This window comes from Monomorium pharaonis, chromosome 5 (genome assembly GCF_013373865.1).
Source record: "Monomorium pharaonis isolate MP-MQ-018 chromosome 5, ASM1337386v2, whole genome shotgun sequence".
Lineage (NCBI taxonomy): Eukaryota > Metazoa > Arthropoda > Insecta > Hymenoptera > Formicidae > Monomorium > Monomorium pharaonis.
The window spans coordinates 6,486,257-6,735,343 of NC_050471.1; the positions used below are offsets into that span (position 1 = coordinate 6,486,257).

General features: G+C 35.8%; 12 protein-coding genes and 1 long non-coding RNA gene across 33 annotated transcripts; 6 read left to right on the top strand and 7 right to left on the bottom strand.

Annotated features, from left to right (window-relative positions):
* Nucleotides 1-5,197: 5,197 nt before the first annotated feature.
* On the top strand, nucleotides 5,198-9,812 carry LOC105838451. Its single transcript, XM_012684022.3, has 3 exons — nucleotides 5,198-6,030; nucleotides 6,649-6,834; nucleotides 7,618-9,812. Exons 1-3 carry the CDS (start codon nucleotides 5,886-5,888, stop codon nucleotides 7,833-7,835), a joined length of 549 nt encoding a protein of 182 aa, XP_012539476.1. The 5' UTR covers nucleotides 5,198-5,885; the 3' UTR covers nucleotides 7,836-9,812.
* Nucleotides 9,813-10,636: 824 nt separating this feature from the next.
* LOC118645471 (TD and POZ domain-containing protein 1-like) lies at nucleotides 10,637-16,671 on the bottom strand. Its single transcript, XM_036286544.1, has 2 exons — nucleotides 14,139-16,671; nucleotides 10,637-13,704 (listed from the first exon to the last, which is right to left on the bottom strand). The coding sequence occupies exons 1-2, from the start codon at nucleotides 14,151-14,153 to the stop codon at nucleotides 12,586-12,588; spliced, it is 1,134 nt and encodes a 377-aa protein (XP_036142437.1). The 5' UTR covers nucleotides 14,154-16,671; the 3' UTR covers nucleotides 10,637-12,585.
* Nucleotides 16,672-17,359: 688 nt separating this feature from the next.
* On the bottom strand, nucleotides 17,360-20,015 carry LOC105834972 (BTB/POZ and MATH domain-containing protein 5). The gene is made up of 2 exons (XM_028192720.2): nucleotides 19,493-20,015; nucleotides 17,360-18,604 (listed from the first exon to the last, which is right to left on the bottom strand). The coding sequence occupies exons 1-2, from the start codon at nucleotides 19,505-19,507 to the stop codon at nucleotides 17,495-17,497; spliced, it is 1,125 nt and encodes a 374-aa protein (XP_028048521.2). The 5' UTR covers nucleotides 19,508-20,015; the 3' UTR covers nucleotides 17,360-17,494.
* Nucleotides 20,016-20,677: 662 nt separating this feature from the next.
* LOC105835093 (ATPase family AAA domain-containing protein 1) lies at nucleotides 20,678-24,508 on the top strand. Of its 3 annotated transcripts, none has more exons than XM_012678071.3 (7): nucleotides 20,678-20,822; nucleotides 21,115-21,314; nucleotides 21,416-21,658; nucleotides 21,724-21,925; nucleotides 22,200-22,396; nucleotides 22,470-22,642; nucleotides 22,769-22,934. In XM_012678071.3, exons 2-7 carry the CDS (start codon nucleotides 21,159-21,161, stop codon nucleotides 22,932-22,934), a joined length of 1,137 nt encoding a protein of 378 aa, XP_012533525.1. In that variant the 5' UTR covers nucleotides 20,678-20,822; nucleotides 21,115-21,158. The 3 variants fall into 3 exon arrangements, with proteins under 3 accessions (XP_012533525.1, XP_012533533.1, XP_028048520.1); XM_012678079.3 differs by having other exon boundaries at nucleotides 20,695-20,822; nucleotides 21,100-21,314; XM_028192719.2 differs by lacking the exon at nucleotides 20,678-20,822 and having other exon boundaries at nucleotides 21,159-21,314; nucleotides 22,769-24,508.
* A 902-nt stretch (nucleotides 24,509-25,410) lies between these two features.
* On the top strand, nucleotides 25,411-45,813 carry LOC105835031 (phosphatidylinositol 3,4,5-trisphosphate 3-phosphatase and dual-specificity protein phosphatase PTEN). Of its 6 annotated transcripts, none has more exons than XM_012678027.3 (10): nucleotides 25,427-25,849; nucleotides 26,800-27,328; nucleotides 27,452-27,668; nucleotides 27,876-28,005; nucleotides 28,093-28,371; nucleotides 28,453-28,598; nucleotides 28,784-28,947; nucleotides 29,043-29,324; nucleotides 29,550-29,727; nucleotides 42,347-45,813. In XM_012678027.3, exons 2-10 carry the CDS (start codon nucleotides 27,152-27,154, stop codon nucleotides 42,364-42,366), a joined length of 1,593 nt encoding a protein of 530 aa, XP_012533481.1. In that variant the 5' UTR covers nucleotides 25,427-25,849; nucleotides 26,800-27,151; the 3' UTR covers nucleotides 42,367-45,813. The 6 variants fall into 6 exon arrangements, with proteins under 6 accessions (XP_012533422.1, XP_012533438.1, XP_012533481.1 ...); XM_012678010.3 differs by lacking the exon at nucleotides 42,347-45,813 and adding an exon at nucleotides 35,795-41,058 and having other exon boundaries at nucleotides 25,431-25,849; XM_012677968.3 differs by lacking the exon at nucleotides 42,347-45,813 and having other exon boundaries at nucleotides 25,411-25,849; nucleotides 29,550-41,056.
* Nucleotides 45,814-46,188: 375 nt separating this feature from the next.
* LOC105835104 (N6-adenosine-methyltransferase non-catalytic subunit) lies at nucleotides 46,189-49,383 on the bottom strand. The gene is made up of 5 exons (XM_012678092.3): nucleotides 48,473-49,383; nucleotides 48,193-48,369; nucleotides 47,797-48,114; nucleotides 46,928-47,310; nucleotides 46,189-46,517 (listed from the first exon to the last, which is right to left on the bottom strand). The coding sequence occupies exons 1-5, from the start codon at nucleotides 48,536-48,538 to the stop codon at nucleotides 46,280-46,282; spliced, it is 1,182 nt and encodes a 393-aa protein (XP_012533546.1). The 5' UTR covers nucleotides 48,539-49,383; the 3' UTR covers nucleotides 46,189-46,279.
* Nucleotides 49,384-49,501: 118 nt separating this feature from the next.
* LOC105834981 (protein bicaudal C homolog 1-B) lies at nucleotides 49,502-86,350 on the top strand. 5 transcript variants are annotated; one of them, XM_036286545.1, is made up of 15 exons: nucleotides 49,502-50,915; nucleotides 52,472-54,450; nucleotides 56,430-56,464; nucleotides 67,853-67,922; nucleotides 73,618-73,697; nucleotides 77,844-78,059; nucleotides 79,184-79,423; nucleotides 79,658-79,876; nucleotides 80,258-80,558; nucleotides 80,899-81,276; nucleotides 81,820-81,921; nucleotides 82,006-82,250; nucleotides 82,460-82,691; nucleotides 82,827-82,946; nucleotides 83,277-86,350. In XM_036286545.1, the coding sequence occupies exons 2-15, from the start codon at nucleotides 54,225-54,227 to the stop codon at nucleotides 83,390-83,392; spliced, it is 2,580 nt and encodes an 859-aa protein (XP_036142438.1). In that variant the 5' UTR covers nucleotides 49,502-50,915; nucleotides 52,472-54,224; the 3' UTR covers nucleotides 83,393-86,350. The 5 variants fall into 5 exon arrangements, with proteins under 5 accessions (XP_036142438.1, XP_036142439.1, XP_036142440.1 ...); XM_036286546.1 differs by lacking the exon at nucleotides 49,502-50,915 and having other exon boundaries at nucleotides 50,928-52,638; nucleotides 54,164-54,450; XM_036286547.1 differs by lacking the exons at nucleotides 49,502-50,915; nucleotides 82,827-82,946 and having other exon boundaries at nucleotides 50,928-54,450.
* Nucleotides 54,394-92,733, bottom strand: LOC105834999 (peroxisome biogenesis factor 2). 5 transcript variants are annotated; one of them, XM_012677922.3, is made up of 3 exons: nucleotides 91,567-92,638; nucleotides 89,782-90,712; nucleotides 54,394-54,525 (listed from the first exon to the last, which is right to left on the bottom strand). In XM_012677922.3, the coding sequence occupies exons 1-2, from the start codon at nucleotides 91,615-91,617 to the stop codon at nucleotides 89,789-89,791; spliced, it is 975 nt and encodes a 324-aa protein (XP_012533376.1). In that variant the 5' UTR covers nucleotides 91,618-92,638; the 3' UTR covers nucleotides 54,394-54,525; nucleotides 89,782-89,788. The 5 variants fall into 5 exon arrangements, with proteins under 5 accessions (XP_012533376.1, XP_012533409.1, XP_012533368.1 ...); XM_012677955.3 differs by lacking the exon at nucleotides 54,394-54,525 and having other exon boundaries at nucleotides 89,342-90,712; nucleotides 92,524-92,733; XM_012677914.3 differs by lacking the exon at nucleotides 54,394-54,525 and having other exon boundaries at nucleotides 89,342-90,712.
* Nucleotides 92,734-92,789: 56 nt separating this feature from the next.
* On the top strand, nucleotides 92,790-243,269 carry LOC105837890. 6 transcript variants are annotated; one of them, XR_004963160.1, is made up of 7 exons: nucleotides 93,107-93,319; nucleotides 109,484-109,536; nucleotides 109,930-110,026; nucleotides 141,823-141,895; nucleotides 171,505-171,577; nucleotides 183,279-183,319; nucleotides 243,194-243,244. XR_004963160.1 is itself a non-coding variant. In XM_036286555.1 (6 exons), the coding sequence occupies exons 1-4, from the start codon at nucleotides 93,183-93,185 to the stop codon at nucleotides 141,890-141,892; spliced, it is 357 nt and encodes a 118-aa protein (XP_036142448.1). In that variant the 5' UTR covers nucleotides 93,107-93,182; the 3' UTR covers nucleotides 141,893-141,895; nucleotides 183,279-183,319; nucleotides 243,194-243,269. The 6 variants fall into 6 exon arrangements, 2 of the variants coding, with proteins under 2 accessions (XP_036142448.1, XP_036142449.1); XM_036286555.1 differs by lacking the exon at nucleotides 171,505-171,577 and having other exon boundaries at nucleotides 243,194-243,269; XM_036286556.1 differs by lacking the exons at nucleotides 171,505-171,577; nucleotides 183,279-183,319; nucleotides 243,194-243,244 and having other exon boundaries at nucleotides 141,823-145,848.
* On the bottom strand, nucleotides 112,178-119,094 carry LOC118645476. Its single transcript, XR_004963163.1, has 2 exons — nucleotides 113,156-119,094; nucleotides 112,178-112,694 (listed from the first exon to the last, which is right to left on the bottom strand). It is a non-coding gene; the product is annotated as an uncharacterized LOC118645476 (long non-coding RNA).
* Nucleotides 148,642-150,881, bottom strand: LOC105837891. Its single transcript, XM_012683053.3, has 2 exons — nucleotides 150,397-150,881; nucleotides 148,642-150,017 (listed from the first exon to the last, which is right to left on the bottom strand). Exons 1-2 carry the CDS (start codon nucleotides 150,406-150,408, stop codon nucleotides 149,730-149,732), a joined length of 300 nt encoding a protein of 99 aa, XP_012538507.1. The 5' UTR covers nucleotides 150,409-150,881; the 3' UTR covers nucleotides 148,642-149,729.
* Nucleotides 157,570-158,821, bottom strand: LOC118645474. The gene is made up of 2 exons (XM_036286557.1): nucleotides 158,239-158,821; nucleotides 157,570-158,167 (listed from the first exon to the last, which is right to left on the bottom strand). The coding sequence occupies exons 1-2, from the start codon at nucleotides 158,356-158,358 to the stop codon at nucleotides 157,955-157,957; spliced, it is 333 nt and encodes a 110-aa protein (XP_036142450.1). The 5' UTR covers nucleotides 158,359-158,821; the 3' UTR covers nucleotides 157,570-157,954.
* On the top strand, nucleotides 171,584-172,844 carry LOC118645473. Its single transcript, XM_036286554.1, has 2 exons — nucleotides 171,584-172,032; nucleotides 172,123-172,844. Exons 1-2 carry the CDS (start codon nucleotides 171,986-171,988, stop codon nucleotides 172,703-172,705), a joined length of 630 nt encoding a protein of 209 aa, XP_036142447.1. The 5' UTR covers nucleotides 171,584-171,985; the 3' UTR covers nucleotides 172,706-172,844.
* Nucleotides 243,270-249,087: the final 5,818 nt, after the last annotated feature.

Genomic DNA, 249,087 nt, shown 5'->3' on the forward strand with positions numbered 1-249,087 from the left:
ACACTTAACAAATTATTTAATTACATTAATTAAACGATGCAACTTACAATATTTATTTTTACAAATTGAATTTGATTTAATGTATACATTTTATCATGATACATTTCTTCTTTTATTAATTGTAATATATTACTAAAAACGCTTACTAAAATCTGTGGATATAACTATATCGAATGTAACTCGAAGAAGAAATCATGCTAATATTAGCGTAAACCTTCTAAAGCACCCTTTTATTTCTCGGAAATTAATATTAAAATTACGCTGTATTAATATAAAAATATGATCCATACTAGATAATCTAAAAGCCACTTCGATAATTAAAAAGAAATAAAAAATTAAAATCTACATGTACTTTATGCATTCATGGCTCTTTTTTATATAAAATGTACTGCAAATGAATCTAATCTAATCTTTACATTTTGCGTCTTGTGGAACAGCATAGATATTTGTATGAGCAACAGAAAATGTTTTACGTCAAAAAGAAACGCTTTTAGGAATCGTCATATACATTAACTTGTAAAATTTACGTGATTCATATTAAAGAAAAAAAAAAGAGAATATAGTTGTGACACCTTTCAGGGTCCAGCTTCTCAGACGTTTATTTTTGATAATCTTGCGAAAACATGAATTACAAAATATGAAAGTGTTATAAAAATTGCATTTTCTAATTTGCATTTACAACATTTTATTTTTAGCTTTTATTTAAGAAATATTATCCAAAAACAAAGTAGTATGCTAGTATTGGTGATCATTTTCTATATGTTTTGTCATTTTTCTCAAACGCAGACATTCGGCCGCAACAAAAGGGCCTGTGCCCTTTGACATCACGTATGCTATGGGCTTAAAGGTGAACGGCAACGAGGTACGCTTAGATAGAGGAATGGGTTGGAAACACCGCGGTTCTCTCCCGGTGGTGGCTACCCTATGAAATATTCAACGCGCCCACGGGCCACGTCGTCATTGCTTTTGTAGGAACGCAACCGTCGCCGTCGCCGCCGCCGTCTCGTCGCGACGAGCCGGCGTCGTTGTCCGCGTTCGTCGGTCGGATGCGTTATTTTTCTTCATTTCCTCGACTATCACGTTCCCGTCTGTCCGCACGTTTAGCTCGAGACCTTAGGTGCCGATAGCACAGATACATGGACCATCGCATTTTACACGTTTGCAATTTTCATCCCCCTTTTGCATCTGAATAGCCGTTGCACGGTAAAAGAAGCGCAATGCTTGTTCCTTTGGTGAGTTTCAGAACATGGAAAAATCGTGGTCTCGTATATTTTCTGAATGTATTTCTAAAACTCGTCGGTAAAGGACTGCCACATATAGACTTTTGGTCCATGATCGAGTATATATTAGTGGAACTCCCAAATTGACTGAACCACTACGCTTAGCCAATTTGATTTTTATTTGAATATAGATTAGAAAACAGGTAATAACCAGATTTAATGAAATATTCTTAATCTGGAAAAAATTGGGATATATATATTTAAAAATACATATTTAATAATAATAATTCTTTATCTTTTGCACAAAACACTTGTAGGAAATTGTTAACAGTTACAGAGCTGATGAGTTTAGACATAAACGATTGGCACGTTAATTATTTATTATTATTATTACTATTAAAATAGTTTAATTTTTTAATATTCTAAATTACTGTAACACATGAGGATGATTTGAGAAGAAAACTTTGTGTTATTAATCAAATAACTTTATCTTAATTTATTCTTTTAACTTACTACATAATTGAGAACGATACCGAATACTTTGTGTGCAGCTCTTGTTTGCACAAGACGCCCAATGGCAGTGCTGAAAAGCTGCTTTACGTCGCGAATTAATTCGCTAAATCGGGAAAATGCACATTTTCTGACGAAGCGAGCAGACAAGAAGAACTCTCACTTGTCTGGGGTACAAAGTGATTTTTTTTTTGCTCTTAAATCGGTAGGAGCTGCATGCACTCCAGACGTCTGAGCACTCTGTCGCCAATCTGACATCGTTTTAATGAGATCGTGAGTAAGTGAGAGAGAAAAAGACAGGGGGGCAAGCCAGAAGAAAGAGAGAGAGAAAAGAGAACGACGATAAGGAAGCATTATGGAAGCACAACGAGTTCGGCCGAATTAGCAGCGGGCTAATGACAAAAAGTCGAATTAAAATAACAATTGCGCCAGGACGAGAGGACGACGCGAGGGGATTTAAATCCCTCCAATTCTCGTCCTCTTCCTTCTCCTCCTCTTCCCATCGGGCGTTCCCTTTTTCACTGGAATATTTTGAAATTGCAAATTTGCGTCGCGTTCCGTTCCTCTCTCTCTCTCATCCTCTCTCTGTCGCGTGAATTTAAATAAAATACGCACCCCATCGATTTGCAGTTTTGCTGGCGGTGGCGGGGGTGCATGCAGAGGCTCCTCTTTATCGTTTTCCGATGGCATCGTATTTGGTAGAATGTTACAACGTGGATCGATGTGTTCCTCGCGTGAACGCAATCGTCACGCATAATATTTGCGTCATATTCATTCGCGAATAAGTGGATGCTGCACGGACGGTTCGGCAAGCGGTAAAACTATACGAAACGAACGGCGAATTGAGTTACGAAGATAATTAAACCGTGGTTTCTAAATTTACTTCATTTGGGCGTGAAACAAATTTAATTTAGTAAAAGTTAGACGTGTCATGAGCACGAGTGCATCCTGGTCATAATATTCCATTCTATTCTGTTTTAAAAATATCTATGAGACTCTTTATGTGTTCAATTTCTTTAATGTATGTCTCTTGTTAAACCGTGCCTTATATAATCTAATTTACTTTATTATCTAATTTTTTATCTATCTATCTCGCATTGTAATAAAAACAAAACGACCGAATGCACTTGTGCAAATCGGTGAGGGAGGAGGGGAGAGGTAAGGACACATTCACGAGATGGAGCCAATACTTGTTGGCATTTAATGCGTGCATCGCGATGTGAGTTGCTCCATACAATATTATCAGCGAAAACACTCGACTGCGGAACGACATCCAGGGCGAATGGCAACCGGTGCAGCAGTTTTGAAGCGGAAAAGAATTTAACGCAGCACGCACGAGATACGTTTTTTTTTTCACCCTACGAAGGCATGCTCCAGGACGATCCGGAATGCGAATATATGACGGTGTGTTATCGAGCTCCGCCTTCACTTTGCCAATTTTCCTTTTGCTGCGCGTACACAATGTAGTCATTTTACAAAAGCGTTTTGCAGCTTTGTCGGTGATGAAAGAGAACACTGGCTCATTGTCAATCATTCTGAATGCGGTAATACATCCACTATATGTTATAACATTATTTAATACATTTGATATTAATATTATATTTGTGTTAACACACGTAGGTGGAGAATATCTACTACATTCTTTCTTTAATATAATTATCATTTTATCATAAAATTAATGGCATTATATTGAACAAATTTTACAATAAAATAATGGTATTATTAGTGAGAATTAATATGTTCTTTAAAATATGTAATAATATTATTAGCACTTTGCGATATTACAATTTTGTAATATAATAAGGGTATTTAACGGTGTTTTACAATAAAATATAATATTTACATATAAATATAATATCTACATAGAATAATACTAACGTAATAACATTAGTATTACTTGTTAGTATTATTTATTGTTATATTAATAATCTGTTCTTTATCTAAAACTTAGAACGTAAAAAAATCTGAGGTTGCGGGGAAATTATAGATTGGATCAGAGTAAATGTGTTCATGTTGGTGAAATCAATACGTTGGCGATTATCGGGAACAGCTAGCCGGCTTACTATGTACACTCGCGAAAGACTCACACGTTATCGGACTTATTGAATTCCGGGTCGTCTTTGTAAGCTCGTCGTCCGGAGACGTTGGATGGGATAAATGCGGTGGCGGCTGTCAGAAAAGTCGGAATACCCCGGGGATGGTGCGCGCGGTTGAGAAGAAGAGGCGAGCGGGGTGGAGATGGACGGAGAGGAAACCGAGAGAACAGGGCGATGAGGGGACGGAGAATCGGTAAGATCCAGAAGGAGGAAGAAGAGACGAGACCGACAAGAGTGAGGGGATGAGAAGGGGTGAGTTTTGCGGTACAAACGGACAGGCCAGTCGGTGGAGTGAGTGAGAGAAGGAGGAAGCAAGCAGGGAGGATGGATTGCCGGTGCCGGGCTTAGGGACGCCTCCATAGATCATAGAGGGTACGTTTTGAATAATTTACTGTGACTATCTGTTTTACGCGGCGAAGTGAAGGGCGCCAAAGAAGGTGTCAAGGTTGCGATGGGATCGAGTTTACTTCCAATCACGGGAAAATTCCGCTCAGCGACTCGGAACGCATCTTTTCGCAATAGGGGTGCAGATTGGCAGTGAGATTGAGAAGAAATGATCTGTGGAGTTTCCTATGCGATTAAAGATACCGAGACTTCCTGGAAATACGTTCGAGGGGCGATACGTAATCTTGATTGGAAGCAGAGAAATCAATTTATCGAGAATTATTTTCTAGTATTGCCTCGAGCAACCTCTATTGCATAAGTTCTTAGAAAAATGATGAGTAAAGTGTAAAGCTACGGAAATTAAATCTTGAAAATGTGTAAATAAAACACTTTAATACGTCTGAATGTTTTATTGATAATAATTTGTACCACGCAATGCTTATTAAAATTTATTATATAACATTAAATTTATAGATATGCACATCTATATTATTATCGATTATAAATATTAAAATTTCTATAACCAAGAATATATTATATTTTTTAATATATAATTTATATTAAAAACGCTTTATATATTCAATTTTATTCTGTAAAAATTTACCTTTAAAAATTCAACATCCGACGCAAATAAAAAAGTAACGTACACTATACATATTCACATTTATAGTTAAAAAAATTATTTACATACTTTGTGCTTTTATGATAATTTTATATAAAAGGAAAAAGTGTTGCTTCAAAGTTCGGAAGGTGAGAGAGGGGAATATATTATTTTAAATTGGAAAATGTAACTTTTTATGTTTTTTAAAATATTATATTATATTTTTATTTTTATTTAAAATTTTAAAGTTCTCCCTCTTTTTCAGATGGTCTTAAAAATTAAAATTTTTTCTTATCCATTACATGTCCGTCTCTTTTTTAGATTATTAATTTCAATTTATTCATGTCGTAATACATTATTAGCGTGATACCTCGCGAACAAATTGAAATGTTTTGAGATCTAATGCGAGGCAGATAAGAGAGACACGCTGTAGAGCACTCTCTTGAGGCAATAATTTTTGTTCACGATTTTGCAGCGATCTACAGTGATATCATGTACATCTTTTGTCGCTCTTATTGTCGTTTTAACTGTGTTCTTGTTCAGAGAGGAGAGAATCGAGAAGAGAATACAGGACAACGGTTCCCCGGCCTCCACGAAGAAGCCGCGAAGCTCTCGGCGCTCTTATCTTAATTCGAAAACTTTGGCCTAGCGAATGGCGACATTGCTGGCTCGCCGTTTAACGAGCTTCGTTAGTTGCGATCTTCCATAAAATATCTCTCTCTTATACCGCATTTTCTTTTTTATTAAGGGCGAAAGATACCTTTCCCGTTGCTTCATTACATATTTCATCGCGATTGATTCAATTTATAAGTGACAAAATTGGGATTTGTAAGATCGGAAATAACTGGGAAGGAAGTTGTAAATCTCGTATTAATCGGAGTTGAACTTCTCCTGTTGTTAAGAGCCTCTTGAAACTTTGGAGATTACGCTCTAGAAAGGGCGCTGCGAATTATGTCGCGCCCAGGGCCTTCGTGCATCACGAGCCACCGTTGGCAGAAGGAGTCCAAAGGGGGAAATCCATGGTTCGTGAGAGGGGGGACCGTCGGCTTACTTCATAGCAGTTACGCCCAATGAATGACGTCAGGTGCGTACGTGCAGTGCGGCGGAACACGCGCGTCATTCACTCGCTCCGAAAAGAAAAACCGAGAGAGCGGCGTAACGATGAGGCGCAACGATATCACGATTGTGTTGTGTGGACTGCTGTTGTTCGCCACCACAGGTGAGACTTTCCAAGCGAAGATCCAGGGAATATATCGAAAGAAAAACGTGTTTAAAAGTACCTCGGTAAATGTACCTGCGATCGCCATTTTGGAAACAAACCTGTGATCTGTGCTTAGTTGTTTACGGATGGGCGTGAAAATTTTTCAACGACTATTAGGCTCCTTTAATTATTTTAATCGTCCTTACGTCTTGTCTGAAAATATTTAGAGATATCACACTTTTTAGAGAATATAAAAATGTAATAAATAATACACGAAGAGAGAGACATAAATAAATGTAAATATATATATATATTTCTGATAAAAATATATTTTATAACAGTTATTGTTAAAAGTAGAAACAAAGCAACGACAGAGAAAATTTAGCATTTCTCTGTACTTTGGAAACTCATTAAAAACGCGGTATATAAATACTTTCTCTACCTTAATAATTTTTAGGTTAGAATTTGAGGTTTCCATCAATTACTCCAATTATAATACTTCAAATATGATTCATTTACTGTCTACTAATTCTTTAAATTAGTCACAAGGTTCTGCTTCATTGCTATAATTGGGTATTTTAGGTCGACTCAGACATGTGATGATTAATACTGTTACGTTTATTTTGGAATGTGCAGGTACTAAAGCGATACGCTGTTACCAGTGTAGCTCTGATACTGATCCGGACAAGGAGGACCTTTGTGGCGCTTATACGAAATTTGACAGAGAGAGGAATGTGCCTATCGAATGCAACAGCGAGGAGTCGCACATGCCTGGCACATTTTGTGTTAAATATACGGAGCAAAGTCCACGTGGCTTCATCTGTAAGTATATTTATTTAAAAATATTATTTTTCTATTATTATATGACAAGAAATATATGACAAGAATAAGAATACACTTTAAAGAAATAATTTTAATAGTTAACGTGATTCTTTTTTTCTGTAAAATAATTACAGAAAATAATTAGAATTACTTTTCTCTGAATTAATTGCATTTGTTATTGTTCGAAATTAATAAAAGTTTCATTAAATTAAAGAAACGTTAAAGAATTAAAGAAACATTATGACTTATGTTTTCGATGTGATTAAGTTGTATATTTAAAATTTGTAATTATTAAGTATAAATTGAGTTCTTCAAAACTTAATTGTGTTAATTGAAGAAACTTATATCTGTAAAAAGTTAAAAATACTTTAAAATAGACATAAAAATATTTTTCTAAACACAATTTATGCAGAAGTTACAGTATATGTATATAAGAAAAGTATATTTTATACTAAATTTTATACATATCATATTTGATAAAAGCAAACTGCAATACAATGACAAAAATGATCATTTTATCTTGAGTAATAGGTCGAGGAATTGGATTTACTATATCCACAAATTTATTTTTGACTTCAGAGAGATCTTGTATTAGAAACATAGTTTTTAATTAAAAATCTTCTGTGATAAAAAAGTAAAAAGCATTTTGTAAAAAGTCATGATCAATCGCAGCACATATTAGCTGATATGTATACGTGTTACGCGTATCTACAGCGTTTAATTCCGAGCTGCATATATTCCGTGAGGAGCACGTAATTAATTAATTAATCGGCAATGTTCAAGGGGATGGTAGGTGGCGACAGGTGATCCGGCGATGCGCTTCTGTTGCCAGTACCGGGGTCACAGGGGTTTGCAACTGGGGCGTTCATGAGAACGGCGTTTACTGGCAGGAGTGTTATTGCTCCGAGGAAGCCTGCAACGCAGCATCCAGCCTGATGTCTCTTACTACGCTGCTCCTCACGGCGTGCGTTACCATCGTTACGCTATCTTGTTTCAAGTGAAAAGTTTTCTTAGAATTTTCGCGAGACGAAAATGGTAAGATAAAATCGAACCAGAAAGATATCAATATTAGAACTTTCATTGTAGGCAATGAGAAGTTTAGATTATAGCTAACATGAACGCAGAAAGAATGGCACAGACGTTTCTTTGAAAAATTTTGGAGTTGGTTTTCTTCTTAGAAAAATTTTTATTTAGAAGCCATTGTAAATATTTATCATATCTCTTTGCTTATTTTGTCTTCAAATTTTATGAAATTAATTAAAATGAAAAACTGAGAACTTTTATACTATGTATTTTTAAAGAGTTTTGCTTTCTAGATTATCTATTCAACATGCTGTTATATTAATATCTGTTACTGTATTTACTGTATGCAATTTTATATAGATAAAGTCAAATTGTTGTTAGAAAAAAATCAATTCCGAAATTTCTGAAGTGACTCTAGTTTCATTTTAATGAGTCATCAACTTGTAAATATGACAAATTATACCGTCCATTATTTCTATTACTGCTATAAAAAGCAGATCTCCGGATTTTTCGGTTTTTGTAAATAGTCTAACAAAAGATATACTCGTATATATATCTATCCGTCCACTTAACGTCGTTAAGAAATATTGCGAAGTATTATTCAGTGAAATTCTACTTGAGCTACAGTACAGGTCAATATTATATCACCTTTAGGTTTTTTAAGCATAACTTGTTTTAAAGTGCACGGATTTTTACTATATCATAGTTTTGATGACAAGTATACCTTACTGAAGAAATAACTTTTCATCAAATAATAAAAAGAATAACTTGCGGAAAATTAATTTTATTTGAAATCTCTGAAATAATAAACTTTGATCACATCATAACAAGTACATACAAATGCTTTAAAAATAAACAACAAATCCATAATTTATATTGTACAACTCTAGTACTTTGTAGCAAAACCTTTGGCATCGATTACAGCTTGGCAGCGTAACATGAAAAACAAAGATAGCACAAGTGCGGTTTTCAGAAAATTAATCAAAAATTTTTAAATTATAGTGCATTTTGTCAAATCTCATTACACTTTATGCACAAGATGCACTTGCTACTAAGTCTACTATAAAATTTTTAGAATATTTGATGCATTTTGACAAAAGTTATACTTAAACAATTCATATCACCTAAAATAATTCTGGCCGGTACTGTATAAGTTAATGAACTAAATATGAATTTAATCTTGAAAACTCTAATCAGAAATTAATTAAATTTTAAGACCATAAATATTTGTTTACTATATCTCGAGATAAGTATGAAATAAGTTAAAAATGTTCAGGACAATAATGAGACAAACCTGTTGCTTTTAGTACTGCCTTGGCTAGATGACATATATTTTTATTTCCAAGAAATTTAAAAGTAACTGTTTTCTATTAAAATGAATTTATTAAAATAAATTATATTAAAAGTGCCTTTTTCATATACAAAGATAGTGTGTTCAATTGCTTTCAATAATCTATTTAGAATAGTACATCAATTATATAGAATGGATTTAAGATAATGATGAGTTAAGTGGCATATATTTTACGAAATATATTAGTATTATAGAAAAGTATCTTTTAATTTTAAAAAATCTGCAATTTCAATTGTAAGATCAAAATGGTGCAATTTTGGAATGTGCAATTGAATTAACTTATTTATCTGTTAAATAAATGACGAATCTCATGCGATCTCGGTTTTTTACATGTTGCTTAACACATCATTAAGCTTTAAATCTTCTAGTTTGTTAATCTTTAAATTTTTAAGACATTTTATATTTTTCTATATATAAGAATGTATTGCGCAATTAAAGAGGAACAGATCTGTTATTTAATTTAATTGTACACATTTTTCTTAAGTATAAATAAATAAGTAAATAAAAAGAAACACATATAAATGAATTTATATATTAAAAATATATATTATAATGAAACTCATTAAGTGAGAAACGACGTCGGTAAATAAAAGGGAGTACATCCAAGTCTCAGTTTATTCAAAACATACTACTTGGTTAACAAGAAAACTAAGTCATATATTTTTGTAACTAAACGCGCTTGGAGCTGTACGTTTTATTTCGTTCTTTTTTCTCCCCTGGTAGATCCTTTTCGCGGCTTTTTATACGGTCGTGAATCTTTGAGAAGCCATTAGGTGTGCTTGCCCACGTCGCACTCGGTAACATTAACGGGGCGGAAAAACGTGGCGAAAATGAAACCTACTTTTGTCTCTCGACTTGACTGACTTTTTGCGGCGGGTCCGAGAAGAAAACACGCCTTGCAACCCAGGGAGATTAATGTTTTCCGCGGAGGTGCTGATCGCATCTGCGCGAAATTCTCATTTGCTAACTGTTTACGCCTGCTTAAGTGCAACTTACGCTGTTTCAGCCACGTTTAACGCCACAACTGATTAAAGTATCCCTTCTTATCTAGATTTATGGCGTATGCTTATCTGATGCTTATATTTTTATACGCTTTTATTTTACTCGATTCATAGCATTATTAATTAATAAAGAATATTTTTAACCCCAAAATATTTAAAAATTAATAAAGAAATCAAATAATTAATGAATTTTATAATATGCAATGATTATATTTTTTTTAAAGCAAAAGAAATAAAGAAATAGAAATTACTTTGTTTCTATGACGTGAAATTAATAATATCATTAATAAAAAGTAAATTATGATTTATTTGTTAATTTGTATGAATTATTTTCTACATCATCGTATTTAACTCTTGTTACCTCTATTTCCATTAATATTAGAAGAAAGTTTATCAGAAATGTTTAATGTAGCAGCAGAAAAATTAATTTTTTTTTTATTCAAAAAGATGATTGATATATTCAATAGCTGAAGAAGAGATTTTCTCTCGTAATATCCGAGTAACGCGCATATGAGTAACGCACCATACATCGTACATACATCTTATCCATCACACGTCACCGACACGCGCGTTAAGCGCGCATTGTGCGTATATAATCAACGGTTCCCGAGCCGAACTTTTGCGAGAAAGGGTTGCGCCCGTCTGAATCTTCAGGCTTAACGCGGATATGCCGCCGCGACCCACTTCCGGTATCAAGCATAAGCCTGACGACATCCTTCTGAACGTACGTCACCCCGTAATACCGGAAATTCGTCGGCCGCGAGTTAATTACGTCACGCGAGACTATTAATGCCTCAACAGATCCGATGTACGCGTTGTATGTACAACAATGGTCTCGGCTATTTAGGCCCTTCTCGTACATTACGTCACCACGTGCCAACCCTCGTTACTCGGGGCGCCGTGTGATAATTAAGATCGTCGCCGTCGGAGCGTTAAAGCAGCGTTGCAGGTAGTTGATACTTTAGAAAGGTCTTATCACACATTGATTCTCTTTTCCAGTCCCGATACAACACCGGAAAGTTTTCATAAAGGTTTACACCGAAGAACAATGTTATTCGCCTTCCGAAATGGATTCAGATTTATTCATATTTTATCGGATATCTTACAAATAATTTACGGATGCGGCAGTGATAAGATTTTTTGCGAATAAAATTTTAAAAGTGACTACTAATAGTACTTTGTTTCTATATCAAATAGATTGTGTTTAAATGAATTTTTAAGTTGAGTTTAATTTTTAAGGTTTTTTATAAGGTTTTAAAAATTAAAAAATTGCAATAAATAAGATTTCCGTAATATTCTGAAATTTTTAGTGCGGAATTCTTTGTATGCAGAAATCTAATTTTATGATAGGGATCTTATTAAATTTAAAATATCAGGGTTTTTCAAAAATATTTACCTTCCTCTGTATTAAAGATGTAAGTTTGTAGAGAGAGATTAGAAAGTAAACATTAGAAAAGTGCAATATATTCAATTTTCACGATCGAGCACTTTATTTTCCACAGCATGGATGGTTATTATTACATCAAGGCGTGCATAATTGGCCGCCAAGGGTGGAAAATGCGCGACCTTAGCAATCTCTCTAGTGACACTTCTTATTTTCACGTTTGCCATCTTACATAAAGGAAGAAATATAATTTTTAAAAAGTCTAATTAAGTTGCATGTAATTTTTTTTACTCACAAATGATCAGGGACTGTATATGTGCTTTTATTAAATCGAATATTTTTAAAAGTACTTTGAAAAGCATCATATGTTTCAATTAGAAATAGGAACACATGAACTGTAGTAGGAAAATAAATTAGGATATGTATTATAGATAAAAAATTTATTTACTTTTTATTTATTTAATAATATTTAAATTAAATTATAATTATATTTACTTTATTTTGATTTAAATGTACTTTATTAATATAATTACAATAATCACAATAAAATAATTATAATTATCACAAAACTTATAATTGTAATAAACATGGAGAAACAATCAATTTTAAATCACAAGCATCTTAGCATATATTACAAATGGAAATAGCAAACACTATTTATTTATTTAACAAAAGAGTTAAAATTATAAAATAAGGTATAAATATATTTTCTTTTATTTTTTAACTTTTGAATCTAAGAAACGTTTAGCTAAACTACGTCAAACATAATTAATAAGTTTTATTTATATATATAAAGTAAAAAAAAATTACGAATTATTTTCAATATATATTAATTAACACACATAAGTATTGTATAATTATAAAATATGTAACAATTAAAAATTAGAATATACTTTTAAAAGGAAAAAATATGTTTACTAATTGAATGAGAGAAATAGCTTTATTATGTTTTATTTATTTCGAATATTAATTAATGTAAATTTCTTATTTATTTAATTAGGCGGCGACGACTCAAAATGAGTCACAATATCACACATTTCACTTTTCTTATTTTTTTTAATTAATTCTATAATCTTATTTGCATCTTCTTCAGGTAAATTTTGAAATTCTTCAGTATTAATTATTTTTTTATAAAACTGAATAAAATTTATTAAATGTGTTTCTAAAAGTGGTGTTTTAAATACAAATGCAAGCTGTATAAGTTTTATAGCATTTTCAATTGTAATATATTCTAGTAAATAATGTTCACATATTAATTTTAAAGTAAGTACATCATATTTGTCAACTATTTTTAACAATGTTATAAGTTTGTCATAGTTATATGATTCTATTGATTGTGAGCCAGTTATAATAAATGATAAAATTTGTTTAAAAGCTTCTATTTCCTCATTTGTTTTTAATTCATTTGTCATATTTTTTTCTTTTGCTTCATGTGTAAGACAGATATTCTTAAAATAGTTACTGTTGGTAGTCCATAACAATTTTTTTGATATAATGTACCTCTCTGTTCCTAGTATAAATGTAATTGATTTATCACCTTTAGACTTATCTTCAAAAGTTGAGTCTTCAAGAGATTTTATGTCTTTTGATATTGTTGAGGATGGTAGTAAGTTACATATATGTCTAGCATTATTCTCCAGATGACGAAAAATTTCAAATTTACAACGTACTAGGAATGAATCTATATCATGTTTGAATGTTAAATTCAGACATGTATATAACTCTGTCATATTTGATATATAACCCGAAATTGATTTTTCACAAAATTTTTGATCCGAATACCTCGTAACAGTAGTACATATACCAACAAATGGTTTAGTAGTAAGTAAATATAATTTTAAAGTATAGCAATAAGGTCCTCCCAAGGACATACGTGTAGGTTTATGTGTAAAATTTAGATATATATTCATATATTGATCATTTTCTGGAAACGCTGGGGATTTTAATGTATCTAGGACATGAAAAAGATGATTAAATTTGTTAATTCTCCATCTATAATCAATTGTAGTCGACTCAAGGCTTGTTTCAGAATAACTCTTGATATACGAAGGTAACAAAAGTGAAGATATTGTTTGCTCCTTTTGTGGTAAAATCTCTTTATCGTCAGATATCTGGAAAAAATTTACTTATATATGAATGATGAAAATGATAAACATCACAATATCTTAAAAATTCCTACTTCTTTTTTAAGACGTATTGATCTTAGGGGTATCTATAACAGGTGAATTTGGGGGATTAAATCCTCCCGAAGTTTTTTATTCATTTTTTCATTTTTAAAAATGTAAAATAAAGCTTTGTTCTTGATTCTTATAAGGGAACCTCGCGAACTCGAAAATTCAGATTTTAATGAAACTTGGCATAAATGTAGAAGGGGTGAATACATGAATTTAGAAATTTTTAGTTGGTGCCTAAAAACGATTTAGAGGGCTAAAACCACCCTTCAAAGTTGAGACGATTTTTGCGGTTTTTCGATATATCTCGTAAATTAAACAAAATATAAAAAAATGTTTCATACGAAGTTTAGAAAAGAAATATTTATACTTACTTCTTTCCCTGCCATTACAGGTGCTTGGATTTCCGTTAATATCTTGACTGATAACTTAAACTTAAGATTTTTTAAGTTCTTTTCAAGATGCTTCAATGAGATATTCTGCAATCTCTAGATGACGGTTAGCATAATACAGTACAGTTGTGGCAATTAATTTCCTCTTATCACGTTCACGAACTAATAACTCTTCAGCGTAACGTAATATAACGTTAAGATATCGAGGCAGCGATCGCAGATTTCGACCCCGGTAGCATATGGCGTACGGGGAAGGGATAAAGAACTAAGAGCAAGAACCAATCATATACTGGCACTTATTTATTCTTTAATATGATTGGCCCTTGCCCTTAGTCTTCATCCTCTCCCCATGCGACCGTATGTATGCTACCGGGTCCGTAATCTACGAACGCTGTTGATCGAGGTTGCGGCCTTGCCTTAGCGATCACGTATAAATAAACAGTTGTTACCAATGCTTTCTTTTGTCACATATAGTATTCAAAAACGATCGTCACAGACGTTATTGACTTGTTTATCTGAAAACGCTCTAGGATGTATTCTGAAAACATTTCAATGATTCTGAAATATACCAACAGTAATTAAGAACTTACTTCGTCATTGATTGGTTTCAATGATTTCGGGAGGTTTGCAGTTATTATACACATATTCCGTATAAAAATTGCTTATAGTTTTTTTTCTTTTTTATATTCTTTATAGACAAATATACATATATACTTGTTGCATTTTGAATACAGTATGACATGGAAGAATTATATCTTGCATCATTCATTGGTCCGTTTCAAAACTCGTTTATAACGCTTATCTCTTTATTATTCATTATACATAAAACAAAAATAAAAATAACTTAATAGCATGCTAACATGGTCATAATTTAAACTATTTTGAATACGGAGCGTCTCTTGATTTTTATTTCTATCAATATGGATTAACTTAAATTATCTTAGTTTAACGCTTTATCTTTCTTCTAAGAAAAAGATAAAAAAGCTTAATTAAACTGAAATTAAAGTTAACTTTGTTAGTAATGAACATAAGGATGGTTTTTATCGAATACCGATTAACTTAATCAGTGATTAAATTTATTAATATGTCTTTGATCTACTCTCATTGACACATAAAAAGAATATTTAATCTTCTGTTGTTTAATAAAAAAATTAGATTAGGGACGGATTATGCCTGGAAAATATGCAACAAGCAATTATGCTGGTTGAACTAATTAGAGTTAATCGAGTTTGGTCGAAGTCACCCTGTAAATAAAGAACTTTTAAAGTGATGATTGTATAGATGATCACATATGTCTATGAATTAAAAATACAGATAAATAAACTGATAAGGAAATAAATATCAAAATGTATTTATTTCATTATTTACTTAGGGTTAAAACTACACAAAAAATGCTTAAGCGATAAGAAAATCGGTAGTTAAGATTTACTCGTTAAAAAGAAAATTGAAAATTCTCGAGGATTTTATTTTCCATAGTTGCTCGGTTATTGATAATTTTTACATTGCAATACATACACAGAATGATGTAAAAAGAATTAAAAAATTTTAATTAAACGTAATACCCATAAAAATAAAGGAAACATTTAGAATTAACGCAGATTCGCAAGAATTCTTTTATTTCTTTTTGTTGTACATTAACCTGCAGACTTGAGAAAAATTATACCTAAAATTGTATATGATTAATAATTCTATTTGTAAATATATAATTATAAATCAAGCATTATTGGTAACTTACTATATACTAATACAATTACATAATAATAATAATAGTAATAATTGATCTCAATATCTACTTATTTTCATCTTTATATCTAAAAATTAACGTTTATGATGTATTTGGGGAAAAGAAGAAAATATATTTACTAATTAAAAAATAAAAATTTGCCATGTTCTGTGCATTAATTTATATATAAGTCTGCAATATTAAATGAGTTGTTAACCAGATAAGTTTTTTATTAATTATAAGAAATAACAAAAAGTATTGACAAGTACTGATTTCAAGTACTTTATTTTTCTTCATTGTTTAACAATGTTATTATCTTGTTTATATTTTTTCGTGGTAGATTTTGAAATTCTTTAGCATTCACAATTTCATTTATATGAAACTTAATAAAAGTTATCGAATGTGTTTTTAAAAATTGTGCATTACATGAAAATGCAAGCTGCATAAGTTTCATTGCATTTTTAATCGTAATGCGGTTACGATTATTATAGCAATTAGAACATTATAGCAAATAATGTTCACACGTTAATTTTAAAGCTACTATATCATATTTATCAGCTGTTTTTAACAATTTTTTAAGTATCTCATCATCATGTTGTTCTACTGACCCAGTTGTAATAAATAAAATCTGTTTAAAAGCTTCTAATTCATCGTTCATTGTTAATTCATTTGTCATATCTTTTTCTTTTCCCATATGTGTAAGACAGATATGTGTAAGACAGATAATAGAAAATAACTGCTTTAATTCTCTCTATTAGATTTAAGACTCATTTATAATTTTATATATTATGTATTTTAATATATTTCAATACATGTGCATAATGTAATTTTATTATAATTTTATTATAAAAGTATAATTAAAAAAAATTTTTTTAATATAAAACATGTGTGAAATCAGATAATAAATAAATATTTCGAGATAATAAATCTGGTAGAAAAATAAATAATAAAATATATATAACTTTATTTATTTTTTATCTATTTATAATTATAAAGTAATTATAAATTTTATCTTATTTAAATACAAAAATAATTACAACATAAAGAAACATATAATTGTGGTAAACAAAGAAACAAAAATCATCTTTATATTGATCAAAAATATCTTGCCGCTAAATTGTTGAAAAATGCAGTTATTACACTTGCTACAGATTCTAACACTACATAATATGCACACAGGATGGTCTAAAAAAACAATTGGAAAATTTTAATTTTATATATTATTGATAGAAAGAAAAACATTTAACATAAGATAGTTATAAGATTATGAAATAAAATAAGTTTGTAGTACTTTCCTTTATTTCCCTTTGTTTTAGACCAATATAAACTTAAGAAAATTAGGGTTAAAGTTGTCAAACATAATTAATAAATTTTACTTCTAAATAGCTCAAATAATTTTTTTTACTTTGTATTATTTTTACTTTGTATTAATACTTATTTGCATATAAAAACTTACACATGAAAATAAAATATTACACTTGTAAAAAGAAAAAAAAATGTTTGCTATTTATGTATATAAAAAAAATAATGAATAAGAAAAATATTTTATCACATTCTGTTTTAACATCTTAGACTGCAATATCATATAAATCAAATATTAGTTAAATAAATTTCTTTATTTGGGTGAAATAATCGGATTAGTACTGATTATTTCAGATATTTTAATCTTCTCAATCAATTCACATATCTTAATATTATTTGAATCTTTTTGTATATTTTGAAAATCTGCAGTGTCCATTATTTCTTTTATATGAAACTTAATAAAAGTTGCCACATGAGTTTCTAAAAATGTTGCTTCAGACAAAAACGCTAATTGTATAAGTTCTACGGCATTTTCAATTGTAATCCGGCGTAACAAATAATGTTCACACATCCATTTTAAGGCTAACACATCATATTTATAAGCTGCTATCAATAATGTTGTTGGATAGGAATAATACCTTGATTCTATTAACTTTCGTCCTAATTCTATGCCATTTATAATAAATAATAAAATATCTTGAAAAATAGATTTTTCTCTAGATGTACTTAATTCATTTGTCATGTCCTTTTCTTTTGCCTCATATGTAAGACAGATATTCTTAAAGTACTTACTGTTGGTGGCAAGCAACAATTTTCTTGTTATAACATAATGGTTTTTTTCATCTACTATAAATTTGATTGATTTCCCATACTTAGACTCAATCTCGTCAAGGTTTGAATAATTTAAAAAATTTAGATATTCTGATTGTAATGAAGATGGTAATTTCATATGTATAGTACTATCTATTATATTACGATAAATTTCAATCTTACAATGTATTTTAATTGAATCAAAAAAGTAATCTGAAATTTTAGTTAACAATGTCTTATCTGATATGCGGCGTGAAATAAAATCACTTGACAAATATCCATCATCATTCCTTAGTGTGGTAGTACATGAACCAATAAAACTTTCAGAATTAAGTATACGTAATGTTACAGTAATTTCATCATTACATAAATCTGCTTGAATCGCATATTGACCTGTTTTGGGGAACGATGGAGAACGTAATTCAAGGTTATTGTAACAATTACGAAAACGTTGAAGTTGATTGATTCTCCATGTATACTCGAATGTAGTCCAGTCAAGACTTGTTATAGACTCACTCTTGGTATATAGAGGTAAAAATGGTGACGATACTATCTCTTCCTTTTCTGGGGAAATTTCAGTGGAGATATTCCCCACTTCTTTTTTGTCAGAAATCTAAAAATAATTTACTTACTTATAAATAATGAAAATAATGAACATCAGACTGCTCTAAAAATACATTTTTCCGTAAAATAATGTAAATTGAACTAAAAAACTGGACATTTTTTTTATTATACATACATGCATACGACATGAAAATGTGCAAACATATATGTATTACTTAAAATATGATTTCATTGAAAATACATATAGTATAGATAATTCAGAAATATTAAAAAATTTTATCAAAAATTGTTACGTTAAATTTTAAAATTTATCAATAAACTGCTTTCTTGAATACAAATTTTTGATCTATAATTTTCAGAAGAGAGATTTGAAGAAAAAAACTTTCCATATATACTTTAATTATAAACTACTCTTCTATCATCATATTACACCATATTAATTAATTTTTAAATAAATCTCCCCTATTTATCAACCATTAATTTTAACTCAATTTATTTCTTTTAATCTAAGTACGATTCGTGTACACTTACTTCATTACTTTTTTCACTTATTATTACCTTTGTGTAAATATTAATATATATGTAATTTGTTTTATATAAATAATATTTTAAATATTTTTGTATTACACAGCATGAGATAATAAATCAAGTTATGTTTTGAATTTTGATGTAAATTAATCTTAAATAGATATTTTACAAGCATAATTTTTAATGTAATTTCAAGTTACACAAAGCAATAAAAAGCAGATTTGTAACAGAGTATACATATATTAAGTTTTCTTTATGATAGAACATTTTTAATTGTTACTGTATGAAATATCACAAACATTAATTTATTTACACAAAATGTTATGCATTTTCTAATGTTTCAATCATGGTGTAAGGATACCAATAAAAGCACATTCAATAAAATTGAAAAGTGATATTAAGAACTTACTTCTTTCTCTGCCATTATACGTATTTTGCGCAAATATCTTGATTAATTGAACTTAAGACTTTAAGTTCTTTTCAAAATATGCTGTGATGATACTTTGCACTATCAAGATGATATTAAGCTGACAAGTATATGTGACAACTGTGGCAACTGATCAGAATCGATTTCCCAATTCCTTTTGTGAGATCAAGTTCACAAGCTAATATGAACACAACGTACGTTAAGTTGCCGATGTTGGATGATGGCTGTCAATGTTTTCTTTTGTCACCTTCTTTTATCACGTGTTTATAGAAAACGCGCTATCAGCGGTACTGCGGCTCTGCGTGGACTGCGTATGCCCGTGTACGTAAACATCATTTGTTCTTTGTGATCGCCAAGGGAAAATATATGTAATGAGACCTTGTATTATACTGATTTTTAGTATGTTATTGTTTGATATTTTTGTTTTCTAGTAAGAATGCCTTTAACTTGGAATTATATATGAAGTTAATTGGTTTCAGTAATTTCGGGAGGTTTGCAGTTATTATTATTCATATATTCTATATAAAAATTGCTTGTAATTTTGTTTTCTTTTTTTATTCTCGATAGCAAATGTACATCTTTTGCGTCACCCATTGGTCTGTTTCAAAACGCGCTTATCTTATGTCTCATCTTATCATTCATATTATAGCGCGCTAACATGTTCATAATTTGAACTGTTTTGAATACGGAGCGTCTCTTGATGTTCATTTCTATTGATGTTGATTAATTTAAATTTATCAGTCTTGGTTTAACTCTTTATCTTTCCTTATTACTAAGAAAAAGATAAAAGAGCTGCTTAATTTATAAACTGAGATTAAAGTTAATCCACATTATTTAGTAATGGACATAAGAACACGATTTGATCAAATACCAATTAACTTAATCGGCAATTAAATTTATTAATCTGTGCCTTTGATCTATTCTCATTGACACATAAATAGAATACTTAATCTTCTGTCATTTAATTAAAAAATTAGATTAAAAACGACGGATTATATCTGGAAAATGCAGCAAGTAATTATGCCACTTGAACTAATTAAAATTAATCGAGTAGGTTCATCCTATCGGTTTTATTTGCCCTCCTGCGAACGCTCTACATTTCGTCCCGGATCACCGTGTTCCGGATACTCAAACATTTTGCGTGCAATGTACCGCGCATGTTTCCTGCTTTCTCGCGTTTCGCTCTAACCTATAAGCCTCTGCTACTGCCACTTTCTTCGCTCGGAGGAATCGCGAATATCCTGGATAGGTTAAGTCGCCTCGGAGTACGGAGCGGAGTTGCCTTCGACGCGTCGCAAACCAGCACGAATCGGTAATGATTGCGGGTAAACCTCGGCTGTTGCATCAGCCTTAGATTTTCGCGGTCTCAAACGACAAGCGACGATATATTCGCTGATGAATAATCACTGAATAAAGCTTCATCCTTTCTTCTTTCGGACTTTCAACTTGTTTCTTTTCAAATTAATTTCTTAAAACTGCTTATTTATTTAATTATTCGTTCTGCTAAATGTGTTACTTCTTACTTTTTACTTAATAATATTGTGTATTATTTCCTGGATTTATGTGTGCTCTTTTACCAAGTGTAACAGTGTTGTATGTTTCAGCATAACTAGTGTTGAGTTTAGCAAGTAGAGTGTCCTAGTGAACAATGAACATGGCAGCAAGCGCTGGTCTCACACGGCAGGAGGTGGTGATGCTGATAGCAAGACTAACATGTGTTGCAGCGATTGGTTTTTTCAGCATGAGATGGCTTATCAGTCAACTTGATCCTACCAGAAGTACCAAGCAAAGGGCTAAAAAGAAGGTACAAAGTTATTTTATATATCTTTAAAAAAATGTCAGTCACAAATTGTTTTTATTTTGCATATAAAGCTTTCTAATCTGATTCATATAATTTGTTTCAAGGCTCGGGAGCAGTTACGTAAATTGGCAGAGAGCGACAGATATGCACGATCTTTTGATATGGACCAGTTGACAGATTACGAAATGATAATAGCCAATCATTTAGTAGATCCAAACGATATCAAGGTATCATGGAGCAGCATTGCAGGTCTGGACAGTGTTATCCAGGAACTCAAGGAGACAGTCATTCTGCCTATACAGAGGAAGGAGTTATTTGAAGATTCACAGCTGACTCAAGCACCTAAGGTACCAGACATGTTCCTTGGTGAGAAATCAATATTTTAGATGTGCTTTGTGCTTGTCATTTTTAGGGAGTATTGCTATATGGTCCGCCAGGTTGTGGCAAGACCATGATCGCTAAGGCTACTGCCCGGGAGGCAAAGACGCGTTTCATAAATCTAGACGTGAGCATCTTAACTGACAAGTGGTATGGAGAAAGTCAGAAGCTGGCTGCTGCTGTTTTCTCGTTGGCAGTAAAACTGCAGCCCTGCATTATTTTCATTGATGAGATTGGTATGTCATCGAGAATAATGTACGTTTTTCTTTGCATTCAGATTTATTTCATAATTATTATTAATATCCCAGAAACACAATAACCTTTATCTTTTTTATTCTTTTGAAACAAATCATCTATAATTTAATATATTTCTTATGTTTATATTATTCTTATGTCAATAATTTGTTTTAATATAATTTATTGTAGATATACTGTTAATGTATGTAGTTTAATATGATAGATCTATTTGTGATAAAGAAAATTTCTTAACATATTTTTTTACTTTAACAGATTCGTTTTTGAGGTCGCGCAATTCACAGGATCATGAGGCTACGGCAATGATGAAGGCACAATTTATGTCACTGTGGGATGGTTTGATAACCGATCCCGATTGTACTGTGATTATAATGGGAGCCACTAACAGGCCACAGGATTTAGATAAGGCAATTCTGCGTCGCATGCCAGCCACTTTCCATATTGGATTACCGGTAAGTATATTTATGCGATTGTATATAATTATTAGCCATAACAATATGTATTATAATGGCATATCTCTTCCAGAATGAGCAACAGCGATTAAAAGTTTTGCAACTAATACTGAAAAACGAACCAACCGCAGACAACGTAGAAATCGCAACATTGGCGAAGCACACGGAAGGCTTTTCTGGATCTGATTTACAAGAACTCTGTCGGAACGCGTCTATATATCGTATTAGAGATTACTTATATTCGCAGTACGTATTTGAATGCTTCATAGTAAGAAAATCGAATATATTGCGTTGTTGTATACTTGTGTAGTTCAGAATAGTAAGAGTTCTAATTGAAGTTGTATTGGTTTCTAATGTCGATTTAATTTATAGCGACGGTCTCAAATACGAGAACAACACAGATGACGAATATGACGAAGAATTTCACGATACCGTGCGCCCTATCACGATGGAGGATTTACTCAAATCATTTAGGAAAATGAGAACATCAAAACTACACACGGGAACACTCAGCACGAGACAACTGGATCTAGATTAAGAATAGAAATTTATCCTGTGTTAATCACTGTGTGATTCTCTTGACAGTTCTTCATGTGTTAGATGTTACGACAACGATGACAGTGTTATTCTGTTTCACCATGAAACTATGATCTTCAATACTGTTGGAAGTGGTTTCTTTGTCGTGAACGTTAAAAATTTTTATGAAAGCATTACATTGTTGAAATAACGCAAATAGAATCATTGTGAGCGAAGTGTTTATAATTCCATAGTAAAATACATAGGAAAAAAATTTATAATAAAGTGAAATAGAGTTTCTCTCTGGATAGGTTGTATCAAGTTATTAGAGTAACAACGAATGACAAGGACGTCATTCAATTCTATTATATCAAAATTATTACTTGAACTCATTCAATTGTTTTTACAAAAAATATAATATTTTGCAAGTTTATTTGGCGAATAATAATTTAGTTTTTTTTTCAAAATTAACAAATAAACTTTGAAATAAATTTTGTTTTTATAATAACAAAAATATGAAGCAACAGAGCTAGTAGACATACATGTCCCAAATTTGTGTATCTGATTATATGTATAACAAATTAAGTGAAAAAGTGAAAAAGGACAATTTTTGATTGTTAATTGTCAATAACGGTGCAAAAGTGATATTAATTTAGAAATGTTTTAATAAATTCCAAACTGTACCTTAATTGCTATACAAAATTTTCACATACAATACATTTTTACATACATTCTATATTACGCCCTTTAAATGGCACATACAAATATGCATTTCTATATATTTTATTATGTAATTAATTCAATTTTGAGTCCTATTATCAAGCATTTCTTTATGTAAGTGAAACTGTAAAATGTAAAAAAGCACCATAATTTTACGAATTACGCATATTAAATTATATTAAATTATTACTTATGTTTATAACATTTAGTTACTTGAATCTAGGTTGATTTTTCATAGAATATTAAGAAAAAATTTAGAAATTTTTACGATTTGTATCTGTATGTTGCGTGTGCGCGTGTGTGTATACACATACAGATACAAATTTATACTGACAAAAGTTATACTGACAAGAACAAAAATTCCAATAGTATTATAATTTTATGATAGATTTTATGATTTTATGTTTCAGTATGTGTATACACACACACACACACACACACCAAATCTCAAATTGAAATTAATAGTAATCTTTAACAAACGATTATAAAAGCTAAATTCTAATATACAATATTTGGCAATACTTATGTGCTATTTAATTTCACACTTGTAAATATATGTAAAGAAAAAAAATATATATATAATAGATTGCACAATGTAATATATGTAGATGTTGATAAGATATGAAAATTTCAGATTTAACTCGATCGATATCTAATGCTAATATATTGCTTTCTTCTCTTCAGAATAGAGTTGTTTTATTTCAGAGAGATTATAAAAAATATGTAAGAAAGAAACACTGAAAAGAAATAATATATAAATTCAAGGAACATTCACACTTTTGCAACAATCTGAAACCATCTACAACTAAATCAGATTGCGCACAAAAATGTAACGCATGTATGTTATACTAAGAAATAAATTTGATTTAAAGAAAACGTTTCATCTATTTTCAGACAAACTTTTCGAGAACTGGATCAAAATGATTAAATCTGCACAAATTTAAGCAACAAAATGTACATGGTAAAAATTTAACTTAAACTCACTGAATATTTTTCCAGATTTAAATCGATCACGCCATATATAAATATTTCATAAAAGCGTAATATTCGTTATACGTATATTTATTAAGGATAGAACTGTAAGCAAAAGCATACAAATCGATTATGAAAGATTCTCAATAAGAGGAACTTCATTCTTTCATAAATACTTACTTATTTCCATTTTCATCAATGTAAATTCAACTTTTTAACACAGTGTTTACAAAATTTGGAGAACGCATTTCTAATATGGTCTTGTGAGTATAAATAATATAAAAATTAAATTGCTCCGAAATTTTTAATATAATATATAAGATCACTATTGTTCTGCATCAGAGACAATAAAGAATAAGATTTGTTAGAGAAAAATATATAACACCTTGTAATTTAATATAAAACTGAGATAATAAATTATGAAGTTTATGTGCATATAAACTGTAGTGCTTGGCAACTACAAAATATTTAGATAAAGATTTTTGTATTATTTTTTAATTACGGATTATTACGGACACACCAAACAAAATTTACAATTATATATCCTTGTGAATGGCACAACTTGAATTTTTCATGGCGAAAATATCCAATATTTTTCCAATTCTTTCTGTTAATAACAAAATTCTTTTTGCTGAAAGATCCCGCGATGACGCGACCGGAGCGCGCACACCGAGCGAGAAACGCGAGAACGGGCCGCGGCTGCGTGGTCTGCGGCAGCGAGTCGAGCGAACCGTACAATACCAGTACAATACCTACCAACACACACACACACACACACACACACACACACACACACACACACACACACACAACCATACATACGTATATACACACATGCACCTGCGTCCATGCGTCCATACGTGCGTGCGCCACGGAACTAAACGAAACGGAACGGAACGAAACGGGAGAGGAGGTCGTGGCCGCCCGCGGGGGTCGAGAGGCGAGAAAGCGGAGAAAAGGCGCACACACGTATACGTTCAAACACACGCACACATACACGCGCACGCGCGCGCGCGCATACACTCGCTGTCATGGCGTTAACGTTAACGACGCGTGTCGAGCGTACTACGTGCCGTCGGCGACGCTGCCGCGAAGCGAGGTGCCGGTAATACACCGCCGTTCCGCCGCGGTGCAGCCCTCGGGTAACGTACTCGAGAACGACGGCGATCGTCATCGTCGTCGTTGTCCATCGACGACCATCTGCACGGGGGAGAGAAAGAGTAGGTGAGCGAGCGAGTGAATGAGGTAGGTAGGGGGAAGGGATAGAGAGAAAGAGGGAGAGAAAGAGAGAGAGAGAACAAGAGTGAGAGCGCAGCGCGAGCGTTGTCAGCCGTTCGTTCGGCTTCGATTCGGCGCTGAGTCCGTCGTCGTCGTCGTCGTCGAGTCCTTCGTTCTCCCTCGTCCGTGGCAGAGGTAACATACGACACGTCATCCGCGAGACCCCGGTGCACGAGGTCGCGGCCGACGACTCCACGCTATGAAACTTCTCGTCCTCCGTCAATCGCCGAGAAACGAACGCGCCGCCGCCGCCGCCGAGCGCGCGCAAGAGGAAGCGAGAGGACCGTTCCTCTCTCCACCTCTCTCTCTTTCGTAAAGAGTGCGAGCGCGCTTAACCTCTAAAAGCCTGCCTCGTCGTTCGTCTCTCGTTTCCGTCTCTCCTGCCGCGGTTCCCCGCGGACCCCCGTCGTCGTCGTCCGGCCCGTCGGTAAGCGCGGCACGGCGAAGCGAACGCGGGAAGCGCGTGAACGCGGACGTCTTCGTCACCGCATCCCATCGCGGCATCGGTAATCGGCATCGCATCGATCGACTCGATCGCGAGGGTGACGGGCAAACCCATCGTGGAGAGACCACCGAGTCGCGAACGCGAGACTCCGTATCACCCTCGTCGCCGTTGCCTTATCGCGCACGATACAGCTAGTCTCCTGCCTTCGCCGCCGCTTCCTCGCGCGACTCCAGTGTCCGTAAACGCACCGCGCGAATGTAGGTTGTGATATGCAAACAACCGAACGTTCCATTCCACGGTGCCCCCGTGATTTTTCCTGTTCCCGATTGCCGAGTCTTTCGATTTCCTTTTAGACAAAGGTAGAACTCTATTGTAAAACGTCTCTCTCTCTCTTCCTCTTTTCTCTGCTGCTACTACTGGCTGGTTAGCGAGCTAACAGTGACGATTGTGATCTTTGTGATTTTTAAAACAGGAATGTCTGTCTGAGCGGGCTAGAAATAAAGAAGTCCGCGGTGGACAATGCAGCAACCCAGAGGTCAGTGTCTTTAGTGGTAGCCGTGCAGTTACGAAGCCTGTGAAAGAGTGTATGGTGCATTCCTTGTATTCCGTGTCCTCTGCCATCGCGACCGCGTGGACAGCTTCTCCTCGAGAGCCGTACCGTCGCTTTCTACCATTGTGTGTTCCTTGATATTGCACCGGACTAATGGTGACAGTGATAATATGTCATCATAGGATGGTCTACGTTCGACTAAGAGCTAATGCCGAGCTTCACGGTGGAGAAATAGGACATGCTCGATGAAAACAATGCCTAAGTAGAGGAACACATGTTCTGGGAATTGATGGGTATATGCTTTTCCTGCAGGAGACCCACCAGCGGCAGGTTGAACAGTAAAATATCTGAGCATATCTCGGCCTCCGTAACACCTCTCCATGTTTGTCTGGAGGAACAAAGAAGACCAGAACTGGGCTCATGTGACGCCTCACAAGCTCACAAGCCTCAGGTGAGCTCCCATTTATGTTTTACTAGTTTAGAAGTATGTTATTAAGATGAATTAAAATTGAATTTGTGTGTGTGTGTGTGTGTGTATAATTTATTGTTTTTTAATTTGTAATCTTGGTAACAGGTTAAAAGAACCTTTGAAAATCAAAAAACAGAAGAAGAGATTCCCGAGGAGGTGGCGGAGAGTGATTCGATCGAAATCGAGACAGGAGAGTTAAGACAAAGCCAGCCGAGCATGGCCAATACTATCAGCAACATGAAGATGACTAATCCCATAAAAGGACTTGTTAGCAAACGCCGCAAACGTTTCACTGAAGATGGTTTTAATCTTGATCTCACATGTATCCTTATCTGATTATTTTTCGTGTGCACACATTCAAGAATTAGAAGCAATTCGATATTAGAACATTATATATTGAGCATACTTGATATTTACATTATATAATAATACAAAATATATACAATGGATATTGTTCTAGCATAATATAATATTTTAATGACATTTAACTGATACTGAATAAATTCCTTAACGAGTGTTATGACATTAGATATAAAAGCGAATCTAATAGCTATGGGTTTTCCTGCTGAGAAGCTGGAAGGAGTGTACAGAAATCACATCGATGACGTTGTTAAGCTGCTTGAATCGAAACATAAAGACCATTACAAGATTTACAATCTGTAAGTTCCCTTGAAGGGTTAACTGACATCAAAATATTTCTTTAGCAATAAATTGATTTCACATGGCATGTTACTATGATGTTACAGGTGTTCTGAAAGATCGTACGACTGTAAAAAGTTTAAGCAAAGGGTGGCCACTTACGCATTTGAAGATCACAATCCACCAAAACTTGAACAGATTAAGCCTTTTTGCGAGGACGTGCAGTCATGGCTATCCCAAGATAAAGACAATGTTGCAGCAGTTCACTGCAAGGCGGGCAAAGGTCGAACGGGTGTGATGGTATGTTGCTATCTACTTCACAGCAAACAGTTTCCCACTGCCACGGAAGCCCTTAATTATTATGGAACTAAACGGACTCACGATAGGTAAGTAAGCTACAAAACAATTGAGGATTTAGCACGTAACGATGTCGATGAGAATTATCTATGGTTTTATTGTAAATCCAGGAAAGGCGTAACAATACCATCGCAGAGAAGATATGTAGACTATTATGCAACTCTCCTTCAAGAAGGTGTCAGTTATAAACCAGTGACATTATTACTACGTAAAATACAACTGGATCCAGCCCCTATTTTCAACGGAGGTCAAGGCTGTAAGTAATTCTTACAAAAGGATTATCATGGTTAACATTCACTATTTATATTAATGCAAGAAATATAATGCGTTTTTGTTTGTAATATTTTTCTCTGGGACTTTGGATTGTTCGACATTATAAGGCTTTTGATCGTTCATATTACAGTTTATGTAATTTTCGTTCTCCACGTATTGTGTTTTCAGGTTTGCATTTTGTTATATCGGAATCCAACAAAAGGATATTTTCTGATGATTACGAGGTTCGGAAAGGTACATCCACTATATGCATACCATTACAGCACACTGTCGCTCTGACGGGAGATATACGGGTGGAATTCTACAACTATAGGCCAAAAATGAAACGAAAGGTACATATCTGTTAGATATTTGTGTCAATTTATTTGGACTAACAGATTAATAAACCGTATTTTACTGCAATTTCTCTCTTTCTCTCTCTCTCCAGGAGAAGATGTTTCATTTTTGGTTTAACACATTTTTCGTCCGTGAGAAAGCGAATTCCGACTGCGACAATGGCGAATTACACGTTGAAAGGTCGGCGAGGGCATTTAGCTGCGACGGTACGGCCATGGAGTTACCCATGGTTATGTCGCATGTGAAACCTAGAACTGGATCATTGGCAAGCCTCGGTCCCATGCCGCCCACTCTTGTTTTACGGATAGACAAGTCGGGATTGGACAATGCACACAAGGATAAAAATCACAAACTATACAGTCCAGATTTTAAAGTTAGTTTTTTTCATGTTTGCACATAAAGTATAATAGAGAAAAAGGAAAGAAGCGTACAGTGTTTAGCATTAAGTATTTTACTAGCTAGAAGCAAAATTCTAGAAGTTAACATACAGCATCAATGTTTTAATTTCGAATAATTAAATGTCTCGTTTAATCCAATAAATTTGAGTAATAAATTATTAAGACAGTGTTCGATGATTCGTGATCTCTTTTAATTGCAGGTGAGTCTATTTATGCATAGCGTGAGCGGAAACATATCGCCAGCTGTGCCAGCGACGACGAATAGAGGTGGCGATAGTGTGCAGCTGGGAATGGGCGGGCAGGAGACACCGAGCGAGTCAAGCGAGGCGGACAGCAGTGAATGTGACACCACCGGCGACGAAGACGGTTGGGAATCCGGTGAGTCCTCTGCATCCCTGGTGGTGAACCACCAACACCATCCTCTTACACACAGCAGTAGCCGTACACACGTTAGCAGTCTCCGTCCGCGATGCAGTCTCAAGGAGACCGCCAAGGGTCTGCTGTCGCGCGGCGACAAGAATCGGAACAGTAACAGGCAGGGCGTCTCCGGTGCGAACGCGAAACGTTCCTCCGCTCCGTTCGCGCGCTCGGCCACTCTCGACACGTAGTAGCTTAACAAACGCTTTCGGTACTTAAGAACGGTCGGCGATGCTTCGCACCGTAACGTGTTTCGCGCTCTCACGAAATCGCGCGTCCTGCTTTTCTTACCTGTTTTTTTTTTTCTTTACGGGCGCGTATTGGACGGCTTAGTATGTGCAAAGCGACGATTAGAATTCGGAGTAATCCGCTGTAAGATATTTTTGCAGTAATCTCCGCCCGTTACGTTGCTCTTTTTCTTTTTGCACGGTCGTTCCGTTTTTTCCTCTTTCTCATTTTCTCTCTCCTCTTTCACTTTCTCTCTTTTTCTCTCTTTCTCTTTCTCTCTCTTTCTCTTTCTCTCTCTCTCTCTCTCTCTCTCTCTCTCTCTCTCTCTCTCTCTCTCTTTTACTTTTTATATCGTGGGACCATAAACTTTTTTTTTCCGCATTGATGATTCAGATGTCTTATGATTACAGTGCTGTTAACTGTTAGGTTGTTCTTCACGCCAATAACGCTCGACAATGCCAAATTGTTATCGTAATTATGCACCAATAATTTCAAGTAAATTGTTTGAGCAAATTAATTGATACGCCACGTAGAGGCCGAATAGTAACATCAGTGTAATGTGGTTTTAATAAGAGGAAATGCACACTTTGGAAACGTCTGTGTGAGAGCAAACCAATCTTTATTATTTTAACATGATAAAATTCTAACGCGATCTATAGTGAGGAAGCATATTCTGTTTTCGTTACGATTCATGTCATTTTTTTCGAAGTTTTTCGTGTTATTAGATATGAGTGCAAATGGGATAAGCATTTACCTGTTAAATAACTTTTAAAACTTTTAAACACTTAAGATAATTAGCATGAGGAAAAAAAACCGAGGCGAATTAATATCGACAATTTATAATCCAAATACCGTTGTAGGTCATTCAATAGAAAATACTTTGTACTGTGGAAACTGATGGTAGATATTTTTCTTTCAATGTTTTTTTCAAACAAAATTACTTTAACTCGCATATTAGCTCAAATATCAAAAATAAGGAAAATTTATACAGAATCACGCATAAATTAAATTCTAATAACATTCTGCAATTTAAAATATGTTTACATGTGAAAGTTATGCTGTTTAAACAAAGCAAGTTTTTTTAACAATTCATGTATTTTATTGGAATCGTGCGTATATTTGCGCACAATTGATTTCTCCGTCCAATTAGACTTTCGGATAAATCAGCAATGTCGCAAAATGTCCAATAATAGTGCCTATAACGTAATAATTTTTAAGAAATAAAAAAATAATTTTATTTTTAACGCGTGAAATCACGAAGCAGCGTAGCACTTGCACTCATTACATTTTCTTTTGTTCCTTTCTTTAATATTTATTTACTATATCTACATTTTAAATAAGAACGGAAATATCTATATAATTTAGCGGATTTAATTGATAGCGTTCTTTTTCTGTTCAGCTAAGACTTCATTTTAATTTCTTTAAATATTTTATATTTCTCTTTAGCAGTAAGCCGAATGTAAAAAAAGAAAATTAGAAATGTAAAGTAGATAAAATTAAAAATAATTCCGTGGGCATGTTGCTTACGGTTGAGTTGCTTAAAGTAGAATTGCATAGAGAACAATCGCGAGCTTTCCCCAAAATGTGTAAATCACACATAGAGTAGACATAAAAAGGGAGAGAAGGATAACAGAATACGCGGTCAGGCTGCGAGCTATCTTAAATTTTTTGGTATTTGTACCGTGGAAACTGATGGTAGATCTTTTTCTTTCAATGTTTCTTTCAAACAAAATTACTTCACTCGCATATTAGCATAGGAATACACGCGCGCACGAACAATTTTCAGCTCGCGTACACATTTCATTCGCGTCAAAGCGTTCTAATTTGCATTCTAATGATATTGTATTCGCGTTTTGTGATTTTATAACTACATAATACATATACACATACATGTATCTATACACAATGTACATATACGAACACATATACATACACACATACATATAGAAATGTATCATGCATGCATATATACATACACATATGCATGTGTATGTCTGCATATATGTATGTATATACATATATGTACGAAGAAGTATACATATATGAAAATATCGAGAGATTGTTACAGAAAGATTTGCAAATGCAATTAATGTAATTGCAATAGATGCGTTTAATGTAATAGAAATGCGTCGAGTTTATGTACAATCTGAAAAACAGCTATCAAAATAATCATAGTACAACTCCGGTCAACAATTTATTTGCTGTTATATTTATAAACGCGGGATTAAAAGCAGAGGCAAGAAAGAACGACGGTAAAATACAGTTTTAAGAAGCGGTGTTAAAACTGATATTTTACTGAGAGTTTCCGGGCGAGTTTTCTTCGACACGCGAGTAAACCTTCGTTTATTCGTTTATCGACGACGTGGAAGTACAAATACGTAGAAATTAATATTTATATACGTCGTGGAATTAAAGTAAGCCGCGAATGCTGCTGATTACTTGATAGTGATGTTTTGTACTCGACTTGTAATAATATGACTTTCTCGAACGATAACTCGGACTTTAGATGTGAGTCCGAGACAAAGACAAATACGGGATTGCAGAGGCAGCATGAAAGAAAAGGAGAGAAAAAAGGCAAAATTTGAGTATAGATTTTAAAATCGCGAATGTTTTTCTATCGGTTATTTCTGTTTACTGCATCGAGGGAGAGTTACGCGATTTTAGATTAAGATACGTGACTATCGTTGCGTAGAATATATGTATAAAATATGAAGAAAAAAAAACGTATATTATTAGACGATTGAATACATACATACACACATATACATACACAAACATACAACATATTAGCTTCGGAATCGAACGTTTGTAGTTATTACATAATTAACTGTCGAGATATACGATTCTTCTTTCGTTATAATATCACTAGACAGATTAATTGTATATATTAGTAATTGTGTAATTCGATCAGCGATAATACACTACAGCATTGTTAGTATTACGTTAGTAGATTTTTTTTTACAAAGCTAAGACTTGTGAGGTACGGTATGATAACAGCGCGTTTACCTTTCGCACGGAGTCAGACTTTAATGATACTTGGAATATCAAAGGAAAAGAAAGAAAAAAAGTGAGAAAAAAGAGTGAGAAGGGCTTAACACGTTTCTTCATGATTTTAATAAGGCGATTATTTCTAACGGTTAGTAAAAAAAGAAATGGACCACGTTTCGTGGATACGCGTTTTGCTGTCTCTAATATATAATAAATAGAATTATATTTATTACATAATATTACGTATAAAATTGTTAGTTAAAAAAAAGATAAATGATAAAGATTTTCACGGGTGTTTTCTGTGTCCGTGTTCGTAAAAAAAAAATAGGCGAATTAGCTTGTGAAACGGCCAGGAATTCGCGAGGTTCGCGAAAAAATTTTTCGGAAAGGTGTAACCCTTCCCCCCTCCCCTCCCATACACACTCCCGAAGCTAGAATTAAGTGTTTATTGCACAATTGTGTAAATACGTAGTCGATTAATTATATCGATGTATTCTCGTAAGAACTATAATTTTGATTAATTCGATGTAACATATTGGGTGTGCTAGACTCGGCAAGTTTATTTCCTATGGTTTCTTATGGCGTCATTAATTCGGAATCGATTTTTCCTTATAAAAAAACAGAGATCCTCTCGGGAATCAAATTTCAAAGGCTTAAATAAATTGTAAAACTTTATTTATTATTTATTTTTAAGTAGACTTTACGCATCAGATTTGTAAGTTTTGGGGACCAGTTACAAATATATTTAATATTGGAAATTGAAAACTCACGTGACAAATAATGATCTCGCTTTTTAAAAAATCTTGGCGAGGAAAAATTGATTTCAAATAGTTTGAAGAATCCATAGGTAAATGTTAAGCTAGGTCCGGAACATTTTTACGAGGTCTATAGACGCGGCAACAGCTTTGACGAGTCCCTCTTTGATTTCTCTCAACACTTTTGTAGTCGTAGCATTGAGATTTGTATTTGGACTTTCCGATAAGCATGGATGTCGAATGTATTATGACGTTGACGAAGAAACAATTTATTTCTTTTTTATATTTTCTTTTGATATCGCGAACGAATAAACTAATATCGAAGCCCCGTTACGTTTTCTCCCCTCTGTCCCATTCTTTCTTTTTTATTTTATTTTAAACTCTGTTTTCTCGTATCATTTTCGTTGCATGTAAATAATTTATACAATTGCGACTACTTGAAAATATTGTTACAATGTTTGAGACATGTGTAAGATCTGTATAAGCAAGATACGTCTGTTTTAATTGTATAATAATTATTTTGTGATACTATTCGTATACTTATATATATATATTATCATTATTAGTATCGTTGTTATATCATTATTATTAGTACTATTAATATGTTATATTAGAACGCTACTGCTACACACACACACACACACACACACACACACACACACACACACACACACACACACACACAAAATACATATGTCGCTATTTTCTCCAATCAACCACGATTCGCGAGAACGTCTTTACAATTATTACTTAACATAATTGAGATGTTAACAATTTTTCATAGTCCTGCTATGTTTACGAATGTACTACTACGTTTACGAATGTACTTCTGTAATTCGATACTTTTAAGGATAAGATTATATATATGCATATATATACATTATATACGAGTACGTGGTACTATACATTTTGTAACATTTTCTATTTGCAGCGCCTATTTCTGTAGAGAAACATACATGTTACTTTTTTCAATTCTCTCCAATGTTTTTTCTTTACATTTTCAACCATTTCTCTTTTCTCTTTCTTTTTCCTCTTCGAAAGGTTTGTTTGCGACATCCTTAATTGCAATGATATTCTCAATGCTTGATGCCCTCCAACTCCTCGAGAAGATCGAAGTGTATTATAATATACATTCAAAGTCGGATACACTAGATTAATTCTATAAAGGCTTGCGTTTTATCTATTGCACTGAATGTTCATCCGCTTTTACATCTAGTAGAAATATTACATCTTGATTCACATATCACAATCTTGAAAAATGACTGGCGAACAAAACTCAATTTTTAAATTTTGCTTGCAAAATTTTTATTTTCTGCAGATTAATATAATTTAAAAGTTTTTACATTGAATTGAAAGTTTGACTTGACAAGAGATTACATTGTGCTAGTTTATAAATTCTCTCTAATACTCTATTCTTTAATTCTCTATATAATCTAACATTTAAAATCGCGACATTCTTCTTTCAAGTGCTCTTTACGTATTCACTCATTCTTATATTTACGTTACCCATTAGAACACTATCACATTGTACAAACGATATTGTTTTGTAAAACAGGAAATATTTTGTGTCTCTACACTGCACTGTTCTCGATTTAATGCATCGTTATTGTTTCTGCATTAATATGTTTATTGCATGTCTCGTCGGAATGTATACTGTTACAGGTCGCTATCATCAATTTTTGTTACGTAATATCAGTGTATCGTGTTGTTCGATTTTTTAAGAACATTATAATGTTTCTCAAAGTGAAGGTGAGGGTAGGAGTGACTAATCGATTTGATAGACATAATTTTTCTTTGTCAATCCGCACATAATTCATAGAATTATCGCATCGTTCGGTTGTATTCATTTGTACTCTTGTATACATGAGAGATAAATCTCGAGTTTTTAATAACAGTGAATTTCGATAAGTTTTGCAATCTGAGCGAAAAAATTTGATGAAATCAGAGCGGAAGAAGCACTTTGCCCTCCACCGTCTCGTTCTTTATATGTAAAAACCGTTAACCCATTGTGACCATTGACTGACCGATTGTGTCTCTCTGTATCTGTTCACCCTTAGTGGACTTGGACCAGCGCGTCGGCCGGTATCGTCTTCTGTCGGATGGAGGGATGATAGATCTTTTGTGAGCCCATCGCCAATCACCCTTAATCATCCTTCGACTTCATTAATATTTAATAAATTTTCAGACACACACATATATACACACACACACGACACGACATATACATTGACACACGGACGCGGACGTTGTGCTGCATGTCACGAAACATCTTACCGCGTCGAAAAAACTCCACATTTACGTTTAAGCTTTTGTACTTGAGTTAGTATCCTTTTTAGGACCCGAGAGAACAAGCCAATGTGATTTTTTTCTATATAAAGAAGGAAAAGAAAAAAAGATATATCGAGACTAATCGCTTTCTTGCCGTTACGATTCGACGTTGATGATGATTTTACACGATTTACACACGCGACAGAGAAGCGTAGAGATTAGGCTTGCGAATGATTATTGTTAAGAATGAATGTGGGATATGAGAAAGAGACAGAGAGAGAGAGAGAGAGAGAGAAGAATGAGCGCGAGAAGAGGACCGAGTGATTGGGATGAAAGTATTTATTATCCGTAAGAACCTAATCAAAATTAACGTATTTACAGATTTACTAACGATGTACGGTTTATATTAAGCACATTTTACTTTGGCTCTTTTCTTCTCTTTTTGTTTTTCTGTAAGCGATACCGTTCAACTCACATCATTCTGCATGGCATACATTTTTTTTTTCATATGGCAAACACATAGACAATTTTTGTCATGTTCGAACAAGAATCCATTTTCATTTATTCCGAACGTTTCTGAGAAAAAGAATAGTTTGTTGGAAAATATTCTACAATTATACGAAACGTTTCACGCGTAAGAGGAACAGCGAATTATGCTATCTTATGCACATTGTTATTTTAAATACTTATTATAAAAATATGCATACAGATTTTTAATCGAATTTGTGTCGAAAATTGTCTATGCATGCAAAAGCTTAGGGAATTGGCGAAATTTCTCTAAATGGAATTTTCAATGCTAAACATTTGTCATAAGTGAGCTTGTAAATTCTTGAATACTAAATTCGATGACGGGCCCGTTTTCGTAACTATTTTTGTCTAAATGAGAAATGAAAAAAAGATTACTATAGACTTCTCTAAGCATTCAAATATTCGAAGGCATTACTTCATGAATCTGTGCTACTTTGTGTACTACTTGTTGAACGAAGCAAAAAAATGCGAGAATACAGAACTTCCAAGCTCAATATATTAACTTTGTACGTACTTTGTAGTTTATCTTTCTTTTTCTTTTTGCTTGCGAACCTGTGATTAATAATGATTTTCCTGAGTTAAAAAAAAGAACAAGTATACAGCCAAATTTCAAAATGACGACAAATATAGAAACATTGTGTCCGTTAGGTAGAGGAAGTACGGTCGAAAACAAATAAACGGGCTATATATACATATATGGCGTAGCGGAAGTGCATGTTTATATGAACTATATATATATGGACTGAGATGGAAGAAAAGAAAATGAGAAAATAATGCTGTAAAAAAACGAATATTTTCATAAGAATAAATATCGTAAGTCAATAATAATAACGTCTAGAGAGAATATTGTATGGAATGCAATCGCCATCGTGATTTCTTCGCAGAGAGATTCTCATCCGTATATATCCTTGCGAGTCTCTCGCGATTCGTACGCTTGCAACAATCGAGCAAGATTCGCAGGGGATTTGTTGTGCTGATAGAGCTCAATATTGACTGGTGTATAACGCGCGTTTAAGAGATCGAAAATCTTTGATTTTCATTAACGCAGGATGCTCCAAATTCATCGCACTTCATTTGTGATTGCTCCGGCGAATTTAGGCTCGATCTTTACTCAGAAAAAAGTTTAAGAGTAAGTAAAATAATGTTTCTTTAAAATCAGCTTAGAAATAATTTTATCGTTCATTCTTCTCTCGAGGATTAATTTGTCGCAATTACTTTTTAATAATTATATATTTTTTTAAATTCGTATTAAACAAGACATTCTAAATTTGGGAACTTGTAGTTGAGAGAATCGTGATATTTTAAAGATATTCTGTACATTTTCATGAAATAAAAAAATAGAAAAGCACATTATTTTACTTAACATCTTTCGATTGTTATAGAAGGGTAAAAGGTGATCGATTTCTCGAATTCTCTCCTCATTTTGTGTGCGATATCCTTTTGACGTAAATTTACAGCACGGATTTGTCGTGCGCAAAAAGTGTACAAAGAGAAAAAAAAAAATATATATATATTCATTATCCTTCAAATATTCTTTCCACTTAATATTCAGCACTAATTCAGCATACGAAAGTGCTTAATAAGTATGTAGATATGTGCAAAGATTTCCCATCGTTGGATTCTTCGTGGATGTCTTTGCGCGTATAATAAGTTCATACAGAAAGCTTACGCCGCCATCCTGAACTTCTTTCCGGTGCGATCCTTGGTTCGTTGCATTATTTTGTGTTGCATCGATAGATGCAATTCTAATAACGCGCGTACAGTTAGGACTATATTCTAACATACTATGAAACACACTGCGAAACCACCTGCCATGTCTCAGAAAAAAATGTTACTACACCCCTTTACGAATGCTGACTTTAATAAAGTCTTCTTCTGAGAATTATGTGTACGTGTGCGTGTATGTGAGGTATATATCTGGCATCTTTCACATCTTTTATATATATTATATTAAGTAAAACAAAATACATATATTTTACACATACAAATACACACACACACACACATCTGTCCAGATTCGTGGTATACATTTAAAAACCGCGACTCGTTGCATAATCTCCGAAGGACATCGTTCGCGGGCGAACGCAATCGGCAAACGCTCGACAATATAGTTGACTTTTTCGATTAATAAAATGTACAGACCAATCTCTCTCTTACGACCATTGTCAGGGAAAATGTTGTTTGCACGGTTATTTACTGTAAGTACGTAAGTACTGTAAGTACAGTAAACGGTAATTCATTGTAAGTTTTTCACATGACATGTTTTATATTCTTCTTCTTTTACAAATATGTGAATTTATAGAAAGGTGATTACGGCAGAGTTAATGTAATTTAATTTTTGTTCTTGAACTGTTTAATTTATAACGATTGATCGATTATTTTCTAAATTATTTTCAGCGATATTTAAGATAACCAATGTTATCATGCAACTTGGACATGTTCTTCAAACATAATATATTTGTTCTCTTGCAACAATGACATTGATTATTTTGATTCCAATGTCGATGAATATATTAATTATTAATTAGTATTTGTGACAAAATGTTATTGAATTTTAAAGATGTTAATAATCATATAATATTCAGTTAATTATCAGTAAATTTCCACTGATATAGATCTTTCGCTAATTTCGAAGGTTCTCGGATTTTTCCTTGGAGCAGCCTTTCGTAAAACGATGACGCCAATGTTCCTACACGTAGCATAAAACAAAACTGTAAATCAAAAGCTGCGATTTAATCGAGTCGTTACGATTCTAACAGGGTGGTCCATTAGAAATGTAATATACCCGTAAACATAATATAATATACTTTATATATAAACACAATATACTTTGGATTTGAAGACACAAATGGAAATGTCCAGGACAAAGAGCCTTCCGCGCTACCATTTCTTCAAAATAAAAATTAATATTTGCGACAATAATAAAATACATTGTCGTAAAAGTTTTTTTATTACTGCTTTATAAACGTCTAGATTTCTCATTTAAGCTCACGTCCATATTTCTGATATCATTCGGATGAAAAAATTGCGAAAAGTTTTCTTGTATTCTAAACTCCTTAGATTTTATCTTCGACATTCTTTCGGTGCATTTTCGAATGGAAGTACCTAGATATAGTTTTTCTAAGGGACCACTCACGTCAGTCAATCATCATTATTTATTAATCGAAAAACGAAACACATTTGAAAGAATTCATTTTCATTGCGAAACACAAGGAGGGAATAAATGAGAATTGAAATATCTCCCGTTTGTGCCATTGATAGCGAAGCCGACGAGGAGAGAATCAACGAAGCCATTTTTTTTCAACATAACAAACCAATTTCGTTGTACAAAAGTGCGTGTGAGAAAAACAGGGCGTTCCGATTACCTTGCTATATACCTGCGTACCAGTGATTGTTGCGTTTAAATAAATCTAAAGAGCGAACTCTCAATACTCGTGCAAAGCGAGGAAAACCCAAGTTTTCCCTTCCGTTGATCGGCATACACATGCGAGTCGCGATAAAAGCGGCGCGAGAAACTTATTTTTAACACTGGCGAACGATTTAGGACCGATATTAAATCTAAAACAGCATGTGAATTTTATACGCGGTATATTAACAATCGATTTTTATTATTTCTACTGTTGCACGTATGATGAACTTTATGACGATTGCCACAAAATTAACATTATTGTCGATTTATGACCTAGATTAAAAGGCGGTCCAGAAAAAGAATAACATAATAGTGATGTAATTTTTGAATTAATCAGAATTTGAAGCTAGAAATTTCTTATTGTATCTCGTATAGTGGAGATTAAATTATTATATATGAATTTTATAAAGAAAAATTTTTTACATTTTATTAATCAAAAGATGTTAGAACTTGCTGTCTACTTAAAATTTTATATATAATACATTAAACACTCTAATTTACGCACATATACTTTTAAAAAATTGTATAAAAGCCATTAATGTTAAGTTACAATTTTCTATATTTTTTTATGAGACAATTTGCTTACCTACATTTAAATTAAAATAGTCGCTTTATTTTCAAAGAGTACATTTCTTTTCCTAATCTCCAATTTTTTTGGATCGCCTTGTATAACAATTCATAAACGCGACGGACAAATTTTTTTTTATTTCGTTACACGAATGTGTCTACTCGACACTCGATCTTTTTTCATCTACACGAAAAAAAATGTATTTTTGTACTTTTTCCTTATTGTTAAATTGGATGCAGGTATGTATGCCGTACCTCTCGATGCGTATAAGTATATAGGATCTCATATTATATTATATATGAATATTAATTAACGATTACGCGCGATTACTCATCACTTATCATTTAGAGTGAAACAAAATATGGATTAGAGATCGATTTAGAGCGCGCGGAGCGATCCGATAATAAGGTATGTTTAATTCGCCGATTTTTTATATCGCACCAGTCTCGGTGTCGACGAGAGTAAAAATTTTGTCATAAAATTGTGAATATATACATACGTTAGTTACTGACAAATAAATGTTACACGATGCAGTTTGTGTAAGAATATCTCTGTTCGTGTTCTTTCGATACAAGCCGCATCTTTCTTCCGATTTTTACTTTCTCCGATAAGTAAATATTGTACATTACGAAGGAATACTAATCGAAAGCTGCAAATTTATACCGTTGATCATTTCCAGAATTTATAAAGAAATTAAAGCGCGCGCACAAAACTAGAGTTATATTTTATCATGTTTATGGATATATATATATATATATATATATATATATATATATATATATATGTCTGCGTCTGTATAAGCCTGTCCTTTGTCCGAGAAAACATGTTCGATATAACTTGTATTGATATTCCTGCCTTAACAACCCCATTGCGACCGCAAGCATTGACACTAATATCTATTAGTTGTCGGATCGAACTCTGCAATGAATGTAATAAAGGCATATGATTAAATCTCTTATCATTCTTGCGAAATAAAATAATTGTATAATTCACTTCAAGAGCGAGTCTCGAACTTACGAATCTAAGAATGAATAATGTAAGATCTTATTACTTTTTTTTGCAATCAGCTTCATTGCCAGGGTAAGTTCAAGCGCAGAGAAGAATTTTTCCATCGAAAGTTCATATTTTATGCAGATAAAATGCATAATAAAGTCTTACTCTTTTGTGTAATTTTCCTCGAACTCGACGCATTTTATTATGTTTATGCCTTGATTAAGAAAGACTTGTTAAAGTCGTCATTCTATAGGTTATATATATATATTTGTTGTCTTAAATATATAATTTTTATTAAATTAACCAAGTATAATTTAACCAAACTTTACACTTTTTACTAGCTTTTTATACTCACTTATTTGTTAAATTTAGACATTATATTTGTCTATAAAAAAGAAGTATAATATAGTCTGTATTGAGTGCGCACTACATTGCTACTTGTGGTTCCTATATAGATAGGAACAATCCGATAAAACTCTGATTCTTGGATATTTTTACGTTAAAAGTTACCGATCTTAACAACGAAATACCATTGCAATTTAAATATTTCTTAAGCGTAAAAAGTGTAAAGAAATTAGAAAAAATGTGTTGAGATCTGAGGAACGGAGGAATAATGTGAGCTTTTTACATCCTCGAACATAAATGTGCGTGTAGAAAGATCCGTTTGTCTTTTTTTCTCTTTTTTTTTTTGCTTGTCCTCGCTTCTTCATAAATGGCATTAGTTCGCCCGGTCCCTCCTATCCACTCGCCCATGAGTATCCGTAACTGTTGATTGACCCAGAAATTTTACGATATCTCGACATCCGCGACTTTTTCCACGACTGACGATAGGTCTGCTTGCAGGGGAGTCGACATATTTGTGACTGTTGAGACTTGACTGATGATGGCGGGGCCGATTGGGGCTAAACCCTGTGACGATCAACCTGACCGCTGAAAACCTCGCACCGCTTGATTACCGAATCGAATTGTGTGTGCGAATAGATGAAACGACCACCATCGCCATCCCGTGCCTGCCACACCACGCATGCATACACACCCTGCCCGCCATCCCCCGCCCTACAAAAAACTCTTCTTAGTATACACACGCTGATGCTTCACGAAAGAAAAGAGTAGTTACGTTATCATTTAGAATTAATTAATTTAACATATTGTCGTGTGTCGCATCGTGCGCATCATCAGTACACGCTTTTATATAAAAGAAATAAAGCGCCAGTTGTTTTTTTTTTTTTAATTCCGATTGTCAGGAGAATTTACTTGTCGAGTAGATGAATGGCGACGATCTATTAAATAGCGAATAAATAATTTTGTATAAACGCAAATGTATTTATGAAATAATGTATTATCACCAAGTCGCGACAGGGTATTATTCGGATCGAAGTCGAGCTCCAGGCCCAGTGGTCGCTGCGTCAAGTAGACTAATCCTTGATTGCACCAAGTAGATAGAGACTCTTTTACGAAAATTATAAGACATTGTTCGCTCAAAGTTTTTTATTTAGTGAAAACAAAATTACGATGAAGTAGCAAAACAAGGATTGCGGAAAAACAATTTTAAAAGAAGTAGCTTTTAGGAGCATGCTTTGAATTTACTACACGGAGAGGCGCTTGGTTTCTTCTGTGTAAAAGCTGTTCACATTAATGCTAGTTAGAAATCTTTTTATTAAAAAAAGAAAACGAATATTCAGGAAAAAACATTTTCGTTTCGGTCAAACGCGCGTTTTGCTGTTCGGAAATGGATCGATTTCGTGTACAAGTCGAGTGAGAGCTCCGAGTATAAAGTACTCTCACAAAGTACACACTCGAGAACGAAGAATCCTTAAAACACGCTGTGACGCGCATAAATGAGATGTAAATTGAGAGTTTCTCTTTTTTTTTTTATTTATTTATTCATTCTCCGAGGAGAGCAATAACGATATTCGCGTCTCTTACGCGAATAACTTATTTATTATCTTTTTCCGACATGTTTTATTCGTATATAATATACGTATGCAAGCGTTTTTTTTTTCTTTTCTAGTGTCTCTTTGACGCGATGGACGATTCATTTCGACGACGTAGATATCCGATTTGTCGTAAACATTGTGTATTCGCGCGCTGATATTACTACTCTAAGTTCGCTTTATATATATATATATATGTATTTTTTTTTTCGTTATCAAAATCGAAATTCATTAGTTTAATATGTACTTTTGTTCTTTTTTTTTATTACCGATTTAAAGCAGGATATCAGTTATTAATATGATATATCAACAATTATTCGATAAAAATGCAGTTAATTTGTTCAATTGTCTATAGTGGTCATCTACTATTTTTAATTTAATCGCGTGATGATTAAAGTGATGAGAAGAGGGGCAAGAAAACATGATGACTGATTGTTGACGTATGCGATTGGTGTTTAGCATCGAAATACAATCGTTTCTAAGAAAAAATAGACTTTGTTATCTATTATTATTATTATTATTATTATTATTATTATTATTATTATTATTATTATTATTATTATTATATCAATTGGATCGTTTATGTATTTTATTTATGATCATGTTGTACCAAGGTTTTTAATACTCTATTCCGATTTTTTTTTGTATTATGCCATCGTTTAGGAGGAGGATTAACAACGAGAAAGTTAGAGAATTAAAGCGTTGCGTTTAAAACCGCATTACGAGAGAATTGGTATGTAAGATCCAAGCTATAGCTGAAGTTACGAATAGACGATTTTTACGTTTAGATTGATAAGGCTAAGCAATAAACAAGTAAATATCGTTTGATTTACTTTTGCGCGCGTTTAGTATTTAATTAAACAAAAAAAAAGGAAAAATGGAAAAGAAAAAGAAAAAAGCGATACCTTCTGTTGTAGTAGAATAAATCGATATCTCGCATGTATTCCGCAATAGGAGCTTAAGTTTTGTCGCTAACGATATACAGATATTCTGGCATGCAGATACGATCTCTGTGAACATCATCAATACAGTCCGCTCTTCATAAATTAAAAAACGAACCATATATGTGTGTATTCATTATACACACGCTTTACGTAAAAAGAATATTCGAACGGACTTTGCGAAACTTTTTGCCTCCTCAGATAGATTTCATTTTTCACTTACCGGAAGCTTTACTGGGACCAATAAAACTACCTTGTAAGTTGCGTATTTCTTTCTTCTTTGCCGATGGCGATCTTAATTTTAAGAGTTCTATATATTTATGGTATATATTATAAATTAATTACTCGACTCAGCCTATAGAGTACAAAATGCGTGACTTGATCTCAGATTTAAATAGAAAATTAATTATTTTTCTCTGCCTTTCTAAACGCGAGCGCAGCGTTAATTTTTTGATAAACTACTATCATTGAAAGTACTTGAAGAATCATGTTAACAAAGGACAGGTTTTACATTAAAAAAAAAAAAAAAAAAAAAAAGAAACTAGAAATTAATCGCACATCTATTTATCAATTATTGATTTTTATTAAATATACGCGATAGTGACACTTGAAAATTTTCGTCATCATCTGTGTGGGTAATAGCGATTCGTAACTTTGAATAAATCGTATCCAATATTAAGGCTGCGTCACCCGAGTGCTCTTGAGTATCATTTTATCCTTGTCTCACATTCAACGAACAACAGTGATAGAATGATACTCGAGAGCACTCAGGTGATGTTTTCAAACGCAGCCCAAGTGTTGCTTTATGCGGAAAGCATTTATTTTACCCGGACTACGACAGAAGAATTAAAACATTTTAAACAGATAAAAATACATGAGAATAAAACCTTCGAAAGCATGCCATAATAAGTACGAACGTCATAATATTCATTTCTTTCTCAAGAATTTTTCTATTTTTGTAACGCGTAACTCGGTGATATTTTGAACTAATGAGAACTAATGAGTGCGCGTCTTTCTTTATTCTCTCGAGGACATATTCTTTGCTATTAAATAATTCATTAATCTACTTTACGCGTAAGACCCAATTACAATTTTTCGCTTCCGCAACACAACGAAATGTTTTATTTTTTATATATGTATGTATATTTGTTCCTAGTGCGATTTATAACGCAATTAGATGCGACCTAGTTAAAATTTCATCGAATTTGGATTTTACGTGATCTTTTTAGCGTTTTATTTTAACAGCCTTCCCTCTCCCTTTAAGCTGCGACTCTGGCAGTCCAATTTATCGTTAATAATTTAAAGATAGAGGCAATACTATATACTATCCGCAGATAGTTAAGTTACATATAATAATGCGTTCAAATGACAAATTGCGTTTTTTACAATGTACCTTGCAATAACAGTAAGTTTGATATTAAAACAATATGCTTTTTATTCTTATTTTTTTATCCCTTTCCTTGAAAACACACGCAGATATCAAGGATTTGTACGAAAATTCTGAGAGAACATTCTAACTTTTAATTACGTTTAACTTCAATGTAATTTAATTAAAAATTTAAATTTTTTGGCAAGTCAAATGTTTAAAATATAAATAAGATATATTCTAGAATAAATAGAAAGTGCTTTGTGAATGATTTTAAATAGCATGCAAGAAACTTATTTTTTCAGGCGAAAAATAACGCGATATTTTATATTGAAATAAACAAATTCAGTAATTATCGAGTTTATCACAGTGAATTATTTCGAATTATTTATGAAAGAATATTGTGAATATTCCTCGAAGCAAAAAGGGGAAACATCTCATGAGTGCCTTCCGTAATTATATATGTGTATTTATTCAAATTTCTTACATCTATTGCAATAATGTTCGAAAGACATAATACAAGAGTCTGATTTATCTATCTCCCTCTACCTCTGCCACGATTAAAGCCTCCTCTTCCTCGGCCAGATGCTTTTCCTTTTGGCGGCGGCGATTTCGGTCTGAGTGCTTCTATTCTTTCAGTACAGCCGGTAGTGATCTGGCCATTGGCAAAGTAACTTTGATAAAGGTCTGCATTGAAATTAGTATTTGTTAATTCTGGACCTACTGTCAACCAACCAGGTCTGATAGTACTATCACGACCAAAAAGATGCAATCTGTGAATGAAAATAAAATAGATATTAAAAAAAAAATGAACACTAGAAAAAGAATTCAAAGTCATAACTATAAGTTCCACATTCTTATGAAAAATTATGACGTTCTTTATGAAATCCTTGTAATTTCTTATGTCAATTAATTTTTAGTATCTAATAACAAATTTTATTTTTCATTATTCATTACATATATTTTCAACAAAAAGATTTAATCATATTTGTTAATATTATTTCAAAATTTGCATGACAACTTAGTTTCTATATATATATAAAAATATAAATAATTTATTGTAATATATTATTATAGTATAAATAATTATAATTATATTAAAAAATTCCACATAGCAAAATAATTTGATTTGTGTATTCCTAAAATTGCTGTAGCTTAATTTTGTATTTATACTATTTGTTACCTTCTTCGACCGAGGCAGAAATGTTCGATGATGTGAAAAATCTCTACAGGTTTCTCAATGGATCCATAATCAGGCTCTTCGGATATAATGAGATCAATATCGACATTAGCATGAATAAAATCACCGTCAGTAGAACGTCGCACTGTTCCCTTGATACCCATTAGACAATGTTCCTTCGTTCTTTGCAGCACTGCTTTACTATCTAGGTTCTTGCTGTGACCAGGATTGTTGATATTTGTACGGATCCAACAGATATCCTCACAACGGCGGAAGCCCCATTTGCGCAGACAAAATCGTCCCATGTCCAATCCGTCGCTACTGCCGCACCACAAAAATACAAAACTGCGATTGGCGGCCACCTCACCGATATCCAACTCCATTATCTGAATAAGCGAGAATTAATTATATCAATAACAATTATTAATCTTATCTAGAACTAAAAATGGGAAAGTAGAAATTGTGAAAATAATTCCATATTGAGATTTAAAGAAGAGTGTTTTAAAAAGCTTGTTTTTGCTATACTTGGGGAAAGTAAAATAACATATTTTTTTATAATTCTTGAAATAAGCAATTCAATGATGCTAATTAAAATTACGTCACATGAAAAAATTAAGTTCAAATTGGAAACGTGTCGCAATTCACTTTCTCTGAGCACAACAAAAGCAGATTTTTGTAACATCTTTCTTAGCATTTGTAATCTGTTGAATAAAAATTACCACGAGTGAAATTTATGATTTTGTGATAAATGGATAAACTGAAAAGTATATTTTCCAACACTACATTTTTTCTTAAAGAAATTTCTTTTAAATAAAAATTTTAAATAACTTAAAGGCGATCAAGAGTGCGACGCGTAAAGTTGCAAGACTAACTTGGTCCCAGTTCCAAAGTTGCACATTGGTTGCGCCGCATGTTCTCTGATACTCTTCCAGAGGTGGCTCTATAAGAATGACATCAAATTTACAATTGAGCTCTTTCAGGTTATACGACAGCAGGTCTGTTTTTAGATACATTGGTGGAGTTGCGGTCTCCGCGATTAGATCGTCCTTCAACTTGATCAGCTCGCGCAATTTCGGATATTCTTCGAATCTGTCTGCCAGACCCACATCTCTGATGAAATTCTGCGGCCGTTGGCCAGTGTCGATAAAATGTTGACAATAATCATTGTGCGGATTCGACGATTGTGTTCCCTGTACACACAAGATTTTATTTATGGATATACAATGCCTTAACACAACGATGTATAAAGTACCACTTCAGAGAGATACCTTCAAAAACGTCGAGGAATCCTTATATACAATCTCGTCCGTTGGAGCAACGTCGTCTTTCAAATCCTTGACCGCGTTATCGGACTTGTCGTTGGACAGCCTACCTCTCTTCTTCTGAGTGTCTTCCACATCCGTTCCCAGAATCTGCCGGAGTTCGTCCACGCTTGAAACTCCCAGCTGCAAATGAAAGAGCCAATGAGTATCGCTAGAATATTGACACGTTGCTTTAAAAACTATGATGATCGTCGCTTCTCTTCCGGAGGTAAGTTTCGATACTCACCGTTTGAGCCAGGAGTTTCTTGCGTTTCTGAGAGCGTTCCCAACGAGCCTGTAGCATTGTTTGCATTCTCCCGTTCACGTTACGAATGCGAGCAGCATGTTCAGGGAGTTCTCGCGTCTCGTCTTGTCTCGCACAGTTACATCATCGGCACCAAGAAGCGGAGCTGGTGGACAAAACGGAAATTCCGCGGTGGACAAAACGATAATAGCCTATCTTGACGTAAATTAGACTAATTGTTATTTAGACGCGACCACGTCTAGGAGTCGTCAACGAGAGAAATCTCATTCTCATTTTGACTTCTTTTCTTCCAATTGTTTTTTTTTTTTTCCTGAACACGGCAACACCTCTTTTTCTTTTTACTCTCCCTTTCCTATAATATTTTGCTCAATTTTAGAAACTCAAAGAAATCGCCAATATCAGGAACAATGGTCTAACCTAACGCCCCATCAGACGTCGACATGACGCGCGACATATGTGAATATATCAGCAATTGACAAGGCTCGCCCGAATCGCCCGATCGGCCCGACGCCAGACGATGTAACCGGGACTAAGTCATCTGTGGCCGATCGCATCGGTAATGACGCTCGCTGCATCTACCACGCGACATTCGAGGTGAATGGCAAAGTTGCAAATCATGAATAAACTTAATTATCTACAAAGTATAAGATAAGACATAGAAAAAAAAAACAGGAAACAAATTTAACGAGATACGAATTTCATAAAAATAATTCTGCAATTTGTCGAAAAATTATTCGGGATAGAATCGTCTAATGATATGATCGTCATAACAAATCGAATAACAAATATTATTTAATACATTGTGTAGAATTATCAAATTATGAATTACGATTTAAGGGAAGAATTCTTATAGATCGTACACACGAAAAAAAATAAAAATAATAAAAAATAACAAAATGTTTTCGTTCAAATTTTTGTAAAAAAATTTCTTGATTTTTCGAGAATTTTATCAAAAATTCTTAGGTACGATTAGATCATTTTTAACAAAGTTTTGTGCGTAATATAAATTTATCTTATTACATTTTTTAATGTTCCTTAATTCGTACAAAGAAATGAAAAGCCCACTTGAATTTTGAATATTAAATTTAGAAAGTACTAAAAAGGAACAATATGAACAATATGAATAAAATATGGCATATAATGATCTATCCGCAACGTGCGGATTGAAAGTATAGAATTCGAAAAATAATTAAACGCATAATGTCAATTTAAAATGATATATTATCTTTTGTCACTAACTTTTTCAATAGACACTCGCGAGTCATGAGAGAACGTGTATGTTACAGATTCAATTGATTTTTTTTTGCATTATCAAGAAAAAATGACTAAAGAAATAATTTTATGACAAAAAATAGAATTTAAATTTAAAAGTTGTTTACCCAAAATTTTCCCGATTATCAGTAAAATCAGATAAAAATCCATAAGTTTTAAACATGAAAAATAATTTCCCCGATAAATTCCAGGTTTTCCGGTTTTTCCCGATAGTAAACATCATGTTATAGCAACCTCATCAAACTTCACTAGTCATTCCCTAATTACCTATCATTATCTTAAGTGCTGCAAATTATTAAGACAAAAAGACTCATTATTTCTTCATTTTGCTAGTTATAAACCATTTGCTTTTAGGAGACATTATATCGCTTTGTTACACATAAATAATAATATTATCATATAATAAATACACGTTGTATATATACCGCACTACGTGGCTTGATAAATATTTAAAAAATAAATGCATCGTCTTGATTGCTAAAACATATCGTAATGCAGTCAGAAGGAAAGAAAGAATAAAAAGATGGAAAAAAAGTATGAGAGAGAGAGAGAGAGAGAGAATGAAAAAAAGGCTTGGACTAAACAGAGGAAACGCTCGCATAGTGGATAAAAAACGCCAACAATCGTTGCAATGGTTAGTAAAAAAGAAACGCGGAAATAAACGAAAGGACCAATGCGACATGCGATGGAAAAAGAAGATACAATTAAGTTAAAAAAAAAAACTTAAACACGTAATGGGAAAAATAACTGACATAACTAGAAAGATAAAAATTGGAAAAAAGTCGTTACATAAAGAGATAAACAAGTGATGCCAATACATCACCAGAGGTGGAAGAAAGAAAGTAAAAAGAAGAAATTCAAGAAGCTAGCGGTCAGTGGAAAAAGGGGCTGTGGTCAGCCGGAGGAATCGGCGGCGCGTAGTGGAGGAGGATCGCATTGACCGGACGGCGTCACCGACGAAATAGTGACGGACACACATGTCACGTGCGTCCTCCAGGAGAACGAGCGAGAATCGCACGTCATCGCCGCAGTGTGCATGCGTGCATCGATCCGCTTTCAAATTGGCACGCGATCGGGGTACACGCGACTCTCTTCCATCGACAGCTGATCGGTGCATATGGAACACGCCGGAGACAGGACAAAAAAGAGAAAGGTATGCATGTATCAAATTCCGACGTGTTATTATTACATATTATTGTGTATATTTCGTTCAATTTACAGTGACTTAATCTTGGAATGCTATTTGCTTTCTTACATCAACACATACGCTACTCTGAATGAAAATTTACTCACATAATTAAGATTTTCTTTTTTACTCTTTTTTAAATGTCTACTTTATCTACTACAAATATATCGATAGATTGCAAGGTGTTAAAATATTATAATTAAGCTAACGCTACTTTGATGTGAAAAAAATTGCATTGAATGTTAAAAATGAATTTTAATTTATCAAATTTTTTATAACAGTTGTACTAAACTTGAATTAGCACTTGGATGAAATCATAGTGTTGAGGAATAAATTGAGTTCAAAATTATGTCGTGTAAAGTTAAATGAAGTGTCAAAATTTTGTTTAACCCGTAGACATTCGCATGAGAGTCAAATTGATCCATACGCAAACTAATTATCTATCTGAATGTAGATTTATCTTAATGACATATTTTGAAAAATACAAATATTTTTTAATTCTAATATGTTTAAAAATAAAAATTCTATCTTGAAAACATGTGTCTCAGTTTACAATTTCTTATCAAGAAAAATAAAAACACGTTAAAGTGTCACGCGCACACTTGCCTATGGGTTAAACTCTCGTTGAAGAAATTTAACTTTATTTTTTCATTATCACAAAAAAACTATTAATATGTAGTTGTCGAAAAATTTTAAGAATCTACGTTTATAATATTTTGTTCTGAAAAGTATAATATTTGCGATCATGCGATGTGCAAGATTGTCAGACATAAAGTTTTATCCTCAATTTTGGAATTAGCCAGGAAGAGAATAAATATCTCGTCAAAAAGAAACGAATTGTTATTCTTCCTTCGTGATCAAGAAATTTATACGTTTTATACATTTTATCACGGAAAATATAAAATTTACACAATTCTTATTGTACATCGATATTTTCTTTTCGCGTTTTTCTCCATACTCCGAACTGTCGATAGGCCCCTGCGGAATTCCATCCGCACGCTTTCCCTCTATTATCACCGCAATTCCGCCCCTGGTTCTCCAATCGTCCTAAGCGCGAAGATGTTTCGAAAATGAGTTCGACGCGCCGGACGTGTAATACACGCCGTCTTCGTGTCCATGAAAACAATTTTTTGCCGGCGTTCTCTCGCCGGCAAAGGTCTTCGCTACGCGCGTACATCTATATATAATACATCATACACTGACGCTCTGGTGTCGGGGCGGTGAGGAGCGTTTTCCCCAAGAGCCGAGGATAGCACGTCGACAAAAACCGGGTGAATCGGTGCCGAATGCCACGCGCCGCGATTGGCCGTCGCCCCTGGTGGGGCATGCCTTACCCCGAAAATCAGCCCGGATTCCGGGAAACGGAATGCCGGGGCCCTCGCGTCCCGCAACCCCCTCCGGGGTAACTCCCCTTTTACTTGTTACCACCGCCATATTTTGTTTACACCGCGCACACCGCGCCGCACACCGTCGGTTGATCGCTCGATCGCCCGCTCGCTCACTCGCGCCGATTACAACGACAGGTTACAGCGCTGCCGCCGATCGAGTTGGACGGCAGCAGCGGCGAGGACGAGGACCAGACCCGGGACGAAGAGACAGAGACCCACCGGCGGGACCAGGCCCCGCGGTCATCACACCACCGCCTCGTTCAACTTGATAGATCGGCACAGTGCCATCGTTATTGCAGCAGGTCAGTTCGCATCTCCTCGGGCAATAGTGTGATGTGAAGTGTATCGGATTATCGTCAATTATGTCCCTTTCCTACGTATCTAGATTCTGCATCCCCGACCATGTGTCCGGAAGACACCTGCGTCTTCGCTAGTCTTCAGCTACGAGCATCACTGTCTATTTCTATTCGTTTCGGAATAATTTGTGTGTCTGCTTTTAGGTATCCGTTTTAAGATTACTCTTCCCCTTCGGTATTTCAAATTCGTCAGTTCCGCGCGACGAGGTGATGTTATTGAAGAGTCACCAGCACTCGCCACCGTTTACCCCGTTTGACCTAACGCCGGATAAGTTTATATTTGACAATACGAAGTGTCGCCGAGATTAACGTTTGCCAAAATTAACGCGGGAACCCAGCGTCTATTTGAAAATAAAATGCCTTCTACATCACTGTCTTTAAATGTGATATGCATATTTAATTGAGTGCATTACCCTCGACGAATAAAAGATTGATTCCCTCCTAATCTCCTGGGGCCGGAGACTCTCCCCTCGGAAGAGCCGAAAGTTAAACACAATAATTAAACCATTTGTTAAGTAACTCATCGATTGTTCGAATTCAAAGATGTTATCTTCTTTTCTCAACTCCGGAACTTGAAAAAAAAAATAGGGGGAACATAACTTCTCGCGCTAACAAATTATTATTTAAATATTACGTTATTATTATACATCTGTACAATTAAAGTTTAATTGGATATATTAGTTCTAATGGTCGTCGAACTCGCCGAGCTGACTCTCCGTAGAGTACAAGATTACGTCTACGTGACTCCTCGTGGATTGGTATTGCCTACGTGATGTTTACCTTTTTTTTTCGTGTAGACTATATGAAACATGCAGAAGCAAACAAGCCGTTTCTTGCCCGGAATAATGAAGGAATTTCGGCGAATTTGCTGCATACGGAAGAGAACGTTAAATTTTCTACATGAGCGAACGCGAGCTTACAAACAACAACAATTCGAAATTTGGTTCGCGCACCTCGAACAGAGTCGTCGTCTACTCGGTCAGATAGGAGTTATTGTATCCGACATACAAGAGAAGTAAATTATGCGCTGGTGGCAAAGTCGGTTCACGATTATCGTTAATATTCACGTGATTAAGCCGTCGTGGCTTGCACGTGTATGACACCCGGTGATCTGCTGATCCCGCTACGTGATCGCATTTTTTCGCGGGCCATCGCGAACAACGAGGATCGCTTCAAAAATGAGAATTACGCGGGAATGGATTCAAACGAACGCGTGCTGGTATTAAATTCGTATTTAAACGTACAGAAGACGAATTCAAAATCTCCGCGTCCTTCAAATGCCATCCTGCGCGAGAGTAACCTCCAGAGGAGAACGCGCGATAGTTTCGTTGGGATGGAATGTGCCTGCCTCTCCCCCTCGCCTTACTAGCTTTTGTCGATCGGATTTTTTTATACTTTCCGGAAGTATCGCGTAACAAATAAACAATGTCTAATTTCTATGTTGAGTTGAGCTTCTATTTCGTGTTGGCAGCGTCGCGACGTGGTGAAGTAGGCGGAGGTCGCGGCGGATACGTCGCTCGTCGGACGACAGGATGAGACCCGACGAGATGGTGGTGAACAGCAGCGAACCACGGCGAGCGGCAGAGACGATGTCGGAAACGTCGGAGGGCACCGCGACCACCAGCGTGTCCGGCAAGTCCGGCTTCGAGAGCCGCGAGGAGCTCCGTGAACTCGCGGCCGAGCTCGACATCGACCCCGAGGATCTGCATCAGGAACGCTTCCGCGTGGATCGCCGTAAGCTGGAGCAGATGCTTCTTGGTGAGTAGACGAGAGGCCCTGGCATGTGCCGCTTAGGAATTAGCGAATGCCCTGATACAGTCGCACGCGCCAAATCTAGAATCATTTTTATTTTTAATAAGAGATTAGGAGGAATTTAGAATAATGAAATAAAAGAAAAAAAATTGTGTACTGTATCGATTTTATTTATAATTCTATATTAGAGGAGGGGGGGGAGATGTTCTATATCTTGTGTTACCACACCAATTTTATTATCGCTTTTTGATAAAGTATATTACAGATATACCACATACATATTTATTTGTAACACTTAAATAGTAATAAATTTTTGTAAAATCATCATTACTAATCGTTTCTTTTAGTATTAATTTATTAATAACGCTTTTACTGATTCATAATTAAAGTCAAAATCTAATGTCGATTCTTAAACTGTAAATGTTGTAAATTTGGATCTTTAAATTAGATTAGTAGATTATGTTTCTCTATTTAAGAAAATCTTTTGAATCTATTTTTATAAACTTTGAAATATAAAAATTAAGTTTGGTCTCAAGATAGTGGAACGAGAAATTGATTATGTTTACAAACTAGTATGTAACATTAATAGAAAGCAGAACTGAATTGAAAAGATAGTTGCAAAGAACTTAACTGATTTGAATGACAAGTATATCAAGGACCGATCCAATCTGTCGCGACGCGACGTGACAAAGTCTTCTTGACTGTCGCACTTTCTCCCAACCATCAATATCAGATTCCGAGAGTAAGCGGTTATCAAAGAAAGTCAAGATACTCATGATCAGCAACTATAATGATCGAATAAAACAACTCGTTTCTAAACTGTTAGAAAATTTCTCAACTGCTGGACGATTTTTACGCTAATTAAGAAGCAATAAAATCATTTCACGGATAATATGATGAAATGTTATCGTTTGGAAGAGGAGAGGGAGGGGAGGAACAAGTCTCAAGTTTACAAATTCAGCGCATACACTCGCCTTAATTTAAGCGTTAAATGCCACTAGTAGTTATGTTTCCGACTTCTAGTTTTCTGACGAAAGTCCGCCACCTCGCGCGATCATCGCCACGTATTCAGCGTTAAATCATGCGTCAAGAACGGGCCGCGACAATAACTTGGTCGTTATGTATTTCGCGCTTAATCCCCTCCTTATTCTTTCACTCTCGATATAGATACAGTCACACTAAACACTCGATCCGGTGTCCTTTATCGCTTTCATTGCTTCTGGAGTGTCTATAACGCTCGAGGAACGAAACGAGTCACTGCGGTGTCTACTTTCGCTTTCCCGTCGAACGTAGACTCGATTCCTTTTCGCTGTCTTTCCGCAGTGGCGAAAGCATTTGCGGTTTGCGATTTTTTTTCCTTTATCAACTGAGCCAAACAATAAAATACATTTCTACTTAAAAATAAAGAATTTTGTACTAAAAAAATTAATTATTATTTTACAATTATTTATTATATCATTATACAGAACGTCTTTTGCGTTGCTTTTTAATCGTTATTTTTAATGCGATTTGATTCTTTATTTGAATATCAAGTCTATCAACGATCACATTGATCGAGGATATGTAGTTTCTAGTTTGTTTTGCTATTTGCATTCACGAACGGTATACTTGGAACTACGATTTAAATAGACGGTTCTTGTTTGTAAACGGAATTATAGCGGCTGTCAGTGTTTTTTAGCGCCATGTAATATTGTTCAGCTGATTGCGATTTAACGGCGTATAAATCTATTTTATTTATGCGTATTTACGTCGATTTTCGTGATTTTATATCGATACGCGGAACGGAAGTACACGATTATGTACATTAATTTAACTTATCGCGAAAGCAAGACAAGAATTACATCATGCGCGGGGATACAGTAAAGTCAAGATAAATAAATAGATAAGGCAGGAAGAGAGAGAGAGAGAGAGAGAGAGAGAGGAGAGAGGTAGTCGTTGCGCTTGGAAGATCTTTCTATGTTTTAATTTTATTTTTGTATTTGCAGGTGATACCAAATCGGCGGAAACCTTCTTCAAAGCCGTGAGTTTTTTTAAATATTTTATGCGATCGATTAACTCGATAAGTTATAAATGCTGCAAATGCATGACGAAGACAACCAAAATATTTAATATGATTAATACATTTTATAAGATTTGATATTTTTTAAAATTAATTATTCAGACCATTTTCGATCTTTTTCAATTTTTATATAACAAACATAATTTTCTTTAAAAATTCAAATAAACAAAGAGGAAGGTTGAACAAAAAGATTACGAAACAAGAAAAATTAATTAATTCCTCTTAGTATTGTACGTGTTTAGAGTATTATTTATTCAACACTATATTTATTATATTGAAATATTAGCCATGAATATTGACATCTTGTTTATTTTGTGTTTGCTTGCTTATAAATCTCAGTACCAAAGATGAAGTCTCATTGCGAAGATTTTATTGATCGATTAGTAAGAACTTTCTATTCAACGATTGCTGACAAGCGACACGTAAGATAGATCATGATATCTCATGATGCAACTCCTTTCTCTCGACCACAAAAGATCTTTCTTAGTGCAAGATCAGTAAAAGTTCCTGTTATTGTGCTAGCTTATTTTTATTCAATTAAAGTGATTTCTTAAAACATTTGTGAATTAATTAAGTAGTTAAATCAAAATAATAATTATTACAATATTTTCTTTGGAGACTTTTTACAACGTTCTATTGAATTTAGTAAAACAGTGCTTAAAATGACATGTCAGACAATAGATTTCTTTTATGGAAATTAATTGGAATCGCTACAAATTATTGCAATAAATATGTAATAAGTAGAGAGTGCGAAGGTATTTTTGATGCCAAATTGAATTGAATTTTATTTGTTTGTTCAAATCCGAATAGAATCGAATTAAATTAAATTAAAAAATTCATTGAAATGAAATTAACAATACAATTATTGAATTTTAATATATAAAATATAAATATATATTAAATATTAAAAAAAATTGATGTAAAAAATACTGATTATATGATAAAAATCATCTTAAATATGATTATAAGGATTCATCAATACATTCGTATCGTGATTCGTATTCGAAACTTTTAGATTCGAAATTTTCGAATAGTTTGAATTCGAATCATAGGGATTCAAGTCGAATCCAATCGAACATTCGTATTCAAACATTTCTAGTTCGCATATCTCTAGCTATATACAATTGTCTTTAAAATAAATAAATAACATTATTGTTCTATTATAGAGTGAGACTTTTGAAATGATAAAAAATCAATTTTATACATGTATATATACATTCGTATAGAATTTCTGTAGCTTTCACTTTGCAGGAAAAGACAAATGCACAATTATAAGCTTCTTCATTTAATTGCCATAATAACCATTTTCGACACAAAGTCGGATTTCATGCCGGTTACCAGACAACAAAATTAAATTTCTCCTTTTTTTATGTCATGTTTACACGAGAGGACAACTACGTGTAATTTCTCCGGTAAAAGAAGAAAGGAGTGGAATACATGAAATATAAGTAAGATTATTTATAGAGAGACTAATGTGAGTAGGCGTATATCCGTACGGTATTATTGCGTTATTGTAATATAATTTTATAAAATTCATAAGAGACACGGATTTATTTTCGGTATATCAAAAGGGGTCAATAGAAATAGTGGTTTGATTGACTTGGCCAACTTCGGTCTTAGAGAATTACATAGGCGAGTCGTCTCCTTGTTGAAGCAGCACCGAACTGACCTTGTGATTATGCGAAAGCGAAAGAGGCTATTTTTATGTATTTTTGCCTCCTGCACCGCAACCTCCTCTCTCTCCTTTTTATGATAACTCGCGTTACGTCGAGCGAACTGCGACTGTTCGCGCAATACGATTTCTTCACTGATAACGATGACGATACGTGAGCTTCTCCCTTGTCTTTCGAGATTTTTCACCAACTTAATTGCATCGTTGAACAATTTGTATATATATAGAGTATCTTATAATAAAAACTATTTGATTTTATATAATTTTATTTATAAATTATTCTATTTTCTTTATTTTTTTTCGAAAATGATTATGAGAAGAAATGATAGGAAAAGGCAGATTTTATGTAGATATGATATATATAAATTAAAAAAGATATGAAATATTTTAGAAAACGTAAAGAGCTGCAAGTTACACACTGCCAAGAGAAAGATTTTAGAATTAAATCAAATTAAGTCTGTAAAATCACAATCGATGGCGCCGAATTATCGCTTGATACTTCAGTCAAAATATCGGAACGGTCATCAAAATAAGCAACTGCGTGTTTTTGTGGGAGAATCGATAGCAAAACGATTTCTCGAACGTCGATGACGATGACGACGATGTTGACGTAAAAAAATCTGGATTACGGCGCGGAGAAATCCAAACAAGCGCGCAAAAGAAACTCGTTCTCTTTCCTTCGTCTTCCTTCTCGTTGTGATAACGTAACGCTAAATTATAATCGTAGAGCGAAATGAGCCCGCAGCAGGAAGCTCATGATTCGGACGTAACACTGCATACTTTCTCCGTCCTCTCTTCCCGTCCCTATTGCTCGCCCGGCAACTCGAGAAAACCGATCGACGAATTACGACCGCGGCGGGATCGCGGCGATTCTCGCAGCGATGAGAGGATAATTGAGGAGGCGCATAGTCGGATAACGCGAACCGGGAAACACCAAGCACGTGCTGCTTCTCTCTCGTTAAATTCGGCTCGAGTAAAATTTGAGAGAAGAGAACTTCGAGCTAAAGTAATAATGGCGAAATCGTGATATTTAGATATCGCGATGATGTGCAATAATTCAATCACAATTGCCGTAAATCTGACATTACTTGGATGAGATTATAAATTTATATTGATACTACTTCAAATTTTACAAATCTCTAAAAACAATAATTTTTTTTTTTTTGGTTTCTTCACAAAACATATGTTTAACTTTTTCAATAATTCGATAACTTACGAACACAGTGTAGAGTGCTTTTTTATACTAATTTCAGGAAGTTTAATAATCACTTATCAATTTAAATAAGAAAGTTAATCAGCAAAATTCCACTTAAATAAAATTTCTTAGATGAATGAGGTGTGTGTGTGTATGTGAATTAAAAAGATGAATTAAAACATCTCGAAGAGATCGCACCGATAAGCGGACCACATGTGGCCCATGAGGGCCTTATAAGAGCCTTATAAGAGCCGTTGACCAAGTAAATTCGAAGGTAACATTCATCGCTTATCCTTATCGCAACATTGCGTAAACGAGAAGGAGGGAGGGGGGTTCTGGAAATACACCGACCGATTATTTATAGAGCAACTTTAATGGCATCACGTTCTCCTCTTCCCCTCCTCTTCTCCACGTTTTCTCCCCCCCCCCCCTCCCTTTCAAACGATTCCACAACGTGCGTACCCGGTATTATCATCAATGTATGAAAAATTTTGCCAAACTCGGGCTGTGAAGCATAGTACACTTCAAATACATCGGTCTCTCTCTTTCGTTTTCTATCGAAGACGATATTGTTACGTTAATTATGGCGCCACGGCGTAATCCTTGACCGCTGTTGGTTCTCCGATAACAACGAGTGAGATATCGCGTGCTGGTAGTCGGCACTTCATTAATTAATGTTCGCGTGCGCATTACCGTATTCAATGAGGTATATTGATTTTGGAGATAACTTTGAAATCTTAAATTAGCATGAATAGTGTTGCAGTTGTTGAGATAGTTTCGTCACAATCAATTCGATCGTTTTTAATTCAAATTTCTTATCTCAAATGAAGGATTTGAAAAGAATAATCGACGCTTCGTTATCTGACAAATTAAATTACGATAACGGTATTTTTTGCATATAATTTTGTATATTAATAAACATATAATAATTTAATATTGCACTGAGATATCAATTTCACTTAACAATATATTTATATGTATATATGTAAGGGGAAGGGGGGGGGGAGAGAGAGAGAGAGAGAGAGAGAAGGAAAACTATATTAAATATTTTCATTTCTTTTAATCAACATACATTTTTTAAATCGCATTTAAATGCATCGTTATACTGTTAAATGGATTAATTTGTTGTAATTTCTTATAGTTATCAATAATTATTTTGTTCGTTTTACTTTAACCTCAATTAATTAGAAAAGAAGCTTCTTTTGTGACCCGATATTTTATACGATCACGTTTCTTCTTCACGGTTATCTTTTAATCCACCCAAAGAAATCTCATGTTACGTAAATATTATTCTACTTTTGGTACAAGACGTAGCTCTGTGTCACGTTTTAGAAATGTCGCATTTTAATTTCTTCTTCAAAAATTCGTAACTGCTCCTTCAGCATCGACTTACAATTAAACGTTAACAATAATGTTTTAAAATCATTTTTTATTTCCAATATTAACATAATTTAAAAAATAAACTTGGTAATAATATATATACGTAACAATATATATAAATACAGATATAATAATAGTAATATAACATTTAACAATATATTCTATTATTATAATTTGGCATAGGAACTATTTATCACATAGGAACTATTAGTAGTAGATTTTTTATTTTGAATTTCATGGGAAAAATTAGAGTCGATTTTTTCCCTTTTTTTTTACTTCAATCACAATGTTCAAGCTGATATTAATATCATTTCAGCATTCTTGCTCGAAATCAGGCATAATTTTTCGCAAATTTCAAGGATACTTGAACAGTATCTTTCATGACAATAATATTTCTTAAACTCAACTGGCAAAGAGGTTGTTTTCCTGTGCTCGAGTTTTTTCTCTTTTCGATTTACATACGATTTGCATGTCGAATCGATGAGAACTGCAATTATATGTAACAACATATATAACTGTGCATATTCATGATTGTATTGTTACTCATCTTTTGATTATCATAGTTCCATATTGATTAACTAATATGCTCAATGGGAAATTTTTGTTGAATTATTGATTAAAAAAAAAATATCGTAATGTTGAACGATAAAACAAATTATATGTAAAATCTTATAAGAGACAAGAAAAATTGTCTGAGAAGATTCTAAATTCTAGTAGTTTCTTTGTTTCTTGGTTTCTGACATTTAATTATAAAGTCTAGCGCTTGAATGTGCGATGTGAAAAAATCTCATTTATCATATTATATTAGGTAACATAATTATACATAGGTAAAACGGATTCAGCTTAAGAAAGATATTAAAATAAATTAATAAGTATAAAATAATAAGTAAATTTTTATAGAAAGGAGAATTTGTACTTATTATTTGTACTTATTATTTATGCATCTAAACGAATGTGCGAAGCACATAAAAATCGCTATCTCTACATATCCATGAGAATGTTGATGATACAGTTTACGATTTGTTTATTAATTTTCATATAGCTTATTTTTTCAAGTCGTTATAACTCAAACAAGCATATTTTCATATCTTTACAAAGTTTGGTCTAGCGCATGTGTTTGTATACGTAAACGGACAAATACATTGCATAATGCATATTCTTCGCTCAAACACAGGCATATCCGTTGCTGATTCGTCGAATTAGATTCGCGATTCGTTGAAATTGCATACGTAATTTATCGCGCGATATACGGTCGAAATGATTTAGAATGACGAATATGCATGTATAATAATAACCAGTAATAATAATAGGCAATGCTTTCAGTATTTCAAGTCAAAGATAAATTTTAATCGCAATTGGGTTGCGCATCGAGGCTTTGATTAATTATAATATATTCATATGTATCAATATATTTACACATTTATTAATTAGTTCAAAATTTCTATTGGATTGTAGTTTTATGTCCAAATAGGTTGAAAAAGAAAATTTAAAAAAACACGCATGTTATGAAAAATTGTATAATTTTTTCTAAAGTTCCTATTTGTATAGATATAATGTATTACTTTATTTTATAATTATTACACAAGAATAAACATATATACGTATTTTAATCTCTGGAATTTACTCAAGAGTCAATCAAATTGGTAAAAGTTTATATGATCAAGCTTTTTTATGCGAATTTTTGAAATTGATATGTGATAAGTCAGCACTTTGCGCAGCAATAACATACCACTTTATGTACATATCGCTTCGATAGATTAAATTTTTATCAATTAAGTAATAACTCTTCGGATTGTTTGTTGCAAATGTAAATCAGTTATTGCGGAATAAACTTGAAAATAGAAAAATAAAAAATTCCGCGAACTTTTACTTTTCTAAGATTTTTTTTTGCGTTTACGAAATATTATTAAATCAAAACCACTGTCAAACACTCGTTAAAGTATGACTAATATAGTTGAGTATAAAAAAGTTGAATAAAGTTATCAAGTATGTCACGATATTTTAAACGTCCGCAATTTTCTTTGTCCACTCGTTGCGCAATTGATACATACGATTGAAAGTATTTTCATATCAAGTCGGCCCTCACATATATTTATCTGGTTCCTATATCAGCTACTCGTGCATGTTGAAGATAAAGACCTGCATGTATTTGCGATAACTTCGTTTGTTGCTCGATGCACGATTTTTTCAACTTCACCAATTTTATTTAAAGTAACACACACTTGCACAATTTCACTATCCATCACTTTAATTCGCGAACAAAACATCCTCATGATGCAGTGTAGATATAATATCAATAAATAAATCATAACGTCTGCGTATTTTAAATAAAACTATTTTTTCAATTTTAATGTTTTCTTTCTGATATTTGAAATAAAGTATTTTGTAAAGAATTTGCAAAATTACACAAAATGAAAGATAATGGCAAATAAAAAGGTTAAAATATTTAAAAAATATCATACTTTCGTAAAATATTCATAATTATAAAGTTATTTTGGCATTAAGACAATACTATATTTGTACATTTTTCAATTTCAATTTCAATTTTAAAAAAATTTGATATTTGATTTAAGATTCTTATAATTTCGACATAATTATTTTTTTAGATATTTAATTTTGAGAATGTGACACTATTGCAGAAATAATTGTATATTTGCATTATTATATTGAAATTCTTAATAATCGATGAGTGAAAGTAGAGACAAAAAATAGCTAAATTTTTGTTTATGGAAAATAATTGATCAAAAAATAAATAATGTAGTCTTTAGCATTTATATATGCATAGTCGTTATAAACTTTCTTGCTCGAATGTGGAGAATTGAAAGAATTGTTTTGCATGTATTTGATTTTGTGCAAAAACATTTCTTTCGTGCACAATTTTGATTTCTTCTATTATATTAAGAAAACTTTTATATTTTAAAATATTGGTATTGTAAGTAAAATCACAGAAAAAAGGCTTTCAGATTCATGAGAATAAATCCTTTATTGTAGAAAATGTTGAATAAAGAATAGACGTTCATCTAAAATAATTTACCAAAACATGAATAGTAAATACATTTGAAAATAAGTATTGTATTCTTTCATCAAGAAATCTTAGGTATTGTATATTGTAAATTTGGGCATATATATAGTTGTCGTAAATTATTGGTTATACCTGAACGTGGAGAAAGGAAAATCTGTCTGTGTTTCATGAGGTTTTCTATTATCGTAAGAAAGTTTTATGACTGAAGGTATTATAACTAAAAAATAAAACGAAAACGCGCGGTTTAGGTTCACGAAAATATCTCCAGAAATTCTTCAGAAAATTTTATTTTATATTAAAAGAAAATATATATTGCATAAATATCGTTATTGCTTTAACGATGATTTGATAATGATCGATTTGTAACAAAAGAACTAAATGTTTGTGCAATTAGTGCGGTGATTCGACTGATTGCCCGCAAGTGTTTACTCGCACGAGCGGGCAATAGCCGATCCGCACATATTGTACACAATATTTTTTTGTTACCTGTGCGTCGAAATGTTGGTTCTTGAGTGTGAAATGACAAGTGGGAAAAGGACCTGCATTTTCGGTGCACAGGTAGCGAAAGAAAATTCGTTATATTTTGATTGTATATTTCTTAAAACATTTTTCACAAGAGACTTTTATGAGAAAAAAAGAAAGCTCTATTTTGAAAATCAATTTTTATTTTTATCATTTTAAGCAAAATTTCTTATCTTCTGAGTTTCTTTGATTTATGAAGAATTTTCAATTCGTCAGCTTTTAAAAGAACGTTTTTTAAAAATCCAAACAATGAAAAACGACCTACAAAAGTCGGAATGCATTTGAGTTTCTAACTGACTTACAGACCAGCATTTATTTTAGTATCGATAAGATCAAAGATAGATCATGTAACGTTTATTTTATATGTGGCGGAAAAAAATACGTGCAAATCACAGTAACAAGATCATTTCATACTTCTTCATTGATTATATTACGGAAATAAAATGTGCTGTCATTATAAGATCTTTTTTCATAAAGATCGAGTATACAAGTCGATATAATCACAGATATCTGTGATGATATCTATAGTGATATTGTTTGTATTACATTATCTTCAACGTGTAACTCATACTTTTATTAAAGAGGAAGAGTTGGAACATTCTGATATCTATAACATTATCATTTATAGATAATCCTACGAGACTATTTTTATTTTATAAACATGACAATTCAAAATTCGATAAATTTGATATTTAAATTTTAATATTTAATATTTTTAATATTTAAATCTAGTAATTTAAGATGAATACAAAGTACTTTGGACGATCCATATTATTATTACACCAGAGTCTAAAGGTTGTCACATATCATTAAATATGAATGTGTGACATGCATACCTCAATAGAATAAGAGGTATGATTCACTCTGTTATTTTAGAATACTGGGATATTCGATAGTCGAGAAATATGTCTAGAATGCAATTATATCAAATTTGTGTAAAATGGCAGATAAAAAAATTGTAACACATTTCGACGAAATATTGCGAAAAAATCGATTTTTAATAGTTTCTTTGCAAGTTTTTAACCTTGAACGATCGAAATTGATCAAAACTTCGAGTTTGTTCGGTGAAAATGTGGTTAAATATCCGGTTCTCCTTTCGAATTCTTTTTAAAATATTCTAAACGATCCTGAGTCCTAACAAAAGAAACAATAGGAAAGATTTGAAATGCCTGTCAGGTCGGAACTGCAGATTCCTTAATCGCCTCAGTTTTAATTTGTCTTTGTAACGGAGACGACGGAGGCTTGCGAGACACCCAGGTGAGGAAGTGAAGAAAAGGGGATTTGCGGAGGCAGGGTCGCGATGACGAGAGGCCAACGTGGTGCGCAGTGAAGTGAAGTCACGTCTAGTGGCGGGAGTTGGAGTGTGGCGTAGTGGGAGGCGATTCGACCGGACCGACCCGTTATATTATCTTGCGTTAGTCAGTTAGTCAGTTTCCTTTCGTGCCAGTGATCCCACAGTGATCCTGTAATTCGACGAGAACTCGCTGAAAAAATTTCTGGCTCAAAATTATACGCACTTGGCGGGCGAATTCTGTACCGGCTTGTGAACAAATTCGAATGAGAAAGATTTGCACTGAGGGACTAAAATATATTTTCAAAGTGATCCACGTGTACCGAACCGCACAGCGAAGTGAAATGATATAAAAATAGGCCGCTTGATGGCTATAATTGGGATCGGAAATCGATAATCGAGTGGTTTTTGACGCAAAGCAGTTAAAAGACAGTGCGCGACGTCGTCGCTCATTAACGAAGATCCAGCGAATCTTTAACGAGATCGATTGCGAAGTCGACAGATCCTTGGAGACAGTCGCTTACGTCGGTGAGGTGGAACCTCGAAGTTTAATTAGCAACCACGTGATCTTCCGGGATGTTTTACCGCGATCGATGGTGGCTGCAGTGAAAGTAAATCCGGCGTCTCAATTCATTCGCAGTATGATTAGCGCTTTAGTGCCCACGAATCCAGCCGAGTGACCTGTTATCGTTATCGTGAAAGTGATCCATTCACCTCCCACTCTCTCGAGATTGCTCTATGTTATTAACAGGAAAGAATTAATAAGTGGTAACTGTGAAACGCGCCCGTTCTGGGAATTTCTTTTTGATTGATCTGGGATGTTTTTGTGATTTTTCATTTTTCGTTTTCACTGCGAAGAAGGTTCGAGGGCTTTTCACAGTTGGATTTTGACAATTGAGGAACTCGTATTCAACGAAAATGACTGTGGTAATGATAAATGTAATTTTTGAATAAAAATTTTTTACAGCTCACAATGTGCTCGTTTCGATTTTGAATTTTATTTCTCTCATGTGAGGATTGCAGCATTTTCTCAAATTGAAAATAGCATTGTTCGAATGTTTATGGTCTAGAAAATTAATATTCAATTCTAATTAAAATTAATAATAATATTAGATTTTGATTTTTCCAGTTCAACATTTGTATCCAAGTTGAAGAAATTATTTTAAATTCTATGGTTTTAGTATAATTTATAGTTTAAGACAGTCGAGTTTCTCTTCGAAGCCAAGAACTACGTGTAGAAGTTCACATCTAAAAATAGTTATCTTTGCCTAAACTTAGAAATTACATTACATATAGACGTTTAATTATTCAAAGAATTGAGGACTTATCTAAAGATAAAATGAGTAGAACAAAAATGTGATATTCTTTCATGTTACACGAAATTTTTGACAATTTTAGAACAAATTTCTTTTCTACGAAAATTAAATCGCATATTACTTTTCGTAACTTTCTTATAAGTTTAATATTGACTACAATAATCATTAAGTATAGTGCGATTACAATTGAAATAAAGAATTTCTTGAGAAAAAAATTATTCCATTAGATTCCATAATTTTAAAAGTTCTTAGTTAATTAAATTTAATAGATCTTAAGTCTATACAAATCCTAAATTTATCCACATATTACAGATTAAAAAATATACTAATAGCTTTTCTTTATATGGTATTATACAATACTATATTTATGATTGTTTTTTCGTGATAAACGCGTTAAGTAAAGATAGCATCATTAATCTAAAACTGTTTATGCCTGCATAATAAATTAAACTTGAACATTGTAAGAAATACAGTAGCTAGAAAATTGATAAAAATCTAGAAGCGATAAGAATGATTGTTTCAGAAAGTGAATAACAATCAATGTATAACTTTGATAAGTAAAAGCTACGTGTCGAGGAGATTAAATATTCACGAAGGTCATGTGGAAAGCGAGATAATCTTAAAAAATTGATAAGAAGTTTTAAACAATGAATCATTAAAATTTTAATCATCAGACAAATATTACTCAGAAAAACCTTTAAGAAAACATTACAGTTCATACCGTTCATTTATAATTAATAAATAATTTATATATTTAAATGTTTATGTAGAAGTTCAGTAATTGTCTGAAAGTGCAGAAAAAAATGACAGATGAAAATATTCGAATACTTTGTAATACTCTTTAGTAGTGTTTGTTATGTGTTTGCATCACTAAATATCTTGAGAGAAATCTCCATTTGAAAAGTGAGGATCGTGACGATGCATAACAATACTGATTTTGCATTGTTGCAGGTTATGGACAGAACAAATACTTTGGTTACGTGGCCATCGAGATTGAAGATCGGAGCAAAGTCGAAGAAAGGTAAGCAGCCAATTGGCTAAATCATTTTAAAAATAGACTGTTATCTGGATTGCTTACTTTAGAAAAAGGTCGTCTAGTAAAAGTCTTGTAATAAATAGATAATAATATAGATACAATAGATATAATAGAATTCACATGGACGCGCAAGGAAGATATTATTTGAACTATTTATACTACAACAGCGACATGACATGATAATGCTCTTAATTATATTAATATTATATTTCAGCTTTATAATATTAATCAAAATTTATTTGTTTTTTGATAAATAAAAATTTGGGAGCAACGTTCTTTCTAAATTAACTGATACAGTTTCAATATTTAATACATTTGATATGATATCATTGTCAACGTATGGCCTGACATTGACAAAATCCATTAACAAGTGCAAACGCACGCACAAAATATGATTATACGGTGACTATAGAGTGACGGTGATTATACCTTGTTTTTCATTTAGTCCGGAGATAAGGTGAATAAAAATTCCATGCGCGATTTGTACTTTTTAATTAAAAATAAATCAATTATTTTTAAAATTAATATCACGCGCGAGAAAAGCAATAATATGTTTCTGAAAAATAACTTTTTACTTTGTCAAAATTAATAATTTATCTAAAAATGTATATTTCATGAATCTGAAGGTGTGTCTTTTTCGTGACAATGTGCAAAATAAATGAGCAAACGGAAGCTATCGATATACGTTCGAGGGCCAAGTGGAATTTGGTGTGTCCTTGGAAAATTATACTCGTAGGAAACGCAAAAATCGTCTTTCACAATCTTCCGCACGTTCCCCGCATTCGGACTCGCGCGTAGTCGTGCGAATACGCGTTGTTCACAGATTGCGTCAACCGAGTGGTCGGTCGTGCCTCTTCGTCAGCTGACGTCTTGCGCGATGTTGTTTTATGATCGCTATTTAAAGTTTCATCGCTGGCGCTAAAGAATTATGCACGAAAAAAAAAAAAATTTGCATACCTCGCGAAAATCTTTGGATCGACTTTGGATCGTCCTAACTGACGCCGAAATTTACGGGAAAATTCCGAAAGAAATTTTTTATTTGATTAAGATTGTAGATTTAATGTAAATTTTAATGAAAATCTTTTTGTAAAATTCTAATATAGATATAAAGAAACGAGTATAATTAATGAAGAGTACAGTTAAAAAAACGTAGTTAATTTTTAAATATAATTTGTAATATTCGACAATGAAATATTCATTTGACAGTCTACCAAGTTTTACAAATTTAAAAAATTTGTGATTCAATAGGTGAAATAAGAATTTTCAAAAAGGTCGAAAGTATACAATAAAAATACTAGGATTCTAGATAGATTACAATTGATTACTCATCCACGCTCTCACAACTTTTTATGTCGATTGCAAGATTATTGCACCTATTTCTCAATAAATAAATTACAACGCGTAGGTCGATTCAATGCTCGCTCGTTCACTTGAAGTCGCACGTCGTCTTGTACGGTCGGACCTTGTGGAAATTTTTCGGTGATTCATCCCTTCCTCGTGACCTAAACAGCTGTTGCATCTGTCTCCTCTCTCCCTCTCTTTCTCTGTCGCTTTCTTTTTCTTTATTTTGCGAAACTAATCGCGCGTGATAGCCTGTATAATATCTGATATAAATAAATTCATGTATCTTATTGCTCGTTGTGATGCCAGATTATCATTGGACGGTATAAGTTATCTCACATATACAAATAGCCAGAAACAAAAACGCTTGCAGCTGCATGATACGGATTATTGCGAGCCATTCATTTATAGTCATTCTAATAATTTCTTGTATGTAATCGCGGAAATGTTGATGACTACCGAACGTTAACGCAAGAGTCTGTCGCAAGATTAAATTCCATAGATATTCCTTTGCGAAATATTAGGTGGATTTGCGTTTGATACATATGAAGTATGTCATGCTTAAATATGTCAACATACGTTGTTTAAATTACACGGAATACTCTCGAATAATTGCTACTGTATGTAAAGGCTTCAGTTGATTCAAAGTAAATTTTTTCAATACGATATACATTAAATGAAATAATTATATTATTTAATATATATTTATATTTTCCGAATAAATTAGACAAAGAAAAATTAAGGTATTTTTTTTTAGAATTAGAAGAATAAGAGTGTTTTTATGAATCACGCGTCACACGTGCCAGTATATATATAAAAACTGTTTTCATTATTTTGTTCCTTTATTTTAAGTTGTCTCAAGTGAATTTTATTGTAATAAAATTTTAATTAATAATCGAAATAATATGATTTTAATATTTAATAAAATACAAATTATTTTCGAACAATTCCATAAGTTGATCAAACGATCTTTGATTGAAAAAAATATTAATAGATATTAAAAGATACATGTTTTAATATTTTTTGTAGTTTATAAAAAAATAGCGACTGAATGACAATAAATACTCTTGCATAAATGTAATATTCAAAATGGAATTTGCATTCCGGAGCCAGCGAATAGGACAAATTGACTCACATCATGCGCTCTTCAGGGTTAATAGATATTATCAAGTTATCTCCCCCGTGTCGCGATAGGATATCACCTTGCGATTTGACCTGCTCTTGAAGCCGCCGTTATGAATTTTGCGCAGCGAGATCAGCGGGGTTCTAGTCCAGCCTAACCAGCGAGATAATTGTCTGTGATCGAATTAAGTGTCAATCAGTATCATGCAACCGCTCTAATTCTTTGCCGCGTGAAAATGTCGATGTGCCGCGAGTCACGTAAGCCACACTGCTCTTCGAATGTGATAAGACACGTAACTTTTTTTCTCTTATAAATATTTGTAATTATATACGAGGAAGAGAGAGGACTATGATAATCGTCCCTTATAAATACAATATTTGTGCACTGGGCATTGAAATGTGATAATAATCAATTTATAAATATGACAATGCAATCTGTACAACGTGTAATCAATAAAATATATGTGTATTTCACGAATCCAAGAAAAAGAGAATTAAAATAGAAATCAGAAGTTTGAATTTAATTAAATTAAAAGAATTTCTAATTAAACTAAATTATATAGTAAATTTTACATTTACTAAATTTTAGAATAAATTTTACACCAAAAAATCTAAAATAAATAAAATAAGTGAATGATAAAAATTAAGTTTAGATTTATTTAACATAGTTGGAGTATAATTTTATTTCTCTAAATTCTCTTTAAATTCCCAATTTTCTATTTGTCCGTCACATTACAATTATATCAAGTCAACAGATATTGAGCGTGCATGCGTGTTTGTGAAGTAAACAAGAAAATTCAAAAACCAGATATTGCGTGACTGCAACACTGCTGTTTCATCAAATTATCTAACTGATTTTATTTCCGAGATCGAGGAAAATATGATTATCGTAAGATCGCGAGAAAGTTTTGTTTAAATTTATTACTTTATAGAGCATATAGTAGATTCCGTTTAGAATATGCTAAAACAAATAAATCATATAACCTTTAAAGAATATAATAGTATAAAAGGAAAAATTTTTTAATTATTTATTTAAAAAGTAAATTTTTAAATTAAATATTATTAAAAAGATAACTAAAAAGTTACTTAAGAAAATAACTAAAATGGTTTTAAAACACGATTATATGAAATTATATGAAATTTCAGTGCATCCAGATACACAAAAATATTATATTTTTAAGTGGCAGTCATTATAGCTTTTTCGTACGTGTCACTATTATCGCAGTTTGTTCTTGTATATTTCATCGTTATCATTGTTTCTTATATGCATTTCTCCCCCTATGTAAAATTATCGCGAAGCATAGTGGTATATACGTTTTATTAAGGAACGCCTTGTATCATTCAGATAATCAGCCAAGCCTCCGACACCTGCCTCTCTCTTATTTAACCGTAACAACGGCAGCCGACACTCCTTATCGCTTTGCGCAAACAGGATTCATCTACTTTCTATGTTCGGCGCGGCTAAAGAGGTCAGGTCAGGCCTTAAAGTCTTGCACCGAAGAGTCCGCAGACTGCGTCCATTCCAAAAATAATCGCGGATTGTGCCTGATAGACAATCGCACTAACACGACATATATATATATCCCATCTAACAAAAAGTGTTTATGATCGTGGGAGATTTTGATTGGACTCCGATTCTCAAAAGCACATTATTTGATATCGCGTTATTTTCCACGATATCTCTTACATAATTGGGCGGGAGAGATAAGAAGTACGAACTTCACGACACAGACGATATGGTATCGTTGTTTTGATTGCCAAGTGTTGAAAGCGTGTTTTTCTTACTTTGCGCAGAGAATTCTTTGTTCAGGAATGGAATTCGACGGTGCTAAAAGCTCAAAATAATTCTCAATTCTGTTACATGGAAAATAACGATGATATCTTAATAATTGAATACTCGGATCAAATTTTTGCAAAATTAATTGAGATCTTTTTACCCATTTGAGCGTACCAAAACTTTTTAATATTTAAAGAAAAAAAAAAATAAAAAGAAGTTACGAGCGAACTTTTCATCGAGGGAATGTCGATGCCATTAAAACTCACATTTTATACATTTCCTACATTTTTTAAGAGTATTGGTGAATTATCGTTTCCTACTTTGTGCACATTATCTAATTTATGTTTGATGATTGATTCATAATTCTTATTATCATCATAAATAGATAAATTATTGATCTCCTCTATGCGTGACGAGGTCCGAGTGGCAAGCGAAACACGCACGTGCGATCATTATGCAGCGTCAGTGACGCGACATCGCACTCGACTTTGGAACACGTTATACAGTCGAAGGCCTCGCATTCAGGAAGGAGCAAGCGTGCGCTTCGCGAATACTAAGACTGACTTCAAAATAACTAACGATTGACACTGGGTTTTCTGCAGTCGCCAGTTCTCGTCAGCGGTGTCCTTCTACTTTAGGGCGCCCTGTGCGCGCTGTAATTTCCTTCGGGTTCACATTAGAATCATCGACAAACCCTCTTCGCCGATATCAGAGAATGTTCTCGTCGACGCGAGATATTGGCTTCGCCGATATCAGAGACCGGCTAATCAAATAAATATTCGTCAACAGACATCACACGAACGTTTCGTGTATTACAATGTGTCTCCAATATTTTTATTGAATCGATATAAGTTATTTTGCCATACAAATCGGTGGTGCCTTTGTTAAATGCGTCTAAAAGCGCGGGTGGGTTCGTCGACCTTTACAAGGAAACGATTTCATCCATTTTTGTTTTTCAAATCATAACAAACCAATAATAATTTCTGACGCTACACAAAAGTCGATGAATGTTTACGTTGGTGGACACATTTGGTATCGATGTCAAACTAGGTATCGATGAAGTAGCGTCGGTGAAAGCTTTGTCGACGAAATCTTTGTCGACGGTTTCAACGTAACCCAATTTGCCTGAGGTTTCTGCTGTTTAGTCAATCCAAAAAAAAAAAGGGGGGGGGGTATATGTGGAAAATATCTAAAAATATCCTACATAATAATAGAGGAAGACTGTAGACATTTGTTAACTAAAAAGAAAACTATTATTTAATCATTATTTTGCCAAGCACGGAACGAAGTTTAGTCGCGTAACGTGTAATTAACGAGGTCAATTATAATTGATTGCTCGATGTAATAAAGGCGCGACTCGCTGCCGCCTTATTTTATGCGCCCTTATACTTCCCACGCACGTTCGTCAATGTAATTCAGTTTTCTATCTTCTTTTCGCAGATCCGCACATAAAAGTCGCAGGTCGACTAGATGATGTACGATCAGCGAAGGAGAAGATAATGGAAATTTTGGACACACGGGTAAGTACATTGTCATTATATACAGAGTGTTATCAAATCACCCATATCTTTTAAAGTGAAAAAACATACTTTTTATTACTATTTCGAATTACACACATGCACAAAAAGAAACTTTCGTCTCAAACATTTCATTAAAAAAATACCTCCATTAATTTTTTTCAAGATTTTTCTCATACTTTCAAGATATTTTTAAGGTTAACAGAGGAAGATATTTTCAGAAAAAATGTTTGAGACAAAAGTTTCTTATTTTTTTTTACATGTAATTCGAATCTACGATAAATCTATGAAAAAAAATATTATGTTACATTAAAAATGTTCAACATTCAGTCCGTGTAGACCATTTAAAAGTATGTACATTTCCACTCAATATATTGATAAGATCTAGTTTGCGTCAAAGATACCGTTTCGCAATTAGTCCTGTAAGATGACAGATATATGTGTATACAAAGTAGAGAATAAAAATATTACTGAAATAGGGAATGCAATTTTTAAGAATATAGTATTTGTAGATGAATAGAATTAAGCACGATAAATGATTTTGCACGAAATATATCGGTAATATTGAGGAACACAGGCGAATGCAAGTGAATGAATAATGTTCTTTTTTTTATGGAGAAAGGAGAGGCGACAATCGTTTTGTCAATACCAAATTTCCCACGAAGAAGTATGTCAGTACGTAACGGGAATCTATCGAATAATTTAAACTGTAAATATCGGACGAGCCTAGAGGTTTTCGTACTATACTGCAATATTACCTCAGTGGCGCAATTATCATTCATCTTGCAATAAGGGGAACGATGTCGGACGCGGAACGAGTAAATGCAAGGACACACGAGCCTATTAGTATCAGTTATCACTAAATGCGATATGGACGATTACCAAATTCGATTACGTGACATGGGAGAGCAGCCATATGTTCCTCCTTTTTCAAATGTTACATCACGGGCGATAAAAATTAATAATACCGTTGAATTCATATTCGAATCGAAGATGTTATCAATTATCATATTAAATATTGTATAATTTACATAGGCACTCACAGATACACACAGATGAAAATACAGTCACAAATATCGAAACAAAATGCAGGGAATCGGTAAATGTAGGGCGATTGTCAAAATGTAGGGAATAGGGAAAGCACGACGAGTTGTTTTTATAAATTTTTTTTTTCGAAAGTTTAAAGTATAAATTGTATTATCAATAATAGATAAATATTTAAATATCGACATTTTAATTCGATGGCTTCTGGTTATCGGGTCATTAGACCTCTTCCAGACAGGCTCCTTCAGCTTAGGCGATATCTTTTTATCCGGCTCGTGCATGTTTCTACATAATTAACAGACTTGCGTCGCAAGTAAGGAAGGTCGGGAGAAATAGGCGGCGAGGAAGGAGACGAAAGATCATGCGGAAAGAACGTATTTTATTTATATCGCCGTTCACAGTCGTGAATTCCCATGCGAGAAAGCGACTTGTTTAAGTGAGCAGCCGAATTGCATTGCAGAGAGAAAGAGAGACTGAGGGAGAAAAGATAAAAATTATCGCACGATATATACATGAATACAAGTATTTTAATCAATTAGACAAGTTCGCTCGCTTTCTAAAAGAAAAAGACGATTTTTCCTTCTGAAAAAGAAGAAAATTTAAGATTAAATCAACTACAGATAGCTTTATATTGATAAATAATTAATTGAAAAAATTAAATTAAATTTTGATCAAACATTTTCGTGATTTTTTAAGATTTACTTTTTAACGTTCTCTTGGAAAAGCAACTCATATGATTGGAACATCGAATCTTTCGTATTTTCGCATTGACGTGAACATCCCCTAGCTAAAAAAAAAAAGTCACGACGATACGGCGAAATGTCGGCCGGTCCAGTTACCGTTAAATCGCGAGACGGCAGGCGAGACTTGTCGGACTTGTCGCTTTATGCCATGCTATACTGGGCGTACCGATCGATTCCTGTTACTTTGTCGAACATTCCGACGTGCGCGCCGTTTCAGAGACGCGAATATACCGAGACAGAAGGACGCGGGGCGAAGAAGGACGTGTGAAAGGAACATGTATACTCCTGCCTCCCTCTTCTTGCCAAGAGAAACGTGGATAAAATGCTACGCTCGGTTTTGCTCGGGCGAGAATTCGCACGAGAATTCGTCGTCCTCCTCTCCGCCTTCTTCTCATTTTCGTCATTCGCTCGTGATCTACTCTCGCAATTGCCATCGCGGCAAGTGCACGGGCACTTGAAAATAGACGTCATGCTTTGCGTCAGGCATGCAAAAGTGGCGCGGCAGCGCGACACTTGTATATATAGCGCTAATTACGGACCGCGAATGGCGCGTAAATAGCGCAAAGGTATTTATAGACTCACAGTCGGACACGTGCGTGGATATCCAATATCTTTTCGAGTCGACCGCCGACGCCAGGATGTCGACGTCCTGACTTTCGCAATCGCAGCCGCGTCCGTCTCGTTATGTTTTCGAAATCATGCTGCATATCTAAATTGACATTATAAGATAAACGGAGCATTGCGGTTCTTTCTTCTGCCACTTGATTTCAATATCGAACTTTGATATCATTCATTATCATTATATTTACATTTTTTTTTAGCTGTGAATATTTTTACATTCACCTGTGAGACCTGTGTACATTATAACTGAATTTTGTTCGTAAAAATTAATTATGAGTATTATAAGTGAGGGCAAAAATTTGAGTTTCTTTTGGAAAAAGTTATTCCTGTCAACACTGGCAAAAACCATGGCGAATTATTATATATTGTTAAAAAAGTAACTTCAAGAGTCCAAGAGTCGTCTATAAAAAAGGTTGATGTAACTTGAATTATTTAAAGTGTTATTTTGTATAAGCACAGATGAGAAAAAAAAAGAATATTTGCATGCTTTTGCAGCTACCATTTTTCTTCCTTTCCGAAAAACATTATAATCACTCATAAATATTCTTTTTTTTACAAATATATTTTTGCTGACACAAGATAACACTGCGAAATAACTCAAATGGAACCAATATTATAAATAACTCATGCAACGTCACCTTTTCAATATATAATTTTACGTAATATTTGTCAATGTGTTGACGCATTTTAATGAGAAAAATGCTAAAAAGGACTAAGACTTTTGTTCAATATAAGAATTGTAATTTCGTCGAATTTATTAGCATCGTGTCGTTTTTTCATAGATTCTGCAAAGAGTTTGTTTAGTGTTTAATTTTTAAAAATTATGTTTACAATAATCCCGATTTCACTTTGCTTATTTATAAAGTGAGTATTTTTGAGACTGTACGGCCTCGTTCGCGACAACGACGACGACTCGTTGTACTCGGTCAGGAAGAAATTCCTGAAGTCGCACGACAGCAAATCGTGCAACGTTATCGCGTGACTTTATATAACGTTCAGCCACGCGATATCTCAAGTTGCGCGCACGAGTCGTACCGCGACGGATCGGCGATATGGTTCAAGAAGCTCATGTACGTAAAGCCGATGATCTCGATGTGGAAATGTGGAGTGTAAAGCAAACAAATGTAAATTACCGGGAAAGATTACGTTCGTGCGAATGTAATGCGAACGTAAATACATGTTGGAAAAATAAAAATGTAGGAGATACTATCGGAAGATTTCCACTTTCTCCCAACATCCGGTTACTCGTGATAATATAGAATTGATCTTTTATATGTAAAGATTTTATATATCTCTGCTATAATATATATTTTAAGATTTCTTATTAATTTTTATTCAATATTGATAAAACTGTAATTTCAATTTTGACCAAAATGAATCTTGTCTAGATTATCTTTAGCAATAATTTCAACAGATATCATTATTGTCATTTTAATTTTCGATATTTCTCAATTGATACCAAATTTAGAATTAATTTTTTTAATGCGGAGTTAGGTTTTGTTTTTAGTTAGTAAATATATAATTAGGGACGATAGTTTCATTTTCTGAGATTATTATCTTAATTTATCAGGATATAAATTGTGTTTTTAAATAATAAATGTCTAATTGTTAGAGTAAAGAAACCGAGAATTGTTAGAAATTGCTCAACACGTAACTGACTGTATGGCGATAAAGATTAGATTAGAGTTGGAAACATGACATATCGATTTACAAATAGTCAATTTCGTAATTTGATTTTCAGCAAAATAATAGAGTGACCATGAAGCTGGACGTTAGTTACACCGACCATTCGCACATCATCGGCAAAGGCGGCCTGACGATTAAACGAGTAATGGAGGAAACTGGCTGTCACATTCATTTTCCAGACAGCAACCGCAGCAATCACCAGGACAAGAGCAATCAGGTCTCTATCGCTGGCGAGATGGAAAGCGTCGAACGCGCTCGTGCTCGTGTTAGGGTAAGAATTTTTGCAAGTATGTTTGGGATATTTCAAAAGACAGAAGTACAGTTTTAATGTTCGCTAATCACTTTGAGTGAACATACCGAATACTAGCGATTGAGCTATTAAAAACTAGTAAAAACAATATTACTCTTTGGATGTTTATGATATTTGTATTCAGTGCCTACAGAAAGATATCAATTCTGTTAAGTTACTCAATTTTTTTAAAAATAAATATCAATTTTCTTTAACCAAGAATTGTTTTCCTCTCTTGACAAATTATCTTAAAATGTACTCATCACTAATTTTAGAAAAACTCATTATCATATACTAAATGAAAAAGATCTATATTTCGAAGAATATTATTATATAAAATTGTATCGAAAAAAAATCAGAATATTAATAAGCAAATCGAGTTTTTGTTTTAACTTAATATCTTGATGGAGTATTAAATTATGAGGATATATTTTTATGAATAATTTTGATACTAATAATGAATGAGGTGATAGATTTATAGATATATAAATATGTCCACATATAAAATATTTGAAATAAGTAGTACTATATTTACTTAATTCAAGTAATTTATAGTATATATATTATATACATATATAAGATATATAAGAAAATATTTTTGGTAAACAATTTAAAAAGTATTTAAAAAAAGAAAATCAAAAATTGAGTAATCGCTTTTCTTAGTACGAGAATGATATTGTTTTGTGTGTGCGATCGGAAATTGCAGGATGGTTACAGTACATGTCGAGAGAAGATAAAATCATATTTCTCAATTAATTGCATTACGTCACGTTGATTGAGAAATTTTTATTTCAGGCTTGGATACTAAAAATTTAATACCGTGTTAAATATTATGTGTTATGTGCGATAGAATAAAAATTTCTGGTCGAGAGTAAAAAAAGTAGTGGGCGATTTTTTGTAAGATTTTATATAAAGGTGGTTTCAGGAACGAACAAATAAACAAATAGCGAATGCTAACAAATGTTTTACTTACATGGTAACGTGATTTGAATTTTTATTAGTAAAAATTTACATTCGCTGTTTATTCATTGTTGAGTCGTTCATGCATATCCATTTCTAAGACAAAATGTTCGAGAAACATCGACTTATTTCCATATCTTTTTTAGAATTTGACACCCTTGATTTTCTCCTTCGAGCTACCTATAATGAGCGCTTCGCAGACCATACCAGATTGTACCTCACCGTGCGTGGTGAAGATACAAGAGAAATACAATGTACAAGTGATGTTTCGCACTAGACCGAAGCTGCATGCTACCCTGGTGGTTGTCAAGGGATGCGAATGGGAGGTTAACCAAGTCAAACATGCGACGCGTATGCTGATCCAATATATGTGCAAAAATCTAGCTGTGAGTAAAAAAAAATAACCGAAAAATTGATTTATTCTTTCAAGAGCTTGATAAAATTAATCTTAAAACTCTGAAAAAAAATTCAATCTGAATTTTTCTGTTTTTTTTTAAATAAAATCTTGTTTGATCGTTTTCTTCGCACAAATACTTGTTTTAAAATATTTTTCGAAAAAATTTCTGCTCTCTCTTTTATTCTCAGAAACTTATATTCTTTTCGCGCATTTCTTCTCGCAGAGTCAAATCCAAGTACAAATGTCAATGGAGATCTCACCTCAACATCATAGCATCGTGCTAGGCAAACAGAGTAGCAATCTAAAGATGATTATGCAACGTACCTCTACGCAAATCATGTTCCCCGATGCTGGCGATCCGAATATACCGAGCCTTAAAAAAAGCAACGTCACTATTACTGGCGAAATAAACAACGTTTACTTAGCCAGACAACAGTTAGTGGTAAGTCAATATTCATGAAGCTTTCTATAATTAATTCCAAATTTTATCTTTTCTATTTCTAAACTGTGTATTACCATTATACATTTTCTTATCTTTTCCCATATATAAACATTTTTCATTTTTTCTCTACTTAAAATTCCTTTTCACGTTATTGTTTCAATTTTTATAACTTTTTTCAATTTATCAATTTTTATGATGTTACCATAATTTTCAATCGTTATGTTTCATAAATATATAATACAATTGGGATTTAGTTTTAAATATACTTATTTTATGCTTAATTGTAAAAAAATTGTGTGTACATTATGTGTTCTCTTTCCACAATGTGGTTTTCGATAAATATTATTCATTAATAACTATCGTAACGATAATTGTGTTTAGGGCTCATTGCCATTGGTACTTATGTTCGATCTGCCAGAAGACTCTGTGAGTGCTTCCGTGGATACTGAAAAGATCTCTCAACTCATGCAATCTCTGGACGTGTTTATCAATGTTCGCCACAAGCCGAAACAGAGTACACTTTCCGTGATTATCAAAGGAATCGAGAGGAAGGCCAGTAATATTTACAAGGCGCGGAAGCAGTTGCTAGGATTGGATGAGCCCACGGTTATTGCCGATATACCAGTTACTTATTACATTCCGAATGCTGGCAATGTTTTCCAAAGCAATTCCAATAACGATAGTGAGTATTGTTCGTTGAATTCGAAAAAAATGCGACATCGTCGATAGTAGATTAATGTGATAATCACAAACTACATCGTCTTACATAGATCATAGATTTTTCTATAATTTTCAGTAATTCATTAACTTTTTATATGTAAATCTTTTAGCAAATTTACAATTTTTGTAAAATTTAGCGAAATATCGAATTTTATTTATTTCGAATTAATAATTAAAGAATAATTTTAGAAATGACAAAATGTGATTCTACTACATATATTCATCCTTTTACATTGTGTATAAGTTTTTTAATTATTATTTTGTTGTTAAATGCAAATATAAAGTCTTTAATATTTAATTAGGTCCCAACAATCTGGTCAGCGGCGTCCCGGACAACTTTTCAAGTATGTTAAATGTAAACACGCAGAACTCGCCGTATTGCGTATCGCCGATGTCGCACTCGCCGAATTCTCTGGGACTGTCGTCACACTGGGGCCTCGCTCATCATTATATTCCGTCGATGTGTCCGTATCCATACTCTCATTTGAACCACCTGCTGACGACACAACACATGCTGCACAACAACATGATGGGAGCTTCCCACGGGCCCCCTGGATTATCGAATCACGTGATGCCTCCTGGTATCGGAGCGTTTCATCCTAACAACGTACCGACCAATTTTTCTGGCATCCATGGTCTGAACGCCAATTCATTGATGGATAACAAAGATGGTAACAGTGGTGAGTGATCCCCCAATTATTCCACGCGATTTATTTCTACGTTCCAATTTTCTTACAAATGATTACTCTTTGATTGCCACGGTTTTTACCCAAAGTAGAAAAGAATTTGAAATGAAAAGATCAATGGCGTATACTTGCGTATAGGATTTCTATTGCGAATAGGATTTTATGACTATTGAAAGTCAAAGTATTAACACTATAAAAGAACAGAAAAAGACTTAGAAAAGATTGAAGATAACTACAGATTTCTTATTGAAAACACATTAAATTTGAGAAAAAATGTCATTAATTTAGTCATTCAGCTGCATATTTTGTACATTGAATATTTTGTTAGAGGGATATTTTTTACATAAAAGTTGTTAATCTGAAAAATAGAAATGGTCAGAAATGACGTTTGGTACTTCTAATGTTAATATGTACTGTGACTTATCAGTTATTATCAGTATTTTAGATTTCCCAATGTTTTAAATGCTGCCAAAATTTCCCAATATTTTAAGATATATAGAAATTGATTTAATTCTTAAACGACGAATTTTTTTGCAGCATATTCTTCGCTAAGTAGCGTTTCTAGCTCTTTATCTAGTCCTGCCATCAGTCCTCGTAACATTTCACCGGTCAATCCTACGGATGCTAATACCAATTTACGTAAGTCAAACATTGAGAAATTAACAATCTGTTGTTAATCATCGGTTATTGTTATTTACAAATAAATATACGTTTTTCTTTTAGCGGATCTATCGAGCATGTTGTCCGACTTACCGGTCACCGATCGACGCGCACCTGGTTGCGAGAAGAAATCGCTTGAGATGGCTGCGCAGCAGAATTTTGCGTCTTTCGATTATGAGCAGAAGAAGCTGCTGGCCACAAAGGCTATGCAAAATAAGTCGAACAGCAATGATTTTCGCGTACCAACATCTGCTTGGTCTGGTTGTGGCCTTAGCCAAAGCATTCCACTCACGAGTGATTTAAGCAAGGTAACTACATTGACTGTATAATAAAAATAATCGAGATTCTGATATCATCGAAATTTACGAGGTCAAAATCTATCAAGGAATAACTTCTTGCAATTTGTATATTGATGAAAATGAACATAACATTTCCTTGAAGTAAATGACTACTCTGACGAAATAATTCTGATCGAATTAACAGAAATTATAATTTCTTTAAAATAAAAATTTTGTAGGAGCTAACGTCACATCCTTCAGATTTGTGGAAAGAACCGACCACGCCGGTGTTCAGTACCGAGATTGATTTCAGTAGTATTATCTCGAGCAAGGATCGCGCCGGACAGATCGGGATGGCCTCGAATTATCTGGACCACACGCCGACCTCCTATTTAAACAAAATTACATCGTCCCATCGTTTCGATGATCTGAACAGCATGTTGACTAGCATCGGTTTGGAGAAATATATACGTGAGTATAGGCGCGCGAGCTGTCTAGTACGTCTTCTATTGAATGCTATTGCTTTGCTTTTACTTATATTTTCTGCTTTTGCTTGAGAAAACCGAAACGCACCACCGCTTTTTTTTATTTCTTTTCGTTCGCTAGGTCTGTTCACGTCTAACGAGGTGGACATGACCACATTTCCTTCCCTGACAGAAAAGGACCTTTGTGAAATTGGAATTACCGCATGGGGTGCGAGGCGCAAAATAATGCTATTAATATATGGTACGTAAGATTTTGTACGGGCAGCTGAATTAACTGCGCAGCCTAGTTAAACGAATTTTCAATAATCTAGCGAAACCAAGATTTTGAGAAAGTCTATCTCTCTGCATTTTATTAAGTATTACTTATGAGATTGACAAAATTTCTATTTATATTTCTCTATACTTTTATAAAACTTTCTTGAAATCTCTGTGAAGCTATCTGACTATGCATGTGATGATTTAAAGTTATACATCGAAAAAAAAAGGACAAAGTTATTTCTTCCTTTGAGAATCCGACCCTATTTTCTTTCTGATGCCTTTGCTAATCCGGATAAATTTGTTTCTCTTTCAGAAATGAACAAACGAACTAGTCCGTTCTCTGGAAGCGCTGCGCCCGGCGCTGAACGGAAGGCATCTTCGTCGTCGGCGCCAACGTCGTCGATGGGCAAATGCAATCTGGAGTGGTAAAAAAAAAAAAACAAGTAATCGCGTGTTATCCGTTCCGAGCGTAATGGCGTGTCAGCGCTGTCGAAGCCGATCTCAGAGATCCGTCGCACATCGATTACGGAAACAGACTACGTACTTAATAATATCGATCGCGTGTGTAATTGCGGGTACCATTACGTTATTACATCGATCATTCGGACGGAACAAACGTGGATTTTCAGGAGACCGAAAGGGCTATCCGGCTATTTATCTCGCGAAAACTCGACAGACGCGATACAAATAGCCAAATAGTTTGCATGTTGATAATTTGAAGTTACTTAAGTGTCAGGAGAAAGTTATTTTTGTGACCGAGAACTGGCTCTATTATTTTTTTCCTTATTTTTTTTTCGCTGTTCTCGGCGCGCGGCCGGAAGGTGCCTTAGGATTTAAGATAGTCGTTATTATTGTCGCAGTCTTTGTTTGTTATCCAAGATGGACATTCGCGTCGTTATCGTTTCGTTTCTTGTTAATAAATTTTTCTACATGAATTTTGGCAATCTAATCGGTTTTGCAATCCAATTAAACTGCTTACGAAACAAAAAGCGCGAATCAGTTGCGTGCGCGCAACTAAAAAAAAAAAAAAAAAGAATAGTGTCAAATTCATCGTCATGTTTGAAATTTTTGGCGAAACGTTGACGCGCGTGTCTTGTTCGTTACATCGTGTGGTGGTTCGCTTGATGACCGAATAATCGGTACGTGTGAGTGAATGTGCATGATATGTGTGTGTGCATGATGATACATCGGGTATAAATGTTTCGAGTAAAATCTGAAAAAAAAAATCAAAAAAGAAATTATATCAGTTAGAAATTTAAAATAGAATGCGATGGGCGAGGGATGTCCCGTGTGTTCAGCGGCCTTTCGTCCTAGCAAAAATTTACATATATTTAATTCAGACTAAGCTCGAATGCAACCGCGGGTCAGCCAAAACTGTACTCTTAATTGAAATTACAATCGCCGAATTACAAGCGTTCGATGTTAATCAGCGATTCGACGCCGTGCGGCAACCAAATACAGTTATGGCAGCTCCCCCGTGAGGTTGACATCTCGAGTTTTACAAAGTAAGTATAAGTTGCAAAGTATTTATTAATTATTTCGCGAAAGACGCTGGACGCACGTCAAACAATAGACCGAAAGAACTTTTCGTGTAAAGCATGTATTGAAGACAGAACGGTGTAAAACGAATTCTATAGCGCAAATATGCTATCACTCTCCGTGTAACCGATACTTTTCGAGGAGCCAGTTAAATTAAGTATTGATACTAAACTACAATTTGCGACGTCGCGTTAATTATAGAAAGCCTTCGTTATTAAATTAACTCTAAACTTGGCAGAGAGTCTAAGAAACAAATTTAAAATTGTATTATAGTGATAAATATAAAAACTATATATATATATATATATATGTAAAGATTATATATATGAAAAACTTCACAAATTCATAAAATGATATTTAGATAAACAGAAATGTTATCTTTCTTCAATGTAATTCTTTTTCCTAACATTTATTTATGACATAATATGATTATAATGATAATTTGGACGACGTATGCAAGTATGATTTATATAGAATCTACGCATTTAAAAGCGACATGTTGCCAAGTTTAGATTCTTCCGATTCCTCGCACGCAGAGAGCTCCATTGGCCGCAGTCGATTTCGCAAAACGATTGTTTTATAGACATAAGATATATTTCGTTCTCGGTAATAATTTATTCGAATTTTTAAGCGTTATTTTTGTTTATTTTTTTTGGAACAAAGGAATGAAAGCGTTAGGTAAATTAGTTCTTGAATTCACGCGCATTATTATTCAGAGGTCAATGTAACGCGTTATACATATCGAATGAAAATCGAACGAAGAAGGTACGATTATTACTTATTTTGCAGAGGATAGAAAATCGGTTCTCTCGTGAAATTCTTGATCGCGCGATCGTCAATCTCGAGGATCAGATAGATTCCTGCGTAAAGAGTGGAAATAAAGAAGGCCGAGAATCGCGCGATCGAGTTGATCGAATATGCCTAACGAAAGATTTTACTGCGAAGAGTTCTTGACTAAGTCTTTTGCGAAATCTTTTTAAGCGTAAATTATTTATGCGCTCGCGAGATAGATCGGAATTAAGAGGAATAAGTTAATGAGAATAAGAATATTTCGCAAATACGTGTGATATAATATTGGACTGTCTGGTTCTATTGTCCGTTTTCTTTTTTTTTTTGCTCAATGGTAATAATAAATGATCTAAAACGAAAAGCTCCTAAAAGTCTCCGAAGCGTGCAATCCGGTCATCATAAGGGCTACACGATAAAAATTGCAAGAACAAATAGATGAAGATGATATAACCACGAAATTGATTAACTATAAAATAACAGACAAAATAATCTATTTTGATTTTGACAATTTTATAATTTAAAAAAGAATTTAACTTCTGAACTGTAGTTTCAATATCTATAACTCTCGTTAATTACTCTTTAGCAGAAAAATTATTAAATTTTTATTAATAAAATTCTACAACCGTTCAACAACACTTCGTTAGAAGTTACAAATATTCTATTTTGGTACGAAAACCTCAATATACTTGTTATTATATTAGTGACGGGATAATTTTTAAAGAATTTCATTTATGTTAATTGTAAAAATCTCATTGATAACGACAATTAATACGATCTTAAATTTCAGAAAAGTTTAAAAGACACTTAGGAAGACTTTAAGGATAAGATAAATTTTTTCCATTTGAAAAAATTGGGACCTCTTTGAGCCATTTCTACAAGGTTCTTTCAATTTTTTATGTTGTCTAAATGCTGTATATCATCTTTATCCAATTTGCATCTGCAATGCCTAGGAGCTGCGTTCCCATAAGGGGCAAAACATGATGTTTTTTTTTTGTGGCAACGACGTTATCCATAGAAAAGCTCTAATCGGTAAAGGGTTTTGAAACGATAATCGCCAAAGGGAAATAAATAAATAGATGTATAAATAAGCGAAGTGTGCACGACTAAACGAATATCATGTGTAATGTATCTATTGTCGCTGCGGATAAAATGTACACATACGCATAATCGTGAATCAACGAAGCAGCGCAAATATCCTCGTGCTCAAAAAAGCATTTGTTCGAAAATCGTTGACACTTCGTTCCTTACGTAGGGTACCTCGAAATCCAGGTACTTGAAATAAAGATTTATTGTATGCATAAGGAAAAAATTAAATTAAATTTAATTTAAAATCGAAGGTAAGGCGGAGAAAAAGAAGCGTTCTGATTTCGAGGATATATCTTTCAGCCTCTTTTCTCGACATCTATTCTCTGTACTTGTAATTTTCGAAAATACGTGACCACGGAATTCGAGATGGAAACACCCTATACCTATGGCGAAATCGTCCTTTTGCCGACCGATAAATCGACAGTTTCTTTGTCTAGTCCTGGGAAGAAATCTGTCAATGTTCCTACGCGAATACACACCGTGCAAAGCGTATACGGGTAATATATAGGTATAGTCGCAGAAATTAGCGTTAAAAAGAAAGAGGAAAATGCGCATGCGAGGCGGAGAAACTACGACAATGACGACAAAGAGTTTCCAGTTAACTTTCTCGAGCGTTTCGGTTAACGAAAATCGATTTACGTCGGAAAGAGAGAAGATACACCTTCAAACTGTAAAACTAGTTTTTTTTCTATCTACTATCACTTTTCTCTAGTCTCTACTCACTTGACATTTTTTTGCATTCAGCAAATAACATGACATACTTCTCTCTCGAAAAGAAAAAAAAGATCAGCCTAAAGTTAGTTAACTGTGTATAATCAACTGCGCCTGACCTCGCTCGCGAAATTTACCCGACTTGGATTCCGTTGCGTTTACGAGAATGCGCTGTAAATATCCGAAATTGCGTACCGCAAGGATATTTTTTTTCATTGTTTTTGCGTCGAAAACGGGGCAGAGAAAATATTACGAACCGTTAATGTTGTTTCATTATAGCAAACTGCGGAGTCGCTCTTTCCTAATTCAGACTTAGCTTAATACGATTTATACAAATCGTTCAGAGTTAAAATGGATTAAGCTTATAATTTGTGAGAATGACGTCAAAAACGATTCAGTATCTGAGAATCTTACGCAAAATTAGGATTAATCCATTTTAGCCTCTGATGTCCAGTGACTTTCATTTTCTTGGTTTTTAAATTTCCATGAAAAATGGATTTAAGATAACATAATGGACTTTCTCTGAATCTCAGGAAGATTTAAAGTCCACGGGCCGTATCGTTGCGCAACGATTTATCTTCGTCTTGACGGTTAGATTTACGATTACTGATAAAATTCGAAGGTATTCTTCGATCAAAGAGAATTTATACGGTCTAATTCACTTTTTAAAAACTTGGGAAAATTAATTTTAAAGTTGCGAAAATTAAAATTCAGACTAAATCTGATTTAATCTTAATTTATATCTCAAATTATTGGAATTAAGTCAATTCGTTGGGATGGAATAAAGCCTAGTTTTATTCCAACTAATTGTAATATCGACAGAATTTTCTTAACTTTATTCATTTCTTGAAGTTTTTAAAAGGGCGAGATAGACATCACATATATTGCATGCAATTTTTTAATTTTATACGTAGTATGTCACACCTTATCTTGCCTGAACGAAAAATTGTGAAGTGCAAGCGATTCGGGAAATATGTATCGCGATCCCGTCCGAGACGTGATATCGCCTTAATTAAGAAGCTATAATGACACCATACGTAAACCGTTTCCACGTATAGATAAGCTTATATGCCTCGCACTATTGTGTTCTTTTTTTTTTTCATACTCGAAAAATATCAGGAAATAGTGTCTTTCGCTCAGCGAGACCGACACAAAATCGCAAACTTCCTAGAATACTGTAGCATCGTTGCTAAAGTGCCGGTAAAAAATACGTAGAATACTTGAGAAGTTCACCCGAGGAAAGAACGTACAACAAATCATGAATAGATAAATAATTTTATCTTGTTTTTATTTTGTAGATAAATAACTTTGTAGCAAAAATAGACACTTCCAAGTTGATTTGAAAATTAATTTCAAGGATATATGTACACGCATAATTCGAAAAAGGTGAAACGCGGATGAGATGCAATTTTGCATTGCAAAATATAAAATTGTGCAATCTAAATGTCTCGTGCTTCCTGTGCATCTTATTATTTTTCGGGTGAACTCCGTTTCCGTCGCGATTAATAAGATTAATGTTAACAGTAGAGAGCGCAAATGTAAACGCGAATACCTCAAGAAGCAAATAACAGCCCGATTTTTTGAAAAGGGACTTCTTACGAAACAATGAAAGAAACCGCGCTATACTATAATTGTACTATAAATCATACATTCCAGGGAAAGATGGTAAAAAAGTTTGGATTCGCGAATGAATTTTGTAGCGTCGTAGGATGGAAAGTGTTAATTTATGTGTATGTATTTCGCGTTTTTTTTTCCTTTCTGTGCTATAGTGTTTATGATGTTTGTCTCTCGTGTAAAATAAATCCGGGGACGTGCCCGCCCATCGAGCGCAGGTGCAGCAACTGAATAATAAATTAATTCGATGAATGTGTCATTATTGCATGTAAACAATCGATCTATCGACCTGCGCGGCGGCAGATGAAGCGTTTTATAATATACAGCGCAACATAATATTTTTATATGATATAATGTAATCTAATTTTGATATAAGAGTCAAGAGAGTATATATATATATATTGATCAATTATTGTTTGTTTCGGAAAAAAGAAAAAAAACGAGAATGTCGCCCGAAATCGGGATTTGTTGTATTGAAATGAAGAATAAAGCAGATTTTGTATATTGCTATTTTTAATAAAAACAAAATATTAATATCACGCGCGTACCCCTTTTCGTTGTCTCTCGCGATAAGTTGATATGGCGAATCCTTTTAAATTTATATATAATTTGTTTTTTTAGATTTAATTAACTCAAACATAATAATAAAATAATTTATTTCTAGGAAATAATTAATTCCCATATAATAAAATGCGACAAATCACTACTTATTTTCTATTTTTAATTACTTTGGTCATTGCGGCGAATGTTTCTTCATTTGTATTTCATCTCGTTTCTCAGATAACTCTGATATAACAAGAAATTATTTGTTTCTAAGAGATTTAATTCATTCCGATGTAATAATAAAATTATTTTTGTACTCATTCTATTCGCCGTGTCTTGCGACGAATTTGATTTTTGCTTTTAATTAGTTTGCAACGAATTTCTCTTTCTGGAATTAACACATCGCACTGCAATAAAATTATTTTCACATATAAACGCAGTACTTTTATAAAGCCGATAAGTTCACGCACGTAATATATTCATCACAGTCACATCACTTTGCGTCAACCCCGATAAAGTTAGAAATATATACGTACGTTCGCGTTATCCATCGTCCACTTTCTCAAAGCTATCGTCCGAGTCTTCGTCGTCGGTCCAAATGTGTACGTTCGTGACAGTGTACCTCTTCATATTTTTGGCGCGGAGCTCCGCGTCGCAAATCGGACACTGGAACACGCTCATCGCGGTGAAGTGCGCCTGCAGGCAGTAGTAACAGAAGAGATGCTCGCAGCCGGCGTGCGACGGCAGGATCAGGTCCTCGTTGCAGTAGGCGCATCTGGTAGCGGCGTTCATCACTGGGAACAAGCCGCAGGATGGTTCTGCGCGGCGCCACAGCCTCATCACCATGTGTTTTAGATAGTGGAGGTTTATCATGGGTATGCCGATCGTGAAGAGTTCCATCAGACCGTGCCAGAGCAATTCTCTCGTCATATAAGAGTAGCCGATGATCCTGGGCCGGTGCGTCGTTATCGACTGGCTGGACAGACCGAGAAGAAGCTCGATCACGCGCGGCTGTATGCCCCGATGGAGAAAGACGAGCAGATTGACAAGTTCCAGGAGACTGACCGCGTTCGTCGTCCAGTCGACCAGCGACTTAAGCATCTGCGCGATCGCACCGCGTTCCGACAGGTTCTCGTTTGCCAGTTTGTCGCTCAGGTACTGAGGTAGAACGTTTAGAATCAGGTAGAGCACGGCTTTTCTATGATCGAGGTTGGCGTAATGTAGATTGAGAAGCCGCTGGCCGAACGTGGAGGAGCCACGTTGCAGCGAGTACTTCCAGATGAAGAATTTCAGGACGGCGTCCACCTCCGCCTGCCATTTGTCGATCTTGCCGGGCGCGGTGTAGCTGGCGATCTCTTTGGCTTGGCTCCTCAGCACCTTGTAGATCTCCGTGTCCAACTGAGCGGCGTCGATCTGATTTATTCGAGAGACATAGGGCGACTGCGTCATCTCGAGCGATTTCAGGCTCTGAAAAAAATTTTGTTTTTATGCACTGACATACAAATGTGACGTGAAAAGCGACGTTTTTTAAATTAACGGTGTACATAAGAAAATCATTGTTATAGTCTTTTTCAAATACGAATATCTCGGACAGATTTTTCAATTGATTTAGATTTGACCCTCATTTAGTAAAATTAACTCAATTTTTACATTTTTTTTTCAATTACGTGTGGTTGTTAGTAGAATACTTGGAATGTTACTCATAATTTTTTACATTAACACTATTTCTATATAAAAATTTATATATATAATTAAGAATTTTTTACACTCTTTATATTAAGTGTTTAACACTTCGCAATTTTAGACAGTCTTACCAACTCTGATTAACCTAAAAGTCCGATTGCATCTATGAATTACAAATTGCAAACTTAATTGACCATATCTCTAATTAAATTATTTTATTATTTTACTTAAAAAAATTACTAATTATTAATTGAAAGTATATTTTCAATAAATTATACTACATAAAAAATAGACAGGAAAAACACAAAATACGAAACAGTTTACAATTTAATCGATCGATATTTTAAGTTAATCGGAGTTGGTGACACCGGTAGGTTTTCAGTAAACTGAATTAACACTATTTTAATGTGAAAAATTTCACGAAATGTAATTCAGTGAGCATTCTATTAACATTGAATATCAAAGATCATCGTGTTTGATGACGGTTACTCGATAAGGAACGATTACACAAGCTTGACGGACAAACGCGCGCGGCGGCCTTGAAAAATTTGCATTGCGGTCAGTGGGTTCAAAGTGCATCAAAGTTACCTCGTCATTCGCTCGGAATCTAATTACCGCTTATCATTTCCCGTACCTACTTCGTGCGAGCGGCGTTTATCTTTCCTAATCGTCGACGAGAGGCCGAACATACGAAACGATCGCCGCAAACGCGGGACACTTTCGCGAATCAACTCACTTGAAGTGTACGAAGTTAGGCACGGTCGAACGAAAAATCGCGCAAACTTATATCTCCAGTTCGAACGCGTGTGCCGCGCCGCGATCGAGAGATTACCGGTTCACGGATCGAAGCAATCAAAACGAGACTTTCGGTCGATAATTCGTGCGCGTCCACGAAAAGGTTATGGTAACACCGCACGATCGATCCGCTTCACCCGCTCACGTCCGCACCGCCTCGTACGCGCCACCGGAATGACTCGAGTCTCCGCGGCGAGAGCGGCCGAACGTACGCGACGAGCGACGGGGGTATCGGAGCGTTCGGGCCGACTCGGCGCGGCTCGGCCGGGACTTCGTTTCAGTTCGGGTCCGTGTCTCGTCGCCGCTGCGCACGGGGCGCGTCCGCTGCCGCGGCTTTGACACTGTGCTCCACTCGCTCTCTCTTTCTCTCTCTCTCTCTCTCGCCCGCGGCACCTCGGCCGCAAACATTTTTGAGGTTAAGCGACGCACGGCGGACACGGCTCTCCGGCTACAGTGGAGTGAGCGGTCGCGTTAGGTTGCCGTCGTCGTCGTCGTAGTCGTCGTCGTCGTGCGTAGTTTTGCGCCGTGGTGTTTGTGCCGCGCGTCTTTCGCGCGTACATCGGCTCCATGTTGCCGCCGGTGGTATGACGTCATCGAGTGTCGGTGTCGGTGGTGCCGCGCGTGTGTACCCGTTCTCGTCGTCGTCGCCGTCGTCCCCGTCGTCGTCGTTCCTCTCAACCGTCGTTGTCGCACGCTGCCCGCAGCCCCGTCGCGCGTCATGCTGCTCTCGTGATAAAGTTTGACGGCTTTCCTCCCTTTCTCTCTCTCTCTCTCTCTCTTTCTCTCTCTCTCTCTCTTACTTTTTCCCGTCTCGTTTTCTCCTGTCTCCTTATCTCGCGAAACGCGCGGAGGTGCAGTCGTCGTCCGCCGCCACCACCGCCGAATCTCGTCGACGGGTGCCACGGCGCGTGTATGTGACCTCGCCGCTTATCCCGCACGTCCTCTCTCTTTCTCACTCTCTCTCTCTCTCCCTCTCTTTCGCTCCATCTCTCCTCCGCTATCTCCGTTTCCTACGGACGGACGGACGGGACATCACGAGAGCCACACCAGTCACCCGCGCGACGTCCGCACGGCTCTGCGAACCAGGTGAGTACCAGAAATTACATAATAATTCGCCTCCGCGCGGCCGCGGACGACGGTCCGCCCCGCCGCCCCCCCCCCTTCCGCTCTCCCTCCCGCGCGTGTCGTAAAATCGATCCGCTCTATCGAGTGACAGGTTAACCTCCAATTCCGGTCAGGCGGAGGAGAGCAACGTCGGGGACGGAGCAGCGTCGTCGTCGTCGTCTTTCGGCCGCCGCCGGCTCGTCGTGCCTGCTTTTCACGCGTTCGTCGCCGCTTCCCTCTCACCCGCGCGCTTTCCGTCGCGTATACATATACGTGAGTGCTCTCCTCCTCTCGTTCATCCTCGACGAGCTTTTCCGCGCGGAAATGTCCCGCTCCAAAACGGCGGAGCTCTTCGATGGAGATCGCGAGCCCGGATTGCGTGTCATTGTGCAGATTAGAGGAAAACCTCGCGACGATAACGCGTGCTCGAGTCACCCTCCGGGTGCCGGACTCCCATTTGTCTCGTGTCGCTCGCGAAATATCTTCATCGGGGTGAGTGAAGGCGAAAGAACCTTCAGATTCCGAGCCTCAAAATATTGGTGCGATTATCATCGGATGGTTATTTCATCGCTGGGCGTTTAATAATTATGTCATTGTCGTTAACAGCTAGTTACGACATCGTTACCTAATATCACTCTTCTCGGTGAATTATTATTCTCATCGTCGCGAGATTACAGTTATTATTTACTCGCCGTGCCGTTAATTGTTAAAACCGCAAATTAAAAGAGGGACTCTTGCATATATCTCTCGCTTTATCGCTGCGCGCTGTGGCGAGAGGCACCCTGGAGAATTGTCGCGGGGTAAACGTTTTTTTTTTGCAATCGGGAGATACAGATCTCAAAGAGTGCGACGCGGATTAAAATTTCACACGTAGTCCGGAGTGTTCAGGTGTTAAAGGGAAACTGCAAGTGTGTGCGATCGCATTTAAAGCGCGAGCACATTGCTGCGAAGTACGTACATCACGGATACACGTACATACGTTGGGATACATTACATATCTCGTAGATTGCTTCGCCTTAGAATTAATGTACCTTGATTAAAAGAGAAGTAATGTCAAGCTCTTCACGAAAGAACGAAAAATATATCTGGGCGCGCGATCCGCTCTCTTCATCACGTGATCAAACGCACGTGAAAGTAGTGATTAACGAGATAAGTTTATGTAAACGCGTCCATTTGAAAATAATTTTAATGTTTAATTAGCAAATAGTGACGTACTCGTCAGTTTCACAAATTGCTAAACAGATTACCGTCTTTCATCAACGATATACAAAGGTGCCCTAATTGCCTTTCACGTCGCCTACGAGCTTTCTGATAAACTTGATTCTCGCGCGACTTTTCGCTCGCTGAAATATTTACGTCACATCATTTTCGATTTTTAACGTCGAATACCATGGAATTTAGCCCTCTTAGCTGAATTATTATTTATACGCGAGTTCAATTCATCATCAGGAATATTATCTGTTTTGTTCATTTTATTTAACGCTTTTTTTTACCGCAAAACGATAGTTTTATTTTTTATACAAACAAATATCAAGGGTCCGTTAATGCTAAGCAGAAATAATACAGTAAAACAGGTCAATATATCGAGCCAAGACAAATTTTTCTAATACGTTATAATTTATTAAATAAACATTATATAATTATAAACGCGACTAATAACACTGTAGTGTGTTGAAAAATGTTCAATTTCGAAACGTTTCGACTATACTTAGTTCTCTTCGGTCATAACAAATTACCAATATGTATGAACTTAAATGAAATAATGGACATGAAAATATAATTAAATAGTTAAAAAAGATGACCATAAAACAGCGCATTTCGTATTCACGTTTTTACTTATTATGACACATTTAATACGAAGTGCGCTGTTTTTTTGGTCATCTTTTTTAACTGTTTAATTATATTTTCGTGTCCATTATTTTATTTATGTTTAAGTTCATACATATTGGTAATTTGTTATGACCGAAGAGGACTAAGTATAGTCGAAACGTTTCGAAATTGAGCATTTTTCAACACAGTGTTATTAGTCGCGTTTATAATTACATAATGTTTATTTAATAAATTATAATGTATTAGGAAAATTTGTCTTGGCTCGATATATTGATCTGTTTATTGTATTATTTTTGTTTATTTTTTATCTTTTTAATGCTTTTGTACCATTGGATTAGATTAATCCGGATTAAGATCCAGGAATAAAGATCGTCTAATATCAACCGAACTCTCGATTTGCCGAGAAGGGTTCACGTCATATTAGCATATTGCTTTGATAACAAATTGACAGACGTAAACAGCTAAGCATGTATGCAATTTGCATACCTATTCGCATCTTCTCCTTTCTCTCTCTCTCTCTCTCCCCTCTCTCTTTCTTCTCCTCTCCTTTCTATCTCTCACGCGGTTTGTTGCTTATATCGCTCTTGGCTCTGACCTTAATTTACGGCTTGTGGCCGCCGACGTGGAAGACTCATTCGCGCGAACGAGCAAGCTTTTCGGCGTGCTCGCGCACCTGGCGACGTTATTTATCGACGCGCCTAAATCCGTCGCGATGCCGCGCGCCGTACGTCGACGTGTGTGCCGCGTTTACGTCGTATACTCGCCTATTATCGCCGAGGTAAGGCTCGACGGCTTGTCGATATCACCGATAAATCGGGCCCCCGGCTCCACCACACGCTCCTCCGCATTAGCCCGCGCGCGCGGTGTTATTCGGGGGTTCTATTTACGTTTAGCTATCGGGAATTATTGGCGCCTTTTGTTACGTGCACCACACGTCGAGACTCCGCTGTTCCGAAATCGGCTTTCTCAGCCCGCACGAAATATTTTTATGCGGGATATATCAGACTTTTTCCATTCGCACTGCTTACTGATGATAAAATCTTGATGGAATAAAAAAATATCACAAATGTTGATATATTTTTAACTTTATGGAGGTTTGCATAGCGCACATGCGATACGAAAAATAATGAATCGAAATGCATTTATGAATTAAGTCTTAGTTGAAAACTATATCTCCTCTTGATCACAAGTGGAATCCGTTTTAACGAAAATTTAATCTACGACGTGTAACTTTTATTTATTAGATTTGTAATCGGAAGAATTTCAATTATAATTAAATTTAATTATGCATTCCGCTGCGCGCGCAACTGTAAGAAAGTTGAATATTTCCTGCAGATGCAATCGTTGTCTGCGATCTGTGCGAGAAAAAGTTTGTAAGTGTCGCATAGATAGACCGCAGGAATTGCGAAATAACTTTATGGACGGTAGTCCAGAATAATTCATTCGATTTCATATCCAAGCGAGGCGTAGTATCGATCTATCATTCGTGACTGTAGCACAGGGCACGTGATTCAGAAAAAATTAATAAAGCACACAAGCGATTGAAACTTCCGTTTCAATTGTTTTGATACGGCTGAAATATTACGCGTTAATTGCTCCGACAGAGAGTGAAATTAATCACAAAAGATGAAATTAATCACGGATTTGAAAACTTTACAATTTTTCTTTGCTTTTGACATGTAAGCAAAATCTCATTTGTCGTTCCAATACAAGTTTTTCGTTATTTTGATAAAGGATTGGAAAAATTTAATATAAATATTTTAGAGAAGATATAAGAACGTATGTTTAAATATGTATCGTAAATGTTGTGAGCTAAGAGCAAAACCGATTTTAATCAATGAGCTCATTGGATTTTATAAAAATTAAATTTAGATAAACTAATGTACGAAAAAAACACGTGTCTTGATAATCAGAAAAAAAAACAGGATCTATTATATATTTTAAGTGTTATTATTTCGTAATTAATTTCGAGAAAGAGCGTGAGGAATTTTCATTATTGTGATAGCAGTAGATCTGCGTGGGAAGTCTACATGTGCGACATCACCATTTTATTAAAATTATGCTCATCGATTATGAACAGGCGCGTATCACCATTCTTGGCTGTGAAACAACGGATGTTCAACAGCAATCGGACAATCGCTGGTTAGATTGGTTAGTGGTTTACCCGCCATGTTTACCGGCACACTACGCGTGTTTTAGCTCACGCGTATCCCTGATTTCCGCTTATGAATTACTCCATATTAATCACGCTTTATCTATTCGTATTAAGATCTGTTTTAATTTAATTAATGCATAATAGATAGAGATGTAAATTGTCGACACTATCAGGTTTTATACTTTTATCGAGACTTTTATTATTTATTAAAATGCCTCGAATTACATAAATTAAAAATAAATTAGATTAGTCATAAAAAATTAATTAAATTGAGATAATAACTTGATAAATAAAACAGAATGAAATAGAATTAACAATTATAATATGTTTATATCATTATATTTTTTAAGCATGGTACATTTTTTACATTATTTTATACATTATTTCCGATTTTTAAATTTTGATTTTGTAATCGAAATGTATGTACACGAAGCAACGTGCCAAAATTTTATCCCAGTTGCAACGTGCTGCCATCTCATGTTTTCCACGTTTCCATCCCCGTATCGTGACCCCATCGAACGAGGTCACGCGCGTGTTTGAGCATCCTTATTGGAGGAACGTCTCGCAAACGAGCCTCTCTTTTACATTAGGCCATAAGAGATTTAATTTCGTTATTCTTCGAAAATATTCCTTTTGTCTATAGTCGCGAATATTTAAGAATCTAATTACGAAAGTAGAATTTGAGAATTTTATTCCTTTTTAAAGAGCAATCGTATTTTTCTGTGTAGTTCATTGGCCTACTTTCAAATAATTATACGGTTATAAATTGAAATTTATTTATGTAATTTGTTTGTAGACGGAATTAACGTTATTATGCAAATAACTCACAGTATTGAGAGAAATGAATTAAATTACGTTGCACGATAAAGTGCATTTTGGGATACCCGAAACCATTTTGAATTAATTTCTGCAAATTCGGCCTTAATAAAGAACTTATTACACAGATAATGTAATAATTGTTTCATATTAGACTTTTTTTTTGAAGAGATAAAAACTGAGCAGAGAGAGGTAATTAAAGTTTAGATTTTATTTACATCTAAAAAGACTTAAAGTGAAAATCTCGATTTAAAAACGAAACTTACATATAATTAAATCAACACTCTTAAAAATTTTACAATTTATATAAAACCTGCTACTTACTGAAATAACTCTCGTTCTCAGATTAATTTTTATACTGCGATAAATCGAGGCACGCAGGTTGCGTGCCTCCTTTTCACGACGCTGTATTTTTTTCCTCCTCGAAGAGGGCGATTCTCGCAAGAGGGAGGGGGGAGGGGGTTAAAGCTCGGACCCGTCCAAGTCCAAGGTGATCGGCGTTCTCCGGCTCGACGATTCCACCCTCTGGCTCGTGACGTAGGGAGAGAGTTAAGTTTTGCTCTCTCGCAACGCGACGCGAGAGGTAGGTGGTAGCGAAGGCGAGGCGTGGTGGCGAAGTATTGATCGCCACCACGAGCGTGGCGCGATTTCCCCCTGACCGCCCCCTGCAGCCCTCGACCGAACGACCGACCGACGTCATCCGCCGTTTAAACCCCTCGCCACCCCCGCAACTGCCCTATCTGTTCTCCCCTCAACGCCTCCAACCCCCCTACCAGTGCTTCTTTATCTCTGTCTTTTTCCCTCCTTTATATCTGCGTTCTCTTCATCTTCGCTGTAGTCGACGGCATTCGATGCCGGGACGACGAAACGAACGTTACCGTTTGGATGTTCGTGTGTCGGTACTTTAACCCCCTCGACAATCTTTATTTATTATATCAGAGATCTGGTTTTTTTTCCCAATGTTTACACTTGAATAGAGTTCAGAAATTTCACATGATTTTATAACAAAAGTAGTGTCGACCAAGAGTATCTCTCCGCAAAAGGTGAATTATTCATATACCTTTCTTCGCAGATTATTGTTTCTTACTGAAACACTTTTTAAATCGTTTTTGTATTTATTAGAATTTTGATTTTTTTATGACTTCATACTTTCGGATTGGACTAAATTTTAGGAAACTGTCGAAGTAATCTCGCGATTTATATTCTTTACTGTTTTGTTACTTAAACATTTTGAAGTAACATTGTGTTTATAAATATAATTAAATATTTAGTACATTTTTAACTGACGAAATAAAATTTATAAAAGGATTTTTATGAGGAAATTAGCTAAATAAAAACACCATATTTAATAATTTTATTAAAAGAGATTTGAATTAGAAAAGTACTATTTTTTAATAAATTTACAATAAGAATTACGAGAATTTCCAAGATAATTAGGGAACATTAAGAAACACTAACGATTTACAAATCCGTCAACTCACTTAAATATGGACTTGTCCGTGTGGTGTAATTATTTTCTTAATGACCGACAGAAAAAAAATTGGTTATGTCACAAAACTCTAGTTGCAATTTTTGTACATATAATCATAAACAACAATATTATTATACACGTGAGCATACGTGTAAGCAGCGAGGCGTGTAAACATTTGCCAAGGAGTTATCGTTAAATTAGTTATAAAGTCGGTAACTTGTAATGACATTATATCATGTGATCGGCCAATAATCAAAATCTCGTTACACTTGCGCAGGAAGTGCCGTCTAGAGATTAAGCCTAACCTGCTTGACACCGAAAGCTATATCTGTTCCGAAAGAATTCGTACTAAATTAGAACTATAACAGATCAATAGCCATGCAGGTACCCTTATTAAGTCTCGCTCTTATTACCTACATATTTCATTACATGTAAGCCTTATTTCTGAATGTATTGTATTCAGAATTATATAATTCATCTCGCGAGCATATTCTATGTCAACTAAAACATTTCTAATTTTTATCTTTATTCTTTTGAATGTATGACGTTTTTAACACTGTTTTTTTGTTATAGATTCTAGATTCTAGATTTTTTAACCAATAACTAGTAATTGTTTTAATCATTAATAAAAATTTATTATTGTTTCTAATTTATTTTAAAATATTCATTTATACATACACACTCAAGAAAAATTAGCTTCTAATATTTTTTAATATAATTATATTTATATATAATTCAGTTTTTATAATATAAAATTATTTATAATTTTTTATATTTACAGATCTATACTATGAATAGAATAAATTATTAAATTGAAAAATAATTACATGTTTCTATGTGTGTATCTGTACAATTTTTTTAGTTTCCTTAAAGAGAACAATTTGCAATTTTTTAATAATAATAACTGTCAGTTAGATTTTATTTTTATAAATTCTGTACATTGTTGAGAAATAAAAAATTGTTTAATTAGTTATCGCATGCCGCAATGAAATAGGCACTTGAATGAGAGTTGAAACTTTTCAAGATTCTCATTTGACATACAATTTTAGTAGTCTTCGCCTTGCCACGCTTGTAATCATTTTGAGATGGGAAGATCACGCGATGAAAGACCTTAGAGAAGCTATATACGCGACTCACGCGTCTCTCCGTGTCGCATAGGACAGAATTTTAATTCTCTGTGGGTATTTGATATAAAAGAGAAGGGGTCAAAGGATAAAGATGGAAAGCGAATAATGATAACAAGACTCTGAAATCACCGGTAGCGCTTGACTAATTGACACTCGACCACCTTGTTACGCACCATTGCCGTCTCACATTTACAGTAATAATTAAATTATGTTTCTACTGCGCGCAATTTTGCTCGCAAAAGCGAGAGAGAAAGAGAGGGGTGGGAGGGAGAGCGAAAGAAAAAGTTTTAGCTAGACTTTTATGCGCATGCATACTTATATAGAATCGTGTTAAGTAATTCGATGACGCTCTGTATCTCTGAGGAATCGCTAGATCGTCTTTTATGGGGTTTCGTTTTTTATGCGATTTTAAAAATCTTTTTCGGATTGCGTGTTAACTCCGTAGTCGAAGTTCTATCAATATATCACATATACATATATTACAAAATATAACATATGCATGCAAATTAAAAATGTACATTTTATGGAATTTTCAGAATACAATAATAAGAAAAAAATGTGATTATATTTTATTATATTTGCTTTTTATTTTTCACGAATGATATTGTGAAACATTAATAATTGACTATTTATTGAAAAATATTTGTTTTTGTGCTGAAAAATATAAAAGAATTAGTAGCAGCCAAAGAAAAAACATTTAAATAATAAATGATCTAAATATCTTGATAATTCAAAGATTTGTAATGCTTATATTTATTTAAGTATAAGCAAGAAATATGAGAAACATACGAGAAATTATATCTTTTTTATGTGTGAATATTTATTATATAATTTAATGTCTAACGTACATCAATATTCCATCAATAATTTAATGTATATTTTTTACGGGACTACGATTTAATGCATATTAATACCTAATGTTATTTATTATAATTGATTTTATTAAAAAGAGACAGAAAAGCAAGATTATTCAAATATTCTTTTGCTTTGTATTAAAAATATCAAACTTGATCCGTGTCACTTTGCATCGATATTACGTGCACTGCGGTTTTTCTCGTTTTTTTTTTTACTCATTCGATCCCGAAACTTTTTGAACGCGTACATCGCACGTCGAATAATCCGATGTGGTCGCGCGATTACCACCGGCGGAGAGAATCTATTTCTGTAAATTTCGCGGCGGATAACGAAGGGCACGAAAACGGAAGCGAAAAGAGCGGGAACGTGACACCGTCCCTTCCCTCGATCGTTTATGTGTCTTCTCAGCTTATAAATTCTTCCCAGGGACTTTTCCTCTCTTTTCCCCTCTACTTCGTTCTTCGCTTTCATCAGGTTTTATCCTCGCGGACCAGGGTGTCTTCTGTCAGGTTTCAACTATTAAATTTGCGCTCTGCGGACACCTTCGCACACCTTGCTACTTAGAAATTCCGTCCACGAACGAAACGGAAGTTCCCATAAGAATTTCACGCTCGCTGCATCCAAGAGATTTTCGCAGCTTTTTTTCCTCTCTTCCGCGGTGTCTTCTTCTTCATGCGTCTCCCTATTTTTGCTGTTTTCGACAGAAATCTTTGTTGTTTATACATCTCGTGACGAAATCGCGACATGTGGAATCTCTCTCTGATATTACGGCTCACTCGCAGAAACACTGATCCCGTGTATGAGATCAATGGCTATGCATTAGCAATTATCGAGGTCGAGTAATTGCTAATGTATTCGAGTGTATGTTTCCCGTGTTTAACATTGCGATCGATGCGGTTAATTATGTTAAAATCGACGGATTAGACGCACTGTATGTGCTTTCATCTCTCTGTACATGTATGCATTAGATGTATAAAATCGTCTATACTTTTTTTGAATACACTGAGAACACAGTATATAAAACAGCATGAATAAAAATTGTTGTCATGCATTTTTTATGCAAAATAAATGGGAAAATGTCTGGAAATTAATTATTGTACAAATTCACGCCAATAATTACACGAGAAATAACAAAGTTATATTTTTAACTTCAAAAGCTTGATATGTAATAATATTTCTTAAGATGCATTTTTCTTTGCTTCGCCTTCCATTTTTGCCGTATATTTTAATTATTTAATTAATCTCAACTTTATACTCATCCCAAGTGAGATATTTATGTTAACAGTAGAAGCATGCATTTTTAACGAGACTTTACAGATTCTTTCTAGATTCTTGGATTATTGAGAACAGAATGCTTTCAGCCCTTAGAATACCGATAAAGTTTTTAGAACGTTGTTTCTTGGAATCTCAGACGATACCTTTACAATGTTAGAAATAGCTTTTCTCATTCTCTTATTGAGAGAAATTTTTAGAACGGTAAGCAATTCTTAGAATATCAAATAATACATACACTCACAGCACTCATCGAGTCTTAGCTTAACCACATCGATTGAGTGGCTATTTGCCGGCATTCCGCGAGTAGGTCGCCCCACACATTGACCTACACTCCTGCCGCTTCGAGCCGTAGCTTTTATTGGTAGGTGAATTCACCTGAAGGGTACTTCTACAGTGTCAGGCCGAGACGACCACGGCCTGAAGCCCCGTAATTACGTTCCAAGAACGACCGGGAGCCAAAATCCTTTGCTTTATTGCCTCTTAGGCTCTTAGGTCCCCCACATAATGGATATTCATCATCTTACGTGTTCAATTTGTCGAAATTTTTTCTAATTTCGATCAGTTTTGAGGTCAACTGAGAATTGCCATACAAAACAGAAATTTTTATATTATTTTTGCAATATGAGCGACAATAATTTGCACTTTTGTTTGGAATAAAGATGGTATGTAACGGGTGTGTCGTTACGGAGACAAAGCAACGGGATATAAAGCAACGAATAGTCCGGACATTGTCGGTAGTTCCCGAGGGTGCAATGCATCAAAGATCGGATAAGCGGGAGAAGGCACGTGGTTGCAGATAAGTCGGCGAGCGTGGAAAAAAGCGGGAAGATTGTAGTGATACGCGCGTTGCATTACCGGTAGTTGGCAGTTCAATTTTAGATTCCCATAAACATTGCAGAGAAAGAGAGAGAGAGAGAGAGAGAGAGAGAGAGCAGAAGGGAAAAAAAATTTGTGACTGTTGCGGACCTGTCGGCGATAGCAGAGCGATTGTCACGGGTTCAAAACGGATTTGGAACAGGTTGCTAATTGTCGGTTTTGCGTTGACGACCTTTCAAGCTGGAAAAAAGTTTATTGGAATGGAAACTGATTCTTTGAAAACGGATGCACAAGGTTATTAGTAAATATTTTATATAGCATTAAAATATTGTTATTAATTGTGTGACAAGAATAAAGATTTATTCTTTCTCTCTTTTATATATAAAAATAACATGCAGTCTCAAAATCACCTTTCTTTTCATTGACAAATTCTGTGGAACATTCTAAGACGTCTTATGCAAAAATGTCAAGGCTAGGGAATTTTATATATTTATGTTAAAAAATGTTAATGGTTTAATCCTTAAATTCCAAAATATATTCGAATAAAGTAGAACTTGAATATTTTTCACATTTACTAATTTATCTTTTTTAACATAAATTCAAATGTAATTCAGTATCGTTAAACGCCTTCTCTAAAATGATAGACAAATGTTGTAGCATCTTATATTTTGCTTCGAGAATTATTTAAGTGTTAAGAGCTATTCAAAATAATGAAATCCTCTAACTTGTTAACTTTTCTGTTAGCGAATATTAGCTGGCAAATTCGTTTTCTAGGCGAGCTCGCGAAGGTTTGAACTATGCAAAAGCTACGAGGCTACCGTTACACCGTGCCGAACTTTAACGCGTGGTTTTGAATTTCGTGGCAAAGTGGCTCGACGGAAGTTCTGTCGTCTTCTCAGAATCTTCTACGCCATTTCGTTGAAACGTTCTTTGGCTATTTTCACGAGACGAGTTTTGCACGTAGCGTTATTCAACCAGTCTGGTGTTGCCTTAATATCTTATGCATGAATTGCCCATTGAAAAGTATGAAATATATATATACACATGATACGTTTAGAGAATCTTCTAACTACGACGAAATCATATAAAATATTATGTGTAGATTTTTTTTATATCTTAATAATATTTGAAGTAAGAAGAGAAAATGTTGTATTCTCTCTAATTGTTTTTAGAGATATTATCTGGGATGGAAACAAATTTCTTTCATTCTCGCTGTCTCTGCTATTATTTGTTGCATTTTTATTCGACGCATCCTTTTTTAGGAAGTGGATTAAGAATAATGGCGACTCGACAGTTCCATCTAGCTGTGCGAACAAGGGTGCCGAGATTCTCGCGTGCCATTTTATTAAAATCCCGGTGCGCCGCCCGGTAGTAAGTAAATCATCTTCTCAAAGTCGAAACAGTCGTAAAACAAGTCGAGAACGAACGAGTCGCATCGCTCCGCGCATTTAATCAGTAGATGTGGAAAAATTGAAAAATCTTGGACTAGTATCTTCCAACTTTCATATTTCTTTATATATTAAACGTATATGTTGTGTGATAGTATATTAAACCTTATTTATCTAGTATTTATTGCTGTTTTTAATTACTTAAAAAGATTTTTTGTTCAATAAAGGATAAAAATTTGGTGGACAACTTAGAAATGATTTAATCTTTTATTCAGCGTATAATATTTTTATCTGGATTTTTTACAAGATAAGAGGAACACTGCGTTATAGAATAAACTAATGATAAGATAGTCTGTGTGCCGCGGCATGAGAACTTATGTTCGTAGAAATAAATGCATGCCTTCCATAAAAAAATATTTTATTCTACCTCACAAATATTCGACGCAATTGTATTCGAATATTACTCCGCGGGATATTTTGAATTTATCATCTCATTCCTTTCCCAGAACAGATTTTGCGAACATGTCATTTTTTCCTTTGAAAAAAAATTTGACAATGCGTGGCATTTTTTAATTAATAATCTTTTAATTTTCAACATACTAAGATACATACTAAGACGTTTTTGAGACAGAATGAAATTGCGTCACATTTCACGTCACATTTTTGAAAAAATTAAACTTAAAAGTTCTAAAAATGATACTTTCGAGCTAATATAGCTTTAGCATTACATTATATTTAGTTCTGTAACTCGTAAGCAGTCCGATCGGGTGGTTTCTGTTTCTCGCGTTTTTCTTAATCCGGAGTCCGTTTTCTAAGCATGTCGGATGCTGTTCGTGTTTCACGGGTCCACAGTCTATTTACGGATACGTCTCCCTCGGTTACGAAGGGGTTGAGCCCGCAGGCTTGGTTATCCATATTTAAATACCTTTCGCTCCCTCGTTCGTATCACTCCGCTGAGCTTTCCCAGTGGGTAATCGCGCTTCTGGGATTTTATAGGATTTCTGTCGCGTACGCTGCGTCCCGTTTTATTTCTGTCCCGTTTTACATGTCGCGGTTATTGTACCTGGATACGACACGCTATTGATCCGAAATTTCGCGCGAGCATAAACGCGTGGTGGTTAAATGCGAGAAATAACCGAGAAAATTGTGATGATGGCTATGACATTTATTTTGTGTTCTTAATATTAAGAAAATATACATGCAGTAATTAAAATTTTATTAATAATTGTTATTGTATTGATTGGAAATATATGCATGGTATAATACACTGTGTATTGTTATCTTTACAATAGTTTTTATAAAATTTTTTTTGATGTTTTAAATTTTTCAAACATTTATCTTAATATGCAGTTTTATTATAATATAATAAAACTGCATATTAAGATAAATGTTTGATGAATTTTATTATAATATAATATTTGTTAATTATAAGTTAAAAGATTATGAAATTATTTAGTATCGTAATCTAGGAATATTTACATGAAATACATATGTATTATTTTTTTAGAATTTTTTTATTTACACTTTTTATTTACATTTGATCTATTTGATGAAACAGCAAATGAATCTTTTATTAAAGTTTGGTCGAGGTTATCGAAATCGGGTTTCCACTTTTTCGCGCATTTGCAATAGCATCCGATTGAACGCCCACGATTCTGTCAACATCGTCTTTCGCACATGATTGCACTTAATATCTTTGCCTAGAAACGATTCGGTTTCTCCGTTTCTCTCTTTTCCTTCCTCTTCTCTTCTCACTTTTTATCTGTATGTATCCCTCTCGTTTCACTTTTTTTTTTACTTGTCTGTCATATACTACAGGTGTTATTATCTGATCTTTGGCGTTTTATTTGTTTCAGCAGATGTTTATTTATTTTTTATTTTTTGCCGCGAATCAGCAACTTGATTACTTTTGCTTTTTATCTTTTATTTGCGACTTTGAAATTGGAACGTTTGCAATATTTTAATTAAGGAAGATGCGTACATTAGATTTCATAATCCCTTTCTAAGGAATTATTAATTTGTCCGAATGGAATCGATTTGTCCTAATTACCGACGCAGACTTTTACGACGGATTAGCATTATCATTGCATCGCGGCTACCGCGGATATTAACCAAAGTTTGCGTCGTTTATCATTACAGGCGTATGCACGGCGAGGAGTAAGAGCGAAAAACTAGCAGCAAGCAATAAGCTAGCGACAGGGAATTAAATTAGAAACGACTGTTTTAAATTGCAATTAAATATTTTGCCGGCCAAGCTTTATATTGAAGTATAAAGTTTCAAACCAAACTTCATCCATCAAGACTTTGCTATCTATTTCCATGTTTAAAACTTACTTGTTGCGCAAATGAGTTTTTTTATGTCTTATAACATTTATCTAGAAAAATTAATTATTTTTAATCAAGGCTTTGACAGTTCTCCCAAGGGAAGATTTATTATTATTTGGATCGAAATTGTTAAATAGAATCTCGCGTCCTATTTATAAAGCGCTTATATTTCTTATTGTATATAAATATCGTTATTTTGTATATCATATACTTTTCGTAATAGCGTCTGTCAAGAGAGAGCACTTAGCGCACAGCAATCCAAATAATTGCCGCGACGTTACGTATCCGACCCTTGCGAAAGGGTAGATGTCTGATTCTCCCGCAACCCCTTCGCACTAGCTTTCGGTTAAATTGGACAATGGCTCTCGCGTCGATGTTTTGTTGTGGCGGTAGATTGCACGATTCGACACGCATTGCCAACAATCGTCGACGAGATACGAACACATGTAATTACGCGAGTTTTAGAATTACTATAATATACAGTCTTGAATATAAAGTTTAAACTCTCAAATAACGTTACATATGTGTTTGCGGGTATTATAAATTTTATATATGAGTTTGTGACGAAATTATTTAATTAAAAATATGCAAATTATTTTTGTGGGTAAATATACGAATATATTGGAAGTATCTACGTTGAAAGCAGATGTTAAAATTTTTCATTTGTCACTTTTACGATTGGAAGGCCGAGCATATTCTCACTGTGATTATATTCGATATGTAATCGAAATTAGTTGAAAAAAATTGCAATTCAAGAAACCATCGGCATTTGTTATTTCTATCAGCCGTAAAGATCCTAATAGTAATTAGCAAGGGTGTGAATCACGTCCTCACCGCAGCCGGCCATTAATTACCGCTGCGCCATCTTATCTAAACGTCGTTATCGTCTGCGTGGCTAATTTACGTTAAACTCGCTACGAACCGTAACCACTGATAACTGAACGAATTTAAGTTTTATATTACGGAATTTCACGGAAAAATGTGACTTTTAAATATTAACACATTAAAATAATGGAAATACTACGTGTGTAAAATGAAATTAATACTTATGTTATACTGGGTATTTTATAAATATAATTATATGTATCCATGTAATAATACACATTTATAAAAATAGGAAAAAAATAGAATATAAGAAAATAATATGCTTGCATGAGAAATTGAAACGTAATCCTACTTTCCAATCTTTTAAAGTTATAACGAGAAAAGAATTATCTTTTATATCATTTTTTAATAGGATCTCTCCGCACAGAAATCTGCTTGAAAATGAACGAGAACGTCGCTATCGATAACTACTTTCGTTAATCGGGGTTCGTGAAAAAAATCCGCCTCTCTCTCTTATTACGTTAACGTATAACGAAAGTATCTTTCCCCCGATCGTTGAAAACATTCGACAGAGTTGTGTACATTTAATTTTCATAATTGATCAAATATCAAACACGAGGAAGCGGCGATACGAGGGGGAAAAAAAAAGGGAATGAGTAGCGCCATATCAAACTCAATTTGCTCGATATGCCATTTCACTGAAAGATACGCCCTTTTTATTCGAAGTTTCCATGTCCTTTCAGCGAGGATCTCGACATTCCTCGCGCGTTCGCGCTTTCACCCTCGTTCCTACGCATCTCGGGATGTCGTTTTCAATTAGACGATGCATCGTGACATCGACGTCGTTTGGGGACCACGAACGACTATAGGGCGAAGAAGGGCTCTTCGGGACCACTCCGCTTCTCCCGATGGAGTCGTTCGTTCATTCGTGGAATCGGAAACGCGGGGAGGAAACCGCGCCCATGAAAACAACCGCGTCCCCGCAGATTTGCGAAAGTCAGCTACAGAATGGAAACGGGACAGGGTCGGATTCTGTCACGATTCGGATCCGTATATATACATATATCTTATTTTTAATATATAGTCTGATGTTCCGATTTTTAATTTAAGGTTAAATTAAGAATTAGGCTGCTTTTATTAGATAAAGATTAAACGCAAAATCGATTGCATTAAGAATTGAATGAAATTATGTTTATGTTAAAATGTTTAGTCTTTAAGCGTTTTCAAGAAAAAATGCCTCAGCAAATAATTATCAGTTTGTGTAACAGCTTTTATATTACGTTACACGTAATAAGGAGAAATGCTGAGTTTATCTGACGAATGTAAATAATAAATGAAAAAATAGAGTACTCAATTTTCCATTCACTTTATTTAATTCGCGTCATCTTGACTTATAAAATTCTTAAACTTAAATTTTTTAATTGTTAACATAAGTTTTTTAAGTTAAAGATTAATGAATATCAATATTAGAAAATATTTATAATAATTTAAAAATATGCGCACTCTCTTTGAGGTTTTAACTTTTTTGTTTCATACTTGTAAAGTATAACACAGGTTCGGCTTTGCGAAAGGATTTACATTGTTCTCAAATAATTCTCATTAGAGCTTTTCCTTGTTCATCCTCTCGTTTGATCACGATCCTCTCACCAGAGAACAAAGGAGCGGATTCTCTTGTCTTTCCCCTCAGACTTGTTGTAATTATTCGATTTTGGCATTTGTTCGCCTCGAGTGTCTTGTTAATTTCAATGACTGATGTCCGAATATCTGTTGCAGGGATCAGCGGCAAGAAACATGGAATCCTTTGTGGCGTTCTGAAAGTGAGATCGGTGAGTGTTCATTGTTATTCTTGCTTGAAAACTTGTTACCAGCAATTGTATCAGAAAGCAATCATGCAATTATATCGTATTGGGAATATAATCATATTCAAGATTAAATAGAGAGTAAATAAGGAATTTGTGATAATAAAATTTTTATATATGTATGTCTAGATACACACATATATATATATATATATATATATATATATATATATATAAATATGGTATGCAATCCTAGTTCTAAAAAATTCAAGGAATATTTGCAAATTTGCTTGATGTTATAATGATATAAACTATAAATGTATGACTCGATGTACGACACGCTGGATAGACAAAGAGGATGGATAGACAAGGAGGATGATTAAAACTTTGTAAGCTCGAAAATCACTATCTTTGTTAAAGGGCTGTCGATCAATGTAAAGACTGATCTCGAATACGTCAGCGAATACATTATTATCGATGCTGTGGACAATGCTCGGAGGTACAATGTTATCATTTTGTAAGTAATTAATTGCCGACTGACAGGGATTATTAGAAGTGAAAGATTCCGCGATGACACTTTGGACGTGCTCGTCGAGCTTGTAATTAAATGGGTTTGCAACCCCCACTAATGAACAACGGTACATGCATCTTGATCGTTATCGCGCGAGCGCAAACTTCTCACGGAGAGAGAGAACCCTGAAGAAGTAAAAATCAATTGTTTCAAATTGACATTTCGTCGTATTTTGTTCTAAATTCTTTTCTGATTGTAACTTGCACTTATTTCTGACTTGTCAATTTTATTATGAATATTTTTCAAATACTTACATATACACACGAGGATATATTGAACGTCAGTTATATATAGTACATTAATATAGTTAAAAACTAATTTATCTTTTATTCTTGGTTATAACTCCGCGTGATTTTCAAATGTCTTTCAATGTTTAATAGTTACGATTGCAAAACTTACAATGGATTGATTTTATACGTTAGATTAATTAATTAGACTAATTACTTAATGAATAAAACCGTGTTCCGTAAGAAATTGAAGTATCTCACTTTGTTCCTTAATTAATAGAACTAATCAAGGGTGCTCGCGGGTAAAAGCAAAAGACAGCTCAGAGTTAAACAACGTGTTCCTCTATCTTTTAATTGGATTACCTATTTCTCTTTATATCCCACTTTTCGCCTTTCTTTTTTTGTAGAGTGTGTCGAGTGGAGTTTGGCCTTTGTCACACACGCGTTCCTAATTAGGTAATACAATAGCGTTGATCCAATCGGTGACATGACGTTTATTTTTTTTATATCGATATTGATATCACTTTCTATATCGAAAAGAAATTCTATTACAAGTTTTTCGAAAACTTTTTACCAATTAATTTTTGATAGGTCCGTAAAGTGTCGGAAGTTTGTTAGAAATTGAATTATAATAATTATAATATTAGAACACTCTCCAATAATTACATAGAAACTTGCTGATGATAATCATTAATTTGTAGGTCATATCACTATTAAAAAATAACTTTTAGAAAACTTGATTATATGACACAATTATTTTTACATAAATTTTATATTTCGCAAAAAAATCTTGTATTTGAAAATTACTGAACACACATATTAGATTATTTTTTTTTTTATTATTAAATATTGAAAATGTTTTAGATAAATAACGTTTTTACAATAGAGATTATAAAATATGATCCCTAAAAAAATTGCAGAGACTTTACAATTAATTCTCAAAGTTCATTACATTTCTGCAAGTCGTATACATACGCTTTCAAATCGGTGTGGCGCGATACGAACGCGGTGCTATTAGCCTGCGCTTCTTCAGGACCGAGAAGAGCAATTCTCGCGCAAGCGCAGCCCTGTAATGGGAATGGTTATGGATTTTCGGGCATCTCTCTTTCTCTCTCTCTCTCTCTCTCTCCCCCCTCTCTCTCTCTCTCTCTCTCTCACTCTCTCTCTCTCTCTCTCTCTCTCGCGACCTTCGCGTGTCGACCCACGCTCTTCCGTATGCTCTGCATATTGTCAACTGACGTTGCTCGTATCGCCGGGACCACCACCTCACGAAGAACCCGGCGCGCGCTTCTGCTCGGATGAACGGTCTCTCTTGCCGTAGTACGACCAGCCACCCGCGTGGGCCGCTCTCATATTTCGCCATTGATCGGACATTTCAATTTTATCCATTCAAACCATCTTTACTGTACACATCTCGTATGCCGAATACGTCATCACGACTTATGACGAGGTTAAATCACATTTTCTCTGACGTGAATGTTAAATCTGGAGGAAGTTACAAACGGTTTTGCATATTATAAACTGTGCATATTATAAAGTGGCTGCAATATAATTTGCATATTATAAACTGAGGAGAAAGAATTTTACAATTAAGTTTTACAGGTATCAAGTAAATAATAAAATTATGTATACTTTAGACAGTTTTAAACGGATTTGGTGGAATTTTAAATTAAAATGTAAAATTCCATTATTCCTATATTTAAATAATGGACATTTACAAGAATTAACTTTGATATTTTTGTAAAGCAAATATTTCTTTTTAATTTTTATACAAAAATTATCATCGAAATTTTATTATATTTTATATTATTTTACAAAAAAATACATATATATTTTTAGTTTTTTTTAATTGCACATTTATTCTTTTTTATTTATATAATATTAAAACGGCCAGAGTGTTAAAAAATCTAGTTTGATATAAAATTTAAAAATAATTGTAAAAAAAGGTCGTTTATCCTTTATTTATCCCTTATTAATTTAAATAACCACAGTGAGTCTGTTAATTTCACGAACGTCAAAAAAAGCGATGATGAATAAGCTCGGTGGAGGCAAAAGTGCAAAGTATGAAAGGAGGTGTTCATATTAAGGGTAGTACTTCATAGAAATGACTCTCCTCGCGCGCGCGTGAGCTATTGAAATCGAGTCGTCTCTCGTCATACAGCCACGTGCTCTGCTTACTTTATGCATGTGTCCATTTCGAAGAGCTCGAACAGCACGAGCTATGTCAGGAAACGATGCTTACTCGCGGTTTACATCATCATTCCTACTCAACTCTCTCGCTCAATCGCTCTTTGTCCTGCTCTGCGATCTAATGTTTTCCTCAACATGTCATTCCCCTTTATATCGAATGTTTCATACTATCGTGTCATTGATACTCGTTGAAATCACTGAAAGATAGTGAATAGTCACTGACGATCACAGTTATAAGTATAGCATTGCAAATCAGTAAGATTTTATTGATTTAGTCTTAAAGAGTGGCGTAATAAAATATGGATAAATGGCAAAATCGCAGTTGGGAAATCAAATTGAAAAGTATTAATTAACTAATAAGAATACGGGACAATATGTACCGGCACTGTCGGTTGTTTCAGAGAGTTTCATGTACGGTGAACTTATATTTGCTTATTATCCTTTTAGTGACTTTGTAACTTTGTGACTATCTTGTTCTATTTGTTAAATAAGAAGATAAGTGAGAAAAGATAGTCTACTTTTTGAGCTCATTATCGTTTTTATTAAACTATGCTGAAATTTTATGACGTGACGCATAAATATTCAAACACCTTTAATGAGGACGCTGTAAATTGTAGGAATATAAATTAAAGGACTGTTTTTTATTATCTTACTTTACCTTCATACGTTTGGTGCATTAAGTTCACGTGTTACTTGGCTCTTCTTTTTTCACGAGTGGAGGCAAAGCTCGGAAGTCGACAGCTTCCCCTTGCAAATAACCGCAGACTCGCATGTCGTGGGTATAGTTAGTCACGCGACACAAGGTGGGTGTTAAAGCTGAACGTTCTTTCTCATTCAGGACGAGCTTTTTCGGCGAGCTGTAATCGGAAAAAGATAATAGAGATTTGCAAAATAGTGATCTCTAAATTATTTCTATCTACATGCAGTCTTATTAACTATCGGTATCTATAATTTACGAAATCTATTTATATAAATAGAATATATTTATTTGATAGTATAATCGGTAAAATATTTAACATTATAAAAATTTGAAATATTACACAGATTCTTTTTTTAAAGCTTTGTCGGAAAAATAATGAATTCTAATTTTTTTAAGAAAGGCACGACTGAGGGAACGGAATAAATGGATCTTAATGTCTAATAATATTTTCGAATTAACTTTATATACATTTTTCAATTTTGTGTTTAATTAACTTATCAATTGAAAGTTATAGGTTGTGTTTTTTTTTAAATATGTAATTATAAAAAACTTGATATATATTACGACAGAAGCTTACGCTTATAATTGAATTTCCGCCGAGGAAAAATTGACACCTGAATTTCCCAAGAAAATCTAGGGAGACGTTACGTATTGAGTACATTTCTCCCAGAGACTGCTCACCCCTTATCTTACCACGGAAGTTGCGCGGACACGTGCCATGGTGGGTCCGTTCTTACAGCTCGGCGACTATGATTGACACCGTGGTCGGGCCGTTTCCTCCGGAGGGTTTGATGGGACTTTATAAATGCCTCGGGCACTCTCGAACAGCTATCGCCCGTAAATACCCTCCGGGGCCGTATCTCTCAGAGCCTTACGCTCGTAACGATTCCGTTTGCGCGCGACGATGACGACAAATCAGCTCCTCCTCTCTCGGGAGTTCCCGAGAGGAGAGTCTCGCTTGGTTTTGGGGGCGAGCTGGGCTGGGCGAGATCGAACACGATACGAATCAATAGCGAAATAAACGATCTTCGTCGTCGTCGTTATCGTTGCCATCACTACTTTCGAGATTACGGGAGCTCCTCGGTGATGCGCGACGCAGAGAGGGTGAATATGGATGAACGCAAAAGTGAAGGTAGCGAAATACTCGGTAAGGGAATTCGCGAGAGGGGATGCGAGAGGATAGGATACAAGCCTGGTGAGAAAAATCCGCCCGTTGCGGATGGCACTTGCCCATTGAAGATTCTGTTGCAGCCGTCCGCGTCCGTTTTCATTCATGATATTCTGTACAGTCGTTCTAAAATTAAAGGGCTTTGAATTTGCCGTCCTTCCTGCAAATAGAGAAATAGAATTGCACTCACAAAACGCACGATGATTAAAAGACTTCGACCGATGAATTCCTCTAATTACAGAACGGTTTTTGTAATTGAAAGTACACGGTATCAGTGTTTCCGCGATGCAATCGCGAAGAAGGCATTAAACTCCGCGCTTTATTCCTCTATCTACTATCCCCTTTCTCGTGCTGGAACATAGAGTCGCGTCGTGGCGAAATGCTAGATACGACGGGTTATCTCGTCGGGAATTTTTCTCAGGAACGCGGAAGAGCAGTCGAGCGTGCTGTTGGATCGAAGATGTCTGCAGGTATTCATGGAGTGCATTCGCGTTCGAGTGGCGGACGCGCGACGCGGAGTACCGAGTGAAATAATCTCATGCGCGCTCTCCTCGCATCAGCGTTTCAATTTTCCGCGAGTGCAATGCACATCCGACGTGCCTGTGGCGAATCGAGGCCCGTCTCGATCGCACACAATCGCGATTTTCATCGGGCTTAGCGTGAGGAAAACTGTAATACGAATGCGTGTTGCCGATTGTTGCAATCATTCCTTACCATTTGTCAGCAAATAAGAAACGTGTAAGTTCGTATTTTCTTTTATTGATTTGTTAAAATATAAATTATTAAATTTAAAACATGCAAATGTATGTAATTTATTAAAATTGAAATAAATGAAAATTGAAACATATCTATAATACGTATCAATAATACACGATGTAATTTATAATTAATACGTAATATGTAATATGAAGATTATTAAAATATTTGTTGTTTGTTATATTTAAATATTAATACCTAGCTTTTATGATTGTTTTGAACGTTAATTTATAAAAATTATAATTTTATTAAAATATATTATACAATAGTTATTTATTAACATTACAATTTTCATAATTTCAAAAATTTAATACTTTTTAATAAATATTTTTACACACACATATACAATATTAATATGTACACTTTGCAGTAACAATTTGCACGGAAATTATTTTTTTTTTTAATTTTGGTGAAACTTCTACTAAATAAGCAAAATGAAAACAAGATAGAATAATTTAAAATTAAAATAAGTTAAAAATAAGGAACAATAGTTGCATATTTTCCAAAGAAAATGAAATTTTAATATTTTTAGAAGTTTTTTGAAAAAAGAAAACATTGTGGAAAGTAATGCGTGGTTATAATAGAACAGATATGTCTACGGAATCGAGTAGAACCGAAATGCGAGGACTGTCTGACCATGAATATATCTTGATCACTGGCGCATTCAGTTTGCGTGATTGTTTCCCTTCGCTCGCTCGAAAACGAGTTTTAAGATTTAGGAGCAAGGAACGTAAACATCCGACGGTGATGTAAGTATGATCGAACGAACTTGAGGCACAATGGACTCGGTCTAAGTGCCAAAGTGGGCTTCGCAGGAGGACCGCCCCCGTCACTACTATTATTATTAAGTATGATCGAATCGGATATTCGAACACAACGCGTATTTCATGCGTTATTTACGGGAAGTATACCGTGGGAGGAAGCGCTCTGTTGCGATTACGACGACGACGACGACGACGACGCTACATCCGACGTGTGTGTCCCGTTAATGGACGCTTGTGTGTGCGTGCGTTTAAAAGCTACACACGCCGTGGATGATCCGAGGACGGTCGAGAGCCGGGCTGCGGTACTCTGCGGCAATGCGCGTCGCCATCTTGGTTTATCGATCTTGTTGCCTACCCTTCGCCCTCGTCCTCTTCAGCCGCCCTCGAGCCTCCATCGTTGTTCGTTCACCCTCTCTGCCTCCCGTGTAATCCTCTTTCTTTTCTGCTCTCTTCCTTCTCTCCGTGTCCGCTCGACCCCGTGCGCGCGGGCGCTTCCTCTTCCGTTTTTGTTCCGTCCGGCTTTTTATCCTTGTGTAAGTCGCGTGCGCGGATGTGTTAACGTCTTCTGCCATATTCGTCAAATTCTTGTCCTTGAATTGATAACCCCATGTACATTCGATATCCAACAATGGAATACTTATTCGAGAGGGAAAGAAGGAGAGAAACGGAAAGAAATGCTATTTTTTATATTAAAAATGTATGAGATTACGTCGAGAGTTTGTTTAAAGAAATTGCGCGTGTGTGGTCTTTTAATTTTTGATCCATTTCTCGAGTATCTTGTAAACGATAAAAATGTAAAAAGTGTTGAAGTCATAAGAATTCCATTACTTACATTTTTAAACAATAAAAATGTAAGAAGTGTCGAAGTTATAGAAATTACATTACTCACATTCTTAAACTCAATTCGCTAAAACCTTTATAATTTTCACTTGTTTACTACTTAAAAACCATTTGCGTCTCTACTTCAAAACAAATGATTCTTCTTATTTTAGATCCAAAGTTAGGAAGAAATGTACTTTCGAGTTATACTATATGAAGACTGCATCGACTTTGAGGTGTATTATTTTCCCGAAATATCAATACGTAGCTATTAAAAAGTCTTAACGAGAGAATAAAAGTAAAATGAGAAAAAACAAAAAAACTTATGCTTCATTATATTTTGTAATTCTATATAATTTTAATTTGCGAATTAATTATGAAGAAATTTAATATTAAAAAATTTAATATTTTTAAGTACTAATAAAATTTTTATAAGTATAATGAAATTCTTGATGTTGCGTTTTCTGATTCTGAACTCAAAATGTTCTAAATACACAAGTTCCAGTAATTTTCCTCTTTTTTTTTCAATAATAATTGTATCCAGCTTTAGACTGCTATCTTGCTTATTTCTTTCTCTATCAATATTCCATATTATCAGTTTTCATAAAGTGAGGACAACAGTTCTGGTCCCTTCGCGCAAAGGCTCGTCTTCCCAACGTTGTTTGTGATTCAAGTCATGCACATCGCGCGCGCTTCATTAATTAATAAACACCCCCTCGTCGGCGCAGAGCGCACCCCGGAAAAGCCGCTCGGCCGACAACACCCTCTCGCGTGCACTCGTTTGCAGTTAATTGTCGCGGTGGTGCACCGCAAGGTAAACGCGAAACTTAATAATAAAGTCTCGCTGGTCCTCCGGTTCACGATCCTCGTCGAGAAAACGCGGCTAGAACAAGCGACCAATCAGGCAAATTCGTGGTTTTCGTCATGGTGCAAAAACAAATATATCCGAGACCGGTCTCAAAGAGTACGGCCTTTTGCGATTAAGAAGCTTAAAAAGAAAAATATACCGTGCGAAGAATTGTAATTTAATTTTAGTAATTTAATTTTAGTAATTTTATCGCGTGATATACAAAGTCTGAAATAAAAGTGAAAAATTTTATTATCTTCTTTAACTTTGTATTTCGTACAACATGTTAGGACAGATATTCTTAACAAAGTTAAGAAGCTTTACCACTGTACAGACAATATTTCACGATTTACTCGTAACACGATTATCGCGGCGATGAAAATTACGAGGTAAACTCTTTCTGTCACGGACGGGTTTTTCTCAGAAGTGGAATGAATGAGGATTCCTTGACGGACAGCGCCAGGATCCTTTCTCGAGGAGAACGTCGCCGTTTGCGCGACTGCGGGGAACTATAATAACGATGACGAGTGACCGTTATCTATAACATGATAACCGTACGTTTCGAAGTGTCCACGCAATTACGTAGCGAACACCTATGAGCGCGGAGCTCGATGCAAATTGTCTAGGACGAAACACACCTGCACGTAGTTTCCGTAATCGTGAGCGATGGGTATATCTAATTACACTGATATACAGGGAACGTCAAGTGCGTTACGTCTTACGAGCTGTTATTCAACACATGTCAACTCAAAGGCAAATGATGCACTTGATTGGAAACATAACTGCATATTTCTCAGATTCTTATGTTATAATATTTTTTTATAGATAATTATATCTAGTGAATCTAAATAAGTACATCTATATAATTATTTGATATTAAATTTGATTTAATTATATATTATTTTTATTATATTTTAATATACGTTATATTATTTATTAATAATGCTATATATCGCATGAAAAATCGATCACTTTCGATTTTTTCGCGCTTTTATGAGTCCACGTTTCTCTGTTCGTGAGAATATGGCCCAGACGTACCAGCTTAGCGGGTCGCTGATTTAAACGCTGATTTAGATTCCCGGGAAAATCGGAAGAGGACACATGTCTGAAGAGAGTGTTTCACGCTCGGTAAACGTGGCATAAAACGAGAGCTCGACCGAGAGGCCCGGGCTTCGCCCAGGCTCCGTGTAACTCGGTAAGCTTCTTATTGTCGACATCCGACGATTCGATGCGACGCTTGGGTCTGATGTTGGTCTGGTCTGGGTGGGCTCTAAATCAACTAAAGATTTTTACGATACTTCCATATCCCGTATTCGTATTTTCGATTTAGTAATAGTTTCCAGGTACTGTTGTGCATCATTAAGAGTCAAATATGATATATACGTACGAAGACGAGAAATATTTTATTTTATAAAAACACTTTAGAAAATTGTGTTAAGAGAAACAATTTTTATGTGAGAGAATGATAGAGATTAAGATACTTAATTTTCTACATTATCTTGTTGAAAACTGCGTTTTTCATGAAGTTTCTTCGTCATTTCCTGGATAGGTATGGTCGTACCTGAAGAGTTTCATGCCAAGTATTATTCATAATCGCGGTATACAATTCTGTCGTTTTTGCCGGGTATATCTGCCGGTTATCGTTCAGTTTGCGGGAGTGCGCGTCTCTGCTGGGCGAGAAACTTGCTTACCGTCTAGGCTAGACTGGTCAAATTGGTAGGCCCCTGAGGACCAAAGGGGAGAATACCAAGACCTAGTCGTCCGACAGAGGGACAGAGAGAGAGAGAGAGAGAGAGAGAGAGATGACTCTGTGTGAGGAATTCGCCGTGGGATTCACCACATCTCACGGTTAACGCGTGTCGACGCGACAGGGGATCGTTAGCCATGGTACGAGTAAGTGTGCCAGACAATAATAAACAGTAGCTTGCCACCGCCGTCGTCATGGCTGAATGTTAGTATCACCGTAATAACTGGCAGGTGGCCCGTGTAATCGCGACTTTCGCTCTTCGCGCCGAAAAACGAGCGAGGATTGCAGTTAACCGACGAGCATAATAACAAAATCCTGCTCTCGTATTCGGGACAGTTGGAGAGATTGGGATAACGGCGGGGACGTGTGTATGCATGTCGACTGACTTTTGCAGTTTGAGACTTTCTGAGAATTTTCATAAATGAGAGAGTCGAGCTGTCTTCTATTTTTATTTTAATTTCCCGTGAACACTGTTTTTAGCGAAATAACCGAATTATTTTATGTTGAACAATAAAAATGGATAATTAGAACGAATAATACACAGAGAAAAAAGTAACATAGTCAATAACATATGTAATTGCGGGCTGCCAATTACATAAAATACTCAATACATTAATATTTACTGTTAATGCAAGTACATTGTTGATACTGCAATTAGCATATATTATTCTATTGAGTATATCTGTAGTTGGCAGCCCGCAACTACATATCTTATTGGATATATTGCATTTTTTTCAGTGTAGAAATCAAATTTAATTGAATTATAGGATTATAAAAACTGAAAATTTTGTTTGAAGATTTAGGAACAAATGCAAATCGTAGATTACAATTTAATTTTCTTTTAACAAACAATTTAATTTTTTTTTAATGACGAAATATTATGTATTTTTTATTCTCTCTTCCTATTCGCGATTTTGCAATACTTTGAAGGAAGGTATACAAGTCACGCGTATATAGTAATTTAGGATGGCCTAATTTCCAGCGTTTCCCAATGTTTCCCTGGTGTTTCCCGTAATAAGTAATTTAATTGGGAAACGGATAGCCGATCAACCATAATCGCTTTTCGTATAATCGAGATTGTACTAATTTGGGACACGTACCTCGCGTCTGTTTTCGGTCGCACCTTGTCGGTTCACCGCTGATCGGATTATCTGCGAGACTACCTGTCGGTCGTAACAAATGTATAGAATGTCTCTCTGAACAAATAGTTTCCTTTTAGTGATACGTGCGATTTCTAAGAAATGCTAGCGCGTAAAAACTCGTTTAATAATTTATTTAAAACTGGTGTAAATAAATTAAACGGAGGGTTATATATATATAAATAAATAAGTAAAAATTAAATCCATCACGTGCTGCTATTTCGATAATTGCGTAACGACAATAATCCATAAAATGAATTTTTTAACAATTAACTTTTTTTTTTAACAATTAACTTTTATTTGTTCTATTTAAAGTATCTTGCAGTTAGATTTATTTAAAATGTTTTATCAGTGTAATTTTTTTTGTATGCTACAACTCTGATTGTCGCTATATTTCCGATTGTTAAAGAATATCGATGATTGTAATATAAAGGATTGCCGTGAAACGTGTATTTTGATTTTTAGTATTGTGGCACAGATTGCTATAGCGAATCGTAAATGTTTCATTTGCGCCAACCGCAGGATCAAGATGGTAACATAAACGTCATAACTGTCAAGTGTAATTTGCATCTTGATGAGCGTTTAATCTGCTAATTTGACACATGAGAGACAATTTGCTAAAGACACGAGGTCCAGAAGGGTTTCGATATACTTACATTAAATATCAAAGTTGAAATCCTTACATAAATCCTATTCTTAGCACAAAATATAATCGATCATGTCTGTTACATTATTGAGTAACGACGTAATCCAATCTTGCTGGAAAATTTCTCTAAAAGAATGAGTTCATTATGAAGGAAGAACACTTATTTTTTATATCATGTAAAGCCAGCATTTACAATCTTTTTTTTTACTAAACTTAAAAAAGAGATAAATCCTTGCGAGAGATGCGATTTAATAAAATTTGGGATTTAATTTAATATTTGTTATATTTATATTTATTCTTATAATAACCGAACTGATTTTCTATCTTTTATATCTATTTATTCTTATTTATTGGTAGTTTGAGATTCAATAAATATCTTATTACAGATGTAATATTGTAAAATGCTCTACAACATCGTATAAAGTTTAATGATGGCAGATTTTATAAGAATTTTTTCGCTGTTCATAAACAGCTGTAAATATTTTTAGTTTATCTCTAATTGAAATATAGCTATTAAATCTGTATTTCAAGATATAAAACTATATTATTCTATATATTTCAATCAATGTCTCAACTAATATTTTTGAGATTTATGTTTGCATTTGATGAAAAGTGACTAATTGTAAGATGAATGTTTTCCATAAACATGATCTTCCGTGGTATAGAAATCAATTTTATGTAAAAAATTTTATATTATGGAAAATTTTATGTCTAAAGTTAGCAAATACTAACGATACTCCGAAACGGTTGGTTATTCCGCACAGGAACTTCCATAAAGACAACGATGCATTTAGAAAGGACATTTCTAGCAATTCTGTTAGTTGAACTAGTCACTCAAAGTCTATTGTCCTCGTAATCTCGTTCGTATGCTCACGTTCGTCACTTGCGAGCCGTGTCATCGTTCTCGTCCACGGTATTTCTCGCTGCTCAGATTCTCTCTCTTTCTCTCTCCAGATTCACTTTGTGTTAAACATATATTTGTGTAGAAAGAGAGAAAGAGAGTACATATATTCTGTTTATATTATGTATATATTTTATATATATACATATATACACACACACACACATACATATATATATGTATATATATATACGCGACTTGACGTCATATATTCCTGACGCACGCTCAGCGAAGCGCAAAGTGTCACCGGCGCTACGTTTGAAGAATTAAAGTGGATATCACACGGGCTAAGCAATCGATGAAGATATTCCTGGTCCTCGTGACTTTATAATTTGACATTCAGATATGTAAAGAAAAATAAGAGGAAAAAAAGAAGAGATTATTGTCTACGCAATTTTATCAAATAAAACTTAAAATTGATATTAAATAATGATGACAATTAGATCGGAAATACAAATTCTTTTATCAAAGATATATAATAAAATTCTCACTTTATTTTATATCTTTTCTTTCGGTAATTGGTAAAAAGTATTAATAATTAATATTCTTGTTATTTGTTATCATTAGTGAGAATAGTGAGTCTTGTCTTCGTAGAAAAAATTCATTTCAAAAAGATTCATATTCCATGTATTAATTGAAGAAGTGTCGCGAAATTTTTGGAGTATTCTCGGATAAGAGTAAATATTACCTATTTTTCGCGGCATATTGATTTTATGAAATCATATCATGGATTCTCGCCGTATTTCCGTTCGTCCTGTATTTACCCATAGTATCGTGGGATACACGAACGAACACGAAATAACGAGGTGGGTGGAGCAGAGAAGCGTTTCCTTTCGTTAAAGTAGGAAATCTCGTGTGGTCCAGCGTGAATCGTGAGAACGACCCGTGGGCGTTCCTTGTGGGCCTACCCGTGTACGCGTGTCTCGTTAATTCACCCGTCTAATGACACGGAACCTCCGTGCCATTATTAGACGTAATCCGTTAATAGCGCGGAACGCCGGTAGTGATCGCTAAACTCTTTCAAAAAGTCTCTTTACGGCGCGAATAAGGATGGGGTGGGGGCGAAGGAGATAAATATAATTTGTGCAATAAATAAATATTAGGAAATTGTGCATTTTATATTACACCATGAATTCTTACATTTTTTTAAACATCTTATTAACAATTTTATGAATTATATTTGAACAATTTTTAATTAAATAAATATTATATAATTTTTAGAAGTAACTTTTTATAGAGATAAAAATTATAATACAAGTTTATTCATCAAATAAAAACCATTTTAAATAAATTAAGGGCGAGTAATTTTAAAACTAGTTAATTAACTAATGAATTAAGATAAAAACTAATATACATTTTTGCGAGAATACGAATGCAAATGTAAAGCAATTGAAATTTATTTATATGGCACTAGTATCGCTTTTAAATCGAGGGTATTAAAAATTTGCGAAGCATTTATTGGCGAAGCTAGTGCGTGGCGAATAATATATCGAATGGCGGGGTTTCCAATCGGTATTAATCCCGTAAATTCTACGGCACTACAAGTCCCGGCCATACGCGTAATTGGTTCCTCCGCGCAGCTGGGATTCTCAGCGAGCGAGTGACCTGTTTCATGGTTAGGTACGGACGATGACCGCGGATACGCGAGGAAACATACCGCGGGAACATCTCGATGCGAGCGTGGGATGATTACAGATATTTGACATGTCAGCTGTATCTTACGCTGCAGTTCTACAGAAATGTCTGGAGGCTCGATATAAAGAAAGAAGGCCAAATTGAAAAAAGAAACTTGAGAGATAAGCTTGCCTAAATTTACTTTGCGAAGTAACACGGAACGAAGATAATGCTTACTGTTATTTATGTAAAAAATTATATTTTATAAATTGCAATTACAGATTATTACAGATTTGTTAACTTTAAATAATTAGAATATTTATGACGGAAGAAATGTTCAATTTGAGATCTTTTCTTCGTCCACAAGGGATTTCTTATATTCGAGAAATGTTCAAAGTAGCCAGAGGTGGCAACTTTTCGGAAGTTTATCCGGCGATTGTTCTGTTCTGCTGATACGATCTCGTTTGAGGGCATTCCATAATGCCTAACTCAATTACGTATAATTGTGCACGAGGTCACCCCACCACTGCTATCACCATTACTGTTCCCGGCAACGCAGTATAGCCACTTCGGCTGGCTGTTCGAAAGGGTGGAAGCGCGGCTCAAAGGGGTTATTTTAGGAGCTGGAAGGTGGTCGTCCGATGGGATGTCCCGCGTTTCTCTCTCTCTCTCTCTCTCTCTCTCTCTCTCTCTCTCTTTTTGTCTCTTTTCGACGACCCTCTTTCATTCTTCGCGCAGAAACTCCCGCCACTCTGTGTCGCGGTTGTCATCAGGTTGACATACATGAAATTCTGAAGTAACGTATATTCATCGAATAAATAGATCGAATATTTTTCGGCCAGCGATGTATCGAACTACGCAAAATATTTATTGAATCATATTTTAACGTTGTGATTTACTTCGGAAATTTAAGAGGAAAGTTTCCAACTTCTTTAGTCTTATTATTTGAAATATATTTTTTAAATAGTAGAATATTATAAATTATATATTATTTTTAAAATAAAATTAAATAAACGTCATTATTTCTACTTGGATAAATAAACTTTTATTATATAAAAAGAATAGATTTGATTGTGAAAGAATTTTCCAAGAATGCGAAACTTTGAAAGGAAAAATGAGTAACAGATCGATAAGCGAGCAAACGCTTAAGCGAATCTTATCGCGATTTGTGTTTATTTGAAGTTTGCAAGAATTATGTGCTCCAAGCGAAGACAGTGACGACGCTTCAGATTCGCCATGGTGCCATAAACGAGCCTCATAAAGTCGTATCTGCGATACATCTATAAGATACACACATAGGTGTAAATGTAGAGAAAAATACGAGTTGATATGTAGCATGTAGAAAGTGTCAGCGATACAATCAACCATCGTAAATCGCCATCCGACGCTTTATGTTAGCACTTTTCGCAATTTTCCACAAATGCTTATTGCTCTTGCACTTTAACAATCATTGAGAACTTTTACTTGATAATAATTTTTTATTTTTCCAAAGATACTTGATTTTTTTGTCGCTGGCGAGTTAATGATTAAATTGGTAATTGAAAATTGATAATTAAATTGACAATTAATGGATCGATTGTATTTATAATACAAATTAGATATAATTGGTAAGGAAATTTGTTTTATTAAATTTTATCAATTACACTGTTGTCGCATATAGGTTTATAAAAATCCACAAGAATCAAAGTATTAATATAACAGATTGAATAGAACCTTGTAAAAATTGTATTTATTAAATTTCAAGTAAGAGCGAATACCGAAACGCAATATATTTTCTTTCGTTCGAATTTTGGTATATCCAAGCGAACACATCTTGATCGTTATTTACTTTTATGTTTCCTCGGTAAGCCAGCCGCCGTAATTCTGTGTAAGCATCATCGCTTCTCCATCGAGGAAATTTCATAAAGATCGCATCCGCTCGCACACGCGAAGAAATTTCCGTGAAGGATGATAACCAAAATTGCGTTTCTGATTCGTCGAGGATACTTTCAGGATGCAGGAAAGCTTCGCCTTCGAGCAGGAGCACGGCTTAGCTCCAGGGAAGAAGGATGGAACGAACATCTGCAGGATTAAATCCCATCCTTCTCTCCGTCTTCTTCCTTCCCTTCGTCTCTTTTTCGTCTGTTAGCAAATTGACGTTTACGCGTTGGGAAAGCGCGAGTTCATCGTCGTCGGTAAGCTCAAAGGACGACGACAATGGTGGGCTTGCCTAAGATGATCTCTGCAAAATGCATCGCGTCTGCTGCTTAATTATCTTTAATTAATCCATACCGCCCGGTGATTTTGCATCTCGCCGAGATTAAGAGCGGCGAGATTAACATACCGGAGGCTTAGCATTCCAGCATATGTTTCTCGTGAGCAAGTGTGTGTGTGTGCACATATATGTAAAACTTGTGCTTGAAGAACTAATTTTCTGAGGACATGAATTTGAACAGACGAAAATCGTTGGAATGCGTATTAAAATTTGGTCGATGTATATTTACGCTATATATTATTTGACCATATTATCGGAATAATCGGAATATACTTGGTAAATTGATATCTACATCTCTAATCAAATAATTACACGAATATAAATTTAAATTAGATAGAGAAAGAGAGAAAGAAAAAAAGAGATAAGGATGAACATAGATAATTTTAATACAAAGATATTTTTGATCACTTTTCTGCTGAGGAAAAATATGATATAAATTTATAATTAATTTTGTATTTACCTTCTTTGCACTGCTAATATTGTACTGTATAAAAGTAGCTCTACAGTATATAATCTTCAACAATTCTGTATATTTGCAACCGCAGACAATCTAATTATGGCGTAAGTAAGTAAAGTAGATAGATCGTCGTTAAATTCGTAACTTCGCGTCACGCATAGCACGTATAATGTGTAGGCACGTGTGTTTGTACACGCAACAGATCTCGTAAGCCGATTATAAGGATATATCACCGTTGTAGCCGGTCGGGTCGATTTTCTGGTTCGATTCTCCTTCCTCTTGGCTGAGCCAGTCGTCTTACGAGCTCGTCCTCGTCGATCTTGGTTCTTCATTTGCCGCTTCGTTGAAGATTCGCTTCTGAAAATACTGTCGCGTGGAAATTGCTAACAAGCGACAGAGTGTCGTCGCTCGATAGATACAGCGAGCAGATTTACGTTCATGTGGCTCAAAACTGTAATGCACAAATTGGTGCCTCCATCTCATTCACAAAATAACAAATGAATTTAAAAATATTTCGGCACAAGGGGACGTTTAAATTTTAAGTTTGATCTCTTCGATATTTAAATTAAAATTTAATTTTAATTTACGTTATTTATAGCTTTAAAAACTGAAGAATGAGATTCTGTGTTTTCCGTTTATATAAATTTAAGCAGAATAAATTTTTGGACTAATTGACAGATTGTTGATATCGCGAACGAGGTTAGAGGTTCAATTTTGACTTGTGTTAACACTCGAAACGATATTTTGTCTAAACGAAGAGCCATTCTTGCAGCCGCATTTGCAAGCCGCGAGGGATTGCTGCCAGGCATGCTGCTCGACATAAAGTGTAAATCGCACGTGCAACGAGTTGCGGCAATCGATTGCGCGGATGTGGAACACGCTCCAATTTGAGAGAATTGCACATGTAAGCCGGGGTCTTGTGGCAGCTCATGGCCGGGCCGGTCGGGACGAGAAACGCGATTGTTGACATTCCAGTAATTGTTCTTTACACTCAACATACTTAAAAAAAATTTTTTTTTTTTTCTAAAACACGAAGATCTTTTTACAAAAGAAAGGTAATTTAAAAACCCACGGTTGCATCATGAGAGATTCTGTTATATCTAAAATCTTAATCATTTTTCACGAGAATCTTTTTTGACAGCAGATTAATTTCTTCAGTGAAGAAATATTACAAATTACACCTTTATATATTGAAAAAGAAAAAAAAACAGAAAAATATTAAGAAATTATAGTAGGTCAGGTAAAATTGCACATAATTTGGTAAAGCGGTGCATCGCACGTATATTTGTTTTACCTGCACGTGCGAGAAAACGGCGGAAAAATCATATGCTAGACTTTCAACACTCCGGCGAACGGGAAACGAGAGAAAGGGAAACATATTCAAATTGTTATTGTTATCTCGCAATCGGAGAGAGGCCTTGTGTATTCCTTTTCTGGAATACGCAAGTCGTATCCAGTGATCGTGTGAGAATTTTGCAATATGAGAAACTTGCGCTGCATCGCTGGTTGGATGTTCTAAAAGCGTCGGAATATTTCGATCACAGACTTAGAGGGGAATTGAAATCGATTGGGATCTCAAATTTTTTAATTAAAATTTACCTTTTTCATATATACACATTAAAATCTCTTATTCACATTATATTGTATTATATAAATAACAAATGTTTGAAATTATTTATTTTTATGCAGAAAATGTGGAATAACCAATGTCTTATAGATGAGAGATGACTTGATCTTTTTTCTGAGAGTTTAGAAACGTCAAAAAGAAGGTCTTGCTTTTAGTCATTATGTTTCATTTTACCACTTTATTATGCCAAACATAGGCTTACATTCTCTTCAAGAATGGTTTTTCAGAGTGCTGTTTATAACTGATACTTTACTTTGTAGTCTATCAAGAGATTCCAGAAAAGGTATTTTCCTTTGCTTTTCCATCCGTTCTCTACGTCTTGTATTCTACAAAGACAATTGTTTGTATATTTTAGAAGATCAGACAATGCGAAAAAGTTTAAATCAAAACTTTAGTTCTATCGTAATACAAATTCAGAGAATATGAGAAACTGTTATTTTGTACTTGGATTATTTGATGATTATCTTGGTCTTAGATATTTTACTTGAAAAGTTAAAATAAAATGCGAGACATCTCTCATTTTATTTAAAAAACTATAAAACGAATTTTATATAAATTTCTTATTTGAAACGAGTTTACCATTAGTCTTCTAAAGTTCTTCTTAAGATTTTTTAAGTTTTTTTTTTAAGGAAAAATAGTTTGTATTACAAGTGCAGTAGGTCGGTTATTTCCTGTAAGCACGAGGAGTGAACGCACGAGCCGAAGGTGAGCCGTAGGCGAGTGCGTTCACCCGCACGAGTGGGAATAACCGATCCTCACATGTTATACGATATTTTTTGTTACCTGTGCGTCGAAGTGTGGTCACCTTGAGTGTGAATTGATAGATTAGCCAAGGTTAGATTCGCGAAGGCGACAAAGCATCGGCAATTCTGCAAGAATTACCATGCGTGTCGCGAGATGGCATGCACGTGCGAAAGAAATAATGAAGCTAGATAAAATCAGCTGATTATTAGGTGATAATGCTGTAAAGTGGGGGAAGGAATACTTTTGTCATACCATCTATTGGGGGCACAAAACAGTGAAATAATGGTTTTACTTGCATGGGATAACTGAGGTTGTAGGTAAACGGCCGTTTCGCGGCCGGTAGGCCATGAAAAGAACCACTTTTGACGCACGTGCAACAGAAATACTTTTTTCTTGCGCCGTGTGGAGCGATTATCTGCATAGATAGAATCTTATGCTTAAACTGTTCAATCTCTTGTATTTTATAAAACATTAACAAATATGTTTTATATTTTTTATTTTAAGGATTAAATTGAGACAAGATTTTGGTACAAAATGTTTAAAAATTAAACTCAATGAAGTAATGTCATCATTAATTTTTAAATTTGTTAATTTTTAATATTATATAATAATCAGAAGTACCTAGAAATTGTTTTCGATTTTGCAGTGTCTATTCAAAAGTGATCTGACACTCTTTTCCTTTGCTACGTGAAACATGTGTTTTTCGCTGCGATGCGAGGGAAACCTCGTGCATTATTTTCCCCGTAGTTTTCTGGCAAACTCAATAAGGTGGCGTTGAAAGGTTCGGAAGCCGATTTTTATTCTTCGCTTAGGCATATGCAAATATTTGCATAAAATATTTACATCAGCCGATATACGTATACATGCGTAACGAACGAGTGCGCGTGCGCGGGTGTGCGTGTATGCGTGTGTCGGCGAGATAAATAAATAAAAGCGCCGACGTGCGTCGCGTTGCGTTACGCACGTCGCGATATTTTTATCAACTTGTAATTCGGCAGGAATGCGATCGCACTGTGAATCGCATCGAACGCTGTACGATCCGTGATAACGCGATGCACGTTTATTTTTAGCAGACGTACTCTGTTGTCATTTCCCATTGTCGCGCCGACGGCGACGAGGTATAAACGAGGCTGGCGACGAACAACGGGAACATCGGGCATTCATTCGTTATCGATTCCTTATCGCGCTTAGGATAACATGTATTGAGTTTGTCGAGACTAAAAAAAACAAAGGGAAAGAGTGGGAAAAAGAAACTTCGTGGGTAACTCGACATGTAAATGTAACGGAAAGCAAAGCTTTTACAAATAAACACGAAATTTATGAAATTTATTTTAGATTTTTTCTTCCAGCAGAACGAAAGATTGATTGAGGAAAGATACACAATGGATGCGGACAATATTTGCGCATTCTATTTTGCTGGGATAAATTTGTTGATAATAGAAAAATTAAATCAAATTGAATCCGAAATTTGTTATTTGTCCGAAACCGGAATTTGTTATTTGTTTCTCGCAGTTATGTTAACGATTTTGCTGAAATACGTATAAATTTAGCCAGGTACAGATTTGAAAATGTATTGGATTAAATATGTAGAACATTAAATTAAATATGTAGAACATTCAAATTGATTACTAGAATGTTAAAACCAGTGTTGCTCGTCATGATTGATGATATCCATCATAATTATTTTGAGGGTTCAACAAAATTATTTTCAGATCTGCATCTAGTCAAACGTTTACATACACCCATTAAAATCAATCTTTCCGTGATTTTATAATTATTACAAAAGGAAAACGAAACTATATATGTCAAACATTGTATATATTACAATAATTCTAATAATTTATTGCAATGATTATTATAAAATTTTACCGATTGTTATACGTCGTTTACGACAGAACAAACAATTATCCAGATAGTATCTCGTGTAACGAAGTCATATGAAAGAAAGGTGAAGCGAAATGCGCGTAACGAAATCCAGGTCTAAGCCAACGCGGAAGTGGAAATCATAGAAAACGGAATTAACGCGCTCCGAAGGATATCGCGGCTTGTTCCCGAGGTTGCTTTCCTCGTCGAAGGGACAGCTGGTGATGGTGGTGGCGGTGGTAGCAGTGGTGGCTGACGGTGGCGGCGGCGGCGACGGCGGCGGCGGCGGTGGTGGTGGTGGTGGTGGTGCTGGCTATCACTCGCGTAGGAGTGGCAAGAGGAAGGGAAATTGGTCGCGCGCACGCGTCAGCCTCCAATGCTCCGACTACCCCGATCCGTTCAGTCTTGCGCGACCCTTCACGTGTGTCGTGTCGCTCCCTCCGTTCGCATCGGTGTCAGATCTTGCATCGGTTTCCCGCCCGCGCTTTTCTCGCTCTCTTTCTCTCTCTCTCTCTCGCTTTCTCTTTCTCTCTTTTCCCTCTTCGTCCAGCCGCCAATTTTCCGCCCGGCGACCCGTGCACGCGTTCTCCAGCCCGGCAGAGCGGAGGGAGCGTTTCGTACCGCGGTCGCGCGAATCACGTGCGCGAGTGTGTGTATGTGCGACACGCGGGGATAGAAAGTGAAGCGAGCGAATCGCGTGTTCCCTGGACCACGTGGCACGGCCGGTGCTCCAAGAGGATTTCCCGGCTCTTCGGCAGCGACAGCGAAGTCCCCGATCACGTATGGTTTGCAGTTGCGCGAAAATTTTATTACATGGTGCGGATACATTGGGTGACCTATACTTTCGCGAGATATTAAAAGAAATCTTTGTGTCAGTTAGCGTGTCACGTAAAGCTGCACGTGGTTCCACGACTTTTTAAGAATATCAAGCAGCCTGTCATTAAAGTGATCGCGCAGTGAAGATTCGTGGAGAACGCCGCGCGAGTGCATTTAAAATCAGTGAGTGCATTTAAGCGAATAAAAAAAAGTACACGGTGTGATCGAGAAGGAAGAGAATACTTTTTTTTACGTGAACCGATTCTCATCGTCTGTATAATTCTCCGTGTTTTCTCCGCGTGGATTCTCTCTCTCTCTCTCTCTCTCTCCGCGCCGTCTCCCTTTCTCTGTTTCTCTCTCCCCCTCTTTCTGTCTTTCTCTCTCTTTTTCGGCCGTGAGGCCCGACGAGTGCAAGTCCTCTACTACTGCGCCGCGGATTGCGCTCGCCGCTCGCGTCGTACCTGCCTGGTTGCGCTCGCCCGTCCTGCAACCCCTGCCAACTCGTGCCGCCACCCCCGCGAGAGACCGTCGCGGGATCGATATTTACGAGGTAAGATGGCTCGTCGTTTCTCCCTTACGCGACTTTCGGCCACGCCGGTATGAGCGTCAGGTTGAGAATCGGAATCTCCATTCCTCAAACTGATCTCCAACGCACGAGATCTGTTCTTCTTTGCGCAAAATATTATCCCGGTGAAATATTATGCGGTGCGAATCCCCGTTTCTGTTTATCCATGTATCCTTTTTCTCGACTGGTCTGTTGATCTGCTAAAAAGAAGTGTGTTAAAATTAAATTGGTGAATTTTTCCTTTCGGGAAAATGTCCTAAGGATTTTTTCGGCGAGTGTTTTCGCACAAGATTACGATTATGTAACCGTCGACGAATTACATAAGTATGCATTCTACGTAGTTTGAAATACCACGTGAATATTGTTAAATCGAATCACGTTGTTCGCGTTGTTTGCGACTGCAATTACGATGAATTCGTGCGGAAATTGTGACGAATATTTCAACTTTTTTCGCTCACGTTTGGAATGCAAACGCATTTTAAACAACGGAACGCATTTAAGCTTTTCACTTTTTTAGATATATTTTGTATAAATAACATAGATTGCTTTACACGTATTTGTAAGCTCTGTCGATTTTTCTTTTTATTTAATAGCGATTTTTTTTACAGTTAATTCAACGTTTCGGCGTAAAGACTTAAATGCACAGTAAAAACAAGTCTGCCGCATAAACGACATTAAGCGTCTCGAAGCTCGCATAACAATTCTCTGCGTATTTTTTCTAATAATAGACATTCGCAATAATCGATCGCAGTGACCGGAATTCGTCGGTTTGCTTCAACCATTTTCAGTCTTCAAATAACAAGTTTTTTTCATTATCTATACATGTAACAAAAACGCGTTTCCTGTCTACACACACACACACTACAAATTAGTAGTACAAAACTACACAATTTGTAGTGAAAATATTTTAAATAAAATTTTTTAGTGTTTTTATTTTTATAACTATAATTTTTTGTTTAATGTAAAAATATATTTGCACAATTAAAGATAAAAATATTAAAAAATTTTTTGTATTTCACTATCAATTGTGTAAGCTTTACACATATTATTTATGTAATTTTACATACTTTTTTATAGTATACGATGTACAATCGATTGCGTTTCAACAAGTAATATCTATATAAATTTTATTATAATGATTAATAAACATTGGAAATCAAACGCAAATAAGAAGTACAAATAAATAAATCTGTACGCTTAATCAGCAAATATGCAAAAGTAAAATTTAATATTACTTTTGTTGATTTCTCGATATTCCAGCGGAAGCAATTTCAACATTATCGATCAGAGTATTCCGTCACCGAAAGCATCATTATTTTCTTCCTTAGTTTGTCCCTGCATTATTTTGCAGAATAAGCTTGAAATCTTCACGGTCGCAATGGCACATGCAAAAACTTATTTAGTTACAAAGTGAAAATGCGGATACGTAAATAAAGAGTGTTACATAATTTCGTCGTTTTCGCGGGCGAGGTCGGCTCTCGAGAGAGTATGTTCGTACGGTAAATATACCTACTAATGCAAAAGCGTATCATTGCGAACGAGCCCGCTCGTGGTAACCGCGCTCTTTTGGCAGCGGTTTGCGCGGAGTTTACGTATTTAATCGTAAAGACGCATAAACAGTTCTGGAATCTGACCAGAAATCGCCGGCTGCGTGCCGAGCCAATGAATCCGCTTGCGAATTCACGATAATGGGAGTGCGAATTGCGAGATGAAATTACTGTTTTACCGGCGAAAGGGGAAATTTGCGATAAATATTTAAGTAGATTTCTTTATAGCAATATCGCAGCATTAATAATTCCAAATATAATAATAGCATTGCATTAGCGTACGTTATTAAGTTGAACAATTTAATGTAACGATGTACGAAATTTTTTTTATTATATTTCTGCAGAAAGAAATGAATATTAAAGTTGAAAAATTAAATGTATGCATAAACAGAACTTGAAAATTTGTAAATGTTTTAAACCGAGACGAAAAAATTAAGTCATATAATTATAATTATAATAATATTAGTTTTAATCATTTTTTTGTGGTCTCTCTCTTTCTCTCTCTCTCTTTACACAAAGTCTAAAAATTATTTTTTAAATGTAAGTTTTGTAAGAGAAAGAAAATCTGATTAACAGATAGAATCTTAGTGAATTTGTTTACTAAGTATTTAATTATTTATTTAGATATTTATTGAGACGGATTCCGTGATGGCCAATTATTGAAAATGACGTTTCTATCAAGTAGTAAGAAATAACACAATTTAACATTCCGCACCATTTCCATGACGGGATCTAATCGACGCGAATTATTAGCCATTCTCGGGTCAGTAACGAGCAGTTATTTCACGAAGTGTAATATGGGTAATTACTTGACCAGCGAGTGCACCAGCTTGGGTCGTTAGTCGCATTCCCGACGTTCCGACGCAACGTGTGCAACGTGTGCGCGCGCGCTACAATATAACGCATACGTCTCCTGTCGTGCGAGAAATGCCGACAGATCTGTCTTAATCCGGCGAGATCAAGCTTGCTGATTAAACACCGTTTAATCTCGATCTTGTTTAAGTATCCACCCCTATTGTCGCAAAGTTTCAGGCACTTGCGGCGAGTGTTTGTTACCGGTGTAAAACGAGACTCGTCGTATTTATTTTGTTTCTTGAGGAACAGGGATACCCCTTGCCGTCACTTACACACGTATCCCGAAGAGAAATAACGGAGGCTATGAATATGCCTCTAAGTCTAAAATATGTCTCTAACTTCGGAACTGTTCTGCTTTCGTACGAAAGTATGATCACCGGTTCTTCTCGGTTGGTCTCTCGCTTTGAGAGAAAATGCGCGACTTTCTCGAAACACCCTACACGTGAAAAAGGCAATCGTTAATGTGTTTACTTTGAAAGCAGGTCCAAACGGGTTCTCCATTTCTTTATTTCACTTGCGTAACATACTAGGAAGCTCTTTCAGACTCGTTCACGAGCTGAAGGGTACGTTGTGGAAACGAAAGCTACCTCTAAAGCAGCAATTTTCAAACATCCCTCGAGCGTTTTTGACTGGATATTTGTACCACAAACCACTGAAGTTTAAATTGCGAACTTTACATCACCGTAGCGTTTAGAAAACGTATAGTAAAAAAAGATTTTAAAGGGATGTACATTACAGATGTCGTTTAATAAATTAAAGAGAAATAATTACAGATTAAAACAGATGTTAGTTGTGGAATTTTTATTATAGAATAGAACTTTCTCGATATATTTTTCCCGGTCAATTTCATACGCGTGTAATTTATTGTGCTTATAATTTTTCTCATTTCTCGGTTCTATCTGAAATTAACGAACTTTTTCCCTCGTACCATTCCATATTGACTTCTCCCCTCGACTATGTCGACACCCTAAAAGTTTGTCAACGCTATGTCAGCCCTTCACTCCGATAAAATGTCACGTGATCGAAATATCAGCGATACTCTTGGCGCCATTCGGAGCGCCGAGGGTGTCTGGGAACAATCGTGGTTTGTCCGAAATTTTTTGGTCGAAAAGGGTCAACACGGGTCAAAATTTCGATATAAAATACCACCATGGCGAAATTTTTGCTGCACACCAGAAATCAAGTTCGGATAGTATAATTAGTTGCTAATTATAATCGCTAATTTATTGCTTTTTGTTCTGAATTTATTTTATATATTTTCTATATATTTTAATAGGAAATTAGAATTAAAGCTAGAAGTATTCATGTAAAAAAGAACAATTTTTAAAGTTAATTACTACTTAAATGTTTTAAAATGCTGTATACAAATGAATATCAGACATATTTAATAATTATAGATACTCCGACACCAAACAACATAATCGAATAGATAAAAAATAAGTAAAAATTAATATTATTTAGATATCGAAAAATTTATTGAATTAATTGCTCTTAAAATATTCCTGATCTCGAATTAATTAAATAAACTTGTGAAAACCATCGTTTTTAAAGACACTTACGAATTAGTTATTGAAAACTAAAAATAAATAATTCAACGAGCCCATGTTGCTCTCATATCTTGCTTATCTTGCTGGAAATCATACACGCTTGCTTCTTACGTCTAAACAGCCGTCGCGTCCCCTCCTACGTGTCTGTAGCAATTACGAATGCCTTCACGAAATTTCACGTATACCGTCACAATCTTCCGAGCAAAGGCGGGCGCTTTCTTCGTGGCAGCCGAACAATTTCGCAACTGCCTAACCGCCGCGCGTTCTGCGAGAGTGCTTATTCTCGGCCACCACTCGAGGTGGTATTTCTCGCGCTCGTCCGCCGTTAGATCTGTCCGCAGTTAATAATGGCACGACTGTTTGATTTAACGGCGTCATTAGGGACCGTGCTCCCCCCTCTCTCTCTCTCTTTCTCTTTCTCTCTCTTGCTCTTCTCCTTTTCCCTCTGTTTCTGTTATCGTCGAGTTTTCCTCGGTGGGCCTTAAGGACCGCGACGCCATCGTCCATGGCTATTAGCTTTCGCCGCTCTCCTCGAGTAATTGGCCGTATTAAATTTAATAATCCGCCGGTCGCTAGCCGAGCCTAACCGCTTCCTATTTCGCGCTCTAGTAATCGGTTAGGCGGGCATTCCGAGTAAGCGAGTATAATTCACGGTGAGCGTGAAGTCTCCCCATCTCGCGTGAGTAAAGACGAGAAGCGAGAAATCAGGTAGGATTAGGCAGCGAATTTTGGAGAGGTTCAAGAGGTAATATGCGAATCCCACTTTAGAGACGTCTCTGTGTTCTGTGCGTATCCTGATTTAAGTGATATAGATGGATGCACACACATTTGCCGTGCGTGAATTTTTAATGCCGAAATGCAATTTTAATTAAACGTGATATGCAAGAGATTTTAGAATGTGGAAAAAGTCAGATAAAAATGTGATATGTAGAACTATGATACTGTGCATTATCTCTCTCGTAAAAAGGAGAGCGCACTCGTTCGAGAATGATCCTTATTATAAAAAATTTCAGGATTGCTTCTACAGGAATAAACTACATCCTGCTTAATGTCATATGTGAAGTGGCATTTGTCATCTGTAAATTTTTAGAACTGCAGTTTCTAAAAATTCACATGTAACGTGAAATTATGACTTCTGTCAAATATATATGAAAGTTTAGAGTCAAAAAGATGTAATATCAAAGAAGGTACTATTTCATAAAAATTAAATTTCTTTCTTTACGAACAATATCCGTACAGAATTTGAAGTCTGTATCTAAAAAAAAAAAAAACGAGCTTGCGTCACGCGATGTAAATAAACGTTGCAATGCATGAGACGTCTACCAGTTCGTAAATTTTTATGCCACACGCGAAATACATGATTTCAATTGGAAATGTCAATGTCGCATGCGACGTCGCCGCGTTTGTGCGCAAAAAGATGATTCGGCTGTACGAAATCCACCGGAAATCCGCGGATACTATAAGCGGCGCGTGCAACAAGGAGGATGTATTCGCGATTCATAACGGGGGCGTAATCGGTCGCCCCGACGATCTGACATTGATTAATGCGACGGCGCGCGCTCGTACGGAATTGTTAAATCGCGTCCCGCAATAGCTCGCGCCTAATTACGCGTGATTTCGCCGCGCCGCGTCGCGGGCGCGGACGCTACACGCGCGGTTACAGCCGGTCACGTAACACGCTCGAGAATTATGCGCGCACGTCCGGATATGCAGTCAACACGTTTGCCTTCGTCCCGCCAAGTATTACTCTGCGTCACTTTAAGTTCCACGGGAGATCCTAAGCCCCGGTTGCATTCTGACGTTGATTAACATCGATCATCATAATTAATATTTGCGGATCATTACCACCTTCGCTGTTACTAGAATTGACAAAGTCTAGCTGAATAATCTTTCTCCTAGTTTCCTAGAAAACATGAAGGATTCAAGGTAATGTGGAAGCTGTAAAGATTTATCGTATTTCGTCTGAAATAAATTATTAGAAAATTCTAAACTTTCTAAAAATTTTGATTTAAAAAATCTATTTAAATATTTATAATTTTGTAAATTATAACATACCGATAATTTTTTATTTATTTGAAGTATTCTTGGGATTTGCTATTGGGCTGTTTAATCTTCGGCTGATAATTTGGTATCTCTTGTACAAATAACAATAATAATTTAAAAAGTTAAAAAACATTGTCACAAATAATCTTAATTTGTTAATTTTTATGATTGTTCAGAAATGCTATTTTATTTGCATAAGATGATCACATCGATAACTGCACACATCGTAACTACATCGATGAGATAGATTTATATTAGCGGTTGGGAATTTCCCGCGGTTGGAATTATGAACGCACTCGTCGAGACGTATCGATCGGCCGTTAATTTAGTATCGAGAGCTGCGAGATGAAAATTTTAAGCTCGAGCTGATATAACCGATTAAAATGCCGATTCGCGTCTTTCGTGAGTGGGATTCGCTCTCTCTCCTGGATTTGATCTCGCAGCCGATAGAATGGCGGCAGTACGTGCGTATTTGCTCGCGTTACGCCGACGGTTAATTAATTTCCTCTTCTGGAGATAACGGCCCGCGTATCAGAGCTGTCGCGTCGCAGAAGTCTCGGGCCTTTTGGTTAATTAAACGCCGGCTGTCGAGGGTAAAAATAAGATTGTTTTGGCTACGCGGTGAGCGTTTTATCTCTCGCGCCTTATGTTTTCCAAGCGTCGTTGTCGGTTTTCAGACTGTGGACTTTGACGAGTCCAATGAGCATCTCTCTTTGGTCTTAGGTAAAAATTATTTAGAAATCTTCGTCGACAAAGTTGCATTCGATTTTTTCTTGACGAAAATACGAAGTTTTTTATTCTCAGATTGAAAAAGTTTGATGATTTTTTTTTGAAATTATTTACTACATTACACGCATTAAAATTCATTTGCTGATGCATTATTCTACACACATCCTATTAAAAGGATTCTTACGTAATGTTGTAACACAGAGCATATCTGAAGTACGTGTCTCAAGTTTCAGACATAAATCTCTGGCGAACACGGAGTAAATTAATCTCGGGTTACGTTTTACAGATCTACTGTTTACCACGTCGCAACGTAACTCAGAACGGCAAATAAATTGTACATCAGTTGCCTTACATAATCTGACGCCAAATCCGGAATAATCCTCGGCGTCTCGGCAGTCAGCATCTCTAAAGTCGGCACGTGTGACGAGAAAATTATATGCGCGTGGGGACGATCGTTTCGTTACTTGCACCCCCTTGCGCGCAAGGGAGTTGGTAATATCGGCGTGGCACTGCCCTTGCGCGACATATTAGTTTCGTGATGGGAGCGGATTACGCGAGCTCTTTCTCTCTCCCTCGTCTACCGGCGGCCAACGTCCGAATCATGTATCTCCTCTCGGGCAAACGGAGGGCGAAGCTGTACTTAATTTGAGATTAATTCTCGAGATGCGCTTTATGTACGCGAGAGCGTTTTCCTAGTGTGAACGAGGTTAACGAGATAATTTAATGAAGCTTTAGCGGCATCGTTATGCGAGAGCCGTGAGTTAGGTGATTGTTCACTCGGTGGGAACCGCGAGCATCGATAATATCCGAGGTAAATAGTTCAAATTCTCAGATACCAAAAGTTGCGCGAGTTTTTTTATACGAAAAAAATTACGTAAAAGCGATAAATAAATAATTATAGAGTTTGTGCAAACAGGAAAAGTTTAGAATTATATTTGTATTATACAAATGTAGAAAAACGTGTTATCTGAAGAACGAAATGACTATAAATTTGATAATTTTTGATATTTATTTAATAGAAAATTAACAAGTAATAAAAATTATAAATGTAAAAGAAATTCTTTGTAGTTACATTTTTTTTTAATAGCAATAATTTATCATTAAAAAATTTTTTTTTAATGAAAGATTTTGGCATAAACCGAAATAAATCCTGTATGTACATATTTTCTTTATATTTTGATATAAAAGCAAACATAATATATCTTCTGAGAATTAGTTAATATATAGCAGGGGGTTCCGGATAACTTGGACGGGCAGGGGTCCCGAAGTCGTAAAGGCACGGCTGTTCTCGGCGTGGGATCACGTGCAACGCGGACATAAACGAGCAGGGGACCGGTCTCGCACCGTTGCCCCACATTATTACATTAATTTTCCTCATTCTACGCAAACACTAGGCAGATCGGCATTAAGATATTCCCGTGGCCGAGCATCGAGACGTGCATCCTGTGTTGGCTCGTGGTTGTATCGGCCATTAGAGTACCGGTCTAGCTAAACACGCGTCAAACCATCACTGAGCTTTTTTACGATCTCACGTCGCACGACTAGATAGCATACGACGAACATATTTTCCTATTTTTTCTGTCATATTTTCTGTCATATTTTTCCTGTCGTTTCCGATTTGCTCCATGCGGATTGAACTGCGTTTTAGCGCGGAGTCGCGCGATGAATATTTCTTTGTACATGGCACACGTAAATTTTCATATTCATGACACTTTCGCCGTGGGCGTTTACGAAATTGTATTTTGTTTATTTTCCATAGTTTCGTGGATAAAGGTTTGTTTGTTTTTTTCATCAAATAGTATTACGCATCTGGGCTTTTCTACACGCTGTCCGATGTTTGACTTTAATTGAATGCTTCAGGTTGAAAATAAAGATTCAGTACAATTGGGATTTTATAATAAAAGATTTGAATAGTAACTTTTAATCGTGAAATATTTTCGTGTTACCTACGAAACGTTGCTTTTATCACGCAACGTGTGCGCGCAAGCTTCAATCGCGCAAGAATTCGAGATAAAATTCTCTCGTGTGTGGGCGAACTTTCGTCGTTGCGCCGCTCGATACGGTCGAGTTATGTGTACCGGGTGTTCCGTTTAATTGACTCCGAACTTCACGTCACGCGCCTGCAAACGCGATATTTGTGGAATTCGGGCAATGTCTGGCGTGAGCCTTTATCGATCTTGCCCTCGCTAGCTCGTAACGCGCCGATTTGCGCGCCCCGGGAAAAAGCGAGAAACGCTGTCTCCTTCTCTCTCCGCCCCCATCTCCGTCCCTCTCTCTCGAAAGCCAAGGGAAAAGGTCCGTCCCCGCGAAATTCGCTGGAGGGTCGTTTGATTTATGGCGGAAGTTCCTCGTCGCCGCTCTCCTCCGCTGAATTTCATGAAGCTGCTGCTGCTGTTGCTGTTGCTCGCCCTTTTCTCAATCCCTTCTCAGTCGCACGTTCTCGCGTACCTTTTTCGCTCCGTTCGGCGAAAGCCCTTTCTCCTCTTTTTCCCCTCCCTCCCGCCTTCTCTTTTTTCACCCTTAACCCTTCGTTCGATCGCGCTCCTTCGGGGTGAGAAATTGCGGGCGGTACCGCGTTTTGACACCGGCGGTCGACCGGCCTGATCGATTTCCTGCGACCGCGCCTTTCGACTCTGAAAATTGCCCCCCTTACGATCGAACCCGCTAATAACGCCGATGAAATACACGAAGCGTCATGGTGTTAATCACAGGCATCGCACCAAATCGTTGCACCCTTCTGGAAAATAGGAGGATGATTGAAGAGGGGAAATTAAATGTGTGATTTAAATTAATCTGAGTTGCGTCAGGCAGGATATTTTGATCATGTTTGCAGCATTGTCAGTTAGTTTTTTAAAAACTACTTAATTAGAGGAAGTACACGTTTTATTCTTCAGGAGAGAACATATTACATGTATCGAGATATTAATACTTGTTGAATAAATTTACACAATAGAGGGATTTTTAATTCTAATATTTAATTATCTCTTTTTAATTTAACGACGACTATTATTCTGGAATTTTATTTTAATAATACTGCTTTATACTACGTAATTGTAAATTAGCGCGAATTAGCATTGAAGAATGATTACAGTATGCCGTATTGATTGGTGTGAAATTATTATTTTGAAACTTCTGTTAATTCTGAATAATTAAGAAGGATATTTTATCTTGTTTCAGGTATGTATGCCACTACATTCTGCAAATGCCCGCGATTCGACTAACTGTACTGATTGGTTTAAATCAGTGAAAGGTAACGCACTTTTTGCATTTTTTCTATATGTAAGGTTATATCTTTGCAATAGATCTTTTAATTATATTTCTGATATCGGAGAACATCTCTTTATTTTTTACAAAAGAAACGATAACATTTGCTCTTTGGTCGATCGGGGTGATTGAGCCTCAAGAGTTTGAATTACTTCGTTAAAAATGTCTAATAAACTATATCAATTTAATGGCAATTTCTTGCTTGAAACTTGATCTTTCTCGATGTAAATATAGAGACATTAATAATTTTTAAGCTTAACGATAATTGAGGAAGAAGACAATTTTTCATGGATTGTCCTTGAAACTCAAATAACAGAATTTTAATTAAGATTGGGTATGAATGATATATCATTTTGAAATATTCTAAATGCGATCTAATTTTTCGCGCATTTGGCTTCTTTAATCTACGCGTCAGCTCGTGTCTTTTATTTTCGCCTCTTCCGCCTCGAGTTTGCGCCTCCTGTAGAAATTAGTTCACGTCGATCCGGAATAGGTCGTGGGGCCTCTGCGGAACGTGTGCTTCCTTATTGATTCGATCGGCGTTACGTCCCCGTACGAAAATAAATTCGTACTAAATCGTCGTCGTTCTCGTCGTCTCCGGTATCGAACCGCGCTGCGCGCGCCATATCGCTTATTTCCGTCACAAAATCGATCGGCCGGTTGCTATTATCACGCTGACTTTTTCCACGGGTGTCGTAGAGCACGTGTTTGTACCGGGATGGATCCCGTCGCTTTGACGAGAGAGAGAGAGAGAGTGAATGAGTGAGTGAGTGAGAGGGTTGTTCCATTACGGCTAAATCACAACGACGACTTCGACAGCTGTCACTTATCCGATGCCCGCGCGATGTCCTATTTTGGATGTCGACCCGTAATTGACTACGAAAATTTTCGACGTATTTTCGCACCATGTCGTGGCTCCTTTTGCGAGGAAGGAAACTTCAGTGAGACCCGTAACTTTAAGAGTTCTCGGTGAATTTGTGTAATTTATGCGCGATCGAAGAGTTCTTTCGAGGTGTGTCCCTGGGAAAAAAAACCCCTGGGAAGAGTCGAGCGATATTGGTAGGAAGTATCGAGCATTTGAAGCGAGTATCGAGTGGAAATGTTATTCCTGCGAAAATATCGAGCAGCATAAATGCAATTTTGCAACATGTATAAATTATTCCGATTCCTATTACACATATATTATTTTTACGTTTTAATGTTTGTTGCTTTTTCCTTTTGTTTGATATGTACGCGGTTAAATCGAAACATCGATATGCTGTTAAATTCAGCACATTTTTAATTGCCACGTTGAATGCTTCTGCGAGCGTCGTGCATAATGAGCATTGTCATAAAAGGAAATTAATTTCTTCCATTACACGGGAATTAAGCAAGCTCCCGACCGAATGTCGGATGAGATGCGGTCGTCTCCCCTTTCAACATCGAACGCCGCCGGTTATATTTTCGCCGGCCCCCCCTCACCCTTTTCTGTCCCTTTGGCAATATGCAGCGCGCCAGTTGCGGCCGTAATTCTCTTCATGGCCGGGAAATAATTGCATCCGCGTTTCATTGTGTCCGCGGGCTTTATTTCCGCAACGCGTGTTACCCTTTTACAACTGTTTATATATCCGTGTCGATAACCTTCTCTCATGTATCGAGTACTCTGGTTAAGGCGACCTAAAATTGAGGGGATAGTTGGAGAGAAAGCGATGCTTGCTTTGAGAAAATATGTTTATATTTTTTTATTTACAAATAAGTATATATTCTAAAAATATTTTCATACATCACAGAATCTTTAATCTACTCTGCAAATCCAAGTGTGCAAAAAGCGCCTCATTCATGTGTGTGTGTGACTTAGTTTTCCGCAAAAATAACAGCACAATGTGTTAAATTATACGTTTAAATATGTAAATTTATCTTTTTATGCAATAGTGTTATTTTTATATGAAAACTAAATCACACACGAACAAGATATTTTTTACTCGAGTTTTGAATGTGATCCTTAGAGTATTTATCTTAAAAATATTTAGAGACGAGTACAATTCTCAATTGATGCATTTAAGGTGTACATTGAATTGTAAGATGGCAGCTTTACTATTCTTTTTTTAAAACAAGTTTCGCATTAAGGGGCAGGTTGTTTCGAGAAAGGCCATTAATTGCCACAGATAGTAAATGGAACTGTTCTAAATATCGACAGCGCGAGAGCACTCCACTTTTATTGGGGTTTAATTAACGCCGAAGGGGAATGCGGAGGGTTGAAAATGTAGGCGAGTTTATCCCCGCGAATCTAAATTTCAGGAGTGCTATCGACCCTTTTCCGCAGAGCGTCTCGGGATTCACATGAGCCCGGACGCCATTGCCCCTCGTTATTTTTATACTTATGCAGATCTCGAGATTTGTTGGAGGTTGCGATTTGCAATGCAAAGCCCCGGCGTAGTCGAGGGATATTGTTCGCGAACTCACATTTAATTAAGGAAAACCCGACGAATTTATTAGTATTTTGTAAGGACAATTTCAAATCTGAATTAAAGACTCGTTGAGATATTTAACATAGTTATTATTCCACGATTACCAGTTTTTATCCATTGACTGGTTACTCTTGGAGAAAATTAATTACATATTTAGTAACATTGTATATCTCTCTTATTGCATGGAACGATCGATGTAAATGTCTATGTGCATGTTTATGAGAGCTTCAAAAATTATTAATACTCATTATTAATTAATTACATATATTATATTAATTTGAATTAGACAGCGCATAGTATTTTATAAAAAAGGCGAAAAGAGAATCTATTTTGAGCTAATCAAAACTAACATTAAAAAACCTGTATATGTATTAAATTCTTCGTCGACTTTCGTAAAACAAGAATTTGAAATTTATTTAAAAAAATAATATGGAATTTATAGAGCATTCTATTTAGTGCATGTATAATTGGAATCAAGAAAAGTGTGTTTATAAAAGATGATAAATTTAAAAGTTTCAAAATATGTCTGGTTTAGTATAGATATTAAGAGGGTCATGCTCGTGTCATTTAATGTTACTTATAATTAATGGCCTGAGGGCGAGGGTGACAATAGCGAGTGGCGTCCCGCGTGTACTTTTCTGGAAAATTAATTTGGTAAATGTGACCGGGGCCGCTGGTACGTCGTCGCCTATGTAGCTGTCGCGAGAATGATCACCTAGTAATATTGCATCTACATACAGAATGCTCTGGATAATGTTTTTTTTCTTCTAACTAGACAGTATTCCATGAAAATTTCAAAACGACTTTTTTCATGCAGAGAAATTTCATATTCAATTTTTTCGATTTTAGATTTAGCTTCTATAACTTAAAATTTTATTAATATTGTATAATATAATTAAAAGATTTTTATCATCTATATACGTTATTAAATTTTATGTAATTTATTAATATGCCATTTTTATAAATCCTTATGACTAAAAAATCGATTTTTTGACGATGAAACGTACGACTTTTTGCCGAGAGAAAGTATGCAACATCAGGGACCACCCTCTATGTACAAGAATTACCACTGCAGTGATTATACGGATTGCATATTGCGCACGCCCGTTTGCATGTTGGTCCATGCATCGTGCCTTTCGTAGAGATGCTTAATACCTGCGTCGCGTGTTTTAGCATTTACGTACATTTTATATATACATAAAAAAAAATAAAGAAACGAGGAACTTTTTATAATGGTGTCTCGCGTACGACAAATAAATAACGAGATTAACGCATTTCGAAAGAAAATTTAGTGGTACGATACAGGAGGAAGGTGATTTATGCACCCCATTTCGCGGAAAATATAACGGCTATATATTCAAAACGTTTCGATATATCGAGAGATTCTTTCGGGTCCCCATATTTCATGCAAAAATTCGAAAACGTATCTCGCGTAGCAATCGCGCAAACAGCATAGTCGATTGAACTATCCGTCAAAGAATTAAAAAAGCAAGAAGAAATATAAATTTGCGTCTATTTCCATTCGCGATTACAATCCGATTTTTTTATCGTTTCCAATTTTACGATTAGACCTCGAATATTTACTGCAACATGGGGGGTTGTGCGGTGCCAGAGGTAAGAATTAAAATCGATTACTTTTGTGTTGGGAAACAAAGTTGTCGCATACGTACAATGCGCCGTTGCGCCGATCGTCGCGATTGGAAACTCCCGGCCAATTTTCGCTCGGCTTCGATGTTGCGGCAATTAATACCGCTACCAGACTGGAAACTACAGCCACGCGAGACAACGCGAGAGACGTGCGCCCGACGTTTCGGGAGAGGACCCATTAGTATGCGCCGGCCGTTTCGGTTCGGTAACCGCGCCGGTACGGGGCTTCAAATCCCGGGATTACGCGCGTGCGTTCGCTGCATCGGCTATATACGAGGCGTTCGATAAAATAGGCGTTCGATACACGTGGCGGTATTCTCTTGTGAATCCTAAAATAATATTTGTTGAATGAAAAATATCGCCGGGACGTCACAGCGTCTCAGTCCTGATCGATTAAAGAAGAAGAGTTCTTGAAGTTTTACCTCAGAAATGCAAATAGATAATAAAGTCTCGTCGATTAACCTTAGATGAATTTTAAAAACAGAATATGAAGAAGGGACGGCTTCGAAGATACTTAATATTCCAAAGCTTTTATTAATAACTGCGAAAAAGATGGGATGCTCAATAAAAGTTTCATTAAAACATTTCGATTAAAAGGAGACCGTTTTAATTTTGCGCTAAATAACGATATCAGATATCGCGTTTTATTCGCAAAATATACACTGATGAGCATTTCGTAATATAGTCGGAAATAGAAGGGTCAACTGGAGGGTCAATTGCCGCAAAACTCGATGGTTTTAAACACACGCAAAGTTTTTGGCAGTTTCATTGACATATGCGACACGTTGCATGTGAAATTCGCATTTCACTTCGAATGCAGTGAACGTATTTGCGAATGCAGTTGCTGGGGTTTTAACGAGATTCGCCGATGAAATTATTCCGCTGGTTATTTGATTTATTTCAAGCCTGATTAGACATTTCCGCGAGGTGCGAATGCAAGTGATTAATTTATGAGAACTAATTAAATTGGCTTTGTAAATATACTGTCGCAAAGTTGGAAGATTATGTAAATAATGTCAGTTTTGTTTACGAACTTTCGCGGGGTGTTTTAAAATTTTACGAAAAACTTTAATTAAATTTTATTTTTTATTATATTTTTCATTTTTTCTTCTTATTTTGTATTTGTAGAATTTATTTGTGATAAATGATACATAGTCTAAAATAGAATGTTTTTATTGCTGCGTAATGCATTTATTTGTTTTTAAAACAGAAACATGACTTAAAAGTATATGAAAAAGTGGAACGTTTAACTTCTTGGAATATATCTTGTGCATTTTCTCTCCGAGGATAAGACCAGCATGAAGTCTTAGAATTCTTCATTTCTCGCGGCGCGAAATAATTCCGGTATAATTTAGCGCACCGGGACGACGACAGATGTGTCAACTTAATTACTACGAGACGGTTAACGGTAGCAATTAAACGAAGCAATTAAAAGTTTTTCCACGCCCGAGTTGTCGAGGCTGCGGTTGTAAACCCTTTCCCTCGTTTTCCTGACAGGTTGCGGAGTGCACTTTCGCCCGATATATTTTATTCGATGTGCAACGCGCGCCAATTTTATCAACGCTTCTCGTCCATTGAAACGCTTCTAGTCGTTTAGATTTCCCGAGCATTGACTATCCGTTATCGTTGATTCGTGAAGCAACAGATATACCTCCATCGTTAAGTTAAATAGACTACAAGCTGATATACAGCGTTATTTTATTAAATTTTAAAATCTACATTGTTTGGTTGTGATGAAAAAGGAATTGGTTTTGTTAAAATTCTTTATGTTTATTAAAAGGATACAATTTTATGATCGTTCATTATTGTTTATTAATATTAGTTTAAGAAACGTTGATTCAATTTTTTTTAATTATACAAAACACATTAAACTATCTAAAAATGACAAAATGTTGTATAAAAAGATGAAGTGATTAGTAAATAGTAAGATATAAAAAAACTTGTAAGTTTGCAAAATTGTTGAATATGAAGAAATAATAAATAATAAAAATGCAATAAAAAGTTAAAGAAATTTATGACTGAATATTTTTTTTATCCTTAACGAAGAAATAAGTTAAGTAAGAGGAGAGGAGCGAGATATTTTCATATTCTGTAAAACGGTATTAAACTCTATTTTCGAGATCTCTTGCAGGAATTTTCCGCGGCACATTGCGCCACCATTCTTCCCGCAAGTGTCTCTAAACTCTTGCTAAAGGCGTGGGTTTAAAAATGCATTCGTCGTCGTCGGCGATGGTACAGTTCTATCTGCTTACGAGAGTAACATCCCGCGATATTTAGGTCAAACGGGACATTTTTCCGACGTTCATACCGACCTTCCGCGCCTTGTAATTTTAGTTTGATTAACTTTAATAACTTAACATTAAATATTCTACTTTTGTAAGTATGCCTCGATTAATATTCCGTTTGTGTAAAGCGGGTGGAAATTAACTTCTCTTAAGGGGAATAAAAGTAAAAATATATCAAGCGAGACCCTTTAGTATTAAATATTAATTACATCTTTTATCCCAAATTTTTACATTGGAGGAAAAGTCGGATTTACATTTGTCGAGAAATACGGCGTCGGTCTTACTAATAAATTTTACTGGTAATAGGAAAGGAATTTAAGGTAATAGGAAAGAGAGAAACATTTCGAATATTATATTATTGCATTATGTGCGTTATATATATTTTTTTTAGTGATTTACATGATTTATACAGCATATATCTTATAGAAGATACAAGCGCGAAGAATAATTAGCAACGTTTCGTCAATTTTTTTTGTTAATATTTTATATGATAAGAGATATTGTACAGGATCACGCTGCGGATATTCTTCTCGCGAAAATTTAGATTCATACAGATATTTAAGCGACATAGGAGAATACAATGCATTTGATTATATAATTGAGGTATATTCACTGAATTATACGATCTATAAATGCATTGTATGCACAAAGAGACATTCTTGACAACGCTTTATCAATAATCTTTTTTACACAATGAAGGGCAATATAGCACGTATTACGTTGCACGAATGATTCTCTCTGTACAAATCCAGATGGTGGACGGTCCGTTTCATTCATTTTTACGTAAATATGTAGACTATTTAATAGAAGATACTGTATGTTGGTGTACGTGCATATATGTAATAGTGTAATAGTGTAATAAGTGTTCAAACAGATCATACAAACGTACAAGTATTTTCCTTAGAGAACCAATGACACATAGTTTACAGACATAACTGCAAGAGGTATTACCGGTAACAAAAGTGAAGGTACCTCACTCGAATAAGGCCTGGTTCTTATTATGGTTTGTTTCCTGTTTATTTGCGGACTTCCTGTGGAATCTTACTGTGCATACAAATGGCTATTTATATCCCGTCCATTATCTTTTCGCGTGCCTGCATGACTCCTGAATAATTTCGCAAAGAACCCTGCACAACCCGAGTAAGGTACCTTAAATAAAATCCCTTTCGAGAATCGAATTCAAGCAAATAATAGATAACCCATTTCACTGGTGACCGAATCGAACGCTCTTCTCGACGAAAGCGGAATTCATTCGACATAGCGAATATATTCCGTTCGAGATGTTGATTCTGCCGATGTTAAACTGTCTTACGTGATGTCGCTCGAGTGTTCCTCCTTATGCGTCCAATCAGGTTGTCGGCGGTTGTCGTCATTGAAATCGGAGGGAGACTGGCCGGTATAATTTGGCGTGTTTCCTCGGGCTCGGGTGTGTGCCGCGTATCTAGGCCAAGTAATAGGGCGCGCTGTAGGCGGCGGCGTAATAGGGGTAGCCCGAATAGGCCGTGTACGCGTAGGGGTAGCTGTATGCGGAGTACGCTACGGCCGGCGCGGTGTATGCACTGTAAGCGATCGGCGACGTGTACGCCGCGCTCAGCAGCAACCCTCGCTTGTTCCTGGCTGCTTCCGACGAGGTGGCCTCGGCCCGCGCCGGTTCGATGGACTCCACCCCGCCGGTGGGCTTCGCCTCCGTGAGGGCCGCGACGGCCACCAGGGCGAACAGGGCGATAGCCTGTAAATGTCAAAGAGAAGTATTTAAAGGTGTGTCACCGCATTGAAGGGTTTTTTTTAAAGGGTTAATACGTGAAATTAAATGAAACTTCAGACTATGGAAGTTATAATATTAATTATGATACTTGAGATTAGTGTAAAATAAGGAAAACGTCTCGTTCTACTTTGATTATTGATTGTGAGGTGTTCGAGGGATTACGATGATTTTTTTCTCAATGTTCGAATTCGATGTTTTCCACGTTAAAATTCAGTGAATATCGCAAAGTGTTATCGTTCGAAAGTCACTCTAGAATCTTTCGGTCAACCATTAGTGTTCCTATCACACAGTAACATTTGATCAATCTTGATATCACGAAGAGAAATGTAATTGTTTTACTCACGAAGTATTTCATGTCTGCTGGCTGTTGAAAGAGGATCGTGAAAGCCTCGGAGAGTTCGAAGATCGAAGATCGATTGATGCTCGTGCTCTCGGGGTGGCGCACTTTTATACGCACTCAGGAGTACGTGCACCGACTCGCGATTAATGCTTTCAACTGGCGTAATCGCGCATAGCAATTATTGTTCTGGTGACATTGTACGGCGGAGAGCACCATCGGGAATGTAGATGCGACCATCGAAGTTGAGCAACCCGTCCTTGGCCGCCGTCCAAACGGAGACGTAAGAATTTTTCGATGCTCCGCGCCGCTTCCAGGCGATCGTCGTGTTTAGAAAATCCTATGATATGCGAATCTCTGTACTGTGTCGCATTCGAATAACCGCGAGTTGTTGACGTTTCGGTCAGAATTAAAATATAAATAATGCAAGAGAAGAAATGACAAAGAGAAGAAATGCAGTTCTCGATAACCAAAACCGATCAATTTTATGAAATAAAAAGTATTAGGATACGATTTATAATAAAGTTATAAATTTATTATTATAAATTTATAATTTATAAAATTATAAATTTATTATAAATTTATATTGTGTTATGCTTTGATATCAAAATCAAGAAATTTACAAGTGGAGTCGATCTATTTGGGTTCTGCAGTGCTCAAATGCGATTCTCCCAAATTTTAGAAATTTTTTTTGTGTTTGTTTCTATCGAAGATATTTTCTAATTAAAATACGCTTAATAGTAGTCATTAATATTTTGAGCAAAGAATACGAAATTTACAGTTAATAACGACTGTAAATTTTTGCGAAGAATAAAAAAGTTGGGACTTTTTTTATATAAAACTGTCGATATTGATTGTTAATTTATATTCCGTGCGATCGCGGCCGTCACGGCAATTTTCACAACGTGGGGCTACGATTTAGCTATTCTAGCCTTGTACCCGATTGGACCCAGTTCGCGGCCACGGAGCCCAAATGGTCCCCGCGCCATTGAGCAGGCCTCCCGCAGTCTCCCGCAGGGCCAAGCGTCGATCGTTAATGGTGCCTGAAAATCGCGAGCCCAATAGAATCCAATTTGCCAGTCAGGATTTCTCGGCTGAGCTCCTACGGCAAGCTAATCGCGTAAAACCGTGATCGTTTATCGGAGACGGAATTCTCTACATATTCTGCACTGGCAGAAAAAGATACTTGATTCAAATAAGTAATTATTTGGATAATACTAATAACATATATTTAATAAAAAATTAATATATTTATTTCAAATAAAATCTTTCTAAACTATAAAAATATTACTTATTCGAAATAAATAAATTCTGTAAATTTTGTCTGCTAAATTTTTAGATGCTTTAGCAAAATTTTTCTTTTCGTGTACTAATTTAAATATAAGCCCGCTTAGTAGTTAAAGTTTGTATTTTACTATAATAGATATTATATTTATTTGCTATATTTAGCGTCGAAATTAAAGAGAAAATAATAGCGGTTGGTAAATCTTTATTAAATATTCAAAGGGAATCACATTTGAGGTCCTCAAAGAATTTGTCATTAGAATATATTTCGTTAGCGCGCGGTCGCGGACGTAAGAATTCTTGGCATGATTTACCGTCCGAAATTGTTTCGTACGACGACAATGTTAAAGCGAGAGACGAAAAGCACACGCGATACATGTCTCTCCCGACATAGTAGCTGCAGTACTTGGCACAAGAGTAACGGTCCGTCGTTAATCATATTTTATTCAGGTCCACTTATCGCGCTGGAAACACAGTGTTACGCTCTTTTCAGTGTCGGAGGTCAATTTTTCATGAGGGTCTGTCGCTGCAGTCGGTTGCAGTTTCTTGCGCGAAACAATGCTCTGTTCGGCATCGCAGCTCCGAAATTGTGCATCGTTGTCGATGATCTTCTTTCGGCGCCTCGACGATCCCATCTTGTTGTATTACGGCACAGGAACATTTACGAAACAACGTTTTAGAATCGATGAAAATCGAAATATATACAAGTTATTTCTTATGAACATTAAAGTCTTTCGTTTGAACGCTGTTACTGCTATTAAACTTTATGCTAAAGAATAATAGTGTGTTTTTAAAGAGACAAGGCTGATTCTAAGATATTGTGCAAATTATATCACGTAGATATTTATATTTAATGTAATATTATATTTAATATTTTATTTAAAAAATGTAATATAAAGTGTAATATTTGAGCTGAGTTGTAATATTGTATATAACAATAGAGAAATATCATTAATTATTTATATAAAATTTTGATTTTACCGTGCCGTTTAATATCTGGTTTTCGACTAAAAGATATCGAATTAGATATATTCTAATAACAGTCAACTAACGAGACAATGAAATACAATGGCTATTATATCCGGATAGCGTTTTAGCACAAGCCATTACTTCTGTTATCTCACTCATTTTGAGAAAGCTGACGAATAAAGAAGATTTCCGACGAAAATCCGTAGAAAAGTCGCAGAGTCCACGAAGGATGGCTCGGGAGGGTGGCAGAGGGTGGCGGGCGTGTCGCATTATCCGTCCAAAGTTCCAGTTATTTTCCGCTCCTGAGTCAACGGTGAAAGAAAGCCAAGAAGAGAACAGAGCGACTTGTTAGCTCGCGAAGGCAAGACTCGAGTAATATCGCAGCATCGCAAAGCGACGTCGGGAGCGGGAGGGCGGTTTGTCAGAACGGATGTCAGAGGGGTGTCGGAGGAGTGTTTTTCATACAAACGCTGATTGCCAGCATTTTTATCCGCGTCGCGTCGGTATTAGCATACCGAGTGGCTCTTCATCGATCCGGACGTTAAGGAGAATAATCTTTGTTGGAATATTCGCCATTGGCAACGACAAAATTATCATAATTTTATTTATATTTTACCACTTGAAACTCTCCGTTATTTTTCTACGATATAATGACATATTGAGAACAACATATTTACAAAATGCAATATTGAGTAGCACGAGAAAAAGATAAAAGAGTTTATTTAATTTTTCTAAAAGCTTCTTTTATCAAAAGGAAATTAAAAGCTAATAATTTTAATTACTTTTACAAATAAAATAGGATATCAGAAGGTCCACAGGAATTTAAAAATCTCTTAAATATAAAAAGTGTATTAATTATTTTTTATTTCTTAACATTTTTATGTAATAAATAAATTCAAAAATTATTATTTAATTAGTAAATTTATATTAATAATAAATTTAATAAAGCTATTATATCTAAAAAATAATATAATAATTAATAATAAAATTATTTAATACTTTATTTATAATATTAAATATATTTTTTTCTTACATATAGAAAAATCAAGCGATAAGAATGATATTTATCCACGTATGTATCATGAAATAACAATTTCGATTGGAGAAGAAAATCCGTCGATTGCGCCAGTTATTTCGCTTTTTTCCCACAGGACTCTCGTGATTGGCTATTCGACAGGCTCGCTCCGTAAACCGGAGATAAAAAGGACTCTAAAACGAGTGTAAACCTGCGCCATTTCGTTTGCCGGGACGAGCAAAGAATATCTCGCATTTTTTTCCGATTCGGAGAGATTTCTGCATCTGAAGTATCGATTTAAATCTTCAGTGCACTTTGAGGATAGAGAAATGACCGTAATTGCATTCTATTTTTTCGTCACGTATAACATTGAATTTAAAGACGAGAAAAAACTCACCGCCATTTTTTTTATAATGCGATAGACAAATATAAAAACGTATGTTGTAAAAAATTATTTTCGAAAAGTTCAAGCTTAAGAAAAATGTCAAAAAAATTTTACTTGCTTAAAGCAATATTAAAATGAAATTGTAATAGAACATATTTTAGTGTTGGCAAATGTTTCTTTTATTTCTTGAGAGAGAATTTTAAATTTCTTCTTTTTGTGATGACAAATTAAGGAACTTAATCTTTTGCATAAATTGTCTGAGAGGGATATTTACTCTTCTTTAATTTTTTTTTTGTTTACAAGATAAATTTCGTAAAGAAACCTACAGCGCTTAAGCTTTACTCTTTTTCCTCTCTTCCGGTTTCTCGTGATGAAAGAGCTCTCGTAATTGCCTAGGCGACATCCGTCATTTTCCGACTCCATCGCTGCTGCTCCGTTCTTCTCTCCAGTCACTCTTCTCCGTTTGTAATTCTGGTAGCGACTCGGCCCCGTAAGCAGCTCGGTGTCCCTGATGCCGTGTCGTCGCAACTCGTATACGTAATAACACTACTATACGCGCTGTCTGCTGTCGGCGATGTCATACTCGTTACAACACAGCTCGCGTAAACTTCCGATGCAGGCGCGTATGTGTTTTCGCCGGACGAGTGTACGCGATATTCCGGAGAACCGCAAATATGTTAGAATGATATCAGGACGTTCTTAAATCACAAAAGGAAGAGAATGAAAGAAATTATTAACAATTACATCAAATTCGCAAAAAAAAAATTAAAACAAAATATTAATTTTAATAAGAAATGTAATGACAACGAATTGATGTGACTAATTTAATATAAATTATATAAATTAATATATTTTCTCGTTGTGTTATCAATTTTTCCGGAATATAAAATTTTCACGTTCTACCGTATTTTGTAATTTTGAAAGATCCTTTGGGTCTCTTAAACTTGAATTATTGCTATATTATTCGTGTCTCTCTTTTACATCATGCATACTTTTGTCTTATATTCGGTTTTGTTCGCTTCTTTCTGCCGCTTCATCCTTTTGTCTTACATTTGTCACTTTCTTCCTTTTTTGTCTTATTTCTCTTTCACTAGTAGCAGTCGACGCACGTCGATCCTCTATACTCTATACGAACGGTTGTTTCCCTTTGTCGTCGTCGTTTTTACAAAGTCATAGCACTCCGTTTTTTGTACTTTCAGGAAAGCGTAAAATGCAAGAGAAGTCTGAAAGAAAGCTACTCTGATACCTATTACCTTATACTGTGCACCGGTATGCCAATTCTATCCTACATGTTCTTTTTTGCGCGTGAAAAAAAATTGTCATAGTTTTAGGAATAATAAAATGATATACGACTAAAAAGTTTTAATTCAGTTTTGAGCTAAATATTGCAGTTTTAAGTAAAGACACATTTTATTCTTTAGAAAGTATAAATTGAGTGGATTCAATACAATGCTTTAAGAAAATATATTACATTCATATTTTTTTAATAACATAATACTGTAACATTAATGCAGCAAATGCGCGCAATAAAAGTTATAATAATAATATACAATTTATTAAAAAAATTTTTTTTAATATTACAGCAAGAATTATAAGACAAAACTGCTAAATTTTTTAAAATTGCGAATTTGTATAGAGAAGTTTGATGAAAAATTTTATAATGTTGCGACTGCTTTAGATGATCGAATTTGAATTTTGCAACGCTAGAGAATTATCTTCGATGAGAAGCGTCGATGAACAATCCATGCAGGATGAAACGATTTATTCAATCGATTTCCGGCTGGCTAGCCGGCTGGGTAGAGTTTTTTAAATAAATGTTCGAAAGTCAACTTATTGCAAACGATGACGACGGTGGCGTCCGATATTCGATTTCCGTGCATATTTGCGCTGGCGGAATCCGCAATAGCTTTTCCGATCAAATGGGAAGTCGAATGGCGTTGATCCCTTGGTTAGTCGATTGCTGCCGTCGGTATTGAACTCCCAATCACAATTCGAATCGGATCGTCGCGAATGGATCGATTTTCGCTCGGGGGACAACTTTAAATTCATTATAGATAAGCGCCGAACGAGTATCTCGGAATAGAAGCATCGATATTTCATTGTCTCAAGTAAACGGTAGGATAAAGGACAATCGACTATCGAGTATTAGATGAAATGTCTTTTTTATCGACGGATTTTTCTTCAGAGTCAATATTCTTTTTAACCAAAACCTGAGCTTTGCAAATTCAAATAGACAGTATTCTACATTAAAAAGCAATTAATTAAATTGTAAATTAATTGTATAAATAGAATTTAAACAATAATTATTTATAATTTGAAGTAATGATAATCAGAAATTAAATCTTAACGAGCTAAGTTTTATGAGCTAATCATATGAATAAAATAAAAGGAATAGCTCATTTTAAGTTACCTTCGTTTTGATTCAATTTCATATTTGATTCTTCTCTGAATTTCTCTATTCCATTTCAAGAAATATTGTCTCCGATTGAGAGCTCCATGAAATAAATTCCAGTGATCTGGAAACGCTTTGTCGGTCTCACCGAAACGCAATCAGAAATATCGTTTTAAGCAAGGAGTAGCCCGACCACGAAAAAGAAGGAGAATATCCTATTGCCTAATACGGCGGCAAAAGAGTGGTAGGAGACCGAAAATTGTACGACGCTAAGTGAAAGTCGTAATAAACGGCGGCTTAAGGTTTCGTGAGTAGATGCGAAACCCTATCTCTTCGTTTTCCAGAGGGTAGAGAGGGTGGATCCTGCCTGCCGACGTGAATGCGGAGGACAGAGGTCGGGTGAGCGGAGGGATCGATAACGCCGGAAACTGCGTGCCTCGAGAGGGTCCTCTCTCGCGTATGTGCCCATCCTCCTCGTTCCCTCCTACGTCCGTCCTCCACCCATCCCCCGAGACCCTCGGGAGAAAGGGGGAGACTTTGTTTCACGACGACGGAGTGGATTTCCGTTCGTCGGATGGCCGCTCGAAAATAATTGCGCGAACCTCCGGATTCCATGAGGGAACAATGTGCCGCGGCACCTCTCATCCCTCACCTTTACCGCCTCCTCTTCCTGCCGCGTTTCCTACCTTCGTTCGCCCTAGCCGTTTTGGAGACCGAATGCTGTTCCGAAGGGGATGGCGAAGAACATGAAATGAGATAAGAGTAGTTAATACTATGACAGTTCTAACTACGGGGCTCCGAGGGGGGTGCGGGTGTGCGGGGGGTACCGGTAGGCGCGGGGGTATGACGTCACGCGGGGAGGAGGATCTCGCGGTGCGGAAATTGCTGACGCGGTATTTTCGGGTCCGCGACCCGGGAGCGGGAGAGGGGTGTGCGGGGGGTACCGGTAGGCGCGGGGGTATGACGTCACGCGGGGAGGAGGATCTCGCGGTGCGGAAATTGCTGACGCGGTATTTTCGGGTCCGCGACCCGGAGCGGGAGAGGGGGAATCGGGGTCCGCGACCGCCGCCGCCGCCGCCGCCGCCGCCGCCGCCGCCGCCGCCGCCGCCGCCGCCGCCGCAGCCGCCGCCGCCGCCGCTGCCAAGCGAACGAGAATGTACTACGTTATGGGTGGGAGCGAGAGAACGTGATGGATAGTATGCGATGTGTATGAGTGAGAACATGTGATGAGTGTAAGTGAGAGAGCATGCGGGAATATGGATATAACGGGTGGGAAGGAGAGAACGTGATGAATAGTATGCGATGTGTAGCATGCGGTATGTGTGAGCGAGAGCGTGCGATGAGTGTAGAGAGTGAGAATATTGTATTTAATGGGTGGGATGAGTGCAACTGAAAGCGAGGGAAGGGAGTGAGAAAGAGAACGCATATTATATATTTATATAACTTTATATTTATATATTTATATAATTATATCCAAAATTAATCATTTATATATTCATATATTCATATATTTATGTATTTATATCCAAACTTCATGATTTTCGTCTATTAAAGGACGCATGCTGAATAGACGGCGCAGGTCCCACACGTCGGCTTCGCCAAATAGGCCGCACGAACGTTCTAATACATCGTCGTTCTGCGCTCTTAATAAATCCCTTCTCCAATGCGTCCAAAATTTCCTGTTAATATTGATAAAACCGGGTATTCTGATATCCTCTCGGTAGATCCATGGCTAAAAAATTAGCATTTTTTAGAATCTTATAATTTAACATCTTTTTAAAATATAAATGTCTAAAAACTTACTTGATTAGTTATTGACTCGCGCACCGACAATAACCCTCCTAAAGGGATGTTGATTGGAGGACCTGGAAGTGGTACCTCCACGCGTACCTCGTTGTTTATAACGACCCGTCGAACCGGCATCCCATCAACGCATACATACTAAAAACAAAATAATTATTATTATTTAATTTTTTACACTTCACCTGTCATAAACTTGCACTATCACTTACGCCAGTGACAGGATATTCAATGCGGATGCTCTGCATTTTCACAAGTTTTGTTCACAAGTTTTGTTCACAAGTTTGTACGATCTGTCTGCACCGTCGAGAAGCAGTAGACTAAAGATGTGCGTTACTCTCACTTGAGAGATGAATTTGAAAAAGCCGTGTCAGCTTTGTGGAATTTTTTTATCTGCACGCATTCTCATTTCAAAGCTTTATAATGCTGTCTTGGTTAACGTCTCAGTTAACATCTCGTTCGAAATAAAAATCATTAAACATATTCCAAACCATTTCATACATCTATATCAGACATTATCAAACTGCATCATACAGATATCGAACCGATATTGAACTGCATCGTACAGCTATCAAACTGTATCATACAGCTATCGAACCGATATTGAACTGCATCGTACAGCTATCAAACTGTATCATACAGCTATCAAACCGATATTGAACTGCATCGTACAGCTATCAAACTGTATCATACAGCTATCGAACCGATATTGAACCGCATCGTACAGCTATCAAACTATATCATATAGCCATCGAACCGATATTGAACTATCACTTGTGAAATAAATTGAAAAAAGTTGTGTTAAAGTATAATTTTTTCTATCGTACGTGACTTCATATAATTTTTTCTATCGTACGTGATTTATCAACGAGATCGTCTTATATTATCTCGGTCAACGTCTCAGTCAAAGAGCATATTAAGATTGTAGTAGTAGTACTAAGATATTAAACATATCATATTCCATTTCATACATCTTCCTACATATATCTTATATCCATTTCATACATCTATATATCTTATATGGGAAAAGGATAGAAAACATTTTATTGCATTTTATTTTTCTTTATTTTGAAAAAATTCCACAATTATTTTGATATTGTGACCACCAGTTATATATTTTAAATACATTTTGTAATGCACAATTCTTAATATGTTTTTCACATCGTATAGTATTAATAACATCTAGATTATTTAAAGATTTAATGTCTTCATAATCTGCATCCAAAGTCTTGATATATATCCCATCATCGGTATCAAGCATGTCCGTCAACCATTCTCGTTTCTGAAGTCCCTTAACGTATATGATAGTATTGCTGTCATCCGTATTACACACAGCAGATGTAATCAGACGTTTCGCCATGCTGTACGGTATCATCCCGTCTTTCCATTGCAATCCATGATGATATGCAATCAACCAAGAAGCACAAGACTTGTCGGATTTTGTAAGAACACGCCATGGCATGGGGCTAGCAAAAATATAATGTGCGAGAACAGTTCCTTTTTTCAGTACCGCTACTTCCTTTACGATAAATTTTTTATCGACAATAAATCCTTGCAGATCCACAAATGTCGGTACGATCATTATGAGTAACTCTTCAAGACTGTAATTTAATACCAAATATCTCAGTTTTTATCAGTTTAATGTTACATGATTTTGCGCACTACGTTGGACAACGGACAATATTCAATTACACGATCATGTAAAATGAGACAATAAGCGGTAGTATTCGCAGGAACATTTTCCTTGCAATCAAATTCTATGCGCACATCTACGGTAGCACTCTTGACGGATTCGTTTTGTCGCGAACAGTCAATGACCGCAAAAGGTCCTTTTTCCAGGAATGTGATTACATTTAGCAGTGTTTCACACTCATATCCATAATAAGATTTACCAAAACGTCGATATATGTCATATAGAATGGCATATCTAGATTTACGAAAGTCTAAATTCATATCGTCATACGGATAAAATTCAGAGTTTAAATAAAGTTTTACATTGGTTAAATTACAGTCGTCAAAGATCGTAACATCTTGAGACATGATATTTTTTCGACCTGTCTGCAGTGCGAAAATAACGAAGCGCGGTTTCTCGAGCTGAATTGCAGTTTTAACAGCCCATGAATGTTTCGTCGTACTCTGCAGCAAAGGATACTCATACAGATCCCAGGAGCGAAAACTCATACTTAGACATTGTCCACTCTCCAAAGCTCGCAGCAAAGATAATTTGTTGACTTCGTTTAACGTAACATGCGGCATTCGCCACTGCACTTTAAATAATTCAATTTCCGGTTGAGCCGTAGAATTTCCAACGATAGAATTGTTATCGTTGCGCGCTCGTATCAAAATCAATTCATGACGAGCGTTAACAATCACGCGTTTGTAATCTTCGCAAAAGCCTAATAATACACTAAGCGGTACGCAAAAGTTGAAGTATCCTTCCGGTAGGTTATACGAAAATTCCCATCCTGCATTCTGCATAATTACTGCTTTGTCATATGACAACGATACATAGTTCTTGAGAGTGCTGGTTATTCCAACGTTTCTGTTGCGGTCAATTTCCACACCGTTGAGTTCATATCGAATTTCATCAAACATGAACGCCACGCAATTATTTCCGAGATTTATCTCATCTTTATCCGTATCGTCTTTCTTCTTTACCAATCTTCCTTCGACGTAGAGAAAACTTTCACATGGTAACGTGTATAAATCCTGCTGTTGTATGGGTATCCTTATTTCATCGCTGTATCCAAAAGTGGTGTTGGCGTACGGATTGTACGTATGAGTCTCGATCTTGACGATGCTGTCGTCAAAGATCGGCTCACCTCCAATGTTCAAGATCTTAGACATCTTAGATATTTCGTACAATAAATCCCAATGATTTTAAAAATTCAACGTTTGACGCGGTGAGATTCTTTTTATCAGATGAGTGAATATTTTTAACTGTCTTACAATTTATTTCACACGGTCGAATATTCTTGATTGGTGTAAAAATTGTATCCTTCACTTGCTCATTCAACACGAGCATCTCACGTTATCGTCTTCGTACGTGTAATCTAACAGTAATCTCCTCTCCACGAAAATCGAGTAATTGACCGTCCTGATCCACAATGCGAATCGTCAAATCAGTAATGCTCCGTGCAACGATTGGAAGGTAAATGATCTGTGCAGGCGTTTCCGATATCTTATATCCTGGTGGCACCCTCGGCGAAAATTCGTGTATTGTGTGTACGCACTTGTCGTTGCTGTACGCACCCGCAGTCACGTTACATTCTATGCGAATAATGTTTACGTTTATGATATTTATAGGTGCATCCGATTCATGCCACATTCGCGATTCAAGAATACGCGATGAAAATCCCAACAGCGATCCAACGTTGTTAGGTTTAAAGAAATTTATCTGATAAGCACACATAATCTCACTCTTCATTGTATTGTTGTTAGCACGAATCACCACCGGATATTCGCTTTCTTCTTCATCTTCTTTGTGAAACGTTCTCTTTTCCACAACATTGGAATGAGATTGTAAAATTGTGCGTTTCAAATATCTATCTATATCACGCAATTCATACGATCCTTCGGGAATTGTAATTTCCTTGTTGTCTTTGTCATAATAAAATTTGTTATTCGACGAATTTACATTAGGTATGGTATAGTATGTTTCAAAATCTGTGAGACCAAGCTCATAATCGCCATCGCTCAAATCTACGGCTGGAAAATAGCTTACCGCGAGGATGCTACTCTTGCCAGTTACCGTAAACGTCAGTGACATGTTGAAACGAATACTGAGTTAAATTGCATAATGTTAGCCTTTAAATTGATTACTAACTGTTTGAAGAAAACGCAGACATAGTTGGCCACAGTTGCTTTGATCATAACGTTGATAAGGCGTGTGATTATACTCGATCCACGTTACATCTAAATATTGCACCAGTTCTTTCGGTGGTCTAAGATTGCCGAAACTATCAAAGTATATAGCGCGATTTCCTCTCTTTGCATATGCCATCCAGTGTGTACCTGATCCTTCAGCGTTATCTAAATTTACAATACCGCTCTCGTTTCGATATGCTCCAACCGTTGGTAATGCTGTACGCATAAAAATTCCTCTAAAGTGTGGAATGCTCATACGTTTCGCTAACTGTAATAATTGTATGTTGGTAGTTGCACCTTTTGGCATTTTTAACGTCTTTTTGACGTTTTTTTTTTTTTCGTCGACACTCCTTGTCCACGCTTATATGGAGCGAGATAAACTCCATGACCTTCCATGACACGATTATGACGTTTCAATTCGTTCAGCTGACGCTGTGCTGCCTTGTTATCATTCACAGCCTTCGCAACTCCCGCCGCTCCACCGACCAACGACCCGAGAACACCCAACAGCGGTAGAATGGGTAAAACACCACCGCGTTTCGCTACCGGAAGTATTCGTTTACTCGTTCTCAGAAGTATTCGTTTACTCGCTCTCTTCTTTTTATCACTTTTTTTCTTTTTCAAACCCATACCGATTTTTGTCTTAGTTTTCATAGCTGCCCAAACGGCTGCTGCAGCAGCTCTTTCTCCGAAAGTCGAATCGTTCGCTGTAATGCGTTTTCGCGCTTCCGCAGCGAGTATATTATCAGCTGCGTGTCTATCGGTGAGTTCGTTGCTCTGGGAGTATGCAATGTCGTGTTCGCGACATGCCGTGTCCAACGGATTAATACCCCGATCACCTCTGGCCAATCGCTTTTTCAACCTAGTACCTGGACCGCAAAATTGATATCCTGGTATGTGCAGTTCGAAAGGAAGCGCATTTATCACACGATTTAACAAGCCGCGACCTACCGCTGGCATTCGCGACAATTCTTTATCAACGGTGCGGGGCCGTCGATGTGCGTCTGGTGCAACGATTGATTGTAATGTTCGTAGCAACGACGATGGCTTCGAATCTCCGTATCAGCCTTTATGTGTTCCGGAAGCCTGTCCCACACGTATTCGATATAATTGCTACACACGCGTAGCAGAATAGGTTTCGACACGAATTCTAACTGCTCGACACTCAAATCGAGTATATCGGAGGGATGTGACAATATGAGAAACATTTTACATACTGAACAATTTTGCTCGGTGCGTCTCTATAAATAGATCGGTCTTATTAATTTTTGTCAGTTTTTATCAGAGTATAGAGGGAGAAAATATGCGGTTCGTACAACATTCACCAGCGATTAAAGTAACAAATTTCGATGACAGAATAATGTCCAAAAGAAAAATAAGGAGGCATGGAAACATGTTGCCGAGTTCTATACGTGGTATAATTTGCGGTCCGTCAAATTGTGGCAAGACAAACGTATTAATAAGCTTGTTGGAAAGTCCGCATGGAGTACGTTTTGAGAATGTGTATGTGTACTCGAAATCATTACAACAACCGAAATATCTGTATTTGGAAAATTTATTGACACCGATTGAAGAAGTTAGTTATTTTGCATTTGCCAATAACTGTGATGTCATTCAACCGAGTGAAGCGCTTCCGAATTCCATTTTTATCTTTGATGACGTGGCGTGTGATAAGCAAGATACGATAAGAGACTACTTTGCAATGGGGCGACACGTGGATGTCGACTGCTTCTATCTCTGTCAGACGTATGCAAAGATACCGAAACATCTTATACGCGACAATGCAAATTTTCTAATTTTATTCAAGCAGGATGGTACCAATCTAAAACATGCGTACAACGATCATGTAAATACCGACATGTCTTATGAGGATTTTAGCAATTTATGTCATACTTGTTGGCAACAAAAGTATGGATTTTTAGTGATAGATAAGGATAGCGCACTCGCCGATGGACGATATCGAAAAGGATTTAATGACTTCGCAATACCATAAAGCAGTTAGTTGTTTTTGATACGTTGACCAAGTAGCGTTTCTCAACATGGATAACACAGATAACAATATGGATCGTGAGAAGATTGTGAAAGAGATTGCGAAAACAAGTGATTCAATTCGTAAAAAATATCGCGCTTTGAAAGCGGGTAAAGTGCAAGAAGAAATGGCGTTGGAGAGACACTTTAAGCCCATTGTCGAACCATTAAAACAGATTGTTGAAAACACTATTGGTGATGTATCAGATCCGATTAAGAATGAATCGTTCTTCTCGGGGGAAGACGAATACGCAGAACCAAAACCCAAACGAAAGCGATCAAACGCTTCGTTTAATTCTATAATGACCTCTACTCCTGTTAAAAAAATGAGACGATCAAAAACTGTACCAACTAATTTGAATGAAACATCGCAAATACTACATGATAGTGATTTATCGTACAGTCATGTACCTTCCGTCGAAGACGTTTTTGAAATAGCAGCCAATGAACCGCTTGTGACGTCTATTCGACAACAATTGGAAACGCGAGAGGGACGTGAAAAGTTGCACATGCACTATGGTCCATTAGGTCAAAAATATATGGGGGCTGTTCTGAGTGGTAAAAAACCAGTCATTATAGATACTGTTTACGGAGTTTACTTCACCGACTTTGGAACGATGCTCGGCGATAAACGCATCGACATACATAAGAATGATAACATAGTTATAGATGGTAAAATATACACGGGAACGCCTGGTCTGTACGAATTAATTTTCATGAAAATGCCCAACATGTACACGAATAATGACCTGCAAAATTATAAAAACATTCTATTGGTGACAAATGCATATAGACGAGGACATATTGCACATAATCAAGTAATGGGTAACAAAGGGTCTAAATATAAAAATATAATTGCACCCTTAGTAACAGACGCAAAAGTTGGACAAGGTTTATCAAGCGCTATTACATTAAATAATAACAAGATCGATTATGTTCATTGGGATGATCCCAACGAGCTTGTGGATCGCCTTCGATTGCTCGAGGCCTCACACCAGGCAGGGCACAATGCTCACGACAACGAGATTCTATCAATTATCGAGGAACTTCGCGAGGCTGGTTTTATTATAAATTAAAACTGCGCGAAACAAATCATTTAGTCAACATCGAAATGTCAATCAACAAGTTTGGAACATCACTCGGAAGAGGTGGTGCGGAACCATATTATCAATGGAGCGGATTAGTCAGAAATTACATGCGTGATAACGCTCTTTGCATGGTTGTCACCGATTTTGATGCAAAGTCGTGCAAGATTCGACGTTTAGCGTTACCTGTAGATGATAGTGATGCAGCCAATAAACGATACGTGCAACAAACTGTGAAAATTTTAAAGGATCGACAGGATGAAATCGAGAGGAAGATTGAGACACTTCAAAGTAAGGTTGAAATTACAGCTCATACGCTAAACGAGATTCAAAGACAGCTCGACGCAGTAACTCATCGTGCTGAGTAAAAAAGTTAGTACGTTGAATATATGCACCATTTACATGTCATACTCTGAACATGTCTGAGAAACAATTGTTGGTTGAGGAGTTGCATGCTCCGGCGAGAAGAAATTTTTCTCGAAGACGCGTCATAGTTCACGGATACGATGACCTGTGGCAGGCGGATGTGGTTGAGATGCGTCCTTACACACGATTTAACCGAGGTTATCACTACATACTCATCGTTATCGACGTGCTGAGCAAGCATGCATGGGCTGTACCGCTGAAGGCCAAGAGCGGTAGCGAAGTTGCTATTGCGATTGCAAAGATAATTCAGAAAGATGGCAGATGTCCGAAAAATTTGCAAACAGACAAAGGAAAGGAATTTTATAACACCAACGTGCAGAAACTATTAAATAAACATAATATCAATCATTATTCTACATACTCTATAATGAAAGCATCAGTTGTCGAACGCTTTAACCGAACATTAAAAAACGTCATGTGGAAACAATTTACACTCAATGGAAATTATAGATGGATTAATTTGCTGCCACATCTCATGTCAGAGTACAATGCACGAAAGCATCGAACTACTGGCATGCGACCTATCGATGTTACGCCTGCAATCGCTAAAAAACTCTTAACCACGGTGTATAGTCACATAAAAATTGCGGCACCCGCGCGATTTAAAGTCGGTGACTCGGTGCGTGTCAGCAAATTCAAAACTGTTTTTGAGAAGGGTTATACACCAAATTGGACTACGGAGATATTTAAAATTATTAAAGTACAGCGTACCAATCCTGTGACATATGTACTGGAAGATTCCTCTGGAAAACCTATCGCTGGAGGATTTTACGAATATGAGCTGCAGCGTGTTGCAAATCCTGACGTGTATCTCGTTGAAAAAATATTGCGCAGAAAAGGAGATGATATTTATGTCAAGTGGCTGGGATTCGATGGATCGCATAATTCATGGATACATAAAGACACTGTTATTTAATCCAATAAAAATTGTTTTTATTATATTCACATAAAAGTACAATTTAACAAATACATTATTATATTAATTTTATATTATGTGAGATTTCTTTATCATCCTTTCCTTAATACATTTTTATTAATACATGTTTTATTAATACATGTTTTTAACATAAAAATATATATATAATTATTTTTAATGTGCATGTAATTTAAATGTGCATATAATGTTAAAGATATTATAGTGGTATTCGATAATGTCCCCACGGTAACGTTTCAACTGAATCGGGTATAAGGTATCTCTTGTCATCATATGGACTTAGAGCGATTTTTGTTTCGGACACCGTATATACTTTATGTAGCTTGGATCTTATACATGATTGGCTACGCGTCATCTCGATCTCATCTCTCAAACACTGGGTATAATCATCAAATGTTATGGTTCGCGTTACTACATTATTCTTGACACCTTTCGCTTTTTTAGTGTCCTTCTTTCCATCTACCTTTAACGCATACATCTTTGCTCTAAGTCCAACGAACTCAGTCATTATCACGCCATTATTCTCATCTTTCATCAAGCCCGGAACTTTTTTATTCTCGAGAGGCATACCGTACGCGTTGTCGACCGGATAATCGCTTGTGTCGAACCTAGCAATATCACGTTTCATCGTCTCGTAAATATCCTCGCACTCGACGAGGTATATGAGACTGTCGGTGTCAGTATACATGACTCTACATTTGTCACGATACAGAGGTAGCATGTACTCGTGGTGAAATTCATATAGACACGTCTTAGAAATATCTAGGATACACATGCCTACATAAATCGGCTTATATAATTTCACCTCGAGTTTTCTAAGTTCAACGGCGATTAAATTTTCTGCAAAAACACTCCGACTATGAAAATTTGGTTTCGCGATCATTGTCTCCGCACCATACCGTCCCACCCATTTTGTCAACAACTTAACGTCAACATGATTGCGCACATTCTCCATGGTTTTACCAAACACCGCATTATTCATTAATTTATACAAGTTTTTTTCGAAATCATTTTTGGCGAGTGTCCGGAATCGTGTATTTAACTCTATGTATTTACAGAGCCATGGAGATTGTGCGAATTGTAATATACGGTGTATCTTTGCTATACGAAGACCGTGACGCATGCACTGCTGCAGGTTGCGGTAATGTATGACGTAACGTTCCTTATCATACAGCGTAGCGAGAAGTTTACATTCACGCTTGCCTGGCGGTTTATCGCGTGTTGGGCAGAAAGATAGGTCAGCGTGCTCGTCGTGAAGGTCTCGGGGATACTCGAGATCAACTTCGAGAATGTATCCCGTTGGTGAATCAGCAGCGATCGCATTTATGTCAAAATTCGAGACTTCGATCCATTGAAATTCCCCATATGGCAGCGGCTGACACATCGCCCAACCATACAAATTATTAACGTCAAAATACATAAGATATGAGGATGGTTTCGATGGGTCGTACGTCTGCATGTATTTGTTGTTAGCCTGTGCATATCTGCCTGAACATTGACTGAGACCGCCGCGTATACCGCGTTCGATGAACATTACCATGTCAATGTCAGTAAGCAGTTCGAAAGTAATTTTTGTATATTTTAACATAGCGTCCCACGTGTATCCGGGGAGAGTGTAATAATGTGCTGGATCGAGACCGTAACTTTCTAAGCATTTATCGCGAAAATTTTCAAAAATGTCAGCTAACAATAACACATCCGTTTTCAAATATAGATCGCTGTATTCACCCAACGTTTGAACGGAGAATCGCTTCCAGACATTCTCAGCGTGCATGTAATCGCTCTCGGATACAGTATCAGAGGTCAGGGAACTGAAAAATGATTCGCGCGGCGGTAAACATGTGTCCTGCAGCTTGTTCACGCAGTCAACGTACTCATACGGAAATACACCTTTTCGTGTCAATAAATCAAAATCCTCATCAGATAAGTGTAAAAATTCGGAACGTACAATTTTTAATTTTTCTTTGCCTAGAAATGATGCCAATTTTTCGAGACTAGTATTTAAAAATTTATATGAATCTATGAACCGTAGTTTTATGTAATTGTGTGGATCTAATTTATCGGCTGTGTCTACGACATGTTTTGTAAAAGAAATGTACTTTTCTTTCGTGATGGGAAGTACGTCAGTCTTCCCTTTGAACGCTGTGGCTATTTCCTTAATAATGAAATGCGAATCGTATCCAGATAAGTTATGAAAAATAATAGGCATGTATGATGCATTTCGATAATTTAAATTACAGAGAGAATGTGCAGGACCGCGGTAACGACCAGTCAAATGACAATGATCGCGCACCCGCGTATCATCCGACGCGAATGGCTTATCGCAGATATGACACCGCGTCGCGCTATGGTATGCCTCCAATTGTTCCTCTGATAACGTTTCCATGGGGATATTAGTTGATAAACGAGTCTTAACATTATACGCTAATTTTTCAAGTTGTTTAGTGAACCATGCGACGCAATCTTTATCGCGACGAAACCGGTACGTGGATAACGTGTCATCGTATGAGCATCGCACGTAATACCCGATGCTGAATACCTCATGTTGTTGATATGTGTATGACGCTTGCTCTGTATCATGTTGCGTCTTCCGCAGCACACACTCGAGGTCTGCGTAGACGATAAAGGGCACTCGTTCCTTGTGGTTTACATTCTGGAAATTTAACCACTTGTCGTCTTCAGCGGGCAATGTGATAGCGCAGTCGTTCATCCTCTGACAGTCTACAGTGTGTGATTGCAACCTCTCGCATGATGAAAAATAGTGCAAGCACCTGTAAAAATAATTTTAAAAAATTTTAATTAATTTTTTTTGCTGGATCATGTGAATTTTTTAAACATATTATACATACCGATCGCAAATGTATCTTTTTCCATCATGTTTGCTCAGTTGGGAGCTGATGAGGCGGGACAGATTTTTTATCCAGACAAAGTGACCCACGCTGTCTTCGTGCGGATTTTGTACGTATAATAAATTGACATGCTTCTCTTTCTTGTCATTGGAGAGCCGCAGCGGAAGAATCTTTAGCATTGCCATTTCCTTTTTCATCCCGTAGACGTTGATCGATATATTGTTAAGACTCTCAAATTTTCCAATGTCCTTTACTGTAACGGGAAACGCAATGTCATCAAACTTTAGGACTGTTGTATAATGTGGATATGATGATTCCAATCCTGTGTTTCTTTCAGCAGGATGTAGAGCGGCAACCACTGACCATGCGAAGCATGCATTGTCCTTTGAATTAACGTTCACTACTGCACGCTTCATCATTATTTCTCGCGGTAATGTCACGTAACACCCCGCGTGTAGAGGATTGTACTTATTTATATTTAGAATCAAATTGAGAATTCGCGATAGCGCCCACCCGCTATCTCGTTCTTGAAACTCTTCAAGTGATGCTAATGTGGGTTCGATAACGCGTCGCTCATACCACTCGTCCAAGTCCGACGTTTGGAATAGTTCACAATTTTTAGTGTTTATACTTTTGTTGGCACGTTTATCACCCGTTACAAACACGCCGTTGAATGCTGTATTCACTTTTACACTGTTGTGTTCCTCTAGAGCGTCCCGCACTCGCTCGAGCACTATACCGCCTGCGTCTTCTAAAAACGTTCGCGGTTCAATATAGTTTGTATTTATCACTGCACCTGTCTGAATGCGATTCTCGAACGCTGTATCTATCTTTCGCCACATAAGTTTGTTCGCGTTATTACTAGTGCTCGCGTAATTACCACCTACATGCACGAAACGTCTTTGTAATTGTGTCTTTTCACCTTCGAGTCGCGCGATCCTCGCCACCAACGATTGCCTTTGTCCGACGGCAAACCGAGGACGCTTTATGCGGCTATGTTCCTCAAGCTGTTGTATAATCTCATCGCATCGCTGCAACCACATAAAACACTCGCCCAAAGTAGTGACTCCATTTGCTTGCTCCAACAGCTCGCGTTCCACTTGCTCGAAATTATTCTCCATTTTTATCACTGTTGTCTTTTATCACTGTTTTAAAACAACACCATACAATCTTCAACAGGACACTCGCATATAGTTTCGTAGCACCTAATGCAGAATCGAAATTTGTCTTGAATTTCAAACTGCATTAGCTTGCTTTGTCTTTCACACCGAATATAAAAACATATCTCCTTCTCTTGCTCAGACAGAACGTATTCATCCTCATCATTGTTTAAAAGGTTTGAAAATTCGTGGTAAGTACGCAGCATTTTCTCTACATAGGGATTCTCAGTATTATAAGCAAAGTGGGACGTTATTGCTATCACTTCGATATACCTTCCAACACCTGCTGGTATCTCAATGAGATGGTAACAGCATTCCTGAGTCTTTTCTACGATTTGTTTTGCTATATCATATTCATTTTCATCGGTGTCAACCGAATTGAGTATCTCTTTATATAATTTGTGCTTCATATGATGAGGCCAGTTATCAACAAATTGGTCGTGTATGTAAACTTCCTGTATTATGGTGCGTTCATGCGTTCCGCGTAAACCGAGTTCTCGATCACGTAGAAATTGCACTGGTGATATTCTCTGCACATCCTTTCGTTTTTCGGAATCATCATTATTGTTAAGGACATAAATGGCATCTTCTACGATATCGTCATCCATGTTATAATAATCTAGTTTTTATACTAAGAAGTCTCTACTGTGCGCACACTGAACACATATTTAATTACTAAATTATTACTCCGGATTGATGACGGTTTCAACTTGCACTCGGATCTTAAACTTCGCATCAAATGCGATATTATGCGCTTCCCGACCGCTTATATATTTTTTATAACTCTTTATTTTCTTTGTCTTAACATCGGTGCTTGACCTCTGCAAGATTTGCATTATTTGAATGTGCGATTCTGAATGATCTCATCAAGAAAGTATCAAATGATTTATGTACGTGCCTAAAACATATTTTTGTTACAGCATCCGTACATCGGCGCTTGACCTCTGCAAGATTTGCATTATTTGAATGTGCGATTTTCGTATGATCTCATCAGTAAGTATCAAATGTATGTGCCTAAAACATATTTTGCCGCAGCAGCCGTACATCGGCGCTTGACCTCTCAAAGATTCACATTATTTGAATGTGTGATTTTCGTATGATCTCATCAGTAAGTATCAAATGTATGTGCCTAAAACATATTTTGCCGCAGCAGCCGTACATCGGCGCTTGACCTCTGAAACATTGGTCATCCTTGAATGTGTAAAGTTTGAAATAGTGATTGTCCCCTCTACTGAGATGTGTGAAAAAATATGTGATTGTCCCCTCTACTGAGATGTGTGAAGGGTGTGCAATATAAGAAGAGTTCTGACAACGGTATCACATCAGTTAATCAGTGGAATACGGACGGTAAAGTTCCAATCTTGCATTAGTTAATCAAAAGAAGTCGGAGTTTCCCTGAAAATGAACTATTACGTTCCGATTCAGCAGAATGAAACGTGCGATAAACCGTAAGTATTTCTTAAATTAATTAAATCAAATTTTGTTACATATTTAATTGGATTTTATTTTTTATATCTTGCAACATTTTTTCTTTACAGAACAATATCGCAGCCGCATCATACTCCACGCATTCTGGGGAGAAGATTTGCTTTGACGACTACATTCTACAAATATTTGGATATAGGAATCAGTGTGGGACTTGAGCCTTTTGTAGAGATGATTCTTGGTGACAACAAGGGCAATGAGATATCGCTGTCACGTGATACCTGGGTAATAATTATTGAGAAACGGACAGATATCGAGCAACTCCTGCAGTCGACAACCGCTACATCGTTGTGGATTAATGATCTTTTCATCGAAGTCGTTAAAATACGTAACGAGAGTATCATAAAATTCACTTTAAATAACAAAATTATGTACATGAAACCATCGACTGTGCAATTTTTACTAAATCTTGAAGATGTTATCAATAATGCATATTTTAAGTTATGGGATGATATGCATATAGTAAAAGAACGATATAATCAATTTGTAAACTGTTTGCGGCGAAATAATATTCATAACAAGTGTGATGCAGTCAAATTGTTAAATGAAATATGTGTAAAAACTTCACTTGTAGATTGCGAACTGATGGTTTATGCATCAGACAATATTGTATACGACGCGTTACAAAAGGAATAAATGAAAAAAATTATAAATAATTATTATAACCTATTTTCTCTCTTCCCTATTCCTTTGCGGTATAATGGCGTGCGCAGAACCGAGTAGGAGGTACATAGATAAGATGGGTGGGAACGCATGTATGTAACCGCATATGAAAGAACGCAACGAATGAAAGAGAAAGAGCGAGAGAATGATAAAACTGTATGGCTGGAAATATCGCGTACGGATGAGAGAGATAGAGAGAGAGAGAGACAGATTCGGAATAGAGGGAGAGAGCGAGCACCGCGGTGATGGCTGCTACAACAGCGGCGGCGGCGGCGGCGGCGGCGGCGGCGGCGGTCGCGGACCCCGATTCCCCCTCTCCCGCTCCGGGTCGCGGACCCGAAAATACCGCGTCAGCAATTTCCGCACCGCGAGATCCTCCTCCCCGCGTGACGTCATACCCCCGCGCCTACCGGTACCCCCCGCACACCCCTCTCCCGCTCCCGGGTCGCGGACCCGAAAATACCGCGTCAGCAATTTCCGCACCGCGAGATCCTCCTCCCCGCGTGACGTCATACCCCCGCGCCTACCGGTACCCCCCGCACACCCGCACCCCCCTCGGAGCCCCGTAGTTAGAACTGTCATAGTATTAACTACTGATAAGCATTAGTAAGAGAGATTCTGTTGCGACAGATAAATCATCCGGTCAACATACAGCTTGATAAGCTGCGCTAAAAGCGTTGACTTTCGTGACGCAAGCTCGTTGTGATATGCGATTTGTTGCAGCTGGCATTAATCTCAAATTCTCAAGACTTTTGTTAATATAGTACTATAAGGATTTATTTAATTACAATAAGAATTTTATTTCAATATTGTCTATTAAGATTTTACTGTGTTAAATTATATTTTAAATTACATACATTTTTATTTTTTAAAAATATTTTGTGATCTCTTTAGCAATACTATTAAATGCTTTAAATTTTACTATTTTAAATTAATAATTTTTGAGAGCAAAAAATTAATAATCGTTAAAAGTTATTGGCAATGGCAATGCAATGTGTTATAATAGACATCTCAAAAATTTTAATGTTTGAATTATTCTAAGAAAGCAAAAATATATAAAACAAAAAGTAAGTAAGTTCTACCAACACATCTATTTTATTTCTTTATGAAGGCGTTTACAACTATTTAATCACTCAATTATTTTACTAATAGTGGAGTCACTATTAATCTGTTAGGAATAATAAATTCGTTTTTACGAGCCGAAGAGAATCTCAAGTCTGATGGAATCATCGAACAATTATAGAAAACGGGGGAGGCGCGCTGACGTTATCGAACACATCTCGAACACACTCATCTTCTTCGAAAAACGGCATCGGGATTTTAGGCGGACCGCGAAATATGTCGGCATCGATTCAACATGTCCAAAAATAATTTGCTTGGCTACGGTTGGGAGAGACGCGCGACTCGTCGGCGGAAGCGTGACTTTTCAGACATATACTTCATAACGACGTCGCATCATCAATCGCATAGCGAAAGGGAAAGCAAAGAACCGCGGCAGCGTGCGTATGTGCGTGAGACAGAGAATATTTATTTATTTCTTATAAAACGTGAAGTCCTCTTCGACTCGCGCTGGATCCTCGAGGAAAGCTCTTTTGAAATCCGAGAGCGCCGACGTCCCTGGGGATGATACGGTTTTCTCACGTAAAGATCTCCCCTTGGACGACAGGGCTTTGGTGTACACATTCGCACGACCGAAACGCATCATAAGACATTCTTTGCGCTTTGACATTGCGAGTGTGGAACCGGAGTGACGGTGCGAAAAGCGTAGCGAGATTAAAGTAAATAGTGAAATAATAGTGACAACTCTAAATATTTTTGGAATTTGACAGTCTATAATAAAACGAGCTGAAAAGTTTTCTGCAATATACGTGGTCGTTAAGTCTTTAAATGATTTTAAGGAATGCTTTCTCACATTTGTTGTAGATAAAACTTTATATGACTCTGCTTGAAACGACTATAAAGATACAAGGTGTCGAAATTAAAGAAAAATTTCCTTCTTTTTTAAAAATGTCGATACTGTATGTTTTTTTATAATTTAAAAGATTGTTTATTTTATGGAATATTATGAGTTTGTCTTTAAAAAAATTAAAAAGAAATGAGAGCGTTTCTTTTTCAAAAGAAAAAACTATTTTGGATCAAGCTCCGAGGCTTGTATTTTTTTTTTTGCGCGCGCACACACACACACACACACACACACACATCTACACACATTTGTGAGATTTGACAAATATAGATTTTTCTCTATAGAAGATCTCAATGTTCTCTAAATATACGATATCTCGAGATATCGGACGGTCGATCATTTTCACCAGATTCTGTCCTGGAGATAGAGGTCCGGTGTTTCCAGTGGGATATAATGCCATTTGTCGAACTCCGGCGCAGCGGTAGCCACCAACTAGAAAATGTTTCAAAATTTATGAGCTCAGACCGAAAGGGGCGAAATGTGCAGGGTAGCCAATAAAAGCGGGCAGTATAACACCGGCAGCACGAGAAATGGCATCGGTATACACCGAGAATAGCCCGCTCAGACGAATTATCCTCCGACTGAATAACGATTGCTGGAAAAAAAACGATAAAACATCTAACGGCTTGGATCTTTATTAAGTTAACCATTTATATTCGTACGATAAAAGTTTGAAAAATAAAACACTATGCGCCGGCTTCGTACTTCGCTTCGTTCCTCGCTAAATCGAATTATAACTTAAAAAATACGGAGTAATAAAAATAAGCAGTTTTAGAGATGTTATTAAATATACTGTTGCTGCGCGCATACATCATAAAATTAATAAAACAATAAAATCTAAATTTTAAAATATTATGGCCAGTATATTATAACAAATACAATATTTTTTAAGAAATGGATATAAAATATAATATTTTAAACTATAAAATATTAAAATATTAATTATACATTAAAGATAACACTTAATTACAGGATATAAATGTATTATTAAGTTTAACATATGATACTATAGATTTTATTTTTTATTCAAAACTTTCGTCTTTCTTAACGATATTTTGAGACGTTTTAGTATATCGTGAATAAGCGATAATTGTGAAGATCAGTGACCGGAGAAGATAGCAAAGTTCCGCAGATTTTTGTTGCATTAAATATACATACTTACGTGTCTGCTAAATTTTTTATTTATTCGATCGACTTGGAAGTCAATGGGTTGGATAAAAGTTAGCAGGTCGACGGATCGACCAAACGTGGTCGCTTTTACGACGTCAGTCCGAAGCACCTGTTACACCATGTTAGGAAAGTTAGTCATCGTAAACTTCTTTCCATCGCGCGATACAGAGTCGGCGTTTTCATAAAGCGTCAATAACTTTCCCAGTTTCGTGCTCACACCGCTCGTCCTCGCGTTGCGACGAAACTTGAAAAATCCCATAAGTTACAAGTCAATCGCGGAGGAGTCGAGTTTTTCGCACAGCGGGAAGCTGTCAATAATATATCGTAAATATATTGTATGGTTGTCTTAAAACTGAGATCGTTTCTGTTGATATCTTCTTTAATCAACTTCAAAGGGGGTTTTCTTCAATAAAAAAAAGTAATATCGTAATGCGACTATCGTCGTAAATTTTTATCTTTTATTTTTAAACTTTAAGAATTCTAAGAGTAAATTATTAACAAATAGAAATTGATTGAAAAAAAGTTACCTCAAAAATGGCTCAAAAGGAAAATGACATAAAGAATTATTTATAAAATAATTTTCTTTTTTGCATATCTTTTAATCACATTGAGGAAAGATGTTAAGAGCATGTCATGGTTGTCTCGAGAGTAGTCATTACCGGAAGTTGTGTCTTTGGCCGAGGGCAGGGTCACGAGTTCGAAAGCAAAAGTGACGGGCCTCGCTTACTCGGCCATTTCAATTAAACATCGAAGCTTTCGCCGGTGAAGCACGCAATCTCGCCTTCCCTTCGACAGACGGCTGTCTTTCCCTCGCTTTCAGCCAACTTATCCATAAGATTTAGGGTCTGTAGAGGGTCTACAGAGAGCGAGGAAATTTTCGCAAGATGCCGAGCTGTTGCTAATTAAGATCGATTAAGTACAGTCTATCATGATCAAAGACAACGACGATTAAGTTTAGTTTCGTTAGTTTGACGTCGATAAATTTTCGATATTAGTTTATCACAGGATAAACGCGTCGTGTGCGTGTATGAAATACTTTTGTTAAGTAATCATGATTTGTTTAAAGATGCAATTTGCATAAATATGAAACGAGTAAAACAACACGAAAATAAGATGAACGAAAACAATAGCAGAGAGATATAGAATTATATTATCACACAATTGCGTATATTATAAATGTTACTTGTAATACTGCAATTGACTAGTTTTGAAAAATATTTCATTACGTGTATATTTTATTACATTATCTTAGAAAGTTTTAAGCATCTATTTCTTATAATATCAATTGGCTTACTGGAAGTAATGGTACTTAAAAACTCTGGATACATGAATAATTTTTTAAACGACTTCTTATCGTGATAAAGACTTAATGAGATAAGCCGAAGATTACGACACAGCGAAGGTGAGCGTTGAGAAAGTAAAGTTCAATTTAAAATTACGAAAGTTTCATAACGGTTATTCTTCGAATACGTATTATTCATACTGAGAATATTGTCAGCTTTCTTCGAAATAAGAAAGATTATAGGTAAAACATTAATGGGAGAATGAGACTTTTTTTGTTTCTATTGAGATTATTTCTACAGAGTTATTATGTCTCTTTTATCATGTCTCGACTGATGCTTTGTTATTAAATCTTTTTCTTCCTAAAATTATATAATATATTTAAGTATTTTATTAATTTCAAATTCTTTAATCTTATATTGCACATAAGAATTTCATTATATAAATTAATGAAAATCGTGTTAAAGATACATATGAAAAGAAGAAACATTGCAAACTAATAAAAGAATTAAATTAGCATATCTTTTACAACATTGTTTTTCGAAAAGCACAAGATGGTTTGACTGCTCTATGGCGTCGATGTTACGACGACATTTAGAATGTCGAGTGAGTTCTCTGCCTTTCTTCTACGGTTTCTTGGACGGATGACTCTTCATTGAACGTTGTCTTCGTCGTCGTCGTTGTCGTCGTTGTCGTCGTCGTCGTCGCGGTCCTCGTCGTTGTCGTTGTTGTCGTCGTCGTCGTCGACGTCAACGTAGACGTCGGCGCGGCCGTCAAAGGTCGGCATGGTATAAATACCTCTGGCGCCGCCGTCGTTCCGATTTCTCCCCCTTTTGACTCCTCGTTCTCTCGATTCTTACACCAGCCTAAATTTTCCCCTTTCGTTCACGACTCCTCTGTCACTCTCGAAATTTGCAAACACGTTTTCAACTGTATCGGGTCGAGGAAGACGAAAATTAGATGCGTAAATAAAATATGAAAGACAAGAAGAAGAATATATGTTAAATTTTTAAAGAAAGACCGTACAGATTTGTATATTCGAGGGCAAAGTTGAGTACAGTTCTTACATATTATTGAAGTTCAGCCAGGCAAGCTCGAGCGACGTAACGAGAATTCGTCGAGACTCCCTGGCGGGACGGCGAGACGTTGATAGATCGCTTGCTGTTGTCGCAGAGCGAGACGCATCCGGTCTTCATACTCGGATAAAGCCAAGTTCGATATCAAACAAGATCGATATGATAAACTAGTAAAGTTCACTTGAAAAATACGCTCCTATAAAAAAATTTGCAAACTCATGGAGAAAATGTAAATGTGATTAGAGAATATGCGTTATGTAAACTGTAAAAATTCTTTAAATTCTCGATTTTTTAATTGTTTTTTAGTATAAACTTGATTTTGTACCATTTTTTAACTTTAAATATCTCAATAGTCACATCTTAAATTAAAATTGCTTATACATTTTGGCATAAAACATTGAAATTGATTGATATGCTAAAATATTTTTATAGTTCTCTGAAATTCAACTTCCATTATCTCTAGTTCCATGAAAGTGCATGACTTTCGAGACACCCCGAGGCTACTCGATAACACGGTTAATGCGTATCGATTTGCATATTAACTACGTTATCAAACATGGGACAACCAGCAAAAGCTCGGCAAAATTGACCGCTTGTTGAGAAATCCCTGTCATTTTTCCCTGATCAAGAAAGATTCGCGATAAAAAAATACATCGTGCGCTTATCGATGCGACGAATTACTGCTTATCGATCTGATCAATTAATTAAAGGGTTACATATTTAGATAGGTAAAAAAATTAAAGAAAAAAAGAGTTATAAAGTTAAAAAAAAGGTAATTTACTACAAGTATGAAAAAAAAATTTTGTTTATATTTAGATACCTACCATTTTCCGAAAAATTATTATTTTTTAAATCGGCTATGTCAGAAACTAATTTCTTTTATTTTTTTAGGAGAGTATTTTGAGTTTTATTTCAGATAATAAACAACAAAATAACGATTACCATAAAAACTTTTGAAAAAATCATATCACGGACATCTGTGCCATGTTTTTAATCTTAAAAATTTTACAGTATTGGATAAATGTATGTATACTTTTAGATATATACAATGATTTTTTAATTTTAAAATAAATTTTTCGAAAGAAAAATTTCTTAAAATTGAATTAATTCTAATAACTCAAAGTTTAATTCTAATTTTTCTTTTTCTGTTTATATGTGGCCCCTTAAATAACCGTACCAATATCGTGCCGACACCGTCACGCTTTATCTTATCTTCTCACGGACTTAGAATTTCGATCCATAATCAGGCACGTATCAGGTACAACCGTGTATCTTGATGCTGTTTTATGACTGATTTAACGTTCTTGGAACACGTGAGATATAATACGCTTATCGCTCGGTTATTGACACGCACAAGGAAGTTAAATACCTGCGAAGATATTATCGAAATATCGAATATCCAAGAAAACTTTTGCAATTTATTGAGATACTGAACAGTAATAAATTATCCGCACAATTAGTAGTGTATAAAGTAAAAGCTAATTAGAATTTACGGAAAAAATTTTTGTTTAATATTTCTATATTAATATAGAAATATTATCATATATACATAGATTTTGTATATATAAATCTTGACTATCTGTAGGCACGGAGAATAGAAGACGCATCTGCGTCGGAAAAAGACTCTTGGGAAAACGACATGTTAGTTAAAGATTCCGAGAGTCGTTTTCGTCCCGTGTTGTAGACTCGGCCCGGTAATCCGCCGGTCGAACGAAGTTAAATTGGCGAATGCCAAATTTAGATTAGGACGGGAAAGTTTTCCTTTTCTTTTATACTTCAGGACGCATCCTATTTCCCCGGAAAAGCGAATCGCGACGGATGAAAGAGACTATTTGCTACGACACCGCGTGTCGATAATGCGAGAAGTTCGATGTACTGATCCTTTCCTCGCGAAAAGGATATTATCCTGTTTCCGTACAAGCGAAGGGAAAATAACTATTTCGTTTTTCCGTCTTGGTGCGAATTTCACACGATTTTCGAAGCTGAAACATCTTATTCGCCGAAGAAAATTTCGCGTTAAAAAGTTTGAGATAGATGAAAGAACTCAATATCTATGAGGATGCAACTAAAATGAGGATGTCGTAAGATTTTCTTGAATGAGAAAAGAGAGGCGCGTTATAAGGAGAATATTACTGTGAAAATTATATTATCGTACAAAAAATTCGTAACGAGGTTTTTATAATACAGCTTTTCTATTTAATATTAGAAATTATTTTTTATTAAATTGTGAAATCCCTAAAGAGATTTTCTCAGGAAGATTATTCGATGTTCTAAAGCAGCCTGAAGAATAGTCAATCATGTCTTTGGTACTCTAAAGAAGAAAGAGCCAGAATACAATACTGTGTATGTGTAATACAAATGCTATGTTGGCAGTTGAGAAAGACTCGTCGATGGAAAATATAAACCTCTGTACGGATGGGATCTGCAAAAGAGACGTCTAAAGAATCTTATAAAATTTCTGAGCTCTCTGTCAGTATCAATAAAATCTGCGAATCTCATTCTACTTTTTATATTTTGCCCACCGACACAACTCGATCCATTATCTGCAAATGTTACATTCGATTGCCATTCTTTGAATGCAAAATTGTTAGGAACACGAATGCCAAAAGTTTATCGAGATATTTTATTTGTTTTTAGTAATAAGAAAAAAATATTTTAGAGGAACGGAGCAGGAACTATAGCGAAGGAAAATAATATTTGAAAAGCGTATTTATAACGGAACAATGGAGTGAAACTTTTACGACTTGTGCCATGAAAACGAACTTAGCAACGGTCCAAAAATATGCGTATCACTAAAATCGCGAAGAGAACCGAGCTTATACGTTAATTTCATGACGCTGCATTTTTCGTCGCCGTTAATATCCGATTGTTATCGCTGCGAAAAGGCGAGAGGGAGAATGCGAGACTTGTCCTCTCTCGCGAGAGAACTCGGCCACCCAACGACCCACGTGGTCGGTCGGATATTTATGTTACGACGCGAGGCATGTAGTAACCGCATGTGTTGACGAGCTTGCGCTTTTCGCCGGCCTTAATGTGTCGGCTTTTACTACATCGGCGGCTGTATCGTGCTGCTCGCGACGATGCATCGCGCAATGCATACGCTAATGACCCGGGGGGTTGCGTCACCGAATGGCGCCGTTAGCGTTGCCGCACATCGATTTCCTAATGCGTACGAGATAACTTATGAATAGCCACCAAATTATTGCGATAAAGCCAGCAAGCAAAATCTCCTTATGAATGCAAAGCGGTGTATTTGCCAACTTTTTGGAGATTGCGGGCTTAAACTTTTTTTCTGCGGCAAAGCAGAAAAAGCTCTCAAGCGAAATATATATGTCATAACTAATACTTTATGGAATTGACTTTTGCTGATACTGCACGTATAATTATGTTTTAAAAGTTATGTTATAAACTTTTTATTGAAACTTCTTTAATCACTGTCTCTCTTTCCATATGAACTGATCATAGTATATCAATGACTGTATTTTTTAATTTTATTAAATTTACTTGAATTGAGATGCGTACATATTTAGGGTATTATTAATTTTAGGAGATTAGATGTGTAAACTTTTTGCAATATACTTTTAAAGACAAATTCGGAACATGATATCCAGAAATGGTAAAACTTCTTAGGGCTCGTTTGTAGAACAGTAACTTTTTAGCGACTCGGCTTAAATGAGATTTTTCCACCGGGCTACTACTAAAAAGGAGGACTTCCATTGAGAAGTTTCGTCGGAAAATAGTATTTGGACTTTCGATAGCCATTTAAAAACTGTTCAAGAAAAGTGCGTGGATCGTTTCCCAAGTTTCCGCGGAATATCGTTAGTTACGTGTCCGAGCGAAACGCAAACGTTTGAAGTCGCTTTTCAGGATAATACGAGTGAACTCGGATAACAGGAACAAAGTTCGGGACACCCGGATAATTTTAGCCAACGCAGATACGTTTGTATAATACGAATAAATCCGGTTAATACCCCTCGAGGAGTAACTTGCGAATGTCGTGGGAGGAATCTGCGCTTCTAAATTCACTTTGGCTCGTTAGGGATTCATTATGGATCGGGTCGGGCGACGGGATATAATGTGAGTGGCTGTACATCAAAGTCGCAGAAAGTTCGCGGAGAATTCACGCGGGCCACAAAGTCGACGAAACATTTTCCGCAGTCAAGAGCGAGGATACCTTGTTGAACTGCGGCCTTTCTACAGTCGCGCCGACTGTAGCAGTGACATTAGCTGCAACACCGAGCGAACTTAATTAATTCGTGTGTCGTCAAAGGGACATATGGAATACGGCTAGTGCGCGCGGCACGATTTTAGAAACAAGTGTGACACATTCGGACATTAATATGTTACAAATTTATTATTGCGCGCGTACGAATCTTTCTCGTTAATCTAAATAATATTAATTTACTTAATTTATTTTTTACTTGCGTGCAGCAGAGTATGAATATGAGATAGTGAAACTTTAAGTTTTGTTCAATTTTATTTTGGTTTGAATAACGTTTTAATTTCTGGATCATTCGAAAAGATACTCTTAAATGCCGCTTTATTAGCGGAGAAGAGACTTTACTCTTTTAAATTTTTCTACTCCAATTAAGTAAAAAGTGTGAACTTTCGATCTCACTAATATCTAGTTATAAAACGAAGTATGAAACAGAGATTATACATGTAATTGAAGAGCTTAGCTCCAAATCATTTTCAGTCCGTACTTTTAAGGAAGTAAGTTACTTTCTTGTAATCTTATTATAAGCTTTCTAAAGACCTGTATCGCTTAATCTTCATTTTTTTCAAAAACACCGATTTAAGATGCTTCGGAAATATAAGCTCTTACCAATTATGTACTCGAGAATGGCCAAGGATTTATCTCTCAACCGTGAGATTTCTTTCGCCCTTGCGCTTCTCCCTTCGCTTTTAAAACTTGCCACGTAACTTTCGAGCGGTTTAAATCAGTGGTAAAGAAACTTGCGCATTTAAGGATTAAGAGCGGTGGAATACCATAATATTGCGACTAACGGCAGTGTATGTTCGAAAAACTTCTCTAATTTCGTTTTCTTTGTTTCAGGGATCTCTGACCCTCGCCGCGGCCGTCTTCTTCCTTGTCGGGTAAGTCTCCAATGGTTTCTTAGTCAATCCTCGTGTGAAGTTAGTCTTCTGATAGACTGCTCTAGGAATTCCCTCGGATCCGTCTTTCGTGAAACTACGAACGATCGTAACACAGATCTGTAACGAGTATATGGATATAATACAAGAGGAAGCCTAACGCGATTTTTTAGTATTCCGGTTAAAAGTTTTACACATCAAACAATAAGTAATAGTCTCGCATATTAAAATATCAACGCTACTATTAATCAGAATTAGGATTCTTGTGAAACGTACGTGAATGACGTTTTACGTGTCGACGAACGTGGAGAATATTTGCTACCCCGTGAATTTCGCCATTGTATTTTCCTTTGTGCGCGCGCACGCCCAAATTGGTGGTGAGCTTCGACTGAAATTAATAACCGCGAACCTACATCTGTCAGAACGTGATGAACGAGGCGTACGTGCGTGAATGTATACGCAGTGGCTTATCGATCGTATATACGGTGCGGTCGAGATGCTTCTTGACGGGTCCTCTCTCGGAGAATGAGTACCGGCTTTGCGGGTGAAAGGACCGATCGATTCGCTTGCATCAGTCTGAAGTGACAGGCCAATCATTCGATGCTGTGAGATTTTGCGAGAGTTATACTCGCGATCGATACTACGGATAATTAATTTACTCGATACATCGGGAGAGGTATTATAAATTTTTAATCAATAAACGTATTTATTTTTTTTAGTAAAACAGATTTACACAATTACACATTTGGAAATCATTTTATAAAATATTCTAATAGGACCGCTTTTTCTAATACAATATCTTAATATAAACTAAAACATTGAAATCATTTTTCTTTCTACGGTTTGCGATGCTTTAATTAATTGCATCGCAGAAAGCCGGATATCTTGTTTTTCGTCAAATTTAGTAAAAAATAGTCTTTTGTCTATCCAGATGAAGAGAGGAGTGGCGGTCTGGTAGTTCGGTCACGCACACATCCGGTTCATTAGGCTGTTTGACTTGCGAGCTTGATTAATTGCCAAGCGCAGAGAATACACGATAGTCATTGCCAATTTTTTTCAGACGGATAATGCATTGCACTTCAGTTTCCTCCGGTTTTTTAATCTTTCCTGAATGATTGGACGTTTTGGATAGCCTAGAGAGGACTCTTGCCAAAGAATACTAATAAAAAAATTTTATGCAGTATATATACCTATTTTACAATCGTTATATAAACGAATCACTTTAGAAATGTAATTAAAATTTTCATTAAAGCTAACGATAAATTATAAAAAAGAGATCATATTTTATAAATAAAGTTATATAAAATCTCACAAAATTACGTTGAAAACGTGGCGTATATTTATTTTCTCGACATAAATTAATTAACGCGCAACTTAACTGAACTAATAAAACCAGGATGCCTTTGAAAACCTAATAATTATTTAAACCTCTTAGTTGTTTGGCAAGTATAACGAGAGATCGAATTACGACTTTGCGTGTTTCGCAAGCAGCGTGGCGATTATTAAATAGGCTATCGGTATGATCGACCCAGCGAGAGTTTATGCTTTCTACATTTTATGATTTATACACATTTATCGTTCTATTCAACTCTCCTCGACTCAATGTAGTGCTAGTCGAATGCTTAATTTTTTAAAGTCTTAATTTCTAACGATTGTACCCTAAAAAATATGTTTAAAGATTTCTTTAGAAATTACGTCGTGTTCTAATCATTTAATGAATTAATAATTGATAATAAAGTAATCATAACATTCAACTAATTCTCAGCTAATTGTTTATAAATTATTAAATTAATTATTCATATCTATTCGCGATTTATCCACGATGTTGTGACATTTGTAGTATCTCATTATATGCGCAAATTACTGAAACTCAGCGACAATTTATCGTAATTAATTACGATCCCATCGTTCAAAGGGACAAAAGCAGTATCCATGGAATTAAACCGTGAAAATGATCATTTTGAAAGGGTTAATATAGCGTGCAGGTAAATGATGGGTTTGCGTATACCTCGGATAATTGCTAATATTTTACTGTGCCTGCCCAGCGCCGGTTGACATTATCCTTCGTTAAGGCTCAGCGACTCCTTCAGAGAGTGTATAGAAAGAGCAAGTGCTGCGTTGGATAATGTCTAACGGCGAAGCGTAATTATAAGCAATAACCCTCTCGAGAATTAACAGTTTCGCAAGACTTTAAAGCTCAGAGAACCGTATAAGGTTCGTATACGGTTTGTTGACTGCATATAAAAGTTAAAAGAAACAGCTAATTATGATCTTTGCGACCTCGCAGTATTTAATTCCTCTTTTATTATCCTTTTGACGTTTTCGCCCCAAATCTTTCTCTTCTTTCGATTGTCACAGAAAAATATGTAAATTTATTTTTTGATATTAGTATTTATTTTAAATCTATCATAATTATTTTTCTATTTTTGAAAAAAACATAAATTTTATAAAGAAATTATTTCTTAATTGCGAAAATTTATTTAATAATGGTTTATTTGATAAATTGACTATAAAATACCACTCGACGAGCAAAAAAGGAGTTGTAAATTGCAACATGCGAAATTAATACTCAAAGCACACGGAGTCTGAAATTGGCATTTCTCCTATAAAACATTCCCAATCGTTTTATCGCCGTCGAATTTTCCTCGCTACATAACTGTTCGATAAATCGAGTCGCGAGGCGCTGCGGGGGAAATTGTTTTATCGTCTGTCCTCCTATTCTTCTTCCTGCGAGAATCTCCATTTGTTGCACGGAAAAAATGCGTTTTGTAAAAACGTGATTAAAGAGTGCAACAGAGGGAGAGAAAAGAAGAGAAAGAGCTTTTTGATACTTCCTGACGGACGATCGCGATGAATTTCACCGTCGTTGTCAAAATAGGAACTAGAATCAGGAAGAAGAATGGGCAGGAAAGAGAGGAAGAAAAGCGGGGCGAAGGAGTCACCGGGGATCAGAATTCCGCATAGCTGCAATACTTGTAGGAATCCTGAGAACGGTCGGGATACCGTGCAGTAGGTTCCCTCGCCGTCGTAACCCTTGACGACGATGGATGCCCGGAAATTGCTGACCTTTTTCCGAAATATCGTCTCTCTCTCTCTCTCTCTCTCTCTCTCTCTCTCTCTCTCTGTACGCCACCACTGTCGAGCGTCCGTCGCAGTTTTCTTGAGAAATTCTCACTCTTGCCGAACTACTCGGTTTTCTCCTCGAGTTTCGTACTTCTATACCGCGATTTATCGTTACACGTCGCAAACCTGTCGATACTCGTAATGGTGTATCGCGCTTATTATATTGATTTTCAGAAAGTAGATACACGGCAGTATATCTTTCCGCGTAAAAGGAGAATTGCGAAGGCGGAATAAAAATGGAACGGAATAAAAATGGAAGCGTGCGAATGATACGCGAAACTCTCTGTGGAATATTCATGTCGCTGTAACGGAGCGAGATACATCGATGACCGTCGTAAACTTAAAGCTGGATCGAGTTCACATTTGCTATTTTACGCAGTCGTTTCTTTTTCGCGATCGTAGAAAAAAAAAATCATTATAGATAGAGGGTTCGGGAATAAATTGCAAAATGTAAATTGAGAGGAAACTTTAATCTTACGTTGGCAAAATGTTAGAGTAACGAGAAACCGAAGTTTATAAAGTGAAAGAAATACACGGCAAGACTCGCGAATCGAGTTGGCGAAAAGTCTCTCTTTCTGAATGATTCGTTCAAGTTTCCGATGCAACGTAGGCGTAGCCTCCTTCCTCGGTACAGGCGAGCATTTTCCGAATGTAACGGCGACAAGTTATGAAAGTTCCGGCCATAAAAAGCATACCGTCGTTAGGCTTGCACGGTTCATCGGCTTTCACGATTGATCACTCTCTTTGCTCCTCTGGCCGCCACAGCGAATCAATATCCATCCACGGTTTCCCGTCCTGCTTTTGCCAGCCTCTACCCTCTCTTTCCGGCTTGTACCAATGGGCACGTGTTCAATATGCGTATACAATCTACATGCATGATTTTACAGCGCCGCTAACATGGCTCCAATCTGTCATTCATTTGACGCGGTCGTGTCAAATGCAGAAACTAACAAGAAAAGTATAAGTATACAGTTCTCAAATCTAGTTCAGTTTGATCCAAATTTAAATCTATTGATTCATATATCATTTATTATGATATTTATTATACTACATATTTCACATATTGATTTTTTAAATAAAATTTTATAAAAGGGCTATTTTATTTTCTCTAAAAAATTATTTCGCAGTTTAGGAATTCTCTAAAAAAAACCATACATTTAAACAAAATTTTGCGATTCTCAAAAAAAGTTAAGACTTATAAAATTTATTCTGATATATTTTTTCTAATGTGACCTCATCTTTTCTTTTTTCTCTTTTTAAACAGGTTACCTCGAAACCCATTGAAGTATTGGCTTTTTTTGTGTTACCTTTGCCTCGTTTTACAATATAAAATTTTATGTATTGTCTCTCGGCCTGGTTATTCTCGATATACTTCGTTTGGTCGAGTGATAATAACGCCATTGTGTAATCGATATTTCACACCAGTTTTATTGGAACAATTTCTCTTTTCGATAAAATCACTTAATATTGAAAAGTGGACGCGAAACAAATACCGGACGAAATAAAACACGCGAGGGGGAAGAGAAAGTCGACAAAACGACTGGAGCGTACGTTTCATGCGAAGGATAAAGAGAAGGGATGGAGAATCGCGATGGTTTCATTTCCGGTGCGGCAAGTTTTCCACGACGACGATTTCTCGGGAAAACGCCAACAAAAGCGGTGATAACCAAAATGGCTGCTCTTATTTAGGACGTTATTTCGAGAGGGAGAGGGACATAAAAGATGCATGATACTCGACGAGCGTGAAGAGCACAATCTTGAAATTGTTAAGGAACAATGATGAAAATCTTTCGAGACATTCGTGTATATACCGCAGAATTATTGCATTTTCTTTTGGCCTTTATCGATATCAAGTTAATTCCCTTCTTAGAAAAAAATTTGAAGAAATGCGAGATAAATTTAGAATAGGATAATACTAACACTGAAAATATATCTTAAACAGATTTTACGTGATGAGTTTCAGCCGAATTTTCTCTCGGGAACGGAAACCATCACGTCCTGCGTCTCTTCTTTCATTCGCATCTATTTCTTTCACTTTTATGATATTTGCTACCCTCGTAACGATAATTGTAAGACTCCCTGTTATTTCGCTGTACGAAGTGGAAAGGACTGCGGTCACAGGATCTCCTGGAATGATGTAGCAGGATATCCCACGTGAAATACCACTTCTGTATGCGTGAGAGGGAGAGAGAAAGAGAGAAGGAAAGAGAATGGGAACTAGACAGCGAAATAGACACGGGGAGAAAGATGCTCGTAGGTAATTTCGGCGGATCGTTCGTTACATCCATTTATCCTTTCCACACTCATTCTGTAGCCTCACGAAGAAGGATTTCTACCTCGTCGTTTCTCCTCCCTGTTCGAGTCGTTATTTCTTCCCCCTGCCGGAACTGCCAAAGATAGCCGAGTAAGTCACGATATGCGACGCAAATGGAAACTCACGCAATGTAATTGGCGGCGAGATCGTTTGATTCCTTGCCATTTTGCGATAATTCTATTATTTACATTATCATATTAAACGCAGGATTACATATTATACATTTAAAATGAATATATTCGGCTTAGAGAAGATGAAACTAAATGAAGAGTCAAAACCTAATTTATGTAATTACATAAAATTAGTTGAAACCAACGCATATCGACTACACATAATAGATTTAATTAGTGACAATAAATTTAATTAATTTTAATTAGCTTTTTCTTACACACACACACACACACACACACACACACACTTTCTCTCTCTCTTTCTCTTTCTCTCTTTTATTTATATATTTTAATATGGTAATCTATTTGTAGATATGCTTGTAGGCTTCCTACATCATTCAACAATATGTTACATATAAACTTAAAAATATAATTTAAATAATTATGTAATGATGTATAATTATACATCGTTACATCTTATTTCAAATATTAAATTGCAATTTCTTAGTTTATATTTTTTTAAATATATTTTTATATATATACTGTTAATATAAAATACAATTATTTGAGTCTCATTTAGCATCTCGATATCAGTCGTATAAAACTAGAATTAGACGATACTTAAGCGCTAAATGGAGCAACAAATGGTGGTGAGAATACGAGCCTTTGCCTTTCGCTTTATATATCCACCTTTTGTTTCTCCATTACTTGCTCGTAAAATCGATCCGTCTCGTGTCTACCGTTTTATCGATTCTTTCGAAACAAATATGCGAGAGAAAAAGAGGGGAGAGAGATAGGAACAGACAAAGAGACAAAGACTAAAGATACTCGTCCCTTAATCCGTCTTTACGTTCGCGATAAAAGTACATAAGACAGTTTTATGACAGCTTGAATTCGCACAAATAGTCCGGACTGCGTCTGGCCTCTCACTCGTTTCGCACCTTCATTCTCGCACAAGCGTGCTCTAAAAGTTGGCCGAATCGGCCTTTTACCGTATGTCCTTGAGATGCATGCTTGATAAGATAGTCTTAGGCCGAAGAGAAATTCTTTCGATAATAGAAATATTTAGTAATTTATTAGATATACACGATTAACTCTCCGAGATACAACTGGGGATACATTGAGGTAATTGATTTTTATCAATTTTGTCTCAAATCCAGACGTGTACAGAAAAAATAAGATGCTTTGGGTCATGTGATTATAAAATTATATTCTTAAATATTGAAAGAGTATACATGAGTATACATGAGTTAACATTTTTTCCAATTTTTTAGAACCTAAAAACCCTTTGAAAAATGCAACCATTATAAAATGATCCAGCTCAACTAAGCAACGAAAAATTAATCAATCAAGATTTTTAATTTTTTGATAGCAAAAAAATTAATGCGTTTGTAACAATTATTTGCAAAAATTTTATTCTTATTTCCATTTTATATAGTCGGACTAAATTAATATTTAAAATTATAAAAATATAAATTGTGTAAAGGAAAGTATAAAAATTGCGGAAGCATTAATATCTTGTTCATTACTGCTTTTTCACATCTCGCAAAGATGCAAAACCTTCTCTTCGTATTTACTTTTTGCGTTCCGTCTCGTTTACCTCGAGATTCCTTTCATCGTTTATATTTGCATTCTTATTAAAATCAGAAAAATTTAGAATCGTCGCTACTTTGCGTATTCATGTCTTAAATGTGCTGAAATTCTTTTCCAATTAGTATCGGGAATCTGATAACTATATGAGATGCACCTTATTTTTGCCTTTTTTTAATTTATCGCGCTTTATCAGTAGTTTAAAAATAGGACACCATTTGATGAGTAATGCTGGTGACAATGTCATGATTCACTCGACTCACCTGTGAGCGATGTATCTAATTAGTCGCTTCCGTGCAAAATTACAGTAAGGTTACGAGACGACGATATTGTCAAACGCGCGGTGTGCACGTTTTAGCAGTTTTTCTCATTTGAGTTTCGAGTCAGCAGCTTCAAAAGCGAACGTGATCTTTGATGTTGTCTAAGAGGATTGGATCTGCTTTTAACCGACAATACGCGCCGGCGTGTAAAAGTCTCAGGTACGATGATTAAGCGTTAAGCACAAAACGAAAATTGGCGTTCGTTTCTTCGAGGTGGCCCGATAAAAAGAACTCGCGATACCTCGCAGAGGCAATAACGAGGCACTTGTGAAGCTAGCAAAGGCGGAAATTAAATGTTCAATTGTACTTCGTCGAGAGATTTGTTAATACCGTTTGTCGTAATTCTACAGAAGAATGTAAATTGATGCGAAGCTCGTCGACCGACAGCTGATTTGAAATGCAATTTTTAGTTATAAAAATTCAGAAACTCCGCTCTCGGGATGAGCGAGCTACGCGGTATAGTTGATGGTAAAACTTCAACATGATAATCCCGAGATTATCATAATCCTCGAGGAGGAGAAATTTCATTGATCGCACGATCGCACAACGTGTAGTCCGTAATCGGAAAGCGGGATGCAACGTGAGATATGAGATAATTTAAAATTCTGCTGCTATCTTTAATTACGGGACAACGACTTGCGTCTTCCGCGTCGACTTAAAGCGTAGTTTTTAAGATGCAGTTCTCCGATAAATTGACTTTCACAGCTGTTGCGTGTGATTAATTCTATTATTATTGAAAAAAATTCAATGCCTTTGATCGCGCGAGTGAACAAATATTATATTTCGGGGGCGAGACGGAGAAATATGGAACTTTTTTAACTGCTAAGTTGCTTTCGGGAGAAAAAAGATTTAATCGCACACAACGCGGCGAAGGAAAACAATGGAACGCAGAAAGAGAAGTTCAGGGAATTGCGTGTGCGTAGTATGGGTGTGCCGAGGGTTGCCGGCTGCGTCTTAAGAACCGCCGCATCTTCCTGAATTATGGTATAGGAGGGGTCGCACGTGGCGCACCCGAACATACTTATTTGTAGTCTCGTTTGTATGCTCGTGCTGAGGGATTTGACGAGAGAGACTATGATTTATGGAAAGCCCCATAATAACTTCTTAATGGACGCCTATCGTGCCGACTGGTGCTATTAGTCAGCAAAAAGCACGGCAGAACTACTTGGCAAAAGTACGGCAAAACTTTATGCGGTCCTTCACTTTGCGATGATTTGCATTTTTTAAAGAATAAGTTTGTTTAATCTTTATTTAGTTATATACTTACATTGTTGTTAAAATGGGAATTGCGTTTTTTTTAACAACCTGGTTTATTCGCAAGAGTTTTCATTTTTATTTTATTTTTCATACGAATGCAAATTAGATTTTGGCGGTAATTATAACATTAACCTTTATTCAACTTTGAATAAAACTTCAAACAACTAATTTTTGTTGAATTTTAAAATTCATTATTAAGCCGTTGTATGCTGCTCCAGCGCGCGCAAACGTGAATATTTTAATTTTATTTTTTCGTTGTTTTCTCTCTCTTTCCCTCTTTCTCTTTTAATGTCATATGTTAACTATCTTTTGGGTTAGACAGCGCCAAAATGACTGACGAAAATTACATGTATTTCAACTGCACTGACAATTTTGTTCGACGAAAATTGCGTTCCATATCTGTGCAGCTCGTTCGAACTACACACAATGTCTCACGATCGCGTAATCAATTCTCACCGAGAGGCGTCAGCGATGCGCTCCCATGGTGTTATTTAAACGCGAACTCCATCTGCGTAACTCCACGCCTTGCATGTTGCAAGCTGCATTCTCATGCTTGCGGTAATACGCGCAGTGGCACGTGGTTAAGCGCAAGAAATGATTTAATATCCCAAGGCTCATGCGAGACTTGCCGCGTGCTTGGAGCACGGCGCTAATATGACACCCCATACGTCATGTAAAGCTCGCGCGAGATTGATTAAAATATGTTGATTAAAATAACGGCATGCATTAACGCCGAAATGAAGTTACCCCGAATAAATATCCCGAACACACCGGGGGGTATTCTAGAAACCCTGCGGTCTTGCTTCTAAATATTTTGTCTAATTTAAGATCGTATTTTTCGCTGCAACTTTCATTTAAACGGCTCCTTAAAATAACTATTATTGACTTAAAAAATTGTACGGTTTAGCCGATTTCGTTTTCTCTTTGTGCTCAGTTCGCTGGAATTCTGTAATCTCCCGTAAAAGATCTGTAATTAGACTTGTGGTCAGATCTTCATTAAGACAAGATCAAAAATTTTATTACATGAAAAAAAAAAGAAATATAAGCTTATGGTAATCTTCACAGAATCTTTCTATGCATATTTCACAACGGCGCGTGATTTTCTTGCGGTGGGCTAATAATAGGCAACGCGCTTTAGATGAGGCTGCGTTCTTCTTCTGGTTGCTCGAATCGAGCTCCGCACAAATTGGACCTGTAAGTACATGCGAAACACGTGTCGTGACCAAAAGTTTTTAGCCGTCTGACGCGCGTATCTGAGAGCCTGGGACATCTCATTCATAAAGCCGCATATGTCCCTCGTGTTTTTGTTGCTTGATGTAATCACGACGAGACGGTCGGTCGATGGGATGCAAATTTGCCCGCCATGCAAAGCTATCGTAAGCCGCTAATCAACTTTGCATTCGCACTCCAGGATTAATTTAAGCTTTGCATCTATTTGATTGAAATTCGTGCTTATTATCCGCATATCCGTCAATGAATAATTAATAATCGTGTAAATGCGTTTCTAGATAAGACCGTTGTGCATTCATAAAGATATATACATTTATTTTGTATTGTGTACTTATTACGCGACTTTTGAGATAAATCTACTACAATATTGGTATTCACGGTGATTAAGTGCGTGTAAAATTGGATGATGATAAATTGCGTGTAGGATATTTTATCACAATGCGCGTCCGAATCGATTTTTATTTAATGAGGTAAAAAGCAAATAAAGTTGAAGAGAGATCAGAAAAATAAATTTTTCTTATCTATCAGAGAAATAAATTTTTCAATGGAAATTTTTTTTTAAATATATCTGAAGTAGCTTTATTTTCCGAGATTTTTCCATGAGTGTTATGGAACCAACTTTAACAAGTTTAATACGAAATTGTATATTAATTAAATTCCAAGACAGAGATAAAAAGAAGATAATTTTTTGAAATCCTATAGTTATATTTTATATTGTTTTATATTTCTGATTAATTTTTCTTTTATTTTTTTATTTATTCCGCTTGATTTCAAAGCTTATTCGGATTATTTGGAAAGAAATTAATTGCAATTTCTGGAAATTGCCTTTTTGTTATTTCACTAAACCCCCATTATCCGGCTGTGTCCTAATAAGATCCATCGGAAATATGAAAAGGGAACGTTTTAGTCCGATTGCCCGTGAGGTCATGCGAGATCGCTTTAGCGCACGATTTGCGCCAGGTTCCGGTCGCCCTTTTCATCGGAATAAAATAAAAAAAAGCCAAAGGAGGGAGAAGTTAATTTTATCGAGCCAGGTTTTCCCCTTCTCTCTCTTTCTCTCTCTCTCCCGTTGCAAAAAATCGCGCGTCGACAGCGATTGGCCCACTTGCCGCCACGAGAGACGAGCTTTTCACCGCCGCGAGTTAATATAACGATATACCCCTCCATAAGGGAGAGACAGTCGGTTTCACCCTCGGGTCCTACGGGAGGGATTCGAGACTCGCGCATGTCGGCATTGTTCTCATTAAAGAACACGCTCGCTGCGGGCTAGATGCTTTCGTGTGCGGCTGTATACGTGTGCTTTTATACGCAACCGATTCGTGTGGGTACATAACGAGGCGTACAGTTGCGCCGTGGCATATTTTCTGCCGACGGGAATTTAGTGACGGCCGGAAATGGCGTCGGACCGCGGCGGGGACTTCAACTGGGAATTTAGCGAGGCGCGTGTATCATTCTTATCGCGGTGTCGTTAATGTCTTTTATCTAGCAGAAAGATGAGGAAATGGAGAACAGAAGTACTCGAGGACGATTTAGTAATTTCGACGATGAATACTTGGTAATGTTAATAAGACTTGACAATATTGCTTGGTAATATCTGTGTTTTTTTTTTAATATACATGTTACATTACTATATATTTTCAGTCAAATCTTTTACTAACAAATTTATTTACGGCAAAATATCGATTCTTTTCGACTTATAATTGATTTCTTCCATCGTCATTAACGAGAATATATTTTATCTTATCATTATCGGGTTATTAATCTAATCTGAAATATCCATTGTCTTATTATCGGATTGCTTTTGTATCCCAGAACAATTCTCTCACTCTTTCGGAAGAGGAAAAAAAAAGAGAAGGAGAAAAATGAATATAAAACATTTTATTACGAGTATACTCCAAGTTATACATCATCGCAAGTAATTTAATTTGCCGTTGCGGGCGTCGAACTCAAGCGTGGTATTTCAGTTCAAAATTCAGTGAAGCGAGAAATATCGGTATTTCCGTATCACTTCGCAGGACAGTTAGCAACTTGTCACTGACGGAAGTACTTTATTTTACCGCGCTTTCGACTTCAGTCTCCCTAACCCGTTTAATCTCTTTAGGATGGCTACCACTCTTCCGTGAGTTATCTGTCTGCACGCTTCCAAAATAGAGAACTATATTTCATTTCATTACAAATCACCGGAATTAGAATCCGGCGACAGTGGCGGCGGACGGGGGATGATACTTTTCGCGTGCGAATCGCGCGAGTAACGAATGGCCGGGGCAAATCCGGGCCGCCACGTGGATGATTTAATTCGACCCCTAGCAAGTATATGGCTGTTGAGTATCGCTGATGAGGTCGACCCGAACATTTACTGTGTCTCATAAAGCGCAATTTCCGCTCTATGTTGTTGTGGCGACGATTGCATGACCGTCTGGAAACAGAAAGACGACAGCGCGAACGAGACCAGACAAGAATTCAATTTACGTCGTGGCAATGACATTGTCTAGCCTTCCCCCGACACAAAATAACACACAAACGCACACATGTCAAACGCGGCGTTAAGGATACAAACGCTGTTAACAGTTTCAAAAAAATGTTTCATTTACGGAGGAATAATCGCGCATTTTCCGCAGCTTCTTGCTTATAATATTTAGGAAAATTATAATTTATATATGTCCTTGATCAGCAATATTCGTATTATCATTTATGAAATCTTTATACAATTTTTTAATAATTTTATATCGTTTTATAGAAATCAACATATGTAGTTTATAGTTTTTTTACAACATGCATATCGATTTATATTGTTCATAAATTACACGTTTTCCATCGGTTTTGATCTTTTACATTTCTCGACAAGATTTTTGACCATAATTTTGGACTGTTTTTGATTGTATCACTTATTCGTTCACGCTTTAATTATTATGACACATTTTTATAGACGATATGCATTGTTTTTATAGATATTCAATCGGCATCGTTTTCTAAATGATTGATTATATTTTCATTTGCGTTATTTTACTCATGTTTAATTTCATAAATATTGGTAATTTGGCACGACTAAAGAGGACTATGTATAGTCGAAACGTTTCGAAATTTGTTTAACAATTTTAACACCGTTGTTTTTAATAGCGTTTATAATGATATATTTGTGATTTAATAAATTATATTATGTTGTGAAAATTGCTATTAGCTCGACATATTGACCTGTTTATCTTATTATTTTCGCTTTATAATGTTATATTAAATAATATACTCGTGTATCCAGCTTTAATTACAATCGTTATCTTTTAATGCATCCGTCCTAATATCTTCATACTCATAAAAATTGATAAAGTGCAATATGTCACGATATCAAAGGTGTAATTTAATGATGTGAGAGTTTAGATATCTATTTTATCACACCTGCCAGCACAGATAGAGATTTCTTGAAAGTTTGACTCATGATCTTTTTAAGAGATGTTTATTCCTTTGAATAATTCAGGAGACATACGCATCTAATTTAACAGAAAATAGTCTTTCGTCAGCAGTAATGCCATTACGTAATAAAAGTAAAAACGAGTTGTCTGTCCGTAAGGCTAATCCAACCAAGTAATTAGCATAAATCCAGATTTGCAATTAAGAAGACCGTCAAAGGGACGCTTAAGCCCATCTCGAAAATTCTGAGAAACGATCCGCATTTGCGTTACGTAACGACGGCAGCATTGAGAGTTTCCTTAAGCGGATTGTGCGTGACATGTGTATAACGTACAGTCATAACGTTACACTGACGTACCCTCTGCCCACTCTTTTAAAAAAAAACACGTACATAACAGAAATAGCTCCGTACTTTATCCAACAATTCGCAGAAAGTGTCTTCTACTATTTTTTCTGACTTTATCTTTTATTTTGTGTTTTAACGCTTTAATAAATCGATGTCTTTTATCTAAATAGTGTAGAAATGTTTTGTTTATGAAAATTATTATAATTTGATTTATTTATATGTACATAAGATGATAATTATAATAATTTTTTAACATTACAATAATTAAAATATTGAATTAATATAATTTAATAATTTAAATAATTTTTTTATATATATTTAAATCTACGTATAATCTTTTGCGTTTAATTTTATATAAATATATTAAGAACTACATAGTAAAGATTCCAAGTAAGCCGCACAAAATACCAAAACATTTCCTATAAAGTAATTATAAGATAAATATTTATTTTAATCGCATATCTTTTTATTTTGCTATAATTAAGGAAAACTAGGAGTATGAAGAGATATTATATTGGCAAGAAAAAGCACTTGAATGATTAATGGACGTTGATACAATTTGTAAGGTATTAAGCAACCAGTGGTCGTTATCACAGCAAATCTGGCCGGGTACGAGAGGGTTTACCGCCACTATGTTTGATTGAGTTGCATAAATAACGGACCCCTGCGGTCGCCAGGGAAACTTCGGACAGTTTGGGGACGACGCCACTACGGTAATAATTTTATGCAGACGGCATAACCGCGAAGGGACGCTCGACGCCGCGACTACCAATGGCGTCCCTCGGACCCGACCGTCCCGAAAACTCGAAATCTCTGCGCCCTCGAAGTCTGCCGTTTCCTCTGGGAAAACGCGGGGATGATCCTGAAATTTTCCCTTTCGCGAGAAATCCGGGGAACTATTAGAACGTTTCGATAAGTCGTTGGGGAAAGAATCTCTATTGTCCCGTGACTTGCGCGCGAGATAGCCGAGCGTAAATATCTCACAAGTTTGGGGACGAAGTTTCCTCGGGCGTCGTCGACGTGGATTTCTTGCGTCTCGAAAGTCCTTATCGGTACGGCCGCTTTATCAGAGCAAGAACTAATATGCGAATAAACCACTGAAGAACACGGCGGCTGCTTTTGCACGCACATATTTTGTGTGTTGTACGCATAAAATATTCCTTGATTTATTTTAGAAATCCTAAAAACATATGTCCTAAATTACATTGTTTTTTAACAAGGTGTCAAAGTTGAGAAAAAATATGAAAGTTTTGAAAATCTGGAAAATGTTTAGAGATATTTTATTCACAATTTTTTGTGCATGCAAGAATCATTTTTTACTATCGACGAAACATTGTTACATCTACCAGAAATGTGCATAAGTAATCATATTAAGTTTTTTTCAGAGAATAGGCATATAAGATTTTATATAGAAAGTTTATTTATTAAAATAAGCCAAGGAATTTCCTTCAATTTTTATTTAGGAATCACCCTGTGCATCGGGCTCAATCGTAGCCTTTATACATTTATTTGTCTAAGAGAACGAGAAACGAGATGGGAGCAATCGATTTATAGCCCAAGGTGTAACGCGTCTTGTTCGCGTGTACCTTTAGAGGTACATGCACTTTGTCGAACGATTTGAACTGTAGGCACCGCCTGCGGTCTCGATTCGTACATTTGTCTCGTGTGCCTGCTTCCATAAATTATTCGCGTCGTCGTCTTCGGCATGCCACTCTTTTACGCGGCTCTATTTCGCGGATGGTGCAAATTGAACCTTGGCACAATGCACGAATTAGATCTTTGCGCGACGCACAGTAAAACTGAGCGAGGAATGCACGAGTAACTTAACACAACTTGAGTTTATAAAATCTTAATGGATATTCTTTTGTGATAAATGATCACATCAGTATTAGTTATATAGATTAATATTGATCAATCATATTAATTATTGTGTGTTTTTGTTCGAGATTAATACTTTGTTGATTAATACTTACTGGAATTCTTTATCTTTTTTTTTCTTATCTCTTATTACAGTGATCGTTGCACGTTTAGATTTCATTATAACTTTTTTAATATTTGCTTTGCGAGGGAAAAACATGTTCTGTTATAATTATAATGATAATAACTTTGTAAAAGGGAGTCGTTGAATGTCGACCGAAATGCCAACTGAAAGTTGCGCAGTCGCGGAACTTAAATTAGAATAACGAGTTACACGTCGCATCTATGTAATTACCGTATTGTTGAGAGACGAATCCATGCGGTATGTTTCTGAGAGGGCCTAAAATTACGATCGCACGTGGCTCGATCTCATGATAATCTCATCGTTGTCATAAGTCTCGTTAAAATTTCGCATTCGCGTCCGACCGATTCTCGCAAAGCTGCTCTTCCTTTGCAATTACAGTTCTTATTTATAAAGCTGCCTGTTCTTTCTCTAAACTATTTGTGTTTTTATCATTTACATATCAGACAATTCCAAGGAAGTTTCTACACATATTAATGAAATACCTATAAATTTCAAGCACCTCTTTTTAAAACTTTATGCCTTTTTAAGTTAATGATTTTAACATTCCCGAGGGAAACACGACCGTTTCCTTTCCTCGTAAACTTTCCACAGAATCAAAGTCTAACGATGCCACGACGAATCTCAGTCGTCGTCGTCATCGTCGTCGTCGTTGTCGAAGGATACGTCTGTAGCTCGTCAGTAGCAACGAACGATATCCCGTCATATTTATCGCTTGTTATCCGCATACGCGCGCGCAACGTTAATACCTCGATAATTCATTCTAAATCCGGCGGACGTTCTCCCGCCGACGTTACGGGGTTCCGAGAAACGCGAACCGGCTCCTATCGTCCCCTTTGAAGTCGTCGGCGGCGTCGGCGTCGGCGCGCGGGCGACGGCGGGCGCGGACGTTTTGCCGCGACGACGAGAGGAACGCCGCGCCGGCGCTCGCCGTTTCCTCGTGGTCTTCGTACTCTTCGTCCGTTTCACTTCGTACGCTTCGTCTTGTCCCTCCTTCCGTCGTTCACCATCAATTCCTCGACGCGGCTCGATGCAACTGCGACTACGCGCGAACGAGCGCGACGCGTGCCGCGGAGCGCGTGGGCGCGTGCAGGTAGCGCAAGTCGCGCTTGCGAGGATCCGGTGGCTGCGGCCTCTTCGCATTTTCGACGTGCTGCCGTTAAATTTGCGAACATTTCGTTATTAGAAAATAACAGAAATCGTGCTCTGAACTTCTTTCAGAATTAGGTCACGATAACAGCCGAATCTGAACTTTATTGAATCTGATGTTTCCGGAAAATTAAATTAGAATCTTTAATTCAAATCGCATCACATCTCTCATATTGTTATCGATCAATTGAGATGAATCTTTTAGCGTATTGGAAAAATTGGAGATTACTAAATCGGAAATTACGGAATTATTAAGCTGCTAAAGGGGGATCTGAAATTTGCAAAGAGATTGAACTGCTCCATTTCGCTTTGCATTAAATAGCCATATTGGATTTTCTTAAATTGTGCGTAGTGTCTAAGGCGGACTAATATCGCATTTTAATTGAAAATCACGTTGCAAAAACAAATTCGATTTCAGTAACATCGATCTGTAATGAACTTTAAATCTGGCTCTTTTTATTTTTATATATTTTATAGATATATCGTATAATCTAATCAAATTTGACGTCAATAATTTTGCAATAGCGTAAACATCTAAAAGATGGCCAAAACAATAACGAAGATACCTATTAATTTTTCGAAAATTATCAAATCTGACAGTTTCTACAACGGAATCTTGACATTTTCGGTCACTTTTCGCAGTTGTTTTCACAGGGAGTGCAGCCAAAATCTGGAATCTGCGTTTAGATTTGTAGCCAGGTCAAATCGACTGGCGTCATGCATTCCGGAGTTAAATTGCGCGAAACGCGCGGGCGGCGGCTGTATGCTTTGTGCGCTCCGAAATCCTGATCCTCGCAAGTGCATTTTCTCTCATTCTGCGAGGGAGTGCCGTGTACGCACGGATTGCATGCACGCTAATTTATCGTCGCAGGTGTCGCCGGTAAATCATTGCGCGCGCGTTTGCCTAAATGCGAGCGGTAATCCGATGTCGAACCCGGAGAGAGAAGAGCTACATATGATTATTGTTTATTCACTACAAAGTTGCGCGAGCGAGATTTATACGAAGGATACCAAAAGTTTCCCGCAAGTATGACTGATCCTCGCTATTATTTGAGCTTAGCGAACCCATGGATTCCAGTTCTGTGCATTTCGCATACTCGCAATACACATACTTCTGCGAGTGATAATATGAACATTGGAAGAAAAAAAGAAACAAGATACAGATAAGAATTTAAATATAAGAATAATAGGAATAAAAACTGAATGTGTTTGACATGGACGAAATAGAATAGCGAAGTTTAAAGCACATTTTCTTACATTTCTTAATTAAAAAGAATTAGTATACGTATAGTAAGAGGGTAAAATCATTTTATTTTTAAAATCTGATTAATGAAAGAATCGGCAGACGCATAATTTTACTTTGTTTAAAGATTAGTAGTTTTAAATTTCTTACATTTATATGTACATATATCGTAAATTAAATTTGTAAGAGGAACGCTGTTGCAATGATAATCAGACTTGGACGTTGCAAAAACCCGCTCGCAAGTAGCTTAATGGCTTAATGGCCGTTTCCGAAGACAAAGTGCTCGCTAAAGCCTACGAAGTTTACGAGCCCGGACGTCTTAATTAAAATGCCTCGCAAATCTCGCGAACACAGTTGCATCTGTCCTCCTCGGGCGTCATCGCGGGGCTTAAACCGCGACTTCGGAACGATCGCGGTAAGCAAGACTCGCTGGCGGGGTGGATTACGTAGCCGTAATACCGCTACATCCCTCGTGCCGTAGCACCGTGCATAATTCGAAAGTGCCTCTCACGCGGCTGCACCCGGCTAGCTGGCGCGATGCTACGCGACGCGCGATTTATGCGCCCCGGCAGAGCCTGGCGCATTAGCGAATAATTTTCGTTTCCCCGCTATGCATCGAGCGGCGCCTCGATGTTTTGTGCCTTGGTTCCTTCCGTCGCCTTTGCGCTCAAAGAAATATTTGAAAAGCGTAACGTAATCTCGATTGGTTCAAGTTTTAATGTCGACGCGAAAAAAGCTTTCTTCCCGCTCATACAACGGAAAATTGGATAAGATTCTTGTATTTGTGACAAATGATTTGAACTAAACAATTTATAACTTTATTAATATTTAAGAAATTGAGAGAAGATAGAAATTGTCTGGTTGAAATATTATACCGATTTTAATTTTCCTCTTGGGCGATGACATTTGTGAAAATTCTCGCGAAGATTATATTTCTCTCTCCGGTCACTGTAATGGTCACATTTAAATTTACAACGAAACGTAAATGATTTGTAAAATTACGATGAATGACAACGAAATAAATGTTAAAAGTTATTTATTTTTCCGGTAGATTTTATGTACCTATGATTTTAAATATTTTTACGATGACTTTTATATTGATAGCGTTTTATATTGATGTTTTCCATTGAAATTTTAGTCTTCTGAGAGGATTTATCGTCCTTTACTTCGCTCTGGTAACCGTCGGAAGAATCGGACGGTGGAAATTCGAGAAAGATATGGCTGCGAGATGTGCCAAGTAAAAAGCGCCGAAGGCGCGCGATATATCTTGAAAATAAAGTAGTTATGCAAACTTCTGCGATATAGTGCTTGAATATACAGGAGCGCTCCTATAAATCATGCAGAGAGAAATCTCAGGAACGTATGCCTTCGTGAATTTTATATTGGCGGTGAAAACTCGCATTTAGCAACAAAATTGTTTAATGTATCGAAAAAATGACACGGTTCTTTCTGGAAAACGATACAAATATAAAAAGTTTTTTCTTTAAATATGATATTTAAGTATTCAAAAATAAAATATTGATTTTTGAATTATTTTATAGATTGATATATAAAAAATTCTTTGTAGATGTTCTTTGGTGTAAATAGCATTTGTTGTCTTTTCGTAATTGTTATTCCGAAGTGAAACGGCTTCCTATTTTAGCCTCCCAGCCATTTAATGAGGCGGTTTTAGGACGCAACTCGTAACTCTATGGAAGTTTGGGGTATTCATCGGGCCCGTTTAGACTGGGCAGCTGATGAGAGCCTTAGTTACTTCGACGGTGGTCCAGCCGTAAAATTTTGCCGACCGAGGGTCTGCAGTGAGTGTTTGCATCTTGGTCGCTCTCCCCATGTAATGTAGGAGATTGCGTAGTCGTGTATTTAGCAAATAATACGCACGTATAAAAAATGTTTGGAACCAATAGTTGTAATATTATTTAATGACATTTTTTATTTAATGTCATCTATTCTTTGATGAAAAAGAATGTTAAGGCTTGAATAATATGAAAATTACAACTAAAAGGCCATCTACTGTAATTAATCTTTAAATGTATGAATAGATATGTTTTGAAAAAAATTATAATTAACAATTTGGAATTATTAAAATAGAAAAACTAATTTTTACTTAAAATATGAAGCTGTAACGCTCGACGAATTATGTAAATTAGACTGCAATTTACCTATCCGATAAATAGAAATCTCGGCGTCGTTATTTGCTGCAAACACTGTCCGAAATTTCAAATATTTAGCGAAGCCTGCCAACACAAATATTATTGGGGTCGATACATCAATTCCGAATACTGCGTAGATGGTTGTGTATACTGTGACAGACCCCAAGATCCTGACGAAATGCCAGGTGATCACGGGAAGGATCTTGTCGTCTCGTCACGATTCCCCTGAGAACAATTGTACCCCGTCAACCCAGATGCTGGTCCTTTCGGCGGGCTCGCTAGCTACCAAATATTGGGCAGTGATACATCGAGTTCTCGATCCCTAATTTTTTATATGTCTACTTTTGATTTCTTTTTGACCTAAGCTTTGAAATGTAATTTTCATATAACGCAGGCATAATGTATGTTTACATTTCTATAAAATATCTCTTTATAAATTCAGACTTGATTCTTGATCTGAATTTCTTGCAGATTAGTAAACAAAAAGTGGATAATAAATATACAGATAATAAAAATTTGAAACAAGTTTTTTGTACTTTTTTAATTTTTTTAACTTTTCTAAATTACTTTATTAAATTACATAATATTCGTTTTACTGTTTATAATTTATAATTGTAAAATTAATTATTATTTTAAAAACGAAGTGAAAGTGAGTTAAATAATTCATTTAAGAAAGAGAGAAAAACATTATTGTGTTAATAAACACTTGTTGAATCTAAAGACTTTATTTATGCTTTATGAATTTTTAAAAATTTTTTAGAAAGTAAGTATTTCTGAGTATGAGTGCCAAGGATATGCTCTATGCGCTGATTATAAACTCTCGCGAATGCTCGAGATTCCTCGACACAATCTATATTATTAAGCGCCATTAACTCACAGCGGTTCGTTAAGGTCACTCGATCGTGCAGGACGTGAGGTATTCCACACGCATTCCTGGCGAAATGCGTCAGGATCACCGGAGCCGACCAAGATCGATTTTGTTTAAGCTAGAATCAGACGCTCGTCGCGCGATACTTTTCTTTTTTTCTACTAAAATCCCGGTGCAAACTAATCCGTAGCATCGAACGGCCGATGGCAATCGGTAGATGGTCAATTTTCTCTCGTTCAAGTGCAACATATCGCGCTTTGTTCGTTACGCCCATGCACTAAATCCCAATGGGGACAATAACTTCCTATTGGAAGCAATATCGCCACGCTTTTACGTCACGACACTTTGACGTAATTACACTTTTAGGTGTCGCAAAAGCGTTGTTATCGTTAATTCGTCTTTTTTGGTGCTGTTAGATATTGTAAAATAGGGTAAAATCATAATTAAAACTTTATATATGATTATAATATTGCCATAGTAATTACAATCAAGTGTAAAGGAGTTGATCTCCAATAATTTTTTAGGATTAATTATTATAAATTATACGATAAAATAATAGACGCCGATTAAAATTATATGAATTCTAGAAGTAAATTGGATGTAAATAATATTCATTTGTAATGTGTAAAATTTAAGTACCGTACGTTTATAAAACTATCATATCGTATCATAACGTTTATAAAACTATCATATATCGTACCAATAATATCTACCTACGAGAAACAATTTATACAATATATTTATATTAATCGATAATTGTATGTGTTCTGTGTAATTATATATTAGTAAAATAATTTAATACTTGAAGAGAAAATACGTAATTTACATCTGAAAGTTAGATCGGACTAAATTTAGCGGTAAACGCTTGAATACGGATCACGGCGATTGCCGGCGGCTGTCGAGAGTTAGCCAGGTGGCGAATTAGAGAGGAAGCCGTATAATCAGGTTGACTTTTAAGCATACTGGCAGTAGTTTGGCTACCCGGGAACGTGCGGCTGGCAAGGGCTGCGAAATTCCGTCGTTTCCATCGCATATGTTGACCCGGCAGTTGCGACAGTCTAATGTGTTCGGGTTCTCTTTGCAGGAAGTGCAGCTTATATAATACGAAGACTTTAGTTCTCTCATTCAATCTCGATTAATCAACGACTTCGATCGCCACTAACTCGCAAAGTTCGCATAATTGACGATCGGTGGAAATTTCGCTGCTTTGACGAGTTATACATTTAATTGTAATATTTACAACTGTGATAATTACGTGTATTAATAGAGAGGTAATAATTTAGTATTTCAAGCTATTAATAGTAATAGCTTAGAAAATATTTATAATAAAGTTGTTTAATTGGCATATTAATTATTTGAGTAATTTCTGCTAATTTGTTGTCTCATTTGATTAATCTTTAAAAATTTTTAAAAGCTTCCATTAAAAAATATAAAATAGAGAATGAAACGACGTAAAATAGTTATGAGCTTACCGCAATCAATCTAATACTGTTGAAATGTCAAATGTTATTTGGCATCAATATGGAATTGAATGCAGCTTGCGTAATGTGGCTGACCGCGACGCGGCTTTTTCCACTGACAAGGTTTTCCTCTAGCAATCCATTATCATGACTCTTGCGAGCTTATCGGTCGTTCGATATCTCTTTTCGAGCAATCCTTCGTTCCCTGCCACCATCGCCATTCTAATCTGGGGAATTGCCGCGCACGGTCACGAATGATTCCAATATGCAAATCTAAATGGCGAAAAAGAGCCGACTTTTATGAGATATTTTTGCCTGTTATATCCGTATCTTCGAGTTATCATGTCCGTTTGAACAAGTTGGCAAAGGACGAATATAAAATTTGAAGATCTTTTAAGAAACAAATACGTTTATTTGAAAGAAAAAGATATTAAAATTTTACATATATATACGCACACACATACACATTAAATTGATCACCAAGAGACTTGAATAAACAAATTACAAGAGAAAATTATAAGAGAAAAATAAGAACGAAATTGGTAATAAAAGGAAGCTTCTAGTACGAAACAAACGTGAAATAACGCGAGGCGTCACAGGAAACAACGCGACACGCTAAAATAAATCTACTGTTATGCAATGCAGTCTGAGTGGAAGTAAAGCTCGGGTATCAAGTTTCGATTACAAGTTGGGGGGATGATGGGAGGGTTGCAGCGGTGATGTTGCAGCCAGTCTGGTCGCAAGCCAGAAGGGCGACAAACAAAAATAACCCCGAAGGAGCTTGCGACAGTTCTCTTATCTTGCGTTTGTGTCGGAAAAAAAATTTGCATTTAAAATTAAAGGAGACGACGCATCTACGGCGTATCCGCTCGAAAACTATCTGCGCGCTCTCAATGGATTCCTTACAGTTATTTCACTGCTGTATCCTGACTTCTGTGACAGATTCTTTTATCTTATCGCGTCGACTGTTTTTTCAAGCCTTTTTTCCGATGAGAGAGGAACTTTCTCTGTAAAATCTTTGTTACAATGGTCGAGTTTAAAATATAAACGTTAGAACATCAATATCTGAATTTTTATACTTTATAAACTCGATAAAGGAAGCACCCGATGAAAAATAGCCTGCATGTCTGTAAATCTTCCCATGTCAGTCTTTTTCTTATTATTTTTTTTTTCGTTTTTTTATCGACCATTCATATCTCTCGAATTTCACGGTGTGCTCTGCCCATACTCTATTTGCACGTAGCTTACTAGATATTCGCGTAGGTTTTAACGAGCTACGAGCATAATTTACGCTTTTCGAGATATCCCACGAAACGTATGAGTGAAGGCTTTTCGTTCTCATTGCAAGCTATTCGTCGTTCCTTTCGGAATTCACTTGATTTTTCGACGTGTGTTTATGAAATTTTACCTTAATATATTGTACTGGACATTGCAATGATTTTTTGTATGAAACTTCACAAGAAATCAAGTGGAGAGCGAACAAATTTACATTTGTTTAGCTTACTCTGACTTTTTTAAACACTGTATTAATCCTGTAATATTTTTAAACTCCGATCTATTACTCGGTCATAATATTAAAATATAATGATTTGAGTTTTTATAACTTTATTTGCATCTCTCCTTTCATTGTGTAGACAAATCCATGTCATAAATCGTCATAATCTATAGAGAAATTTAATTCCTTTCATTTAAACTTGATTTATTACTAAGCTTGATTTTTTATTTCTACCTTTTTTGTGATTTTAGAAAGAGAGAAATAGAAGGAAGAATTTCATTTCTCAACTGTTATTACGGGTATTTAGAATAGCAAGAAAATCGAGAAAGAATATCCATGTAAAAATGTGCGGAAATGCTCCCGGTTGCAAGCCGGCTTAAGTGGATTGGGTCACGTGCGACGATCGATTTTTCCGAAAACTCCCGGATCAGCTGACGCTGCGGGTGTTTTCATGGAAGCGGAAAGTGTCTCGCGTGCGACGGGAAAGCGTGCGTGTGTCATGAGGGGTCTTGAGACTTTCTTTGAAAGTCGTCTGGTGGAAAATCGATGTCAGATAAGTGTCGTGATGCATCGCGTGTCCGCCGGTTGTTTGACGTACGCGGGGTGTTTGCCTTTAGGAAGGAGCAGTATTCTAAGTCGGATAAAGAACAATGATTTTTTAGAGCAATATTGCCTTGAAAACTTAAATTTTAGAGGTATAAATAGATAATTGTTTGGATAATTTTAAATGTGGATTTTACTGCAAAGGAATTTTAATTGGAGGTTTGCATTATAAAATGTTGAAAATTCTCTCTGGAAGAATAATATGTAATAACTTGTTCACATAATTAAATGCGCACGAAAAGAAGAAAATTTTATTAAAATATTATTATCTTTTTTTTTTTACTAAATAAAAGTAATGAAATAATCACAACTTGTAAAAATTTATTATTTATAGTACGAGATTTTGCTTGTGAAGATTGTTATTCTCATGAATATGCGAGAATCTGTCTTCTGTTGAGAGATTATTAAGACAATTGGAGGCTAAACACTTATGTCAGCATTTTTACTTTTTATGCGGTTAAATAACGATAAGATAAATTAAGACAAATTATGTTTTCACAGTGAGAAAGGTCGAGCTGTCAACGAGTCATGCGCGAGAAATTCTGCTAGATTAGAGAAATTCCGCTTCCACGTATACAATTTTGCCGTCTGCAGTTATTAACCTGTCAGAAAATAGCAAAACATCTCCAACCATTCGCATTGTACACACAATACTACTCGCTGCTTTCATCCAATTAATTCAAGGAAATTTTGCGCGGTGGAAAGCTCCAGTTTTATCTTTTTTCAGTATAATGTGGTCTAAAGTTAAAATATTACAGTTAAAACATTAACTGTAATAACTGTTTCAATGCTTTTAGCGACATTATTCTTCATTGTAATTTTAGTTTCACTTATATAATACATGCACTTTTTCTTTGTATAATTACATCCGAATATTGTAGTTCTGCAATATTAAAAAATGAAAAATAATAATAATTGTATGATATGAATAATAATACTTTTTTATAGAACAATAGATTTTATACCATGTTGTTAAACATTCTTTTACACTTGAAAAGATGGCGAATGAATCTTTTTGTTAAAAGGGACTTGATGTAATAACTGAAAGCTCAGGTGTATATCAGTATAATCAGAAATTCTCCTTTACTTCTTCGTAATTTCCGCGAGGGTGGCAGCTTAATGTAGAGCCGATGAATCGTTGAATTAATGAAAAATCTCATTTTAATACTTTCACGAGGCGCAAAGTCTCCATGATGATTCATTTTCAAAATCTTTTTCAAACGGAAATTGATTGGAAAGCACCGATGAAATATTACTTCGTTATACGCAAACTCCATTATATGGTATAACTCCATAATAGGGTCATAATCTTTTGATTACATTTTCCGCACGATATCTTATTTGAGATTTTAATGGCAACTTTCTTGTCAACATTGAAATCAATCTTTTTTGGTTATTATTAGAGTTATTATTAATTTTAATTACGTATAAAGAAGTTCTTGTATACAAAATTTTAATTACTAATGGTAATTTATTAAAGACTAATTCAACAATCTACACATTTTAATTAATATCGTGTAATTTTATGCTTATGAATTTTATCGTCATTATAAATTTATTAAACACAAATAAAAATTAATATTAAACATTTTCCTTTTATTTTTAATATGTTGTGTGTATGTGTATACATATGTAATTGTGTGTAATATATAAAATATAAAGATTATCAAGAATTTTGAACATATTATTCCTCATGTTCTGCGATTGGAGCAGATCGTCTACCATAGATAACAAATAATTCATCTTGTGCTTTGCCATCTCGACCACCTTGTACATTATTAATGCAGTTGCATAAACGACAGTTTCAATGCAACGTTGTAAAAAGAAAACATTCATACGCCTCGGTACGCTTAGCTTTTTGTGCAGTGTTATGTGCGAAGGGCGGTGGCAACGGCGGTCTGTTCCGCGCGTATTTTACGCTGTCGCGATAAATCAATGCATGCGTCCCCGTCTAGGAAGGGAGACGGATACGGCTGGTAGATGAGCCGGGTGATATTTATGCAACGGGTCGCGATTCCTCTCCTTTCTCTCTCTCTCTCTCTCTCTCTCGCGTTTCCCCGGCTTAACGCATCACATGCACAAATGCGTCGCGATGCAATCCTGCGCCGTGATTATTGTCGCACCCTATCGTTGACGTCGCATTGCAAGGATATCCAATGGAAGCTCGGATCATTGGATATCCATTTGAGGGAGTCTCACGCACGCTTGGTTGTTGTACGTAACTATGAAAAGTGAATTGTTCTAGAAAAGGAAATTTATTAGAAACTGAATAAAAATACTTGTTTGATTCCGTAATATACGTATTCATATTAATAAAAGCATAATGTAATCTAACGTACGACTGTATGATTTAGCCAGGTGAGTCTTGCAGACTTTTTATTGCTGAAAACAAATCCGTATGTACAATTTTTCTTTCGTGTCACATTTTTGAGAAATTGAATTTAAAAGTGACAAAAACGAATTTTTAAAGTATTTTTTTTATGTCTCAAAAATATGACGTGGTGCAGCACTTTATTTGTGCACAACTTTATTTGTGAATTTGTTTTTAGCTTCAAAAAATTTATAAGTATCAATAAAATAATTTGATTTGTGATCTGAAAAAAAAAATTAAATTTGTAACCGTGTATTAAATTTGTATGACAGTGTAATTAATTTAAAGTGTTAATTAAATTTTTCGCCTTATTTTATTTTAATCTAAAGTTACTGAAAATTTTAAACGTCGCGCTGATATTTAGAATAAGCAGACGTGATGTATTACCTTTGTCGGCAAGTTTAAGCCTCGCTCTGACAAGAGCTGGTCAAAGCGTCGTATTCTTAGACGTCGTATAATCAGCACGTAACGATTACGTGCATCATCGCGACGCTGCCCCAGCTCATTTCCACGCATCGAATCGCGTCCGATGATTCGTGACGGCGGCTCCACAGATTCTTGGCTCGCCGTTGCGAAGCGCGACTAGAAATGATTCCGGGACATTTCCATTAACGAGACATTTCTAACGTATTACGCTCTCTTATTTTATGCCTGACATTGGTAATTTTAAATTTATAAAGAAATATTGAATACTAGGAACAAATTACGTTATTTTATTATATGATAATCACTTTAATTAATGATATAATCAAAAGACAATATATATATATATATATATATATATATATAATTTTGATTTGATTAAAATGAAATTTATTCATATACATATTACATTGCTTTTTTGAAAGAAATAAAAGCTTTAGCAAATATTTGATATTTGAAAAATTTGAATACGCAAATATGATTTTCGGTAAACATAGTGTTATAAAAATACTACATATACACTGTGTATATTTTATCTTTTCGTTATTCTAATAGTTTACTCTATAAAAGCCAGAAGCGAAAATCTTCCAAATATTTATATATTTTACGCATTAAAAAAATATTTGTAGTTTTATTATTCTATTTTATTACTTGTGTTTTTGTGCGTTATCTCTCTTTTTTTCTCTACACCTTATTTTACCGCTTCTAAAATAATGACAAACCGTTGCGATCGCTTAAGCAAGAACCAGGTTGACGAGACTTTGTGACCCGAGACAGTTTCTACCCCACACCCATTTCTAGCTATCGCTGTCCGGAGCTATAGCTGTCCGGTCTCGTCTCGCCGTCCCGGCCAGCGCGCAACTCGGTAACCGTACCGAAGCGCATTGATTTATCGCCCCGACGTACAAGAAGAACGCGAAGATCGCGGTATCGCCCGGTATTAGGCGTGCCCGGATAACGCGGGGGAGTTTTCCCTTACGTTGTAGCTCATCAAGTTCCGCCGCATCCCACGATAAACGCGAGAGAGGAGACACCGTTCTCCATTATTATTTCTCATTTCTCGCGTCGTTTTCATTAAGCGGGGCTCGTAAAAATGAATATATTACTGACTACACGGCGTGTCTGACTTTCCCTTTCTTGCGAGTGATCCTCGAAATAACGATCGGGGTGCGTACACCTCGGCGGCTCTTAAAACAACGACGTGCTTACGCGCTTGTAATTATACGGAAGACCGAGGGAGGTCAAATTGTTTCTTTTCGAGGGTCGGACCTCGAGATTTTGCAGCCGGCATGGCAGTCCACTCGCGATATCTCGAAATCATGAGTTCTATTATAACTGCGCTGAATTCCTATTATAACTGATGCAAAATTTAACTTTTGAATATTAGGACAAAAATTGCGGGATCAATAAAAACGACTATTTTAGCTTCTTCTTCGGATTCCTCGGGTTAATACTTTGTCGCGATGGAAAACGCTCGGCGTGACTGAGCAATTTCTCACGGCAACTGTGCCGAAGCAACCTCCACCATCCCTTGCCACTATTCGCCTCAATTAATTACCGCCTACGTGTTAATGACGAACTCCGTCCGCTACATCGTCGAGCGACTTCCGCGGGATGCGTTGAACAGCGCGCTCGTAATAATTAATGCCGATCGTTAGAGCGGGAGATTAATATTTACGCGCGATATCGAGACGTGCGTTTCGCGTTGCGCGAACTCGTCCGGAAATCCTGCGGTCTACCGATATATTCCTGAGCTCTCGAAACGGCTCGCGCCGTTCGGGCGAGAGGCTGTCGGTCGTTAAACTTAATCGACGGTGCAACCGGTGTATCGCCGTTTTGTCCTCCGCCATGATTTTATTATCCAACTGCGTCGTGAAATGCGATTATGCTTTACGACACCGATGCGAGACGCTATGTCCTCCTATCATCCTAACTATCTCTTTCGTAGTGCGAAATAATAAAAGAAAGTATGATGATTTTGTGAAATAAAATTATGTAATTGAAATTCTTAAAAACAGATTTTTATTTTTGCAAAGCATAAAAAACATATTAAAAAAATTTTAATTACCCTAGACATTTAAATACATATTACATTATTGAAGTATACTAACCGCACACTTATATATTTCCAATTATATAACATTATTATATAACATTAGACACATGAAAGATTTAATAATGGATATTCTTATATTTTTTTTATTCCTATCTAAAAAAGGAGATGTTAAATCAAATCGAATTTATTGTTGCCGCTTTTCCGAGATGCTGATTGGCTGTCTCGCTATCTCGTTGTTAAGTGCGTTGTGACTTTCTTCACTTCGTGTCATTTCCAGCTGTCAAACTACTTCGTGTCATTTTCAGCTGTCAAACTGTCACTTTTGATAGTTGATTGAAATAATTACAAAAAATCAGGGAAAAAGAAAAAAGAGCCAAATAAAAAATATACGAGAGGAAGAGAGAGAGAGAGAGAGAGAGAGAGAGAGAGAGAGAGAGAGAGAGAGAGAGAGAGAGTGAAGGGGGGGGGGGAGAAGTAAGAATCCTTTCTAAAAAAGGGCATGGCATCGATACTCGCATCTCTCGAAGTATTGTTGTCGCTTTTCCGCGATGCCGATTAAACGTGTGTGAAGTTAGCATCTCAAAGTTTAGCATCTCATAAAAATACTGCAGAATTACTTGCCTCCAGCATAGTTCTACAGTTCTTGATAGGTATCAACAATAGTTCCGTTGAATTATCTATTTTAATTAAAATTTTATAAATGAGATGCTAACTTCCAAAATCACATAATACGTCTCACCGTATTTCGAATATACGACCACAGAGAAGACTAAATCTATAGAGTCCTATCATTTAGAGACGTTTTATCAATAGTTCTGATGATTAAATTAATGAAAAAATAATTTTTTGTTACAAAACATACGTATATATGCGTTAACGTCTGCGCACGTGGATTTGGTGTAACTGGCATCTCAGATAGACAAAATTAATTAATTTAAAAATTTTTAAAGTATTTTTCAACAACTATCTAGATGGGAAACTTATATTTATAGGTCTAGACATGAGATACTGGTTGAATATTGATAGTTCTGTTTTTTTTAACGCAGTTCCCAGATACGAACATTTTTTTGAAAATTATTTTGCCCGGAAAACTTGAATTTTGAAGGCTGGACGTGAAGAACTAATTGAATATCAACAGATTTATTTATTTTAACGCAGTTTTCATATAGTTCCGGACGCGTCCAATAATTTTCTAAAGAGTTCCAGTGATATAATTAGTTAAAACATTTTTTAAACAATTATTTTGCCCGAAAAACTTGAATTTCTAAGGCTACACGTCAAGTGCTAATCGAATATCGACAGATCTATATATTTTAACGTAATTCTCATATAGTTCGGGACGCGTACAATATGTTTCTATAAAGATCAGGTGATATAATTAATTAGAACATTTTTTAAACAATTATTTTGCCCGAAAAACTTGAATTTCTAAGGCTACACGTCAAGTGCTAATCGAATATCGACAGATCTATTTATTTTAACGTAATTCTCATATAGTTTGGGACGCGTACAACATGTTTCTATAAAGTTCGGGCGTTATAATTAATTATAACATTTTTTAAACAATTATTTTGTATGAAAAACTTGAATTTTTAAGGCTACACGTCAAGTGCTCATCGAATATCGACAGATCTATTTATTTTAACGTAATTCTCATATAGTTTGGGATGCGTACAACATGTTTCTATAAAGTTTGGGTGTTATAATTAATTAAAACATTTTTTAAACAATTATTTTGCCCGAAAAACTTGAATTTTTAAGGCTACACGTCAAGTGCTCATCGAATATCGACAGATCTATTTATTTTAACGTAATTCTCATATAGTTTGGGACGCGAACAACATGTTTCTATAAAGTTCGGGCGTTATAATTAATTATAACATTTTTTAAACAATTATTTTGCCCGAAAAACTTGAATTTTTAAGGCTACACGTCAAGTGCTCATCGAATATCGACAGATCTATTTATTTTAACGTAATTCTCATATAGTTTGGGACGCGAACAACATGTTTCTATAAAGTTCGGGCGTTATAATTAATTATAACATTTTTTAAACAATTATTTTGCCCGAAAAACTTGAATTTTTAAGGCTACACGTCAAGTGCTCATTGAATATCGACAGATCTATTTATTTTAACGTAATTCTCATATAGTTTGGGACGCGTACAACATGTTTCTATAAAGTTCGGGCGTTATAATTAATTATAACATTTTTTAAACAATTATTTTGTATGAAAAACTTGAATTTTTAAGGCTACACGTCAAGTGCTCATCGAATATCGACAGATCTATTTATTTTAACGTAATTCTCATATAGTTTGGGATGCGTACAACATGTTTCTATAAAGTTTGGGTGTTATAATTAATTAAAACATTTTTTAAACAATTATTTTGCCCGAAAAACTTGAATTTTTAAGGCTACACGTCAAGTGCTCATCGAATATCGACAGATCTATTTATTTTAACGTAATTCTCATATAGTTTGGGACGTGTACAACATGTTTCTATAAAGTTCGGGCGTTATAATTAATTATAACATTTTTTAAACAATTATTTTGCCCGAAAAACTTGAATTTTTAAGGCTACACGTCAAGTGCTCATTGAATATCGACAGATCTATTTATTTTAACGTAATTCTCATATAGATTGGGACGCGTACAACATGTTTCTATAAAGTTCGGGCGTTATAATTAATTATAACATTTTTTAAACAATTATTTTGCCCGAAAAACTTGAATTTTTAAGGCTACACGTCAAGTGCTCATCGAATATCGACAGATTTATTTATTTTAACGTAATTGTCATATAGTTTGGGACGCGTACAACATGTTTCTATAAAGTTCGGGCGTTATAATTAATTATAACATTTTTTAAACAATTATTTTGCCCGAAAAACTTGAATTTTTAAGGCTACACGTCAAGTGCTCATCGAATATCGACAGATCTATTTATTTTAACGTAATTCTCATATAGTTCGGGACGCGTACAATATGTTTCTATAGAGTTCAGGTGTTATAATTAATTAAAACATTTTTTTAACAATTATTATGTTCGAAAAACTTGAATTTTTAAGGCTACACGTTAAGTGCTCATCGAATATCGACAGATCTATTTATTTTAACGTAATTCTCATATAGTTTGGGACGCGTACAACATGTTTCTATAAAGTTCGGGCGTTATAATTAATTATAACATTTTTTAAACAATTATTTTGCCCGAAAAACTTGAATTTTTAAGGCTACACGTCAAGTGCTCATCGAATATCGACAGATCTATTTATTTTAACGTAATTCTCATATAGTTTGGGACGCGTACAACATGTTTCTATAAAGTTCGGGCGTTATAATTAATTATAACATTTTTTAAACAATTATTTTGTATGAAAAACTTGAATTTTTAAGGCTACACGTCAAGTGCTCATCGAATATCGACAGATCTATTTATTTTAACGTAATTCTCATATAGTTTGGGATGCGTACAACATGTTTCTATAAAGTTTGGGTGTTATAATTAATTAAAACATTTTTTAAACAATTATTTTGCCCGAAAAACTTGAATTTTTAAGGCTACACGTCAAGTGCTCATCGAATATCGACAGATCTATTTATTTTAACGTAATTCTCATATAGTTTGGGACGCGAACAACATGTTTCTATAAAGTTCGGGCGTTATAATTAATTATAACATTTTTTAAACAATTATTTTGCCCGAAAAACTTGAATTTTTAAGGCTACACGTCAAGTGCTCATTGAATATCGACAGATCTATTTATTTTAACGTAATTCTCATATAGTTTGGGACGCGTACAACATGTTTCTATAAAGTTCGGGCGTTATAATTAATTATAACATTTTTTAAACAATTATTTTGCCCGAAAAACTTGAATTTTTAAGGCTACACGTCAAGTGCTCATCGAATATCGACAGATCTATTTATTTTAACGTAATTCTCATATAGTTTGGGATGCGTACAACATGTTTCTATAAAGTTTGGGTGTTATAATTAATTAAAACATTTTTTAAACAATTATTTTGCCCGAAAAACTTGAATTTTTAAGGCTACACGTCAAGTGCTCATCGAATATCGACAGATCTATTTATTTTAACGTAATTCTCATATAGTTTGGGACGCGTACAACATGTTTCTATAAAGTTCGGGCGTTATAATTAATTATAACATTTTTTAAACAATTATTTTGCCCGAAAAACTTGAATTTTTAAGGCTACACGTCAAGTGCTCATCGAATATCGACAGATCTATTTATTTTAACGTAATTCTCATATAGTTTGGGACGCGTACAACATGTTTCTATAAAGTTCGGGCGTTATAATTAATTATAACATTTTTTAAACAATTATTTTGCCCGAAAAACTTGAATTTTTAAGGCTACACGTCAAGTGCTCATTGAATATCGACAGATCTATTTATTTTAACGTAATTCTCATATAGATTGGGACGCGTACAACATGTTTCTATAAAGTTCGGGCGTTATAATTAATTATAACATTTTTTAAACAATTATTTTGCCCGAAAAACTTGAATTTTTAAGGCTACACGTCAAGTGCTCATCGAATATCGACAGATTTATTTATTTTAACGTAATTGTCATATAGTTTGGGACGCGTACAACATGTTTCTATAAAGTTCGGGCGTTATAATTAATTATAACATTTTTCAAACAATTATTTTGCCCGAAAAACTTGAATTTTTAAGGCTACACGTCAAGTGCTCATTGAATATCGACAGATCTATTTATTTTAACGTAATTCTCATATAGTTTGGGACGCGTACAACATGTTTCTATAAAGTTCGGGCGTTATAATTAATTATAACATTTTTTAAACAATTATTTTGTATGAAAAACTTGAATTTTTAAGGCTACACGTCAAGTGCTCATCGAATATCGACAGATCTATTTATTTTAACGTAATTCTCATATAGTTTGGGATGCGTACAACATGTTTCTATAAAGTTTGGGTGTTATAATTAATTAAAACATTTTTTAAACAATTATTTTGCCCGAAAAACTTGAATTTTTAAGGCTACACGTCAAGTGCTCATCGAATATCGACAGATCTATTTATTTTAACGTAATTCTCATATAGTTTGGGACGTGTACAACATGTTTCTATAAAGTTCGGGCGTTATAATTAATTATAACATTTTTTAAACAATTATTTTGCCCGAAAAACTTGAATTTTTAAGGCTACACGTCAAGTGCTCATTGAATATCGACAGATCTATTTATTTTAACGTAATTCTCATATAGATTGGGACGCGTACAACATGTTTCTATAAAGTTCGGGCGTTATAATTAATTATAACATTTTTTAAACAATTATTTTGCCCGAAAAACTTGAATTTTTAAGGCTACACGTCAAGTGCTCATCGAATATCGACAGATTTATTTATTTTAACGTAATTGTCATATAGTTTGGGACGCGTACAACATGTTTCTATAAAGTTCGGGCGTTATAATTAATTATAACATTTTTTAAACAATTATTTTGCCCGAAAAACTTGAATTTTTAAGGCTACACGTCAAGTGCTCATCGAATATCGACAGATCTATTTATTTTAACGTAATTCTCATATAGTTCGGGACGCGTACAATATGTTTCTATAGAGTTCAGGTGTTATAATTAATTAAAACATTTTTTTAACAATTATTATGTTCGAAAAACTTGAATTTTTAAGGCTACACGTTAAGTGCTCATCGAATATCGACAGATCTATTTATTTTAACGTAATTCTCATATAGTTTGGGACGCGTACAACATGTTTCTATAAAGTTCGGGCGTTATAATTAATTATAACATTTTTTAAACAATTATTTTGCCCGAAAAACTTGAATTTTTAAGGCTACACGTCAAGTGCTCATCGAATATCGACAGATCTATTTATTTTAACGTAATTCTCATATAGTTTGGGACGCGTACAACATGTTTCTATAAAGTTCGGGCGTTATAATTAATTATAACATTTTTTAAACAATTATTTTGTATGAAAAACTTGAATTTTTAAGGCTACACGTCAAGTGCTCATCGAATATCGACAGATCTATTTATTTTAACGTAATTCTCATATAGTTTGGGATGCGTACAACATGTTTCTATAAAGTTTGGGTGTTATAATTAATTAAAACATTTTTTAAACAATTATTTTGCCCGAAAAACTTGAATTTTTAAGGCTACACGTCAAGTGCTCATCGAATATCGACAGATCTATTTATTTTAACGTAATTCTCATATAGTTTGGGACGCGAACAACATGTTTCTATAAAGTTCGGGCGTTATAATTAATTATAACATTTTTTAAACAATTATTTTGCCCGAAAAACTTGAATTTTTAAGGCTACACGTCAAGTGCTCATTGAATATCGACAGATCTATTTATTTTAACGTAATTCTCATATAGTTTGGGACGCGTACAACATGTTTCTATAAAGTTCGGGCGTTATAATTAATTATAACATTTTTTAAACAATTATTTTGCCCGAAAAACTTGAATTTTTAAGGCTACACGTCAAGTGCTCATCGAATATCGACAGATCTATTTATTTTAACGTAATTCTCATATAGTTTGGGATGCGTACAACATGTTTCTATAAAGTTTGGGTGTTATAATTAATTAAAACATTTTTTAAACAATTATTTTGCCCGAAAAACTTGAATTTTTAAGGCTACACGTCAAGTGCTCATCGAATATCGACAGATCTATTTATTTTAACGTAATTCTCATATAGTTTGGGACGCGTACAACATGTTTCTATAAAGTTCGGGCGTTATAATTAATTATAACATTTTTTAAACAATTATTTTGCCCGAAAAACTTGAATTTTTAAGGCTACACGTCAAGTGCTCATCGAATATCGACAGATCTATTTATTTTAACGTAATTCTCATATAGTTTGGGACGCGTACAACATGTTTCTATAAAGTTCGGGCGTTATAATTAATTATAACATTTTTTAAACAATTATTTTGCCCGAAAAACTTGAATTTTTAAGGCTACACGTCAAGTGCTCATTGAATATCGACAGATCTATTTATTTTAACGTAATTCTCATATAGATTGGGACGCGTACAACATGTTTCTATAAAGTTCGGGCGTTATAATTAATTATAACATTTTTTAAACAATTATTTTGCCCGAAAAACTTGAATTTTTAAGGCTACACGTCAAGTGCTCATCGAATATCGACAGATTTATTTATTTTAACGTAATTGTCATATAGTTTGGGACGCGTACAACATGTTTCTATAAAGTTCGGGCGTTATAATTAATTATAACATTTTTCAAACAATTATTTTGCCCGAAAAACTTGAATTTTTAAGGCTACACGTCAAGTGCTCATCGAATATCGACAGATCTATTTATTTTAACGTAATTTTCATATAGTTCGGGACGCGTACAATATGTTTCTATAGAGTTCAGGTGTTATAATTAATTAAAACATTTTTTTAACAATTATTATGTTCGAAAAACTTGAATTTTTAAGGCTACACGTTAAGTGCTCATCGAATATCGACAGATCTATTTATTTTAACGTAATTCTCATATAGTTTGGGACGCGTACAACATGTTTCTATAAAGTTCGGGCGTTATAATTAATTATAACATTTTTTTAAACAATTATTTTGCCCGAAAAACTTGAATTTTTAAGGCTACACGTCAAGTGCTCATCGAATATCGACAGATCTATTTATTTTAACGTAATTCTCATATAGTTTGGGATGCGTACAACATGTTTCTATAAAGTTTGGGTGTTATAATTAATTAAAACATTTTTTAAACAATTATTTTGCCCGAAAAACTTGAATTTTTAAGGCTACACGTCAAGTGCTCATCGAATATCGACAGATTTATTTATTTTAACGTAATTCTCATATAGTTTGGGACGCGTACAACATGTTTCTATAAAGTTCGGGCGTTATAATTAATTATAACATTTTTTAAACAATTATTTTGCCCGAAAAACTTGAATTTTTAAGGCTACACGTCAAGTGCTCATCGAATATCGACAGATCTATTTATTTTAACGTAATTCTCATATAGTTTGGGACGCGTACAACATGTTTCTATAAAGTTCGGGCGTTATAATTAATTATAACATTTTTTAAACAATTATTTTGTATGAAAAACTTGAATTTTTAAGGCTACACGTCAAGTGCTCATCGAATATCGACAGATCTATTTATTTTAACGTAATTCTCATATAGTTTGGGATGCGTACAACATGTTTCTATAAAGTTTGGGTGTTATAATTAATTAAAACATTTTTTAAACAATTATTTTGCCCGAAAAACTTGAATTTTTAAGGCTACACGTCAAGTGCTCATCGAATATCGACAGATCTATTTATTTTAACGTAATTCTCATATAGTTTGGGACGCGAACAACATGTTTCTATAAAGTTCGGGCGTTATAATTAATTATAACATTTTTTAAACAATTATTTTGCCCGAAAAACTTGAATTTTTAAGGCTACACGTCAAGTGCTCATTGAATATCGACAGATCTATTTATTTTAACGTAATTCTCATATAGTTTGGGACGCGTACAACATGTTTCTATAAAGTTCGGGCGTTATAATTAATTATAACATTTTTTAAACAATTATTTTGCCCGAAAAACTTGAATTTTTAAGGCTACACGTCAAGTGCTCATCGAATATCGACAGATCTATTTATTTTAACGTAATTCTCATATAGTTTGGGATGCGTACAACATGTTTCTATAAAGTTTGGGTGTTATAATTAATTAAAACATTATTAAACAATTATTTTGCCCGAAAAACTTGAATTTTTAAGGCTACACGTCAAGTGCTCATCGAATATCGACAGATCTATTTATTTTAACGTAATTCTCATATAGTTTGGGACGCGTACAACATGTTTCTATAAAGTTCGGGCGTTATAATTAATTATAACATTTTTTAAACAATTATTTTGCCCGAAAAACTTGAATTTTTAAGGCTACACGTCAAGTGCTCATCGAATATCGACAGATCTATTTATTTTAACGTAATTCTCATATAGTTTGGGATGCGTACAACATGTTTCTATAAAGTTTGGGTGTTATAATTAATTAAAACATTTTTTAAACAATTATTTTGCCCGAAAAACTTGAATTTTTAAGGCTACACGTCAAGTGCTCATCGAATATCGACAGATCTATTTATTTTAACGTAATTCTCATATAGTTTGGGACGCGTACAACATGTTTCTATAAAGTTCGGGCGTTATAATTAATTATAACATTTTTTAAACAATTATTTTGCCCGAAAAACTTGAATTTTTAAGGCTACACGTCAAGTGCTCATTGAATATCGACAGATCTATTTATTTTAACGTAATTCTCATATAGATTGGGACGCGTACAACATGTTTCTATAAAGTTCGGGCGTTATAATTAATTATAACATTTTTTAAACAATTATTTTGCCCGAAAAACTTGAATTTTTAAGGCTACACGTCAAGTGCTCATTGAATATCGACAGATCTATTTATTTTAACGTAATTCTCATATAGTTTGGGACGCGTACAACATGTTTCTATAAAGTTCGGGCGTTATAATTAATTATAACATTTTTTAAACAATTATTTTGCCCGAAAAACTTGAATTTTTAAGGCCACACGTCAAGTGCTCATCGAATATCGACAGATCTATTTATTTTAACGTAATTCTCATATAGTTTGGGATGCGTACAACATGTTTCTATAAAGTTTGGGTGTTATAATTAATTAAAACATTTTTTAAACAATTATTTTGCCCGAAAAACTTGAATTTTTAAGGCTACACGTCAAGTGCTCATCGAATATCGACAGATCTATTTATTTTAACGTAATTCTCATATAGTTTGGGACGCGTACAACATGTTTCTATAAAGTTCGGGCGTTATAATTAATTATAACATTTTTTAAACAATTATTTTGCCCGAAAAACTTGAATTTTTAAGGCTACACGTCAAGTGCTCATTGAATATCGACAGATCTATTTATTTTAACGTAATTCTCATATAGATTGGGACGCGTACAACATGTTTCTATAAAGTTCGGGCGTTATAATTAATTATAACATTTTTTAAACAATTATTTTGCCCGAAAAACTTGAATTTTTAAGGCTACACGTCAAGTGCTCATCGAATATCGACAGATTTATTTATTTTAACGTAATTGTCATATAGTTTGGGACGCGTACAACATGTTTCTATAAAGTTCGGGCGTTATAATTAATTATAACATTTTTTAAACAATTATTTTGCCCGAAAAACTTGAATTTTTAAGGCTACACGTCAAGTGCTCATCGAATATCGACAGATCTATTTATTTTAACGTAATTCTCATATAGTTTGGGACGCGAACAACATGTTTCTATAAAGTTCGGGCGTTATAATTAATTATAACATTTTTTAAACAATTATTTTGCCCGAAAAACTTGAATTTTTAAGGCTACACGTCAAGTGCTCATTGAATATCGACAGATCTATTTATTTTAACGTAATTCTCATATAGTTTGGGACGCGTACAACATGTTTCTATAAAGTTCGGGCGTTATAATTAATTATAACATTTTTTAAACAATTATTTTGTATGAAAAACTTGAATTTTTAAGGCTACACGTCAAGTGCTCATCGAATATCGACAGATCTATTTATTTTAACGTAATTCTCATATAGTTTGGGATGCGTACAACATGTTTCTATAAAGTTTGGGTGTTATAATTAATTAAAACATTTTTTAAACAATTATTTTGCCCGAAAAACTTGAATTTTTAAGGCTACACGTCAAGTGCTCATCGAATATCGACAGATCTATTTATTTTAACGTAATTCTCATATAGTTTGGGACGCGTACAACATGTTTCTATAAAGTTCGGGCGTTATAATTAATTATAACATTTTTTAAACAATTATTTTGCCCGAAAAACTTGAATTTTTAAGGCTACACGTCAAGTGCTCATTGAATATCGACAGATCTATTTATTTTAACGTAATTCTCATATAGATTGGGACGCGTACAACATGTTTCTATAAAGTTCGGGCGTTATAATTAATTATAACATTTTTTAAACAATTATTTTGCCCGAAAAACTTGAATTTTTAAGGCTACACGTCAAGTGCTCATCGAATATCGACAGATTTATTTATTTTAACGTAATTGTCATATAGTTTGGGACGCGTACAACATGTTTCTATAAAGTTCGGGCGTTATAATTAATTATAACATTTTTTAAACAATTATTTTGCTCGAAAAACTTGAATTTTTAAGGCTACACGTCAAGTGCTCATCGAATATCGACAGATCTATTTATTTTAACGTAATTCTCATTTAGTTTGGGACGCGCACAACATGTTTCTATAATGTTCGGGCGTTATAATTAATTAAAACATTTTTTAAACAATTATTTTGCCCGAAAAACTTGAATTTTTAAGGCTACACGTCAAGTGCTCATCGAATATCGACAGATCTATTTATTTTAACGTAATTCTCATATAGTTTGGGACGCGTACAACATGTTTCTATAAAGTTCGGGCGTTATAATTAATTATAACATTTTTTAAACAATTATTTTGCCCGAAAAACTTGAATTTTTGGGCTAGACGTGAAATGCTAATCGAATATCGACAGATCTATTTATTTGAACGCAATTTTCATATAGTTCGGGACGCGTACAATATGTTTCTATAAAGTTCAGGTGATATAATTAATTAAAACATTTTTTAAACAATTATATTATTCGGAAAACTTGAATTTGGAAGGCTAGACGTGAAGTGTTAATGAAATATCGACAGATTTATTTATTTTAACGCAGTTTTCATATAGTTCTGGACGCGAACAGTAATTTTCTCAAGAGTTACGGTGATATAATTAATTAAAACATTTTTTAAAATATTTTTTTGTTTGATAAACTTGAATTTTGGGGGCTAAAGGTGAGATGTTGTTTAAATATCGACAGTTCTATTTATTTTAATGCAATTCTCATATAGTTTCGGACGCGTACAATAAGTTTCTAAGATGTTCCGGTAATATAATTAATTAAAACATTTTTTAAACAATTATTTTACCCGATAAACTTGAATTTTGAAAGCTGGACGTGAAGTGCTTATTGAATATCGACAGATTTATTTATTTTAACGCAGTTTTCATATAGTTCCGGACGCGTACAATAATTTTCTAAAGAGTTCGCCAGAAAGTGAAAGTTTTGAAAATTGATTGAAAATTAACAGGTAACATTACATATAATATATTATAATTTTTAATTTATTTAAAGGGGATTAAGTATGGAGTGAAAGTATGTAAGAGTGATATTAAGAAACATGAAAATATAATATAATTACTAATTTGTGTTTAGAGAGAGAGAGAGGGGCGTAGGGTGGAGAGTGGGAGAGCGTGAGAGATAAAGACGAGGATTAAATAAGAAAGTAAAATGTAAGAGTAATATTGAACAATATGAAAATAATATAATTAATATCATTAATAATATAATTAGTAATTTAGAAAGGGGGAGAAGGAGCGTGAGATAGAGAAGGGCATTAAATGTTATAAAGTGTGTGAGAGTAATATTACAGAAGAAAAAAGAGTGCAATGTTCAATATAAAAATGCTAAGTGGCGCGCGCGAAGCGCGCGCATTGTTGTGTTCTAGTTTTAAAAAATTTCTGTGATATATTCTTGATGAACTCTTGCTGTTCAAAATTTGTCGACATAAAGGATATATATGAATATTTTCATCTGTTATTAAAATCATCTTCTTTTGGTCTCTGACCTGCTTTAGGTCGGCAAATTGTTTGAATGTGCTTGTTAGTGGTATACCACTCGCTGACGATGCTAGGAAACACGCTTTAGTGATCCAACGGGCAAATCGGCGTTGCAGGGGTGACGGCAGATACAAATAAGTAACAAGGGCGACAGTCCGCGGGGAGCCCGCGGGCAAAAGGGAGCGTTTGTTCGATCTAGCAAACAAGCTATTCTCCTAGCCTACCTAGGGGGTGTTTTTCCTAGGGGCATTTGCGTCGGCGGTATTTACATTTTGCTGGGCTATATTATCTCGCCCAACGTTTCCCCATCGGAAATCAAAGAACAAAATTGTCGAGTTTTGTTTCTACTAAAAGACATATATCAAAGATATCTATGTTTTTGATCATTCAACCCAAATTGTGTTTCAAATATCTGAGATAAAGCTACAACTCATCCACACAATATTGTTAATTAACTGAAGAGTTAACAAAATTAACATAAGTCAGATTTGTTTATTTATTTGATTTACTATAACTTAGGCTACTTAAATTTATTATTATTTGTTCAGATACTCATAATAGCTCTCTTATAATAAAATCTATTTTTTTCTGAAACGTAATATAGTTGTGTAATATTATATTTATTATATTTTAATTGATACTTTTCTGTTATTGTCTGTCAATACAAGATTCAGTCACAGTTCTAAATAAACACATCCCTTGTTGTATCACCGTTGAACTTTTGTACGAATATGCGGGAGAGTGTTTTCGAATCGAGGTTTCTCGCTAAAGAGACGGATACAAAAATTGAGAGGGTATAGATCTTTCGCCAAAAGGCGAAAAGCAAAGAGACGGGGCAGAAAATGGCCGTCTTTGTCCAACGGCGAGTCCTCCATCTTTACGGCGTCGGAGACTCGTTCGTAGAGCGGCTTATGTGCACCGCAAAGCGACGCAATAAAATAAAAACGAAACGTCGCGACTCGAAGGAAGGGATCGGCCAAGGGATAAATCCGGAAATAAATCAGACCCGCGGGGTACGGGCACGTCGAAGTTCGTCCCGCCGCCATTCTTTACAGTACCGGCTCCGCACGGGGATTATTTGTATTAGATATTTTATCGGTCTGCGACTAGATCCCGATCATTTCCTCGGCATCCCCGGCGCGTCAAGGGCGACGGAATCGTCTTTGCGTCGCGTGCGACTTCCTTTATCGCGCACGTGGTTTAAAAGTTATATCGGCATATCGGGATCTTAATAGATCGAAACGCTTATCAGAAATCGCGATGTAAATATTCAGTTATGTAATATGTAATGTTAGGGTTTTTTATGTCCTTATACATTTTTTAGGTGAACCTCAAGTGAGGTATCTCTCGTTCTTCTATATACTTTAACGATTTCCCACGATTGAGATACAATTTTCTAAATTACGTTTTGGCGCTGTAAAAGATAAGATGGGAAATTTAGATTTAAAAATATCATCAATAGGAATTATTCGAGGGCGTTTTATAGAATTTTATTGCTAATATAACTGGGGACATTTCCAGGCTAGACTTCATAAATATACGTGTAATAAGAGTGGCACAGCTTGCGCGGGTGTACATGTATGCGAAATAACGAGCTCTCCGTCCGATTCGATCGCTATTCTCACCTCGTTCATGCCATTTCAGCCGACCGCCGTTAACAAGCCATTTCTCGCGAGCATTACCGTTATACAAACGCGCTCGACAATTGCACCCGTTACCAAGCTCCCTTCGATCCACATTTCCGATGTCTCCTCCTTTTCTCAATGTTTGCGATGGCACGACAAGGACCGTATCTCTATCGTCGGTCAGACGAAATCTGGTCCTTGATGCTTCCTGCGAATTTGTAAAATCTTAAACGACTCTTTACACAAGCCTATGATTTTAATTGTTTCATAAGAATTCCCAATACGTTATAAACACGATTAGTCGGCAGCTGTTCGAAGCTGTACTCTTTTGACGATCAATTTTTATTTGTAATCAAAATAATAAATTTCAATTCTAATTTTTAATGAAGCCGTTACTGCTGATGTTTAAATTCTTTAATTCTTTAATATCGATCTTCAAATTCTACTCGTTTTTGAGTTTTAATGAAAGCCGACAAACGAGAACGAGAGATGCGAAAGTTTATATGCATTTCCACCGTAACTATTAACTCTCACTACCATATTTTATGCAAACTATGCGTAGGAATTTCGAATAACCTGTCCTCGCTCATTTACATTCTTGTTAGTTAGAACATATATGGTTAAAGGTTTTTTATTACGGACAATTCGTTTGAAGTAAAGTAGTAATTTTTTTTAAAGAATTGTTACCAAGAGAACTCAGCTTGAAATTAAGTTACCGCGATATTTAATATTAAAATAAAATGAGAAAAGAATGAAATTCGGGATATTTTTCTTACAATTATATAAATTGGAATTCCACTTTTTATCTCGATATTATATTCTGAAAGATATCTATATATATTTGTGCACTGAAAAAACAATAAAAGAAGGGAATTATTTGAAATGTATTATTTTCTCGAGACTATTTACACAATTAAAACGTTACAGTTGATACATGTCTATCACCGAGGTGGCCACATCACGTGGCAATAAAACCGACAGAGTTGAAACCGACAGAAGTTTATAGCCCGATTAAGTTGGGAACTACTCGTGAAACAATGTTCGTTTCAAGTATACGAGGTCTTCATCCTGAGCTACATGCAACTTCAGATGACGGACGAATGGACCGTTTCGCACGGCGTGTCTTTCACTTGCCATCTAAACTTCCACAGTAATGATCTTTTTCCATATCTTCATGTGCAAGTTTGTTAGAAAAGTACGAATGGAGAAGTGAAGTTGCACCTCTTGTATCTGTAAGGAAAACATGATTTATTTAAAACAGAGTTTCTTTTTTATGTGAAAAGGAACGATTTTATTGAAATACAAATCTGAAAGTAATTATGTTTGACTACTAAAATAATTATATTGACTTATTTAGGCGAGAATGTCAAAACTTTTTGCAACAAATCATACTTGAGCATCATATAATTATATTGATTGTTTAATTATTTTCAGATCCAGCTGAATTTTTAGATACCGCATTTTAAAATTGTTTTTTCTTTCATGTCTGCATACATTACATCATAAATTTATTTGAAATAAAAATTGAATAAAAAACGACATTAATTTAACAAACATCTGGAGCGAACAGTACAAATATTTTAAGAACTTATTCCGCACATAGATTTTTTTATTTCTTTAAGAGAAAACTAAATCCGAAAATTATATTATATAAAACAAACGTCAACTTCAACTTTCAAAACAACCGTCAGTTCCAATATATCTCACACGGGATATAAACAATATCTTTCCGCCGCCCTTGTGACATTTTCCACACATATTCCAGAGTTTGCCGCGAGATTTGTGAGCGTACGGTGCGCATGTGTTTGCAAAACAGACGGAGAACGGCAGTCTCACCGCCGCGCCGCCAATTATGGCAGGAACGTGGGCTCAACTCGCTCCTCCATATACTTGTTCAAGACGAATGACGGAGAACGGCGACGCGACTCCGCCGCCGCCTGTGTGTTTGCAGTTTCTCGGGCTGGTAACAAGTGCACGCTCCGTGCGAATCTGACAAAATGCGCGACGCGGGGATTCGCAGCAACTGTTACGCACATTATTGTTCGCGGTGGAGTAGCCGGAGCACGTCGTCGTCGTCGTCAAGGAATTTCAATTAGACCTTTTGTATTTTAGAAGCATATTAAATTTCTCCCAGGAAAAGCTGTCCCCGTATCTAGTACCACAAATCTAGTTTATTTGCACAATTTTAGTGAAATGTTATATATAATATTACATTTTAGGTACGCAAGAGTAAAAATGTGAAATACGTGAACGTAATATAAAGATGTAACAATTACAAATATGATTATATAATAATATTGTGTAATAAAAACATTTTCTAGATTATATTTTTCTCACGAATGCAAAATTATAGAAATAGATAATACCTAAATTATATGTCAAATATCACTTTATTCTAAAAATACTATGAATTATTATGTTAGAGATTGAGTCAAATGTTAAAATAACTAAATATTAAAATTCTGTAGTATTAAATAATAAAATGTAAAATTGCAAAATATCTTTTTTACTTCTTAATAATGATATTAACGGAAGAAGTAAAAGCTTCGTACTTAAAGGTCTGAGAGGTAAAGAAGATGAATGAGCGAAGGCTTTCAATTTTATTTTCTTTTTTTCTTTTTCCACCTGAAAAATCGAAAAGAGAGCAGCGCGGCAAAGCTGTGCAACGGCTATTAACTCACACACCTAGGGGCACATACGCGAAGATATATATGCCAATGATCCCCCGGAGGATTCAGATGAATCTAGCGTGACGTCGATTTGACCATTACGTGCTCCTTTTCTGATTGCCCAGACACAAAGAGGCGACACCGGAATCCTCCGCACGTCCTATTGCCTTATTCTACTCCTATCGGGCAGTCATTCGCCCCTTTATTCTCCTTTCTTCTTTCTTCTTTTCTTCTCAGATATGCGATCCTTCCGAAGCGGATATCAGCTTGCATCCTTTCCGTTTTCTCGCTCTTTCTCCCCCCTCCTCCGTGATCCTCCCAGCTATCCGACTTATTTTGCGAATCAGGAGCCGGGCGTTTGTCTCAGTTTAGAACGAACTATTGCAGGATCGAGAGTGATAAGGATAAGCGTGGAGCGGATTACGTAAAGAGATAAAGTGTGCTCAGACGGCGCGTTGTCGGTGTACGTTTAATGTTAAAGGCGCCAGTCTGATTTCGTGTTGCTACTTAGAGAAACTATTTTTAGAGAAACTAATCTCTCTTTCGCTGTCCTTTTTCAGAAAGAATAATGGCTTTTGTGATCACTTAAACGTAATCTTTTAAGGGCCTATTACATGTATAATGCCTTTTGTAGTTATTGTACTTAAAAACAAGATATTAGTAAAAATTTTGTTCTAAAACGACAAGATAGAACTTTACTTTCTTTTAAAGAATTTTCCAAATTACGCAATGATTGATTTATGTATAATTCAATATTTACTTCATTTTTAACAGTCCGTGATGTGAATTATATGTACTTTAAGATGTTAAATAAATTTTTTCAAACATGATTTTTTTTTAAACGATTCGAAGACCGGAGCCATAAAATTTTATGTACATGTATTTTATGACCCGGTAAAAATTTCAAATTGATTCGCCGAAGAGTATCGAGAGAAGATTTTTAGTGCACGGTTTCTGAGTTCTTTTCTCTAAAGGTCTATAGAGATAGCAGAGCGCGAGATCGCGTCGGCGCACGATTTACTGGCGATCGAAAGCTTCGAAACGCGAGTGTTCACCTCGCTCCGAGGGGCAGTGATCTCGTAATTCTTGTCACGGTGCAGAAGCACGCTTTTCCGGCGTGGAAAAGCGAGCGAGCGAGGTAACGCTCGTGTGCGCGCACAGCCGAAACGAGACGACGGGACATTTCGCGGATGAAAATTTACGAACGACAGTTCGGGGATCGCGTGGGCGTCGCCCCGAGATTCATCTTGTTTCGGACAGGTTGTGGCCACTTCTACGCGTTACAAATAGAACTTCTCTACGTTACCCGCGGACGTCCATCCCCTACCATCTTGTACGTCGCGCCGTAGATCTTCCGAGGCGTTTTACATGAGGTAATCCACGGCTGCTTAAAGAACGGGGGAGGGGGAGGAAGGATAGGAACATATAATTTCAACGGAATTAACGGCAGAGTTGCGCTTAATCCACCGATTCACTTTGCAGGCTCTAAATGATCCTTGCAACGCGCATAATTTTCTCAACAGCGGTACGAGTTATTTATTAAGTAGTCGTGGTCACACTTTCTTATTCCGGTGATCTATCTTCCCGACAACGATAGACAAATGTTTTCCATATCTGGAAAAATCGTTAAACATTATGTAATGTATGTATATATACGTAAAAAGTATGTAAATATTTTATTGTATATGTGTATACCATTTCATATGTTGTATTTTACATATGTGTGTACAATTGTGTAACAAATGTGTATATAGATATATTTGTTGTAGGAAAAGTCAGTGATTTTTTAAGCTAACAGTCGAACTAAACTACAGTTTAGTTATTTTATTTGATGTTTTGTACGGATATTGTGAGGTGAAAACGTCTCGCTGTGTGTCGATCAATTACGACTGACAGCGCAAGAGAGCGACAATAATAGTGCGATTTGGAGCGAGGAAGAAGAGCGAAAGAGAGAGAAAAGGGGTAACATTCTTCGAGATGGGTATTTATTTTCGGCCAATTAGCGGCATTCCACGACGCAAATATCCCCCTCGCTCGTCCGCGGATTGCATAACCTGGCGGGGAATGAGAAGAACGGAAATAGAGAGAAAAAGAAATTAGAAGTGTGCGTGCGTGAAGAAGAGACAAGGAATGAAAGAAAGCCACCAAGCAAAAGGGGAAAACCGGGAGAGAAAGAGAGAGAGAGAGAGAGAGAGAAAGAGTAGACTCCGAGCGAAGACACGTCGGCACGCGACACCCTTCAGCTTGACGTCTGTCTTTTGCTCCTCTGTCTCCTCTCAAACGACGCGCAACCGTGACGTATGCGAGAAAGTATCACGTTTATCGTGGCTCCTCTGATTCCCGCCAGACTCGCCTGTCTTTGAGTCGGACGACTTGGAGCATCCGAAGGACGGCAACTGCCGAGCCGATCTCGATGATCTTTGCTTGTGCATCACAGAGCTCTGTGCATTATCGATCTCTTTACTTGGTCTACAGTGTTTATATTTCGCTCATTATGCTTTTATTGAGACGGATTAATATCAAGCGTAACATTCCTCCGAGTAACGATTCTTAGAAATTAATAAAAAATAAATCCCTCTTCGGCTGTCAGCCGCACGCGATATAGAACGATAATCTCCAGCTTAAGAGCACGTCGGCGCGCAGTCGCCCGACCGTAAAACGCGACTTTAATCGTTCTCCTTAGATATATAGTATTTCGTGTATATTCCCGGACGAACTGGGTTACTACTTCGAAATCGGACGAAGGCGCGGACGGGACTTGCAGACGGATTCCTACCTCCGACCGGTCGACGGGATAGTCGTAAAATATATAGCCTTTAATTTATATCCGAAGTTCGAGTGAAGCGGAGGAGCGGGATTCGCGTTCGCCTAACGAGATTGCTTTCCTATCCTACAGTCTTCCTTCGTCTACACGCAAGCAAATCCGACGGAGAGGAATCGTTTCCCCCGGCGCGCCCCTACGTGAAAGAGCGCGTAGTCGGCGCTTTCAGTGATTTCACGTTGCTAAAAACGGAGTTTTGCTTTTAATGGAATGATGCGAGGATTTGTAGAATTGTGGAACTTGCTTCTAGTTACGTAAGCCTCATTAAGCTCTTAATAATTAATAAAATTATATTAGCGAGTATAGTTGTAGAGAGATTTATTCAGATTGTGTGTTATAGGATGTTTATTAATGAGTATCATCAATTTTTCGAGCAATCTTAACGCAATCTTGTAACAAAGTGATCCTTTATATGTACATGTATATCTAAACAAGCTCTAAAAATCTGTTACTGTAGAATATTAATATTATTAATTAGTCTAATAATATTAAAGCTGATACTAAAGAGATATATTATGATGTTAAAATTACAATATAATCTTCTGCCAGTAGAATGCTTTGTGGAACAAGAAAAAAATTGAAAGATTCTGAATTTTACACTTGAAATACGCGTTTAATGTTTTATACCGAATAATTTCTATGTTGTTTTAATAATTTTAAATATAGTATACCTATATTAAGCCTTTAACTGATTAAAAAATTGAAGTCTAAATGATCGATTGGCAAGAAAGACATCCTTCAAATCTAACGCAAACGAAAATAAGAAGAACGATGTTTCGTAAAAATAGTTTTAACAGTTAAAAATGAATTAAGTCTTCTTTCGGCGTGCAAATATCTGTCTATGGATTTTAAAAATAGCGCAATTTGCGACGTGGATTTGTGCGGCCCATAAGCGCGCGGGCTTGGACTCGCGCCGAAATTCTCTCTCATGCGAGCGGTATTCCATTATCTTCACAGACGAAACAGACGTATCTTTCTCGCGCACAATCTCAAGCTAATTCAAAGTATCCGTCGCGCTTGTTCGCGCCTCCGAACGTATGACCGCTTCTTCACCCCGCGGCAGACTCCCATAATTCGCGCCAGCGCTCCCGACGCTGATTTGTGTCCGGCGCGATGCCGTCCAATATTTCACTTGAATGCGGGATGCAGTCGTCACGTGTGCCCCGTCGCGTAGCCGCATCCCCCCCGAAGACGAAGACTCCGCGACGAAATTGGAACTTTTTTTTCCGCCCCAGCTGGGAGAATTCAATCGAACGCGCTCGCGCTCGCCTCGGTTTCTCTCTTTCGCCCGACGATCGCCCAATTTCGCGCGCGGTCGCATATAAATAGACGCACCGCGTGTGCAACACTGTCTGCCGCCGCTGACATTGGTGGCATTTTTGAAATTCACGAAATGCTCCCTCGTCTGGCGCCCCTCCCTGCTACCTTGTCCCCTTTTTCTGCCACCACTTGTTTTCCGCACGAAAATTTGATCCTACATCCTGTATGTAAAATTATCAAAGCTGACGTAAAAGTTATTCGATATAAAAATTTTGAATCTTTTAATTTAGGTTAGGGATTTTAATTGATGCTTTTGAGTTGATCTTTGAGACTATCAATTAACGAAGATTTTACGAAATAATTTTCTCGTAATTATGTTGTTGCAGGAATATTTTCTTGATAAATTTAATTAATACACTGAGAAAAAAATGTTGTTAATTTGACTAAATTTTCCAATTAAATTAAATTTTGTCTATTCAAGTATTTAAATATTTCAATTAATTATACAAATACTTGAATTGAAATTTGTACATTTAAGTTAAATGCATAAATTCTTACTCTGACAAAATTTTAATTTAGTTGGAAAATTTTATCAAATCAACAATATTTTTTCTCAGTGTAGTAGTATTAATATTATAAAATTATTAATTGATAATATTCTTGTTCTTAGAGTCGCTAGATGTACATATATTGGAGAATCATTTTGTTTCACAAGATTGCTCGGGGAAATTGATGAGCCTTGTAAAACGTCTCTTGCAATCTGAATATAAATCTCTCTACTTACCTACTTATCTATCCATCTAAATTCGCAGAGGAAAGTAAAAAGGTCGTCGGAAAAATTTCAGTCGGTCCCCAGAGACCTGCCTAAGGAAATCGGTTTGCGGCTTATCCGAACACGTCTCAGACAGGCGGCAGCTGTCGCCTTCGTGTCGTCTGGAGTTCTCTCGATCGAGATATCCCCTGACTTTTCCTCCGCGGTAACCAACGGATAACGGCGGATTGGCGAGAATGTGTGGCATAACGATTTGCTAACGAGCCCTTTTCTCGCCTTTTTCCTTTTGCCGTCTTTACCGCGGCCATTACAGTTGCAGAATTAAGCAGCCCCGTCTCTCTCTTCCTCTCTTCCTCTCCTTCCCTTTCTCTTGCGACGAGTAATGGTCAAAGGCTTACGATCTTGTAGACGCGGCTTTTACGACCACGAGAATCGTACTCCCGCTTTTACTCGACCGACCGGTCGCCGTTTACTCCCGTAACAGTGACCGCCGTTGCTAATAAATCGTTACCGCGACATCCCGAGGAAATGTGACTCTTCTTTTTTATCTTTCTTTCGGAAATATTGAGAATATAACAGTATCAAGATAATTTTATTCATAGTCTGAATATAACTTTTAATAACAGTTTTGAAGCAATTGAAATAGCTATGATTAATTTAATTATCGTTCATGGTGACATCCCTAAATGTGGTTTTTGCTTCACTTCGCAGAGAATATCAGTACGTCATTTACGAGATTGCGATTAACTTCAAACTTACGTTTCTCTCGAAATAGTATTTCCGCTTGAGTCTCCATTCTTTTTTTTTTTACTTGATCCCGCGGCAACTATCGTTCCGAGTTAGCGTGGCGAGTGATCGACGCCAACATTCCTGACGCAGGCCCGTTCGGCCTAAGAGAGCTGCTAAACGATTAGGCGGCACGGCGGCATTTCGCGACGTCGATCAGCGCGACGCTGACGACACACCGACGTCGCCTGGGTGGCCGGTTTAACCAGATATCTCGCGTGCGAACCACCGTGGCGAACCGCGGTGAAACCGTCGCTCTTCGTTCTCCGCCAATTATCGTCGCGATTTATTCAAGGCACTTCGTCCGCCCGTCCCTTCGCCTGTCCATCTTGCGAGGCCGCAATTATTCGCGGTTTCCCAGTCGTTTCCGGTTGCCCACCCACCCTGGTCTCCTCTCTGCCCTCTTGGAAAATTCGGTCGATGAACCCGCAACTGATCCTCGTCTTCTCGCCCCGGCGAATCGTCGGGTAATTACCGGTGTCGTTCGGAGAGGGTGAGGCGAGGTGAGGTGAGATGTGAGGCGGAATGTTTCTCTCTGGCAGCCGTCCGCGGAATACTGATTGGGAGTAATTACCGTGACGGTGGAGAGAACGCCGACGAATTTAACATTCAATAACGAAACGCTCGTGCGCGTCACTTTGGCCTGGTGCGGTATACCTAAAGAACAAAATCCTAAAGCAAGAAAAGGGAAAGAGAGAAAACGAGAGAGAGAGAGAGAGAGAGAGAGAAATATTTGTCGTTAACGCGTTAAAGCACTTTGCATACAACAGGCGTGTATTCTACATTTACATCTAATCTGTTTTATATTAAAAAGTTATACTGAATTTCTCAGAGGAATTTACATGAAGCTCAAATCTGAATATATCCGATACTTGAAGAGTAAAAGGAAATAATGCGTGTATCTTGATTAATTAATATTCTATGAAAAAGTCTTTTATATTAATTGAATGAAATCCGTAAAATTATCTATTCTAAAATTAAAAGAAAGCATTTTGTGTTTTTATGTTAAAACCGGTTTTAGTTAAAATGTATGTATCAATGTATTATAAGTAACTATTATAGATGCTAATTTTATTCAAGAAATATACTTTTACTAAATTATGTCAAAGCTAGACATTTTTCTTTCATTTACGACGTAAATGTATTACATGGAGATACAATTGTACAAACCGATTAGTATGCACATTGCGATTCTTGTTTGCACCCTAGAGACCTTCTACGGCTACAGTTATAGACTCATTTATGACTCGGTTGGTGTATTTAAATGGCGTTAAGGGGTTAAATGGATCTTCTCTCGGGCTCCCTCCTAGCATTAATTGACTTGACGTGAGGTTCTCTTGGCGGCAGAATGGCGGAGTTATGACCATTGGTCTGCAACGTCGTCGTCGTAGTCGTCATTGTCGTCGTCGTAGTTGCAATAGCGTCAGCTCGTTAGCGCCATTATTACGATCGTATATAAGTCGGCCAGTCGGCGCCAAAACAGTGGTTTCGAATTACCGAGGACTTTGCCAAGAGGCGATGCGATACTGTTAAATCACCGGGCAGCTTTTGTAATTCGAGGTTGCAGAGGTGTCTCGCGAAAACCGGCGCTTTCCACTGAACTGCGTCAGTTAGTTCATGAACCCAGTTGATTCTTTTGTTAACAGTAAACACGTAGACGAGACTTGGAATTGTCTAATGGCAAAGTACTATACCGTTATTTCAACTGAATAACTTTAACTTGTCAGTTCGTCCTCTCTATTAGTGTTTGTTTTGCGTTCAAACTTCTGAATGTATTTTTCAAATTTCTACGAAAAAATCTACGAGGAAAAGATTTATTTTGTGTAGATTTAACAGATGCAAAAATGATATATTTTTATCCTCTTTATCATAAATCAACCCCGTATAATAGTTTCAGCATCTTTAAGATATTAAGGTACACGAAAGATATGAAGCATCTCGTCCTTTTCGTCCCTCTGGAGTTCTACTCCGCAAGGAGTTAATGTTGACTTCGTAAATGAGTTTAAAACTTGCTCTATGTGCGAGCAACAATTGTTGGATCAAACTTGCTGATGTTAGACTCTCTTACTTGGGGAGTTGATAATTGTATTTAAAAATTTTTATGCACGAGGGTGCAATGTAAACTTGCCGCTTCTTTGAATCAGACGCAAGGAGTTAAGGTGAGTTGTGCATTGCCTCTTTTGCTTCTACGATATTTTAAGAAAATAATGAAAAGATTGACTTCGAGTGTCATAATGTACTTATAATGTACGCTCTTTTGCGAAACGAGGATGAGCCTAAGTATTTTTAATATCTGAAGATAAAGCTTGGTTTTAATTCGATGCAAAAAGTTTTAATTTGATGCAAAGGTCATTTTTTCAGATGTTTTTTTTTTTTAGACTGAAAGATTGAAAAACTCTAAAAAGTGTTTGCATTAAGCTATAAGATAATTGTAGGTTTTTTTTAAGTAACATTTATACGCCTCACAAGCGCATTATGATATCTAAAGCCTTTTCAGTTTGTCCTACAGAATATATCTTAATACTTAATAATTATGACACAAAATTCAACATTAAACATAATATTGTATTTTGATTCTTTTTGTTTTAATTTCTTATTTTATGAAAAAAGTATGAGAAGACCGGAAAGAGATAAAGAGATACAAACATTCTCTTTCGGTTAAATCTTTACGTCAAGATTCACGGTTTTTAGCGCAACTTTTCGTTAATTCTCTTTAATCCGTCTTTTAAAGACTATTTTGTATGGCGTTGAACGAAGTTAGACTTAGTACGAGAAATGGTCGATGCGAGTGGTAGGTAACGAAAAAGGGAAAAACGACAAAGTAATAGACGGTAGGGAGAAAGCGAAATTTATTGCGGACAACTTCTTATCTGATAAATCTTTGGGGCGGGGTCTGATTGAGGGATGAATCTCCCTCTCGTTCGGCAAAGTCGTAGCATGGAATTATCGACGTTCCTTGCTATCGATGGATTCGCTTAATGATTTTCTTGCATCTCCCTCGCTGTTCACCCATCGCTTTAATTCCTCTCTTTTTCAATGCAACGAGAAAAAGCCATGTTTTGCCATATCACCGACTGTAATTAAAGTGCGGCAAAAAAATCTTCACCAATATTAAATTTGAAAATACTTTTTTATTTGTGTTATTTCCTTAAAAATATAATTATTTTGAAGCGAGACATCTGCTTATTATCTAATACATATATAAAATATTTTAAATATATACATATATTAAAAAATTATGTTAAGAGAATTGGATTCTCTTAACACAATTTTTCCATTGTAAAAGAATTAATTACAAAGCATTAAATGAACTTTTAATAATTATATTCTCTTTCCGTACTCACAGCAACACTCACACCAATGCCACGAGTCAGTAGTAATACAAGCCTACGTAGCCTTTCGTCTTTTAGTGGTAAGAAAAAGTTACCCCCGATTCTCGAGGGCTGGAAAATATGATTTCTTATCGGAATCGAGACGCGTGTCTAACGACCGAAAGGGAGAATCGAAAAGCTCATAGATGACGAAGGATATACGCTTCAAAAGAACGCTTTGAAGTTAAACGTCAGAATTCTTCCTGCGCTTTGTTGAGGGGACAAATTCGATTTTCTTGGGATTCCGAGGCGTCTCGGACACGCAGGAAAATTAACCACTTGATCGGCTACAAGTAATCTTTTATTTTTAGTTGGATGAGATTCGCACAAAAAAATGCTATTTCGTAGTTTTTAAAAGACAATTTTTGTCTCTTTATTCTTCCTCGTAATTTTTAACATCTACTTCAACCGTCTTAAATAGACATTTTTTTAATTATTAATTGAATTTAAACATAATAAAATTGTATATTTCGAAAATTACAGAATTATTAGTATTTAATGCCCGTTCTACGAATATATAAATCAACCTCGACTCAACTAACTTATTATTTTATTTTAGTTCTAAGAATTAGAAAATAATAAAGAGTCAATTTTTTTTTTTCAGAGTATTTCTCAGAGTATTTTTTAAATGTATACGCAAACCATGAATTTTACGTGCAGCAAACTGCTTTTCTAGTCACAATAAAAACGTACAATGTTTCATTTCGACGACGTGGTCGAAGCTGGACTAGTCATTGCCACCCTGAGACAGATCGGCCATTACGAGTTCTGTAACATGGTCGGATAAAAGCGGACATCGTAAAAGCGAACGGGGTTAGCAATGCATCCTGACAGGAGCGGGCGGAGTCCTGTGGGAAATAGAGACGAGCCACTGCACGGAACATCGGGCGCAAGGAAATTTAATATCTGAATCGACATTCCGCCTCCCCCTTTCATAACAGACAACCCGCGTTGATTCGACCGAGCAGCATCACTGTGTATTATCGGTTCGACTCTTCGGAGACATCGATACGTTTGCTATCTCGCTTACTTCCGTTCGTAGTGCAAAATTAGTCCTACATGAAAATATGTGTTAAAGTACAAATAACGCTTCTTAATTCTTTATTCGTGAATAATTACCTATCTTGTCGATTAATGTTAATTAATATTAAATTTTATTAAAATTTGGAGATAATAAAAAATTAAATTTCTCTTGTAACGTGAAAAAAAAATTGCTATACTACTAATTTTTATAATTACAAAATTCTAACTAAAAAAATTTTCAAAAATTTTTTTAGTTAGAATTTGTAACGTGATCATAAGTAATTCAAAGACGAAAGAAATATGTAAATTTCTTGGCAACTTGATACAAAATTCTTGTCCTTTTCTCTGTTCTCTCAGTAGATTGAGCAGATTTCGTTTTAGACCATGGTTTCGCGAGATTGTGAGACATTCTATTTTGGAGATGAAATTGAATTTCGGCCATCTTGGATCATCTTAGATCTGTCGATATTCCATATGTTCTGCAAGTTTAGTTACGTTTCTGTCGAAGTAACTATTGTCTGATGAGAAATAAAAATGGGAAGTGAATTGTGTCGGAACTCATAAAATAAACTTCCTACGCTTAAACTTAGACGTGTCATTCCAGGAATGAAAGTGTGTTTCTAGAATTTCCGTACTTTTGCAATTACAACTTTTCTCCGAAAAGTAGTAATATGATTATGAATATTTCATCTGCCTTGTATTGTAATGCGTACACTTCTGCAAGTATTCTGAATAGGAGAAGTTCCTCGCCCTCGCAAAAATTTCTCGTTTACGGACGTTCAATTTTGCATCCAATTTGAAATGCGCGGGGGCGCAGAAAACTTTCGATCTACCTTCCTCCCGCGGCAATTCCGCCGAAGAAAATATTTATCGTGTTATCTCGATCGAAGAGGGCACTTTGTGCCCAATTCACGTCGATCGTTGTTAATTGAGAAGATCAGCGTCGTAGGTTTCCGACGCTATTTATCGTTTCTTCCAGCAGCCGGAGGCGGCAGATGTCCCTGCCGATTCGAAACGACCTTCTGGGACCCTTCGGAACGGATTCGCCCTGTGCTCTCGCCCCCGACGACACTTTAGGGACGCTTTTTCACGAGTCGCCGCCGCCGCTTTCCCGGCTCGTTCGTTGCCGGATTAAAACCGATCGAAAGCGACTAGTCGTGAACTTTGCGACTCGCGCTTGTAACTTGAGAAACGCCGACCTTTTGGCCTTCTTCGGCGAAACGATTCCTACGCGCGAGTAATCCTCTTTGCCGGTATAACCGAGTTTGCGAGAGTTTTATTCTCTTCGTTATTTTTTTTTTTTTTGTTGCAACGAAACCAAACGCGTGCATTGGTTTACTGTGTGTTCCACAAAGCCAACGGGCTGTAACTCTTTGCGTTGAAAAACTCGATTAACGAAACAATCCGGGTTAGAGCTGCTCTGTGTTTCAACGCGAACTAATGCGAGTCGCGTTGGAACGAAATTGCGGCTTGCAGATTATGTTTTTGTGTGTGTGTGTGTGTGTGTGTGTGTGTGTGTGTGTGTGTACGTGTGTTTGTGTGTGTGGATACCGATTGACGCGAAATTAACGTTCACTGGGCGGCTCTTCTTCTGATGCGACATTCAACGTGCACGTCCGGCAAAATAATGCGCTGCAAAAATTTCACAGGCATTTCGAAAGGAACAATTGTCATAATGCGAAATTATATTATTAAAATTATGTTTCAAATTTTTGTACTTATTTGACGCAATAATAATCTCTTCCCCGATTTATAAGCGACACTTAAGAAAAAGGTCGGCCTATAAAATTGTTGATTTGACTGATTCACCGTTCGCACGCGTACTGCGCGTGTTTGTTCGCAATCCGTCGGATGCGAACGTATATCTATCTGGTGAACACACTGTGGCGGGGAAACAACGGGGCCATTATAAGGCGCTTTTTAGAGCAGTTGGACGCATCTCGCGCGCGGTGGTCGCGGATCACGCGGGGCGCGACTTGTCTCAATTTACAGGAACGACGCCGGCATTCCGGCGAGTCGGCGGCGGCGTTAATTTATATTAATTTTAGACACGTATATATCCGAATTAACGCGCACCGGCCGGCGCCCTCGTGCTGTTTCTTCAGCATTCCTGCGTGGGACGGGCGGGAGCGAGCACTCAGCGCCGAAATTCTGCGGAACGGGCGTTTTAGGTGCGAGACGGCCCCGCAGAAATAAATCGACGAGAACATCCCGGCGTCAAAGGGAGACGCGAAATTGTGGAATTAAACACAACTGCACTCATGTATTCTATTAATGTACGTCACTTTCAATTAATTTAATCTCGCGCGTGGAGCGTAATTTCGGAGATTAAAAAATTCGGGACAGGAATAATTAAAGTTGGGCCGCGTGAATTGTCGACGGTGCGTTTTTCACGGCGCGCTGATCGTAGTAGAGTCGCGATTGCGCGCCCGGCGATCGATTCTAACTGAATTAAGTAGCTCAGGAATTCGCTTCCCGAAGGATTTCGTTAAATATTGTGCGAAACAAGAAGCGAGCGAGAGAGAGACTAGCTGTCGAGAACGGTTTAATTAATCCCCATTATTCGCACTGTAATTGAACCGGCGAATCGCACCGAGTAGGTAAGCGTTTCCGTAAAACCAGAATCGTGTACGTCAGCAGTTCGTTGGTTCAGAATTATTCACCTCAGTACCTTCCCCTCTATCGTATTACTTAATTCGTACAAAAGACTAATGGAAATAAACCGAAACGGAAATAAAAAGTTCATTTCTCTGCTCTTTGTTAATATGGAAAAGGGATACACTTAATTTATCATATGGAATGCATCAGAAGGAATTTTCAAAAAGTTCGTACTTCTCCATTGACGATCAAACGTGTAATAATAACGTAATAATGATAAATTGATAAATTGATAAAAGGCTGCATCGCGAGAGATATCATGCGCTTTGATCTGGCGATTTGTGAAATGGAATTATAGAATTGTTTCACGATGTCGAAGTCGTCTGATCCCCGCGATGCATGCGTTTTTGTGTCGGGGTGGCAGGGGGGAGGCTTGTGCCGCCGCACGTGCGCCATTGATTTGCATAGCGGTGCTTGCACAAGGGTGCAACGGTATCGAGCGAAAGGTGGCTGCATGGTGGCACAGTGGCACCCGTGCGAATCGATGGACACGGTGCATCGCTCGCTCGCGTACGTACAGCGAGCCTGGGCGAGCGCGTGCAACATTGAACGCGTCCACGGACGCATGCAAATTCCTGTCGACATGCTCTCTGAGGGACGTCTCTGTTCTGTCTGCTTGCAGATCCCTGCTTCCGCATCCGTCCCGCACGGGCATATCAGCGTTTCGCCGCCACATACACAATGGCCGCCTGTTTATGGTGAGTGTGTTGCATTACGGTAGTATTAATTTGCGTGACGTTCTTGACGGGCGATCAATTTTCCCCTTTTCCCTTTCCCTCCTTTTCCCTCACCCCCTCCCCTCCTCCCTCGCGCGTTCAAAATATTATACTAAAATAGATTTCGATCGAAACGCATATGCCGTCAATGTTCGCTCAACGAGGAACCTGCCGATTACTTTCATGTTGTTCAAATATTTGCAGTACTTGCAACTTTTTTGCGAGCTCGGCAGTTTGGTTACGGAGAGAAAAATACAGTTTAATTAAATTAAAATCAAAAATGCAGACACGAAAAGTTTTATCAATTTTAGTACACGCGGTACACATTACATTTTTTAATAATATTTATTTTTTATACGTTAAATATTTTACTTTTACAAATATTCTATATCATGCAATATTTTCTTTCGAATTTTAAACATATTAAAGAAATTTAGAGTACATACATACAGCGAACGTAGGAAATATACATAGAGTAACTTTTTAAATCTTGTTTTCAGAATGCAAACACACTTAGCAATTTATTAATAACGAGTATATCTATATATTTATATGTACAATCTGTTACGTTTGTTATTAGCAACTTGTTAATTAATTTATTTCTTAAAAACAAAATTTTGAAAAATATAAATTCTTGTACGAATAATATTTTTTACATTTATTATACTAGAAGGAGATACTATTCTTGCTATTATCATGTATAACTTTTAAAACATTTGTAAATTGTATGCCATATTTATCAAAGTACGCTGCATAGTGGCGATGATATGGTACTAATACAACCAGGAAATTTCTCGAAATTGAACATAAATTTTGCTCGATCGAACGCGTACATTTTCGTATACTCTAAATGCAATAGATCAGAGAAACGATAGACGAGAAACTATCCGGTCCTTCGCGGTAAATCATCTACGGTGCAAGAGGTGTCGCAAAACTCTCTTAAATCCGTCTTATCTAGTGAATTATGGTCGCGCAACAATGGCTATCGCGTGAGTTCCTCTCTCGAAACACCCCTAACTTGAAACTCCGAAGGTGTCAAGACGAAAAATGAAGCATAGGTCGTACAATAATCTATATGAGAAGTGTCTCTTCTCTCCGGATTTAACCATTAATGATAGAGTTTTTGGCAAATCGGAAACCGGTTTAAGTAGAAACAATAACAGTTTTTGCGTTACAAGCCGTATTAGAAATTAATTTTTTAACAACGCTCGAGGGACGGAACGGCAGAACTTTATTTTTTGGCATAATATTAACTGAATCTTAATTTTAACTCAAAAATCAGTAATTGAAGTTGTAAATTCTGAATTCTTTGCTTTTATGGAGGAAAACGACATCGAATTTGTTAGTGCCTATCGTGAATTGTTAACCCTGTAGAAGTGTGACGTTCTATATTCGAGATTTTCATTCAATTTATGGCGTTTTATTTCAACAGGGCATCGAGCTGAAAAGCTGTATAAAATATATTCTATTCGCGAAAGAGAGACAGAGAGAGAGAGAGAGAGAGAGAGAGAGAGAGAGAGAGAGAGAGAGAGAGAGAGAGAGAAAGTTTATTTCTATTTTTATAAAGGTTTCTAAGTGGTTTCCAAAACCGTCGAAAATAACACTGCATCTTTTTTTAGCTGCGTTTTGTTTTCTACACGTTATGCTTTTTGCTTTAATCAAATTTCATTGCCATAGAGAAAAATACAAAACGTGTTAAGTTTATCGAGAGAGAGAGAGAGAGAGAGAGAGAATGGTTGCAAATAAGAATTAAAATATTGTGTTACAATATTTTTGCTAGAAAAAAAAATCGTGATTAGTTATGTATAATACATTTCTAATACAAAATTTGATCGAAGTATATTTAGATGCGAAGCATTCAATTGGGGTTGAACGTGCTGCCCGAGTTTTAACCCCTAAAAATCTTAAAAGTCAATTTAAAATCATTACTGGAACATCTGCACTTTGCATCTTAAGAACTGAGGCTTCTATAAGACTTAAAATGTTATAAGTTTATAAGCGATTCATCACTTTCTTCCCTTAAACAAACAGTGTCGATTCCATCTCGATCATCCTCGATTCAATGTTTCCGTAACTCTTTGAGATTCTCAAAGCGTTTACGTCGAGCTTTCGAAAGTTCGAACAGGCATTCCACTGCAGTATATAATTCTCGTAACTTTCGAATTCCGAACATTTCTGCAGCTCTTAGGTTTCAGTTAAACGTTTTTACATTTTATGAGTGTTGGCTGGACTCATCTTGATGATTCTTAATTTAAAGATGTGATTTTAGGACCTCTGTGTTTGAATGTGTTTGTGTTCATCGACGTGTTTACGTAATTGATAGCAGGTGGCGAAGGTGGTTGGCCCACGCAGACAACCACGAAGAGCATGACTGCGGCGTCGGCGGCGTCGGCGGCGTCGGCGTCGTCGTCGTCGTCGTCGTTGTCGTTGTCGGTCTACGTCTGCGACAGTCGCTATAAATAATCGGGGGAATCCCGAGGTGCTAGAAGAGATATCGGCGCGCATAAAAACACGCTCGCGAAAGTATTCGCGGATGCGACGGAGATGTCATGTTATTAATCGAATTACGCGACGTGGCAAACATTATATTGCAATATAATGATTTGCCATTTTAATATTAAAATGATCTAAATATAGAAAGCATTATAAATTGTAATAGCTGGAATTCCTAAATGAAAGTAATTTAAATAGTAGGAAAAGTTTATAACATTTTGAAATAAAGATACTTAATTTATAAATTATAAATGACTAGAAACTTTCTTCTCTAATTATATAGTTAATGATTAATAGACTTTGCGCGCACTGAACTGTCGTCTTTTTGTTTTTCCACCAAAGATGGACTTAATTGATTTTCCTTGTACTATATTGTAGTAAGCTACGCGCGTGTACACATTTCTGTCAATTCTCTGTTTCGTTCTCTCTCCACCGATCGATATCTCGCTAGTGACAGGGCTAAGCTCTTATTATCCAAACGCTGAATCGAGATGCAATTAGGTTAACCGCGTTACACACAAAGCTTGTTGAAAGTTTGATCGCTTATTCGCTCGCGGGGTGATGTTCGCCCTCGATCGAGTGAAGAACGGCACGATGACGGACGTTGACGTTGTAGCGATGCTAGCTTTTCTCTATGATTGTATTCTTCGACAATGATGTACGGAGGCAAGATGACCCAGATCACTCGGAATGAGATACCACAGAGACAATCACCCTTCTTCTCTATCACATGTCTCAGCACAAGCACTATTATCTTTAACGATTTATACAGCTGCCGCACTCGTTGATGGGATTTCTCGGGTCGATTTCGCGTCTCTCTTCAACCCTTTCATCGCGGTTTTTGCTGATGGTGCGCTAGTTCCTGCAAACTCGTGAAAACATCTTTACTTTTGTCCTGCTTCCTTTAGTTAGGAATTTTCTCTTTGACACTCCATTTTCAATGCCCTAGTCTAGCTCTTACTTAACCTTTGCATTCGAAACTTCTTCTATTTCACTTTGTGTAAGTTATTGTAGTTACACTTGTGTAAGCTATTGTGAGTCATTAAATTTTTATTTCATTAATTATTACATTTCTAGAATTTATTGATTATTTGCTCTTCTTTGCTTAAAGAATTTTAGTTGAATATTCTTTGATTGAATTTCTCTTTAAGTATTATAAGAAAATTATCTTGTTGATGTAATATTTATTTTGAGACTCCTTCAGGAAATTGAAACATCTTTTCGCTCTTTTTTAATCTCTTGTCTGATAATATAATTTTCTTACAAAATCCTTTTATATCATGAGTTACAAAAGTACATCTAACTTTTCCTTCTTTTCCTTACTTATTTAATTTCGTTGAATCTGTTTCTCTGCGGTTCTCGATTTTATTGCTTACTTGCTGAATTATTTTATTTAGTATAAACCTTATTCTCTTTTTTATTTATAATATAATATATTTTATTTTAATTAATTAAAATTTTATTTTTAATAAATTAGAATTATTTGTTAAACGTAAATTTATTTAATAGATACAATATTTAATAGAGAATATATTGTCGATATTAGAATTTATACCTTTTCTCTTAAAATTTTACTATTAAAAACTTTTTATTTTATTTATCCATTTATTTATTTGTTTTTTTTATATTTAGTTTAAAAACAGAATAAAGTGATTGTTTTTAGTGATAAAATTGATTATACCGATTATTGTAATGGATTAAGCTTTTTTTTCTAATCATTCGAAAAAAATATACGAGATCAAGATAAGAAATGGTTCCATTTGTGCAATTATAATACAGTGTGCTTTGTTACCCTCGTGTAATTTCTACTGATAAATTCATAGTTTGTTCTGATAGCGGTGTTAGTATACATTTTCGATCCAGGAACGGAAGATAATGGACGAGTGGATGACTTTCAAATTTGAAAGATAACAGATGCTTTTGTTCCCTCATCTGCTGTGTCTCGCTGACGTGATAAACGAGGTTCAAATTTTAAGCAAAAAATATTCACAAACAAGCTCTTTATATAGGTTTGTTGGAGTTACATCAATTTTCTTCGATGAACAAAAACTGTCTTATCGATTAAATTACATCCTATTATTATGGTTGATAGTATGATGATCATCAATAGTTTTATTTTTCTTATAGTGAAAATCATTACATTTTAAATGCTATTTTACACATATATTAAGTGCAGGATTTATAAAAATGTTTTCTTGATGAAAATTCTTCTACGTTTTTGATGACGGTATTTTTTTCTAACGTTTTAAAATGTAGCTGAAGCTAGCAGCCAAAGGCAGCAGCCAAACGTCGAGCGGCCGAATGTCATACAGGCGTTTCCAGGGGGTACCATTCAATCAAACGTTAAAAATTCCCTGGTTATGAGATTTTTAACAAACTTTGAAAAATTTGCACAGAGTTTAGTCATTGTAATACATAATCGATCATTTGCGACAAGACTTGTAATTTACCAATTGTTATAAATTTGTTTAACTAATTTTTATCGTTTTCCGCGCCTCACGCCTAAACGCAGAATATGATTTCCACCAAATTTGGCTGAAAATATCTTGTTCTAACGCACAATCGACTGATTGATCATTCGCGAGAGGACGTGCATTTTCCTAATTGTTATAAATATTTTTTTAATTAATTTTTATCGTTAGGAGTCGTGAAACCGCTACGTTTTTGTTGTCGGCTCTGAGTGTGGCAAAAAGCGGTAATGTACTTTACAAAAAAAATTGCTGTATTATTCTGGTAATCAACTATGTCTTGCAAAAATGCATTTTGATAAAAATTTTTTATATACGGTTAATTAAGTCGTTCTAAATTTTAAAAAATATTTTTGTAAAAATTGGAGACAGCGTTTCTTGTATTTATCTGACTAACCTAATTAACAATTTAAGAAACCATTAAACAATTAATAACAATCGCGAATGAAAATCTCATGACCAGGGAATTTTTAACGTTTGATTGAATGGTGTCTCCTGGAAACATCTATTTGATGATCGGCCCCGGCTGCTCGGCGTTTGGCTGCTGCCTTTGGTTGCTAGCTTCAGTTACATCGTTTTTAAGTAAATCCTCCTATCTAAAAAAGGCATGTAAAGTCGATTGCTCGCATTTCTCGAAAATCATTGTTGTCGCTTTTCCGCGATGCCAATTGGTTCTCTCGCTGCGCTTACTTCGTGTTGCAAGAGTAGCTGTCATTGCAATTGAATTTTGACAGCTCTCAAATTTGTATAAATATTATCTATACATTTATTGTTGTAATTTATTTTTAAAAGGTAAAAAATAAAAAGTTAAGTAGCGCGCGCGAAGCACGCGTCTGTGG

Excerpts from the sequence above, each read along its gene's own strand:
- LOC105838451 (XM_012684022.3), top strand. The coding sequence starts at position 5,886 with ATGACGTCAGGTGCGTACGTGCAGTGCGGCGGAACACGCGCGTCATTC. Across the intron at positions 6,031-6,648 it reads GCTGTTGTTCGCCACCACAG|GTACTAAAGCGATACGCTGT; the intron begins GTGAGACTTTCC and ends TGGAATGTGCAG. Across the intron at positions 6,835-7,617 it reads AAGTCCACGTGGCTTCATCT|GGGATGGTAGGTGGCGACAG; the intron begins GTAAGTATATTT and ends GCAATGTTCAAG.
- LOC105835093 (XM_012678071.3), top strand. The coding sequence starts at position 21,159 with ATGAACATGGCAGCAAGCGCTGGTCTCACACGGCAGGAGGTGGTGATG. Across the intron at positions 21,926-22,199 it reads TATTTTCATTGATGAGATTG|ATTCGTTTTTGAGGTCGCGC; the intron begins GTATGTCATCGA and ends TTACTTTAACAG. Across the intron at positions 22,643-22,768 it reads AGAGATTACTTATATTCGCA|CGACGGTCTCAAATACGAGA; the intron begins GTACGTATTTGA and ends TTTAATTTATAG.
- LOC105835031 (XM_012677968.3), top strand. The coding sequence starts at position 27,152 with ATGTTCTGGGAATTGATGGGTATATGCTTTTCCTGCAGGAGACCCACC. Across the intron at positions 27,329-27,451 it reads CACAAGCTCACAAGCCTCAG|GTTAAAAGAACCTTTGAAAA; the intron begins GTGAGCTCCCAT and ends TCTTGGTAACAG. Across the intron at positions 27,669-27,875 it reads TTTTAATCTTGATCTCACAT|ATATAAAAGCGAATCTAATA; the intron begins GTATCCTTATCT and ends TTATGACATTAG.
- LOC105835104 (XM_012678092.3), bottom strand. The coding sequence starts at position 48,538 with ATGCAAACAATGCTACAGGCTCGTTGGGAACGCTCTCAGAAACGCAAG. Across the intron at positions 48,370-48,472 it reads AGAAACTCCTGGCTCAAACG|CTGGGAGTTTCAAGCGTGGA; the intron begins GTGAGTATCGAA and ends TTTCATTTGCAG. Across the intron at positions 47,311-47,796 it reads AACTTTGGAACTGGGACCAA|ATAATGGAGTTGGATATCGG; the intron begins GTTAGTCTTGCA and ends TCGCTTATTCAG.
- LOC105834981 (XM_036286545.1), top strand. The coding sequence starts at position 54,225 with ATGAGACCCGACGAGATGGTGGTGAACAGCAGCGAACCACGGCGAGCG. Across the intron at positions 80,559-80,898 it reads AAGCAATTCCAATAACGATA|GTCCCAACAATCTGGTCAGC; the intron begins GTGAGTATTGTT and ends ATATTTAATTAG. Across the intron at positions 81,922-82,005 it reads GGATGCTAATACCAATTTAC|CGGATCTATCGAGCATGTTG; the intron begins GTAAGTCAAACA and ends TTTTTCTTTTAG.
- LOC105834999 (XM_012677922.3), bottom strand. The coding sequence starts at position 91,617 with ATGTTCGGCCTCTCGTCGACGATTAGGAAAGATAAACGCCGCTCGCAC. Across the intron at positions 90,713-91,566 it reads ATAAACGCCGCTCGCACGAA|AGCCTGAAATCGCTCGAGAT; the intron begins GTAGGTACGGGA and ends AATTTTTTTCAG.
- LOC105837890 (XM_036286555.1), top strand. The coding sequence starts at position 93,183 with ATGGAGATCGCGAGCCCGGATTGCGTGTCATTGTGCAGATTAGAGGAA. Across the intron at positions 109,537-109,929 it reads GCGTTCTGAAAGTGAGATCG|GGCTGTCGATCAATGTAAAG; the intron begins GTGAGTGTTCAT and ends TCTTTGTTAAAG. Across the intron at positions 110,027-141,822 it reads AGGTACAATGTTATCATTTT|GTATGTATGCCACTACATTC; the intron begins GTAAGTAATTAA and ends ATCTTGTTTCAG.
- LOC118645474 (XM_036286557.1), bottom strand. The coding sequence starts at position 158,358 with ATGCCGGTTCGACGGGTCGTTATAAACAACGAGGTACGCGTGGAGGTA. Across the intron at positions 158,168-158,238 it reads GCGAGTCAATAACTAATCAA|CCATGGATCTACCGAGAGGA; the intron begins GTAAGTTTTTAG and ends CTAATTTTTTAG.
- LOC118645473 (XM_036286554.1), top strand. The coding sequence starts at position 171,986 with ATGAACTATTACGTTCCGATTCAGCAGAATGAAACGTGCGATAAACC. Across the intron at positions 172,033-172,122 it reads AATGAAACGTGCGATAAACC|AACAATATCGCAGCCGCATC; the intron begins GTAAGTATTTCT and ends TTTTCTTTACAG.